This window comes from Maniola jurtina, chromosome 7 (assembly GCF_905333055.1).
Source record: "Maniola jurtina chromosome 7, ilManJurt1.1, whole genome shotgun sequence".
Taxonomy (NCBI): domain Eukaryota; kingdom Metazoa; phylum Arthropoda; class Insecta; order Lepidoptera; family Nymphalidae; genus Maniola; species Maniola jurtina.
This window is the reverse complement of record NC_060035.1, coordinates 6,528,361-6,731,010: the sequence shown is the minus strand read 5'-3', so window position 1 is coordinate 6,731,010 and position 202,650 is coordinate 6,528,361. Positions and strand designations below refer to the sequence as shown.

Here is a 202,650-nt window from a genome sequence, read left to right as displayed (position 1 = left end):
GTGCACACAGAAGCACCTTTTCCGCAACAGTTTTATTCCTATGATCTTGGGACTTGAATGATCCATGTAACTGGGTCGAAACAACACTTCAGCAATTAATATAGATATTTATCGTGCTATGTACCCGATTATAATATAGGTAACTATTGTAAGTGTGCACGCGCTCTTCAAAATAAAATTCGTATCTAATGACAATTCAGAGTTGTATAATAAGCAAAAATATATACATATGCACCCACTATGGTCTGCTGGGCACACTTGCAATCACCCTACAACAAGCCACGCGATGACGTCGCGACGCTTGCTGACTCAAATCCAAAATTCGCAAATCGTAATGACTGACTAGATTCACAGTTATTTGTTTGAGTGGCTATTCATGTTACTTTCATAAACAATGACGATCGATGACAACGATGACATTACAACACGGTTATTTAAAAACCAGCACACAATTGAATAACAATAAAGCCGTAAAGACTCCACTTCGTTGTATGTTCACACTAACATGCGGAATCGCTAGGGTTCCTTCAGACTTGCGCACATCTACACTTGCCGCACGGCAACACAACATAAAATGCCATATTAACCAGGCGGTGTGTGTTTCAACAGTATGTTTGGGTGGATTATAAATGAGCCTATTTTTTTCTAATGGCTCCAGAACATCACTAGAATTGATAATTTCCCCCTGTTTTCAAAAAAAACTTTGAAAAAAATGTTTAAAAATATTTTTTTTTCGTCCTACTTCTTTATAATATTTCAGTAACAATGGATTTTAGAGAAAAAATCTAGGAAACAAAAGACATGATGTAGGTACAGCAGGTTAAGACTAGAAATGTTTATTTTTTTATTGCAAAAGTCGTAAAAATCACCAAAAAAAATGTTAAAAAAAGGAAATTGTTTCAAGATTTTTAAAAAAAAGGGACTTATCATTTTAGGGCCTTCATACATGGCTTAAGAAAACATTTGAAATTGACGAATCACTGTACCTTTCATCAAAATCAAATTCGGTAGCTTTTACAATAATATGTTATTACTTTTTAATTATGCTGAGCAAAAATTTAAATTTAAACAACAACAAACAAGGATTTTTTTTGACATAAAAGAGCACTTCAATTTTCAAAATTCAAATTTAGTAAAATTGCATTTAGCAAAATACGTTAAAAAAGGAGCCTTTAGGCTGCCGTCCCACCAAGAAAAACGCTAGCAGAATATTGTGGCAGTCTCGCCCGAAAGGTGAACATCCTGATATGTAAAAAAATAGCTTGATGTTGATTTGTAGTGTTGGGATGCGGCTTGCGATAATTATGTGCTTCTAGCCTTGTCATGTCAGTCATTATTAATTATTATTTTAAGTAATATGCAACTAGTGTAAATAAAGTCATTCTTATTAGTTAGCAAAATATACATTTCAACGATGATGACTTCTGATTTTAAGATTAATCACATTATAAACAATATTTAAGTAGTAATAGCCGTAGTAGTAATAATTATTAATAATTAATAATACTTAATAAAATGCAATACAACAAATCCGTTAAATCCATTGGAATATTGGAATATTCTAGTCATGAGACTAGAATAAAAATTACAGCATAATTGATTTAGCGCAAGTAATAACCAACATCAGGCGCAAACGTTAAGCGAACCCAATTTTTTTCTCTTTTAAAACTCACACAGGTGCAAAAGCAAAAATGCATTATCAAAATTGAAATAATTTTTAATTCAAAAAGCTTGTTAGGCCATCCACTCACACAAATAAATCTACTTGTTTTTAAGTAATCTGGGCGTATTCTTACGCAACGGATTATTGCGCGGCTTGCATTCGCACGGACCTTATTCTATCACGAACGATACAATTAATTAGTTGAGTTTGGTTTGAAAAAACAAATTCAATAGCGAAACGGGCTACTTTTCGTTCTCTTTAATCATTATTCTATTATTTATTGATATAGATATCTCAATCGACATATCGATTTATAGATCAAATATTCAAACAACATAGTAAAATTATACAATATCTCTTAAAAGTTCCAACCCTCGAAACATGACTAATTTAGGGCAACATTGTACATTAAACTATATAAGAAATTACAAACTACTAAAATAATAATATTGAGATCTAGTTTATCATGTTTTAAAAAAAAAGTTGACTAGTCTTGATCAAAGAATGATCTTGTCAAATATCACAAATCTCTGTTGAGTATGCCCCATCTGTAAATAAGAAATGTAAAAGCATGCTCTCACACAGGACTAGGAGCTACCGGCCTTTGTAATCTTAATATCTAATTAGCTCAGAACATTATTATTATATTGTCATATTTTACACCATGTTGTTTATTACTTGACACTAAAAGTCGGTGGGATACTAAGTAACTTGTAATTATTACATGACAAGGCATTTCTCCCTTCCACTAGAGGATGCTTCACCGCCATCTTTTACTACCTTATCTTTTTTTTTCTTTCCTTTGCCGTCTACTTGCAAGGACACATTTCTGTTCTTCTCCATGTTCAAAAGTTCCTGTAACACAATGAAAATTGATAAAATCCACATAAATATCTACAGAGTAACTATAAAGTTACTTGAAGTTAAGCTAGCTTAATTAATATTGTTCTGTCCTCCTAAACTGCTGAAATGGACATAGTATACACAAGTATGCTGAAAAAGGTGTGTCATACAAAAAATCGCCGATTCTAAGTGCCCTACTGAGCTTACGGAAATTTAAAATTGACAGTGTCAAATTATCTTCGTGTTGACACTATGTTGACAGATATCTCTTCACTTACACTTAGTTTGTACGCGAGTAATGCCATATAAAATGACGCTCACTGCTGCTATCAGCACCAAAATAGCAATATATCGTAAATTGAGTTGCTAAAGCAGGCCGGCAATCGCAAGTCTAGTGTGTAGATCTGTTCAGTGTCCCGAACAATTTTATATGAGACTTTTTCAGCAAACTTTGATTAATTGCTATATTAAAGATGATACTAGATTAATAAGACCAGTCTATTTAGTTTAGAGATTATGTCCAACAACATAATAATATGTTGTCATATACAACATCATATACAATACTAGCTGATGCCCGCAGCTTCGCCCGCGTGGATTGGTCAGATCCCCTGCAGCATCAGGATTGAGGAGTTGGAATCCAAATTTTTTATGAAACAATTTCGCAAAGTTCTTCTATCGATTAAAAAAGAAATGACGCAAATCGGTTCAGAAATCTCGGAGATTTCGGTGTACATTGGTAGAAAAACACAACTCCCTTTTTGAAAGTCGGTTAAAAAAGTAGCCTATGTTACTCCCTGGTCAATTCTCTACTTATCTGTGAAAATCCCGTCAAAATTGATTCAGCCATTCCGAAGATTAGCCTTTTCAAACAGACAGACAGACAGACAATAAAAACGTGTGATTCAGTTATAGTATCATTCAAATAACCATATGACCTTAATATGCGGTAGTTATTTCGATATTACAGACAGACACTCCAATTTTATTTATTAGTAAGTATATAGATATACAAGTCCAATAATTAATTATTTGACTTCTGAAAATCTGAAATCAACTTTGCATGCCCACAGACAACATTAGAGCTCCCACACAAAATTTTAGTTTCAATAATGAACTTTCCAAAATTGAATGAAATATGCCAAAGTTAAATTTAAATACTTAAACAGTAAAATATCACTTGCTTCAACAGTAAAGGAAAACATTGTGTAGAAACTGGAATGTCTGAAAGTTCTCCATAATGTTCTCAAAGGGGTGTGTGGTCTGTCCATTCATACTTGGCATATATTCTGAGAGCTCAGTGCGCAGTAGTTAGCTGCCGATGGGTTGATAATTGGCCCAAAAATAAATCAACTCCAAAATGTGACCCACATTTTCGTATTGCTCCACATTAAAAATTAGTGTAAAGTATAAAATCGTGTTAATACGAAATAGTAGCACAAATTAAATAGCAAAGATATCATTTTGTATACTTGGTATATACTATAGTAGCATTTAACAAGATATGAGGCTTTGTGTAAACTCTACTGCATTTATACGCCCGAGTCTGCCTTCTTTCGGAAACAACAATAAGGATATCTTTTAGCAAGCCTTTTTGAGTTAAAAAACCCCATTTACCTGGAAAAGCTGAGTAACATTGTGGTTGGTTTTGGCAGATGTTTCCATGAAAGAAACTCCCCAAGTTTGAGCTTGAGCCTGTCCCTCAGCAGCCGATACCTCTCGGATCTCAGGACTCTCATCACACTTGTTACCGGCTAGCATAACGGGAATGTTAGGCAACTCAGCCCCTTTAATCTCTTTGATTGTCTGCCATATTGGCTTCAGTTCTTCCAATGATTGTCGACTGCTGACTGAATACACGAGGATAAATGCATGACCCTGAAAATTAAATGTTAAGAATTATGCATAATGTTTATGTATATCATAAATCTAGTCTTTACTGTGGCAGACATGCAGACAGGATTTGTTTTTTATTATTCAGACATTAAGGAACCCTAAAAAGTTAACCATATAATTAATTTATTATTACCAATTTCTTCTATGAAATGCCTGATGGTTCTTACCTTGCTTATTGATAATCTCTGCATGGCTGGAAACTGGTGGGAACCTGTAGTGTCTGTGATCTGTAAGGTGCATATTGTTTTGTTGCTGCTTATAACCTAAAAACAAAATATTAATGAAATAATTATTATTAGGTATATAATCACAAATATATATTTTTTTCAGTTATTAAAAATAGTAAGTGCCACAGTAATACGCAGATGGTTTTTCTGCAGAGAACATTAAATAATAAACACCTAAATAGAACCAGTACTGAAAAATGAATTGTCACATAAATGATTAGTTTCTTCATTTACATAAACTTAGCCTTATATCGCACACTTCATGACTTCTACTGACTTAACCCTAAAATGTAGGATATTGATGATTTCCAAAAAATTTCAGCAACTTACTCATGTTGAGTACAAAATCCTTCTTAATATTATAAATGCGAAAGTATATCTGTCTGTCTGCTAGTTTTCAATGGCCCATCTGTTTAATCAATTTTGACAAAATTTGGTAGAGATAGCTTGCATTTCAGACAGGACATAAGCTACTTTTTGTCCTAGAAAATCAAAGAGTTCCCACAGGGTTTTTAAAACATCTAATTTCAAGTCATAAAGACCATCTATTGGGTCAGGGCTAGAGCTTGCATTCCATGTATTCCTTCGGAACTTCCAAAAACCTAAATCTACATAGACAAAGTCACAGGCATCATCATTATAATATTATGAATATAGAATATAGTTCACAAAAAAATTGGCCAGCTAAAGGCTTAATAGTTCACACCTTAATAAATATTTCTCCAATCTGCCAATATTTTTATTGTTCATGATAAATTAATTAAAAACTTAAGTTAAGAAGCTACCCTAGCCTAGCCATTTTCCAACAGTTTTATATTTTGTTCTGCGGTTCCTAGGCCTCAGAATTCAAGTATTAAGGGCATAATGTATAATAGATCTTGGTACACACCAAACACTGCAAGTAAAATTAACTTTTTTTGGCTTGTAGCCAATGTTATAGAAAGTATACTTGGAAATAGTTCGAAACATACATGGTCATACAGCTTGAGTATGTTAACTTATCAATTTTATTGAACGATTTTGTAAGATTTTGATGTTTAACCTTATACTTATAGCTAAATTATTATATTGGTAAGTAGGTACCTACTGCCTGGATTTAGTTTAGGTCATCACGCGGTAAGGGAATAATTTATGTGTATCATTTATGGGTCCAACTTTGCACTACTGGTCACTGGATGAAAATATGAATAATTACAAAACAAGGGTTCTATAACAACATTCAATTATTATTAACTTACTTGTCGGTATGTATCCTCAATCGTTGGTATGTACGATTCTCTAAATGTACCTTTTACAAAGCGCAAAACTAACGAACTCTTTCCTACACCGCCTGCACCAAACACCACAACACGATAATCGTTGCTTTGTTCCGGCATTGTTAATTTTTATCGTGATCCTTTCCGTAAAATCAATTTTCAAAATTTCTGTTCACTACTGATGAGTGATGAGTTCGCTTTCTTTATAGCATCTTTAAAGATTTCGAAAAGATAACTACAACCTGAATTTATAATTTGTAATTACAAATAGTGATAAAATATATTCCTGTTTAAAAAATAACACATTCTTTATTATTTTTCATTTACAACGCCCAATGAATGAATACAAAATGAACAAATTAACCCAAAGAGTAGGTACCTACTTAGACACACAGATTATAAACACTATGCTGTCAGCTGTACAGTGTGACCAAAGAGTATTATGAGCATTACAAATATGACAAGGATCATTTGGCGTGTGGCCAAAATTGGAACTAACGCCGCCATCTTAAGGGGCATGCGACGGGTCTGCCCGCGAAATTCAAATTTAATTTGGTTTTTCACAATTTGTAAACTACTACGACAACGTAGGCTTATGGTATTTTAATTGTGACAATGGCAGTATTATCTTCACAGGTTTATAAAAAAATCTTTACCTTGAAATGGTCTAGTTTAAGAAATTAGCTCTAGTATCGACTAATTTTCACAAATTGTATATATAAATAATTTGCACTGTCTTGAGGCCATATTTTTAAAACCAATCAAAATGTTTAATTAGAAGATTAATACCAGTACAAAGAGTATATAAACACTATGTTCTACAAGTGACATATATTTTTGTACTAAGAGGGTAGGTAAAAACCACATTCAGTATTAATTGTCTATGGATAAAAAAAAAAACGTAAAGTTGTGTAACAGTATCTAAGATTCATCACAAACATTTAGTTTCGACTTCCGAGTAGCTTACTTTATTTATTTATTTATTTATTTATTTATTTATTTATGTACCGCCCACAGAGTTACACATTTAGATTAAATACATGTTGTTCCTTAAATTCTAGGGCTCTTATGCAACTCAACTTACGGGCAGTCACAGCATACATTAACATAAACATAAGTCGTACAGTAAAATATAAAATATAATATAATTGCTAACCTAAGGAATATGAAAAAATACCTAAGTTATAAATTTTAAAAGAATATAATAAGATGGAAATTAAATTAAAGTAAAGTTAAGTTAAACTAAGCTAAATTATCTAAATCATCTAAAATACAATATACTTACGGCTAGGGACTGACACTAATTATCGTTATCCTATTGAGGAATCGAATGATTTGAACAACTTGGCTTTAAATTTAGCCAGGTTATCGCAAAACAGATCCGTGGTAATGTCCTTGTCCAAAAATTCCTTATATGTACTACTAAACCTTGGTATTAACGAATGAAGACCTAGATTGGTTCTACTGATTCGGTGAGTGAACAGAGGAATAGGATACCGCGGTATACGGGAGGGTACTTTGAAGGATATTTGGCTCAACAGTTCCGAGTTATCCATGGTTCCGTTTGCAAGTTTGTGGAAGAATACCATGTCATGAACTTTGCGTCTGTCCGATAATGAATTTAATTACAGCTGTAGTAGTATGATGCTCACCGCTGAATTAGTGCCTCAAGCCTGAAGTTCAAAACAGGTCGGCAATCGCAAGTCCAGCGTTATATCAGTAAGCAGTTAGAGGTCAGTGGCATAGCTTATTTATGAGTTGGCAGCACTGGAGACGAACATCATCGAGCAAGAATGGATTAGAAAATTTACAAAATTACAAATGGCTTCCGTTTCCAACTTTCGGCTGCCGTAATTCCTTGTTGGCATGGTTTTATAAAACAAGGTGCGTATTGTTAATTTTATCCATTTTCATAATTATTGAATAAGGACCAAATAAATGCTGTAGTCTATAAAGTGAGAATCTTATTGAAGTTGAAATATTACCATCGGAAACGTGCCGGTTATGTATTTCACTTTTTGCATGTTTTTTGTTTAAAATCTGAACATTGTATGCTGTTTATAGGACTATTACAGCAATAACAGTTTGCTTATGAATGTATCCATTAAAATGAACTTTATATTTTACAGATCACTTAATTAGCCGAGACGAACGCGTTCAATCGAAATTTTAGAGGGTATTGAAGTAACCGATAACCATGGGCATACAAGATTTACAAATATTTTTAGAAAACGAAGGAGTAGGTGTTGATTTATTTCGAATCGCTAGAACCCATCCTGGAGGCTTCCGGTTAGTACTCGACGCGGAAGGATGCCTAGATCGGCTTTATGGCGGCTATTTTTCAGGTAATTCAGATTTAATTAAAAATTACCATTAACCTACCTACTCATTGTGGCTAATTCTGTTGTACTTATACAATATTTAAACTAAAATTACGGGTCTTAACATATTGCTTGCCCTTTCATAATGCTCTCTGTGGAAAAAGATACAACTTGAAATAAACATGAGTGTGATTCATGAATGTAGGATAAAAGTGAACTGAACGCTCCTGATACAAGTCTTGTATGTACTGAATGTACAAAAATACTATTTCTTTTATTTTGATAGATTGGGCTTGTGGAGGCCAATGGGCCCGCTGTGTGCAATTCCTCACGACACTGGCACAAGCTTTGGCAGAACATCAAGTATCACTATGTGTATGTTTCAACGGTGCCCACCCTACCCCACCTGCGTTGCCACAGCACTGGATACAAACTCAATCAACTTATAGGCAGAGAGTAAACTCTGTAAGTGACCTTTATAATATGTGTATCAATAAATACCGTTTGCTTACATTCCAAGTCCTCTGTATTATCAAGTATTTGTAGGTCTAAAAGTGCTGTACTTTTTATAATATTTTTGCTACATTTTGGCCTGTCAAGTTTAGAATTTATGTAGGACTGCAGTAGCATTAATGTATCTTCTCAGTAGGAACATTCAGAGCATTCTGAACCAGTAGTAGATTATTTTGACAATTCAAAAGCACTTGTAAAAAGTTTATTTGAATAAAAATCTATTCTATAACTACATTCTAATATTACATTTAATTTCACAGGTTTTGCGTCACATTGTTACAAAAGGTACCCCACCTCCTAAGGTTTGGTGGGTGCCTCCAACAGGATTACATTCTTGTCTAAGGACTGCTCTGAGATACCTCAACATCCCAATTGTATGTAATGTATATTTTATAATTATTTATATTATGTTGGTAATCATCAGATTTGACAGCAATTTTTTTCTGGTGTAGATGGTGTCCTCTGATGACCATTGCCAAGAGGTTGTCGGTTTGTGCAGAGAAAAGACTTACGCTGGTCTAGTGGGCTGCTCTGGGGAGTATTTGGTGTTCCAGCCACCTAGATACTTTAGTTCATCCCAACTGAAACTTACATACAGAGTAAGTACTTATCATTTGAAAGAAAATTTAGCATAGAGATATGACTTTAAAATAATTTTTTTTTCCTCAGTCGTCCCTGGAAACCAAAGAGTATATGGTACATGAGCTGCCCAAGCTATTAGATGTTCCGCAAGATCGTCTTTGCCTTATGGCTGCACTCCTTGGTGGAGTTATATTATCGGAACAAAGCCTCACTGATTTTTATAAACGTTTGGGTATTACTCAAAAGAAGGTAAGTACTTATATCAATCCAGTTAAATAGGTTTTTATGTGTCAGAAAAAATCTTGATGGTTTAATAAAAAATAAAATTGATAAATTAAATATTATGCTAGTTAGTCTGACATGTTATGGTATATATGTATGTTAATAAAGTATCTTCCGGATGGTCTTCACAATTGCTTGCCCATGACACTTGTTTTTTAATCAGTTAATCAGAATACGTTTTTATTTAAACAATTTCCAGCAACAGGTTCCTCCTGAAACCCTAATCAAGACTGTTGGACAGTTTGTACGAGATTTACCAACATCTGATGTAGATGCCGCATGCATTGAAATATTTGGTGATCTGAATGATCTCCGTGCTGCCAAATTAAAACAAGCTGTACAGTACTATCTTAATGGCACCAAAGATGGCTTTCTCAAATACAGGACTGCTTCTGGTGAGACCACACTCAGTTTCCATTTTGGGGTTGCTATAGAAATAGTGAGCATCAATTTTATTCTATGGAAAAGAAAAGAGGTAGTTGGTCTGCACCTGATGAAACCCTAGTTTAAATTTCAGTGCTGAAAAAATCCTATTAATTATTTTTCTAGTCATCTAGGTTTTATTTTTGAGGCTATTTCCATCTTTCACACCACTGGTAATGAAATGTATTTGAAGGTCAATCAATACCAATCTTAATATTCTAGGTCGCCGTCCGAAAAACAACAAGAAGAATCAAAGACCAGAAACCAGCCCACAGTCGTCATCTGCTGATATGGATACCTCAAAACTAGCAACTGAGTCTTCAGAGCATGAGGTCAGTGGCTGTGAAAACAATCAACTTAATCGCTAAGGTCATCCACGCCTTTTACATCAACATTCACATTGGCATTCATTGGCAAAACATAACTTGCATGTTACTCACAAAATTTCAACAAAATTTTCCATGTGCTGGGGTATTTCTGTTTTATATTTTTGTATTTCATTTATATTTCGTATTTATCCTTTTCTTTTCATCTCTTGATTTCTTTATCTAATTATTTGTACAGATCAATCAAAATTCAAAAGTCAAATATAATATTTCAGTTTGGTTCTTAAGAATATTTTCGAATTTGATAAGTCAAAATTTTTCAATACATTGGTGATGGTGACAACTGGACCCCATTATCTTGTCTCATTGACATTTCAGTGGCAAAGATAGGAACCAAGATGGCAAACCTTGGAATCAAGTGGTGTGTTTTGGAATAAAAAAACATTTTAATAAATCTTTGTGCTGACCGTTGATGGCACTTGTTTTGGTCTATTAATTTAACCCTGACCATTAAAAATATCTATGTGTATTGTAATTGCTATCAAAACATCAAGAATTTTTGTATTCTCCTGTCTCCTACATTACCCCCAATCCATTTATGATAAATATATTATACATTATTACTGTCTATTTTCATATTTTTTTATGGCTTATGCTTAACTTATCACCAAATATTGCGAAACATAACGTGAAACAAATACTTTATACCATCATGAATATTTATGTTTTAACCTAACTTGATTGATTAGGTATTTAAGTTTGTGTAATTAATTATCACTTCTATATCATCTTACAAATCTAACAATTCTGATCATCAAAAAGAGTAAATTATTCCCTATTTAAAATAAATGGTTTGATTTTGACTTAATACATTATTATACAGAAACTTAACATAATTTGGCGTCAGTATACTTTATTTCGTAAAATATCTACATTTTGTAGCACTCATAGTGGACTTAGTTGCTCGTCAAAATTTGGTGATCATTTTTTTTTTTTTTTTAAGAATATTAGCCATGCTAATCGTGGCTAATACTCCCATTTCCCCTCCACTTAAGCGTAAAGCTTGTGCCAGGAGTGGGTATGACAATAAAGCAACTGGTGGGATTTGAACCGCCGACCTTTCGGAATTCAGTCCGCTCCTCAACCGTTGAGCTATCGAGGCTCATTTACTAAAGGTCTTCAAATACTTTTTGAAGCAGCTAGTATTAAGTCCAAGTATTGTTTGGCGATCAATATATTTATTCCCTTTTTATATCTCATCAGTCATCATATTCATAATTTCCCTAAAGCTTATAACTGTGCCATCTTGTCCCTTATCCCTTGTCTGTCGATGCGACAAGATAATGGAGTCTAGTGATAATAGCTATTTTCGCCAACTTAAGTCCTGTTATCCACCAAAGAGGAGATAGGCGGAGATGTATTTAACAGGCCAACCTGATTATAGATATATGACGTGAAAAGATTATTTATCAAGTCTTCCATCGATAGTCAAACTGGTGAGTTAAAAACCATCCATCCCATTGCCCATCTCCGCTTTGGTTGATACTGGTCCTAACACTTAGCCTTATACAGATGGAATGCATTTGGACTGCTTGCAGTCAGGATAAAGCTTTATTGCAGTTGACAAAACTGCCTCGCAACTGCCGACCAAATGCGCAGTCCGCGTGCAGTCAATGCACAATCTAGCACGGGCATTCAGTGTAAACTACGCCCGGACTGTGTCGGTCGGCAGCAGTTGTATCAACTACAAATAAAACTGCATCCCAACTTCAATTTAGCAGTTCAAATTCGGCCCATCTGTTTAGACAGAGGCTACAAGTTTATATATATTATTTTACCTATTAGTTTATTATATTATATTGGTTTGCGAGAATAAAGCACTTGGAAGTTTTCAAAATTGAATGAATTACAGCAAAAAGGCTTGGAAGATTACAAATTGGCTACAGCAAATGCATCGATTAACGCCGACTTTAGCATGGAAGAGCGTTGTCACGACTTGAGCAGCGGCGTGGCGGCGATGGCGCTGGACGAGCCCGCGCGCCCGGCCGCCAAGCCCGCCGAGCCCACACCAAGCCAGCCTGACAAACCTTCGCCCAAAGAGGTCTGCTTGTGTGTTCCATTATACTAACACAGCACTTTTCCACTCAATGATAATTTTTTTATACCATACATTATACATATTATAAACTAGCTGATGCCCGCAGCTTCGCCCGCGTGGATTTAGGTTTTTAAAATTCCCGTGGGAAAGTAGCCTATCCGTAATAGCCCGTTCCCGGGATGCAATGTGTTTCTGTACCACGTATAAACAATTAAACGGATGATCCTTTAAAAATCCCGTGGCATTACCAGGATTTAGGAATGCAGCGTCAGGGTTGAAGAGTTGAGTCAGACAGACAGACAGACAGACAAAAATTTTAAAAACGTCTGATTTTATTATGGTATCGTTCAAATAACCATAATATGAGGTAGTTATTTCGAAATTACAGAAAGACACTCCAATTTTATTTATTAGTATAGATGTGAAAGTTCTATGAGAATCTTAGAGTTATAGGAAAGTTGTAATTTGCATTTTAGCAAGTATACATAAATAAATAAATAGTCATATCAGGCAATTTGAAACATAACTCTAAATACAAATGTACAACTGATTTTTTGGTTATTATTTTGCCTGGCTAGAAATAGGGAAGTATTCATACTGCCTGGTCCACGTATCTAATAAATTCCAGCTGTCTCAAATCTTGAGTTTTTGTATTTTAATGTTTGGGTATACTACAAGGATTTATCTGGAGTAATTTTACTTTTATAGGATAATGCAATGTTAAATATTACGATGGCATTTTAAATTTAATTTAGGATCAAAGTTTGGAAATCTTTAACTGTTTGTGCTTTAACAATGATTAATTTGGTAATCTTTCGCAGGTTAGCAAGATATACGTTATATTATGCAATATCTGGTGCTTTATCAAAGGTCAAAACGCTCGCTTAGTTAAGGGGTTTACTTAGCTAAGTTATTATGTAATAGTATCTAACAAGTGTAAATTAAAAATTTTCAACACCCCCGACAAATCATTTTCAAATAAATAATTATGTATATCTAGGCAACGTCCATCTTGACAGCTTGACATTTTTCAATTGACACTTGAATATTATGAACCTAAGGGTTATCTAACCTTCTTTTCTACAAGAAAACTAGAAAATAGCTGATAACTTTTAAACGGCTGAACCAATTTTTTTGGATTATAGCTAAGAACACTCTCAATCAAGCCACCTTTCACACAAAAAAAAGTAAATTAAAATCGGTTCATTCGTTTAGGCGCTACGATGCCACAGACAGATACACAGATACACAGACACACAGATACACAGATACACAGATACACACGTCAAACTTATAACACCCCTCTTTTTGGGTCGGGGGTTAAAAAATAGATCTGATGTCATAAATATGTGATTTAATTTGGCGTATTTTTTTAGTTTAATCAATAATTTAAAATGGTTAGCAAACCTAACCCTAGCAGTGACAGTTGGTTTTACGAATTTTGGAAGAATCTCTATAATTTCCAAGAAATATTTTATTTTTACATAGGCATCATCCCCATTACAGGCGACGGCAAGCGGGAGTAGGCCACTTCTCGATGACAGCAATTGCCCGGCTGCCCCGTCGGAAGTGCTGCGCACGTGCGCCGAGCGCCACACGCGCGGCCTCATGCACCCTCAGATGCTGTCCATCCTCACGCACCGCCAGGTCGCCCTGCCCGTGCTGATGGAGGACGACAACCACCGGGAAATACCATCCATACACCACTTCTTCCGCCCCATCAGGCAAAATGTGTATGCCATCTTGTACAACATGCACCACCATCGCTTCATGGCTCAGAAGGCTAAAGGTATATGGTTTTACTGAGTGCAATAGTGTGAATAGTTCCTTATTTTCTAAATATTTTGAAGTCCGTGGTTATTGGGCGCGAGCGAGAGGTCCGATAAAAATGATTTATGATTCGCACGTATGTAATGGCTCAACTATAACGTCAACACAGTATTTCATAACGTAATCGCATTTTTGTTGTATCGGCTGCGGCCCAAAGAAGTCCATCTTTCCCTCCAATTGCATCCATTTCAAGTATTTTATAATGTTTTTTCTCTTCCATAAAACATCATTCATCCCCTAACATTATCAAAGCTACGGGCTAATAAAGTAATATTACTTAAGCATAATCCTTTACTTATGACTAATTTCTAAATCTAATTTACGGTCCAATAACTGTCCTTAGTTTATTTTAATAGGTACTTACTTACACTTTCGTCTGGTGGGAGGCTTCGGTCGTGGTTAGTTACCACTTTACCAGCAAAGCCCTGCCGCCAAGCAATTTAGCTTTCCGGTACTTAATGAAAACTGCCATAGCCCTTCCAGGTTAGTCCGCTTCCATTTTAGACTGCATCATCACTTACGACCAGGTAAGATTGCAGTCAAGGGCTAACTTGTAATAGAATTAAAAAATCCACTTTTTGTGACCTGAGTCATTGATACAAAACATATCAATGTAAGCAATATTTCAGATGAAGGTACAGCAAGTACCTCGACCTTGAATGAGCGATGCACGGTACAAGTGGCTGAATGGATCTATTCACGCGTAAATCCTGGGAAGAGTCCAGAGATTGTGCCTGGAGTCATGCTTGATTGGCCTGTGCCCACTGTACAAAGGCTTTGGTTTGGGTGAGTTTCACGGCTAACACCAATAACTTTATCAATACGATACAGTATGGGTTGTCTGGAAGAGATCACTATAGTGATAAGATTGTTTTGAAATCAATCCTGTATTTTATTCTTTGTCATAGTATTTAAGTAACAAAGATGTTTAAATATAGTTAAAGTTTACTGTGTGCAACACACATAGTCCAATCTGAACTTAAGGCTTCCAACTGTGCATTGTCAAAAACAGACCCCCATTTGTATGTATTTAATACAGGTATTAAATACACACGCCAGGCTGAGATGTATTTAGATGTATGTGTTTGTGTACTGTACCTGCGCAAATTCCCATGATGCAACTTCAGATTGGACAAGTAGTCCAATTTTGCACATCCTATACCTATCCAACTTGACAGACGTAAATATTTATATAGTATGATGCTATGCTATTGTTTAAAGCTAAGTTTAATGCTAAGTGAAATTGTAAAAATGAACTTTTGAAATGAGATTTGTATTTACTATTTCTGATGTTAGGATTAAAATAATGTGGATAGCTAATACATTTATTTGTTTTTAGAACGGCTCAAGATGATAAGTGTCGCCGAATGCGTGCATTCCTTTCTTGTATGCGCTCTGACACTCCGCTCATGTTAAACACGTCGTATGTGCCACAGCATCTTCTTATTTTAGCCACAGTTTTAAGGTATGCAACAAATTTAATTTATATTCACACTATAATTAATTTCAAATTAAGTATATCTTATACAAGAAGAGGCATTCCGAACCAGTGGTAAATGCATTTGACGATTGAAAAGTACTTGTAAAAGTTTTATTGAATAAATGATATTTTTATTTATTATATGATCTATCAATGCAGAGCCTAAAGTCATTGGAGCCATTGGAGTTAGAAACTTGAAATTTATACAATAGGTTCCTTTTATGACATAGACCCATTAAGAGGTTAAATAGAGAATGAGAAAAAAATTAAAGTTTTATCCATGAAAGTTCATATTTAGGCTGCCAATTGAAAATGTTTCACGATTTTTGAAAATTAATCTCAGGTTAAAATAGATGAACGTCTATCATTTTGCAAGTTAAATACCTATGAAAATTTTTATTTGGGCTTTCAGACCAAAATGAAGGAGTTTGTGTTTCAGGAATTCTATAAATTAGGCCTCCTATTAGAACTTTTGAAAATTCCTCTTGAGTTCGCTGGCCAGGTTGATCTAGTTTGGCTTACAATAAATATTCATTTCAGATTCATCATGACATCGCAGATACAAATCTTGAGGCGACAAGAGCTGGATGCATTCCTGGCTACAGCTTTCTCTAACGATCTTATGAATGCACTCCATTTGCAGGAGATGACTGTAAGTTAGTTGAATAAAAATCTAAATGTAGGTGGCTGACGGCTGTTGGAGAAATGTGTAACGATTAGACATTATACATATAGACATGACCTCGGTCGATTGTCGGTTGACAGTGAGTAGAGTTGATGTGGGTGCGGTTGCAGGTGAATGGCATGAGCTCGCGCGGCGTGCAGCTGGCGGCGCTGGTGATGGCGGGCGCGGAGGCGGCGCTGATGGCCAACGACGCGTGCGGCGCGCCCGTGCCGTGGCTGGTGGCCGCGCCCTGGCTCTACTTCGACGGCAAGCTGCTGCAGCGCAATCTGTACCGCGCCGCGCACTGCAAGCACTTGGCGCAGCTCTGCGACAATCACCTCGATACCGTCGTCAAGGTGAGCGCACGCCGCCAAACTGTCCACGCCTCACACACAGCACCCAAATATACTTGAGACACACCACACCTCACACAGCACACTTCAAACACTGCATCTCACCTCACAAACATCATATCTCATGCATGTCACATCTCACATGGCAGACTTCACTCATCTGACACCACATACCACCACACCTCATCTCACACTGCACATCCACCCACCACACCAGCGTTGTTACGGAATACGGATGCAAAAATTTTGGCATTCGCGGATGCGGATTTCAAAATTTTTAAGATATTTCAATTTTAAGTTTCATAAATAAATGAAAATAGATTTAATTTTAATATGTTTTATTTCATCAAATTTTGAGAACAAAACTAAAACTTACATAATATAGCCTACAGAGAGAAAAAAAACTTGGTTCAATAATTAAATTTAAAAATTGGTAAGTTTTTTTTTACCGAATTGAAACAAGTCCTTACTTTTTGGAGATCTGAATCTGTTGATTGATGCGGATGCGGATGTCTGAATTAATTTTCCAATTAAGTCAGACATCCGCATCCGCATCAATATTCTGCATAATTTACGGATGCGGATGCGAACAACCGTAACATCTCTGCACATCTCACAGTACACCACTCACACACCAACTCACACCTTCATCCTCAGATGTTCCCAGTATCTAACTAAGTTCTATGAATAGGTGTTATTGTATTAAGCAGTGTTCCTTTCCACTTCCGGTATTGTATATATTATGTGTCCAGGTCGAGAGGATGCGCAAGGCCATCCTGGAGGGACTGGAGGTGGAGTTCGCGATGCCGCCGCTGCCGCTCGTGGGCGTGGTGGGCGAGCCGCTGGCGTGGCGCGGGCGTGGGCGCGGCGCGCGCCTGGAGATCGCCGGCGTCGTGGTGGGGCAGTGGGGTGGCGGCTCGTACCCCACACATCCCCGTGCGCCACGGTACCCACAGGTCGGTAGAGCTAACCTACTTGTACATTGCTCGAGGGAGATCAAGTTGTATTGTTAATTGTTATTATACCATATCTGCGGAAAAAATGAGCCTCAATAGCTCAACCGGTAAAGGAGTGGACTGAAAACCGAAAGGTCGACGGTTCAAACCCCGCCCGTTGCACTATTGTCGTACCTACTCCTAGCACAAGCCTGACGCTTAGTTGGAGAGGAAAGGGGAATATTAGTCATTTAACATGGCTAATATTCTTTATAAAAAAAAAATAAAAAAAAATAGCGCTCTCTCTGTTACGTAACCCCATACAAAGGATAGAGGCAAGAATCTCAGTGGGCGTCAACAATTTTGAGTTGTTAACCAATCACTGCGAGCTTCCGTTGACGAAATTTGGTACAGAGATAGCTTGCATCGCGGGGACAAACATAGGCTATTATTCATCGATGTATATGGATGGGCCCTTCGAAGATAAAAAACGCGCTCAAAAAGTCAAGAGAATTTGCAAAAGTCTCTTGATTTTGTCAATGACGATGACACAAGATTCAAGCGTATTCAAGCGTTTATAATAAAATGTCACACAAGGTGCATCGTCCTGGTACAGACCAGCAGTGCGATTGTGTAAGGTTTAGACCATCATGATTATTCAAAACGATTGGTCATATGATCGCTAACGTCAATTCGAATTGTGTAAAAATGGCCATCAAATGAAGACCGAAAAGTGACCGGTGGCTTAAAAACGTATCATAGAATTGCGTTTTATTATACCAATAGCATTTTTAAAACTCAATTTTTATGTTGATATGAATTAAGATGTATATAAAAACAATGCAACTTTTTAGGCTAACTTATGATATTTTATCATAAAAATTTACTTTCATAGCTTATAACATTGAATTCTAACGTTATTATCAGTTATGCAAAATCAATAACTAAACGCAAAGAATGAACAATACTCGAGCTTACTGCTTCTCAACAATAGATGGCGTTAGTGGACCTATATTTTCCTATGTTTTTCTATATTGTCTAGGGTTAAATCGATGTCAGTGTCGCTGTAAGTGACAACTGACAACTGACAAGTTACGAAATAAAAATAACAATACCTAATTACCTAATTATCCAAATAAAAGTGATTAAAAGCTAGGTATACAAATAACAAAATTCTTTCTGGCGCTCAACTATTAGTATCGACCATTTTTTCGCTTGTCTCCATTCCACTCGTCACTGAAGAAGTCTCTGGTAGACCCTATTGGCATGAGGTTTGCCTTGGCCAGCCAGCACGTCAGCAAGTATAGGAGATGAACCCACAAAGGTCAAAGACGGCACAAAGATGGAAAGCCGTGAACATTAACAGTGGAGCGTTTGCTATGTGAAATTGACAAGAACGTAAGTTACAACACACTACTTAATAAGTTTTATCACCTATCCGACTGCGGCGAAGCTCAAAGGAGGGTTATGTGTTTGACTTGTATGTACGTCCGTTTCTATGTCCGCTCGTAACTACTCAACGGCTCAACCGATTTTGATAACTGTCACTAGATTCATCTTGATAGTGCAAACTAAAATTCTTAAAAAATAGATATTACCGGTTTTATGAGCTTTAAAGTGAGAGCTGAAAAAAGTTGCAGTAGTTATCGCAGTGTAGATTTCCTCATATTGTTTTACTTACAAATAAGAGATATTGGTACCACTCACATAGAAATAACAATCTTAAATTTTAATAATTCCAGAAACAACCCAAGCACAATAACACAAAGGAGGAGCAGCACCTTGAAATCGATAAAGGTCGAGTGCACCTGCTTGGAAGTGGAGATTGCAGAACAGGCGATGCAGAAATTGCGAAAATATTATCCTTAACCTTAAAACCCTACTTGGTGTAATAAAACACCCCAGAGTGTTAAGTTTTCTCATATTAAGACATTAGCATATAAGAACTAACTAGGTAAATAAATAATTTAATAATTCCTATGTTCATAAGTAATCTTTGATTAAGAGCGATGATAGCCTAGTCCTTAAGACTTCTTCCCCAAGGTTGGGTGTTCGATCCCGGCCTTTTACGGTAGTTATGTGAGTTTTAGGCAATTGAATATATCATTTGCTTTAACGGTGAAGGTAAACAACCTGCATGGCTGAGAGTTCTTTGTAATGTTCTCAAAGATGTGTAGAGTCTGCAAATCCGCACTTGGCCAGCATGGTGGATTATGGCTAAGTCCTCCTTCTAATAGGAAAGCTGTGCTTGGTAATAAACCGGTCATGGGTTGGTGATGATGAAAATGTAATTTTTCTATTATGATGTTTAGGTGAGACATAATGCTAGTTCTTAATACAAAGTTGGCTGCGTATATTTAGCATTTTAGCATATTATAAGTATTTATTAGGTAAAATATTTCAATGTTCCTATGGTCATAAGTAAACAGTTAAATATGTTAAACACAACTAAAGCCAGACTACTAGGTACCTAGTGCTACTAGGGGTGTGAGAACTGCATATAGATAGCATCTGCCTAGTAAGTAGACCATACCTAATCATCTGTCACTTAGTATATTATAGTATCGCTTTTTAGTTATTAGTGTACACTGTATTTTTATTATTTTGTAATATTGTATAATAATATGTTAAGCCTTTATTCACTGAATTCCATTGAATTAAATTACGTTAATGCTCTGTATATTATAATATATTTGTTGACAGTGGTGTTTTGTTTTTTTCCCCCTTTTCTTTCAGTTTGTCCTTGGGCAACTCCAGGGTTCTCCATATAAGTCTTTCTTTAGCTTTTCTTCTCCATGTATTTCCTGCTTTTTCTCAAATGTCATCCTCATCTTTTTCCCGTTCTTGGGTACCATTCCATAAGTGCTTTCATCCACTTATTTCTCTTGTCTCTCGTGCCCTTTAATTACCACTTCAGTTTTTTAATGGTGACTGACAAATCCCTTACTTTTGTCCTGTTTCTAATAGTAGAGAACCTGATTTTAACTCTTTTTTTTTACTTTTAAGCATACTTTTCTCTATACTATTTTGAATAATCTTAGTTTTCTCAGTCAGACCCCATGTCTGGTAGTCATAAGTCAGACATGGAAGGTTGCATACATTGAATGCTTTGGCTTTTTCAGATATGGTATTATCTTTGTTTTTCATAATTTCCTTTAGAGACTAGTATCTTTCCAGAAATGCAATATGCATTTCCTTCTTTCTACATCTTTTGATGTTTGATCTGTTGGTGATATTGTTAGTCTATACTTCTATACTAATATTATAAAGAGGAAACCTTTGTATTTTTGTATGTTTGTATTGAATAGGCTCAAAAACTACTGCACTGATTTCAAAATTTCTTTTACCATTACTTAGAGGGATTCTTCCGAATCCGTATAGGCTATATTTTATCCTGGAAAATAGAAAAAATAAATGTCCACCCATGAGAAGCCAGGGCGGGTCGCTAGTCCTAGATATATGATGTATTCATCTACATATTCCAGTATATTTGATCTTAGCCTAACAGTTTTTTTCTGGGAGTTGGTCATAATCTTGGTTTTGTCTCTATTCATGGATAATGTAGTTGTAATATTGTAGTTAGTAATAAAGATGTTTAATGAGGTAAATAAATATGTATAGTAATTTACATACGTTTTATTTTATGAACAGAATTTTCTCCTCTTTCATTTTGATATCCTACTTGATACCATAGCAAAAAATTCTCAGAGACACCCTATTAGGGTTTTGCACCTCAAAAGGAACTTAGAAGGATCATTTTGTTGTCTGTCTGCCTGTCGTGTCTGTCAAGAAAAAGGAACCAAATCTTAGGTATCAAAGGTACTTTCCATTAACCTAGAATCATGAAATTTGGCAGGTAAGTGTTATAGCACAAGCAAAGGAAAAAATCGGCCAAGTGTGAGTCAGACTCGTGCACCGAGGGTTCCATATAGGTACTTGGCTATTTTATTGACATTTTGCACGATAAATCATAAACTACCATGCATAAAAAGAAATAAAAATCTGTTTTAGAATGATACGTACAGGTAGGTAAACCCTTTCTTAAGATACCCCACTTGTCATAGTTATCTTACGTTATAGGTATAATATATCTTACATTATCCTATAGTAGGTACCTATTGAAATATAGGGCTACCTAGGGAAGACCTATAAATTAAACAAAACTTTCCATGTATGAAATGAATAGATTTAATTGAAAAAAACATCTTCACTATATATTCACAAGGTAATTTAAACTATGATGAAACAGAAAACTAACTATAACAGCAATTAAGTAAATAAAACTCTTAACTAGTTGGCTAAGTAGTTTTAGGCACCATACACCGGGACATACTTGCTTAAATACGTAAACACCTAGGTACATAGACTGCTAAAATCATAACTTCCTGGAATTAGCTTACAAAAGTAAGAAAATTATATTTAAATCAATTTAATACGTAAATAAACCACTAAACTATCTAAAATGGTCTAAATGATCAACGATAATCATGGCCCGCGAGTCATCGCAATCATTTGACATAAGCGATGGCTCAAAAAAGTTAGACAATTCGAATTAGCTGTCAAATGGTATCAAATAGTTCACTCATCGTCTAAAATAACCATTATGATCAACCATGATAACCATCCAATCGCTAACCATTTATGAACAACATACACAATTCGAATTTGCCGTTTGACAGCTGAAATCGTATAGTTTAAGCCATCAAATGAATACCATTTTCATCGTCAAGTTTTACACAATCGCACTGCAGGTATTTATTGTGTGGCTTGACCGCTGTGCTGTAGCAGGTGAGCTACGTGGGCTACACGCCTACACCGCGCAACGCGTACGGCGGGCGGGGCTGGCGCGGCGGGCGGGGCCGCGGGCGCGGACGCGGTGCGGCGCCGACCACGCGCGGTGCGGCGCGCACTCGTCGCCCGCGCGCGAACGAGCCCGCGAAGCCAGCCACACTCACTCTCAATGGGTAACGTACCACATTCTTTCATAACTATCCATCTTTCATCCTTATGTCGTCGACATTCCATCTAACACGCACGAAACGTTTTGCGTCATCATTCCTCATATGCACGGCTAAGGTTTGGAATACTCTTCCGCAATCTGTGTTTCCTACCAACCACCCCCAGGGAGCCGCTGGATTCAGGCGGCGCAAGACTGTGGTGTGTATGAGTTTCTACAAGAGACAGCAGTAGACGTCTATTGGTTGATAATGATGATAATGAAACACCATATTCCTATACCTAGTTGTGACAAAGATTGCAGCTTTGATGATTTGTATATGGTATAATAAGCCACCATGTTATGCATTAAAACTGTTATTTGTTGTTGCAGTAAAACCGTCAGGCCCGACGCATTGAGCCCGCCGATAGACGATGGCAGCCCCCACGAAGATAACTCCCAGCCTGAAAATGACGGTGAAGGTACCGACCCGCTTTTGAAAGAGCCTTAGTGCCTATAAACATTTCCAGAAAAGGAGAAGAAAATACCATCATAAAAGAATACATTTAATTTTACAGGAACCCAACCTCAGAAAACTAAGACTGGAAAAAACATAAAGAAGAATTTAGGGAAAGGTAAAAAAAAGAGCTCCAACCAGAAGACTGATGTAGCTCAGAGCTTGGAGGCCAACGGACCACTAGATAAGAACAAGGTGACTGCAGAATAAATTTCGACAGCCCATACACTACCACGATAAGGACGTTACAGCTTTCCTATTTCCGATATGCAGATGATCCTACACCAATCCCATAAAATTTCCATTCTCCAATAGATCCATCAACTGTTTGATAATAACATCCATCTTTTTAGGTGACGGAACCTAGCCCTAATTCTGAACAAGAGCACATTGGCCAAGGTGATGCACCAGTTACTAATTAAATGTTCCTTTAATTCCAAAGGTAAATTATTCTACTTATTTATCTTAATTTTGTTTCTATATTATGTCAGTTACAGTTGAGAACATTTTAACATTATAATTTTTAGCAATTTTTTTAAAATATTTTTTTTTAAGGAAAGCTTGTATAAAAATCTAGAAATGACTTCTTATTTTGCTAGTGAATATCGTGCGTAACGTTACGTTAGTATGTATTCATTGGCAAGTGGCAACTACTAATGCATACAAGTGCTGCATCAAATCGATATACTAATAAAAAGAACTGCAGGCATAGTGCATAACTGATTAGGTTCCTGCGGTATTGGAGTGTACTGTAGCCCACTGCCGCAGGAGCCTACTCAATTATGCACTATACTTATAGTAAAATTTGGTAGTTGCTAATGAATACATACTACTGTAATGTTTAAATTCAAGAACTTGAATTGCCACTTTTGTTTAGTAAACAATATTTTTTCTGTATTCACTAGCTGTGGCCTGTGACACATTTTAAACATAATTTCGAGATAAACAACATTGAGATAAATTGATAAAATAATTTTTGCACGTGTTTTCTGAGGTTTCATGCATAAATATTAATACAATTTAGAAACAAATTAAAAATATATGATGAAATTTTGGTGGTTGTCAGTAGATGTCTCGGTAGCAATGTATACGTGCCTCAACATCTAAGAGACTTCCCAATCGTGAGACTGATTTTGTATTAATTGAATTGGCACACTGGAGTGCTCAATTAATTGTAATATGCAAGACAAAATGACAGACCTTATTTGAAGCGGCGGTTTCCGCTTCTAATCCCTAATTGAGACGACACAATATGGTCTCTCTGGATATTTTGTGATATGTAACTATGAGCATAATAATATTTATTAAAAACTAAGTTCCATATCATAGAACAAATAACAAAACAGCCGGAGTTGATTCAATAGCTACTTTAAGTAGTACAGTATATCTAATATCTATTGGAAAGATAACATTGAACAACAGTTATCTGACGAGTGATAAATTAGAAAATATATATTAAAATTAACATGTTGATTGTTAAGTCATGTTGTATTAAAATTTGAGATGACTTAGTAAAAAATATGTTTAGTTTAGCATATAAAGTACTGAGTCAGCATTATTTATTTACACATAGTATATTTACAATTTACCAAATTATAATTTTTATTTCTTACTTTGGTTTGGCCTATGAAATCCCTGATAAATATATTTGGACGAAAGACGATTTGAGTTCTCAAGTTTCTACTATCTGCCATGAAGCTCTAATTTATGGCAGACCAGATTTAGTAGGCTAAACCAATCGTGTTCAGACTTGTTTTTAGGATTCATTGTTGTATATTTAGGCTTTATTGAATGAGTGAGTATTCTGAACGATCCGACATTCGCATACACTGCTATCGTGGAAGACCCATAAAAATATCCGCGATGCCAACTATTTAGATCTTCAATCCGAAGAATAATCTCAACATTTCTGCAATAGCAGTGTAATCACAGTGCTGTGCTTGAGGCCAATTGTTGATGTGTCAGAGATCCTTGAAATGTTTGTATCATTGAAGTTTGTTAAGCATGTGTTGAAGTCGGATGTTTTATACCATAGTGGTAGGAAGGATTATAAGATTAGAATAGAAATTGCATTTATTGAATGACGGTGGTGCTTTGAAAATTAGTCTGGGACTGCCTGAAACGAGTCTGAAACTCATAGATTTAAGTCTAACGATAGACGTTTAATAAAACTGAACGAACATTCGGGTATTGAGCTTTCCACATCCTATAGGGTATTATTTCGATAGAATATCGTAGATTTATTAGTGATATATTTATATGCATTTTAGGAATATCAAAACTTCGAATGTTCTTCACTTTATATGTATTTTTGTAAATTTGTTATATTGTTACACTTAAATTAAGCTGGAATGACTAACAACAATTTTATGAAGACAAAGTCTTGATATACTCGATCAGTGCTAAACTGTCGAATTGTATCATGGTACTTCGACCTACGTGAACTATTTGCCTTGATGTGGTGCAAATCAAGAATCAACGCAAAGCGGCGCCATTTGTTGTGAATGTTCATTGCTAGAGAGCAGATATGTTATAACACCAACTATATTCGCGTCCACCAAGTGATTGAAAGGCACGCATCGCATTGTAGCAAATCTCGCACATAGGACGTAATGTTACATTCCATTTCAATAACAGAATCGTTCGTCAACGTACGAACCGTCGACACCAGTAGAATGGAACTAAATGAAGACTTTACAATTTGCTTAAACCCTGGCTGAAACATAGGACAACAATGTTGCCACAATAACATTAATTGATTTTAACGAAGATATGAACAGAGTGAGCACAGCTCACAGTGGGCACGAGTCGTGTCCCAGTGATTGCCAAACAAAGTATAATGTATTGCATATGACTATTTTGTATGACGGCCACGGGCTGGCCGGAGCCCGGCGCCGCCTGGGCTCAGTGCTGCAAGCAAACTGCCGCCTGATGCGGCAGACACTATATAAACTTATACTGCTTATATGCTTATAATAAACACGATGTTTAGCATTTAGAATTTTAACTTCAACATATTTTTTGATTTGTTTAAGAATTATGTAACATTAAAAGCATGTTAGAGGTTTGGTTATATTTCAAGGGGAAGGTCGGCATTTTATATTAGTCGATTTCGAACTGAAAGGCACTATCAATGTTTACTGTTTATAAGTAAAATAAATGATTTAAAATGCCTTTTAGTTCATATGCCGCCGATTCGGCGTAAATATAATGTGTACTTTTGTCACATATTTTAAAATGTAATAATCTTAGCTGTGTTTCCGAGAAGGAAGTAGATTTTATTATTTTTCTCTTAAAACATTATTCACTATAGTTTTAGAATATTCAACAGTGTAATACCTTTTACTCCATTTAAAACTTGTTTGCTGACAATAGTCTTTTAAATATTGTCAACATATAATAAATGTACTAGGAAGTATTTGTCATGTAATAAATACATAACACTTTTTTCGTAATAATTATCGAAGTAGCAACATGGAACTGTGGCTTTTTTGAAAACACTTATAACTTAACTACATAACCTGCTAAATGTATTATTAAAGTTTAAAAAATGTTCATTTTACTATTTAAGTTGATGAACACAAAAAAATATTGGATGAATTTAAATTGTAAAGAGTTGTATTTGTCTTCAAATAAAACGTTCCATTATTAATTTTTGTTTTATTTCAGTCTTGTAAGTTCATCCGCTTGTGTATTTCTGAGATGGAAGTGCCTTCAATGTTTGCTATATGCCCTATGACTACTTGTGTTGCATCTTTGATATCATTGTACTGATGCAAAAGTTGAACTTTAACTGGTTTAACACTATCGTTACGCAGCAATTGGTCTAGTCTGTTCTCAGCTTCTAAAAGTTTTGCATATAACGATTGCTTGCTATTATTGCTTGACATCTGTAAATAAAGCGAAAATATTTATTTAGTAGCTGCCAGAAGTAGCTCCGTAAGACCTTGTCCAGAATGAGCGAAATCGCCGCGAAACGCCTAGTATCATTCGCGCGTTACCGACATACTAGGCGCCAATACATCGCGCCCATGAGCATCGCGCGAATTCAAAATACGCGCGTAAATCGCGTGCACTACGCCTAACTCATTGCGGGAGGAATGTAACGATACGAACGTACGTAGCTCTCGCACAACCAGTTAAAACTGTAGCTAAGGATTCGTCCTAATACAAAACGATTAGGCGATCGTCAAGCGGGTAAGCGATGCGCCCAGCGCGTGCTCGCGCCTAATAGAACGTGAATATGCGATCATCGTGCGAATGCCAATAATTAGGACACCTATTCGAGATCAGTATGTTTGATCGCTGTGTTCGTACGAGTAAAATTCGCGCGAACTTGCAATAATCGCGCTTTCGCATTGTATTAGGACCACGCCTAAGTCACAAAATTAGCCTTTTTCGAAACTACCCCTCATACAAATTTTGACCAATAATGTTGTCAAGTAACACATCTACAGATTACAGTTAAATTAAATATTGATAACAGACGTCCATAATTATTCCCATTTACCTCGTGCTTTTTCGCCATTCTGTAACTAACCCTTATAAATTCAAGTTTCTTTCAAGAAAAATTAGTGTTACTTCTTGCATGATGGTATGGGACTCTACGAGTTTCTTGAAAAATTCATCGAATAAGCACCTACACTGCCACCAGGTGATAGCGTCGCGTCGTTAGTGAAGAATTTGGTATTGGTATTTTTAGAAAATTCGCCAAGAAAACTTAGAATACAATTATTCTTTCAACGAAACGAAGATTCAATGTAGCTTAATTTATTGCAATACTAACGGATGCCCACGACTTCATCCGCATGGATATAATGGCGGCTGACGCGGTTCTAGTTCCAATTTCGTCCACCTGAAGAGATTGCTGGTTGCTGGCACTATACCACTGTTTTTACGCTTTTTCATTATTGCCACAAAAATAAGTAGGAACGTGGACGTGTTGGTGTTGCCATACTCCTTATTTTTGGACTTTGTTATATTTTGTTTTTTGCCCATACAGTACCTACTCTTTATTTCATGAAAAGCCAATTGCCATGTCTTATTACCGTTACTGACCATCAATACTATATTTAAAGTAAGTGTTTATAAAAACCCGTCAAGTGCGAGTCGGACTCGCACGCGAAGGGTTCCGTACCATCGTACATAGCACTATTTTTTCTTATGATTTAAGGTAGGTACTAATTCACGGTTTTCGAATTTTTCCCTTCTACAAGACATTGCTACCTGCCAAATTTCATGATCATGATTCTAGGTCTACGTGAAATACCCTATAAGTTTTGGTTCCCTTGATGGGTCCTGGCCGACAGATAGCCAACGAAGTGATCACATATCTATGTTACTTTTTCTTTGGAGATACGGAACCCTGAAAAGTAAAAATAGCTACAGTTCATTTTTTACTGTTGTTTTATGGCTTTTCTTCCTTTAAGTTAAGTTGTTTACTAGTTTTATTTTTGGACAGCAATTAACCATTTTGGTATGGACTGTGTTTGTAGATTTGAACCATGAAATGTTTGACAGTAAGTATTGTTACAGAGAGTCTACAGGTAAGCACAGCCCGTAAAACCACAAAATATTTAAAATGAAATACACCATGCATAGAATATTGGTTCTATTTTATTCAAAATCATTATCAAACTTATTATTATTAACACCCATAGCACAAGCTAACATGCTATTTATATGTCTGCCTTCCTCGGATTTAAAAACATATCCATTGGCTTTATCTATTAGGTTTTTTACAGTAACAAGACTTTGTTCCTTATATAGATCAGCAAGCTGAAACGTAACTAAACTGTAATCTTCAATTATTGATATCAAAGCCTTATTCAGTTTTGTATATTTACTTGTGAACTTGTCAGTGTCTAAATTTTCAAGTAAATAGTTTAAATCTAATACCTCTGTATAATAATCTATACCAAATTGTAATTTATTATCATGTTTCTTTAATAAATCCATTTTTGTGAGCAAGTTGACATGCGGTAGACCAATTTTCAGCATGGCATTCAGAGACAATATTAAGGCTGCAATGAACTTTCCAGCATCGGAACAGTGATGAGAATCAATTAAATGCACAACACATAGCTGTAGTTGATGATCATTGGCTAATTTAGAAAATATGTTACTAAGAGAATCGTGATGACTGTAGAGCTCCACTTGACCAGGTAGATCAAAAATAAAATTAATAGAATTTTCTCCTTTTATTTGATCCAGTAACCAATCAATATTTTTCTCTAGATATTCCATGCAATAGACAAGAGCACCATTCGGGCCTAGATCATACTGATCCATGACATCTTCAAGAACAATTAGATTTCTAATATCTATATCAGGATCATAAGAAATACAGTCATTGGCTGGATCCAAATTGATGAGAACTGTTTTCCTGCCAATTTTCCGAAGAAGTTTAGACATTTCACAGCAGTATGTTGTCTTGCCTGCACCAGGAGGGCCAATCACCAGTTGCCCATACAATTTATTTACAGATTTGAATTTCCCCATAGTTGTACTTGACATGTTATTCACTATCTTCCCTTGTAATGTCTAAAATGATATCTTTGCAGGCTTTTACTGTCTCAATGTCATAAGACTTGAGACTTATGAAAATACAAAGTGGTTTTGTTATATTGATCTCTTCAGCCAAATACCTCGCAGCCACCTGTTGCTCTTCTCCTGTGGCACCAAAAATAACTTTTGTTGAATAAATATTGTTTACACCTAATGGGCTATGCACTTGATCTCTCTGGATCATTAACATACTCCCAATTTTTTGATATTGTGATATTATCAATAATGTTTTATCAATATATTCGGCTATAACAATTTCTGTGGGTATATCGTCAATATCAGCAGCAACTGATTTGAATAACTTTTGTTCACTCTCTGTCTCCATATGTTTTATAGTTAAATTTTTCATTACATCTAACAGTTCCATATTTATATATCTAAAAATGAAATTTTAATCTATTTTAAAAATAAAGCTCATTTTATTTTCTACAGATTTAAATATTGCCCGTAATAGGTTGGTAATAGGTACTTACAATCTAGTCTACAAGAGCATATATATATTTTTTTTAATATGCCCTGCCAGTATAATGCAGGCAAGAATGCAGGAAGGTTCAAGGTATATACTGTATACCTAGGTACTTACCTACCTAACCAAAGTAAACTGACTGGACAAAATTAGTAAACTAACCACGCGGGCATCGGTTAGTATAAAAATATAGAACAGTAGGATTTAAAATGTCACAGTTCCTCCAACCTATGATTTTAAGACGCGTATCTAGGACCGCAATAGCATATAGTCCTGTGTCAGTCACGACCGATTCGGTCATTTGACTGAGGTCGCGCAAAAGTACTGATGAACGAATCAGTCGTTTTTGACCGATCCGGTTCAACCAGTCGCCACGAACCGAGAACCACCGAGAACGAAGAATGAAACTAAAAAATATTGAAAGAAATGATTGGTCTACAGATCATAGTAAAATAGTAATAGTAAGTAATCTATACTAATCTATATTACTAATAAATAATCTATATTACTAATAAATAAAATTGAAGTGTCTGTCTGTAATTTCGAAATAACTACCGTATATTAAGGTCATATGGTTATTTGAACGATACTATAACTGAATCACACGTTTTTAAAATTTTTGTCTGTCTGTCTGTCTGTCTGTTTGAAAAGGCTAATCTTGGGAACGGCTAAACCGATTTTGACGGGATTTTCACAGACAAGTAGAGAATTGACCAGGGATTAACATAGGCTACTTTTTTAACCGACTTTCAAAAAGGGAGTTGTGTTTTTCTACCTATGTACACCGAAATCTCCGAGATTTCTGAACCGATTTGCGTCATTTCTTTTTTAATCGATAGAGGAACTTTGCGACATTGTTTCATAAAAAATTTTGGAGTTCAACTCCTCAATCCTGATGCTGCAGGGGATCTGACCAATCCACGCGGGCGAAGCTGCGGGCATCAGCTAGTAATATATAGATATGGACTAGGTAGGTATATTTTCCCAATATTTACCCTTGTTGTTATGTTCATTGTAAAATCGTAGGTATCTACCTACTTCATTTAGGCAACACGTGTAGGTATATGAGATGCATAAGGTTTTAGTATCTATAAATCTTAACATAATGATAAAACACGTTTAAAAATAAAAGCTCAATTAAAAAGATAGGTAATTACATCATAACAGTGCATACAATCGGGAAAAATATTACAATAATGCAGCGATTTTGAACCCGCGTCGTCGGACGACCTATAACGAAACGTGAAACTATACGAAACGAGCGTGCGCAATCGAGACGTCTTGGAGTCTCATCGTCCGATTCACGACTGAGACTGACGACTGAGACTGAGTACCGAATACCGATACATTCGTGAGGAACGAAGAGACTGATTGGACCGAAGTACCGAAGTACTGAAAAAATGACTGATGACTGATGAACGACCGAAAAGATCTCAGTCGTTGCTGTAATCAGTACTTGAACGACCGAATCGCAGAAAATGAACGATTGACACAGGACTAATAGCATATTTTGGGTCACTTGATATTATAATAAAATTCTGTTACTACTTACTTTGAAATTATACTGGCTTTGTAAATTGTAATGTTTGAAATTCAATTCAATATAAAGAATTTTAATATAATTAATGTCTTCTCTCTCTGATACGAACGAAACGAAACAACAGCTTTTTTTTAACACCAAAGTACCATAGAGCATTTTTTTTAAACTGTTTTTTTTTTTTTAAATATTTATCTTACGGCCCTGGATATGAACTGTTTTTACGGCTATGGGTACCAAAGAGCAGTCAGGTGAAGTTAGTGTTTACATACTCTTTGTCACAGCCATGTAGGTACTCCGCATAGAGTAAAGTACTCCAGGACTTCGTCTGTGTTGGTGACTGGCGTTTGCTGGCGTGCGTGCTATGCCTTTTTGGATTGTTTTTTTCGTTAAAAGTGGCTGGTGCGTGTGTCGGCGAGCGCTGGCACAGATAAAGTCCATACTTTAGTTTCCCTAACTTGATAACTACAAACTTGACATTAGCTAATCTGTGTAAAGCCAGACGAGAGAGAAAAAAAAAGTACTCCGTGTGATGTGTGATCTGTGATTACATAGGTACTCTTTGTCTTTGTCTGCTGAGACGGATTTCTTTCAGTTTCTCTTTCCTTGTCAAATGTTGTAAAAATGGTAGAGTATTTATAAATTTCTAATTAAATCTTCACGAATCTGCCATATTATTAAATAGTTTTCTAAAATTTACGCGTTCAGTGTCTTAAAATGCTTTATTTAATCATAAAATCACAATATTTATTAAAAAAAAGAGTGAGTGTTTTTATAACCTATATGTGGTGAATATTTCAGACGAAGGGTACCTCAAGCTTCGGTAAACGCCGAAATAAGACACACACATTATGCAGAAGATGTGGAAGATCCTCCTATCACATCCAAAAATCAAAATGCGCTCAGTGTGGATATCCAGCGGCTAAATTGCGCTCTTGTGAGTATATTTTGTTTGATTAGAATCACATGAATAAGCACATGAAAGGCTTAAACTACATAATATACCTAATAACTTATAGGTATATACAATAATATTCTGTGATATAGTAATTAGTGACCTACTATGATTGAGAAGATATTGAAAAAATTAATATTTTCTTGTAAATGTAGGAATAGTATAAAATGAATTATCTATTTATGTAAGACAAAATTATTTATTTTGTCTTGCTGGAAGGTTTATTCATACATAAGTTCATTACCTAATGATAAATCACTGTAATTAGTTAACTAAAACACCTCTGTCAATAAAATAAAATTCATATAAGCACCTACCCTACTATATAATCAATTTAGCACTAGCTTATACTCGGCTTTGCCTTCTTAAATTAAAGGATTTCTGAAAATCCTTATCAAGGTTCCATGTTATAGAGAGACCTCAATGAAATCGCAAAATTTATAGACAAGTAGGTTGAAGACAATATAAAGATTGGTTCAATATCTAGCATTGACTTTAAACTTATAAAATTATGAAGGTTCCTCTCATCTTAAATATAAGTTTAATGATTTTTGTGTGATGCACCAAAACAATAAAAGAGTTCTGAAGAAAACAATATATATTCTGCTTACACAAGTGTAAATTAAAAAATTATAACACCCCTGACAAGTGAAGGTTACAGTAACTGGACAAGAGCTGATAACTTTCAAAGGGTGAACCAATTTTCTTGGATTATAGCTGAGGACACTCTTGATCAAGCCACCTTTCAAACAAAATAAACTAAATTAAAATCGGTTCATTAGTTTAGGAGCTAGGATGCCACAGACAGATACACATGATACACAGATACACACGTCAAACTTATAACACCCCTCTTTTTGGGTGGGGGGTTAAAAATATATAAAATACAAACCAGTGGTAGTGCAGTATTGAATTACTGAAGTAGTAGGAACAGATTACTTGACTTTCATGTGATAGTGTATTATTTATTTTGAGATATTTTGTTTGTGTTAATGGAAAGTTTTTGTAAAGGTAATACTAAAATCGTAAATGCGAAAGAGTGTCTGTCTGTCTGTCTGTTAGCTTTTCACAGCCCATCCATTTAACTGATTTTGACGAAACTTCTAAAGATAGGATTATTATAGTGCGTTTCATTGGATAGTACCTATGGCGTTATGTTGGCTCCCCTGTCTGATGGGTGGTCATTGGCACCATATTGGCATGAGAATACGCAGATTTTGTTTATTTTCATTTGATTTTCATTTGATTTTCATTTCATTCATTCAGGAAAATCAAATGAAAATAAACAAAATCTGCGTCTTATGCAAATATCGTGCCAATGACTTGGACAAACAGGGGAGCCAACATAACGCCATAGGTACTATTCGATGATACGCACTATAGGAGATAATTTAGATAAAGATCTGCTTATATATTTCTATTACTGCTTGATTTCAGATCACTGGTCAGTGAAGGCCAAGAGGAGGAAGACCACTGGCACTGGCCGCATGCGTCACCTCAAGATTGTAAGAAGGCGTTTCCGTAATGGCTTCAAAGAAGGCAAACCCACACCTAAAAAAGCTGTTGCCTCATCGTAGACCTATCGCTTTATGTGAATAAATTTTTTTTTAAACTAATGTACTTATGTATTTTATTTCTCATGTTATTATAGTTTTTTAAGTGTTACAAAGGGGGCTTTTAGGGAGAAAAAGGAAAGGAACCCTTATAGATTTTGTCTGCCTGTTATGTCTGTCAAGACCCATTTAAGGGGCATGAGACCGGCCTGCCCGCGAAATTCAAATTTATTTTGGTTTTTCGACTATTCTCACAAATTAGTCGATACTAGTATTAATTTCTCAAACTGGACCCTTTCAAGTAAAGATTTTTATATGAGCCTGTGAGGATGATATTGTTACTGTCGCAAATAAAATAACCATAAGCCTACGTGGTATTAGTTTACAAATTGCGAAAAACCAAATTAAATTTGAATTTCGCGGGCAGGCGCGTTGCTTCCACCTTAAAGAATCAAAATTTCGGTATCTACTCATGTGTATAGGGTACTTCCCTTTGACCACAATCATGACATTTGGCAAGTAGCAATGTCATAGCACAAGTAAAGGGGAAAAAACCAGTTGAGTAAATGCCAAACTTCATGATTCTATGGCAACGGAACGTACCCTAAAGGTTTATTGATGAACCCTTGATTACCTTAACAGGTCTCGACAGAGGACGAAGTGATCTTATACTAGGTTCCTATTTTACAACGACGAACCCTAAAAATCCGTAAAGGAACTGAATTTATGATGTGAGCAGGCGGGTCACCATGTTGAGTGATAATTGATATTACCACCAACCATGAACATTTGCAGCACCAGAGAAACCGCCAATGTGATATAGTGCTTTTTTAATAAAATCAACAGCATTGTGATTTACTGAGATCCACGTGAGGGACTTCATACATGCACTTGTCCATATTGTATTCTATTTCTGCACTGACAATATTAAGTAGAGTATCTCTTTCAGTAGAAAAAGTGGTTGGTGTGTGAAGTGCAAGTTCCAATACTATGTAGGCGCTTGGGTTCCTAGTTAAATAAATCACAATCTTTAATAGTTTAAAAAAATACTTTTATAGTAAATACCTAGGTAAGTACTAAAAAGTTTTATCACAATGGGTCCAGGACAACTGCCAACATTTAAAATCACACCCTAAACAACTAGACAATAATTGATAAATCGTGGCGCTTCCAACATCAATGGATAAATCAGAGAGATTCAAGAGTAAAAGTTACTACACCGGAATGTCACACAAAGTTGGTTGTTTGATGACGCGACGTTCGATTTGAAATAGGCATGCTATCGCGCTCTTTTCCTCCTATAGCTAGAGCGTCACACTCGGACCTCTCACCTCGGCCCTCGATGACCTCCCGCGGTCCGCCTCAGTCCTCATTCAGGCAGCCGGTGTGTAGTCGTCAGAACGTTCTGTCCTCTTTACATAAAATAAACATCGCTCTTATTATGAAGAACCTTCAACATTAGAGTTCTACAATCTTATCCTATATCGTCATTGAGTGATAACTTATCTATTGTATGCTATGACGCGTAGACATAATCATTCGAAGTTCCTCGCAAGTTATGCGACTGTGTGGTGAATAATTTCTGTAGGCAAGTGGAATGAGTGTGCGTTAACTTTAACATCAAATAAACCTTTGTATTTACTTTAAGTTTAGTGTTATTATTCCGTGATGTCATTATTTAAGAAGAAGGCGCCAAAATATTCCGCGCCCCCTATGCCAACCGCTCCGCCAGAGGAGATACAAAACCACCCGACTAACGGTCTGGACAATAACAATGGAGCTCAAAAGTCGCAGTTAGTGTTTCACTGTCAACAAGCGCAAGGAAGTCCGCTTGGCCTAATTTCCGGATTTTCAAACGTTCACGAGCTATATCAGAAAATAGCGGAATGCTACGACTTTCCTCCGGACGACGTAAGTCTCATCATTACATCACCTATACAAATTATCACGAACGGTAATTAATGCAAGAATGCCCCTAATGATGCGCTTTTTATATTATTTCATTAGATATTTAAGTAACATCTACCTAACCGATGGGTTTCAAGACCCAATGACTCCATAGTACTTAGTAGTTAGGTACCCGCAGTGGCTACAAAGGGTCGCAGATTCGAAGTTCGAACTCCGAAAGGAACCTGAAGACTGCCCTCTTCAGGTTCCTTTCGGAGTTATAATTTCCCCTCCCACCAACCCCGCTTGTCAGAGCTATGCGGTTTTTTTAAATTTTGAAATAAACATTTGGTGGGAAGTAGGTAGGTAGGAGGTACGTCTACAAAATTTAAAAAATCTCTTAGTCCGGGACTCGCACTTGGCCGGTTTTGCTACAAATTATATCCACGACAACAGAGAAACTATACAGTCTTACAATAGAGAAAATTACGAGCTCCGAATTTATTATTTTATATCGCTTTCCAATTTAACCTGGAGTTAGAATTAAAATGCAAGGCCTACCTACTACCAACACCTAATAAATAGACAACAACCGCATTTAAATTAGTTATCCACAAATACCTAATTCTTGTTTTACCGATTATTAGTCTAAAAATAATGCCAGAAGTCAGACTTGCAACCTAAAAATATCAGCTGTAACCACAAATTCGCGGTTTTCGGATTTGTTCCTTTACTTGTGACCTACCTACCTACCTTTCATGATTCTCGGTCAACGGGAAGTACCCTATAGGTTTTCTTGACAGATACGACGACGGACGGATGGACGGACAGACAGACAGACAGACAACAAAGTGATCCTATAAGGGTTCCGTTTTTCCTTTTGAGGTACGGAACCCTATTAAACAATTTTTTTATGCCTGACCCAGTGCGTACCTACTGCGTTGGTAAGGTAGTTCATAGAGGGCGTTAGTTCACTATTTGTTTTTCACATTGCGATACGAACTTAATTATTGTTATATTATATTATATTATTATTGGTTTTGTTGAACGGCCTCTAGCTGTGCTCTAGCGATATGAGCCGTGAGCGATTGTAATGAGTCAACTCGGACTCATTTTCCGGCTGGGTTACGTAGGTACCTCCCTAGTTTGTAAAATGATCTATGTAGTTATAGGTACTCGTATTTTCTGTTGTAGAATCCGTCTTGGTACGTATATATATACCTTTTTATAGGTGTTAAAATGTAAGCACAGCTTTATCATAAAGCATTTTCTATGTTTACCTGAGAAAGGTATATATCTACGTCTGATAAGGAGTTAATGTTTATTGATAAATAATAGGTACATTATGAGAAAAACTTAATTACGATCTTAATTAAATTGTAGTCATTTTTCTTTTTTATTATCATTTATTTATCTCCTAAGGGATACAGGGTAGTCTCTGTAAGTCTGTAGGTAGCTCAAGTTAAGTAACGATAAAAAAAACCAAGTGTGAGCTGGGCCTCATTCTGTTAGGGTTCCGTAGGTCGTACATAATAAATGAAAAATATTCGTTTATTTTGGTCACAACTTACTACTACAATAAGTTATTATGAATCGGTATTTTCAGTATTGATGTTTAAAGTAGGTAGGTATAATATTTGATAAATAAAGAAAAATTTAAGAGTGGAAAGATTCGTTTGTTTGTTTGAAATCGATAAACTCTGAAACTACTAAACCGGTTTTAATAATTTTTTCACCATTAGAAAGCTACTTTATGTAGGTACGAATTACTATATTATAATGGTACACCTGCACAGAATTCGAAGTCAAGGTAGGTATAGCCTATACTTTCCTTGACTTCGACCTAACTAATGCCTTTACCGTATAAGCATTAGTTAGGTATCTCTACTTACCTAGTTATGTAAGTCTATTTTGGTTCTTGTCGGCAGGAAAGGCATTCCGAACCAGCGGTAGATGCATTTGACGATTCTAAAGTGGGCACTTGTAAAGTTTATTTGAATAAAACATATTTCTATTCGATTCTAAGAAAAATGATAATTAAGATATTTTAAGAGGAGTAAGCAGTACTTTTATGCTTCTATGACCTGCAAGCCACACTACGATAATGATCAACAAGGCTCAAGCAAGCGGTTTGTTATCGATATATCTAGGTAATTAATTTTATAAAAAGTGTTCTAATTAAAATTAAACAGATACAGTCTATACCTATTAACTCTGATCCTACCTTTATAACCGGTTTTGATTGTTTTTCTTTTTCCCTTATAAGAAACGTTTAAGTACAGTTAAAAATGAATTCCACCCATTCTGATTAGGCGTTTATATTTTATCCGTTGTGAATGTCAGAATGTGTATTTATAATTCAATACCCACATTGTTAGTCCGTCCTCGCTAAAACTAAACAGTGATAAGAGCAAGTAGGTACTACCTAGGCAAAAATCAGACGTACATGGTACATGGTAGTCAGATGTACATGGTACATTTATAGGCAAGACAGGGCTAAAATCTAGGTTTATTATGACTAGGTTATAGGTATGCTAAAATCTTACGCTGCGCGTCGTGTCTGCCACTTTATTTTTAACGGACTTCCAAAAAGGAGGTGGTTCTCAATTCGGCCTGTTTTGTATTTGTTTTTTACACCGATTTTTTCGAGGTTTCTGGACCGATTTGCATTTTTTTTAATCAAGAGTAGAAATTTTCTGGGATAAAAAATTGCCTATGTCAATTTCCGAGACGCAAGCTACCTCCGTAGTCTGTACCTACCAAATAAATCGGTTAAACGGATGGGCCTTTATGAATCCCGTGAGAATTCTTTGATTTTCCGGGATAAAAAGTAGGCTATGTCCGTCCCCGGGGTGTAAGTAGCTAACCCTGTAGGTACTTACCAAATATCAAAATCGGTTAAATTGTTAGGCCGTGAAAAGCTAGCAGACAGACAGACAGACACACTAGCAATTATAATATTAGTAACTATGGATGGATTTTCTGGACATGCTCTGATATAAGTGTTAATGTCTATAATAGTTAGTAGGTAAGTAGTTAGGTGCACCTACTAGTTACGTAACCTAGTATGGCGTAATTTAGCACCTAATTTAGGTAATACAGTAAACCTACCTATTTCAGTCAAAATATCTCTAAAATTGTCCTCAATATTGAAGATGAATGATTACATAAATTATAAAGGATTACGTTACAGTCGAAACTCTTTTTCGTTCATAACTAGATACTTTTGACTACAGAGGTTGGTAAAAAGTTTTGACTGTTTCGATCAAAACTTCGCTGGAATGATTCGTAATGAAGACCCAATGACATCTATGATACATAGAAGTCCTTATGAAGAACCATTTAAAATAAGATCCAATGTGGCCCAGAACCAAATCGAGCACCCTGACTCCAAATCGTCTTGTCTGGTAGGAGTCATAGATAAGAATTCGTGTAGCCGGTAGAGTCAGGTTTAAAACTAGGTACCTAACTACCTACTTTAAAACTAGGTAATATCGACTAACGTTGTTCGTCAAAACTATAGTTTTTGAATAGTTGACAGTTTTTTCTTGACTGTAACATAATATAAGTACAAGTAGGTACCTACGTCATGTTTGCTTTTAGTGACATTGATTAATTCAGCAAGTGCCAGTCGCAATTGTACTTATAACTTTGGTATGAATTCGCTAAACAATACAACGTAATTGTATGCCTAACAATTGAAAAGCAGCTACCTTGGCTTTACCCACATAATATAATTATCTTTGTTTTCTAATATATTAATAGAAAACTTAGATAATTATATTATGTGGGTCTTTCATAATCATGATTATTGATTAAGAAAGAATTCGTAACTCTATTGCGTTTAAAAGATGATTCACTTTCTGTCTTACCTACCTGCCTTATAAATCGCATAGGTAGGTACCTAGGACCTACCTACCTATTCAATAATAATTATAAGTCCGCTGCTGTATTTGAAATTTAGAAATTGTTTAATATTTCTAGGAAATGTATAATTTAGGAAATGTGTTAGTAATTTGTCAAAGGTTATTTCAATTAAAACATACATTATATCCTAGGCATTGTATTACACATTACACAATTCCTATTAGAGAGAGAGCCAGCGAGTGCCAGACCTTCGTTATTTTACAAAAGCTAAAAAATTTCTCTGCCTAATTGTCAACAACACAGGGAGAAACGATCAGCGACGATGAAGTTTGGATCAAGGTGGCTTTGGGATATGATAGGTAACAAAGATGTAAAAAATCTTGTGTCAAAGTATAAAGTCTATTTTTTTATATTTTCTTCGTAATAGTATTATCTATATCACGTCATACATTGCCAGACATTTAGTGTCGTGGCAAACCCCTGCCCGATGCCCTTAAAGTTTAATAAATTGTTAAAGTGTAAGTTTGACCGTGACGGCTAACGGCGCGAGTTGCAAAGGTCAGTGGTAAAATGGCATCGGCCGTCGTCGGCATGCATTTTCTTATATTTCACGGCCTATAAACCTTTTTGGCCGCTCTTTAGTTTCGTGCTTCAGCCGCGCGCGAAAGTCCGTGAACCGTCCGTGAATGCTGGGAAACACCCATCCACGATGTTGCTCGCGCTCGTCCACGTGATTTCGTTCGCGGCCGCGATCGCGCAATAATGTAGAGCGAGTGTAGGTAATACAGCCAGTAACTTTTCTGTTGCAATAATAATTGTTTTACACAAAAAAAGGATTTTTATTGAGACCGACCGTTATAAGTATCCCCAATGCGAATTGAATCCAATCAAGTGCTCTGTAACCAGTACCTGGAAGGCTTAGTAACATTATCTTTGGAGGAGTAGGAACTCGTACCTACCTATCGATGTTTTATTTTGTATCCTGTCAACGAAGTCCTTTGTGTTGCATTTACGCATTCACACTCTGCTACAAATTCATTGAATTATTGACGAACGTAGGTTTAATATAATAACAATATATTATGTACCTATACGTACGTATGTAACGACGTATAATATTGTTATGTCTTTGATGAACGTGATGTGATTCACAGGTGTACGACTCCGATTCATGTCTAGTCGGCATTACTCGCAAGTCGTAGATATTCATATGAAGTTGAACGTACCATTTAAAAGTTTTAAAACATGGCAGTTATCGCTCTACGTATCCATATTTATGTAATTCTCGCCAAACTGTCGCTGCGGAAGCACGCACGGCTGCGCGGCCCGGAAGTAAATCACATCGGCCCAGGGGCGCAGTCTCGTGTGTTATGTTATGAACATCGCTGCTGGATTTGCATGTAACCATTGTAGTTGACAATTTTTAGGGTTCCGTACCTCAAAAGGAAATAGGAACCCTTATAGGATCACTTTGTTGTCTGTCTGTCTGTCGCGTCTGTCAAAAAAACCTATAGGGTACTTCCCGTTGACCTAGAATCATGAAATTTGGCAGGAAGGTAGGTTTTATAGCACAGGTAGTTAAAGGAAAAAATTCGAATACCATGATTTTGTGGTTACACCACAAAAAAAATTTAAAATGTGTTCATGAACAAACAATTTAGTAACTACCTATTTTCAATTTAGTAACTTTAAGTAGTAAGTAAGATAACTACATATACCAAGTGGGGTATCATATGAAAGGGCTTTACCTGTACATTCTTAAAACATATTTTTATTTATTTTTGCATACTTAATAGTTTTTGATTTATCGTGCAAAATAATACCCGAGTACGGAACCTTCGGTGCGCAAGTCTAACTTGCACTTGGCCAGTTTTTTTCATCTCTAAACTCTTAAATCTCGTTGCAAAAAGACCGATTATGTAAGTTTGAGTTTAGACCACTTCGTCTGTCTGTAGCGCAGCACTTACACGCATGGACCAATTTGAATGCAGTTTTTTATTCGATAGTTTTTAATCGAGATAAGTAGGTAACTTGTTCTTACAACTCAGCTATACCTAATGTTTGATGAAAATCTGTTTAGCTGTTTGAGAATCACCAGCTCTTTCAGCTTTCTCTAGCTGGTGTAAACATCTCAATCATTCAATTCATATTCCATCATCAACTGATGGACGTCCATTGCTGGACATAGGTTTTCTGTAGGGACCGAATCCAGTGGCTCCCTGCGACTCATTAATTCTACCACCAAGTGGGGAGTCTGCCAACGATGCATTTTCCAATGCGAGCTCGCGTCATATTTTACTAACGTTGATTGCACTTTTCTTATCAACTCAGCTATTTTGGTAGGTAGTTGAGTAATTCCAACGATACTGCAATGATATTATGGTAACCTTGACCTGACGCTGCAACCAGGACAGCCAGTGGACTAGCTTCCTCGACAACTTACAGCAGTGAGCAGATATGTCGTGCTTTGCACTCGTTGATTTGGTCTTGAGTTGACTTGCACACATTTTTTTATGTTGGGCGTAATTTAAATTTATAATTAAGGCACTCTTTTTAACAAACCGAAACAGGTGCCCAAATCAACTTAATTTTCAATTTAACAAAATTTTCTCTTTATTCGTATTCCGCTAAAGATTTGCGAGTTCGGCGCGAAGTGCGTACCATGGATTTATAGTCATCGTTGTAATTTGCGAAACATGCAATTTGTAGCATCATTATGATTGTGCTATTAGCGGTCTATGGACTATGACTCTCTGGTCGTAGGTCAGGGAGTGGACAGAACAGGACCTATCTACTCAGGCTTAGCAGAAATCTTCTGCTTGTCTGAGAGGTACATAATAATTTAGTAGTGCCGTGCTTTTAAAAATCGTCGTTATGCTGTGGATTCTATTTTTGAACCACTCGCATCTCGTTATTCAATACCAGCACTTGCACCAAATAATAACTTTGCAGCCTTGCAAAACAAATAAAAAATTAAATGTTTATGATTTTATATTGATTACTTACTAAGATTATACTTATTCCTATTCTTTGCTGCCTAGCTCGTATCAAAGACTAGGTAGGTAGGTAATTATAATATTATAAGAAATAGGCAGGTGAAACGTATAAAATGGCGATTAGACATGCTATTTAAGGGCGAATGGAAAAGCATTCTTATTAGCTAATAGAAACCAATAATAATAACTGAGTTATTTTATCTTTCGTTTTTATGGTTTCAGATTTTGTTTTGCACATTGAATACTCACAAAGTGGATATGAAAAAGTTACTTGGTGGCCAGATCGGATTAGAAGACTTTATATTCGCACATAGGAAAGGTCGGCCAAAAGAAATAGAAATAGTGAAAACAGAAGACGCACTCGGCTTAACTATCACCGACAATGGCGCAGGATATGCATTCATTAAGCGAATAAAGGAAGGATCAATTGTGTCACGAATACCACATATAGAGGTAAGGAATAAGAATACTAAGTTATCTTTTTTAAGTCGATAATTTTAAGTACCTACCTAGTGCTAAGTTGACGAAAATGTCATTGTCATACACACCTTCTTAAACTCGCACAATGAACAACTTTTATGACCCAAATACTTAGTTTCGTATCCTACATCAAGATAATTTCCCAGTACTTGTCAATTTTTTTTTTCTTATTAATGAGTGCCAAATGAGCTAGTTACTCAAATGAACAACGATCTAGCGTTCTAAGCCTAATTTTTGGCTAACAAGAAAAACCTCAGCTTAAACTTATAAATTCTCTTATACAGATATAATATTATTATATCTGCTAAGAAATGGTCCATTGACGCATTTTAGTCTTTCGTGAATCTTGATTATAGAGACACTTATTTCACGGTTTTTTCAACAACTAAGTCATAGTTTTTTAATTTCTTCACTATCATCGTTGATTGCCTCGCCGTTAACATGATGGTTAAGCCGCTGATCAGCGGTGATAACTTACTGGACCTAGGTACCTATTCAATATTTAGGTTCCGATGAATATCGTCATTTCTGATGTACTAGCCTGCATGTATCCAGGGTCCAGGTATCTATGACATTACAAAACATGAACTGATACAATTAATTCTCATAAGTAAACTTTAGGTGGGTTATGGTCGTTAATTAATAGTTAAAGGGTCCAACTAATGAGGTTTACTAGAATACCAATGGCAAAAAATAGGTTCACAATTTTCCACCTTAGGCGCATCCCGGCGCAGCTTGACTTATTTTTAAGGTAGGTGGGGAAACCTGTTGTTTCTTGTCTCTGTTTGGATGTGTGGTATTATAAAAACAAAGCAAGAACACTAATGAAGAACTGGGTGCGATTTTATAGGTTTTATTGCTAACAGATCTCAGAGTCTCAGATCTGTAACGGATAGCCAACCAAAGTGGTTACAGGGAAAAAATGTTCATATAGACTATAGAGGATACCACTGATTATAAATTAAGTTTTATGATACTGATAGCACACACACAGTTAATGATGACTACTGATAGTAGGTACCTAACAGTACCTGTAGTCCTATAGGCTATAACTAACTTCTTATAATAATTATTATTATTACAATGATAACGATAAGACTTGAGAGCTAGACACTTGCCAGTACGCCCAGGTACCTAGTAACTTTTATAAGTAACCCTTATGCGTCTTATTATTTGGTACCATTTTCAGAATGAAGTAGATGGCTACTTACTAATATTATAAATGCGAAAATGTTTTTGGGACTGTGTGTTTTTGAAAGTGTGTTTGTCTGCCTGTCTCTATGTCTGTTAACCTTTTCACGGCTATAACAGATTTTGACGAAAGCACAGTATACCTACTTTGCATCCTGTAGACGGAGGAATAGGCTACCTTTTATCTCGGAAAATCAAAGATTTCCCACGGGATTTTTAAAACCTGAATCAACGCAGGCGAAGTTGTGGGCATCAGCTAGTAACTATATGATAAAAGGCATGCTTTAGGACCCTTAGCAATGAGGATTACGACTCAGAAGAAGAGAGATAGTTATGTACAGACGTCACGCGATTAGCTGTTTTCCTGTTTATTAGTCATCAATTGATTGTAAATGAAACGCATTTGCTGGTCGACTATTGTTGCCCTATATTAAACGGTCATTCCCCTAACAATTTTGTAGGAAATAAACTATTATCGTATTAAACTCCTCATGCTTATTGTCACTTCAGGTTGGAGACCATATTGAACGATTAAACGGTGAGAACGTAGTCGGCAAGAGACATTACGAAGTAGCAAAACTACTTAAAGAAATACCAAAAGGAACAACATTCACGATTAGACTTGTAGAACCATTAAAAAGTGGTTTCGGGAGTATCGGACCCAAAAGTGGCAGCGCAAGGTCTAGCAAGAAACAAAATTATGGATCTGGAAAAGAAACTCTCAGATTTAAGGCGAACGGTCAGGCGACTATTGAAAATGAGGTAATGCACCATAATATCTACAGAATTATTTTTTAATCAAATAGGTTTCCAATTGCCTAATAGGTTTACAATTAGCTAATAATACCTATTTAAATGTAATTAAAATATATTTCCTAATGAGTGATACCTATCACTAAATCGAAATGGGTAGGTACCTCCTTTTTACCCGACTGCAGCAAAGCCAAAATCTATTATGATTTTTTTCTAAAAATATTTATGTAGTTAAAAAAACGAAGGTTTAAATCTGAGGCCCCTTGCTCTATCTGTCTTCGCGTTTTACAAAAACACTATTGGGGCTCTTAGCGAATGTCTACGTCATAATAGCTATCTGCATGTCAAATTTCAGCCCGATCCGTCCAGTAGTTTGAGCTGTGTGTTGATAGACAGTCAGTTAGTCAATCAGTCAGTCAGTCAGTCAGTCAGCTTTGCCTTTTATATATTTATATAAATGAATTTAATGATTTGGAATTCGTATGATACGGAATTTATGTTTAAACTAACTATTTTTGATCAACTTCGTTCGTTAAAACTAATTTTGACTGGTTTTTTTTATTTTGACTGTAGCATAATATACCTACCTATTTTTTACATTACAGCACGACGAGAGATCCAAGGCTGGCATAGACAAAATAAACGGTTTACTGGATTCATTTATGGGAATAAACGACTCAGAGCTGGCAACCCAAATGTGGGATCTTTCAGAAGGAAAGGCGAATTCGATGCAACTTGCTGAAGCTATTGATAATAGCGACTTACAAGAATTTGGATTTACCGACGAATTCATCATCGAATTATGGGGAGTCATCACTGATGCCAGATCTGGAAGACTCAGTTAGAGATATTCTAATTAAGTACCTACGTACCTAAAGGAAAGGTCTAGTTAGTTAAAAATTGAATTGGCATTTAGCTGTAAAGATGTAAGCCTTTTTTGAGACAAGTCATATTTATGAAGAGGGTTACAGGCTTCATTATTATAAATAGGCTAGATGATGGAATAGCAATAATAATAATTAGTTTTTAAGTAGGTACTTTATGTAAGTACCGGGTACTTTTAATTTATTGTTACAAAATGATACAGTCATTACTGATTACTTAGATAACTAAGTAGGTATTTATTGAGTTAGTTATGTACCTATTCCATATATGACCCAGGCAATGAAACCTAAAGTTAGTCTGATGGCATACGTAGGTAACTATTACAAAAGAAAACTGGCGTTATTGATTTTGGCAGAGTTTAGAACGCACTTTAAACAAGATATTAAAGTGGTTAACTTTTCGTTTTTAGGGTTCTGTACCTAAAAATGAAAAAAGGAACCGTTATATTATAGGATTACTTCGTTAATCACTTGACAGACATACAGACAGAGTTAGTATAAGTGACAGACAGAAAGACATAGTTACATAATATAGTGTTGGTCATTCTCCTTTCTTGACCACAAGTATAATTCATTGAATTTATGAAAACAATGTGGTATGCTTGCCTGAACAACGGAATTCTAAAATTGTTGTATGATACTTAGTTCATAATGTATAGTAACAGAATATAAAATAAGAAATAAGAATGTGTGCCTTTTCTATTGTTGCTAACTAAGTAGCAAATAAATATACTTATTAAATAAAATATATAGGTAAAATAATGTTGATGATTTTAGCTCAAAGTATGAATCCATAGGTCTACTATTAGGCACTTATCTACTATCATAAATATACATATATAAAATAATACTATTTCTATGTAAATAGCAATAAAAAAATTACCTATAGCATTATCACAATATCAAGGTAGGGTCTACCTATACCTACTTACTAATATAATATTAGTAACATTATATGTATTGTGAAACTGACTCTGTGCCTATCACAGGTGCCTATGGAAGCGACACTCGTTGGTGGGTAGAGCTTAAAATAGTGATGTTTCCACAGATTAAGGAAATAGGTAACATTATCTGTGCGTGTTACCCTTCCACTCTAAACGCACCTCACCACGAGAGGCCGGGTGCGGGGCGAATGAATTTTGCTTGAGATACAAGATTTTAAAAACAAAAATGGCAAAGGGGAAATTCAAATCAACACAACACAAACTAAAGACATTAAAAATGATTATAAAGTAAAGTGTGACACGACGGTTGTCTACCTATTATATACATAGTTTATTTACGCGAAAAGTTGCCTTATTTGCCTTTAAATAGAGATTGTTCAAGGGTCATAACTTTCAAAATAAATATAATTTGACTAAAATTATTTTAAAGCATTGATAATGGAGAGATAAATCGATATCTGACTAATTTTAGGTCTACTAGGTACATCAAATATAATGATAAGCGTAATACGTTTGTATGGAGAAGCGTTTAATTAATCGATTTTGACGAGCACTGAGATAGATTACAAATTGTTACATTCCAGAGATGAAAGACATAGGCGCGGCAGAGTCCTCACGGAATTTTGAAAATACCCTCGACGCGGATAAAATCTAGTATGCACAGTAGATAGGTGTTTAAATAAATAAACAGAATTTTATTTGAAGCAACATGGAAGCAACAAAGACTCTATATTAAGTAGGTACTTAAGCAAGGAAAATAAAATAAATTAACTAATGTCAATCAGTGAACTACTATTGCATGGTTTCTACTCTAGGTATTTTACACCAGTTGAAGTTCAACAGCTAGGTACCTACCTTGCAGCAGCGGTTCACTTGTGATACCTATTAGTCAGCAGTCCATATTTTTACATTTTTGACAATGAATAATGATCTATGATTTTTGTAATTGATAATTACTAAATAAATGAGTTTATCTTTTTATTTTGACTTTCATATTAAACCTGCCAGTGACGGTTACCGTTACCTTTGATTATGTATCAAAGACCGTTACTACATTCCTAACTTAGTAGGTAGGTACTACTATTATGTACCTATTCTGAGCTAACGTTACGAATAGTAGGTACCTACCTATGTAGGTACCTAATGTTTATAACATTTAACTTAGTTATAGATATTGTTTTAAGAAATGTTATAACAAGTGTTTTAAACACTGTTAGGCTTTACTGGACAAACTATGGAGTGTAAAAACGAAACATTGCTACCTACCCAATATGGGGTGTAGGTAGCGGTCATCGATATGATAGATGTAGCGGTAAAGAGCACGCTTTGATTAGATACCTTGTATACAGTCAGACAAGACTCTTTTGGCGCGTGTTCAAAATTGGAACCGTTGGAACTAAAGTCGCCATCTTGAGAAGTGCACTTGTTGATAGTTCGCTGTGTCGGCATTGGTATATGATTGGCATAAAGTTACAACAGAGCTCTCACTCAAGTGCCAAAAGAGCCTTGTCGGACTCTAGGGAACATGACAGTAAATAATAGTTCAAAACCCTCCAAAAGTGCGCTAGTGCGCTACCGTCGACAGTGTATAGTCTGACAAATGATATTTGACATTGACAGGGGGTTGTAGTTATAGAACAAAGGCTGCCAGCAAATAAAATCTTCTCAAGTTTAGGGAATTTGTTAAAAATATGTTGAAAAGTCAATGTTGGAAATTGAGTAAGTTTCTGAACTGAAAGAGGAATTGGAAAAGCTGTCCCTGTTTCCACGTCGAAAAAGAATTGTAAGAACCATTGATAGGCCATGGACTTGCGACCTATCGTATTTACCCGCTCAAAAACTATATTGCTAAATATAACCTTATAATTTGTTATATTTCTATAATCAGGATATATCGAGCTGTTATGTATATAGAATGGCTTGAATATTAAAGAAAAACTAATTACAGATTTTTACTCAACACCAAGTACAAGAGGACAAGGACAACGTGACACTTATGGGACATGAGACGGGCCTGCCCGCGAAATTCAAATTTAATTTGGTTTTTCGCAATTTGTAAACTAATACGACTACGTAGTCTTATGGTATCGACTATTCTCACAAATTAGTCGATACTAGAATTAATTTCATAAACTGGACCCTTTCAAGTAAAGATTTTTATATAAACCTGTGAGGATAATACTGCCATTGTCGCAGTTAAAATACCATAAGTCTACGTTGTCGTATTAGTTTAAAAATTGCGAAAAACCAAATGAAATTTGAACTTCGCGGGCAGGCCCGTCTCATGCCCCTTAATATTAGGGCCATTCCATATACAATAACTACACGATATACCTACTGTTAATAGAAACAGCAGAAATGTGTGTGCATCTTTTAACTATATTTAGCACTAAATAAATATAGTATTAGAGTAGGTAAACACGATAGGTTGCAAGTCCATTGCCTATCCATGGTTTTTATTATTTCTCTCTGTGGAAACAGGGGTGGCTTACCCTATTTCTCATTCAGTTCAAATCAGATAAAACTTACTGAGTTTTGACATGTTCAACATGGGCATTCTCTAAAATTGGGGAGATTTTATTTGGCATCTGGCATCCTTTGTTCCACAGTCACGCCCTCTTTCAATGTCATTCAAGTGCAAAAAGATCCTTGTCGTACTTCTAAAGGTGTTCGCAAGTGAGAGAGACAGAAAATCTGACAGATAATTTCAGTGTCAGCGGTCAGCGTCAGTGTCACCTGTCGGTTGCTGTCAAGTCACAATCACAAGTGTGAAGTGGCAAAAGTCAAAACAATACTTTTTGTGTACTTGTGTAGGGATTGCGAATGGCAATGCTATCACTTTTTATTGTAATTTGTAGTTGTTAAAGCGCTTTTTAAATCAATTTCATCCGTATAATCTGAATAATATACATCAGTCAGTATAAATTCGAACCTGGAACAAATTACTATGGCTATCACTAGACAACTTTTAAATTATACGAAACTATTTACAGTTTCAAAGGTAAGTTTTGTTTTGATTAATAATTTTATATTCGCAGTTCGAAACGAAATTATTACTAAGTAAAATTTTATTCGGTACTATATGCCTGGCATGCGGTTGCAATGCAACTCCGGTGCTCTATTTAATTTCACTATGCTACACTATGCCTTCACGCAAGTGCCGACATTATATTTTTATGTACCGCCGCGCTTGCAATAAACGCCCAAGTTGTTAGCCACCCTTTGTTTGTCCCTCCGGAAGTCTCTAGGAGGTACCACAGATATATTTTTACCTGTGGTGCCTCCGAGGAATACAATGCTGCCAAATGGTACTTCCTCCTGTAGTCCCTGGAAAGTACTGTCCTTCGGAGAAAATACACTGCTAGCAAATTAAAATGTAACAGTTAAGTCTTTCAAAAGTATGAAGTATTTATAAAAAAACTTTTTTACAAAAACAACAATCAATTTCCAAGATAGACGCTACAAGGTGTAGGTATAAGTTTCAGAACTCAGTGAGAATTTTTTAATAGATATGTATAGATTAGTAACTGAGGTTCTCACACAAAGGGTTCCCTAACCATCATACAACACTAATTTTTTTGTCATTTAATCACAAATTTATGGTTTTCAGATTTTTGCATTTACTTGTGCTATAAGACCTACCTACCTGACAAATTTCATTATTCTAGGTCAACAGGAGGTACCCTATAGGTCTCTTGACAGACACAGACAGACAAAAAAGTCATCCAATGCAGGGCACTACAGACCCTGTATCTCTTTGACCGCTGCCGATCTATTGTGATCGCCTATAAGGGTTCCTTTTTTTCTTTTGAGGTATGAAACCCTCAAAAGGATAAAAATCTGTCTGAGTACAAGTTGAAATATTCTGACTGATACAGTTTGCCATACTTATATAAAAATTGTCTTTTATCTCAGATAACATGCACCTCATACAGTACAATAAACAGAAGTAAAATTTATAGTGATATAAATGAAGCAGTAAAAGACATTAAGGATGGCTCTAAGCTGTTGGTTGGTGGATTTGGACTGTGTGGAATACCCGAGAATCTTATCAAAGCATTAAATAACAAGCCAGTTACAGGACTCACTGTCGTCTCAAATAATGCAGGTGCAATATAATATTATTAGTTAGGGTTAGGGGCTTTAGGGTTCCCGCACAAATGTAATACAGCTTTTAAAAAATAAATGAGAGATGCTATGTTATGTGGTCTACATGATGTTCCAGTATGATATGAGTCTTTGCACTTACACTTATCAATGATATTGCAGCATGAGGTTACTTGTCAATGAATCACACTAATATTTTAAAGGCCGAAGTTTGTGTGTATGTTTGTTATTCTTTCATGCAAAACTACCGGATGTATTTGGCTGTAATTTAGAATGAAGATAGATTATACCCTGGATTAACTCATAGGCTATTTTTGATCCTGCAAAGTTAAAGAGTTCCTACGCTACGCTTCAGCTAGTAAAGAATAAAAACATGCTTATGCACTTCCATATTGTGCCATTTGCTTGTGTTGCATGTCTGTTATAATTTTTTGTCTGAAGTCAACCCTCATCTCTTGTTTTTCCCTTAGGTGTTGATGATTTTGGCTTAGGTGTATTGCTTAAGAAGAAACAAATTAAAAGAATGATTGCATCATATGTTGGAGAAAATGCAGAGTTTGAGAGACAATACTTAAGTGGAGAATTAGAAGTAGGTTTACAATTATTTATTTAGAGCTATTTAGTAAAGTTATAATGATTTATAATTGTTTTATATACTGGTAACATATAATATTAGTAAAAGCATGTAGGTATCTAATATAAATAATAAATTATTGTTTCAAAAGTTGGTGGTTTAGAGCCATAATAGCAGTGTTTACACTAGTTAAAATAGCTCAATACTAACACTTCATTATGACTTGTGACCTGCCAGTTAATACTTTGATATCTACCTAAATGCTCCTGCATTGCCTGGAAATTAAATACTTATTTGTTAATTTAAACAGGTGGAACTGACACCACAAGGAACACTAGCTGAAAGGATAAGAGCTGGAGGTGCTGGTATACCTGCTTTTTTCACTCCCACTGGTTATGGGACTTTAATTCATGAAGGTGGTGCTCCTATTAAGTACACTAAGGAAGGAAAGGTACAAAGTGTAAATATTATACAGGAGATTTTTTAATAGAATTTTCAATATTTTCAGCCTCAATAGCTCAATGGTTATAGGAGTGGACTGGAATCTGAAAGGTTGACGGTTCAAACCCTTCCCGTTGCACTATTGTCGTACCCATTCCTAGCACAAGCTTTACCCTTAGTTGGAGGGGAAAGGGGAATGTTAAGTCATGATTCAAATGGCTAATATTCTTTAAAAAAAATAAAAAAATTTGCATGTAATGTGGCTCTTATTTCATCAATGTGAAATGTAGAGTATTATGGAAGTGTGTTTTCACTTTATTCAGTGCCTTATAGTAAGCAGTATGTGGTGGCTAATTCTGTTGTACACAATCTGTAAACTAAGCTGAAAGGGCAGGTCTACATGTATTGCGATCCCTTTTATAAATAGTCCTTGCAGTAAAAGATAGAATTTTAGGCCTGGCCATTTTAAGAGATTGTGTACAAAATTGGTATTCACTACAGAATTATTGTCAGGTAGACAATTGTTATAAATATTAGCTTAGAAGTGAACTTAGAAGTTAAGTATTTACTGTATATAGCCTAGAAAATATATTGAAAAGAATTGTTAAAATAACTTGGCAACTTTATAACTCGTCTTCCAAAGGCTCAAGTTTGAAGTTACAATCTGTAATTGCTGACTCCTTGTACAATAAATGATTGAAATTATTGTGCTCCCAAAATGACCACATTCGAATTTATTTTAGATAGAAATAGCGAGTTCCGCCAGGAATGTCCAACAATTCAATGGAAATAACTACATAATGGAGGAAGCCATCACGGGGGATTTTGCGTTAGTCAAAGCGTGGAAAGCTGACAAGTATGGCAATTTGATATTCCGAAAAAGCGCTCGTAACTTCAACCCAGCTATTTGCAAAGCTGCAAGAATCACTATCGCCGAAGTGGAAGAAATAGTAGATGAAATTGAACCAGATGTTGTGCATGTTCCATCAATTTTTGTACATCGAATTATTTTGGGTGAGAAATACGAAAAACGCATTGAACGAAGAACAACCAGTCAGCCCAAAGAGAGCAAAGGAAATAAACCTTCTGATGCCATGAGGGAAAGAATAATAAGAAGAGCAGCCTTAGAATTCAAAGATGGCATGCATGCGAACTTGGGAATTGGTAAGTTAACAATTTAGTAATTTAAGTTTTGAGAACGTTTTAAATTCCAATCTAGTTTTCAGTAGTGGGATTATCTGACACCTATTATATTCTCTACGACATAATATTGTCACATGGGAACACAATATTATACATACCTGCCTATCTGATTTTTTTTTGAAGAATTGAAAAGAGCAACCGCCGAGTTTCTTGCTGGTTCTTCTCGGTAGGAACGGCATTCCGAACCAGTAGTAAATTATTTGACGATTCAAAAGCACTTGTAAAAGTCTATTTGAATAAAAATCTATTCTATTCTATTTTTCAAAGAAATATTAGTTAACTAAGTAGTAGTTTTTTTTTACTTTTTTTGTTTCAAGTTCATCTTTTTAATTTGTTTCAATCATTTTGGCTCAAGCGTTTATTTAATTTTAGGGATGCCGATGCTTGCTAGCAACTATGTCCCGAAAAATGTAAAAATTCTGTTGCAGTCTGAAAACGGGATTCTCGGTCTCGGACCGTTGCCTAGCGAGAAGGAAATTGACGCCGATCTAATTAATGCTGGCAAAGAAACCGTCACCGTCCTTCCTGGTAAGTGAGTTAAATACTACAATCTTTATATTTTGTCGCCCCAATAACTTAATAATTAAACAGCTGAAACTGAGATCCAAAAGCTCGTAAGTTTCAATGCCACCCGGTGGAGCACAAGCGTTATGCTCAGAGAAGTCAAAGAAGAAAGTATATTATGTTTACTTATTATTCTCTAATATGTATTATTTAATACGATGTACTAACAATAAACTATTCACGATAGTAGATATACAGGATTTAAAGGTAGGTATTTGATGAGGCCTGTCATTTCGCTCGTAAAAATTGCTTTTTTGCGATATAAAAGTAATCTATCTTCGCTCCCGGGATGTAAACTGTCCATGTACCAAGTTTCGTCATAATCTATTATTGGCTGAGCCGTGAAAAAGAGCAGACAAAGAGTACAGTCACACTTTCACGTTTATGATACTAATATGTACCTATTATGTATTATAATTAAATAATAATACACTAATTAGCTGATAAAATCAGACTGTCTTTCATTATGATTTAGTAGAAGTGTAGATTTTTTTGGAATAAGCTAAAAAACGGATTATTCTTTCGTATTTTACCACTATTCACTTATTAATTTTCGTAGCCTATTTATTATTCATTTATACCTACTCGCTGTATTTTCAACAAACGTTCTTCGCCTATCTATACTATTTAAATTATTAGTTGTATTTCTAAGTAGGATAACTAGTTTACAACCTTGCTATGGCTTTGTCTTATCTGCCTGTTTGTCATTATCTCTGATTCTGTAATAATATGTTTACATAATAAGCCGACATTTCGTTTTTAATTTTTTTAAACAAAACGTAGTATGGATAGTAAATAATTTACCACATTTTCATGAAAGATGTCCGAGGAACCACAATCTGCCCCCGCTGCGTATCTTTCCCTTTATTATCATCATCATCAACCTATAGACGCCCACTACTGGACATATTAAGTATCTTGTCATACGCCACGGTCTTACGCCACCGAATCCAGTGGCTCCCTGCGATACGATTGATTTCTGTCGACTTTCCGAGGGGTCTGCCAACGGTCGCTTTCGAGTGCCAGGTAGCCATTCTATAAGCACCCTGATACTACAGTATACAATGTCTATCGGTTTTTCGAACTATTTGCCCTGCCCCATTGCCATTTAAGCTTCGCAACCCGTTGATCTGTGTCGGTTACTCTGGGTCTTCTACGGTTCTCTTCATTTCTGATTTGATCACGTATTTAACCTCCAAATATAAATATCCATCATCCGTTTCGTGACTCTGAGCTTTCTTATTTGTGACCCATAGATAGATAGCAATAGCGACAATGTTTCGAATCCACAATATTATGTTATCTCTGGCAAGTGGCAACACTTTCTTTGCTCATCTCAGGCGAAACCGGGAGGCTTCCCATGAAGCGATAGCGCTTAGATCGAATGTTGTAAAATGTAAATGATCGCTTAAGTATCAGTGTAACATTCCAGAATGAAGCAAACAATCCTACGCAATATTGCGTATTAGATACCGGTTTTGAATTATGGCTTCACTATAGCATTTTCATTATCATTTATTACTTCAACACTGCCTTGCCCTTTAATTTGCATTTCAAAATACAAACAATAGGTACTTTGTGAATATAAGTACCTAATAAGGATTTGTAACTAAAATTAATTAACGAATCGGAAAAAAACCCCTTAACATTAGAAAATGTTTAACTGAAACTGATATTTATTCGAACTTTCTCTAAGAGAGAGTTTGTGTATATGTGGAGGTTAATCTCCAAAGCCACTGCACTCTGTACCTATTTGAAAAATTCTTACACCATTTGAATGGTACTTTATTCCAGACTAGAGACTCGCCCCGCCTTCGCACGCGTAGCTTATTGAAATTTTCATAGGGATCTCTAATTTCTTTGAAAATAATATAATTGAAAGTACAAATAAATATAGCCTATGTTACTCAGGAATAAAGTTGCTTTCTACAGGTGAGAGAATTTTCAAAATCGGTTTAGTAGTCCCAGAGATTACCCCTACAAACAAACTTACAAACTTTACCTCTTTATATAGTTTATTATTATTAGTATAGATGGTTGGATATAGGCTATAAGACAAGATATACCTACCTAATATAACCTAGGCGATGTTGGGGCGGGCCGCTAGTATTAAGTATCATTTTTATTCCTATTTTATCGTCATAGAATATATTTCACAGAATCTTCTTTTCATATTTTTAGGCATCCGTACCTACCTCAAAAGATAGGTAGGTAATTTCTTATCAGTGCATTAAGTTTTTATTGTACATATATTTTTTGCAGGAGCCTCGTTTTTCTCATCGGACGATAGTTTCGCGATGATAAGGGGCGGACACATTGACCTCACTATACTCGGGGCCATGCAGGTCTCTCGGTTTGGTGATTTGGCCAACTGGATGATTCCCGTAAGCACTATAGTCTCATTTTTGAATCTACCTATGTATAGAAACTGCTTTCTATGGTACAAGATTGATTATAAAACAGTATTCTTTGCATAAAATATATTTTAGCAATCCAAGTTTTTACTAAGATCGCAACGCAAAACAAGTACCTTCTCCAATCTGAAGTTGCAAGTTGCAACATGGCGCTTTGCTCATGTTAACGCGTAACCCATAGACTAAGAATTAAATAGGTACTCAAACCTGACTGAGATCGTTCAATGCGTAGTTATAAGCCTCGTCACTCGTGTTGTTCAGATTGGACTACATACTTACTTATTTGTTTTGCGTGCACTAAGTATATTATTAATATCAAAAATCATTACCTAGCTATACCTACTTCCACTCTAATATTATAAATACGAAAGTATCTTCTGTCTTTCTGTCTGCCTGCCTGCAAGCTTTTCACGGCCCATCCGTTTAACCGATTTTGATGAAATAAGTCTCGGAAAATCAAAGAGTTCCTTCGGGATCTTTAAAAATTTAAATCCACGCGGACGAAGTCGCGGGTATCATCTAGTCTACCATAAAGATTTATCTAATTTAAGTAAGGGGAAATCATGTTTGGGATGCCTAATATAAAAATATTTCTAGGGTAAAATGGTAAAAGGCATGGGAGGCGCGATGGACCTAGTATCGGCACCGAGGACGAAAGTTATAGTCACTATGGAACACGCTGCGAAAAACGGCGCCCATAAGATTCTGCCCGAGTGCACGCTGCCATTGACGGGGAAAAATTGCGTCGACATGATCATCACTGAAAAGGTATGCACCAAACTCATTCATTTTACTACTAGCTGATGCCCGCAGCTTCGCCCGCGTGGATTGGTCAGATTCCCTGCAGCATCAGGATCGAGGAGTTGGACTCCAAATTTATTATGAAACAATGTCGCAAAGTTTCTCTATCGATTAAAAAAAAAACTACGCAAATCGGTTCAGAAATGTCGGAGATTTCGGTGTACATAGGTAGAAAAACACAACTCCCTTTTTGAAAGTCGGTTAAAAAAGTAGCCTATGTTACGCCCTGGTCAATCCTCAACTTGTCTGTGAAAATCCCGTCAAAATCGGTTCAGCCGTTCCGGAGATTAGCCTTTTCAAACAGACAGACAGACAGAAAGACAGACAGACAGACAGACAAAAATTTTAAAAACGTGTTATTCAGTGTTGGTATCGTTCAAATAACCATATGAGCTTAATATGAGGTAGTTATTTCGAAATTACAGACAGACACTCCAATTTTATTTATTAGTATAGATATTCGGTAAGATTAGTACAAGTTTGCACATGTCGACAACGTTGATAGATTTCGACTGTCGAAACATTATAACGTCAGAGTAAAATTGACTTTAGATGCCCTGTTTCAAGATTCGAGTTTATCTTTAATTCTACAGCTAGCGCCGTAACATAAAATCAGTATAGAGAGATCGCTGCAACCGATTTATACATATTTTATAATAAATTTGCAATATTTATGCATATTTTATACTAAATATGTACTTTGTTTGAACGAATATGTAAATTATTATTTTACTGTCACGTTGACCTTTAAAATAAAATTATTGCACGACTTTAATAGTAAATACTTCAACTGTACTATGTGGGTTAGGTTTCATCTTAATATACATGCATGTAAACGGGGGGCTAAATCAGTGATCGAATGTATACAACATTTAGGCAAGTATATGTAAATCAATCACGAAAAATCAATGACTTCCCAGAGGAATTTTAAAAACCTATGTATATCTACGGGAACGAAGTCGCGGGCATATCAGTTAGTAAAATATAACGCTGGAATAACTAGGATTGGCAAGTAATAATATTATATGTTTTATTTTTAGTGCGTATTCGAAGTTGACAAAGAAAATGGCCTCACTTTAACTGAATTGGCTGACGGGGTGACCATGGAAGACGTGCTGGTAAGCACGGGCTGTGAGTTCAACGTTGCTCCCAAGATAAAGAAAATGGGTGACGTCACTCAAATTGACACTGAGTAAACAGTTCGCAGATTGCCATATAATTAACAAGTAAGGAAAGTTTTGTTAAGGGGCATGAGACGGGCCTGCCCGCGAAATTCAAAGTTAATTTGGGTTATTCGCAATTTGTAAACTAATACGAGAACGTAGGCTTATGGTATTTTATATGCGACAATGGCAGTGTCATCCTCATAGGTTAATATAAAAATCTTTACTTGAAAGGGTCCAGTTTAAGAAATTAATAAAATTCTAGTACCTATCGACTATTCTCACAAATTAGCCTACGTTCTCGTATTAGTTTACAAATTGCGAAAAATCAAATTAAATTTGAATCTCGCGGGCGGGCCCGTCGTTTCCACCTTAAAGCCAGACCAGAAACATAAAAAAACTTGCCCTGGGGGCGCCACTAGTATATTATGATATGCAGGGTGTAACCAGAATTAACGTAAAGGTATTACTACTACCTTAACACAATCCAATGCCAATAACCATATTTTGCCTTATCTTGTAGTTTTAGTGATTTGGTATTTTTCAAACCCGCACTGTATAGCGTGCAAAACTCGGGTCAGTGCTCCACCTACGATGTGGCATTGACTTCGAGTGACCTATTTACGGAACGTTCGTTGACCTCTAGATGTTTTATTTGTAATATGTTGTGAACTATTAAAAAATACAGGATATTTTAAAAAAATCCGTAGTTTTTTTATGGTATCGTATCTATCAGTAATCATCAGTACGGTCACCTGTCTTCGTTTTTGCTAGCGTTCTGGTTACTCTCTTTATGGTGAATAAGTTTAAGGTCTTGTATAAATAAGTTCCACGGGTTTTCCACAATATGTCGAGGTATATTATATTCCTGGTCTGGCTTTAACGTGTTATTTCGGAAATGTTATTGTGTCCGACAGCTGCATTTGCGCGTGGTATTGTACAAATTCGATCTAAGAATTTAAAATCAAATAATAATATGTACAGTTAGACGAAATATTATGTAAGTATTAATAAACAAGCATAGCCATTGTCAGGAATTATTTGACGCTGTATCAGGGGTCGATACAATTTTTTATCCTGAAGCGGCGCAGGCATTTTCTTTTATCCTTAACTTCTAAATAATGTTTTCTTGTTAAAAATTATGGGGTTTTTTTTTTAATAATTATTATGATTAAGTTGACGTTTACTAAGTTTACAGACTTCATGTTTATTGCATGATTGCATGTGCTTGCACTACTCATGTAAAGTATAGTTTTGTAAGTTAAATTGATTTATTTTAATATTCCGCTATACAAAATGTAACTATTTTTATATTTTTTGTTATAAACGTTCAATAAAAGAGTTTATTGAAAATCAAATTGTTTTAATATGTATAGCAACTGTGACATAGAGAAAGTGATATAATTTTTAATTTTACAATAATTGTCACCATTGTGACAGTCCCATATGGTGCCATACATTAACCTTTTTTATTTTACATGCTTGTCAATATATCAATATCAATGATAGTGCAATAAAGTAACAAAAGCAAAACTTGGAAATTGCTTAAGTTTACGTAACCAAAAAAGAACTTTTCCATAATGACTAATGAAAAGTTGAACCACCCAATGTTAGTTTGGGCTGCCTGTATATTATTATGGTTCATATCAATATTTTCGATATGTTGGTCCTTACTTCTATTCTGTGGTATGTTTTCATTTCTAAAGAATTTTTATTGTTCGGCGAGGGTATATAATTCACTAACATTCGGTAAGTAAACGCATCCAGCGGGGGTAATTTGGGAATTTATAATTAATTTCTTATCTCTGGTCTGATCCGGTGGGAGACTACGGCCGTGGCTAGTTACCACCTTACCGGCAAAGCCATGCCGCTAAGCGATTTAGCGTTCTGATACGATACTGAGTAGAAACTGATAAGGGGTATAGATTTTAATAAAACTGCCGTATCCCTTCCAAGTTAGTCCGCTTTCATCTTAAACTGCATCATCACTTACCACCAGGTGAGATGGTGTGGCTATAAATGGAGGAAAAAACTTATCTACTGTTTTAAATATGTTGAGATTACAATATTTATTTGGCACGTAGGTACTTACAATGATATTTGTGTATGTTGTGTAATGTGTACTTACTACAGAATAAATCGCTTCATACTTTATCTTGTTGCGATAAATTAAGGTCACGTTGAGAGATAAGAAATAATTAGTTCCAAATGATTATGTCGAATAACCTAAATGATATTTGGCGTTAAATTAAAGAAAATGAAATTAAAGAATTAAGTAAATCTATTAAATAATTTAAAGCATAATAATTTGCTCCTTATATGAATAGGTAAGTAAATGCCCACAAAATATAGTGATTTAGGCAAATTGCTATAGGATCTAACGTCTGCCCAAAAATAAAAACTATTTACTAGGTAGGTAGGTTTATTCTTGATTTTTAGACGGATAATAATTGTCCTAAAATGGCTGATTTACGTGTATTTCATTTACTTTTGTCTCTGGTTTTAATTCTTGTACATATGCAAACTAATGTTATTCAGCTTTTCCGCCAGTTGCCCTAGTTAATGTGGAACCGGTTGGAAAGTGAGCGTTTAACAAGCATATCTAATGTTTCTAATGTAAAAAAAAATCTCAACCTGCTATCGTATTCGTTCTAACATAGGTACTTATTATTTGAATATCCTCAGCTATCGGAGACGTATTAATATTAACTGGCACAGATGTGGTGAACGCGCTTGTACTTCTCTTAGGCATAATAATGCTGCCAGTTAACCTCTACATTATTTATGCTGTTGCCAAAGGCGAAGAGATCGAGTTGCGTAAACAGTTTATTTACCTATCTAATAAATTGCTCATACTCATGATCAACCATTACCGACCCACTATAACCCACTGTAACCTAAATCCTTCTCACTCTGAGAAGAGACCCTCTTCTCAGAGTGAGAAGGACTTAGGTCTGCCACGCCGGCCCAATGCGGATTGGCAAACTTCACACCTTTAGAACATGGAGAACTCTCAGGCATGCAGGTTTCCTCACGACGTTTTCCTTCACCGTTAAAGCACGTGATATTTAATTGCTTAAAACGCACATGACCGAAAAGTTAGAGGTGCGTGCCCGGGATCGAACCCCCGACTTCCGATTAGGAGCCGGACATTCTAACCACTAGGCTATCCCAGCTTATACCTTATATACAGCCTAATAAATTGCTATAAAGGCGTAAATAGAATTGTTGAGATAAGTGCTTTCAATTTCAAACAGATTTTGATAGAACTTGAAGACTGACTTTATAGGTAGGTAGTTGCTCATGTATAGTCCGCGCCAGTTTTATAGTCGTCGTAGACGCGTCGCAATAGCATTTTTAGGCGTCAGTGGGGCGCGCAACGCGAGGGAGCAGAGCAAACCAGCCCGCGCGCCGCGCCACACCCTACGTTCACCATCTGCCATACCATACCAGTACCATACAGTACTGATATGGTACAGTTTGAGTACCATATTAGTACACCAGCACAGGAGCGCGTGGAACAATTACCTGCGCACAATGGATCGTAGGTCATGTACGCGTACCTATTCGTATTAGATAAAGAGTATGAGATATGAGTAAAGCACGAGCCACACAAGATTTCGGCACTGGATCTCCCGTGGATTTTGTAATAAAAAATAATATGCTTATGAAATTAAGATTTATTTCCCTTCCAGCGTCAAAGCTAAAATAATATGCTGTCAATTGCGCTTCTGCTTCTATTGGATAATACTTATAAATATAGTTGGCGTAGTTTTCTGTGTCCAAAGTATTTGTAATAGTTATGAGATTACTACGAATCCCATTATCACAAGTATGAAGATGTACAGAGCAACGGCAAAGCACAAGCGATTCATAGATAACCTGCAGTGGTCGTTAGGATGTTGCGGCGTAAGTATTACCAAAGGTGTAGACACATAGGTACGAGTAACTGTGTCGTTGTGTCGTGATATGGCAGGCGATCGAAGTTAAGAATTTATCACGCTAACGTCTGTGATGCTCCGGCGCGCTGAAATTCAAAGCTTCAAGGTGCGCTCCGACCAGTCGATCAATTCACATCACATAAATGTGCCTGTAGCTTCATCAAATGAGCTAAATGAACAAAAAACAATTTTAGCTGAATTCGTATAAAGATTGGTTCAAATATGATTGGCATGACAAAGTTCGCGATTATGAGTGGAGCCCTCCGAATTCAAGGGATGTGAGATCATTAAATGATTCTAAGGAAGAAACTGATAGCGTTCCATTGAGGTAAATTGTTTAATTTTTTATTAATGTGTAAGATGCACACAATAAATGTGTCGAGGAGTATTGAATGCGACAAAAGTCGATCGGAATACATGATTATCTTCTGCATAGGTACCTAGGTAGTTACTTATTAATGCTAAGTTATTTATGATTAGTTGCTGTAAAAGCGGATCTTGTGTATCGAGTTTTCTGGAAGAGCTGGGCACCGAGTCGATAAACACAGAGGGATGTATCAATATGGTACATCGTATCATCAAAGTATTTATGTGTGCTCACATTCTTATGTTCGTCATTATTATAGTGTTGGAGGTGAATTGTTGCTTTAAGTATCTATAGAATACAAGATAATATTTAATGTAAAAATTCGTGATACCGTAAACTCTTAGGGCCAGGAGGCAGCACTATTGTGTTTTGGTATGTTGTAAATTGTAGCAATGCAATCTGGTGCATTTCTCGACCAATCGCATTGCGCCCGAGCTAAAAGCATCGCATCAGTTTATTGTGAACATTTTCATAAAATAAAATGTAGGTATGTGGTATGCTCCCGATATTCGCCTGTTGCGTTATAAATTACAACAAGCCACGACTCAATTAGTGTGTTTGCACCTTTATGATCTGGCGTCTACTTAACAGTATCTACCTACCAGTTCCTGCTACAAACCTGCGTATTACTTAAGTACCTAACAAATGCAAAATGAATACCTGCACTTACAAAGTTACAACAAGGTAGTTAGTTAAGTACCTACGCCATAGGTACCCACTTAATACTCTCTTGGTAGGTACACGTCGAAGATTCGAACTCGGCTTTAAGGGACGTCGCCCACGACGACTTTGTAGCGATACAGCTACGCGTATCTTGAACGCGATTCTGAATCACGACAATAGCGATAAAAATTGCAGGTAAATGTACCTACACGGGCTAGCAACGCATTGTTACTGTATCGCCATCTTTTTGCGGGCTGTATAGCGATCGGTGGGCGATCTCCCTAAGTCCCCTCCTATCTAAGCGTTGAGCAACCTAAACCTATTATTGAAAAAAACTTAGAAAGCATTTTGTAAGTATATAGTCCGTACAAAATGAGAACTCACTAGCCATTTAAACTGTGTCAACTGTCATGTGGAAAGTACGGTTGACCAGGCTAAGAACTCACGGAGCGATTTTCACCCGCGCCCGCTGCGGTAGCGGGCCCGCAGCTCCTGTAGAATACAGATATGTATGTAAAACTGAGTGGCACATTTCACGACGCGGTTTACGGCCGCGTCGGGCGCGGTTGCTCGCGGCGCCCGCTGCACCGGCGGGCAACTTGTAGAATCGCGCGGGTCGCGGTCAGCCGCAGCCTCGGCGGGTAGCTACCGCACACTCTGCGATCGCTTGGCGGGCGACCCGTCTTGCAACCGCCCGTCTGGCGATAATCGGCCGCCAAGCTTGCGGGCGATAATCGCAACCGTGGCGGCTGCGTTACCGCACAAAACTCCGGTCTCGTGAGTTTTGAAAAGTTTTCAAAATTCCGCCATCGTGGCGGGCGCGGGTGAAAACCGCTCCGTGAGTTCTTAGCCAGGGGCATGAGACAGGCCTGCCCGCGAAATTCAAATTTAATTTGGTTTTTCGCAATTTGTAAACTAATACGACAACGTAGGCTTATGGCATTTTAATTGCGACAATGGCAGCATCATCCTCACAGGTTTATATAAAAATCTTTACTTGAAAGGGTCCAGTTTAAGAAATAAGCTCTAGTATCGACTAATGTGTCAGAATTAGTCGATACCACAGCTCATGCCCCGTACAAGGCCCCGTAACTAAAAATAAAATCGTACTTTTGACATGACAATTGACACAAAGTTAAAATGCCGAGTTAGATCTCATTTTGTACGCATTATATCTAACTTTTTTTAATATGTAATATAATATTTTTTGTAGGTATTTTTATTAAAATACACTAAGAACGTTACCAAGAAAAATAAATCGTTTGTCTATAAATACTGCAGCGATCGCTTCAAAAAGACGTTCAATATTAAAAATATAATGCCGGTTAACGACAAGTTTGAGGTTTCCAGTGGTTCATATGAAGAAATTGATTCTATTAACCACCAATATAGCGAAGACCATGATAAGTGAATTCATACACCTTTATGGGATAAAGTCCCCTTTTCCCTTTTGAGATACGGAACCCTAAAATATAAAGCACCATCCAAATTGTGATGAAAAACTCTTCATTCAATTTAAAACACTATTAATAAATAAAATAATTTATTTTTATGTGGAAAGCATGTTAACAGAGAGCGCTTTATCTTATTTTAAAGTGATTAATTTTTTATCAATTTAATGCCACGTTTTTCATTTTCCACTGAACCATTGATTCACAATTTTTGACGATTTCTAAATTACCTGTTGCCTCTGTAGTTATTTTCAATAAACATTGTTTTGAAATTATTAATTCTGTTTTTTATTAATTCACCTAAAGTTACCTATATTGTAGCTCTAAGACTATTTAAAAAAATCTTAGGTACTTGTCCCACCGTCGACGATTAGCGGTAATGATGATTAGAAATAGTGTTGAGCTAAAAACGAGAAACAAGTTGGCAAGCAACGAGAAGCGAGTATGTAATTGATGTCGCTGAGCGAGTGTGCGAGTGATTACTGCGCCCGCGCCGATCACTCGGATGGGCCGCCGAGACATACTAGTTGTTTTTTCTCGTCGCCTGTGGAACAAGCATATAAGGCCTACTAATAATTTAGCTATGAGATTGTGTACAAGCCATAAATGCATTATATACCTATATTTTGTAGATATATTATATAGATAGAGCACTCCTAACACCTACTTATAGCTATCAAACTTCAACTACCAAAGAGAGCGAGAGGTCTGACACCTCACACTCTCACTCGGCAAGTGGGATAGCCATAATTATTATGAGTTTCCATGTCTCATTAGACTAGATTGATACTCAAAGCTCTGACAGATACCACAACCAAAAGAACTGCTCCCCAGTGTGATTCCTAATCACTGCTTAACTTTTTTTAACGTTTTCTTTGTATAAATTTTGCATTACACTGGTAACAGATATAGTAAGGGGCTTCTCCTGAAGTCCAGAGTGAGTCTTCTTCATGTGAGCATTTAAACTATTTTTTCGTGCAAATTTAGCCTGACATAGGCCACAGGAATACGGCTTCTCGCCAGTGTGAGACCGTGTGTGAGCATCCAAAGAACCTTTTTGTGTAAATTTGGCGTGACACACGTCACAGGAATAAGGTTTTTCGCCAGTGTGGCTCCTCATATGAACATCTAGATTACCTTTACATGCAAAAGTGGCCTGGCATAAGTCACAGAAGAACGGTTTATCCCCAGAGTGAATCCTCATATGACGAGCTAAATGGTATTTTTCTCGAAATTTAAGTGGACATATTTCACAGGAATATGGCTTCATGCCAGTGTGAGACCTCATGTGAGCGTTTAAAGTACATTTACGTGCAAAACTGGCCTGACATAAGTCACAGGAAAATGGTTTGTCTCCAGTATGAGTCCTCATATGACCAGTCAAATGGTATTTTTCTCGAAATCTAGCCTGACATAGCTCACAGGCATATGGCTTCTTGCCAGTGTGAGATCTCCGGTGAGCGTCTAAAGTACTTTTATGTGCAAAAGTGGCCTGACATAAATCACAGGAATATGGTTTTTCTCCAGTATGAGTCCTTAAATGGGCATTTAAATGGTGTTTTTTTCGAAATTTAACCTGACATAAATTACAGGAAAATGGCCTGCCACCAGTGTGGCACCTCATGTGTGCAACTAAATAACTTCTCTTTGCACATTTGAACCCGCATATATCGCAACAGTACAGGTTGTTTGTGTCAGCAGCTCTGCTGTGTTGGGGCTGCATACATGTTTTCTGCAAACGAATGCCTGAAAGGGAAAAGGAATATAATTTAAATTAATACTATACTGTTGAACTCATCCTGAGTTTGTAAGTTCCTTGCGAAATGCATATATGTAATTCGTTGGAGCACAGGTTCTAATGATTATGCAGTTGAAATATTAAAGTTAACCCTCTTTATTATACAGCTAATAGCTTTTAATGTCGGATTAGTGGTAAATAATTGGAATGGGTATCAATGTGTAAAACAGGGTATCAACTATCAATGTGTAGAACATAATTAATTATCAGCACAAAACAAAGTTGCGATCGGCATTTGTCTGTGGAAGCTATAACTTCTAGTAGATTTCAATGTGGTGTACACAATTTGCTTATAACATTTCACGAGGAATTTAAAATGGTGTGTGAAAACTAATTTTTGAAGCACACACAAATATTATATTATAGATACACAAAAATATGAACAAGTGACCACCTTTATATCATATCACCATGTTGCCTATTAAAAGGTTGTAGACTGCTGGTTTATAATAATATGAATAATACACTCACATAAGTGTAAAGGATAGTTAAATCCACAGTCCGCCAGGTGGAGCTGGGACAGTCAACTAATTTGCTCTTGCACTTACCGAGTGGTTGAGCACCATCTGCGGTCAAACTAGCTTCAGCTTGAGAATGCTCCAGCTGAAAACAAAATATACAAAAAAGTTGATGTGACCCCGCCACACCACTCACATAAATTAACTGCTTTTAAACATAACATAAAAGCAACACACTTTAATCTGTGTTCTGGGACATCTTGCAGACACCTCTTTGTCTTCAGATCTCTTGATTGCTTGCTGTAACTCAACAACTTCATTGCTCAAAATTGTTTCTGTTTTGATTGGCTTACATATGTTGACATTTTGTTGGTCTAAATCTGAAGGATCTAAGTGTGACTCTTTTTTAGGCACAATAAATTCCTTGTTATCTTCACAGTTAGGCTCAAAAGTGATCTCTAGCTCTTCAAACATTTCCTCCTTAGGGATTAAGAGTTGTTCCTCCATCCTGAAGTGTTTCGTTCAAACTTCAACTCTTACACTAGATAGTTGCACTTGCTTGAGGACCCTGTAAGATCAAATAAGTCATTATGAAGTATCATGCCTTCAAAGGCTGACCGCAATCAATGCGCAAAACTGTACCTACCTACCAAAGTCCCGCTCATCGGCTAGCATCACAGAGATCAGGATTCTGAGCAAGAAAGCAATCGGTGTCTGCTCCTCTTTAAATTAGTAGGTAGGTATCGGGAGCGGGGAGATCTTGCGATCATATTAAAAGCTACAAATATAAAATGAGAATTCCTTTATTTACTATTACCATATATTTATTATTTACAAATTGAAATTACAAAGTACCTACTCTGTGATGAGAATCACAGATAACTTTTTTTTTTCTCTCTTCTGGCTTTACAAAGATTAGCCAATGTCAAGTTTGTAGTTATTTACAAGTTAGGGAAACTATATAAGTATATAAGGATGTACGTCGTCTGTGCCAGCGCTCGCCGACATACGCGCGGCGCCCCTTTAGAGCACTTCGCAGTCAGTTTCACCACCAAAAACACCAGTGAAACACAAAACCGGCAAAAAAACACTCAAAAAAGACAGAGCACGCGCGCCAGCTAACGCCACCACAGACGAAATCCCCAGATAACTATTATACTAGTGAAAACTACAACCACAGACCAACACAAGACCAGCAGTGTTGCCTCTTTAAAACCGTTTGTTGCCGCCATGGTTGCCGCTTTGGCCGCTCTTATCTTGTACATATCCATGTGTCAACTATTTCAGGGAACCTCCATTCTGGTGTTCGCCAATGCCTTCTGTATGTTGTTTGCCGCAAGCGTCTGGCGGTACATACATTAAGGTTACGTCCACAGACCAGGAATCAATTTACTCTTTGGTTACGTGCATTTCTTTGAGTTCTTGAAAAGCTGTTGGCAGCACTGCTCTATCAAATTGTCATCCAATCCAACTTCAAAAATTTTTTTTGGTGGTAGTCGCCAGACTTTATTATTATTCAATTAATAATTATCTGGGTTATAAATTAACAACTGTTACAATTTACATTTTGTTTACTGTAACCGCAAAGAAATCGTCACAACTCATAGGTATGATGATAATATTTACCTAAATAGATGTAACATTTCAATCAATATTCAAACAATCCAATTTACAAAACAATCTTTAATAACAGAAAAATAACTCATATTGCAGGTGACTATGGTTTTCCTAACTATTGCCAATCTAATAAGAGTCCGTGGGCCAGATGAGTTTTGGAGGAAGAGGAAAATTTTCAGGTTAGCTGCACATTTTATTGGCCGTCGCAGAAATTGTTATTCAGTGGCAGTCCGTAACGTACATCGTGCTTTAACATATTCTACGAAAGCTCGGCGATTAAAGAAACAAGATATGAAAGATCTTTGGGACACCCGTATAACAGCAGCATGTGAACAGCATAATATTACAGCATTTTCTTTGAGAGAGGGTTTGGAACGTGCCAATGTCATGTTAGATCGGAAGTCATTGTCTGACTTAGCCGCTTGGGAACCGAAGACATTCGAAAGTTTAGCTGCAGTTGCCAGTCAAAAACTGTACCTCGATGGATTTTTTGATGGAACTGACAAGAAGGCACCTACGGGAAAACACTTGGACCTTAACAATGTTATTTTAGATGATTGGCTTAAAGAAAAGAAATAATTCTTTTAATACTATATTAATAAATCATAGTAAATAGTTTTAGCAATGTTCAAGTTATTATTTTTATGAGTTTTCCAAGTCTTTTTTAAGCTTTTTTGTCAATTCATTCTGCTTTTCCAGTATGTAAAGATTTTCAATTTTTCTTCTCTGTTGCCTTTCCTTATCTCTTATTACTCCTTCATGCATTTTTTCTCTAAAAAGAATTGATTATTAACTGTTAATTCTATTCTCATATTTTTGAAATAAACCTTTCTTTAGTTTCATAGGTAGATTGTTTTCAAAGGTAAGAATAATAGAATCAAGTTATATTATAGTTATAGAACTGACTGACAACACAGATTATAAACGTCATGACTCCTTAGCTTAATAATTTAAGTATATGAACCAAGAAAAGCATAATTACTATTATTCGAAAACATCGATGTATGAAAACAAATCTGTTACAGCAAGTAACATAGTAACTTCAGTCATTGTATAAAACGGAGCTGACTTACAATGTTGGGTCTAGAAACTGGAGATTTTGCAAGTAGGTACCTAGATAGTCTATTAAATAATGACACTCAATATCTAAAGGTTTTCAAGAAAATTCTATGGGGATCATTAATTATACAGAATACCTACCCTAAATACAGAAGACGAAGTCTTAAGCTAGTTAATAATAGAATCATTAAAATAAATAATAGGTTTACAAATAAATACCTATCTGTCTGCTGTTTTATGTGGACATAACTTATAATTCCTATGGTTACAGCACAAGATAATCCTAAAACAATTTTTGAGGTTGTCGACGACATTATTTTAACAATGTACTTACTAGAGTTTAAATTCTAATTATAATTTATTACGAATATTAGATACATTTGATTATAAAAAGGTAAAATACTGAGGAAATTGTTCAAATTGTGCCTTTTATCTGCTATTTATTCGAGAGGCGGGAGGACGAGGTCAATATGTCAATAGTAGTTTTTTTGAACTGGTTTTAAGGCTCTGGATTCTATCTCTTTTGAGCATGCCAATAATAGACAGTAGCAGTGCTGCCAACAGTTAAATGAACTCCACTGTGCACTAGACGGGTCTGCCCGCGAAATTCAAATTTAATTTGGTTTTTCGCAATTTGTAAACTAATACGACAGAGTAGGCTTATGGCATGCTAACAGCGCCAATGGCAGTATCATTTCCCCAGGTTTAAATGAAAACAAAGAAAAAAAGGAACTATTACAGGATCACTTTGTGGTCTGTCTAATTGTCGTGACCGTCAAAAAAAATTTGCACTTCCCTTTGATTAGATATCAAATCAATGGCACTTCCCGACTCACGTTGACTTCGAATCATGAAATTTGGCAGGTACGTACTAGGTAGGCCCGGTGCCCACACAAGTAAAGGAAAAAATCCGATAACCGTGATAGTATGGGTTATAAAAAAAAATGTGTTCACGAAAAAATTATTTAAGTAGAGCATGCGATGTTTCGTGAGTTCAACGCGAGTGGCTCCATGTGAATCATTTGATATTGTCTTTCATCTAGTTTCATATTGTAGGTAGATATAATATACAAGCAATAATAGTTGCCTCGCGCGATCCACTCAAACATAGGCAGTTTCAAATCAATACCTCCATGGTAGACTCAGGGGTGGCACTTTCAAAATCAATGGTAGACTCAATCCTGTAGGTAAGACAATGTAATGTAATTGTAGGTATAATAAGTGAAAATGCATGGCTGATTTAAATAAATTTATATTTCGAAACGATATATTGTATTAATTTCCGGATGAATTACAAATATGGTATTTTTGTCTAGAAATTAGGGATATAAAAAATATTATCTAAGTATTTACAAACAGGTAGGCAGGTATATTTATTATTTACAGAAAGTATAAAAACGTACATAGATACATAGGAGCGTTTTTAAAAATAATTGTTACTGTAGATATAGTTACTTGGTCGATATGCAGATAAAATTATTACCTAATCAATAAATGCTCATAGCATTTAAGTAGATACCTACATTTAATTAAATTAATTTTATACCTACAATAAAAATAAATAGTACCTATTCATGGGTACACATTCCTATTTAAGTAGATAATAATATGAATTTACTTAGATATGATGTTGTTAAAATAATAAATTATAATGTAGGTATGTACGTATTAATTTGGTATTAATTAAATAATTTAGATTAGTTATAAAGAATTTAAATTAAATAAGAAATTGAAATCATTATAAAGCTAAATAATAGTATTTACAGGATCATATAATTTAAAATTATCTTTAACAATAAAAATCCCTTTTAATCACTTTTCTCTATCACTGTATCTTTCGGTTCACCACTGACTACATTATTCACTATCGCATCAAAATCGCCGATAATAACGACCCTTGCAGAATGAAAGTATGTAACTAGGTACTTACTTAGTAAAAACCATTTTTTCGAAAATGAGTTTTTGGTGTTATCTTGCCTCTTGGAGACAAGATAAGTCAGTGTGTAGCATCAAAATTCAATTTCGATAAAATGGCTTTTAGAAAGATACACAATATTTTGGAGTCAGGATGGCAATGAATACTCATTTTTGATAAAATGGTTTTTTGCATGGGAAAAAACATCCTACAAGGGTGGATAATCTGCTCTTAGCCACGATTTTGCTTGATTTTTCAAATTGAGTATTATAGGTCTATGTTGTACCTTTACTTTCTTTTGTTGCGTAATAGGCTTGCGCTTGACGACAACCATGCTTAAAAAAGCAAAGAAGAAGCCTATTCACTGTTGCTTTGAAAGTATTTAGGTTAGGTATACTTAATTATGTGGCAGGAAACACGGACGCTAAAAGGGCATTCCACACCTTAACGATTCGTATCAGAAACGTTGAGCAAAAATGTTTCGTGCCAGTAGATTGGATGCCGACATAAGTATGCCAAGTACACGGTTTCTCGCTGTTCTGTGGTAGAATAATGAAGGAGGAACAAGATTGTGAAGTTCCTGAGCACTCTCCAAAATATTATGTCCGAAAATAGATCAATTAGCACTAAGCAGGTGACATTGCGTCGCGTCGCGTCGGTGCTGTAAGTTGGGCAATTGCGTCTGTGTAAATTTTTGATGGCCAATAAATAATCTTCGGGCGCGGAGATCTATCGAGATTTGCATTGAGTTGGTCGATACTAGGTACCTAGTATGAAGTAGATAAAACGTTACTCGCTTGGCAGTAGGTACAGATTACTGAAAGAGCAATTTCTCGGATTTGTCGCTGACATAGCTTCTTTTTCATCGCGGTCATTTGTACCTATCTAACGCTTCACCATAAAGTAGCATTTGTTAAAGCTTTGTGTTCTCAGTTCTCATTCAATTTATTTATTTATAAGTGCTTCTTATATAAGTCGGCCGTGGCACGACGATATTGTTTCGGTTTTCGTGGTCATCGCAGCCTCGTTCATTCAAATGCTACTTCTAAGTCTTAAAATCAGGACTACGTATTCAATTAGTTGTACAAGTATGGCACCCACCGCTACCTGCCGCAGTTGTCATAGAAACTGGCTGAACCCCGGTTGGGAATCTCGGCGTATTCTCGCTTCGGTGTACATAATTTGCTACTGAAGTCAACATTTCGCTTTCTGTGTAAGAAAAAAAATGACATTAATCAAATAAAAAGGAAAGATTTGTTTGTTTGATTGTAATCGATAAACTCTGAAACTACTGTACCGATTTTAATAATTTGGTCACTATTAGAACGTTACTTTATCCAGAAGTAGGCTATTACATTGGTACCGCGGGAGAAGTCGCGGGCTATTACCATAGACTACAGACTAATACCTAACAGGTAGGTACACATAAAAAAGCCCTGTCACTGACTCACCCACACCCCGCTAAGAAGCTAAGAAGTTTGCTTCATAATCTATACACAAAAAATAGGGCCGGATTTTTCAAAATATCCTCGGGAGCGAAGCCGCGGGCGGTCACTATTATACTTACTACAGTTACCTAATAGGAATTCGACTTTCATCCGTACTAAGTAAATTCTATGTATATTATGTGCGAAGACTTCCGTCTTTGCCTTCCACCTTAAATTGCATTATCAGTTATCATTAGGTGAGATCGCAGTCAAGAGCTAACTTGTATCAGAATAATTGAAAAAAGTACCTACCTATCTAATTCTTTAAGACATCTGCAAATTGTAAGATATCCCAATAGAACATGGTATGCTCAAACAAAAAACAAATAAAAAGTACCCTCTACTCGGCAGCTCCATTTGGTCAACGAGCACAGACTTGACGTAGAGGCGGTCGTTACACCATAAAATGCAGAGAGATCGCGGCTCCAGTACATTCATGTCGTACTCCCACGATAGCTCTACCTGAAAAGTAAATCATGTTACTACGATTTTTAGGGTTCCTTCCGTACTCGAAGGGTGCCAATGAGACCCTACTACTAAGCATGCGCTGTCCGTCCGTCTGTCCATCTGTCAGTCACTGTACACCCGCACCGGGTTAGTGCGGGGGATGTGCGGGTGTGCTGGGCGTCCCCACCCCGATTGCCATCTCGCCTGTCGCGAACTATATACACTTTTTCATTGTCAATTATTAAATTTGCCGTATAAATTGACGCCTAGCTACATGGGTTCCATATTATGCGCCCTAATCCAAGTATTTAGCAGTTAGGTACTTACTTTTCTAACTTTACCGCCTAGATCCATTGGATGAGTCACTACAATTGTGTATGAAGTTCCATGCTCTAACCTAAAACAAAGCGCATAAAATTAATTCAGATCGTATCTCCACGAATTGTCGCACGACCTGCGCACGACACGACATGGGGCATACGACTGTCCTATCCTATCATTCGTATGGTTTGTGCTTTAAATTAAAACTGGATGTGTAGTATGAACAACGAAACGAAGCAGTTTATACAAATAAGTATAAGTAAGTTTAGGTTTATAAAACTCCCGTGGAAACTTTTCAATTTTCCGGAATAAAAAGTAGCCTATATCACTCTTTAGGTCATTAACTATATCCATGCATGTGTTGTATGAATTGTATTATCTCTACCAAATTTCGTCAAAATCGGTTTAAGGCGCTTTTAAAATCTCGCCGGAACTTTGATATTTCGAGATAAAAAGTACCTTAATATTATGTCCGTCTCCGGCATGCAAGCTATTTCTGTACGAAACGTTAAAATTAATTAAACGTATGGGCTGTGAAAAGGTAACAGACAGACATACTTTCGCCTTTTACAATAGGTTTTGTAAAATGAAATATATGCGTACGCTCGGCCACGATCACACCTGATGGGAAGTGATGATGTGACCTAAGATGGGATGCGTTTGTTTAGAAGGTAGGTACCTATTATCAATATGGTGATGTAGGTATTTTTGTATGGATTGGGCTTGTCGCGTCGTGTGAAGGTCTGTGAGTCAACGTCCTTGTTACGTTGAAGTAAATTAGATAAAATTGATTATTATTACATACTTAACATAATTATTGGGAGTGAGATCCATTCCTTTGATAACTCCTCGATCCGATAGTAGAGTCACTTTTAGGAATCCCTGATAACATAAATTTTCAAATATAAAAAATTGCTTACTTAGAAAATCATCTCTCATAAGATAGCATCTCTTCTCTCTCATAATCTCTTACCTGCACCCACGACTCTGCACCTTTTGGATTTGCCAAATGAATCACTACTTTGTAATGACGTTCTGAAAATATAAGACTCGTTAGGTTGGTCTATTCTGTGTAAATAGGTAGACCATAGATTTCAAAGCGGCCATAGCCTAGTGCCTAACCTAGTTCCATCCCGGGCATGCACCTCTATCGGAGTAATGCGTGTTATAAGCAATTAAGTAGGTTTAATTGTTTTAACGGTGAAAGAAAACACCGTGAGGAAGCCAGCATGCCTGAGAGTTCTCCACAATGTTCTAAAGGTGTGTGAAGTCTGCCAATCCGCATTTGGACACTGTGGTAAGCTATGGCGAAACCCTTCTCATTATGAGAGGCACCCGTGCTCAGTAGTATGACAGCACGCATTTATGATGATGATTGTGGATATTTGGGAAGACATTACCCCCGATCTCTACACCAGGCTTAGCCGAACAACATACCCCAAAGATTCTGTCAATGTGATTAACATAGCAGATACGTATACTGACGTAGCCTAGCAGTAGATTACAATATTGTTATAAATTAATAGACTACAATTTTTCTTTTACTTACGGCAGAAAGGTAGTTCTTTGCCCGTATTAAGGTAGTACTTAGCTCCAATAGTGTCTTGTTCTTCGGAAGGGTAAACCTCATTCTCCGACTGATTGTTTTTGTTTGTTATCAACCCAGGTGAACTATCTGCATGGAATCTAAAAATAATGAAAATTTTAAGTATATACCTAATATCTGATGGTAAAAGTTTAATGTTTAAGTAGTACATGAATACTTGACAAAAAATAATGATCTCGTCAGTTCTCGTCCTAACCAAGATACTGTGCTAAGATAAAATCAAACCTAAGTTACCTACTTACATACTCATGAAGTCGCGGGCACTAAACATGTACTTACTTACTCGTAAATGAAATAAAAATAATTTAACAAGATTTATACAGAAATAATTTTCATGTAATTAACTAGTTACCTACCTACTCCACTTAACTAACAAGATAAAGTTGAAAACTAAAACTCGACTTGTTTTTCTGTCGCTTGGTATATTTTAATGTTGTAGTACATTCATATTTATGAACTCAGAATTTTCTCCCCTTTCATTTGACACCCCACTCGAGCCAATAGCAAAAAAATTTTTTTTTGAGACCCCCACTTTTTTCATGTAACATCCATGGTCAATTTTTTTCGTATAACATGTAACCTATGTCATCCGGATCTTTACCACGAATCGATTGACACCCCATTCATCAAAATCGGCTCAGTAGTTTAGGCGCTACGGTGGAACACACAGAATCTGGATACAAACATACACACATATATACACATACATACATACATACATAGACTGCTAAAATCATAAACCTTCCTTTTGGCTTTGCCGCAGTCGGATAAAAATTCTATTAAATGATAAAAATAGTAGTTTATCTTACATGATAATTGATGATGATTAACATTATAAACTGTATTGACTTATAAACTTACCCCATGATTGCACATCCATGACCACAGTGAAAACATTTGCCAGATATGAAATGTTGATAGGACGGACATTGGTGACCTGAAAACCACATAGAAGATTTTGTATAACTTTTATTAATACTGAATGCGGAAAGTCATACAACTTATGTTATAATGTTATAGATTCGATAACATTGTATTGACATTAACATAGTTTGCAATAGTATCGCTGAAAAGTCTCCATAGGTGATGCATAATATTAGCTAATCCTTACCGATATAGGGACATTTTCCGTTGATAGATTCTGTAAACAGTTTGATGGCTCTGACGTGATTGCACGCTACAAGAACTCTCGAAGCTTCTTCTAAACCTTGTTTGACCAATGTCAGAGGTATCAATGGACCTTCAGTCAAGTCACAGCCTGGTTGCTCTTTACCATTGTTCGGGTAAAAGTCCAAGTGACCCACGGGTTGTGACATCCCGTATCCTGCCATAAATACAAAATCTGTCGCACGCGTGGAATAAACACGTCGGTAAATTAATAAACAGCAATCAATGGATATAATATATATTATATACAGTAATGGATACAGCAGAAAAGCGAGTACATTTACATTAAATATATACATAGAAAATATTAGTAAGATATTAATCACAGTGCAGCAATAAGCTCACAATCTTCAATACATAAGTTGAAATTATTGTTAATGTATGAGGTCATAAAAATGTCGATTAAAAAGCATAGGATAGGAAGAGTCTATGATTATAATTACGTCCTGGTGTTTACCTAAAAGGAAAATGCTTTTTCCGTCAGTATGTATGACGTCTACGAGTTGGGCATCCGACGGATCCAATCTCACGTGCGTCGGCATTCCTTGAAAGTATGGTTCTGCGGGGTCGAGCCCGGTAATTCTTCCCAAGTCCTAAAATATTAGAAGCTAAATCAAAGACATTATGAAGATTGATTATTAAAAATGAAAGTATTCAATCAAAAACTAACAAGATTCAGTTATCTTAGCACTCACCTTTATTCGTTCTCCAGCGTAACCCGCTGTGTGGGCACCTAACGAATGGCCTATGATATGAACGTCAAGCGGGTTCAACCCATGATCTTTCTGAAATTAATTAACATTTTTTGTTATAGATAGGTACAATCAATTCTTAGTTTGTAAATATATAATACGTACCTAATGTAGGTGCCTTCTCATATCAATAAATAACCTGCTAGATTTATCTATTTTTAAATATCGCAACACCTTTAAAATATTTATTTTTATGCATAGGTATTGGTTCATTAATCAAGTTCTGCTAGTCAATAATAATCTTAGTATATGCAACGGCTATTGCAAAAGCAATTTGCACAATACAAAATGTTAAAGTCTGTTGAAACGTACCTATTTGGAAATGTAGGTAAGCTTAAAAAATAACTGTAGACGTAACAGAATTGTAGGAATACAAGGCCTTTATACCGACATCCTTTAAAAATCATTTTTTATTTTGGCCAGTAATAGAAAGATATCCATAATGGAAGATTGAATACTAGGCACAGATTAGCCGGGAAGATACGCGCACGAAGCAAATTCATACTGAATTTGAATTTCAATGAATAAGCCTGCGCGCATTTTCAGGCAGTACTGTAAATCCTTTCTCTTTAGCTTAGATGCCTATTCATTAACGAGGTTATAGTGCGCGCAAAACAAGTAGAATCTATAGTTACAGCGTGGCAGTTTGTGCAGATCATAGACTTAGGATTATATCTACACAAGTCCGGCTGAATTCTGTTTTTAACCGACTTCAAAAAGGAGGAGGTTCTCAATTCATTGAATTTTTTTTACTTTTACCCGACTGTGGCAAAGCCAAAAGGAGGGGTTATGATTTTAGCAGTCTATGTATGTATGTTTACATCCAGATTCTGTGTGTTCCACCGTAGAGCCTAAACTACTGGGCCGATTTTGATGAATGAGGTGTCAATCGATTCGTCGTAAAGGTCCCGGTGGCTACATTTTATACGAAAAAAATCGACCTAACGGATGTTACATAAAAAAAGAGGGGGTCTCCAAATTTTTTGCTATTGTATCGAGTGGGATTTTAATTTTAAAGAAGAGACAATTCTGAGTTCATAAATATAAGTGTACCTATTACAACATTAAAACATGTCAAGCGACAGAAAGACAATTTTACTATAATCGGGTTTTTTTTTTTTTTTTTTTAATGTAAGTATGTTCGCCGATTACTCGAAGATGCCTGGACCGATTTGGATTTTTTTTTGTTTGAAAGGGTATATTATGTACAATACACAGTCCTACGTCTCTTATCCACACTGTATTAGGTACTTGTTTTTCGCACACTATATAGTCCAGTATGTGGTGTATTATACCTGTAACGTATTTATAAAATGTGCGACTTCTAGGCCCACTAGCCTCGTATTGGCCGTGGCCTGCGTGTAAAGAGGTAAACTGCCGCCAGCCCAGTCTACTACGACCACATTAAAATCACCTGCTTTCACCAGTTCATCTTTCATTTCACTAACCTGTGGAAACAAAATGTATTAAATTGATAAGTCAAATAATTTATACTTCCGGCAATCATCAGCCTCGACTCTCGATTTAAACGTAGAAGATAGGTATCTACTCGTAAATAGTTAATATTTCCGTCAACCAATCAATCATATTAATATTCATTTTTAACCCCGACCTAAAAAGAGGGGTGTTATAAGTTTCACGTGTGAATCTGTGTATCTGTGCCATCGTAGCTCCTAAACTAATGAACCGATTTTAATTTAGTTTTTTTTGTTTGAAAGGTGGCTTAATCGAGAGTGTTCTAAACTATAATCCAAGAAAATCGGTTCTGCCGTTTGAAAGTTATCAGCTCTTGCCTAGTTATTACTGTAACCTTCACTTGACGGGGGTTTTATAAATTTTTAAGTTACACTTGTTGAATATGTACGTTTCTTGCAGTAAACAATAAATTACAAAGGAAGCTATTGAAACGAATTTGTATGATTTCAAAGTTATTAAAATCGGAAGTGTGATCGAACACATTCATTGCGAAACAGTTACCTGTTGCAAACTGATTTGGGTGCAATTTATGTAACGTAAGTAATAATAAAGTTTGCAATGAAATAAAAAATCGAATTAAGTAAATGCCACGAAAATCAACCTCACTGTTCAATTAGCGACACGCAAAGTTTCATAGTGCAGTATTATACAATTTGCGATAACCTTTAGATTAAGAGAAAATACAAAATTATATACCTACCTAATATGCGTGAGATTAGAAATGTTATGCTTTATAATATTTACCCAATTAGAGAGCGGAGTGTCGATAAATCCGTGAATTATCAATTTCGTCAGTCTAGCGGGACTAAAGTTGGATTTCACGATAGTTTTGTTGACGTTAACATTTAGTATCTGACCATCAGTAGGGTTCTTTTTTGTGTATAGGATGAATCTGCAAAAAAATATAATTTCAGTTATATTAGTACGTGCACGTCATGGAACTGGAAAGCCACTCCAAAATCAAGTCCTTAAAACATTCCAGTTTTTAAAGCTCTTTAATGATTCTTCATCGTCTTAGCTCGTGGAAGTCCATTACTGAAATCCTTACTTCCTTACTTATATACTTATCCATACTAATATTATAAATTCGAAAGTGTGTCTGTCTGTCTGTCTGTCTGCTACCTTTTCACGGCCCAATAGTGTAACCGATTCTGACGAAATTTGGTACAGGGTTAGCTTATATCCCGGGGACGGACATAGGCTACTTTTTATCCCGGAAAATTAAAGAGTACCCGCGGGATTCCTAAAGACCCATCCACTTAACTGATTTGTATGAAATTTGGTACCGAAGTAGCTTGCGTCCCTGTAATCGAAATAGGCAGTCGAAACAGTTCCCACTGGATCTATAAAAATCTAAATCCACGCGGACGAAGTCGCGGGCATCCTTTAGTAATGTATAGTGATGTGTTTCATGGCACTTTGAAATGGACTGTACACTTTTAAAGTTTTATAAATGTTTAATGTAATCAAATACAAATCAAGTACAATATATTAACGCTGGTAATTAGGAGGCGGTCGCGCCGCGAATGCATTGTGCCGCGCGCCGGCGCCGCACCGCGAGGCCCCCCGCTCCCGCAGCCCGCCGCCGCGCGCGCCTTGTTTAGTGCTATAGCACTAAACAAGTAATTACTTAATTACCTGGTATTGATGACGACTCTAGGCAGAGGGAAGACATTAAACGGCCGGTGTATGAGGTGATACCAGCTCCTTGTTATGTTTAAGCATCCCAATTCATCGTAGCATCTTGTTTCATTTTCAACTAAAATTAAACTTTATATTATAGCATAATTATGGTTTTTATGAAGCGGTATGTCACGTTCTGGAAATGATTTCAGTCAAAGTTGGAGTTAGGAAGTATATTAAACCTGAGCTTTTTAGTTTTAGAACATAGCATATTTTGTTTATAGGAAGGTAAAAAATTTCTGTCTCCATCAGTCTTATTTTTTTTGCGTGCTATGCTCACGAATAGACAGGTGATAGTTACGACTCTCGACAATGAACAAAGATTGTTGCATTTATTGCTCATTGTCGAAAGTCATTACCCCTTTCCATTAAATACATATTGGGATAAGAATGCGGTGGGTTACCAAATCCCTCCGCACAAGGGTTATACAATCTATTCCACTTCAGGGGTCTTCAAACTACGGCCCGCGGGCCAAATCCGGCCCGCCAGTGCCATCAATCCGGCTCGCGACAGCTTAAAACTAGTGTCATCAATCTGGCCTGCGACAGCCAATTTCTTATTGATGTTACTATTGCTGTGATAAGTTGAAGACCTACTCGGTTTTATTTACTTAGGTATAAGGTAAAACTTAACCACAGAAAACTTAACTGAACTATCTAAGCTTGAGCGTTTTAATAACTAGTAAATAACGTTGAGTAATGGAAGTAATTGAAATGCAAAAGAAGCATATATTTGTTTAGGTCGCGCACTTTGCGACTAGTCTAGCTAGAAATATAGTTAAGGGCAGAAAAATTTACTGTTTTGGCCCTTGAAACATACTGAAAAAATCATTATGGCCCTAAGGCTTCAAAGTTTGGAGACCCCTATTCTAATTCGTAAAAGTAAGAGAATAGATGAACTTACATGGTAACCAAGGTATGTTGACCTCAATACGGTCAGATCGTGCCCAGTTAAAAGGGTCAAGGATTCCGGCAAAAGCTGGCTGCAAGCCCAGCAAGATGCACCAGAGCATTACCCGAAGATACTTGTTCGTCAGGTGAAGCCGTAGCATAATATTTTCAGTGTCCCTATAAAAGATAGAAGATATTATACTAAAATTTTTAAGCGTGGTAAGTATTTATAAAGTGAAGTTACCTATATATGAGCGGGGTAGGAAATTTGCATAGGCATTATAAACTGACAAGATAGGTAGGTATAAAGAAGGACCAATAAGCTTAATTTGCGATAATCTACTGAAACAGATAATCTGTATGATGCTTGACGATTCAAAAGTAAGTACCTAACTAGTTGTAAAAATTTAATTGAATAAAAAATATTTCTATTTCTATTCCAACATGCAACATGCGATATACACACCGTCCCACTGCTAAACATGCAGGAATAGTAAGCCACCAAGCAGGTAATATGCACCATCACCACGCAATACCACACAAAATCCTCCAAAACAGACTCGACACACGTTTTACTTCGACATCGCAGCGTCTTCAAGAGATGTAAGCCTTACAATGCACAATTGCAAAATATATCGCGTTACGTATCGCCTTCTGGATGCTGTACCATACCTTTTTGTCTATTTCAGCGGATCATAGCAAATTAAGCTTATGGTTCATTGTATATCATGGATTTGCGCAAAGTAACAACTCCTTCTGTATAAGATATATAAAATTAATGAGTTGAAGGCGTAAAAGGCAATTTTTTTTGACACCTATGCAAGCGGAGGCAGCGTTGCATAAGAAAAATTTCCATACCGGCTGATTAAACCATCGTTTGTTCTGATTCCCCTCATGAGTAGTCTAAACGTCAGCTGCACCAGTAGCGGAGGATGGTGAAGTTGTTAAAGAACTGTTAAAAAAAGCAGATCGTAAATTTCATACCAAACAATGGTCTATGGTATGGTCTCATGTCTCATGGTCTGCTTTATATATTGCACAATGATACCAGTCACACAGTCAGCGGTGAAACGTCAGTCATCAACATCATCATCATCATTGACCGATAGACGTCCACTTGGACATAGGTCTCTAATAAAATTTAAAGCTAGAATTACTATACAAATCATGCCCGCGTGGAATGGTGCCAAGAATACTGGCTCCATGCTGGACAGCCTGGCTGATCCGTTGCGCAAAAAATGAGCCAGCCCTTCTGTAAGCTCTCTTGTAGGGACTTCCGCAGACCACGGTGACCAAAAAATTAAGGCGGCGAAGATCGCCGCCTTAATTTTTTGGTCCTTGTAAGTGGTAGGTTATTCTGAGTAATAACATAAATTATATACTTACCTATCCTACAACTATATACGATAAGGTCACCCATCTCATACCTTTTACTGTAGGCAAAATTTAAGTTTCTCAGTTATTTATCCTAACAACAGTGTTCACATCGATTGAATAGCAATTAGTTTCCTCAATTTTCGCGATAACGCACTGCAATAGGTAGCGCATGCGGAAGATAATATTGCGTGTTATATTCGTTATGCAACGCTTATGACTCGCATTGCAGTTATGACGTGCGATGTTAGGCGTTTAACTTGTATATTTTTGCATAAGTTTATTAAACAAATAAAAATGTAGGTTCGTAGGTACATTATCAAAGAACAAACAAAACATTATAGCCACGAACCTACACAGATTTATCCACACTTCTGTTATAATTGCGAAAGTGTGTCTGTTCGTCTTTCTGCCTGTCTGCTAGCTTTTGACGGCCCATCCGTTGATTTTGACAAAATTTAGTACAGAGATAGCTATGCATTCCGGGGATGGACATAGGTGGACATGGTCCCTGAAAATTAAAGAGATACTACGGGATGGTCAAAAACCTAATAATCCATATGAACGTAGTTGCGGGCACCATCTATTTGGCACAGAGACACGTAGCTTGCATTTCGTATACTTAAGTACGGATATAATATACGAGTAGTTATGTAGCTTTTATCTCGGTAAATCAATATAAAAAATTTAATCGATGCGGATGGAGTCGTGGGTATCGTCTGATTAATTTTATTATAAAAACTCAGAATTATTTTGATTGGTTTTGAGATAATATCCGATTAGTACCTGCTTAAGATCAATTGTATTTGTTTTTCCATAGGTTAGTATATATCAGTAGGTAAATTCTGAATCCTGCAAGTACACAGTGCATCCTGACTATGGTCATAAATAAAACACTTAGATTCAAAGGGTTAGGTACATTTTATTCCTTAAATGCTTAGTTATAGCGTAACAATGGAAACATAAATATTGAAACAATACCCAATATTTAACTTTTTGTTTCGCACTTTTCCTGCATTTGTACGGGACTAAAATTTTTCCCAGCACGCAAGATGTTGAAATAGTTAATATTATACCTTTGATCGTCGCATTTAACAATTATATCGCTTTCACTACAATACAAAAGAAGCCGGTGAGATTTCCCAGGTAAAATCATTTCTAAATAAATGTTCTGAATGGGTGATTGCTAACTCAGTATCTAACACTGAATGACAGCCACTGAGCTCATTAGATATTGGTTGGTTCTACATTGCGAGTGATATTAAAATAATTTTTCGTAGAATACCTTCAATGAATTAAAAATAGATGTCAAATGATCTCCGTGGGTATCATTCAATGTCAGATACTGAGTTAGCGAATCAATAGACTAATCTGGGTCTGGTCTCGCGCGAGGTTTTGGCCGTGGCTAATACCACCTTAGCGGCAAAGTCATGTTACCAAGCGATTTAGAATTCCGGTATGGCTAGAAATCAATAATCTAAAAAAATCAGATAAAATCATAACCAAACTATAACCATTAACTATGGTTAATAATGCAGTGAATCAAATTAATTATGTTACTATCGAAAGCGAAGATGGAGTGTAGGCTAAGCCTGATATTACTTTCGCTTTTGCAATCAAATTCAAGCTAGTTATGTCAAGATAACCTGGACAGGAGATTGTAACCATCTTAATAGAGGTACAAAACATCTTAAGATAGACAAAAACGTATCTTAACATCGCTCGATTACAAAGTGCGGAAGCTGTTACTATGTGGCGCAATGTAGACAATATGTCTTTACAGTAGAGAAACTATGTTACAAAGTATAGTAAGTACATATAACTCTACTAGCCGATGCCCGCGACTTCGCCCGCGTGGATTTAGGTTTTTTGAAATCCCTTGGGAACTCTTTGATTTTCCGGGATAAAAAGTAGCCTATGTGCTAATCCAGGATATTATCTATCTCCATTCCAAATTTCAGCCAAATCCGTCCGGTAGTTTTTGCGTGAAGAAGTAACAAACATACACACACACACACACACACACACACAAACACACATACAAACTTTCGCCTTTATAATATTAGTGTGATGTCATAGATGAAGCTCATTATAATCGTTACCAACCCGTGTCTGGACGTCAATTATATTATTTACAACTGTTTAGCATAATTCAGTAGGTACAAGTTCTTAAGTTGTAGCATAATTCAGTAGGTACAAGTTCTTAAGTTGTACCTACCCTGCTTAATTGTATTGAGCGTATTGCAAGTAATTGTTCGAACGGCCTTTACGTAATCATAAATAGCTATGCGAGTTACTTTGAAAGTATGATATAACAGGCTATGTTGCGATTTTGGGTCTTAAAGTGTAAGATTGCAAGGTATAGTTAATTTGCCCAATCTAGATTTGGCAGGCACTTAAAGAACCAAAGAATCAAAAATTTCTTTACATTTTAGAATATATTTTTACTTTGTTATGAAAATAATGACAAAGTTTAATAAACATGTTTGTCATTTTTGTAAATATGTATAAAGTTAACCTGAGAGCTCATAAAGAATGATGAGGATAAAAGCTAAAAGTTGGTAAGCAAGTATGGAGATTTTCTGCATTCTCTGATTATGGCAAACTGTACCAACCTGCTATTTGGTCCTTACTGAATTTTATAATTTTCTTTGATTGGCTGTCAGAGTTTTAATTCAATATGATACATAATTTAGGGGATGTTTGAAATCCTACCTATCTTAATAATATCGTAAATGTGAAAGTTGAATGTTTGGATGTTTTTACTCCTTCACGCCACAATGACTGAACGATTTGGCTGAATTTTGGGACGGAGATAGTTTATACCCTGAATTAACATATTAAGACATAGGTACTTTTTATTTCGGAAAATTAAAGAGTTCCCGCGAAATTCAAAACTCTATATCCACCAGGGATATCGTCGCTAGTATTCATCTAGTTAAAGATAAATAATTTAAGATAAATTGGCGATTGAAGCTCCATGGCTTAGAAGCTTTCAAAGTAAGCCAATTCTTTAAAATGTTAAATCCGGTTCTGAAATAGCTGCAGTAGATTTTTTTTCTTACTGTCTCGAGGTCACTTACGATAGCTGTGTGCAAGTGAGTGGTTATTGGAATGTGATATCGTCAATAGACATAATATACACAGTTTTCGGTTTTAATGGAGATTTTACTCTACATATATGTATATTATATTGAAGCGGATTGTACATATAAATACTATATTTGTAATAACTAACATCCTATAAATAAGATAGAAAGAAATATGAAATTATGCACCTTCTTCCCAATTATCCACCATCAACCTACTGCACTGGCCAAGTGTGGATTGGCGGACTTCACAATTCACACACCATTGAGGACATTTTTGAGAACTTTCAGGTATGTCTGCTTGATTAATTGTCAATAGAGGGTCATGACATGTCAAAATTGCTAGTTTGAAGGAGAAATCGTCTAAGTCATTCGCGATGGTTTTGCCCTTAAAGACACATAACTCCGACAAGATAGATAGCCAGGGATCGAAACTCGAACCCCCGGAATAGGAGACCAACGACTTAACCACTAAGCTATCGCTGCTCTAGTAAGTCCATGCCTATTACAATCTTGAGAATTGAGAATTCTTTCTATCTCATCTTGAATTTGTTGAGAAGCAATGTTTTTGTTGTTAAGTAGTATTTATTCTTTGAAATAAGCCTACCTACCTACTACCTAACTACTAAACGTGAAATAATTCTATTGTCTCTATACTACGAGTATAGTAATTAGGATGTTTAAACTAGTAGGATTTAAAATATTAAAACTCGTTCGTGTAAGCTATGCAAAATTTATGTTGAATTTGAATTGGACCGTAAAACATAAACTTGTTAGTCTAACATCTCTATTTTTTGTCCTCCAGAAGAAAGAATACCCGTTCAGCACAGTGATGACAGGGATGCGAATATTTTTTTCTTACAAGTAGATAGATAGTTTTTGCCAAAGTAAATAAAGTGCGTTTCATCTAGATTGTACCTACACACCTACCTCGTACATACCTACTAATTAAATAAAAAGTTAACCTTTAATGACAGCCGCTTTCACAAGTAAATATTTTTTAAGTAGGTAAGTGCTTTTCGATTTTCATAATCTATATTTATAATATAACTTTATTCATGATTCATGATTTCTGTACATAAAACTTACGTACATACAGGTCTAATAAAATATACGAGTAGTATAGGTTGCCATTTGTTTCCTGTTACAAAAATAGGATCACTTTATTACTAGCTGACCAGGTGTGGACACGCAAATATGGAATAATCTTGACCTTCCTTAAAATTATCATTTTTTTAGTTTTTCTTCTTAGCAAATTCAATTCACTATAATATCACCCAAGGTCATCATAATTTTGTACGAAAAGTTAGCTATATTATTGTTATTTTAACCATGAATTTATTTTAATTTATTGTAATAGGGACAAGTAAACGTAATCACCTATGTACCTACTTGTAATACCAGTTTTAAGAAAAACAATTTAATACAATAATTGCAATAGCTTGTTTTTTTTTTGAATAAAATTTTTTTTTTTGTGTTTGAGACTTTAGAAAAAAAACTTTTACCTGAGACTACGTTCATGCGAACGAAGTCGCAGTATAATCCAATTAGTTAGATTTATAAAAGTCTAGATGTTTGCTTGGCTCGGTATGAAAAGTATGTCAATTCCCAGAATGCAAGGTAGCAACGTATGTGCTAAGATCGTTTTAGCGCATGGATCGTAATTAGGTAACAGACTGACAGATAATTTTTAAATACTCGTTACATTAGCATTAATTATAAATAATTTAATTCTTCCGTCATACCGTAGTCATATTTCATTCATCCTGAAATAGGGTGAATAACCTGGTATTAGGGATTTTCTCTTATGTGTGCCTATAGTGTACAAACGTAGGCATCACTGCCCATTATAGTATAAATGCGAAAGTGTGTTTGTTTGTTGGTTTATTGGTTTATCCTTCAATGCCGCCGTGACGCAGCAGTGAATGGACGTGTTTTTTTTGCATGGATATATTTAAAAACCTAGATGGTGCCATAGGCCACTTTTCACCCAGGAAAATTAATGATTTCCCACTGGATTTTAAAAATATAAATCCGTAAATTCGCGAGCATCAGCTAGTAAAGTATTTAAATGCTTCTTTACCATAAGCTGCGTGATGTCAATGCATCAAGGAACTGACGTGCAGTGAATTGTACATTGAAAACCTATAATATAATAGCTAGTTACACGGCGCGGCGTGTAGACTTGTGATATATTGATCAGGAACAGGATCTTTTCTAAGAATGTTTTATTACTACAAGCTATTATTTTGTTATATAAATAGAAAATGAATAAAAAAACTTTATTTGCACAGAAAAACACGCAGAATAAAACAATTAAAATTAAGTAACTACAGAAAATAAATATAAACGTAAAGTGGAAATTAGAAATTATAAAATAGCTGATTCCCGATAATCGTCTGTGGATTAGGCTTTATCTGAATTCCGTGGGATTTTTTTATTTCTGAGACAAAATTCATTGTCTGTTTTAACTTTTTCATTCCGATACAAGTTTGCCCTTGACTAACAGTCACATGCTGGTAAGTGATCTTTGAGTTGGTCTTTCGTAATGACTTCAGTGGTTGAGCCGTAAAACAGTAACAGACAGGCCAAATAGATTTGAAATTTTTGTATTTTATAATATTAGTGCCTATGAACTTCAGTATATTAACCTAATACATATAAATTTTTTAATTACGTTAGCCCTAACAAAATGGCGACGAAAACAAAAGAATAGAAAATTAGTCAGGCAAATTTTATTATCTTCAGAATAGAAAAGGTATATTTAAAAAAGTATTCAAAATGATGGCATCAAATCATAAAAAAACATTAACAAAATGTAAGAAATAGGTAAAAGTCGATCGAAAAAGTCTTGTAGTTTTGTGTTTGGTGGCTATCGCGTACTATCGCTAGTAAAAGACATAAACGCGCACCAAGCACGCCATACAAGGTTTTTAGCAGAAACTCAATATTATGCGGTCAAATAGGAATGATTTTCTGCCATATTGTAATGTCTTAGCTGACCGTAATATATTTTCTGAATATATTACGGACAAAGTAAAATCTTACATGTATATAAAAATAATGTTTGTCTGTTTGTTTGCTAGCTATGAGTGCCCATATCGTTAATCTGAGTTGAAACTTTGTACTGTTGTCCTTGGCACTCGCGTGATGGTTCCTGACATAGTAAGTAGGTATTCATTATTTATCAAAGTACATTAGTCAATTTTAAAGTATTTATAACAGAATTTGTAATACTAAAGTTAATTTAAATGTAGAAAAATAAACGTTATAAGAAAAAATCCTTGCAAACCGTAATTTTCAAGTGACAGTTAACGAATTCGTACTTGGATTGCATTGTATGGGTGTAAATTTTTTATAAATATCCAAATAGAATGTGCTCCTTCTTTAGAGCGTAGGTCTTCCCTTAGTTTTGTCACCAAATTAATCAGGTAATTAATATCAAGTCAGGTAATTAACTACTGTTTAATTTTTATGGAACCAGGAACACTATTTTATGCCAGATATACGTAACTAGTGTATTTACATCTGGCATAAAAATATACATTCTACCCATAGCTACGTATATTTATATCTGGTTATATTAGTCATTAATAAGTTTTTTGACCTTTGTGTGAAATCGATGGCCAAAGACTGCGAATCATTATTTTATTTAGAGACCTTGACATGAATTTATAAGCACTATTATATAAGAGTTGTATGACATCAATAATTCATTTACTTTGTGAGTTTTCTTGTGTTCTAAACTAATGTAAAATGTAATAACTAAGTAATTTAAGAAATAAACTAATGTAATTTATTCCTTATGTATTAAACTATAAGCTAAAATTGTTAAAAGGTAATGCATAGTGCTAGATCTATAATATAGTGTAGGTATTTTTTATCAACTCTATAATAATATTACCTACTTGTATTAGCTTTTTTATCGTGACTTGTTGTGCGTGAATTTAGGTATTTTAAAAATCGCGTTCGAATTTCGCAAAATTTATTTTCTTAGTAGGGGATCTACATTATAAAAACCTACATTGAGAACCTACATGCGAATTCTCAAGACAAAATCGCGGGTGTCTACGGAAAACTAATAATTAGGTAATATCAATTTCACTACAAGTTTTACATTTTTTTTAACTTTAAATTACTCGTAGTAGGGTGTATATCATTATGCACAGGCATGATTAGATTGAGTAGTTATATATAGATATTATATAGATACGTAATATATGTCAGTAGAGTCCTCGTACAAGTGTAGACGAATGACCCCATTAAAGTTTATACTTAAAGCGAAAGTGGAAAAACAAGTCCGAGAAAGGCACTTGGTTCGATCTTAAGGTATGGAACCTAGCCAGATATAACTAGTTTGAATTATTTTTAGTTATTTCTTAGACTTGAAAGAAGAGGTTACTGACTTTCAGTTAGATATGTTTTAAGTACTTGGTGTTTTAAAAAAATATTTAAGAGACTAATCGTAATACCAAAGTTCCGTTTAATTTAGGTAAATTCTGATAATAATCGTCAGTAAAAAATTGTACAACATTTTGTGGTCCTTAATGGGTGACGGAATTTAGATAGCAATCTATATTACTTACTCGTGTACTAAGCATTAGCCTCCCAAAAGTATCAAAACTGGTTGGGTTGTTGGCTGTAGATTTGTTATATTTTGCGTACCAGAAACTAAATAAAATTGCTGGTTAAACTTATTTAATTTAAATTATATTATGTAGATACACGTATGATCTGAGTAAACTCTTTTTTACTTTCTTTTAAATGGCGAATATTAAGTGATGCATTGTTTTTTTTCTTCTTTTGAAGCGGTAATATTATTATGATAGTACACAGATCTATATAGAAACTACCTATCATGGAAATCGTGGAGCTTAATTAATTTTGATATCGATCAATTTATTGTAGTTTTGCAAAATCAGTTTAACTTGTGTAAGTATGTATAAGGTATAATTATTTCAATTTTACATTGAATAATACGATACCTACCTACAATGCCCGTACATCATAATTATTATTTGGCTGTAGGTGTTACTTATCACTATAAATATTTGCATGCTGAAGAGCAAGTTGTATAACTATGTGAAACCGGATGGGATATCTAGTGTCTAGACATTTTATAATTACTTTTAAATTATGATGTATTGATACTGTTCATTGAAGTTTATGCAACTTCCAAAATATTTTTAAGTTGGTAGTAGAGAAAGTGTCAATTTTCTACAACATTGAAAAAAAGCATCTTCTATGAAGTCAGTAATTGCACTTATTTTTAGAAAAAGTTGAATTAGAAACTTAAAAAACTTTTATGTACATAGTCGCTCGCGTCTCGCCCTAGGTATGGTCTTTTTTTTGCATTGAAGCGTCATTGAAGTGATTAAGTACTTTATATACTAACTTAATCTTATCAAAGTATAAACATCAGCGACTTTAATTATCGAGTTTAATTATTTAGTTAATATTCGAATGAGGATGAAACTACGTTTGTATGGAGTGAGTGGTAGGGAGACAGCCGTTAATGCGCTGAACGTGATTTTAGTAAGAGTAGATTCTCTTGGCCAAGTTTCGCCTTTTAACGCTGAACTTTATCTGCAGATATGCTGTATTATTGTGTATAAGGTAAATACACTTGTCACTTTCTCTATGCAGTTCCGCTGTCACTTATATGTTCGACAATCAACTGAAAGCTCTTAAACCGGTAGACATGCAATCAAAAACTGGTTAAGATAATAATTATTGTAATAATTGCTATTGCATATAAATGGAGTTGCTTGAAAGCATAATTTACAAATGTATGCCTGATGCATAGGTAGCTAACTATTATAGTTTTTTTTACAAGGAACCTCCTGATGTTTATAATTTAGGGTCTTTGAATATAAGAAATTGATTCTGGAACTGGATTTCCCTCTTATGTGGTGAGCTTTCATGTCATGTCATGAGGGCATTAGCAAAAACCAATTAATAATAATAATTAAATTTTTGTAGGGAGGTAATTTATTTATCATCAAGTAAACTATAGTAATCATAGTAAATAAAAATTGTAATCATCTAAATTGTAAACAAATGTGGGATATATTAAATATAGTGTTTCTGATTTAGGTTCAATATAAATCAGATTATCATAATATTCTTGCAGAGATTTTTTTCATCTAAGAAGGTGAAATATATTTTACGTACCTTTGCAATATTTTTTATACTTCATATATGCATTTATGTTTGTATGTCATTGAAGTTCCGATTGGCTTGAGTGTGTAAATATCGGTAAGTATGTTGGCCAATAATGCCGAATATAAATGTTAACAGCATTTACATTCGACTTTCTGATGTCAGGGCTTTTCTTGTGTCTTTCTACATTATAATAAAAATATTCTACGAGTATAAGTAGTGTAAAAAAGTTTTTGAATTTTAGCGCTTGATAAATAATCAAGTGCTGAAATGGTAAAATATGGCAGTTTTATTGAATCTATCACAAGACCTTTTTTTTTTTTTTTTGAGGGGTTGCCTTATCATGCGATCAGTCGGTGGACTATGAGCAGATTGGTTGGAGGAAGTTGGCGTTATATCACAAGACCTAATTATTTATTATTATTATTTGTTGCCAAATGAAATTCCAAGTTGAATAGAATAATTGGAGAAGAGTTAAACGAGGTGAGTTTAACATAGAGTTAAAGAGAAGTTAGAGTTAGTTGTAATTTAAATATTCTTGTTTGCGATTCTAAAATGCTATAAAATGCGGTCTTTGTGGTAATATAACTTGTAAGAGAACTGCGCTTTTGTGCAATAAAGCACACTTTATGTAGGTATGCTTTATTTTAGTATACACTTTGCCTTAGCATTGTATTTTCTTTAGACTTTGAACTTACGTAGAGGAAGTATTGTTCGAGTAGAAAGGTGAAGTTGATCGTTAACCGATTCGTTAAGCATAGAGGTGAAATTTTAGACTTCAGGTAAAACTGACGTTCTTTATTCCATTCACTAGAAATACTAAGTATATTAAAAATCGAGGTCGACGACTCGGAGAAAGCTTTGCTTTTAAAAATGTAAATTTGCAGCAATAATCTGAAACGAATTTCATTTTCATTCCATTATTTGAGTTTTAAGAATTTTAAAACAGTCGCGTACCTACCGTAATAACAAAGGCGGCAATTACTATGAAACATTATTTTAAAAAGTGGTGTTAAAAGTATACCTATGTATATATTATAGGTATACTTATGTAAAAAGGTTGACATAGGTCATAACAGTGTAAAAATTTACACTATCTCCCTTTATAATGGTTAGTATTTTTCATAAATTGCAAGTAGAAATAATAAACAGACTCTTTGTAATTTGAATAGAATTTATATTTACTTAAAAAACTTTACGTGTATATACAAAATAATATGTAAAGAAGAATATCGGCGAGCTTATAAATACTCGATACATAAAATATAAACATTGCATTGACCTCAAGTCTCAACATCTACTGACACAATTACATAATCTTTAACCAAGACAGATGCTCATAAGATTTACCCAAAAAGTCTCATAATAATTTTATATAGGTCCTGCCCTTTATAATATTTGATACTACTTGATATTTCTTAATAACTTAGAACTCCATTCTCCAGTAGAAAGGTTTATCAGTAATTCCGCCTTAGTGAAGCTGGGCGAATCGTCTATTTCTACTTAGATACCTACCTTAAAGTACCTTGAAGCTCCTATAACATAATTTCGTGAAATTTATGGCAAACAGCAACTTGTTCAATTTTAATGTTTCAATGTTTGTTTTAATATTTCGTTAAGTATTAAAGTTAATACCACGAATCATTTTAGATTCTATTATATTATGTGCCTTTTAATAAAATCCAAAGTTGCTTAAAATATTTAAATATATGAGTGAATGGCTGTACCTACTTAACGAAAGACACGACGTAAATAAGAAAGAATTATAAAAAATACCTACCAAAAATACATTTTGTACAACTTTCGAGTCAGTTTTTGAAATCAAGTCTAAATTATTTATTTTTCAATTTTAATTTAAATGAACAATTCTAAAAATTGCTTTAAGTTAATGAAAAATTGGAAATTTATCTTGATTTGTCTTAATTTTTCAATAAAAGAGAAAAATATGACATTATGAGTGTAGTGTACCTCTAGTACTAGGTACCTCGTACCATCTACCTACAATATTTAAATGAGTTACTTCCCAGTGCCGAAATTATAGATACTTAATTGTATTTTTATTCAGTACTCAAGCTACTGTTAATGGCATCTAGTACCGAACCCCATAGGCCCATATTTGCGGAAGTCTGGGGAGCGACGGGGCGCGATACCCAGGAGAGAAACCGCGCTGGTTCGAATCCGGCGGTTCCACAATTTTGTACTTGTTTAAAATTATTTAAAAAAATTAATTATTTAAATTTCCTTGAAATTGAAATAATAACAAAAACACTATCATAAAAATTATAAATATGTTACCTACTCTAAACTTAAAAATTAAATTACATACTAGTAGAATAAGTTTTTATTGCAATCTTTATAATGTATATAATATTTTAATACAGTGGGTTAAGTATTTAGCGAAAGTGTTTGTTTTCTCTAGAGAGACGACTTGGTTCACTTCTCGGTGTAAACTGTATTGAATTACTTACGGTCAAGATGAAAGTCATTAGAAAATCGATTGGATTCTTAATAAGTATAAGGTGACATGATATTAATAAAATATTATAAAGAAGATATTCGTAAATGTGCTTATTTTATTCTTACGGTGATTTGCTCATGCGGTAGGTTTCAGATGAGTTAAATTCAACGCTCTATTTTTTCTTAATTTATTCCAAGGATTAATCCATAACCCTAACCTAATTTTTTTGGTGGGCAAGTTTAACTTTAATGGCCTTATGCCAGAGCAATTCCTCCAAATGTTTCTGTCCTTAAAATGTATAAAAAGTTTTTAAAAGTATTTATCAAAAAATTGTTTGCGATAAAAAATGTACCTAATTTGATAAAAATCGTGAGTAAAATATTTAGATAGGTAACTATTAATAAGCAACCGTGATAGCCCAGTGGTAAAGACGTCCGCTTCCTATTCGAGACGTCATCGTTGGGGATTCGATCCCGAGCATGCACCTTTAACTTTTCGGTGTTATATGCTATGTGTTTGTCGGCGATGGATAACATTGTGAGGAATGCCTTAGAGTTGGTTCTTAATAAAATTCTTAAAGGCATGTGAAGTCTACGTGTGGGTTAGACTATCGTCAAACTCTGGGTTGATCATGATTCATAATGGTGAATATTGTATTTCACTGGTTTTAATGTGAATGAAGTGAATGAGCAAATGGAGAGAAAGCATAAATCGATGTCATAGTTATTCTCTCGCTCTGCTAGGACTTTTCTAGGTCTTAGGGTGATTGCCTTCTGATTAGTAGAGCGCATCGGACCGGCAACAATGATCGCAGTTTCAACACGGGCGCTTTTTGTCTTGCACCAACTTCCAACATACAAACTGCAGTAAGTAAGTAATTATTGCCGATTGCCCGATACGTATTTTGCGCAATACGTATCGGGTTTAAATCGAGATTGAATATCAGGTCGATACGAGTATTATGTATACAGTACAGTAATCCTTCGTAATAATCCGCGGGGTATTTTACTAGTAACATAAATAGTTATGAGTTATAACTATTTTTTTTATCTGTCTTGGTGAGAGGCTTGAGGCATATAGATATACCGCCATGCGATAGGTATCACTGGGTAGTTCTCCTGTACGAGATGCCGCGAAAGAACCAATTGCGGATTTAATTATACCCTAAGTTAGCTCACTCGCAGAGATGTCACTTACTTGAAGGAGTGATCAAGGGAAAACATGTCGTCGATTAACAATATAAGAATTAGTCATAAAACTAAAACTAATAAATATATTACAGTCAATCCATCACGTATCTCCATTAGAATGCACTAGTCTCAAGATAATATATCTTACAATAAATGCGGATGACTTAAGCTGCAAGATTCAGCCGATTCAGGGGCATTGAATAAAATGATACCAGAATAGTTTGTGCGGAATGTGCAACACGCGGACAAACCGTAAAAGTGTATCTAATATACAATATTATATGTTGTTGTGTTTATACAATATTATGTAAATGTCGAATTTCTTATAATATGATACACAAAAAAACGATGGGTGGCTGCATCTCGAAGTCACTCGCAGTTTCATTACTGCAAAATGCACTTCTTGTGGCTCGTACGCCTCCTACTGGTCATGTGCGACCACTAGGTCATGATGCAATCGAAATTGTGTAATATTCATCAAGTCGGTAGCACAGACTAATCACAGGGATTCTTTGATCCACATGTGGTTTTGCAACACCGCGGAAACGCAGACTGCAATTTGTCGTAGTGTTGTGATACACAATGCTTCGTGTTCGTTGATCTACTGCACACACAACGTAACCGTTATGTCAGACTAACTATTTAGGTCGCTCGGTTTAGTGTGCCGGTCATTTTTGAGGTCTTGTTTACAGTCTGACAAAACAGAAGCATGAAAATTACACGTTACAAGTCGCTGAATCGCTAAAATAGCCTAGTGGATTTAATGTAAGATATCATTATACCTATATTGTTAAGGTGGATACAGTTCAACCGTTAGTGGGGAAAACGCTACGAAATAATCCCCCTACCCTTTACTCGAATTGAATTTTGTCTGAGGTCTTGCTTATGACAAAATAGAAGCTTGAAAATTACATGTTACAAACCGCTAATAACCTAGTTGATTTAATGTAAGAGGTAATTTTCATACTGTTTTTGTGGATACGAATTTGGCGTAAGTGTGGAAATTTTACGCTACGAAAGCCTCTCTGTACTCTAAGCAATTATTCGATAGTTTTATTGATCTTTGGACAGTATGTGATGGATATATTGTAGCGGGTTTACTATTCTCTCACAGGTATCATGTTACGTGAAACATCTTCAGAGTCTCTTTGGTAATCATATAAAACCAAGCATAAAACTGATCGCAAACCACGAGAGACAAAGTTGCAAATGTACCTACCTCCTGTAAAATGTGAGGCCGTGTACAATGTATCTATTTGTAAGTGAACTAGTTAGGTAAAGGGAGACTTCGCGTTAGCTGCAAAACCGCATCCACATAATGGGAGATTTACGTGGTTCGCGATGGAAGCAACAGACGCGCGCGACAAACGCGCCGCCGTGGCTTGCGACAGTACGTAAAGAAAATGACATCCTCGCATTCGCGTCAGGTGCGTGTAGGCGATGCCATACATTTTCACAAAGTTTTAGTAATATAATTGTCAAATTAGCCGCGACGCGTCCTTATAGCGCATCAACGGAAACTAAACAAAAGATTGATATTAAGCTCGGGTGGCTCTTCACAGCTTGCGAGTGTTATAACAGTATGCGGTCAGCTTTAGTAAACAAACGACAGTAAGCATTATATTTATAGCACAGTGGTTGTATAAGACAATGAGATATTGTTCGCCTATCGATACGTTTGATATAACTGCTATTTTGATGGAGTTACACCAAGCCTATAAGATATGCAAATACGCCAAGGTCGTTGACTAAAAACGTCTAACATTCAGGTTAATGGAGGCTTACCTGTGCGCAATCTTTTAGTGAAACGAGTATAGCCATAAAATGCATTAGCAACGTAAAGCTTAGACGTGTTACCTTAGCCATACTTATTTTTGTTTTAGTCACTTAAAGTGTTGCATGTTTATACTTCCGTAATAAAATTCTTAAAAATACCTTTGTTTCGAGCAAACAGAGCGTGAATTGGGGGTCACTTTACAATTTTAGAACATGATATTTAAATATTGAAGATTTTAAAGTATGTAGGATAAATATTTGAACTATTATTTTGATGTAATACTTATAGCAGATTTACATACCAAATTGGTATAAGCAGCGGCAAGTCTACGAACTTAATTCGAATAATATCTGTTTTGGTCAAAAATACCAATTATGTTTAAAAACCGGTAAGTGTGAGTCGGGCTCGCGCACTGAGGGTTCCGTACTACAGAAAACCTTTTCATTTTCATAAATATTTGCTAGGTAAGTACATACCTAACTATAATAATTAAACTGTAAGTATATTTATCTAATATCAAAAAGCCTGGTTAAATTTTAAAAATAAAAATCAGTCAAGTGCAAGTGCGCAAACGAAGGGTTCCGTACCATCGCACAAGGCAAACACTTATTAGTTTTTTAATTTTCATGGTGGCCATTTTAATTTTTTTATTATTTATTGTTATAGCGACAATAGAAATACATATCCTGTAAAAAAATTAGTTGTCTACCTATAAAACATACAGCCCGCTAACAGACAAACGGACGGACGGACGAAGGGACGGACGAACGGACGGACGGGCGGACGAACGGACGGACAGATGGACGGTCAGCGGAGGGTTAGCCATCCGTTGGCACCCTTCGGTTACGGACTACGGAACTCAAAAATGTTAAGATGATAACATTTTTGAGAATTAGTTTTAGGTTCAAGTCTCTTGTTTACGTAGTTGTCAACAGCAACATTATTTAAGAAAAACGTAAAGCTATAAAAACCGATTTCCATTAACACTTCGCTAAAAGCGTGGCTATTTTAACGTTCATTTTAAAACCGTTTAAAATCTTCTATTTGACGTCCATTCAAGTAATCAATTAATTAGTCGAGGGGGTCAATTGCGATAAAATAACAGCTTTGGTGCTACGATCGTAATCACCTTTGATTACAGACATTTTGATATTCCTTGATTCTTTTCAGTCCTCCCAATGAATAAACATAATACCAATAAGTATATCAATGAATAATATATAATGAGTATACCAAGAAATAAGCAAATCTCAGATTTGTTTAATTCTTTCTGATTTTCCAAAATCGTTTGTCGCAGGAAGAATAACTAGGTAGGTATTCAGAATTCAACCAATCACAACAGTATTGTTTTGAACTGGCTCTTTTCAGCAAAAATTTCTTTCCGAATTGGTGGTAAATCACATGTGGTACAAGTTGTTCTATATGATACATCAAATAAAGTATTTTTAACCCCCGACCCAAAAAGAACGGTGTTATAAGTTTGACATGTGTATCTGTGTATCTGTCTGTGGCATCGTAGCTCCTAAACTAATGAACCGATTTTAATTTAGTGTTTTTTGTTTGAAAGGTGGCTTGATCGAGAGTGTTCTTAGCTATAATTCAAGAAAATCGGTTCAGCCGTTTGAAAGTTATTAGCTCTTTTCTAGTTACTGTAACCTTCACTTGTCGGGGGTGTTATAAATTTTTAATGTACACTTGTATTTCTTAATATTATACCTAGTTTACTAAATTATTTTGAATTATATTTTAGTTGTTTTAGTTGTAATTTTGTCTAGAATAAGTTGTAACTTTTGTAAAATTTTGGCTGCAATAAACAATTTATTTATTTACATTTTTTTTTTTTTCTTTATTTATTTAAGGGCTTTGATACATTTAAAAGTACATGTCAGCCCTATTATAATCTAATTAAATACAACAATACAACAAAATTCTTAATCTAACAAAATAAGTCTTTCTCACTATCCATAATTTGATTTAGAAAGCTGCCATGTGCAGATGTCATTATCCCCAAACCAAACCGAAATATACTTCATAATCTCAATAATTAAACCAATAAATGCTTTAATCTTTTCTTCGAAAGTGCAGTCCGACAAATCGAAGTCTCGGAAGATCATACAAAGATGTGTTAATAAGACAGCCTGGTCTGGTGGACACAATGACTTCTAGTGGTATACATAGAAGTCATTGGGTGGACACAGAAAAGCAAGAATCCACAGATGAAGAGAGTCAACAAGAAAAAGATAGAACGGAAACGAAGCAGCGTGTAAAACGAAATAAGAAGATTAGGAAACGAAATAAGAATAATACGAAAACAGGAAGCAGTGGTGAAGAGAAGAAAGAAAGTAATACAGGCATGTCCATGGATGATTGTGATGATGAAAACAAAGGCAATGAGAAGAACAAATTCGAGAGAAAAAAAGGTAGCATAAATTATATGAAATTAATTCAAAAATTGAAAGAGATATATTTATTTACATTTATTTATTTAGTTTTATCGCGTACTAGCTGACGCCCGCGACTCCGTCCGCGTGGATTTAGGTTTTTCAAAATCCCGGGAGAACTCTTTGGTTTTCCAGGATAAAAAGTAACCTATGTGCTAATCCAGGATATTATCTATCTCTATTCTGAATTTCAGCCAAATCCGTCCAGTGGTTTTTGCGTGAAGGAGTAACAAACATACACACACACACACACACACACACACACACACACACACACACACACACACATACAAACTTTCGCCTTTATAATATTAGTGTGATTATTTATTTACATTTATTTATTTAGTTTTATCGCGTACTAGCTGACGCCCGCGACTCCGTCCGCGTGGATTTAGGTTTTTCAAAATCCCGGGAGAAATCTTTGGTTTTCCAGGATAAAAAGTAACTTATGTGCTAATCCAGGATATTATCTATCTCTATTCTGAATTTCAGCCAAATCCGTCCAGTGGTTTTTGCGTGAAGGAGTAACAAACATACACACACACACACACACACACACACACACACACACATACAAACTTTCGCCTTTATAATATTAGTGTCATGACAGCGTTACATCGTGCAACACACCACAACACAAAAATCAATTTGCGTTGTTATTTGTTCCAGAGATATTATTGGTAGAATAGGTAAGTCCTCCCGTAACGTTGTGTAATAAACGTAGATTCGGACAAAGTACGTGTACCGTACCTACTTTCTTCGAATCTACGTAGGTAAAGTGGTACGTAGGTAAAGCGGTACGTACGTAGTGGTACGTAGGTAAAGTGTAGGAGTGTTGTTTCTCGTAAACATCAACACGGCTACTTAATTTAATGGATACTGAAACGTAATAAATCGTAGAGATTTAAATCTGCAAGCTTGTGTAACGGTAACATATTAGCCCTCTGCAACACGGTTGCATAGCTCTACTGTGTAAAATGATAAAATGTGATAGACAGACACTCTTGTGCAATCGTTTTGTACTCGAATAATAATAATTATTCTTCCTGGATATCTACCTACTGGCGAAGATAAAGTTGAAAACTAAAACCCGACTGCGATGCTGAAATATAGTAAAATTATTTTTCTGACGCTTGGTATATTTTAATTTTGTTGGTTGTTGTACATTCATAATTTTGAACTCAGAATTTTCAGAATATTAATAAGTTATGACAAATTGACATGTCTACTACAGAATATAAAACCATACTAATTAGCAAATAACGCTAGTGTAAGTTTTCAAGTAAACAATTAAATCGCCTTAGGTAAGTACTGCACAGTGGAATATCTTTCTTTGTACGGATTATTTAAAAGCTTTGTTTCAGGTCGCTCATATAAAGCAGGTCGCTCATATAAAATTGATTTGAACTATGTTTAAAACTCAACATCTTGCGTTATAAAACAGTTTAATTTAGGGCCCAGAATTCCTGTATCGTTGAATTACAGTAGGTACCTAATGTGATTATAGATTCAGTTATCTAATCGTAATAAAAGTTAAATATTTTGGCGTAATCGTATTGTATTATTAAACTTGATTTCGTAATCCATTCCTTCGTGGATACCATCTTGTTTTACTGCCGGCTGGTTGACAAAGGTTTCCGTAAGAAAAGTATAAAGAACTTTTTTTTACAAGCAGATAACAAAATAAAACATCCGCTTGTTACGTAGGCGTAGCCCGAAACCTTGCTATTGGAGAAAAAGTGGTACGTGACTACATTTCTACAATTTTGGCAATTTTTTTTAGTATAAAATAGCAATCAGCGTTTATCTTCAGTGATAAACGCTGATTGCTATCTTTGATTGCTGATTGATTATATTGGAGATCAGTCTCCTATCTATACTTTTATTATTTTGTTTGTCTCTATCGATAAACTCTGAAACTACTGAACTGATTATAATGATTCTTTCACCTTTATAAATCTACTGTATCCAGAAGTAACATAGGTCTTCAAGTATACATAATTCATACATTCGGGTAATATCGGATTTTACCCGAGCCCCGAACAAAGACTGGCGGATTGGCTTAACTTAAAAGTTTTAAACTTAGTAGAGATTTCAATGTGACTTTCACTGGTTTTCACAATCATAGACGATTTTACGAGGAACGTCGGATTCTGTCTACTTATACAATGTGTATAAAAATGTTCAGAAATAATGATACCATTATTTGGATTTCTGTGAATATTACCTTCGGTCTATCTAATTTCCGAGTTGATAAAATTAAAAATTGGATTGGAAAAGAAAGATACTTACCATTTAGAATTCAATTTATCGATCTCATATAATGTATTGCAAAATCAAGAACCCATCTAGATTCCACTAAGGACGTGGCCAGTAGACTTATGCGGTCAACAACGGACAACCGTGAAACGCATATTAATTACATCGAGAGAAGCGTGATTTATTATGTGACTAACACCGCTATTTTGGGCAGCCGCTATTAGGAAAAGGTTTTTAAATCAAAATACTAGATCCTTAGCTAATAGCACTAGTTATAACAGTTCTAACTGTGTGTAAGTGTAAATATAAAAATAAGAAATGTAGCTACTCGTACATCATGTACCAATAATATTATGTTTTTAAAATATGAAGTTATGTACCTACTCCTTCGTTTTTGTAGATCTTCAGTTACCTTTACAGGGCAAAATTGGTTGAAGAAGTACGTTATTGTTGAAAATGTTGATGGCTTGTTGAATAATCACTACTTACCCATATTATACGAGTAAATGCATGTGTTTTTTTTTTGTTTGTTTGTCCTTCAATCACGCCACAACGGAGCAAAGGATAGGTGTGATTTTTAAATGTATGTAGGTAGTTAAAGACCTGGAGAGTCATATGGACTATTTTTATTCCAAAAAATGGAGTTCCTACGGGATTAAAAAAAACTTAAATCCTCGCGGACAAAGACGCGGATATATTATTTAAAAACATAACGATATTCTGCTAGATTATTTCGGTAAGTTTTATTTTTGTTTAAAAGCTTCGTATTCAGACTTGAGGAAAACTAAGGATTGTCCTTATCTATTAAATGTACGGTTACGGGTTAAGGTTCCTTTAAGTGCCATAGATTAAGGCAGCATTTGCAATTGAGCTGTTCTTAGTGAATACTAACCGTCTGCGTTTTATTCGTACCTACCAAAATAATTAAGTAAGTATAGGTACCAATCGACAAAATAATAACAGATAGGAGTGCTTTTATGTGCTCTGCCTATCTTTTCCTATAATCTAAGTCTAGTTAGCCTAGCATAAACACAAAGATTTTCTCAGCGCTTTCTCGGGTGATTAATAGTTCAAGCTTATAAGTACTGGTTTTCATCTGTTAAGAGGGGTCTCCCTATGACTCGCTCCATAGAAGCGTAGTTTGGCTCTCATTTGAATATCTACTAACCAATCAATCATAATGAAATGGTATGTCTATGGTTTTTCAGTTTTCCGTTAAAATATTCAGTTTCAATCAAAGTAACACGGCCTCAAGAATTTACATACAAATCTTTAACTGTGTAACTTTAAAACTAGTTATTTTAAAGAAAATCTCGCAAACCACAGAATATGTATCTACAAAATTACGTCGAGTTTAATTGGTTAATATTCAAATGAGAGCCAAACTATGTTTGTATGGAGCGAGTGACGGAGAGACTCCTCTTAAGCGTTGAGAAAAATACGGGCGACGCGGAACAGAACATTTTCCGTAGTTAAATTTCCTGAACGCGTGTGAAATCGAGGTAAATAAGGTAATTGTTGGCGGTTATATAAGAAGGAAATTATCTATTTAAAGTAGTTTAATTGTATCTGAAAAAAGTAACGGACCAACACTGAAATATATCTTAATATTTAACTAAACGCTGACCGTTTTTTTAACTTTGTTAAAAATTGTCATTTGTAAAAAAACAATCATCAATCAAAATTTAATAATAGGTACCTAGGTTTGATGCAATCTCTGCTACGATGTTCTTCCATAGCAATGGAATTAAAGATGCATGGATGTTTGTTATTCTTTCACGCAAAAAGTACTGGACGGATTTGGTTGCGAATTAGATGGAGATAGAGTAGACCCTAGATTAACACATAGGCTACTTTTTATTCCAGAAAATCAATGAGTTTCCACGGGATTTTTAAACACCTATATCCACGGGCACGAAGTCGCGGGCATCAGCTTAAGTATAGTAAGTACTTATCTAAAAAAGTACGCTCTACTTATGTGAAAATGAAGTCACGGTTTCTCTAGTTTAGTCTATAAGGCATAGCATCTCAGCGTCGCAGTTTACCACATTTGCGAAGGTTCTGGTGATTAGAAAGCGATGCGTGTTGCAAGGCAGGTCATCGTGTGTGCGACTTGCTTAATGCAACGCGCGTGCGCGGCTTTCGTAGTGGACACCCAAGGCTCCGATACATTGTTATGTAATCTAATCAATATTGCTAACAAAAATATACAATATTTACATAGATGGCAATGCAATAAAAATTACGTATAGAACTATTTTTACTGTAGAATATAAATGTGTAATTGTTTTAATAATAATAGACTTCGGCCTACTATTTGGGGGGTCTGGAATTCGATCCCGGGACGCAACCCGGAAAATCAAAGAGTTTCCACGGGATTTTTAGTAAAAACCAAAATCCACATGGACGAAGTTGTGTTGGACATCATTTATTTGATACAGAGAAATCTTGTGTCCCGGAGACGATAATAGGCTACTTTTTATCCCGGAAAATTATTGAAAAATCGAAGAATTCCCACGGTATTTTCAAAAACCTATAACCACGCAGACCCAGTCGCGACCAGCATCGAGTTTCAAGTGTATAATTTTTTGTCTTACCTAATATATAACGCGTAGATGGAAGAGAAAGAGGAATTTAAAAAAATGTGTTACTACTTACTAGGTTTTCCCGTCTTGAGATATATAATAAAAGACGGGAAAATATTAGGTATTTATAAAACATGGGACTCATTTAAGCAATAGACATTCTTATCTAATCTAATACCATTATTATAAAGCTCTCTTCGCAGGTCTACAATTAACGTCTATTTAACAAATGGACCGTACTTAAACTTGAGTAGTAATTGGTGGTTAAAAATTACAGGTTGTAAATATTGTTATATAACATCGGAGCCGATAATTTTAACTGGTTGGGTTGGTCTCGACAAACTTGATGGGTATTTAGTTCTTAGAATGCTAAACGTAATGATTGGTATTAATATTTTCTCACTTTGTAAGTAAGACCAATTTGTAATATCACTACTCAAATTATAAATGTGAAAGTGTGTTTGTTTACTTGTTTGCCCTTCATAACACTTTAACAACGGATCGACGGATCGATGTGATTTTTTGCAGGACTAGTTCAGCTTGCTCATACAAGAATAATCTATGTAGGTAGAGCTTGTCTATTTTGAAATGACGCGCCCCAACACCGCAATTTTTTCAAAATAGACAAGCTCTACTTTGTTGCAATTGCAATCCAACCTTCAGAGAGCAGGTGCAGACTACCATGATTGTCAAAATAATATCTGTAGTAGTCATATCAGGTATAGCGTTCGCCTAAAGGGGCACAGTGGCACTCAACTCGAAGATTCTTGCGTAAAGTGATATGGTGTCCGTGACCTGACCTGTTGCCCGATACAGCCTAGTTATTGTATTTTTATTTTTGTTAAACAACTTAATGGCGTAAATAATAATTACACAATATAATAATATAGTTGGGTACCTATAGGTATATGGAAGAGCCATTGTTGTCGAAAGCACCCCTTTGTTCTGTGGGAAGAGCCGTGATAGCCTAGTGGTTAAGACGACTGCCTTCTTGACTTCGGGAGGTTGTGGTTCGATCCAGGGCACGCACTTCTAACTTTTCAGGTAATGTGCATTTTAATCTATTAAACATCACTTGCTTTAACGGTGAGAGAAAACATCGTAAGGAAACCTACAATCCTGAGAGTTCTCTATAGTATCCACTGTTACGCACAACAGACGGCAACGTTTAAGTGCGGTAACCAGCCCAGACTGCAGAAAGAAGAAGAAGTATCCACTGTTCTCAAAGTGTGAAGTCTATCAATCCGGACTTGGCCAGCGTGGTGGACGATGCCTAAACCCTTCTCAATCCGAGCTCCTGACCTCTGCTCAGTATAGTGGGCTGGCGACAGGTTGATCCTGATGATGATGAACTATGTATGTTACACCGGGTGTAGCATGATTTCATACTTTAATACCAAGCAGACACTGCTCGAGGCACGGATGAATGTGAATTATGTGGAAAATAAGCCTACAGAACCTTTTTTGAGGACATGCCGTTATTGTAGCAACTACTAACGGTAGAGAATAGAGATCCGTAGAGTCCAGTTTAATTGTTGCTAAACCGTATTTATGCGTGTTACTCTTACACACAACCTCGAGAGTGAGGCCATGGGTACCTATATTGCTACACAAAGTTATTGTTTTAAAAATGGTAAAGGTCAACTTGCTTAATGAACACCTATCCGCATTAAAAATTCAGTTGTAACTTTACATGAAATAGCGCCTCGGTCGTCGCGTTGTGGGAGACCACACGTAGCAGTTAGAGAAGTTGGTAATCCTTCTTGCGGATACTTTTACTTGAAATCATTGCATTAAAAAAAAATTAGCGTAACCCTTCAGAGAAATTAGGTGCACATTTTATTTTGTGATCTTCTAATAAAATCAGCCCAGTATTTTAGACTCTATGGTGGGGCACACGAATCTGATACAAACATACATAGATACATACAAAGACTGCTAAAGTGTGTTTGTTTGTTTGTTTGTTGGTTTATTGGTTTATCTTTCACTCATGACGTAAAGGAGCAACGAATCGACGTGATTTTTTGCATGGGTATAGTTAAAGATCTGGAGAGTGACATAGGCTAAGTATCTACTTTTTATCCCGGAAAAACAAAGAGTTCCCATGGGATATTAAAAAACCTAAATTCACGCGGATGACGTCGCGGGCATCAGCTATCAGCTAATTATCTATATACAGCAATCAAGTAAATAAATAAATCATCGTTTGTTATATTGAAGAATGTAGACTACGTAACGTTCTGTTTTTGCAGTTACGTGTCCGCAGTCGCAGTCCGCAATGAGGCGTACACGTAGTTACGTTCACGTACCTACGCCATTCAATTGTAACTGACTCGGAAGCATTTCCTCAAATTATGCCAACACTTAGTACTTACCTTTTGTACGTAAAGCTTGCACCAGTAAAATTTATCGTGCGAAGGCTGTTTCATATTTGGGTATTACGATGTATTGTGTATAGCGTTTAGGTAACATAAGTTATCTTGTTTTTGTATGTTTGACTCAATGACTTTCTAAGCAAGTCATTGGTTTGACTAGTGTTTTCAAGAGGTGTAACAGTAGATTCAGCGATTCTTCAGTCGAGTCATTTTCGTACCAACTTGAATCTTACAAAAGTTCTGTCACAAATCTTACTTGTAGAGTTTAGGAGAACTCTTTGTTAGCATATTTTTTTATATCACCTCATTATTCATATTATAAAATAAGCGAAAGTGTGTGTGTTCGTCCTTCAATCACACCGCAACGGAGCAACGATTTTTTAATGGTTATAGTTCAAGTCCTGTAGAGTGAGATAGAATACTTTTATTTCGGAAAATCATAGAGTTCCCACGGGATTTTTAAAAACCTAAATCAACGCGGATGAAGTCGCATGGCATAGCGCTAGTTAGAAAATAAAGTAGGTACTCATAGACATACTTCGCACCTCAAACATTACTGATTAGTAGTACGTAGAAGAATGCAATAAACCATTGGACTTTAGCTGCTAAAGTTTAGCGTATCTACAGTGTGTATTTCTTTCAAGTATAGAGTCCATTAGTATTTAAGTTAAAAAATAACTAAGTATAATACATGCAGAGCAAGTATTGTTTACAAAATAACAATGAAACGACCGAACCAATTACAAAATCCAGATTTCTATCGTAACACCTAATAAAAAAAATTAATTGGTCGCACCAAATACATACTTTAAAGAACTAATAACATACTCGTAACATTGTAACAACAGACATCCCATGCGTGTTGAAAGTGCTTATTCCTTCCTTGAGTCCTTCTAGAATACAAATAGGTGTTACGTGTGTATATATTTTACAGTAGGAACTTACCTGGTAAAGAAAATTCCTTCTGGAATGCATGACTAAATACTTATTTTATGAAGTAAGCTGAATAAATGAACTTACCCAATAATGGAATCAGATGTTTTGAAAGTTATCAGTGTGATTTTCGTCGTACTTTTCAGGTTTCGCTCGATGTAAATGTGCACATAAACAAACACGTTACGTTTTGGTATTACCAAACTGATATAATGCCTAAATATTTAACGGAGCGATGGTATCTTCACTGAATTGAAATGTTCTTTAAATGGAATCACGTAATTTTGGAACGTTTCCGAGTGTTGCAAACGTGGTCGGAGTAGGAACGCGTGCGCGGCGCGGGAAAGTTATGCCTCAACTGCTTCTTAGGTCTTGTTGCTCGTTGGTTGTCTTGATCTTGTTTGCCAATGGCTTGCCTATTAAAAAGTCGTCGCAGCATCTACCGGCATCATACGATGCAGGCATAGCTGCAGGCTGTATACGAAAGCACGCCTGTTATCATCTCTGACAGTACCAAGAATCAAAAGCTTAATTTTATCGGTTTATATATAGCAACTAAGATTTTGATTCTTTGTACATATATCATATACTTCCGTAAAGTAACGCCTGTTTCTATACAATATCTCAGACAGCGTTTGTTATTATAAGAGGTTATCACATTGTGCTTGGGGATTTTTGACACCACCCGAATAGTTCACATGCACATTTTTCCTCATAGTGATGATGTGATCATCGAACACTTTGGTTTGGGTGTTAGGTCCACCTATTTAATTTTACCTACCTACTGGGTACCTAGATTTTTTTTATTTCCTCATATATTCTTACAAATATTATTCTTTCCCCTCCAACTTTGCGTAAAGGTTGTGTTAGGAGTTTGTACGACCACAATGCAATGGGTGCAACGGGCTTGAACCGCCGCGCCGACCTTTCGGATTTCAATCCGCTCCTTTAACCGTTGAGCTATTGAGGCTCTAAATAGACATATATATAATTAGAAAAGTTCATCTAATAAGTTTAAACGTATTATGGACCTTTGCACATCAAACGGTGCGGGCGACGATCAGAATAGGAGACTGCGTGAAACTCTCAGAAGTCAAGATTATAACACACAACCAACCTACTGCATTTAGACTTTATTATTCGCTAATAGAAATTTTTATATGCGAATAAAAGTATTTATCGACTAAGTATTGTGAAATTCGAAGGATAATTAAAATAAATGTCTGACGTTTTTGAAAGAAAAACCTACAGGCTTAAAAACTGTGGCCATGAAAACTACCTACGAATAATACTTATGTTAGGTAACTTATTCATAACATAAAATTAATAATCAATCTACAAATAATTTTTGATATTCTGTACGATCAAAAACTTAGATATTTTTGGATATTTACAGTACCTATGTATTTATTTAGAAAAAATAATAAAATATTATACAGTATAAAAAATTAAGAAAGTTCAGGATGGAATCAGTCAATTATGTATACGTGCCTACCTACTTATTTCAGCAGGCCATATTATAATTATTAAATCATTACTTTATATCGTTAAACTTTAATTAACATTCAAAGTTCACAAGAGGCAGATTGTGGTGCAGTAAACTTTTATTGCTGCACTATCGCGGTCAAGCCCGTGCGCTTTTTTCATAAATTGAACCAGCCGCTTTCCAAATAAACTTTGCTGGAGTAGCCAGCCAGGTATCGCTTCTAGCGAGCTTTCTTAATAGGATAAGTCTAAGAACCTACTTACTGATAAATGTTAAATAGGTATGTAAAATCGGTTTAGGTAAATAGGACAATTTCATTGTTTTCTTAGTAATCCTAGGAAAATCGTTAGATTTCGGTAGGACCCCATACACGTTATACTCAGGTAGAAAAGGAACTAAAGGCATGTTATTGTTATTTATGTGTTATAGCTGACTAGCTGACTAGTTGTTATCTCTTTTCAAGATATACCTACCTAGATGGATACAATATGACGAGCTTTTACATAAATCTACCTAAGTACTAATTCTATGTCTAAGTATTTAGGTAAAGTCTAGCGGTCATGTTCATAGAATTAACAAGGAAACAACCGACGCTGATAATAATAATTAATATAAACAATAGGTACGTACCTACGTGTTAACCACGTATGGAAGGTCATTTAGCTAGACATCGCGACTTTTTAAAATAATTGTGAAACCGAATTGATTTAAATCTCTAATAATTTGAAAAACAAGAGTAGCTAGGTAGGTACTTACTTGTCAGACATGTAAACTATGCAAGTAAATAACACATTGGTGCTATATTTCGTGTACACGTTAATATTAGAGAGTGAAGCCAATAGAGTTCATACGACCTTGACTCGAATTAAAGGCCAGTTTGTCGGACTACCAATAAATTATTGTGAGTTACCTACTTACCTAACTTCTCTCTTATCTCTCAAAAAATACTTAAGTATTTTGTTAGTCAAGATGTTTTGAAACGTTCTAAAACAGATTTTTATTTATTTTTATGCATAATAGTTTTTGATTTATCGTGCAAAATGTTGGAAAAAATACCCGAGTATGGAACTCTCATTGCGCGAGTCTGATTCACACTTGGCCGGTTTTTTAATTCAGATACAAACTGGCCCTTGTCTGTACTCTCACCTGGTGGTAAGTGATGATGCAGTCTAAGATGGAAGCGGGCTAACCTGGAAGGGGTATGGCAGTTTTTATTAAACCCCTTTCGTTTCTACACGGCATCGTACCGGAATATCTACCATACCAGAATACCAGAGATTTAGAAATTATAAAATTCCAAACAGGGGTTTGGAATTTTATATAGAGACTCTTGCTTCTTATGTGCTCTTGGCAGCACATAAGCACATAGCGCAGCTGCAGCCGCTTATTCTAGTAAGAGTGAGATGTTTTTCTTGTGAAAACAATTGCCTCATTACATTCCATAGCTTTGTATACAGAATGTAGGTAACCTGGACAAATGTGTCCCAATCCGATGAGCTGCATCAGATTACGTAACAGCGAACACGGTTAACTGTCGGGCTTACGACACGTTAAATCAACATAAGTGCTTCATGATTGGTAATTTTTAGATACATCTCGATTGTAACATAAAATTCCGCAATTCAATAAAGATGTCTGTAATTTTAGAAGTAGGTATAGGATTTACTCATTACTCATTACTCATCAATCATTTCATTACTCATGTCAATTATTATCATCATCATCATCCGAAAAGCTTTTCTATTTAAAGCCGCCTCTTTTAACTCCAGGTAACTAGACCTGTCCAACCCCTTATATCGTTCAACCATTTGCGTCTTTGAGCTTTATTGCCTGCAATTCTCCCTTCTAACACTAGTAACTATTGGGAATGAAAATTGTCCACCTCTCTGTAAGTGTCCAAAGAAAGCGAACTTCCTTCGCATGATGGTGGATATTTATGGACAAATGCCAATTATGGAATGTACTCACCTACCCATAGGTAAATTTTAAGTTCCTCAAGTCTAGTGCTGATGGAAGACTTCGGTCTTGACTATCGACAAGCATTTAAGTGTTATCGTGATGCCGAGTAGAGAAGGATAAATACTTTGGGCCTAAGGATTCAATATAGTGTCATACGTCCGAAGGAACCTGCGGCGCGTTTTTACTTGGACCACAAAATGCTTAAAAGTAGGTACCTCCTCCTCTTCCGTATAGAAACTTGTTACGACGTAATAAAGTGTAATTCAGCTCGCACAGTTCTGCCTGCGGTCTGAAATTGAACAAACGCTTTTCTTTCTATCGCGTAAACCCAAGAAATACGAGCTACCTATCTACGCAGGTGCCGTCGAACTTCGAAGGGCCGTGCCACCGGCCTGAGTAAGTCCTACTCTGTAGCAGTAAGTACCTATATTACTCGGTTCACGTGACCAATTAATGAGCCCGACCTGCTTAGTGGTACTTAGCCTGCTTACTGTATAGTCACTTCACTAACTTAGCATTAGGTAAGAAGTAAGAAGCTAGCTTTAACTAAGTAGTTATCAAAAAGTAGAGATAATTCTCTACTTTTTGATAACTGCTTCATATTCATTAGAATACCTACCCGCTTTATTCGCAAAAGGTTCGATTCCCAAGTCAGTTGAAATTCAGGCAGTTGATATTCAAATAACAGTAGCGGTGAAACATTAAAATCCCACATGCAATGCATTTTAAAGAGACAATCACCTAATTGAATAGGTATAGGTACCCTTGTATGCAATCAGTTTCATCACTGATAAAACGTCTAGGTACCTTGATAATAATGTCCGGAGAATGTCTCATTAATACCCAATCAGCTCAGAACCGTGACTTGTATTTCCTACATGATGTGATGTCACTAGTACCTACAATCTACATATACCTAATTAAAAGTTTTAATATTACCTACCTACCTATCTACTTTTCATTCATCATCATGATCAACTACTGAGCACAGGTCTCCTCTCAGAATGAGGAGGGTTTCTTTTTTCTTTTTTATAATAAAGAATATTAGCCATGTGAATCATGACTAACATTCCCCTTTCCCCTCCAACTAAGCGTAAAGCTTGTGCTAGGAGTGGGTACGACAATAGTGCAACGGGTGGGGTTTGAACCGCCGACCTTTCCGATTTCAGTACGCTCCTATAACCGTTGAGCTATTGAAGGTTTGGCTATAGTCCACCTCGCTGGTTGTGCAGATTGGCATACTTTTACTTCTCATTGCTTGTTCGTATTTCGCTAAGTTTCGTATCCACTTGAGGTAGGTAATTTAAGATGGCACGATGGGTCTGCCCGCGAAATTCAAATTTAATTTGGTTTTTTGCAATTTGTAATTAAAGTGCCATAAGCCTTTGTCGTTTTAGTTAACAAATTGCGAAAAACCAAATTAAATTTGAATTTCGCGGGCAGACCCGTCTCATGCCCCTTAAGTAGAGTGCTATCTCATCTCAACTCATCATCGCCATAGTATTTATTATACCAAGCTATAGAACTGAAGATGTGTTCTGGAGTTGAGACCGCGTACCAGCAAGCGCAGCGTGAGACGACCACCAAATCCACCAGTAGCGGGAAGTGGGTGGACGAGCAAGGCGGAGAAGCGTGTGTGATGGCGCGCTCTCGGGAAGGCCTATGTTCAGTAGTGGACGCAAACAGGCTGGTTGATTGATTGAAGCTATAAAAAGTACAGGATAGGTTAGTTTTTCTAACAGCACCCAAAGATTAATCGGTTAAAGGGGCGGTCGGCGGTTCAAACCTCACCCGTTGCATCAGTCGAAACTACTCGCTTTACCTTTTGGAGAGGAACAGGGAATGTTAGTCATGACTGAATAAAAAAAAAGAATACCCTGCTGAGTTTGTTGTGGGCTCTTCTCAGACTTGGGCGCGTTTGGAACCCTTGTAGCTTTGGTTTTAAGTTACGTAATTAATATCACCATTATAACGATTCCGACCGTCAAAAGGAGTGCAATAATTATTGTACCTACTTTAAATAAATGATTATTTGACTTTTGACTTACCAGAAAAATATTTTTATAGTTTTATTTGAATTTTAGGTACATGCATCTTACTTTTAGATAAACGAGATATAAGTACCTAATCGAAAATTGAAACAAAGTTTATATTCAAAAGTTTTATTTAATAAATATCCCAATTAGTATCATCCAAGAGTAATCATACTGTCTGTGGTTTCAGCAAACAGTTGGTGATTTCCTTTCGATTTAGCGGGCACTACGTGGTGCGGTCCGACGAGACAGTACTGTAGATTGCAGTCAGAGTCCAGTGTGGCACCCGTGAAAATAATGCAGTCTTGAAGGACACATCTGGAAGGAAAATGTAGTTTAGAAAACCTAGATTTTTTCCTTTGTCTTTGGCATGATATAAAGAAACTGTTTAATTTTTTAAGTTAATACGCTGTTGTGCATGCTTTATAAATCCATATAAATAAAAAAGCGCGATTGAAGCGCTACACCCGCGCGACAGTTCATCAATCGAAATCATATGGATTTATAAAGCAGCGCGGCCGCAGCGCTGCCTCCGCGCGGCCTCTTTGCGTCAAAGAAGGCGCCCATGGACTAAGGATTAAGTTCACAAACGTGCACAAACTGCCAAGTCGCAACTGCAGAACTATAGGGCTCTCTCTGTTACGTAATCCCATACAAATGACAGAGACGAAAATCTTAATGGAAATTATCCATTTTGAGACACCAACCAATCACAAAAATGTTAACAAAGAAGATTTGAAATTCAATTCAAATGTTTTTAAAAAATTATCAAAATTCAATTCGAAAACATAGTTTCGTTTGTGATTGATTGATGACTCAAAATGCTTTTAGCTCTGCCATTTGTATGGGATTATGTAACAGAGAGAGCACTATACTAACTTCTTTCCGTGGATAGTACTTACCCCTCTTTGACAGTAACATTGTTCATCAATATACAGTTGGTTAATCTGACTTTGTTTTCAACTGTACAGTTAGCACCAATGAATGAACTCTTTATAGAGGTTTTTTCACTGATAACACTTTTCTCTCCGACTGTGCATGTTTCATCAATTTGTTTTGTTTTTACTTCACTGTTGGGATGAAGCCTGTCCGTGAGCGTTGTACCCGTTAGTTCCTCCCACTTTGATACTATCTGGAAGTAAGAAAACACATTTCTGTACATTATACCTATTTATGGATTTTTGATTTTGTGCTTTACCTAGCAATTTTTTTTCAAAACATGTAAGTCATAGCAAAATTTATTGAGAGGACAGATTTAGACCTCTCAATAATCTTCTATCCTTTTCCACAGGGAGCATTATAAAAAGGATAGCAATGAATTAGGAAGTCAAGGTATTCCAAACCAGTGGTTCAGAATCAGTGGCATTTGATGATTCAAAATACTTGTAAAAGTTTAATTGAATCAAAAATATCTATATATTTTTTTAGACTTGTCATTTTAGATTTTAGAGATTGTGTACCAGAGTTACATTGATACCTTACTTGGTATACTCATCTTTCTTTGAAAATTGAACATACTAATTATTATTGGTTCACATTCACAGATTTTGGATTTTTCCTTTACTTGTACTATAACACCTTCCTACCTGATAAATTTCATGACTCTAGGTCAACAGGAAGTACCCTATAGGTTTTTTTGCCAGACATGACAGACAGACAGACTAACAGACAGACAGACAAACCGACAACAAAGTGATTCTATAAGGGTTCAGTTTTTCCTTTTAAGGTACGGAACCCTAAAAACATGATCAATAATTTTTTTTTTAAAAATTTACCTTATTGTTTGATAAATAAAGTGTTGATAGTGTATTGACTCTAATACCAAATGTATTTTTATTTGGTATATGTGCATAACACCTGAGAACATCATTGAAGTATACTCCTTTGCTACCTAGTTTGTGGTCATTATAACTTGACATGTCTCTAATTTTACTCTCATATCCTTGATCAATGGCAAAATCGAATATATCTTTAGATATATCAACATTTTTTTCTGAGGTTCCCTTCTTCTCCAATGGGTTTTTGGGTTTAGACAACTGTTTTTTAACAATGTGGGGTATTAGTTCCCCTTTGATTGATGTAAATTTATCAGATTCTACTAAGTAGTTTATAACCCAATTCTTCATAATATACACATGGGCATCCAATAATCTGCTGTACAAGCTTATAGTTCTAAATTTTTTCATAAGCATGCGGGGTATTGTTATATTCTCTTCAAAGTCACTAGCACTGGCCAGAAAAACAAGTCTTTCAGTTTCCTTATCAATACAAACAAGATCTCTGTCTGGCTTTGCCTTAGTTTTGAGACCAGGGAGCTCTATCCATTCTTCTGGGCCATTATTAAAGAACAATGTTGCAAGGGCTGCATCGTGTTTGCGGTAGAGGTTTAGAACTTCATTTAGGTTTACATTAGTGATGAGATCTCCAGATACCACTATAAGATCAGTTGTGATTCGACTGCTGATGTGTTTGAGTGAGTTTGCAGTGCCCCAATCTTCATCAGATGGAATAACTATTAATTCATATTTAATTTTCAATGGACATTTTTCTAATGCATTGAGTATGTTTGATTTATCTTCATCCAGTACAACTACAATTGTTTCTGAAAAGAAATAACTTTTAAAACGATTTTACTTCGTATAGACTTCTAAGTTATAATATGACCATATTGTTAGCTTTTTCAAAAAAACTATTTAAAATTTAAAATAATAAAACAGATATTTGACTCATTCGACGTCACACGATCTCTTCCGAGCAGCCATCTTGAATCGATTTGTATAAATACGGCTGCTTGACGATTTTTAAACCAGTCTCGCTCCGACTCGAGACTCGACGACTATTAAATACTTTTGTGTTTAGGTCGCCATTTTGATTGAGTGGTTGCAATAGCAATTGCGCCCCGATCAAATTAATATTGCAGTTAGATTATTTAAAGATTAAAACTCTGGATAAGCCTCCACGCGTTGTTGCTTATGTCCTCGTGCAAGCTTAATATGAAAGAACATTTTAATAACTTATTAAAATAGTTAAATTATAACGGCCCTTCTGGTCTAAGTTTACAGTTCAGAAAGTGGGATGGAATTAACGCAAAAATCCACTTAAGCATACAAAATATAGTTCACAAATGAATATAATTCGAAGTTAAGGGACAACCCTGGTCCTAGAATAAAATTGGTTGGGAAAACCCTGGTCCATTCATTCAACACCCTTTAAGGGACAACCCTGGTCTACTCATTCAACACCCTTTAAGGGACAACCCTGGTCCTAGAGTAAAATGTGTAGGGACAACCCTGGTCCTAGAATAAAATGTGTCGGGACAACCCTGGTCCCGTAGTATTACGAACAACCGTGCCTCTATTAGTATTCTGGACAACCTGGCCTAATATTTATTTTCGTCGCTCGAGGTCGAACGACCCAATTTGGATGGCCGACTGTTAGCTTTTTCAAAAAAACTATTTAAAATTTAAAATAATAAAACAGATATTTGACTCATTCGACGTCACACGATCTCTTCCGAGCAGCCATCTTGAATCGATTTGTATAAATACGGCTGCTTGACGATTTTTAAACCAGTCTCGCTCCTACTCAAGACTCGACGACTATTAAATACTTTTGTGTTTAGGTCGCCATTTTGATTGAGTGGTTGCAATAGCAATTGCGCCCCGATCAAATTAATATTGCAGTTAGATTATTTAAAGATTAAAACTCTGGATAAGCCTCCACGCGTTGTTGCTTATGTCCTCGTGCAAGCTTAATATGAAAGAACATTTTAATAACTTATTAAAATAGTTAAATTATAACGGCCCTTCTGGTCTAAGTTTACAATATTATGACACTAATGTGTTTCATGTAAAAAACTGAGAGACAATGTGTGGTAAAAATGTAATATTACCCACTAGATATAGAATATTGTAACATTTAAAGATCTAAGAATTTATGATAATGTGTGGAATATAATATAAAAGCTTGTGTATCTAAATGTGTAGGTATTGTAACATGTTGTTATAGTATTCAAGAGTATGAAAGCTCACCTTGAAATCCATACTTCTCAAGCATATTCAGGGAGTACCATAGGACCGGGTAGGGTCCCACGGGGAGTAAGCATTTCGAGACTGTCCCACCAACATCAGGCAAGCGCGAACCTCTTCCCGCTGCTAACACTACCGCTTGAAACTCGAGTATTTTATGCATTTGTAACTTAGAACATTTACTTTACAGAAAAATAGGTTAGGATGATGAAATTCAACGTGTAAAAATAACAATAACTGTGTCAGCTCAAATATTAAGAAACGCTTCCAGTTAAGTGCTTTAATTGATGTTAGAAGAAATAATTCATACTTATTAATAAAAAAGCAGACATAGGTAAATTAATGAATTCGTAAATAAGAATTCTCGTTACCAAAACAAATGTCGTGCAAATCACAGTGCAAATGTCAATGTCAATTGTCAAGTGTGACTGTCACTGTAAACCATAAAGCTTTTTTTTTTTTTTTCTCTCGTCTGGCTTTACACTGATTAGCCAATGTCAAGTTTGTAGTTATTCACAAGTTACGGAAACTATATGTATAAGTATGGACTCCGTCTGTGCCGGCGCCCGGCGACATACGCGTGGCGCCATTTAGAGCGCTTCCCAGCCAGTTCCACCACCAATAAACGCCAGCAGAACTCAAAAACCGGCCACTTCTCACAAAAAAACACTCCAAAAAAGCACCGCACGCGCGCCAACAAACGCCACCACAGACGAAGTCATAAAGCTATGTAAACCTACTGTCAACGTCTAGCGTGTCTATGAAGTATGAACATTGAATTAGGCTTAGAGTACACTATTACCACAGTTCATGACAGCTAAGGAATTTCATTGAATTTAAGAACAATATCAGAACTTGTGTTTGTAAATTTGTTTTATAGGTAGAGTTGGTCTGTACCAATGGTCTGTAGTGAGAAAGCTTCCTGATTTATAATATCGTGATAATATCCAAGTTCCAACCACAACGAACGACCGTGTAATGTGGCCCAAGGAACATATACTTATTACTTTAGAGGTGGCCCACAGAAAGAAAAAGTAATGGCGCGAAATTTTGAAACGATGCCGATATTTACCTACAATAAGCTACTCAACAGCTCATAATATTACGGTACCTACTAATATTGAAAGCGGACAGGAAAGGAGCATCCAATATCGCTGGGAGCTGAATAATAATAATTATTGCCAGCGGTATTTTTTTGCTTAGATCTTGTTGAATAATACCTACTGACTAGATTCGTAATTTATTCAGGAACATAAAGCACGAGCGAATCAAGCGCAATTTTTTTTCTTTAATTTTCCAGGAACTGATTCATACTGAAAGCACACAGGAATAATATAATTCCTGTTCTGTTTTACTATTAAAATAAAACCATTTAATGTGAGAAAATAAATCAAAGTTAATCTTTATTATGTGCTTGTAAGAATTTATAAAAATAAAACATAATTTAATATCCGTATCAATTGCTAAAAAAATATAGGTAAGTAACTAAATCCTTCGAATCGATTTCAGGGTTTAGTCGTCATCAACAGGTAGAGGTGGAGTCACGGAGACGCTGTCCGCTGCTCGGCCCGCTGATGTCATAACCGGCAACACGTAAAACTGGGCCGTTTCAGGATCGGATTCAAATCTAGAATCTAAGATGAATACATTAACTCTTGTGTAAATAGTTATAACTAAGCTTGATTGGGAAGTTGGAAAAAAGCTGTCACTATTAAGCGTTAATCTTAGCGTAGGTACAGTCAAAGGCCGTAAGTAGTTTAGCACCATAATCATATTCGCTTGGCACGGTTATGCACATGCGGTGGGTGTAGGTGGCGAGTTTAAAAAAAAAAAAGTTATAAGTGCGACAGGTTTTTGATGTAATAAGGCTAGCTTTAAGTTTTATTGTAATATTTTCACTAAACAAATAATTCGCGGTATTGCTACTCGAATTCTGAGGTCGACCGTACCTAGAGGTACTTTGCAACATCGCGATGTTGCAAGTACCACACCACCTTAGTACATTCGTTCCTAGTAAGTAGGTAAATACAAACCTTTCCCTTCTTCAGACATATTAAGTTGGATGTTACAAGCCAAACATGGTTTCTTATTTTTCTCTTGTTCATCCATCTTATACACCTGTAACCACATGATAGGTATACGAATATGAGTACCAATCTAAATAATTTGAAATAAGGCTGTTATTTTTTCGGGCCGCATTTGAAGCATTCCTTGAGCATTTTATTTCTAAAGCTAACAAATTATTGTAGTCGAATCTTGATTTTCAACTGACAAAATATAGAACTAACTAGGTGGAGACAAGACTCGGACGTAATAACGAGGCTCAAGGCTCTACGCATAGCGTTTGGGAACGTACGAGTAGCAGGGTCACAATCAAGGAGGACTCTAAATCTAAATAGGTAAATAATATAGTAAACGATGTAAGTATGATTTACTTTTCCATCGGAACCAACTCCAGTGGTTTCACGGCGCAAGTTGCTTATAGTCAATTCAGCAGGCGCACGACTTAATGCGCCACGTGCTGCCGTATGCGACCCACCGCAGTATCTTCGGCAAAAATAGGATCTGAAATGTTTTTATTTAATTATTTGAAAATTTAATGTTTTTTTGTATGTCCCATTTTTTAGGAAGTATTAAGACGTATACGAGTACAACATTTTTACAACAGTATTACAGTAGTCCGAATATCTAAACCTTTAATATCTAAAATATGTAATAATGTCTGTTAGGTTAGTTTTTGTTTCAATTATTATGTTAGAATGAGTTTTTTATACAGATTTTCGAAAAATCTAAAAGACAGTGGTAAATTTCAGTTTCGTATTCGGGGTCCAGGTTTTGATACCGATCACGTACCTACCTCTTTTTAATATTCTCAAAGGTCTGTAAATTTTTAATGTGATTTTTGGAGACCATTTGATCTGCCTATCATAACTAAAAGTTAGTTTTTAGAGTTAAGAAAGTTATCGTTTAGTGAGATAGGTACATTGTATAAATTAACTATTATTGTCATTCATTCCACCTTGGATCTCTCGGATGTGGTATTGGCTGTCCGGGATAACATAATCCATGATCTCCATCTTCCTTCGGCTTTGTAGTATCTTCTGCACCTATAGTAGGGGGACGAGTCGATGCTTTCGAGAAAGCAGGTAACGCTGGTAGAGTATTTTCTTCCAAATTCATCTGTGCAGGAGATGAACAAGAAAGACATGCAGCATCGCGTAGTAGTCTTCTGGAAACAGCAGCCGCGCGTGGTTCCCCAACTATCTCCATCATCGTATGGATTTTATTTCGCAGTCTTTCAAGATTGCTATTTATATCATCACGCAATGCTGATACTTGTACCAAATCAGCTTTGTCGTTCAGTTCTCTCAGAAGATCGTCTATGATTTTCTGAAAGTTAACGTGTATTAATTAAAAGTAATTTTAATAGAAACTGATTTTTTATTCAACTTGACTTCATGACTTAGTCAACGTGGATTTAGTTTTTTAAAAATCTCAAGGGATCTCTTTGATTTTTCGGGACAAACAATAGTTTATGCCCATCCTCCGGTTCAGACTATAGCAAACATTACAAAGGCGGTGTCTTTTGTAACAGGTTAGATTTCTTTTGGGACACTCAGCTAGTGAAATATGTTTGAATTTATCATAATATGAAGCTCCAATTCGTTATTTAAAATCACCGTGTATCGCATCAAACTGCTCTCGGGTAAAGAGAACGAATCTAGTTAGTGAGAAAGAGTTCTTACTTGCCAAACAATCTCTTGATTATTGAATTTATCGTATGAAGCTCCAATTCGTTGTTCAAATTCACCTCGTACCGCGTCAAACTGCTGTACGGTAACGAGACCGTTCAGTGCACCGAGTCCAGCTTTGTCTCGTAGTGCGTCTGCTACTTCGTCGCGGTCTGATTTGATTTCACGTAGTAATTCAATCTCTTTCCACAAAGCCTACGAGTCAAATAAGTAAGTAAACTGAACAATTAACTTTCTCTAACATCAATACTGAACAGTCTACATAAGCAGTCAGAAGATACGTAGTAAAGACTAATATTATAAATGCGAAAGCATGTCTGTTTGTACGTCTGTCAGTCTGTTTGTCGAAAAATCCGATCCGAACCTGAAAAGCGAAGAATTCCCTTGGAATAAAGAAAACACAATTCTTGCGCAGACCTCACCTACAAATAATACATTTAGGTTGAGATGGTTGAAAGTGTCGAAAATTGAAATCGCTGAAAATTCATGTACGTCGTATTTATTACCGTGTTCAATATGTATAATTTATAATAGATAATATTGTAATCATTTTGAATCATTTACTTGAATGTCTAAAGACAATACTAGTTGATTTTCCTTTAACTCGTTTTGTTTCATATTGGTAGTATCAAACTGTACTTGTAGACTGGCAAAATTTGCGTTAAGCTCTGCAGCACCTGTAATAGACGTTTATTGTTGCTTAGATTAGCTCTAGAAGCAATTTTAAATGCTGTTTTGATATTATAAATGCCAGTACTTATACCTGGGATTTCCCCTGGAGGATTTGCTAAAGTTTCAGCCATAGTTTCTAAGCCACCTTCTAAGTCATGTTGCATTTGGGTTAACTGTTCTTGATAATTCGACATCTGTACAAAAAAGGAGTTAGATAAACTTAACTGCTACTTTAAAAAATTAGTAATTCCTAACCTAGCCAAAAATATGTTGCAGACTTTTACAATTGGTGCCTACTATAAGTATAGCGCATGCCGCATTTACTGAGTAGGCTCCGGTACGGTAGTAAAGCAGTGCGTCGGGAGAAGTAACAATAACAATTGTCACAAATTGACAAATCACTGAGCTCTCGCGTCACGTCAGCACACCCTCCCGCACCGCTCCACTACCGCAGGAAACTACTCAGTTACCTATACGTTATGCCTGTCGCAACTTTATAATATTTCCTTGTGGTATATAGAAGACATCCACATTCATATCTTTAATAGCAATAAATGATATTTGTAGGTATAAACAAAGATAAACGATGGACCGACGATATAAAGCGGCTGGCGGGAAGTAGCTGGATGAGGAAGGCTGAGGACCGGGTGTGATGGCGCTCATTAGGGAAGGCCTATGTCCAACAGTGGACATCCACAGGCTGATGATTATGATGATGATGATAAACAAAGAAATACACTCACTTGGGACGACAGATTTATATCTAGTGCATTAATTTTTCCAGCATATTCAGACACTAACGTCTCCAAACACTCCATGCGAGTGTCTACATCCATTGCTGCGTCCAATTTTATCTCTGTTACATTAAAAAAAATGTTTTTTTAGTTATAGAAAAATTGCAAATTATTATTCCAGTAGAAAAAGTTATCAATGTAAAGACTCAAAGTAGTTATAGAAGCAAGCGTTATTTTGCGGAAGTGAATGATATACAAGGAACCAAAAGCTTAATTTGCTAATCCGCCAAACCAAAGAAATCTGTATAGTGCAACATGCAGCATGGGACATGCACCGCACGCCCTCCCACTGATACCTAAACATGCAAGAAAAGCCAGCCACCACACCACACTCGACGCGCGTTTCGCCTCGACACCGGAGCATCCTCAGGAGATGTAGACCTTACAATGCCTAATTGCAAATTTTTAGTTGCGACGGACGGTGCATGTCGCATGCTGCGTGTTGCACCATACAGATTTCTTTGGTTTGGCGGATTATATCAAATTAAGCTTTTGGTTCCTTTTAAAACTCAAAGTAGATACTTAAATAATTACAAATACTTATATGTTACGAGTATAATAATTATTATCTATAGATCTTACTTTACCTAGTCTACAAGCAGTTTTTAATGCCTCGTCAGCCTTACTAACAGCTTGATTTGTTAATTTTCTCACATAATTTAGTAACTCTTCATACAGTTCTTGCATTCCAACGCTGTAATTTGCATTTATCTTTAAATAGTGAGTATCAATATTACAAATAAAATGCAGTGTTGATATCCAAAATTAAAAATACAAAAATGTGCGTGTCTGTCTTTCTGTTTATATTTTCTTAGGGACATACCACGTAAAATGTTACATGGGATACATGCTAAACGCTAGGTAAATGTAGGTATGGAATCCTGACACAACAGAATATTCAAATTCTGTAATTTTATATTTTTAAATAGGTAAGTACATAAAATGATGATCGATTGTCCCATCTTCGGCTCCGAGATTTAATATTTTTCACTTGTAAGTAGTCTTCGCTACGCTTCAACCCACTCGCACGTAGTTTAGCTATATAAGAAAGAAAGAGATAGCACGCTCCCTACTTTCATAGCAGCCATGTCGGCTACAGGCGTCATTCGTTTTCGTGCGCGCGCGACTACCGCACGTAGTAAAAGATAATAAAAATAATAAAAAAATAAAATATTTCTCAAGTTAATTACCATGCCGAAAAGAAGGCACATAGCACTGTGCATAAGCATAGCATAAGGAAAAAAAATGGCGTAAAAAGATTAGAAAATATGAAGAAAAATTACGACGCCAGCATTACGGATCGGATAGTGAAGGTATGTACGAAAAAGTTATTCTTTTTGTTTCCATGCTGGCTATTTCTAGCTGGCTACTTATAGCAATTATATCTCTGATCTACTACGTGATATTAGACCGTAGATTAAAAAAAAAAAAAAAACAAAAAAACAAAACGGCTTCGAGTCAATACGAGATATTGACCAATAGCAATATATTATGAGTTAATACGAGATATTGACCAATAGCAATATATTATGAGTTAATACGAGATATTAACCCTTCTTTTATTTATTTATCTTTTCATCTTTCCCCGGTCCCCGCAACCAACAGAGGTTACAAATGCACCCCCTAGTGCCGACTAGAACTCTTACTCGCTTTAGGGGATTTCGAGAGCCTCCTTAAAGAGGGACTAAAAAAGGAGGTAAGGGGCGAATTATTAAAAAAAAAAAATGCTTATTTCCAAAAATCTGTCCCCTGCTGAAGCCCTCCGTGCTCAATCCAGAAATTAGCGCAATGCTAACAGAGTCGGCCCGGAATAGAGATTCCCTTGTTTTAAAAAAAGCAAAACCAGCTGGCATGTGCTTTTACAGTACTCAGCAAGACAATGTCGGACATGCTAACTAAACAAATAGAAGCACCGGCGATTCTGAAAAATCTTGCAGATGCGGGTAAATTGATTGCTGACTCCCATTATTTCGAATCTGAAACCAGACGCTCACTCGTGACGCCTATGGTCGACAGAAAAATTGGTTGATTTCATCAAGTCTTCACGGGGCATCCAGAAGACGGGGAAGCTTATCCAATCTTCAGCCACATCAAGTGATTTAAACTTCAAGCCCTCCCTGCCGCGTACACACTCGAACTACCGCGGCGGACGTCAGCCGACCCGCGGCAGGGGGGCCAAATTCACGCCGACGCAAGTTTACCAGCGCCGTTCAACAGCGTACCAACCACAGCCGGTTTGCAGCGGGCAGCGAGCGTCAACGCCGCCACCATCGACGTCTCGACGTCACAAGCAGTCGTGGCTGGCGAAGCAGAAACGATAAGTTCCCAGGTACATGCGGGTCGTTTAAAATTTTTCATGAGAGCTTGGAAAAATATTACTAATGATGAAGCTGTTCTTAATAGCATTTCTGGGTATAAAATTCCATTCACCGAATTACCAATTCAGGACCCAACATCTTATCCAAAAATATCTCTTCCCAATAATAATAATAATAATGAGTTTAAGTTTTTCTCAAGCAATTCGTAGATGTGAACCGTGTAAGGGCCAATTTGTTTCAAGGTATTTTTCTGGTCCCTAAAAGTAACGGTGAAAAACGTATTATTTTAAATTAAAAAAAAAAAAAAAAAGCTTAATAAGTTTGTAAATATAAGTCACTTCAAAATGGAAGATATTAGGACTGCAATTAAGTTAATGACCAAAAACTCTTATATAGTAAACCTAGACCGCAAAGAAGCTTACTTTTTGGTACCAATACACAGAAATCACACAAAATATTTAAGATTTTTTTTCTCTTTACGAGTTCTTGGTTTTACTTTTTGGCTTAAGATCGTTGACACGGCTTTGGTCATTTTTGAGCCATTTTGCCGCTTCATATTTTGTTAAACACTGCATTTACGTAAAATATATTCATACTACATTGTAGAATATTTCCTGTTTTATTAAATTGGAAGAAAATATTTCCCAATTTATTTTTATTTTTTATTTTATGGCCTGAAATATCAAAAGACTATTAGTGAATTTTGGGTTTCGTCTCATCTTTGATATTCACTACATCAAAAGTTACTAGGTCAATTCATACAAAGACATATATTTTTTTTTTAAAGATGAGGTCCTGAACTAACAAAGTGACAGATTCAAAGTTTCAATTGGCATTTTTTAAATTAGAAAAATCCAAACCAAAAAAGTTATAATTTTATAAAATTATAGTCATGTAAAACTATCATTTAGGTGGATTATTTTTCTTTATTTATAAATAAAATTAAGTACTCATGAAAGTAAAACATATTTACAATATATGTTATGAAGGGGTTAAAGAAAACATCTAAATTTAATTATTATTTGTTACCAAAAATAAACTTGAAATACACCATAAAACTGCGCAAACATGCAATAGGAATCGAACTAGGAAACTAGTATCGGTCGAGGCTTTTCCGAGAACGGACGTAACACTTGTTTTCTGAAAATTCTTTGAAAGTTTTCTGAAAGTTTTTTGAAAATTCTTATTGGATTATTTAGAATATACCTGAAATTGTAGTACGACTATCACATCTCAATACTAGGTATTTTTAATACTCGTAATTTTTTCTTACAGATAGTTTAAAACTTTTGTATATATAATATTTTCATTTTTGTGTTTTGCGTATGTAGTTAAGGATTATAGCTGTTGTAAAAATGTAATACATAATTTGAAGAACGAACTAGAGAATACCTATCAAATCTTATCGAACAAGACCATTCTGTACCCAACTAGGGTAAGACAGAGAATTTGGCAGCTATGTATGTGTGTTTGTTTGTTTATCGATTCCCTCATTATTGCCAAACTACACATTAAATTTAATATAAATCCCGTCCCGTATGTTAGAGGCTATATTATGACGTCAAAACAAATCAATTTAGGAGATATAACAACCAAAAAACCAAGAAGTGTTGCGAATTTAGAAGCACTTAGATACATGATATGGAAAAAATAAAATAAAAAATGTAGATATGTCAAGAAAAAATTAACTTCAGACAGATGGCTAGAGTTTGATATCAAATCCATTATGCAGATTTCGAATATATATATAATTTATACATATAAAGATATACTTAATTATCTACGATGTATTTTTGGAAAAGGGACATAGAAACCCATCCTCTTCATCGGTGCCTTTCCCTGGTGGTGGGTGTATTATCAGGCAAGCTTTCGCCAGGCAACAAGTCCCTCCATCAGCAATGAGTACAATTCTTGCATCCTTGTCGAATAGTACAAAATCCCAGTATACTTCTAGCTTTAAACTGTGGTATGGTATGGCTATTGCAATACTAAAAGTTTAGATCCTTTAGATATTCAGGTTTATGACTTACTGGACTTCCTAGCAGATTGCTTAAGGAATGTATCCTCTTATGGTTCATTAAATAATCATCGTTCAGCTTTATCTCTTATTACCATAAATAAGGTGGGCCAAGATGAACGAGTAAAGAGGGTTTCTCAAAGGTGTTTTTAAAATTAAACCAACCTTTCCTAAGTATGATACCACTTGGGATCCAAATGTAGTTCTTAATTACCTTGCAAACTTATACCCAAATAGCTCTCTTAATTTGGAACAACTCACTAAAAAGCTAGTAGTTCTACTATCCTTGTCTACTGGACAAAGATGTCAGACATTAACGTTAATTAGGATCCCAAATATTAAAATGAGCAGTGAAAGGATTGTTATAACGATTACCGATATTATTAAAACTTCAGGGATAGGCAAATCACAACCGAGACTTGACCTCCCTTATTTTATACAACGGCCAAGCGTTTGCCCAGCGGATACACTAGTATCCTATATAACGATGACCTCGATCTGCAGATCTAGTCACGATGATAGACTTATACTTACTACTAAAAAACCCTTTCATCCTGCTTCGTCCCAAACCATTGGACGATGGATAAAACAAATTCTCACAGCTAGTGGTGTCGATACGGCAATATTTAGTGCTCATAGTACTCGACTTGCAACTGCTTCTGCTGCACTACGAGCAGGTGTCAGTGTCGATACTATAAGAAAGACTGCTACCTGGTCAGAGCAGTCAGCAACCTTTGCGAATTTTTATAATAGACCTTTGACTAACGATAATTTAGGTTTTGCTAATGCACTATTTAATGTTTCGCCTAATTAAGTTATTTTCTTTATATGGAATACAGATTCAGGTTAATTTTTATGTTAATTTTCATAATAAATAACTACTTATTTTGTTTAATCTAGATTTGTTTTTGGTTTAATATTTTGCCCTCCAACGTTTCCATTTGCTCTGAACATCTTACAAGTGAAAAATATTAAATCTCGGAGCCGAAGATGGGACAATTAAATGATCAAACGAACTTACCAAGTGAAGTTCGATCTTGATTGTCCCATCTTCGGCGAAGAGATTTAAGGTCCCTCCCATCCCCGTCTATAATAATTATTTATTATTTACCCGAAACATCAACGTTGGAGGCCTTGTTATTCTCTAAACTAAATGACGCCTGTAGCCGGCATGGCTGCTATGAAAGTAGGGAGCGTGCTATCTCTTTCTTTCTTATATAGCTAAACTACGTGCGAGTGGGTTGAAGCGTAGCGAAGACTACTTACAAGTGAAAAATATTAAATCTCTTCGCCGAAGATGGGACAATCAAGATCGAACTTCACTTGGTAAGTTCGTTTGATCATTTAATCAAAATGTACAATTATTAAGATACACTATCATATAATAAACTCATTTATGCATTGCATCTCACTCTAAATCATCCGGGTTAATATAATTTGCTTTCGGCATTTCTTCCAACATTCCCATAACAGGCTCTTCCGTTTCATTGAAAGGTGGTTCTGAAACTTGATTTGTTGGAATGTTTTTGCTTTCTATACCAGACTTTCGTGCAGTGTTTGAACGACCACTGGGTGCATCATAAATTACGTTTGTTGCAGGTGTATTAGCAGTTATCTGTGTGTGTTGTACTGCATAGATTGGCTCTTTTGCATCTTGTTTTTGTTTTATTTTGGTGCCCTTTTTGACAGCTAAATCATTAAGCAAAGACTCCATTACATTTAAAGTTTTTTCAACGTGTTCAAGTCGAGCAGACAGTAGTAAGGCAGCTCTTGCATCAGTCAGAGAAGCGCTACGAGATAGATCTTCCATTAATTGCACATTATCCGGTAATTCAGCTTCACCTAAGCCAAATTTTGTTTGTATTTCTTTTACTACCTGTGCTAGTTCATCAAATTCGTCTTTTGTTACAATATCCAACTTTGGTACCTTGCCTTCACGTAAACGCCCTTAAATAATTAGTGACTTAATTAAAACATTAGTTGAGAATGTGTGAAACAGCTACGAGTAAATTCTTTGAAGTTTTTACCTATATTTTTTTCCGCTTCTTCAATGGGTACTCGTTCAACTAAAAAATGGCATTGATGCATTTATTGTATGTACTTAAAAAAAAAGAAGTAATATAAAATAATCTATTCTCACCGACAAGAAGCTTCTCATATTGTACTTCTGCAAATAGAAATCAAATGTTAAGTTCCGTTTACTGAATAAGTACATAATACGAATAACAAAGATTGAAGATACCCATTGAATCTAAAGACGCCATGGGTGTTGGTGTTTTCTCCGCTACTTCACGCGAATCAGCTCTCTATGGAAAAAAGTGATAATGTGAAAATTTTTAATCTAAAATCTGCTAAATGATCTCGCAAGTGAACGACGTGCGTCCAGCCTAACTACTGCCACTAGAGGCACATTCACATTCGGTTTAAAACCACTGGCATAGTTAGTAATGATTTTGATATTAGGGCAACGGGTAGATGCCAATCCTTTACAATTATTACCTTAGGGTCGGTGGAGCGGCGAGAGCTCTAGAATAATAAAATTATCAAATATCAAGTCAAAGTATGAAATGATATAGGTATATCATTTCATACTTTGCTAATTGTAATAATGCTATGACTCGATATGGACACATTAGTTTTAAGACATTCTATGAGACTAGCTAGACATCGTCAGCCTGAACATATTTATCGTATTATAAGTATTGCTTACGCATAAATGTTATAAATACTTGTAACACAAATAGATGAATCTCCAAGTTCCTAAAAGTGGAATTTCTCAAAATCCGATAAAAAGGATAAACTGACTGACTAACATTATTAACGTAGAGCTCAAACCACTTGATCTAGAAACTTGAGATTTTGCACGCTGCTTCTCTGTACAACATCGACTCCCACATATAAAGATTTTAGAATTTTCAACCAAGCAAAGTCGAGGTGAATCAGCTAGTACAAATATAAAAGAGAAATTAACATATTGTCACTTACCAATGAACTAGAAATAAAAAATAAAAATAATATACGGTGTACATAGTAGCTGGATACTGGATAAAAGCTGAAAAAAGGGCAAAAAAAGAAAAGAAAAACAAGACAAATTAACTGTAACTTGATAACTTTTGGCACCTGATTGACGACACGTAACTCTCGTTCCCTTTGCTGCTCAATAAGCTCCAAAAGATGATGATAATCCTGAGAGGAAAACTAAATGATAGCGTGAATAAATACATTTCAATGCATTACAAAATATAAATCAAGAAAATAAATATATAATTACCCTCTTTTTAGCTTTTCCACTTATGGCTTCATCTTCATGACCCTTAGCTGACAAAGTTTTGTCTGTTCTAGTCTTATCTGATGAGGATTTGACTTTTTCAGAAACCAATTTAGATGTTTTACGTGTTGATATAGAAGCAGATTTCTCTGATGAAGATGATTCTTTCTGATACAGATCTTTTAGATTTCCAGTTTTATTTATAGATGCTTCTAGACGTGCTTCATCCCGTGACACCATTGATTTCAAAGTTTTAGGTATATCTTTAGTTGGTTTAAAAGATACTTTATCTGCTATAGATTTTTCTGTTGTTGATTTTGAAGTAGATGTTTTATCTGTTGTTGATTTAGTTGTATCTGTCGAGATAGGCTCTGCTGTTGATCTAAAAGTTTTATCTGTAGATGTTGTCGTTTCATCTGTGGTTGATTTAGAATACTTATCAGCTTTTAATTTTGCAGACGCACCTGCACCTGCACCAGTAGTTGGTCCCGCACCAGGTTTTGTTATTTTCTTCTTTTTTTTAACTACATTTGCTTTCAATTTCACTTCTGTGATCGAAAGGCTAGACGTCCTAGGAATGAGAACTTTTTCAAATTCAATTGTGACTTTACGTTCTAATAATCGCTGTTGTCTAGCGAGAAGGTATAGTATGGTCTGCATAAGTTTGAAATTGACAATATTTACCTGAAATACGGTTGGATATTTAGATCTGACGCTTATGTACAGACTAAAAAATATTTGGTCTTATCAAGCTACCTTTGCAGGTAATAAACATATTTCACTCTCACCTAAAGAATATTAGGTACTCTAATTGAAATAGGTTATATTCTTACTTTTGTTTCGTTCTTTAAAAAATAGTTCTAACAAAGGTAACTCTATTCAAGCTTCACTTTTGTCCTGCTCTTACACAAAAAAAAAAATATCCCTATCTTATCCTAACCATATTAGGCTCTACCGTCACTTTTGTTTAACCTATTTTAAGAGTAAGCTTGTTAAAATAAGTGATGATGACGGAACCTAATAAGTTCGGTTACGTTAGAGTTAGAGACACACAAAAGTGAAGGCAGAATGTAGTTACGCTAGAGCTACTTTTTTAAAACACTAAAGCCAAAGCTGAATCAGAAGAAATGACTATCATTTTGCTACCCTCGCACAGAAGATATTTTTGCTCTTGTGGGAACGTGGCAAGGTTGGCTATTGACAAAATATAAAACTTACATCAGGCTCTCCAAAACATGTGTCTATCATTTCTCTTACACTCATTATACTGGAATTCGACATGATCGTTATGTAAATACAAAAAATACCAATAAAATAGATTCAACAGTTTAATAATAATTTCTTGCTCTCATATTATAGAATGATACACAGACGTAACGGCTATAATAGTGATAATCTCGAAGGCTTTAAATTAAAATGATGATTCGCTTTTATAGACATACTAGACATATAATATCTTGCATTGATTATTTTCAAAGCCTGTCATTCATATTTGTCATTGACTTTAAAAATGAAATGATGAAAATCGACGTATGGTTTTATTTATAAAATAAACCAGAACTAAATGAGGTTTTATATGATATTCTACAAGAAAAAATCATATTAGAAACTTATAGTTTATTTTAAAATACATATGTACAACGTTTTGTTTTATTTTCTCATAGATATAAATATAATATACACTATGCACAAAATAATTTAAGCAACGCTTTGTCTCTTTGTGTGCATTAACCTTAACACTGTAATCAAGAGTAAGAATCACGCCTACGTCCTAAGAATGATGGTGATAACTTTGGAGTATGTATAAGATATAATTCATTTTTCTGGTGTACCATTAATATAAAAAAATAAGTAACGATTCAGACGTAAACGGTTTCATAAAATTATTAAATTTAACTACCTATTTAAATATGTTACTACTTATCTATGTTTTAAGTGAGCTAATTATTATTATTTATTAGGCACGAATCCGACAGTCAGTGGAGCGCGAAGTAATGCAGGCGGGCGCCTCGATAGGAGTCGGTGAGGTGACCGCCACCGTAGCCTCAGTACCCACACTTTGACTAGAGATTGTATGCGCTACAGAGGACGTCAGTTTAGTTGGCTCTTTTGGAAAGTTTGCAGACTTCACTTCGTTTAGTTTTTTCCACACTACATCGTTCTTCGATGATCTCTCTTGATTCTTAAATTTTATCTGATCTTGTGTCACTAGCACTGCTAGTGGAGGGACGGGTGGTATATAGGCATGAGGCTCGTAGTTATCATCGACATAATCTTGTGGATTCCAAGCTACAGTGGTTGTGGACTTCAATGTAGTTGATGATAATTTTGTAGTTGTAGCTCTTGAAGTTACTGGAGAAAACGTAGTTGGAGAAATTTTTTCTGACATTATATTATCAGACATTGGGGCAGGTACAGGAACAATAACAACCTTTCTATATTTGCTTGATCTAGTTTTACGTCGCGATTGTAGTTTTGGCACATCGAGAAAAAAAGGATCAAAAATAAGATCTGATTCTTTATAGTCGTCATAATTAATCGCTACTATTGGCTTGACAGCACTGACTACATTTCCAACAGTGTAATTTAACTTTTTTCCATTGCTGTCACTTACAGATGCACTAGCCGTGACTATAACACGAGGTGGACTTTTAGGTTTAGACGGCCTTCTGGCTGTTATAGTTGGTGGCGCTACAGATCTAGCAGATAACGATGACTCATCCTCAGGGATCCCATCATCACTTCTTTTCCGATCATAATAGAAAGGATTGAACGGCAAAGGCTGTTGTACAGGCAAGTGCGAATGGTGAGATTGAGGCCGAATTTTTATTGGAGTCTCAAGTTTTTCAGAAGACTGAGCATTTGGCCCTGGACGTAGAATTTGATCACGTGGATCAATTGTAGTTGGGCGGAATGGCGTCGGTTGAGGACGTTGAACAAAAGGCACTGGACGATTCACAACTGGTCGTGGTGCAGTTCTAGAAGACTCGTATTGAAAGTGATCATATTGGTGAGGTGGAGCATGGGTAATGTATACACCATCAGCTGGACGAAAACTCTGACGTTGAAAAGATATTGCTTCCGATCCTGGTCCTCGGTGACGGTAAATAAATTCTTGTGGTGATAAAAGTGACGGATCTATAGTTGATGAAGGTGGCGCCGCGGAAGGAGTTAGCGAAGCGTGAATCGGAGGCGATAAAGATGAAATAGACGGAGAAGGCGACGAAATCAAATGTGTTGCAGGAGTTGGTCGCTTAGTTGATGGCAGCAACGTTGTACTTGTAGAAGGTCTTTTTGTTGTTGCAGATGTGGTCGTGATGGTTTGAACTGTAGTTGTCGTCTGTGGATGTGAATAATCTTCCTCGTAATCGGAATTTTCGTCATCTATAGCGTCATCTTCTTCTTCATATTCTGTAAACAGTAAATTAAGTTTACTTTCTTAAAACAGTTGTAGAATAATGTTATACCTACGAGCTTATAATAGGATCGTAAACGTACCTTCTACATGCTGTATTTCTTGTTGTTTTGAAGGCGATGAAGACGATGGATACGTTGATGTATTTTGGTATTCATCTTTTTTGCTCTCTTGAATTGGATCTTCAGTAGAATCAATGGGGTCTGTTGGGTGATTTATCGATTTGTCTGGTGTTGTAGATATTACCGGATTTGAATTTTCCGTCGTGCTACTCGGTTTACTGTACAGATGCGTTCGCTCTGTTGATTTTGGTTGAGGTTTTGTTGGTTCAGCTTGTATTATTGGTGGCGTAGTGCTTCCATACAATTCTAAATTTAAACTATAGAACTTTTCAGATTTTGTACAATCTACTTCGTCTACTCTCTCGCACACTCTTGTCTCCTGGAATGAATGTCATACATGTTATATTATTATAATGCCAACTGCCCAACTATTTATTTTACACAACTACTATTTCTGTTTGCGATTTCTTTGATTGATTGATATAATACCTGATCAAAAACAGTGCCGTTGAGGCAGAGGAACTTAATATCCATAGGTTCTTCCTGCTGGCCGACCGTGCACACGTGGAACATCTGACAGGAGGTCTCCAGGTCCGCGTAGTAGCCACCGATCACCTTGCCAGCACAAGTGAAATTTGTGTCAGGGAGATTATCGAAGTCCAAATACTGAAATTAAAAGACATTTTCATAGTTGAGAATCTAATAGTTATATTGTAATTTATAATATTGAACTTAAAACCTTCAAGAGATTCATTAAATTAGTTAGTACATCTGGCACTAAATGATGTAATTAGTTAGAATATTTTTCATGTAGCTAATTAGATATAAAAAAAACCGACCAAGTGCAAGTTTAAGACTCGCGCACCGAGGGTTCTGTTTCTGTACTACACAAAAATTAAAACTTTACTTTGCATTACTTACTTTACTTACTATATTTACTTGTGCTCTAAGACCTATGCAGCTGCCAAATTTCATGATTCTAGGTCAACGGGAAGTACCCACTAGGTTTCTTGACAAACAGACAGACTACAAAGTGATCCTATAAGAGTTCCTTTTTTCTTTTTGAGGTACGGAACCCTCAAAAGTACGAAAACTAAAGCATTACATTGCTTTTTTATAAAATGGTGCTACAAAACTTTTTCCTTATTTGAGTAATAATAGTATAATAATTATTTTAGTACCTAGAACCATCTAGGCACAAAATAAATACTACCTACCTAGCACAACTTCTTCTTGGAGGAAATCCTGAATGCAAATATCGTTTCTATAGACCCTAGGGGTTAAGCTGTACGTTAGTCAGTCAGTTTCTCCTTTTATATTATAATATTCATAAAAATGATTATATCTTACTCCAGGTTGAATGGACCTCGATATCCGGAATTCGTTTTGGAACACAAAGAGCAGCAACCACAGCCAAACTGAAATCAAAAAGTCCTCTACTAAGTATGAGTCAAAACATAATTGTTAATCACTAGGGGATGCCCGCGACTTCGTCCGCGTGGATTTAGGTTTTTAAGGATCCCGTGGGAACTGTTTGATTTTCCGGGATAAAATGCCTATGTCAATTACAGGGACGCAAGCTACCTCGGCACCAAATTTCATACAAATCGGTTAAGCGGATGGGTTTTTAGGAATCCCGTGGAAACTCTTTGATTTTCCGGGATAAAAAGTATTACGCGTTTTATTATTTATAGTAGGTATTACATTATTTCATGATTCACATTTCACATATACATTTATGTATTTATTTATTTTAATAATATACATTAATTATGTATATACTTGCACCACCTACCTCTTATATCTAGTTATAGCTATGTCCTTTGCACCATTTTGTTTGCCTGGAAGAGATCGCTAGGTAGCCATAAGGCCGCCATTGCTTTTGATGTGTTGTTTCTGTATTAATTTTGTGGTGTACAATAAAAGTTTATTCATTCATTCATTCATATTCATACTTTGCTTAGAGTGGTAACTAATCATGACACTCCCGGCTCCCGTCAGAGCAGGCTTTAGTTAATTTAGAAATTAAAATGTCTGAAATCGATCTGGTCGATCCGTTGCACCACGGAGATGGTCAAAAGGGTGGTCTTGTCTCAAAAGTAATAATAGTAAGTAATGGAGGTTAACCTTGCAAAGCAGAGGCGGAACGCGCTACAAGCGTGCCGCCGGCTGAAATCCGAGCCTGCCGCCGCATCTGAAATTCAATAATTATTCTCATTTGGTTGATACGCTATGGGTGAACATATTTAAATAAAATATGTATAGAAATAAAGTTTTGAAGTTACGTCAATATATTATGAAATCCCTGTCTTTAAGTATTGCATAGTTTTTGAGGTGAAGTTCGTTTTACTTCCGATCTCGCGTTATTATCCAGAGGGACATGTTGGACTATTTGTAAAACCTTAAACTATTTTGTATGTTAAACCTAGTGACTTTGAACGTTCTTATTTGGCCTCATATCAACTGTGCATCATAGAAGAAGATTTTTTTTTGCGTTTCGTGAGAAAATAGATATCTTGGAATCTTTGTATGTACTAGTAGCATATGAATTATTTAAAAATAACCGTTGATGTGTCCAACAACGTTCTTATAAACTTTCAAGAAAATGTATTAAAGCTTTCAAACTGTTTAAGCGCGCTGGATCAGCGCTCCTTGTTTTCGTAGTACTTAACCTTAAGCACCTTGCAACACGCATATTCCGTTCCGTTCGGACGATGAATTAAGTCCAAAATAGATAAATACTACAATTTTCATGCCAGTCATGCGAAATTAGCATTCGTGCACCTCCTTTACTTTTTGACACCAGCTCTTTAGTAATACCGGTTTGTTCCGTTAATTCACCCTAAAACAGCCTCCTTAAAATGTTTACTCGCAAACAATAACATGTGACCGCCTATCCACTCTGGACGGGGTGGTTCCGCATCCACCCCGGTCGGGGTGGTTAACGCAATTTGTATATATTACTTTATAGTTCGGGATAAAGGGACATACGTTTCAAAGTATACATCCTAGGATGGCTTTTAAGGTTGGGTATAAACAGAATGAGACGTACCTAAATTTTTGTTGTTAACAATGAGGCTGAACAAAACTGGCAGATGATTGAGTGATGACCTTAGGCAATTTTAGGATTTAGCTTGTACCTAATCAATGTTTACTCGTATTGCATTCTAATAACAGGGCTCGATATAATGGTAGCGATAATAACAATCTCACAATAGCTCGTTCAAAATTTTCGCACGCGCATCACAAAATAACAATAGGGTTTCGACATTTTACAATTAGCCATCCACAATGAATTGTTCCGATATGCCTCATCCAAATTGCATAACTAAACAATTAAACATTTCGATGTTAAAACGCTCCACTTTTTACTAAGTTAATGGTTGGGGAAGTAGGCCGTGAACTTAATACTTTTTTTGCTAGGTGTATCAACTATCAACACTTGTAATCAAGTTCATAGAGATCATTGCTTTTAACAATGTAATACAATTAAGTAAATTCGTGCGACTTTGTAATGTATTTTATATTTTGTATGTCACTGGATCAATTTCATGAAATAGTCAAAGCTTTGAATAAAATATTGTACGTACTCAGTACTTATGCATCTAAAGGGGTAATAAGGTGTGTTCTCGGGGACGAAGTCGCAGACATAAGCTAGTTTCTATCATAAATATAGAATTTAAACTTAAATATTTTAAAAAAGCAGCTTGACGGATGGACAGACGAACGAAAGGTTGCTTTTTTACCATCTTGGTAGCCTAAAACTGTTATAACACGGTGTTGAAATTTTAACGCAAAACATAAAACCTTTAACAAAAAAAAATGTATCTAAGTAGGTACTGTTTTCAGAATAATATCACAATTCTTGGTTTACGTGGAGAAAATGGTCGTAATTAATATACGCACCTTATGTATAAAATTAGTCCATGAATATAAATATGTTGATTTAGAATAATTGATTTTTTATCGCAGCCTATTTTCATTGCAATTATGATTTCATAATATTAAATCTATTGCATAGTGCATATAGTAAGAATTAATTTATATGTATTAGAAATTGATTTATTATTGTTTGGAAGAATATATATTCCGTTCATTACTATCAATTAACGGAATATATACCTATTCTACGTCAATATTATTATAGAGCGATATATTTGTTATGATAATAGCAAAGTTGAAAAAAAAACACGTTATTGATTGACCAAACAAATAAATCTATAAATACATATATCTCGAATAAACATTTTCCGGTAAATATTTTTGTTTTAAAATGTATGTCACGAGTAGGATATTATATTCAAATTGCAAAACGAAAAAACCAGATTTTTTTTTCTGGCTTTACACAGATCAGCCAGTGTCTGGTTTGTAATTATGAATATTAAAAGCTAAGGAAAGTATAGTAAAACTAGAGGATGCCCGCGACTACATCCGCATGGATTTAGGTTTTCAAAGATCCCGTGGGAACTGTTTGATTTTCCGGGATAAAAAGTTGTCTATGTCAATTACAGGGACGCAAGCTACTTCGGTACCAAACATACACATCGGTTAAGCGGATGGGTCTTTAGGAATCCCGTGGGAACTCTTTGATTTTCCGGGATAAAAAGTAGCCCATGTTCGTCCCCGGGATATAAGCTAACCCTGAACCAAATTTCGAATCGGCTAATCTGTTGGGCCGTGAAACGGTAGCAGGCAGACAGACAGACACACTTTCGCATTTATAATATTAGTATGGATATGGATTATGAAAAGAGGAGCGAATGCCCATGTAGTCTGTGTCGCTAGGCATGGTAAGTATATGCGTTGGCACACACAAATGTAATGAGTCTTCACTTTTAAAATACTAATGTAAAACTCCAAAGCCCCATAGGCTTCGGAGTTTTACGGTAATTCTTTGCTATGCAATTATAAATTATTTATTTACCTACGCAATATCGATAGGCAAATTATATGGGCGAGTAAAAGTTTGGCCTTAGTTTCCAGTGCAGTGGTTAATGTAAATCAGATTGAGTTATCATGATTTGAGTAACTACAATTTATCTGTGTAATTGTAATTGATTGTAATTATAACAACTTATTGCAATTATTGGTGCTTACTGCTTACGTTGTTATTCTGTCTTATATCCGTTTATGTTAGGTACGGTGGCTAAAAGCCAGTAATTTCTGAATATTTGGAAATAAGATATTGGAAATAGAAATAATATTTGGAATTTATTCTAAGAAAATAATTTATAGAATAGAATAGATTTCTATTCAAATAAACTTTTACAAGTGCTTTTGTATCGTCAAAATAATTTACCACTTTAGAAAGGTGTAGGTATGTTTACTTATAAAATTAAGGCCATAGTCTACCACGCTCGCTCTGTGCGGATTGGTAGACCTCACATATCTTTAAGAACATTATGTGAAACTTGTAGGTTTCCTATTTTTCTCACGATGTTTTCCTTTACCGGTAAAGCAAGTGATATTTGATTGTTTAAAACGCACATAACTTGGAAAAGTTGGAGGTGCGTGCCCGGGATCGAACTCCCGACTTTCCCAATAGGAGGTCGAAGTTTTAACTACTAGACTATCACGGTACAAAAATATAATGTGAATGAAATGGAAAAAAACCGGCCAAGTGCGAGTCAGACTCGCGCACCGAGGGTTCCGTACTCAGGTATGTTTTCGACATTTTGCACGATAAATCAAAAACTATTATGCATAAATATAAATAAAAATCTGTTTTAGATTGTACAGGTAAAGCCCTTTCATAATATGATACCCCACTTGGTACAGTTATCTTACTTTGAAAATTGAAACACATTTTTTTTAATGATGTAACCACAAATTCACGGTTTTCAGATTTATTCCTTTACTTGTGCTATAAGAGTTACCTACCTGCCTTTCATGATTCTAGGTCAACGGGAAGTACCATATAGGTTTTCTTGACAGACATGACGGATGGACGGACGGACGGACGGACAGACAGACAGACATACAGACAACAAAGCGATCCTATAACTTATAGGCTACAAGGGTTCCGTTTTTACTTTTGAGGTACGGAACCCTAAAAACGATGAATGAAGGGTATCTACTTGTGCTTGTTATTTTATTATGAAAGCTATTGCATTAGTTGTTGTTGTGCCACATTATTATACCTATATTTTACCTAAGGCGTGGTTTCCGTATAAGGCGACGTTGTGGACCGGGCGCGAAATCAGAGCAGCGATAAAAGCTTAATACAAGTGCTTAGTACGAGAGAATGTTACAGTGCCCGCAAAATAGGTGGTACAATCCGAACACGAAGCGTATGACTGCGCATTGTACCAAAGCAGATCTCTGCTGCGCTTGTGTATTTAATCCTTACTCCTTAGTCTATGTCCAATCCACCATGTTGTAACTTTAGAGCCTTGCGCACACTATACGGGTCATAATATAGGGAAATAGGTGGAGAAGCGCATGTTAGAAGCTGCTCAATCTTAAACACGGGTCTCCTCTTAAGATGAGAAGTCTCTGGTCACTGTACTGGTTTTCTCACAATGATTTCCTTCCCCGTTAAATCAAGTGATGATATTTTAATAGCTAAAAAATGCACATACTCGTTACTCCGAAAAGTTGGAGGTGCGTGCCCGGAATTGAATCCCTGGGCCCACCAAATAGGAGGCTGACGTTTTAACTATTAGACCACTCATAGATAGATCTAAAAGGAAGATAATAAATAATCAGAAAGAAAGCTATTTTTGTATGAATTTTTTCACCATACAGATATGATTTGTTTCATCAATAAAGTCAATAGAGACCGACCCGGCTCCATAATTTTAAGAGGGCTCTCTCCGTCACTCGTTTCCACTCGTTTCATACAATCGTAGTTCCAATTTCATTTGAATATTAAGCAACCTAAGTCCATGAAATTTTGCAGACATATTCTAGAAACTAATATCTATGTCTGTGGTTTTCCAGATTTCTGTTAAAATATTCGGTTTCAAAGTTACGCGGTCTTAAAAATTTTCATTCAAATCTTGGAGCCGCTGTAATTTTAAAACTACATATTTTTAGAAAAATCTAAAACACCACAGACACAGATATTAGTTTCTAGAATATGTCTGCAAAATTTTATTGACTTTGGTTGCTTAATATTCAAATGAAATTGGAACTACGATTGTATGAAACGAGTGGAAACGAGTGACGGAGAGAGTCCTGTTAATCCTTTTGAATATTGTGACAGGTCTAAATGAATATACCTGAATCTTATCTGAATGAACCTGAGCTTCTTTGAAATATGTCATCCTAAGTGGTTTTCAAAATAGGGAATTAGAGAGACTACTCTATATTAAATTTTAATACTCAAATCTTCTGAGAGGTCATTAAGTGCAACAAACATCTCACGCCAGGCTGATGCCACCGTATTTGACCGGTAAAGTATATTGGGGACCGTGATTTATTTAGGCCTTGAAGAGGGCTTATCCGATTACATTGCGATCTGTTTAAGATGCATCGCACGAGTGGTATAGGTTCGTTTTTTCCTGTTTAAACTGTCATTCAGAAGGCATGGTGAGGATTAGAGCTCGGAATATGTAAGAGAATCCTTACTTAGGTATATTATAAATGCGAAACAGAATGGATGGATTTGGAAACAAAAGAAGATGCAAATTCTAACACTGATGTAAATGGGTAGGTAATATTTATTGTCCAGAACTAGCCTCCAGTCAAGCGCTAAAATAAGAGTGTACTTATATTATGTAGTTGGTATACACTGGTTTTACGTTGGTATCGAATAACGGGGCAAGTGAACGAGTCCGTTATGTCAGCAAGTAGGTAGGTACTCAAAGCGCATAGCGGTCAGTGTGTTACCAGATGCCGGCGGCGCTTCGCGATTTACTTATTGTGTTGTACCTAAGAACTAGATGATGCCCGCGACTTCGTCCGCGTGGATTTAGGTTTTTAGAAAGCCCTTGGAAACTCTTTCTCCGGGATAAAAAGTAGCTTATGTCACTTCCCAGGTCGCAAAACTTCACATCGACCCGTTGCGCGTTGTACCATTGCGACGTGATTGAAGAACAAACCACCCAAGTACAATCCATCCAATCTTCTAGTGTGTCATCAAACTAAAACGTACACTGTGACATAGATCTCCTGCCCTCCTCCGAAGTCCGATACCAATTTTAAATTTTTGACATCATTCATACAAATATTTTAAATAATAACATGCGAAAGTGTGTCTATCTATCTATCTATCTGCTTCCCTTTTCACAGTCCTTCTGTTTATCCGATATTGACGTTTGGTAAAGAGATGGCTTGCATTCTGTGCTTGGGGTAGGTACCTACGTAGTTATATAGGTAAAGAAAAAAAGGAGGTAAATGACTCGTGGACAAAGTTGTGGCCGTAAGAAGTAAATATGAACCTAGAAGTAATTATTGTAGCCACACGCGAGATAGGAAAAGAAAGTTTAACTTCCGCTATAAAATACAAATAGATACATAACAAAACCATAACTGCTTTAGGTAATATGATTAAGAGCATCAGCTTATTCGAATAATATGCGAATGATAGTAAAGTAGATGGATGATGATAATAATATTACATAATAGGCATATAATATGTAGGTATGGTTGGTTGAGTTTTATTAAAATTATTAGATTAGTGAAGGTTTTGTAATATTTAAAAACTTTTTCCTTGAGTATGATCTGCGGTTAGCTGTTGGTATGTTTTAAACAGAGTTGAAATCCCAGAATGTGTTTTTGTTTATAACAACAAATACTAAAAAAATCTAAATTGCGCTATGAAAATTAAAAATAATAATAATAAGAAAGTGTTATTTCTTGTACGATGGTATGGAACCCTTCCTGTGCGAGTCCAACTCGCGTTTGACCGATTTTTTTATGCAAAGCGTTGGGGAGTTAGGGTTACTTGTCTTAAATTCCCATGCTAATAATACTTATGAAGGAGGCACTAATTAAGATGTAGGCGTCGAACCGGAAGGTACTTATATGTATAGATTACGATTGTTGAAAGGCAGTCACGAATTTGATCTCATTTCAACTCAGCGATACTTTCCTTCTGATAATGAGCATTAAGAGTTTAACACACCATGTAACTGATCACGCGATAGACATTCTGTTGTCCAAAAGTATGCAATCAGGAGGTTAGTAGGTAATTGATATTTATTAAATAACCATCATAGTGACAGATCTAGATCATAGCCAGTTTATAAATTATAAATAACTAGCCGATGCCCGCGACTTCGCCCGCGTGGATTTAGGTTTCTTGAAATCCCGTGGGAACTCTTTGATTTTCCGGGATAAAAAGTAGCCTATGTGCTAATCCAGGATATTATCTATCTCCATTCTAAATTTCAGCCAAATCCGTCCAGTAGTTTTTGCGTGAAGGAGTAACAAACATACACACACACACACACACACACACATACAAACTTTCGCCTTTATAATATTAGTGTGATAGTGTGATGTTTCAATTATTTTACATATTTTTTAAAAGCAGCAGCGTCACATAAAATTAAGTACTTAGTGACATTTTGAAAAGGTATAAGTGGTGTATTTATTCAAATGAGATAAATCAAACTGGTGATCGTATTTATATTTGCCATCATCATTAAAACACATCAATAAATAACCGTTTATTCATTTATGTATCACATGCCACGATTCATATTTTCTTTTCAAGGGAACGCGGTCTACGTCACTATTTATCAGATTTTTAAAATGCAGATGTAGCATCGAAAATGAAAATAATTTTTCTTCGTATCTGCCATAAATGTTCTTTACTTTAGCTTTCAATTGACGACAGAAAGATTTTATCGGATTATCAATATATAAATTGAAATTTGTTATTCTAGTACAATGTTTATTTACCTTTTGAGTTTTAAGGTGTAAATACTTATACAATTCATTAGGCTTTCTATTTTATGTTTATCTTGGTTTTAACATCAAGGTTATAGTTATATTATCTGAAAGTTATATAAAACGTCTGGATTATAAACATAGCAGTATCCAATTATTATTTGTTTATAAACAGGTGTGGCATAATAATGATTTTGGCAGATCTTTAAGATTATTTACGTAATAGCCAGAACAATGGGGATCGCCTACGCGAAACACAATTACGCTAATAACGCTGACCTGTGCGCGTGCCAAATGATATCGCGGCCATATAAGGAATGTCTAACTACCGTTTATATGCACAGTTCCATATTCAATTCACACATTGGTTTTTTCTTATTATGTCCCGCCTACACCTAACTCATTCAATTCTTATATTTTTATTTGAGACTAACTTTTGCGCGTGACTTTATCCGCGTGATATTATAATTTATAGCTTAAGTACCTATACCACTAGGGGATAATGTTGCTGTATATCAGTAAAAGAATTTCGGAAGTGGATCATTAGTTCTGGAGATTGCCTCCTACATACAAACTTACAATTTTTACGTCTTTATAGTATTATAGTGTAGATTGCATATTATTGTTAACTATATTCTGGTCCTCGCGCCGGACAATGTTTGTATTCCTAATTGACAGGTGTTCCCAAGTAAGGAACAGGTAGCACCTGGACCAGGTAGCAAGTGGCTTAAGACCGTGGTTATTGACAATGCAATTTTGGGCATTTTCCAACATAGGTATCTATTATACTAGATATTGTTCTCACCGTACGTATTATATTGCTAACTAGATAACTAAAAACACGTGGTGTTTATTCATTCAAAATAACTAAAACCACATGGATTGTAATGTGTATTAAGATTTCAGACATACAGAAGTTAATAAAATTTATGTAGACCATGCTTGCGAGAAGAGTGGGCATTGACATTAATTTGTACTTTGCTTTCGAGATTATAATCACATATTTTATTTTAAGCAAATATTAAATTGCAGCCTTATTTTATTTTTGTTGTAATAAAAAACCTTAATTGTTTCTATCAATATCCTGCTCTGGGTTAGATTATATGTTCTATATACTGAGTTAATTAAAAGTAAAGCATGTAACCTTTAAAAGCGATTTAAAAAAAACGAAACCACACCAAAGGAATGCAAATAAAAACTTACATAGTTCGATATACTTCCTTGGAGAAGTTGAAACGTTCACTGTTCAAGGTGCAGTGAGTAGAATCCAAGTAGAATGTCATGACAATGTCTACATACATATAGGTACCAACGTTTATTAGGGAGGACGTGAATCGTGATTGACAGTGACTCACATGTTTTCTACGCATCATTTGTGCGTAAATAAACAGGATACTCAGATCTTATCCTCTATTAAATCAATCAAAATGTCTTCGAGGAATACGGCTTGGTGACTGAAAACAGGGATTAATAATTGAGTATAAGAAGTATAAGTATATTGCTCATACCATAGAAAGTAGAAATTACGTTACCTACTTTTTATTAAAAGAGAACCAATACAACCGTGTTAAGAGAGGAAACCGTTCGAAAGCGTAATTTTTAAGGACTATTGCTGGTAACCCGTTTGGACCACGCACTGGTCTTATTCACATCCAAGTTAGCCAAGTTTGGGAGTAGTTACCTAATTTTAAAAGCTTATCTTGTCGAATACATTGAACAGGTTGTGAATTTTCCGCAAATAAATACAGATGTAGATTTAATTACCCTTACCCTGTCTGTCTAATTGTCTGTCTGCTAGCTTTTCACGGTCAATCCATTTAACCTATTTTGGAAAATTTTATATACACGGATAGTTATTCCCAGCGATTGACATAGACTATTTTTTGTGCCGAGAAATCAAAGTTCCCATGGGATTCTTAAAAAACCTAAATCCACGTGGATTAAGTTATCGCATTATCTATTCGGTACAGAGATAGTTTACATCGTGGAGACGGAAATAAGATACTTTTTATCCCGGAAAATCGATAAGTTCCTACGGGATTAAAAAAAAATTAAAACCACGTGGAGTCGCGGGAATCATCTAGCGATTTCATAAATAAATTAAAATAAATGAGCACTGATATATCTAAAGTTATTCTGTCTGCTGCGGCTTTTACTCTACGAATCTTGGGTCAATGTTGTTTGGTGAAATCAATCGTTTTAATACACGTACCTACCTAGTCGCAATTCACTTGAAATAAATATCAATTTATTTATGATCATAATAAATGAATGATCGAATTTATAATAGGTAAGTAGAAATCTCGATTTCACCGCTTGCAAAAAATATAATAAACCCTTTATTTCTTATTTATTATTTGAAATGTTTTGTCGCAATATATGATATTGCATCTTGCGATATAATATTATATCAGACACATATTATAATATGATATTAGATATTAGATCTCAGATACATAAAAGGGATAGATCGCTTTGATATCAATGGATCAAACAGTAGTTTTGTTTTTTTACAACCAACCAATCAAAATTACAACCTTCGGAAAATACATACTTATGAGAAAACAAACGTTGTGAATGAAATAAAATTGTGGATGGTAATGATATAAACAAAACGATTTTATTTTTTATTTTGGTATCACAATTATTTGAATAGATAGATACAGCAGATTTCAGTGAACCGAATTTGAACAAAGAATCAATTTAGTATGGTTATTGAGTACAAACTAGTGCGTACTGGAAATGGTCCAACTTTGCTCACGAATTTTATTTATGTTACCAAAATGAAACTTGTCCCAACTTTGTTAACATAAGCTTAAGCTACAACATAAGCTTAATTCGCTGGAATCCACCAAAACAAATTTTACAACTTGCAGCATGCGAAATGCTAAGTTACTAAACTAAGAAGGTCATTGTTACTAAAGGAGCAGGAAAAGCAAATAATACACACTACCAGCACACAACACTATGTAATTCTTACTTATAGAACACACAACCAGCATTTCACTCTGATATCGGGCATCCTCCAGTTTTGACAGATTACCTATATAGCAAATTCAGCTTGTGGTTCTTTGTACATCATAAACTTCCACAACGTAATGCCGTAAAGCCTGCATGTATCCAACATTCGAAAGATTAATCTCAATCGGTTAAGTGGTGCACTGTACATGCAATAGCAAAGAGAGATGAGGAAAATTGTGCCTTCTCTGTAAACTAATTTAAGACACGTTATAATTAGAGTTGATTGTCTGTCTAGCCGAGTTTGTCACTGAGGTTGTTGCCCCTCAGGCCAAATAGTTTGCATCCTGGATGACACAACGCAGAATGCGGCGGAAGGTCAAATTACACGGATGGCGTAATACTTTGATTTGGCATTCATTAATAAAATTATTGAGTCTCCATTATACTCCATTATTCATTTTTAGTGCGAATGCAATTTTTTTTATAAGAAAGCTTTTTTGCTCATGAACTTAACTATTTATTGTTAAAAAAACTAGTGATAAGACAAATCCTTTTCATATAACCTGATTAGATAAAATATTTAAGTAGGTACTTACTCGATTATAATCTAATAGAACTGCTGCTAACTAGCTCTTTTACGAAATTATCAGATCAGTATCTATTGTACGACATTCCTAGTAAATACTTAAATTCTTTTTGGATTGTTACGTCAGATAAGCTGAGTGAACATTTTTAATCAATACGAAATTGGAAGTTATGGATTTGTACATAAAAAAATATACACAGGCTACTTTTTTAGCCGAATTTAAAAAATAGAGGAGTTGTGTTTTTCTACTTATGTAGGTAAACTGATATATACGAGATTTCTGAACCAATTTGCGTAAATTTTTTTTAATCGATAGAGGAACTTTGTGACATTGTTCTATAAAAAAATTGGATTCAGGGGATCTAATCAATCCACGCGGGCGAAGCTGCGGGCATCTAGTAATAAAATAAAATCGTGGGCATATTCACGTATGCATGATACCATCAAATTACCGAACAAAACAATATCCCTGACTTACCAAACGACCTGCCAAAATATTAAAACGACCACACTGAAGATTTACATTTTTTTTTGTCCTGTAGCCCTTCTGCACTTCACGACAGGGAATCATCAAAATATACTGTTTATTTCAAGTACATCAATTCAAATGCTTTTTTGAAACAAAGTTTGTTAGTAAGACGGTGACAAAAATAGAATAGATGCCTAAATCGTCAAACCAACTCTACTTTTTATCAAACGACAAATCGCAAGTGTGTAATTGCAATCAAATGTCTGAGTAGTGAGCCTGCTTGCCGCCTCCGTTGAATTCCGCGACGTTTCCTGCGCCATTCTTAGAAATTTTTATTGTTTACTCACGCAGCTTTGAATGAGCCTTTAATGGAATAATTACTTTGATTGCTATATCCGTCACTTTGTTGCTATTTAAATAAGCATATCAAAAGACGCCAACTCGCAACGACAATTATTATGTTTAACAAAAGTTTAACGTGGGTAACTAACTAATCTTAATCTATCTTTTCAGTCACTCCTTCATAACTGAAGATCGTAGTTCTGGCGAGATCCCAGCCTCGACTGGATCAGCTTTATCCATTTGTCGAGGGCCATTTTAGCGATAGTGTAGAACTGGCACGAATCGAACTACTTCAGATGGTCAACCCCATCTTGTTGAGCGGCCACTCCCTCTTCTGCCCTCAGCGTTGCCCGTAACAATCAGCTTCCTTAGGCTATCATTCCCACGCCGCATGCTGTGTCCGAAATGAGAGAGCAGCCGTTGTACGTTGGTAACAAATGGAGAAAAGTGGAGTAGTGATGTCAAGTTGCTACAGGAAAGACACATTTTTGCACTTGGCGCCCTACAGTATTCGTAGCATTCGCCTCCAATACCTACCACGTTCGAAATGTGGTGCTAGAGGTAACTTTAGCCTCGATAGCTCAACGGTTGAAGAGCGGCCTGAATTCCGAAAGGTCGGCAGTTCAAACCCTACCCGTTGCACATTGTCGTACCCACTCCTGGCACAAGCTTTACGCTTAATTGGAGGGGAAAGAGGAGTATTAGTCATGATTAGCATCATGGCTAATATTCTTAAAAAAAACAACTAATAAATTTACAAGGTAGGTTACATCTATTTAACAAAAGGCCGATGTGAAGTGAAAATGGTAAATAGTTCGACGGGCGAAGTAATTAAGCTTCTTATTATTTTAAACTTATAAAAGTTTTAATAAAAACTGACATTTAATATCGTAAAGGTATGTCTAACTTTACGCGCTAACAACTCAAACCGTGCTGTTTCATATGAATCTAAAATTGCCGCATTTATTATTACTACATACATGCTTGCTATAACTATATTGCAAGCCTAAATAAAGCAGTCCCATTGGCATTTACGATTTAGTCATTTCGTCAGAAAAGTTCTCATGCGTATTTTAGTTATGTAACGTAGGTATTAGCAGAAGATCATCTATTTCAAATGTAGCGCGAGCGACGACGTCTCAACCTGGGTGTGTCTAGTCGACATTCAAATATTGCTTGTTCAATGTTTCTTTAATTTATAAATGTCACGATTAAAGTTTATTCTGAGTTGACTTCGAACTTAAAAACTACCTACTTATCTTTATTTTTCCTTCTAGATGATGCCCGCGACTTTGTACCCGTGATCATGATTTTCCGGAATAAAAAGTTGTCTATGTGTTAATTCAGAGAATAAACTACGAGTATCTCATACCCAACTTCGGTCAAATCATGTGGCGTGAAGGAGTGACAAACGTCCAAAACTTAATTAAGTATTTAAAACTAGGGGATGCTCGCGGCTTTGCCCGCGTGGATTTCAATTTTTGTAAATCCCGTGGAAACTCGTTGATTTTCCGGGATAAAAAGTAGCCTATGTCCTTCCCCGGGATGTATCCCAAGTCTGTACCAAATTTCATTCAAATCGGTTCAGCGGTTGGGCCGTGAAAACGTAGCAGACAGACAGACAGACACACTTTCGCATTTATAATATTATTAAGTAAGTATGGATTAAGTATATTAAGTATTAAGTATGGATAGTTAGTAAGATTAAGATTGTAAATTTTAATATTTCTCTGTTTTTTATACCAAAATACCTCGCTACGGCCTCGTTAAAATGCCATCTGACTAGGCATATACCAACCAACCAGGCTATGAAATATGCTAGAAGATCACTTCTTAGCGATAAGGCCACCCACGGCTTAATGTACAGTTTTTCTTCTTGTTTAACTTTAAATTGTTATCTATTTCTAGCTTGTGAACGATGAAGATTAAAGTTTACTTTTTCCTTTTTTCAATTATTCAAAATTTGTTGGAAAACTCACGACGACGTATAGGATAAGGATCCCATGTCTCGTGATGGCGGATAAATTCCGAATTACAAGCTGGTGAAGTGGAGGGCAAAAGCACGTCTTGAATGCTGTATAAACATGATTAGTTTTATCAATAGTATGTATATGAGACATAGATAGATTGCGTTCGGCGTTATTAATTAACAGGCAGGTATTTTAACTTATAAATAATTAAATAGTTACTGAACTTTTATTTCTCGAGAAGTGTTATGTGCCAATATTCGTTAACTGCCAGTGTATCGAATTGTAGGTATGTAACATCATGTTATGCGGTCAGCTACTTATACGTCTGATTAGGTTTTTTACGCGTATCGAAATGACCTATTCAGGCTCTAGCATCTTCACTTGCAGTATCGTTTAAAACTAGTTTCTTTGAAATATGTACGGCTATGTACAGTACCTACTTACCTTCCGAGCGAGCTTCATACAAATAAAGTTTGATTCTTTGAATAGTGATTGATTCTTTGATAGTTAGATTATTGGGACATGGAACTCTCGGCTTTTTCAGTGTGAAATGTTTAGTATATCCGCCTACAGAATGAAATTTATCTCTATGTTAAAATATTTCGTCAAGATTGCAACAGCTGGTTGTTGGAAGCAACAGATAGACAAACTTTCGCATTTATAATAATATAGTATTTAAGTAAGTATGGATATTCAACGTTGACCCAAGTCGGAAAATACTTTGTCGGTCGGTGACAGATTTTGGAGGTTTGGAAGAGAATTTGGCTTCCGTTAGTCCCGGCTATAACTATCACTAACATCTAATACAATCTATTTTAACTAAAGAGTTAAAATTTATCAAATGCGGAAGGGCGAGGAAGTCTAGCGCGTAGTTAGTTACCTACCCCTACTATTATGAGATTAACCGACTAGACAGACAAACATGAAAAAAATATTGTTTTGAGCTCTATATCGGAAATCATACCTCAAATGAAAGTGATGATGCAATCAATAATATAATAAAGCAAGCTTGGCTTGATTATAATACAAAAAGCCTCAATAACTCAACGGGTCCAGGAGCGGCCTGAATTCTGAAGGGTTAGCGGTTCAAACCCCACCCGTTGCACTATTGTCGTACCTACTCCTAGTATAAGCTTTACGCTTAGTTGGAGGGGAAAGGGGAATATCATGAACGTGGTCAATATTCTTTTTTTTGTTGTCTGGCTGCAGTTTTTTTTTACTGCCATACTGAATCTAGATACTACGGCACCGCGCTCGTAGAACCCCCGACAACAATTTAAATGTTTAAATGGTATAGTTGCAACATAGTTTCTTTACTCAAGTAAACCCTGACGTTTAGTTATTCAACCGCCTTACAACAGCTGCAAGGATTAAAATTATATTATGCAAGAATAATGACCGTGTATTAGGTAGCTAAGCCATAATTTAGCTTAACTCACCAAGGAAAATCGAGACAAGTAGACGGGTGGTTATTAAATTTTGACATGCGTTTAAAATTCTAGGTTGCATTTATGAGATTCTATAACAATAGATTCGAATAAAAGTATTTGGAAGGAGCATTGAAGTTAGTAGGCAGTTTATGCATTGATGCAATCCTAGACTAATATTATAAGGAGGTAAAGTTTGTAAGTATGTTTGTAGGAAGTAATCTCTGGAACTACTGAACTGATTTCGAAAATTCTTTCACCAATAGAAAGCTACCCTCTTCTTGAGTGCCATAGGCTATAGTTTATTTTCAAGCTTGTAAGACATTTAAAACCATAATTTCAATTAACCAGTGGATATTTTAGCTGTTCTCCTAATGCAATGTCGAATCTACTTATCTATTTTCACGATAATACAAGTGTAAATTAAAAATTCATAACACCCCCGACAAGTGACGGTTACAGTAACTAGAAAAGAGCTGTTATATTTCAAACGGCTGAACCGATTTTCTTAAATTATAGCTAAGAACACTCTCGATCAAGCCACCTTTCAAATAAAAAAAAAACTAAATTAAAGTCGGTTCATTAGTTTAGGAGCTACGATGCCACAGACAGATACACAGATACACACGTCAAACTTATAACATCCCTCTTTTTGGGTCGGGGGTTAAAAAGTGGTAAGCATAGAATCAAGGATTGATAGATTTCTGAGGTGGCAAGTATATTTTGGGTTAGAATTTTTTAATGAATAGCGGGCAAAAGAGTCGGGCGTCAAGTAACATGACTAACGCTGTCCATGCACATTTGCAGCACCAGAGGAACCGCCAATGCGTTGCCAGTTTTTAAGAATTTGTTGATCCACCGTTTGTTTGTTCCGCAATTTATATATTATACGTTAATTCAACTAATGCTATAATTTGAAATTATCATTATTAAAACTTTTGTTAGGAAGGTCTTCTTTAGAAATAAGTCTTTTCTATGTTTACGTTTAGTTTCAAAGTTATTTCCATTGTATAAATCGTTCACTTCTGTCTACACTCTTCCCTTATCGTTCGTGCGTTACTCATCCTGCATTATCGCAAATTGACCTTTACGCAGACAATTTGTAATCATCATCATAAATTCAATGTGGCTAGTAATTAAAAGTTGTATTGTCATTCTTCGCAGTGATATTCACAGTTACGCCGCTACATCAATATTCCCATGACCTTTTGTGTCGTGGCCGCTTAAAAGCTAATCGTTTTCATTTACCTACCCTTGGATGTATAATCTTCCGAGATCGTTCTTCCGAATTATTGATTCATGATGTACCAACGTATTTTTGATAGAATTTGAACTGTGCCATTTCGTTCTGCCATAACTATTTAAGTACTTTGCCTGCGAAAATCAGCTTGGTGCTATTTTTCTTGCGTAGATATGAATTAATGGTTTATTAAGCCAGCAAAACGTTATTTTTCGTTAAAAGAAAAGCCGAAACACGTATAAAAATTATTTAAGTAATCTGTACAGATCTAAGTTTCCAATACATTTTTGGGACAAAAAGTAACATAGCATAACATATTAATAATAATTTAAGGCAATTGATTAGGTTATGTACGTAAGCCAGGAACTCGAGATGTTCGCGCACCATTTTTGATTTATTATTGTTAGGTAGGTATAACGTACTCGGTCGTATCCTTAACAGATGCGCAAAGCACATTGGTGCACAAATATAGTGGACAGTAATACATAAGAGGTTACTATAAGACTCAATACAACCTTTATATAATGTAATTGGCACAAACATTATTTATGCATTACCTACGTTAACATTCTTGGAAAATAATCCAGGATTTCCTTTCCATTCACTATTATCAGTCCGTTTACTGACAAAGCCAATTATATTATTATACACGCATTGCTATAGTTTTTGTCTCGTTTATACATAATTTCTGTAAAGTATAAAATGCACATTATGATATTAAATGAGGCTTCGACTGTGTCTATGTACTTATTTCTTATTTATTTATTAGTACCAAATATTGTAACAGTAAAAAGAAAGATGGACAGGGAAACACGTCTCTAAAAGAGATTACCTTTGGCAGTTGGAGACGTAAAGGAAGAGAGTAAGTACCTACCTACAACTAAGATAGAAGGTTTTGATTTAGTTTAAGCAAAGTTCGATATGAAAATTAAAATACCTCAGCGTTTATACTAAGTGATAAGTCGTGTTTAGGCGTTTTATGCAATTTAGAGATAGGTAAAAACTTCAAGGATGCGTCACCGATATGTTAATGTAGTTGATACCTAATATTATTAACTTGTAATTTAAGATACTACAGGTAATTTGAAAATCCAAAAAAACCACTGTTACCTAATGTCGTAATTATTATTTTAAGTTTCCAGTTCTGTCGGCAGTCCTCACGGACTATCAATTTTATTATGATTAAGATGTTATTAAAGATTACATATAAAAGTTTCAATGTATATGACTTTTCGTGATTAAATCATCAAGTTCCGGGGCCTTTCCCGTAAATTTTAATAAGAATGTAGTTTGTATATATTGCGGATGTAGCTTGTTTTAGCGCGCAATTTGACATTTAGAGACCCTGATGGCGTTGAGACACGACTAATACCTATTCTGAGATGTATGAGTATAATATTATTAGATGGTATTTCCCATTTAAAATAGTTATACTCGTACATTACCAAAGTATCTCTCCAGTATAGATAAACTCTCCGTTTGACACATCTTTTTTTTTTTATTGCATTATATCTTATATTTATGTTTAGTTTTAAGAGTTTGGTGCAAATATTAAAATAATGTTATTTAAATTACACTGGCGTTTTAATTATATTAGGTATTTCGTGTATAAACTTATAAAACATCATAACTATTTCTATATCTCTTATTATTAACTGAAGTAATGTTATACCAACTAACAATTCCGAAAAAGAGTAGTAAACAGATTTAATGATTTCGGGGCATTTCAACATTATGTGGCACATAAATAGTTTAAAGATTTGAATGAAAATGTTGAGACATTGGAGAACTTTGCAAATTCATATTTTTATAGAAATCTACAGATTTATTTTTAGAGTGTGTCTATGTTTCCATGAGTTTGATTAGTCAGTTTGATAAGAATCAAACTTCATTTGTACAGAAGGCGATCCGAATACTCTTATTATACTGCAATACTTACATAAGTTGAAAAGGGCATCAGTTTGATATTAAAAAGTTTTAATTAATGATCGCTCAGAAGCTCTGTCGTAACCTAATAGGCCCAGGAAATAACAGTAGCCAGAAGAGTGAGTGATTGATGGCAGAATAAAATTAAGTAAGGCGTGATATAGAAGCCATTGATCTTCATTTATTGCCATCTAGACTAGCACAAGTGATATTTAATTTTAAAATAATATTATTTGAAGCATCAAATCTTTATTTGAATCAATCAACAAAGTACAAAGAGACAAGTCAAACTAAGATGTCTGTCTTTGTATAGGGAGAACATTTGAAAACGATAATATTTCAATCAGTTCAAATAAATTCTGGGTAAGAGATAGATTATTATCTTAATAGACCTAGTGTTCTAGATTTATTAAGATTATAAAACACATAAGTAAGTAATAGTCAATAAGTTAATAAAATTTGAATATCTTAAACGTTAGGCTCTTCCGGTCATATAATTATTTTGCAATTCTGTGTATTAAATAGTCATTGACCTATAAATCAATGCTAATAGGAATTTTGCAGTAGGTAATGTTATAGTTAAAAAGTAAAAAGAATTAAAACTGTATTTGCAAAATTGATAATTAATGAAAATTTTAATGATATGTTGGCTAAACTGGCTGATAAACTATCAAATAAAAAAATATGAAACGTACCAATAAGATATGTGTTTATTTCAGTGTTACACCTACTATAAATGATGATAAAAAGCAAAATTATAATAAATATAATGATACTGTGATACTAGGCGATACAATGGAGAAAGTGCTAATCAATATGAGAAAGAGTATAATCATAGCCGGCAATTTCGATGTCAATCAGAAACACTATCATTGTCAATGAACCAGTGTACTTGAACCACTAACTTGAACATTGAAGAGGTACTCGTAGATTATTTTTATACAAGTGTAAATTAAAAATTTATAACACCCCCGACAAGTGAAGGTTACAGTAATAATTAGAAAAGAGCTGATAACTTTCAAACGGCTGAACCGATTTTCTTGAATTATAGTTAAAAACACTCTCGATCAAGCCACCTTTCAAACAAAAAAAACTAAATTAAAATCGGTTCATTAGTTTAGGAGCTACGATGCCACAGACAGATACACAGATACACAGATACACACGTCAAACTTATAACATCCCTCTTTTTTGGTCGGGGCTTAAAAAGCGACATGTTTATTCAGCTTTCAATTTAAACAAATAAAAAGCATTGCACTTATTTCTCAAATTATGTTTGAATTTATATCATTTTAAAACGTTGGAAAAAGGATAATTTTTATATGATAGAATTAACTGGTTTCGTTTTCGCCTTCATATCAACCAGTCGACACCCAATGAGCTTGACTTAATCATGACCAACCTATAGCCGGCTCACTACGGAGTGCGAGTCGGGTTTGGTCACAGATCATGCTGGTCAAGTGTGGATTGGTAGACATCACACACCTTTAAGAACATAATGGAGAACTCTCAGGCATGCAGGTTTTCCACGATGTTTTCTTTCACCGTTAAAGTAAGTGATATTTAATTACTCAAAACACACATAACTCTTAAAAGTCTATCCAAGACAAAATCTTCGACCCCCCATAAAGGAAATCGACTTCTTAACCACTAGGCTATCAGTTACCACCGCTCTACCGCTCTACTAGACTATCACCGCTTTTAACTCTCTTGAAGTCTCTATTAGGTCTCTTGTAGATTTCATGTTGTAAGCTCCACATGAGATATCACCTGTTGAGTGGGTTTACTTTAGTTTAAACTTCAACCTGTTACGGTGAAATATGTTTTAACAATGCCTTATCAGACGCATCAACGTCTAGTTATTCAAATGAAAATTTTGTGATTCATCAAACGTATGATAAATTAATATACAATTTAGTGGGTGGTATGCACAGGCGGGTACGCATCGCTGCAAATCGTTGTTTCTGTAAGCCAAGGGCAGAAATGTTTCTATGACTTATTCTAAGCAAGGCCATAATTCCTTATTAACACATATCGTAAGATCATCATGTTTAAATAATAATTAAAGATGAGTTACGTGTGTGAGATTTAACAACACATGGTTTTGTCCAGGCCTTATATTGTTATGGTACAACGTATATGTACAGCGTTATGCGTAGCTACAGAATACTTTACGGTTATGAATAATATGAATTTAGAACTCAATACAAATCGATACACTTTCATATAGCTGTATATAATTATTATTAATCCTTTGTTTGCGTAATGATCTGTAAAAATGCATCCATTTAAGGTGAGTGCATTCCACAGAACAAGTGCAACACTATAAAGTTTGTGACCTACTTGGAGTGCAATTCAGATTAAGTTGATTCCGTTGGCGCCGCCTCAGTCATGCATTTGTTGACGACATCTAAAGTAGAGATGTTACTGCGGGTGATGTAATCGAATTTAATGTTGGAATAAATTTTTAACATTATTTATACCTACATAATATAAGTTTTAATCGAAATTAAAACTTAAGAAGGAAGAAAAACATAAATAAGATATGCAAAGTAGTTTTATAGTGATGAATAAATATGATATTGTGCCGACTTGAATTTTGTTTGAGTTCCAGAAGTTAAAGCCAGAAATGTGTTGATCATGATGATGGTTATCTTTGTATTTTGTGCCTCAGTTAAAAGTTAGTCAAATTTTCTGTTTTTAGGGTTCCGGACCTCAATAGGATCACTTTGTTGTCTGTCTGTCTGTCTGCCTGTCAAGAAACCTATAGGATACTTCCCGTTGACCTAGAATCATGAAATATGGCAGGTAGGTAGGTCTTATAGCACAAGTACAGGAACAAATCTGAAAACCGCGAATTTGTGGTCACATCATTTAAAAAAAAATTAAAATGTGTTTCAATTTTGTGTTTCAAAGTAAGATAACTATTTCAAGTGGGGTATCATATGAAAGGGCTTTACCTATAAATACTAAAACAGATTTTTTTTTATATTTATGCATAATAATTTTTGATTTATCGTGCAAAATGTTGGAAAAAATACCCGAGTACGACACCCTCAGTGCGCGAGTCTGACTCGCACTTGGCCGGTTTTTTCACCTTCAGGCGTAGTTTCTATTTCGTCGTACGCTCTCAACTGTACATCTTCTGAAATTTCTACTGTAGTCTACTATAGAATTGCATTGTAGGTATTTGCGCCTGACGCGTGACGGAATCCTGCGCAATGTTGTGCAACGCTGGAACGCACTCCGCTTTTACTGCACTATGTTTACATGGAACACTTTTATTATGTAAAACTGTATCAAACTTTGTATTCAAGTGGAGCATCTTTTTTGTAACATATTTACGTACAACCTTATGACTGATTTAGATGGATGGATTTAGATGTTCACAATTATTGCAATAACTACACACAATAATTTGCGATATTTTGCAGGAGATCTTATGACAAGCACAAAAAGAGGAGGCCATTTTATTACAGTGTAGCATCTTCTCGACCATATTTTTATGGGTGTATATCGAAAACAAAAAGATGCAAGTTTTGCAAACCAATACCTAAAAGTTTTTTAAGCATGGTATGTTTAAATTGTTAAATGTGGTTCAGGTAGATGCAATAAATCTACATTTAGTCCGACAACCGGAGCCCACTTATGCAAGGTAACGCAACTTTTACTTTCATCGTAACGCCCAGAATGGATGTAAAAACTTTGTTTATGTTATTACCGTACAATTGTTTTACTAGGGGTTTTCGAAGTTTTCTTATATCGGTGTTTAGCACGGGTTTCATTGCTCAATGGAAACTTAAATAAGTTGGAAGTATAAGAAAATAACCACAATAATTGAAAAACAGCTTAGTGCGGGTTGGATTTGCATAGCTGTTCCAAGATCAAAAATAAGATTTGAATTTAATTGACAGATTAACAGATTTTTCGTACCGGTACCTTCAATGGGCTTCCATTTTTTTTGATACAAATATACAAGCCGATTCTTTGATTTTTTATATAAATGGATAGTAGGGTTATCTATTAATTTTTTTTATCGTTTCACATTTTACTACATAAATGAATTCAGCATCCTTGGTCTGTTCGAAAATGATAACTAACTTAGCCTCCAGGCTCACTGACTGGGCCTTTTCCTAAAACTTACTTCACTTCTTAAATCCATCAAACCCTGCCCGAGGAAATATTTTGTTCACGAAACGCCGTATTTTGCATTTTTTTAAATAGGTATAGCTTTGTTAAATTTACGTGTACCTACCACATCTGACGATGTGTTTCGAACAACTCAACATCAACGCAATCATCATCTGATGCTAAGTGATATTATGTGACCTGTGTGAAGTGGTGTGAAGGAATGTCAAAGGCTCAGGCATCACGTTTAGTACAGGCCCGAGGCATGTCACGGTGCATAATTAACTAGGATCAACATTCGTCTGAATCACGAACTAGTTTAGATGGACGAAGGACGTGTCTAGCTTAGTTAACCTTATTATAATTATTGAATAATATTATACTGACCTCTTGTAAGTACTACCTGTGGTACTACGCTGGACCTGCGATTGCCGATTTTTTTTAAATTTTTAACGATTATAAGCACATTGGTTGTATGGTTTCAAAGACTATAAGGCCTCATATACACGAGAGCTTTCTTAACGTCCGTTAAAGAAAGCGTCCAAATAGAACAAAATATGTATTCCCAAGTAGGTATCTGTTAACACGTAAAAAATCGTTTACGCGTGAACATAATTTATCATCACATCACACTAATATTATAAAGGCGAAAGTTTGTGTGTGTGTGTGTGTGTGTGTGTGTGTGTGTGTGTGTGTGTGTGTGTGTGTGTGTGTGTGTGTTTGTTACTCTTTCACGCAAAAACTACTGGACGGATTTGGCTGAAATTTGGAATGGAGATAGATAATATTCTGGATTAGCACATAGGCTACTATTTATCCCGGAAAATCAAAGAGTTCCCACGGGATTTCGAAAAACCTAAATCCGCGCGGGCGAAGTCGCGGGCATCGGCTAGTGTATTAATACTTGGAATATTTTTTTCTATTTGGACGCTTTTTTTCTATTTGGAGGCTTAAGGGACAAAGGTAGATTTTTTTTGTTTTATATATTATTAGGATTAGTTTATGCATAACTTGTCTAAGGAAGTTATGTACAAAATTTTTACCTTTTAAATGCTTTACAAATATCAATCACCAATATAGGTGAGCAGGTAGTGTGAACCGCTTGACGACGCGACGTTCCGCCCTTGACATTTCATATTTCTTCAGTATCTCGCATCTGTGTAGACCTTTTAGCTAATACTTTCAAGTGTTACGAAGAATGAAGTGAACTAAGACCTTACTAAGCGTTACGTTGTGGTTATAATTATTTGTATGCTATATCTTAATACGTATTTGTAGTTCCGTGTTCATTCGTGTAGAGATAGTAGACATTGTGGCTATTTGTGTTGTACACAATCCTGATTAAACCAAATCAAGTTTAAATTGTGCTTATTAATTTATGCAGGGAGCATTATAAAACGGAAAGTATTTAATTTAGGCCTGAAATATTAGTTTAGTAAGATAGGATGATCCTACAGAATCAGCCACATTTTTCGAGTAATTTCTAATCATCTTGTTTATTTGTAAGTATAGATTTTACGGCCTAATGTCCACATGTTATAGCCATGAAAATTGCTAAATTGTTGGTAAACTACTGGTTCCGGAATACCAAAAAGTTACCTAACCGTCTGGTATTCAAGGTTAATGAAACAGTTAGGCGTTTAAAACGTCTTCACGCGTAGAAATTCGTGCGTGTTACACAGTATGGCAATGGCATGCTACTGAAAGAAAATAAAGAGAATGAGTATAATATTTTATCCTGACTACTTACAATTAAGTACGTACTATTTATCTTCGTAAAATATATTTAACTAGATGATACCTGCGATTTCATTCGCGCGAATTTATATTTTAATAAAATTCATAGATTTTCATATAAAAAGTAGCCTATATCTATCTTCGCGATCCAAGCTACATATATCTCTATGGGTCATGAAAAGATAACAGACGGATGTATACATATTTATAATAAAAGTATGGATAACGTATGCTTGTTTCAAAATACCTCTATGTTTTAATTGCTTTATTTCAACATTATTAGTCTTATGATGTCATAAAAATATTTTTCTAATTGATATTATTTGTTATTAAAGCTTTTGTAAGACTAAGAATTTTGCAATAGTCATAATAGGCACGTTTATGTTTCATTTCAATATGCGCGATTTTTAATAGCAATTGGGAATATAGTTATGTACCTACTCCTAAATAATAATATTTTCGTCTAACTTGATTTATATGTTAAGCCGGCTCTACACTCGCACGTGAAGTCTGTGTCCCTCCACACTCGCAAATCTTCACAGTCTTGTTCGTGACTATGGACGAAACCCTTTGCCGCGGACCAAAAAACCGACACTGATCGGGGAAAGGCGCGAAGCGTGAACGCGAAGGCGTGAACAACATCTACACTTGTGATTCGCAGTTGTCGCGGGCTTTCGCGGCCGTTCGCGCCGCGAGTGTAGAGCCCACTTTAGAAATTTGACACGTAATATAGGTAAGTTCTCATTCAAGTAGGAATTAGACGGCAGATTCACAAACTGATGAAGTTCGGAAAATTACAAAAAAGTGATTCATTTGGTCCCGTACCTATAAGATAAGCAGCAAATATTCTAACCTAATAAAATGAAAAGAAGGTCTACCAAAGAAAAAGTTATTGGACCTATAAGGATTTTTTTTTAAAGAATAGCTTAATCTTTCATAGTAGGTATTCTAAATCACTGAAATTACCTAGTCTGTAATCTAAAGTACGTACGTAACAATAAACGTAGAGGTGAGTTAACAGCTTTAGTTGGGTACCTATTCAAAGTAGTTTATTAAAGTTTACCTAAACAAAATTGTTTAGTTATTAATGTTATTTTAGAATAACCTCCAAATATAATAACAAAGTGTTATTGACTGAAACGAATGCATTATAACTTTAATAAACAGATAAGTATAAGAAACATTTAAACTTCAGTAGCCACAAATTGACTTTACCTATTTCTAAACTCAATTTAGTATAGGTGCAGACATTTTCAATGGAGTGAAGCAAATCGATGGCATTATGGAACAAATAATATAATATTAGGTAAGTATTCAGGTTATAGGTGTTACATTATAGTAGAACCTTGTGGACCGAGAGCCCATAGGAAATTATGAGAAGATTGATTGAAAATCTATAAAAGATGGCGTCTGTTGCATACCTCTATATTCTCTGAGTATGGCAAACTAGACCTAATCTCTTGGTGTGCAATCCATACTAATCCATACTATTATTATAAATGCGAAAGTGTGCCTGTCTGTCTGTCTGCTACCTTTTCACGGCCCAACAGTTTAACCAATTTTGACGAAATTTGGTACAGAGTTAGCTTTTATCCCGGGGATGGACATATGCTACTTTTTATCCCGAAAAATTAAAGAGTTCTCACGGGATTCCTACATACCCATCCGCTTAACCGATTTGCATGAGGAACCGAGGTAGCTTGCGTCCCTGCAATTGACATAGGCAATTTTTTATCTTGGAAAACTAAAAAGTTCCCATGAAATCTTTAAAAACCAAAATCCACGCGAACGAAGTCGCGGGCATCCTCTAGTAAAGCATATATCATCCATTTATTTATTCAATTTCGTAAACTTCCAACATTTACCAATCATTTTTTTACATATCCCATGATCTCTCGGTCTACGGAGTGTAGCTACGGACTGCACAGGCGCCGCAGTGCAATATGATTTTGAATGTATTTGAATATCATCATTACCACGTCATTAGTAGGCATGCGTTACAGTGACCGGTGATTGATGAGGATAGCTTTTATCGCAACCGCTTGCAATAAGGCAGTGAATTAGCATTTTGCATGGTCATATAAAATATACCGTTGGTTTAATTACGGGCTAATAAAATGAGTAGGTAGGTATAATCCGTAAGGGCGCGGGCGTGGGTTCAGATTACATCCGTTGCTAAAATGGCGCTGTCTATTATTTAATTACAGTGATCGCAAAATAGGTGTCTAGTCCAATATGAATACAAGGCGTATGACTGCGCGTAGTACAGAAACAGATCGCAGCCAGGCTTGTACCCTATTTGAATCCTCAGTATATGACCAGCGCAGACTGTAGCTGTAATGTTGAACTTCAGGTTGGATTACTTGTTTTGCCATCACTGTACTAAATTGTACAGTGACTTCGAAAAATGCCTGTCAAAGAGTCGCAAACGAAAAGTTTTGTAGGCATTTAATGTCCAAATATAGTAGACGATGCCCGCGACAAGGTTCGCGTAGATCAAGGTTTTTAAAAATCCCGTGGGAACTCTTCAATATTTCGGGACAGGAAGTAAACTATTTACCTCTGGGATGTAATCTTTTTCCGTACCAAATTTCGTCAAAATCGACAGAATCCGTGCACAACTTTTTGATTTTCCGAGATAAAAAGTATCCTACGTTATGTTCGTCCCCAGGCTATCTTTGTACAAAATTTCATCATAATGGGTTGAACGGATGGGCTGTTAAAAGCTAGCTGACAGACAGAGAGATACATTTTAGCTTTTATAATATTAAGTATGGATTGTGATTCTATACAACGAAGTTATGTAAGCATAAACACGCTTTATAAGTACAACAAAGGCACTCTTAACGAGGTTCTGGGTTCTGATAGTAAAGAGATATGAAAGAGTCACACTGGGTGGATGCTCTCGCAACAATACCTATACCTACTGCGTGACACGTGCGGGGTCAATTGTACAAAACGTTAACAGGGCTCTCTCCGTCACTTACTCCATACAATCGTAGTTCCAATTTCATTTGAATATTAAGCAACCAAAGTCCATGAAATTTTGCAGACATATTCTAGAAACTAATATCTGTGCCTGTGGTGTTTTAGATTTTTCTAAAAATATGTAGTTTTAAAATTACAGGGGCTCAATGATTTGCATGTGAATTTTTAAGCCTTACCTTTGAAACCGAATATATTAACAGAAATCGGGAAAACCACAGGCATTAGATATTAGTTTCTAGAATATGTCTACAAAATTTCATGGACTTTGGTTGCTTAATATACAAATAAAATTGGAACTACGTTTGTATGGAGCGAGTGACGGAGAGATCCCTCTTAAAGATTTCCGCATTAGATTGATAGACATACATGATTGCACTATTATATTAGTTATACTAGCAGGCTGCAATTGTAGATAGATATTTAAGTAAGTAGTTAAATAATTTTATATAACTTATGGATTCTGCATTCAGAGTGAATTCCGTCAATCATGAGTGTCTGATTGATGCACGTACACAGTTTACCGATGTCTCAGTGCCGTAAACAATAACAAGTTGTAATAAATAAAAAAAAATTAAAACATGACGTCCTGTAGTAGTGAAAAACCTAATTCGCGCGGACGAAGTCACGCGTATCCCATGAGTGGCCCGGATTATTATTTTGCTTGCAAGTCTAGTAGTAGGGTATCTATTAATAGAATTTGTAGTAGTATGTTTTTGACCAGTAGTCACTACATTTTGAGTAGTAGTAGTATATTGGTTGGATCGTTGTTTCCGTTCATGCATAAGTATCTTTTTAACTTAATTCTATTTACCTTCGCAATCATATGGACATAATGAACTCAATCAGTAGATAATGACTATGAACGACTTAAATAGCCTTCCTCCTAGAATGTTACAAATATTTAAAAGAAGGTAAATGTTAAGGTAAACGGCCCCAAATACAGATTCCCAGTGTGAAGTTAATAAATTATTCGATGCATGTACTCGCTCGATTTGATAAAGCTCTAAACACATAACGCGCGAAGGAAAGTACCTACAGAATTAACTTTTTCGCAAAAAAATAAAGCTTGTGATACTGCGGAGCGCGACCGACGGCCTTAACTTTGCAGTGTGAACATTTTTATATCCTCGTAAGTATAACAAACAGATTTTGGATTGAGCTCGGATGGCTAGTGTGCTCAGGCAGGTAACTGCACCAGCGCGTGGTCTGATGTACAACAGATGGACATGGAAAAGAACCCTGGATAGATAGAAGAGATAAAGGTATAAGAAATTCTCTAGAAGCTGTGTTGACAAATTAACGTCGAGCATTAGGTGTGGGCAGGGCTTAGGTACGATAAGACTGTGATCGGACGGTCGTGTTGTTGATTCTAATTGAGTCTGGATGGCGGAGAGTCATATTTCAGATGATTACACTGCACTCTTATCTTCAGGCATTAGTGGCCTCGGCTAATTTTAGCATTGCGCCGGCTATTGACCTGTCAATTTGCAATAGCTATCGAGCTAAACGTTTGCAATTATCTCTGAAATGGCTAATAATTCATACTACGAGTATAGTAGTTCAGAGTTGACAAGAAAGTGATAACGGTTTTTTGTTTGCTCCAGTAATTTCCTGATTTTAATCATGGTGGCAACAATTACTACCTACATTTATAAAATTAATTAATGCTGAATAAGGTACGGCATTCCAATGTAAATGGAATTAATAATTTCGGTATATTTTTTTAGTGGAACCGCTGGATATAGACGAAGCAAGACCGTGACCTGTGGAAGTCCCCACAAGAGACCCTATGTCCAGGAGTGGAGGTCTATCGGTTGACAATGATGATGATGCCATAATTATTTATTAGGTAAAGTACCTATGGCTATTTGTAACTAAATTTAAAAAGATGAATACAATTTTTAAAAGATCAAAACTGCCGGGCTGCGGTGTAAGCCGCACTTCGGTGTAATTTTGAAAACTTTTTAAATTACTTGTTATACTCGTGACAATTCTGCAGCATTTTGTTACTACAATGTAAGTAAACAAGTGGATCTTCTTCATAGCGCCTGTTGCACCACGTTTAATGAGTCGTCTTGTGACAGAAGAGTTTATAATTGGCGAGCGTTGCAGTCGCATAAAAACGTGACAAGCGGTGAGTTCGCAAGCGCAGGTCGGTCCGCGAACTCTCGCCCGATGTAATATCAATTTGTTCTCCGGCCTTGGCACAGAAGCGTGTTAGTTTCTCTCTGAATGGGGGCGCTGCTTTTTGTTCATAGCCACAGTTATTAGTGTGATTGTAGGGAAACGTGTATTTGCAACTTTGCAACAGTCCACTTAGCATCTCAGCAACTAATGGACATGTTACATCCTAAAATAATGCCAAACAATTGCTGAAATGCTGCCTTACGACCGTGGCCGTCTTAAGCACACACATACAAATAAGTGGACACAGGGGCTTATACTCTATTAGGTCTGCGCAGACGTTGTACTATTGTCCGCGAAGGACTATTAATATTGATCACGTCTTAAGAGCTGCATCGCATAACGCTTACTTTTATTTGATTTGATTTATGTGATTCATCTATTGATTTACAGTAATTGTAAATCAAGGGATTCAGTCCTTAAACATCTCCCGGTTTACCCGAGAGATTATCCTTGTTCTATTTAATCTTAGGTATAGTGTCAGTTTAAATATTTTGCTCATGGTTATCGGAGTTGAGAAAGATGTGATAAAGTTAATAAAATTTTATTAGTTAGAATTTTGACTACAAAATAATTATTTTGCAGTCCTGCTTTACAATTTAAAGGCCTTAAGCTGACATGGTAACACAGACACGGATGCATATACTTACAATATACATTCCAGCAAAGACAATTATCGGGTGAGCACGACTACCTACTTATTAATTGACCCACAGTCTTTGTTCGTGAATTTATGCAACATTGTTTTAAACTAAAATTCAGTGAACTTTATAATAAAGGACCTTGGATTGTCGAGAAAGTTAGTGGATTATTGAAACTAGGACATACATACGCATTGCAAATTAATTTGTTTAGTTATACAATTAAGTTGCTATTATAAACTTATTCGACTACATTTTGCTAAAATTTATGTCACATTATATTTAATTTAAAATATTACAATAAAACTTAAAGCTAGCCTTATCTAATTACTATACAAATCATGCCCGCGTGGAATGGTGCCAAGAATACTGGCTGCATTTCCGCGTTGGACAGCCAGGCTGATCCGTTGCGCAAAAAATGAGCCAGCCCTTCTGTCACCCGATGAGGCTATTAAACGCGGTTATTTAATTTTAAAATAAATCTCAATAATATTAACGCTACAGAATGCAATACATGTTTCTAAAAATTCATTAATCAATCATTGGTTGGTTATATCTTGAGAAAATTTAAATGAGACAAAGTTAATTTTAAACAACCTATATAAATACATAGAGGCACTTCTCTGTGATGAAATTTCCTAACAAAATCAAATGTTATGCTGGTTGCACATTTAAGATGCATCCACTTCAAGGGTGAGCCGCAAACGCAATAGCTAATACCTATACCTACATGTCTTACGCACAAAAGAAATGCGTTGACTGGATTTATAACACAGCTGATGTTGCTTTTATAAACAGTATGTGAGTGAATTGGCTTCAGAATTTCAGCTACTGACATAATGTGCGAACAATATAAATACCCGTAGAGAATGCTCACCTCAGGGTAGAGAACGTGCTGCGCAAGTGTTAGCTAGTCGGTAGCCTGTGACGAACCCCGCATGGTGTTGGCGGTTTTGTACCTCATATCACTCATGTACTAGCTCTGGCACATCCGCCTCATGATCTGCAAAAAAGTGAAACGTTTGAACTTTTTTTATTTACTGAGATGACTGAAACTTCATAAGCGTGCAGGTTTTAAAATCCCGTAGAAACTTTTAGATTTCCGTTTCCGGGATGCAAGCTATCTCTACACAAAATTTCATCAAAATCGGTTAATGGGATAGGTTAAAAGGATAGATAGATATACTTTTGCAGTCACAATTAGTAGAGATCTAAACATAGTGTTTTTTTTGCTAAATGACCCCTAAAAGAAAACGTAAGTAGATACCTCGTAACAATAATTAAATAATAATGAGAAATTCCTTCATATATTGCGTATTGTAATTTATAAGACAAGTTTGCCAGTTCTGAAAAAGCGTACTAGTAATGTATTCACATGTTTTTAGAGATTTCAAATTTCATATGAAGCATGAAAAATTCACCGCGTGCGGTTCAGCTCGATAGTAATGTGCGATCAGTATTATGTAATATCTATTAGTTTTACAAAAATCACATTCAAAGCGACCTTTTAATGATAACATAATAGGTAGGTATAGATATTATTTATATGCATAGCACTGTAAAACTATTCAATAAACTGCATCAATCATAATATTAACAGTCACCTTTGCATTAAAAAAATTCACTAATTGGCTTAGTAGGTATGCAATAAAATTGCAATTTAATTACAGACGGACATACCTACTCGTAAGAATAATAGTGTTCTATGAACCGTCCTTATATTATTTCGACAAAATCTAACGAAAGGTCAAGAATCACGTAATAGGTCACTATAATGTTTTTGACATCAGTAAAGGATGTGCTCAAATAGCCGTACCATAAATTATGACTGATTTTACTGATAACAATGCTTAATAACGGTAGAGGTAGTAAATATATAAAAATAAATAATATTAAACCAACTCGAAGTCGGGTTATTTTTTTATTAATCACTAGATAATGTTGCGACTTCATGGAAGAACTTTTTGATTTTCCGGGATGAAAAGTAGCCTATGTCACTCTCCAGATCTCTAACAATATTCATGGACAAAATAACGTCGATTAGTACCTAACTCTGTGCGGCGAGATTGAAGGACTAGCCAACCAGCAAATGCACTTTTGAATTTATAATATGGGTAACTTGATGTTATAGGAGGGCAGATGAGTTTAAGCGAGTTGCTAGAAGCTGATGTATACAAGTAGTAAGTATACAAGTTCTGTGCCTATCCTTGCAAGAGAAACTACAACCAGAGCACGTCTTTTGGTTGAAACGATAATACGACCAACTTAATATAATAAATACTAGCTGATGCCCGCAGCTTCGCCCGCGTGGATTGGTCAGATCCCTGCAGCATCAGGATTGAGGAGTTGGACTCCAAATTTTTTATGAAACAATGTCGCCAAGTTCCTCTATCGATTAAAAAAAAAATTACGCAAATCGGTTCAGAAATCTCGGAGATTTCGCTGTACATAGGTAGAAAAACACAACTCCCTTTTTGAAAGTTGGTTAAAAAGTAGCCTATGTTACTCCCTGGTCAATCCTCTACTTGTCTGTGAAAACCCCGTCAAAATCGGTTCAGCCGTTCCGAAGATTAGCCTTTTCAAACAGACAGACAGACAGACAGACAAAAATTTTAAAAACGTGTGATTCAGTGTTGGTATCGTTCAAATAACCATATGAGCTTAATATGAGGTAGTTATTTCGAAATCACAGACAGACACTCCAATTTTATTTATTAGTATAGATTACTACACGGTGAAACAATTTAATAATATGAAAATGAATCCAGCGAAATAAATGATCTAAGTTAGGTTAATTAATGAACGATTTGGTGAATGTTTGGAGTTGATAAGTCAAATGTCAAACAACCGGTTTGGTTTAATATCGACTGCGCCTCTTTAAAGGCACGCCGGATGATATAATTGGCGAGATATTCGTTTTATTGACAAAACTATGTGCCCGGAGACAATGCGAAATGTCGAACGAGTAGTAACATATTACACAAGGTTAAATGATCGTAACATTCAATTGGAATGCCTTTTAACCAGCTTATATCGAATGTAAGTAGATTATGTTTTACTACCCGACTGCGGTAAAGTCAAAAAAGGAAGGGTTATGATTTTAGCAGTCTATGTATGTTCCTATGTATGTATGTATGTATGTATATTATGTATGTAGTATGTTTGTATCCAGATTCTTTGTGTCCCACCGTAGCGCCTAAACTACTGTGCTGATTTTGATGAATGAGGTGTCAATTGATTCGTCTTAAAGGTCAGAAAGAGCTGAAAAGCACAAAGGCTACATTTTATACGAAAAAAATTGACCTAACGGATGTTACATCAAAATAAGTGTGGTCCCCAAAATTATTTATTTGCTATTGTATCGAGTGGGATCACAAATGAAAGAGGAAAAATTTTTGAGTTCATTAATATAAATGTACTAAGTACAACATTAAAATATAGCAACAAAAAAACAGTTTTACTATAATATTAATTCAGCGTTTATTAAGACGACCGCAGTCGGCTTTTAGTCGGCATAAGCTTAGCCCCACAAGAACAGAAAGTTCCCATGGGATTTTTAAATACCTGAATCCACGTGGAGTAGTTGCGGGCATCATCTAGTAACAATAATTGAATCATTTGAACTGAATATATTTTTTAATTGGTAAAATAAAACAACTTGATAATCTCTAAGTTTCACGAGGGACTCCATCATTAGCAATACCAAATAAGTGTCCAACTTTTAAGGGACTAACAGGTGTGTAGAGTAGGTAGGTATACTTAGTGATCGTCAAAGTAAAGATTATTATCTGAAATTTGCAATTATAATGAAATGTAATATATAAAATATGATAGGCCGTATCTAACACTTATTTACATTAATATTATTATATTATTTTATTATGGCATATTTTTCCATAATCTGGAAATCATTGTGTCAAAGACCAAAGTAGATTTGCATAATATTTAAATCGATGTAATTCATACTTTGAAGGATTTGTATTTCGCACCTAAATAAATAAGACAGTTATTTTATTTCTATTTGTTAGTTTTTCATGCGAACTGAACTGATCTTGATGATATATAGGTAATAGCGAAAACGATTCACGGATAAAATCGTGGAAAACAGTTATACTCGTCCCTACTAGCTACATAAAACCTTCAAGAAATGCACTAGACCCCACCCACAGAGTTTCACTTTAAAAATCTGTCTGTTCCTAAATAACATAAAAAAATACTTCTTAATAAAAAAACAAATTCTAATATTGTATTTCTACACGTAGGTATGGATTTTTTTGAATTGATTTTTATCATTGTAATTTTTCAATTATTATCTTGTTATGTCAAGGTTTTATTACCTACATAATATTATTACCTCGGTTATGACCAATAAGTACCTACCTACTTCTACTAGGTGCAGTATATAGTTAGTTATATGAAACAAAATTATCAATTATCCCCATTAGTGGAGCGAATCGCAGTAATTTTGAAACTATGATGATTGAACGACGAACCTTGAGAAAAATGATTGAGGCTCTACGCGGCTTGTTCAAAAATTCTTGTTTTTCCGCGTCACACGAAACCAGCTAACAATACGTTATAAATCCCATAATTGTTGTATATACGATCATACAATTATCCTCCTTTTAATTCCAGCATCAAATTGCCTTAATTCACCTCACAAAATAAATGAGTAGGCAGGCATAAAGGAACCCGATTTTGTAAGCATAACTTCAGAAATTTTGGACAGTTTCATTATTGAGAGATGTTTGGCCTAGTTACAACTTGCGATAGTGCATATAAGTCCTCTATGCTGCGTAAGCAAAGTTGACCCAAGGGACTTTTCAAGTACGAATCGGCCTTTTCGTTTCATTCGTGCCTCAGAATGCACAGTAGAGGTGGGTTGGTTGCCATTGACACATCGGGGCATGTCACCGTTATCAACATAGCTATGTATAAAATATCCTGAAAAATTGACGTAACAATTGGATTGCTTCAAATCATTTACTTGAATGACGTTCCAAGGTTCCAGAGTGGACTAATATCGTTTTATATTTGAACGAAAAAAGGGACATCCATCAATGCTATCTGCATAATCATAACTGCTTAATTTTTAATGATAACTGCTTTTCGAAATAAATCACTTGAAGGATTTTATCAAAACTTGAAGTCTTATCAAAAAAGTTAAAATTAGAAAACGTTCAAATCACAGAAGTCCAGTGCTTATCCACCTAGGTATCATTTTAGTTAATTAAAATTCAAAATTAAACGTCATAAGAATTGTTTTTTTGCAATCCGTCCACTCACATGCACGCCCGGCAATTATGTGTCGAGTAAGTGGAACTAGAAAAAACTTTGTATTAATAATATTATAAAAACCAAGAACTACATCCGTAAGGCGACATTCTATTCAACTGCCTTGCATTCTGCTCGCGGTCGGGTGAAGTATTAATATTTTTAAACGATCGCATTAGACACGCGTACACGACATACCGAAATTCTACCTATTATAAATAAGTTCGGAATAGTTTTGAACAATAAACCTGCGAAAGCCGAGTGGTTAAGACGTTGGACTTCTTTTCGGGAGGTCGATCCCAGTCCCGCATCTCTAATTTTTCAGTTTTGGGTTTTAAGTAATTAAATATCACTTGTATTTAATAATAAAGGAAAACATCGTGAGGAAAACTGCATGCATCAAAATTTTCATAACGTTCTCAAATGTGAATGGTGTCTGACAATGCGCACTGGGCCAGTTTGGCAGACTGTGGCCTAAACCCTGCTTATTCTGAGAGGAGACCCGTGCTCAGTAGTGGGATGGCATCGGGATAAACATGATATATAACCTTGGTTTTTATAGAAACAGTGAGTGGCATAGTGATTTTTTTTAAATGGGTGTAGTCAAAGACCTGAATAGTGTCAAAGTCTCTTTTTTCCCCGGAAAAGCAAAGAATTCTCATGGGATTTTTAAAAACCTAAATCTACGCGGTGAAGTCGTGGGCTTGGGAAGTATTGATAGAGTCAAAACGGACGTCAGACGGTAGAATATACATCAGTTACAGCAATAATTGTGGCAAAACTGACAGCAAAACCGATCGTCTAATGGACCCCTAAATAGTGTAATGAATACAGTTGAACTAGACATACTCTGGGTACAATGGTCGCCGTGGGAAAGGCGATGGCATTTGCTGCGGCGGCGTCGCGTCGGCGTCGCATCTTCGGTTACCTAACGACCATACGTAAGCGAGACGAGGTGTGACCTGGTGAAACCATAGACTTTCGAAGATCATTCAGATTTTCAGATTAATACTCTCGCGGTGGTCATGCTAGGCCTACAATATTGACCAAACACAAATGCTTCATAAAAATTAAAGGCAGCTATGTAGAATAGTTTAAAGAATGTATTCTATATCATCTATAACTAAAATATTATAATATTGCAACTTGGAGAGTGTGTCAATATGTCTGTAACTTTTTCACGGCCCATCTGCTAGCTGATTTTGACAAATATACAGAGATAGTTTACAACCCGGAATCGGAGATATTATGTTATTCCAGAAAATCAATAACTTCCCACGAGATTAAAGAACCTAGGTACTCTACGCGGACAAAGTTGCTGGCATCTTCTAGTGCTACATAAAGGTTTATCGTTAAGTATTTTTTAGAATATTCATAGAATAATGTTTTTTTCCTCTTTGAATAATAAAAATAAATTGTTTATTTTTTAATCATATTTTGAAATAAATCACTATACATTGTTTGTACATTCTGTAAGATTCATAGCTCTATAGACTTTGTCAAGGCGGGAATAAACTTACGAAAACACGACCAGTAGCACCGGATTCCGTTAAATGTTATACGGCCTTTATAAATACAGTTTTTGGAAGGCGAAATATCAGCGAATTTGATTGGTAGATGCAGTTATGCGTGAGACAGAAGCCTAGAAGTGTAGATATATAATGTTTATTTCAGTGGTTTCATAGAAGATCGTCATTAATATCAGTTTAGGAAAATAAAAACAAAAATATATTAGACCTTTAGTTTTAATTTCGGGTAAGCAATTTCATTATTTTTAGGACAATTCAATTAAATTTTAACATTTTTACGGTTTCTTTTATTACGGTTATTATTTGATTATTTAAAATAATTATCACAAAACTCTATAATATAGCCAAATCATTAATTGTTAGATAATATATAAATAATTTAAAAAATATTGCTGTCATTCTGTTTAACAAATTATAAATTAATATACCTAATTATGTTAATAGTCTTATTATAATGATCTCACTATGTTCGTAAAAAATCCGCTAAAGGTCTTAATTCCAAGTCATAGAGTTTCATTTTGAAAAGAAAAAAAAAACACTCATTTTTTTATATCGACCAAAAATGTTACGTTTATTAAAAACAAGTTTGATTTGAAATTATTTTTGAGAATACGTTATGGAGTCCTTTTCTCATTAAATAAAATCGGTTAAATAACTAAAATTCATCTGCCAGTCGTTAGATTTTACTTTGTTTTAATTTTTTTATTTAGAAAGATTTTAATATTTTACTACTTATAAAAGTAAGGTAAATAAGAGCTTTCAAGTTGTAACAAAAATTAAAGCTTAAAAAAATTGCTGCCATGAAAATATGTATAACTATTTGTAGCTAAACACAATTAGGCAAAAAAAAGGGGGAATGAAGTGAAATGTACGTATATAAATAGAAGCAGGTACGTACGTACATATAAGTCGTGCGTGTTAATAATATGTTATCCACTGTGCTTTTTGTTTTTCAGTAGGTACAACAATATCTTTGACTTTTGCAACATTTTTTCGTTAAAAAGTTTTAAAAGCCCTGTCGCCTGAAAAAAAAAACACTGGGCACTTTACCATACATTCTAGGAGACTAGACATTTTCAACCGGAGCCTTTAACAAAGAGTGTTTTTCAACGAGACACCGAAGTTACATTAACTTTTATAGAAAATGTTCCATATTTTGTCTATACTAAATAAAAACTTCATGCACATGAAAGATTAGGTTAAGTTATAAGGTCTTTAATCAGGACAAAAATTTTATTTTTTTAGATTTTTTTAATTAACAATGTCGTAAAGCTGTGCCTATCTGCCATAATAATGTAAGACTGCATCCAAACTCCAAAGCTAACCAATCCGGAAGTTTTAAAAGTTACGTACATTTGCGTTAGAGAGATAAAAGTTAAATAATACAAATTAGGTAATGTAAATTGTTATAAGATTCAATGAAATCAAGTATCGAAATCACCTACAGATATTTTATCGACGACAGGCTTGAGTTTGAATACGATCTGATCGGATGGTAAACAATGATAAAGTCTACTACGTAATACTCTACATATTTATTTATTTTGAGAAAATTGAGTATCATAACTTTAACGATTGATATTTATAAGAAGAATCTGCCTAATAATGGCGCGCGTGCACGATCAAAATTTTTACTTAGATGTCTGGCAACTGGGCTCATGTCTTATCCTTCACGATATTTCACACCAAAACCATTTTTTTTTTCATTCAACAACTACTTAACACAGAATAGGGCTTATATTTCATTTAAAATCTGTGGCCCCAATATATTGCTCAAATATACGGCACCTACTCGTACCTTCTAATTTTGTCCTTAAAAGAATTATATGGCGAACTTATTTCACGAATGATTGTACCTGCTTCGTAATTCAGCTCTTCATAATGTGGTTTTATATTATTTTCATTATCTATTTATGGTTCGTAATAATTTTATACAGTTATAGTTTTGAAACGAATGCGGTTAAAATAGTTGTAAATTAAATTCAATTATGGCAAACGGCATTGACGTTTTTTCTAACAATAACAAACTTATTATTTAGTTTCTTTTCGCGCCTACCGAATAGTTACCTAGGCCCGTTGAATTTATTGTGTAACTTAACTTAAAGTATAACCGCATAACTAGGTAATCGAATTACACTTTTTATTAACAGAGAAATCAGGTCTCAAACCTTAATCGGGCTTTCATTCATTAAAACAGTAGGTGTCAATGCAAGTACTAATAATAAAATGACCTTATCACTAACTAAGTATTGCCTAAAATAAATGGTTCATTAAAATATATAAGTGCTTAATTAAAATTGCAGTTTGCGTTATTAAAAAATTAGAAAATTTTGGTAGAGTATGAATTTATTAGGTTAGTTTTTCGCCTATCACCACATAAAACTATATAGAGGTGTGGGTGTGTGTTGATGGATGTTTTTGCTTATAATGTAGAGTTCGATTTTATGAATGGTGTCCCAAGGCTTTAACTCTGATGAAAGTACGCGTATGTGGGTAAAGCTCCATAAACAGGATCGCTTCATTTTCATTAGCTTAGATCTAGAAGAAATATGCTCAATTAACTAATCCAAGAGCAATACTTATACCTAATCCTGGCTACGCATCCTCATATATCAATCTCTGCTAGAAAGGCCATTTCAATAGGTTGTTAGGTATTTTGTGCTATTGTGTTCTCACTTGATCGAAATTATCAAAAACCATATGATGATAACCAAAAGAAGTTTATGCGGTATTATTATTATTATATTACAGAAACATTTGATTGGTCAAAATTCAACAATAATTAGTTATAAATATTATAATAAAAAAAAAATACTATTTTTAAATATTTGCGTTGATGTCAAAGCCCTCTAATAGTACCTACCTGGCCAATTAACTATTACGATTACGCATAGTATTTTTTCGCAACGAATAATTGTTTATTTTACATTGACAACTAAAATTATTTAAATAGAAATACCTAATTGCATTTTAGCTACGCGGAACACTGCAATTTCAAACCGAGATACACTTAACTTTTTAACTTTTTGTGATACCTGGCGGAAGACTACTGTCACGACACAACTATTAAAACCACTAGTCTGTATCATCGGGGTTTATTTATAGATAGACAACACGACTGTGTAATTTTTTATATTTATAGCATTTAAGTATTTACCTGCTGAATACATAATAATCGTTTCTTAATATTTAAAAGAGTGTCTGTCATTTTTCGCAAACGAATATTTTTGGCTTGTGAAAAACGCACTAAAAAGTACCTATTTTACAATCAAAAAATTCGAAATTCCTGCCAGAATGGATAAATGCTCATCAAATAGTGTTTTGGAGTTTTGTTTTATAAAAAAATATATTTTAAAAACTACCTAATACACATTATTTGAACCAAAATTCGAATTAGCCTGCAAATGTTTAGTTAGCCTACAAATGCAAGTGTTGTGTAAAAAAAATATTTTTCTCTCATAATAATATGTATGATTAAAATTATACGCATATTATAAATAATAATAATAATTATAGATAGTGTTATCATTAATGAACTTAATATGTATTTCACGGTCAGCATGATAAATTGTTTTTGAATACAATGGCCCGAGGTAGGTCAAATGCTTTGAATTTTATGGTATGTTACTGATTGTATTTTAATAATGAACGTATTTGCTCTGCTCGTCTAACATAACATTGTTTAAAAGTTCTGATAGGATATATTATTATTTGAAATATATTTTAAAGCAAATATATATATATATATATATATATATATATTGTTATATATATAGTTATCATATTATCATATTGTTATCATATCACAAATATATATTGTTATCATATTCATATTATAAATGCGAAAGTGTGTTTGTGTTTCCATCCTTCACGCCCTAACTAAGCAACCTATCGGCTTGATTTTTGGCTTAGAATGGACGGAAAGTAACATACTTACTTTATTTCTACCCCAGAAAATCAAAGAGTTCCCACGGGATTTCAAACAACCTAAATCCACGCGGACGAAGTCGGGGGCAACAGCTAGTTTTATAAATATTTATGATTTATTCCTGCGCTTTAACGTTCGGCAAGATGAAACAAACTTATACATAGTTTTTGTATAGAGAATATCTTAATAGAATTTTACCATTAATCAATATTCATTTATGGATAAACAAAGTTATAACCTAGGGCTACACTAAAATTACACCTATGTACTAATTTATTAGTCAAAAAGGTCATATCAAGCTGATTTCAATTCATAAAAGCGTTATTGAAGACCTTTGGGACTGGATATATTATTTTAATGCCGGTCACACATTACGACTGAGCGGCAGACGCTATCTGTGCCGTAATAACCGCATCGAATGCTACGCGTTCAGTAAAAATGTGTATAAATGTGAACGAGCCTCCTCTCAGATTGAGAAGGATAGTATCCCATATTTATAGTCCACTTCGCTGGACAAGTGCAGACTTCACACACCTTTGAGAACACTATGGAGAACTCTCATGCGTGCAAATTTTCTCATGATATTTTCCTTCTCTGTTAATATCCAGCGAAAATGTTCATAATACGGTAGAATGCGTAGCAGCTTGTTAATGCACCGCGCCGTATAAATGCTGGCAGTTTTGATGATATCTCTTTCGGCTCGCGCTGAATGTGCGATCAGTATTAAAAGTAAATAAGTATCAAGTTTTGGAAAAGCGTGATAGCGGTAAGCTACTCATACACGCAAGATTGCTTTTTGAAGGAACGATTGTTAAACTGATGCGTATATCATTAGGTTGCGTGTCTACTGTGATATAAAGATTTTAATTGTGTAGTAGGTATCTATAGTTAAAAACATTAAGAGGGTTCTCTCCGTCACTCGCTTCATACAAACGTAGTTCCAATTTAATTTGAATATTAAGTAAAAAGTTACGCGGTCTTGAAAATTTACATACAAACCTGTAATTTTAAAACTACATATTTTTATAAAAATCTAAAACACCACAGAGACAGATATTAGTTTCTAGAATATGTCTGCAAAATTTCATGGACTTTGGTTGCAATATTCAAATGAAATTGGAACTACGATTGTATGAAGCGAGTGACGGAGAGAGCCCTGTTAAAGCATCGTATCAATTGTTCGGACGTTACTCCCAAGATCCAGAATGAGTAAAATAATTAACGTTGTCTGTGTCTTTTAATTCTTCTGCTACAACTAGCCCTAGGGAAGATGGCTGTACCTATAAAGTTATTTTTCGTCCTAGTATATGTTGGGTTTTTTTAATCAGAGTCTGTGTATTACTCTAAACTGTTATTTGGTAGGCTAGGTACTGTATTAGATTTAAAGAATGGTCATCATCATCTTAGCATCTCTAACCGATAGACGTCTACGGTCTTGCGTCGCATGGATCAAGCGGCTCCCATAGACGTCTGCGGTCTTGCGTCGGTCGCATGGATCTAGCAGTTCCCTGCTACTCGTTGGATCTCATCTCCCTACCTAGTTGAGGGTCTTCCAATGCAACGCTACGTTTTTCTATGCAAAGTCGCCATTCTAGTAGGTAAGTACCTTGGGACCGATATTTATATTGATTTTCGGAACTATATTATATTTGCCCTGTCCATTGCTACTTCAACTTCAAAACCCTTTGAGCTATGTCGGTTACTCTGGTTCTCCTAAGTATCTCCTCATTTGTGATTTGATCACGTAAAGAAAGTTCAGGCATAGCTCTCTACATTGCCCGCTGAGTGACTCTGAGCTTTACTTATAAGCTTCGTAGTTAGCAACCATATCTCGCATCCATGTCATTATAAATGGTTAACATTAGATTACATTAAACACCAGTTAAAATTAAGTTTAATACAAAGTAGAAGATTAAAATTTTGAGCTATATACTATATTTTGGGCCTCTTTTAGTCTTTATCCATCCGTTAGCGATTGATTGAACGTAGTTTTCTAAGTAGTCAGTATGAACACAGTTTTAGGTTGGCATCGATTTCTTCCACGCGAGTAAGAAAGACATACCATAATATTTTATATCGGTGTTTAAACTTGTGTAGTTTGTAGCGAGGAACAATAGCGTTGAGGTAGATCGTGAATATGCCGTGTTACTTGGAATGCGGTGTTTTGAAAGTGGTACGCGCAAGGTCAAAGGTGCAACGAGCAAACTGGCAGTTATGACATGATATCCGCTCTAATATGCATCCCTTACTCCACAATGCGCACAGCAGCTGTTATTTACATGTTAAATATTTATTTATTCACTTCTTTGTTAGGAAAGTACCTAGTAAGATTAGAGGGCCTTTGATTTATTGCTCACAATCGTTGGCTTCGTGAAACATCAACGTGTGAAAAAATCGTGGATCATTCGATCATGAAATAAAGATCACAAGTAATAAGTATAACGAATAGGAAAATTTTGTAACCTTAGTATAGCATATTTTGTAACATGAAAGTAGGATTATATTATCTGTGGTATCAAAATAGGAGGCAAGATTATAATTTATAAGTATGTTGGAAAAATCGTCCTTTTCTAAGGTTTATATTGAGTATATGAATATTGTAAACGATCATGTAGGTACTTATTGAGTTGCGATTGTAAAGAAAGATAATATTTCAAATTAATGTCTCTATCAGGTCATAATATCACGAGGCGTGCATAAATTGCAATATCTTACAATGACATTCATAAACTAGCTAGTTAGTTTCAGCAACTTTCACGAATAGCTGCAGCTGGTAGGTAGGCTGGTAGGTAGCTGTAACATTTCTTCTCTCGTCAGTGTGAATTTCAGATTATGCAGTAAGTAGGAGTATCTCGGGTTCTTATCGATAGATTGATTTTTGTCGAATTAGATCGAAAGTAGATTTTGTAGAAAGCGAAGCCTGAGATAATATCTAATAATAATAATTAATTATTGTTTTAGAAGGTTTTTAGGAGGGTTAAATGGATATTTATAATTTTACTAGCTGATTCCCGCGACTTCATTCGTAGATTTAGGCGTTCAAGAATCCCGTGGGAACTTTTTATTTTGCGGAATAAAAAGTAACCTATGTCACTCTCCTAGTTTAACAATATCCATACATTAAATCACGCCAATCCGTTGCTCCGTTGTGGCGTGATTGAAGATTAAACCAACAACCAAACACACTTTCGCGTTTATGATATGGGTAGCTATGATGATAGAAAAGAGAAGTAAGTAGGTTTGTACGTTGTCCGCAAGATTAACAGTAAGATGCAATGTTATTGCCCGTTTAAGACCAACTACACAATAGAGTTAAAATTACAATGAGTCGATTGGCGCATGTGGCTTGCATATTGCGAAGGCAGGCGATTGTACATATGTCCAGGTGATAAGTTATCGACATCTTGCTGGTCACGATCTTAATTCGGACTTGGACTTGTTCGATTGAACTTTCTTCATCAACCATTATTTATCAAAAGTAACAATCAAAAAGGTGCGGATTTCGTTCACATTTGCCTACCTAACCCAGATTTGTGACAAATTTTTATCCGATAACGATCGATTTGAAGATTTTATGACGACTTTTTGTAAGACATCAAATTCAAAATAAAATTTTATCTATTTCATGTATCAGCTGGTTGATTTCAACCATTATTACAATCTCAATTGTTCTGAGTGGCTGAATGAATGGTATTTTTGCTGCAGCAATGCATTTTAACGAATAGCGAGAGAGTGCGACCAATCAGAAATGAATGTGGTCGGTTTAGTACGGCGGTGCCTCCAGTGTTAAAATAGAGTACCGACTGTTATATTATATTTTCATTAGGCGACATGTCGCAGATACTTGTCGCTCGACATTCACGTAGTTGTCTCTGTAAAAGTTGTGGGACAATGTCCCGCGACATATAACTCGTTCTCATTGGCCAGTCGTGATCAGTATGTCGCCCGAGGAAGTAGTGCTGTTCAGTGCAGTGGAACACAAAGCGACACACGTTCTCACCACTCAAAGCCTGTCCGGCGATTGTCGAGGGACACGAAGGTCGCGCGCGTCGACGCTCGCAGACCATCGACTAGCGACAAGTTGCGCGACACGTAAATGTCCCAAGCGACGTCGGACGACGTCGGGCGACATCGCGCGGGACACGTGAATTTCGTGTCGAGCGACAGAGTCGCGCAACAAATGTCCCCTAATGAAAATGCGGCTTTAAGGCGCATTTTCATTAGGCGACATGTCGCAGATACTTGTCGCTCGACATTCACGTAGTTGTCTCTGTAACAGTTGTGGGACAATGTCCCGCGACATATAACTCGTTCTCATTGGCCAGTCGTGATCAGTATGTCGCCCGAGGAAGTAGTATTGTTCAGTGCAGTGGAAGACAAAGCGACACACGTTCTCACCACTCAAAGCCTGTCCGGCGATTGTCGAGGGACACGAAGGTCGCGCGCGTCGACGCTCGCAGACCATCGACTAGCGACAAGTTGCGCGACACGTAAATATCCCAAGCGATGTCGGACGACGTCGGGCGACATGGCGCGGGACACGTGAATTTCGTGTCGAGCGACAGAGTCGCGCAACAAATGTCCCCTAGTGAAAATGCGGCTTTAAGCCGCACGCTTATTGTACCGGACGTCTACGACAGGCATTAATGTTGGAAGGTGAAGGTTACAGTAACTAGAAAAGAGCTGATAACTTTCAAACGGCTGAACCGATTTTCTTCAATTATAGCTAAGAAAGTAAGAACACTTTCGATCAAGCCACCTTTCAAACAAAAAAAAAAACTAAATTAAAATCGGTTCATTCGATTAGGAGCTACGATGCCACAAACAGATACATGGTTAAGCCGTTTGAAAGTTATCAGGTCTTTTCTAGTTACTGTAACCTTCACTTGTCGGGGGTGTTATAAATTTTTTATTTACACTTGTATATTTTTACTTTGATAGATTCCTTTACCTATTTTACCCTAGAAGTATTTTAGACCGGAAACAGAAAAAAACTGTGTAAAACTCTCGTTAGTTTTTCATGTCCATTTGAAATGCGGTTTTGGTAATAGTCGACAGTTTTGTAACGTAAATTCGTTTAAAATAGAACTACGGCATTGCATGCGACGGCGTGGAACAGTTTTCATCATAAACAATTTATTCGTTATTTGTTACGTGATTCAAGCCGGTATGATGTATTGGAAACAAATGTTTCAATTTTAAGGGATTGCCTTCAATGATATAACGATTGCTTTACTTCCCAGAAAATGTGTATTCTGTAATCGCAGATAGGGTTGTCACTTTCCAGGCTCTAAAATATAAAAGCCGGATTTGGCGCTACATTCAACCGGACATTTTGCCTTAAAAGCCAGATCTTTTTTAATAGCCAAAGATTACTCAATAGCTAAAGATTTGCTATTGCAAAAGTTACCATTTACAATAAAAAAACTTGTTTACGTATTTCAGTTGTTTGTAAAATATAAGTTTGTTTAATTATTTCGCTCGCTCTATAGGTGTTGACTGTTTACACTGACAAAAATGAGAATAACCTAACAAAAGCCGGGTGGGCTAGACACGACCGTTAAAAGCTAAACATGTCGCGTTAAATCTTGAGGCCTGACAACCCTAATTGCAGACAATAGCTGTTTTCTGAATCGGATATTTGCATTTTTAAATATTAATCTTAGAATCAAGGAGATACGAGTAACTATAGTAATTTGTCTGAAAGTTTTGAAGAAGGCTACAATAATTAGTCTGGAATCCTTGAAGAAGGCACTAAGAACGAGCTGTATAGACAATAATCGATGTATTTGTAGTCATAGTCTGGTAATCTCTAGGCCAAGGCAAGGAGTCAATGTATTTCCAGCCTTTGGATCGATTTTCTGTCTCGAAGAAAACTTAAAACGTTATAGGTATTACCCAATATTTGCATTTTACATTTTTCATAGTAGGCAAATAGTGCGTGGGTAGATTTGTTGGCTAACATAATAAAACATGTTGGAAGAAAAAACTTGCACTGCAAAAAACTTGAAACCAGTGGATATATTTTATGCATTACTAGCAAAATGCAACACCGGTTCTTTGTTACAACAGAGAGCTGTGGAATAAATACAAAGAAAATAAAGAGCTGTGTTAGCGCTAGTCACAAGTATGTGTTTGCAAATAAGGCGAACTTTTTGTATTATTTAATGTAAAAAGAACCTTCTTGAAACTATTTTCTGTTTTAAATTTATTGATACTTAGGTACTCGTAGTAATATTAATTGCTTGAAACCTAGGCGCCTAGGTAGTTGATTTCTCAAGGAATTCTACATATCCATACTAATATTATAAATGCGAAAACGCGTCTTTTTGTATGTCTATCTATTAGCTTTTTACAGCCCAACTGTGTAACCATTTTGGAGAAATTTGGCACAGAGATAGTTTGCTTCCCGTGGAAGGATATAGGAAAATCAAAGAGTTCACAGGATTCTTAATAATTCTAAATTCATGTAATTGAATCCTGAAATCATTAATCGCAGGCATCATCTATTTGCTATAAATTGACCTTGCTTCCTGGCTTTTAGTACATAAAATCAAACAGTTCCCACGGGATTAAACATAAAAAAAATGGAATCCACGCCGGATGAAGTCACTGGCATTAATTAGTTAAGTATCTTATCTTATAATTTTAGTTTTTGAGCATACTGTTCTAGTTCTGAATCTACATGTAGAAAATATCTTTCAACAGCGATAAATAATAATATTATACCTATTCACATGTAAATGAACTGAATAGATTATTTGTTGCAATCCTCTGTCTACCGTATTTCCGTATGTTATGGAAAGCTCTTTTCACAATAAACATTGAGTAGGCTACAAAAAAAAAATTGCGAAATTTTCTTTGGGTCCTAACTGGAATAAACCACAGACTTGGGGTTGAGGGGAAATAAATTTGTTTCAAGCCAATGATTACCGAGTTTCCGTATTATATGGAAAACTTTTTCGACAGTAATAAATATTAAATAAGCTGTAAAAAAAAAAATTGTAAAATTTTCCTCGGGTCCTAACTGGAATAAACCACAGACTTGGGGTCGACGACTCCTGCATCTGGTGTCGCGTGAGAGACGCCGCGATTATTTATCGTAAGTTATTAATAGCGCACAATAAACACACCACATTAAGGCACAGGTAAGTACTTTTTATATTATACTATAATATATAGTTTATATTATGATCTGTTGGCAAATTTTGAAAAGGTGCTTGATAAAAATTGAATAATTTTTAGGTGGGCTGTCAACTAAATCACAATTTTTGTGTTATAGATGGAATTAAACTAGGGCTGTGAAGGATCAGTATTTATAGTTTAATTTTACTAGTATTTTTATAAAAAAACAACTTTAAAAATGCTATGCAGCAGAATGTCCTCTTACTTTTTTAATATTTAAAATTAAAAAAAAACTCTATAATATTACGAATGCAATAAGTGCTATTTGTCTTTTTGAGTCTCGCAATGGCTCATTTGCTTAACCGATTTTGATAAAATTTAGCACTGAGATAGCTTGCATACTGGAATTTTCTGGAAAATCAAGAGTATTTACGAGTATTTATAATCAAGAGTATTTAAAAACCTAAAACTACGCGGGTGAAAATGCGTTCAACATTTACTTTGTAAATAAATTTTAATTAATGTTTCAGTTTACAGTAAAATGAAGTTGTGATTTTAAAAATTACATAACTCCAATTCTTAATCTATCGCCACCCGTCTAGATGGTAGGTCTGGTGTCACATATTTAAAAATGTTAATTACTACATTTTTCCACTTACTAAGCACTTTCTTAAAATTGCCCATCTGCTCTCGGTCCATTCCACGTATAAGGACCACGATATCATTCGTATTGCACTTACGGATTAAAAGCTTATTGAAATATTTCGTGACTGTTTTGGCAGTAATTTATTATTATTGTAGTATTGGTACCTATGAGTAAATAATGGTTTACTGCAATACGCTACATAAAAGGAGCATAGCTCTTATCAGTATCAATATAAAATTAGGTCGTCTTTTTCCTGCTAACTGAGCTTAAAGCTCGTACGACAATATATTGCAACTGGTTTCCACAAGTATGATGTAGACCATGCTAATAAAGAGTAGTTTATTATTATTTAATGGAGCTTTATTTTTGATTTTCCGGGATAAAAAATAATTTATGCTCGTCCTCAGGATGTAAAATGTTTTTGTTTTAAGAAGAATGGCCAGAATTTTGTTCGTATGGATTTGGGTTTTTAAGTATCCCGTGAGAACTCTTTGATATTACTGGGATCAAAAGTAGTCTAGTGGATTTAGGTCTTAAAATCCCGTGGGAACTTTTTGATTTTCTCACACCAAAAGTATCCTTTCGCGGGATGAGATCTATTTCTATACCAAATTTCATCATAATCGGTTAAGCAGATGGGCTAGCAGACAGACAGACACAGTTTCGTATTTAAAATATTAGTATGAATTAGTATGGATTTGTCAAATATCTATTTTATTAATCCGTGTCAATGAACAGCTTAATTTATTAGTAGTTTTGGCTTCTCTTGGCCTTAATAAACACGAACACCTATCATAAAGTAAACATAAATGAATATAGACCGCACCACGAAGCAGTGATCTGTGGTCACGTAACATGCGATGTTGCCTCACTACGGCTTGCGTCAACCACGCGAGAAGCGCATCGCGAATGTCATCGGTTAGCGTCCAGTTCAACCTATACTATGCGGGGGCGCCGCAAAAGCCAGAGGAGCCGCAAAAAGTGCATTTATCTTTTTTTTTTTTATAAAAGAATATAAGCCATGTCAAATGACTAATATTCCCCTTTCCTCTCCAACTAAGCGTCAGGCTTGTGCTAGGAGTAGGTACGACAATAGTGCAACGGGCGGGGTTTGAACCGTCGACCTTTCGGTTTTCAGTCCACTCCTTTACCGGTTGAGCTATTGAGGCTTTGTACCCGACTACGGCAAAGCTAAAAGGAAGGGTTATTATTTTAGCAGTCTATGCATGTATTTATGTGTGTTTCACCGTAACGCCTAAATTATTGATCCGATTTTGATGAATGAGTTGTCTCCGTGTGTGCACGTAATGCAACCAACAGAAATCGCTGGAGGAGATCGCATGAGCAGCAGTGAAGAATTCATAGCCACGACCATTCAGTGAACGGTTGAGAAGAAGAAGAAGAAAATTTCAAGATCACGTCACCGATATGCTAGTGTTAATAAAAAAAAACTGACTGCTAATTTTTTATTTACCTACTAAATGCACAAACAAATTCAATTATCTCGCTAAACTACACAGCATTTTTGTGGGTTCGCGCTCTTCTCTATCAGAGTAATCTATACGAAGGCCGAGGCCTATAGAGCCACTTCACTTTGCTCAGACTTAAGACACTATTAAAACGAGACAGTATTTATTATACCACTGGCATAAATCTGTCTCGTTTTAACTTAAACTTAAATCTAAGCAAATCAAAGTGCGCTCTATAGTTCAACCTTAGTGCGTCCGTCATACTTTAAAAATAGTGCATTTGTGATGATTTGTGTACTCATTTAATTCGAATGTTGACAGATTCCTACGACTAGGGACTTAGGGCGTTTGTGCACTCCCTAGTACTTGACGCGTTTTCAATTCATATTCGTGTTTTTCACGAACATAAAATTTTTCGTTTCGCCTCTTGTGGATAATTGTCTCGTGGGCACAGCTCGAGTCACAATCTATCATCAATTAATTATCTTTAATGCAGGCAGAGTATTTTCAGTCGTTTTAATTGGAATATATTAATAGCAAGTAAACAAACAGGCGAGTCACCGGATGTTAAATATTTACCGCCACCATGTCACATTCATTTGCAGCAACCAAAGAAACCGCCAATACATTTCCAGCTTCTGAGTTTGTTTATCCACCTCTTGTAAATACTAAGGCTATTATTACTATAAGGTAAATAAGAACATTGTAAGCCATTCGACGTAAAAGTAGCAGAAAAAAGTTTTATTTAGGTCTTTGCCGCGTTTGACTTTTTTCTGTCTGTAACTTATAGATAGGTATGACGTTAATAAACTTAGAAATTCAGATTCAAAACTAGATTTGTTTAATGTACAATCAATGTAGAGTCAGTCAGTCAGTAATATTTTACAGTACCTACAGTTTTTTATGAAATAACGTCCATAACTAAAATCGATTTGATTTACCAAATTGAATTATTATCTTACACTAAGAGACACTAAGTATATTGTTACAAGGCTATTAGTTCTATGTCATTGCTTTTGTAGGTATTTAACCGCAAATTCAGCTCGATACACAAATTGCTATAGGCCAAGAGACAGAGTTTTGTACACAAGTACTTGTATTCGTGACAATGTTACTGAACTTGTACGGTTTGCGGCTAGCAAATAATTATTTTTGAAGTGAAAACTTCTTTAGATGCGTTGGGCGATTTTGGAATAGGTAAAAAGCTTCAAGGTGGCATCATCGACATACTTTTATGTTAATAGTAAGTATATCTGTAGGTATATAAGTATGCCATATTACGGGTATGCAAGGTATGATATAATGCGCGTTTATAAAATTTTAATTTCTGAATCTGGAAATCCAGATTATTCACTGTTATTTCATAGTTTTAAGTTTACACTTCTCTCGACATTTATATGAATTTAATAATGTCTTCACTTTGGTATCGTAGTAAACATTTAAACATTGTCGCTGGTATTTCATTTTATGTACAGTAGGTACACAAGAATTTAGAAATTAGGTAAATAATGTAACTGGCCGAACAAGCATTGAAAATGATCGATTGTTATTGGACAATCGCTCGTTTTCGCGTCATCCACGCATCACTGACGCTATTCGGTTATTACTTTGTGTGGTCGGTCAATAATTTCTACATAATTAATTTAGTTAAACAGTGTTATGTAAATGTTATGAGTCCACCCATTCAGGTGTCCAGGGTTCGGTCCCGGGCACTTCTAACTTTTCGGAGGTCTATGTTAGGAAACTATTGTTGTTTTTGTCAATTTAGCCAATGCAACCACCTACTGAGTTAGTTGTATATTCATGGCCATCTCGGAGACTATTATGTGTAATAGGTACTGTGCAGTATGCATCACCAAGACGAATTTGGATTACATAAAAGATGCCTTTGGTTACAATTTTGGTGGGCCGTAGCAAAGTGCGCTGTTGTTTAGAACAAATAGAAACTTTCAGATGTAACACTACGATAATAGACATACCGTTCCGGGAAATTATTGTTGCACAATGCATTGTTTGGGAATCGATACACATTGTTTTGAAATAAAAGTGCAAATTCTTTACTCGCTATCTTGTACTATTCACCTCGAACTTTACGACTATTAATTAGTTAAGTAAACTAGATAACAAAGTTTTTTAAAACAAGAAAAAATCTTGAACCATTCATATCACTGCGCTGTCTTAAACGTTAATTGACAGCGTTTAGAAAAGCTATTTATGAATAACAATCCTAATTTTTAATCGATATTGGTTTGCGGTTAAGCGTGTTTGTGTACTCGTATGTGTTTTTAAGCTGCTTTCCTTCGCGGTACTTCGCACCGCTTCGCCTTTAGAGTTCGTCAAATTATTGTAGTGATGTAATTATTGTGTTTCAACGCTAATAATAATTTCGTTGCCGTTCTGTGGGCCATACGTACCATACTCGTAAATGCGTTTGATACGGGTGATTACAAATGTGAAGGTCGGAATGTGTCAAACCTGTACCGTCTGCCAGAGGCCCGTCGAATGTTAAACACCTGTCGAAACGTCTCATTATCCAATTGGCTGGGAAAAACGTGTTGCACTATTGAGCGGCCCGTACCTATTATGCTACAACTGCTCGAACAGTGCAATTTTCCTCGTGTTCAAGAATAGAAATTTATTCACCTCGGGATACGTACCTAATTCAGACACTTAGTGCCGATTTTCATTTCGGAATCCAAAAAAAAAACACTGATATTTCATAGTTTTAAGTTTTCACTTCCATTGGCAGTCAATTTTTTTCTGCCTTTCATTTTTGAGCAAACAAACGGATCAACCGATGTTAAGTGATTACCGCTGCCCGTGAACATTTTGCAGCACCAAAGGAACCGTCAATGCGTTGCGGCCTTTCAAGGGTTTGTTGATGAACCCCATGTTGGGATCTAGCGTGAACATACGCTGATGGGAGCTGGTTCCACAATTTGCATGTGCATGGAAAAAAGATCTGACAAAACGGGTATTCGAAGAGCATAAAATAATAAATTTCAAGTTTTGACAGGTTTTTGCATAAGTCCGTCAAAACCCCGTTCGTCGTCGGTTAGAGTTTATTTGGCGGATATTTGGCGATTAAAAAAATTAGGCCTTAAGGAATAAAGGCAATTTCTGGATAATTTCAATTAATTAATTCTTAATTAATTATTGAAAAATATGTCTATCAATAATCATGCTAATTTTAATTATTACGGTACGGCTGCTGCAATGAGAGTTTCTAAGAATAGCATGTTTGTTTATCCGTCTTAGTTGCCGCTGCCAAAGTGCTAAAAATACATTGGTATAATAAAACAATGCTTGCCAAGCGCGGAAACAGTTTCATTACATTCCTAGTTATGATAGATAAAAAATATCAGTAAATAAGAGAATTTAAAGGTGCCTAATGGTGCAGAACTTTCGCAGGAAGTGAATTTTGCGGAAGACTCATTTTCTGTACTAAAAATGCAATTGCTGTCAGCAGTAACAGGTGCACCGCAAAAAAATAATGTCAGCGCAAAACACTGATAACGTTATCAGTATGTTTTCGGTGCAACCAAATCGCGCTACTAATATCAGGTGCACTCTTAGTTTTGGAAATAGCGCTGTGACTCGTTGCGCTTTTTGCAGTTCCAGCGGCTCTTTCTATTCCTGTGAGCATTCATAGGTCTCTTGTATAGATTTCCACACGCTGCGGTTTTGTGCCGCCTGGATCCAATGGCTCCCTGCGACTCGTTTGATGTCGTTTGTCTACCACCTAGTAGGGAGTCCGCTAAGGCCTTATTCGCACGAGAGCTTTTTTAACGTCCGTTAAAAAGCGTTCAAATAGAACAAATGCATTCGCAAGTATGTGTTCACACGTCAACGCTTTTATAACGCGCACTTTGTATTATCAGCGCAACGCCGGGTTTTAACGCAACGTTTTTTTAACGCTCGTGCGAATAAGGGCTGAACGTCTTGCGTAGTATTTTGGTACTGGTATAGTGATGTCTACAAATAAAAATGTAGATTTGGTATAGAGTAATATTACTATCCTATTGCATCAAAAGATCAATCCAAATGTCAATTAATTTAGAAATGTGTTAGTTATAAAAAAATTGTCCTCTTTATGTTTAATGTGAAATAGTCTTCAATTAGCCTTCCTGAAATTGGTTTAAAATTTAAATTTTAAAGCAATCATGATTAAAAATGGTGATTCTCGTATAATCCACAAATTAAATAAACCTACCAATTAGATAATATAGGTGCATTAGTTTTATTAATCATGCATTTGATCGATCGTTTCTTATTTTGTGACCTTAAACAGGTATGTTATTTAGTCATAAATATCAGTGTTGCCATTATACTATGATCCGTCTTTTATAAGGGCATCTGATTCTTTTATTAAATTTTTAATAATATGTTACTACAAGCAAAGGTTAAAGATCTAATCATGTCATAAAAATGTATAAGTATGATAATCGCTATAATATAGCCACTCTTTACGCAAGACCAGTCGGCTTCGATCAAATAAAATAATTAATGCCCCATAACAAGCCAGTCTATTTCTTAACATTTTAAATGATTTATTTTAGTCCACTTTGATCTGCTATAATAAGCAGCAAAATTCACCTTAAAAGTCTCGGTTAACTCGGTTAATTTCTGAATTTTATGTATAATTTATTCGCGGTATTTTTGGTAGAGGAAAATATTGAGTTTAATTTTATTATTATTCTGTGTTAAGAAGTTGTAACCTGTTGTAACGAAATTTTTCGAAGCAAGCAGCACTGGTCCATGCTAGGCACCTATGTTGAATGTGAAAAAATTAATTAGATAATTATAATAGGTACTAGGCTAACTGTCAAGAATGAAAACTGTCAAGAGTGCGATGGGCAGGACATGTGCAATTCATGGACGACATAAGAATCCCGAAAGAGTTGTTGGATGCAAATCAGAAGGCCGTAGAAGCTGAGGAAGAACTAGGGTCGATGGAGTGACGGAGTGGAGAAGGACATGAAGATTTTGTTGGTTTGAAGCTGGCAGGAAGCTACACCTGACCATCTCCGTAGGAGAAGTTTGCTTGCCCAAGCCAAGTTCCACCCGGGGCTGTAGCACGTAGGTAGGCAAGTACGTATATAAATTTTAAGAGCAAAATAATAACATCTAAGATCCAGTTGCGTGGAAAACGGTTAAAGTTGTGTTAGGATTAGCATTAAAGTTAGCATTGATCACCAAACTAATAAAAAGCATAAGTTAGTCTTCGTACTTCATTTCATGACTGACCCAAGTTAACAAATACTGACTTGTGCAACCCTTTTTTTAATGACGGTCAAAGTTTAACCGTAACTGTATCGTAACTGTAACCGCCTGTCATGGAAGGTTATCTCACAGATGGATTTTGCAACGAAAACAATAAAAAAATTCGACGTAATTATTTTCTTTTATTGGACGATCAATTTATATACTTAATCTAAATCATCATACAAAAATTGATATATATTAAAAAGCTATTTGCTTAGTTATAGAGCACTAGAGGATGCCCGCGACTTCGTCTTCGTCGTTTGATTTTCAGGGATAAAAAGTAGCCTATGTCCGTCCCCGGGATATAAGCTAACTCTGTACCAAATTTCGTCAGAATCGGTAAAACTTTTGGGCCATGAAAAGATAGCAGACAGACAGACAGACACACTTTCGCATTTATAATGTTAGTATGGATTGTACATCTAAGTGTGGTGTGCTATGTGACCTACCTATTTGTGACAGCACTTATATCAATTATTGTGCTAGTTAAATCTGAGTCGGTAACTGGATAGAGGTCAAAATTTAGCCTTACTTTCCTCCATGCTTCAGAGAGCACGTTAATCTGTCGGTCCCGGTTAATATTACTAATTAGTGATAATAATCTTGCAACCTAAGAGTCAAAATCGTACCCTTATTTCAGATAAGCAGATTGGGGATCCTATTTCACGATTATTCTAGGACTATATTCTAGGGTTTAAGAGACCACATGCAGTCAAGTTTCCTCCTTTTCAGGGTTCCGTACCCGGAGGGTGCCAACGAGACCCTATTACTAAGCCTCCGCTGTCCGTCCGTCTGTGTGTCAACGGGCTGTGTCTCATAAACCGACTTGAAATTGTCACAGGGTGTGTATTTCTATTGCTGCTATAAACGACAAGTAATAAAAATTTCAAAATTGACGCTATATGAATTTAAAAAGTACATAATCTTGTGTAATGGTATGGAACCCTTCGTGTACGAGTCCAACTTGCACTTGACTAGTTTTATTTTCTATTTGGCGAGCAATGGACGATGAACTTCTCGCTTGTTTATGCTAAATGATACTAAATGTAAGCAGCTCGAATGTATTGTAAAATCAAATAAAGACGTAATCAAGTAAAGACTGCCAAATGTTAATAATATAAAATAATTACCTATTACTCAGACTTCGCTTAGGTATAAATTGCTAACTACTACGTATTTTAAGCAATTTACATAAACAATATAGATAATAATAATTGTAGAAGCAATTTTAGTACCTATCTTTTTATATAAATAACTATGAAGGTATTCAGCGTATTTTTATTTTTTACTACGATACTGCTAAAAATTAAATTAATTAATTTTTTTTATCGTAAAATTCGATTTGGTATCTAAGTAAAATGAGGATTATAGTTTCAATCAAGTGGTTATCAGAAATATATGAGTTGATATAATCCATACTAATATTTTAAATGCGTAAGTGTGTCTGTCTGTCTGTCTGTCTGCTACCTTTTCAAGGCCCAACAGTTTAACCGATTCTGACGAAACTTCTGGTACAGGGTTAGCTTATATCCCGGGGACGGACATAGGCTACTTTTTATCCCGGAAAATTAAACATTTCATTAACATTTCACATAAAAACCTAAATCCACGTAGACGAAGTCGCGGGCATCCTCTAGTATACAAATACAATAGACAAGAAATTGAAGTGTGAGTCTTCACAACAGCTACTATATGTACAGACCTACTGTATGTACCTACTACCTACGTAATTTTTTGGTTTGTGAGCAGATCAAAAAATATAAAATTGCATTGACGTATAATGCTATAATCATTTTAACTTATTTATTACTTTGGTTACTTACTGCATAAGATATGCATTGGATAATCACTTAATTTTTAAATGATCAATGTTTCTTTTCTGTCTACCTGTTACAGTATTCTTCAAAAAATATTTCGCGGAAAGCCTTAAAATTTTTATTGTTAATATATTATTTAGGTCAAGTTGCTACCTTCAAGATAGCATTAATAATATTATAAATATAAGTGTCAAAATTATTGTTTCACTAGGTAAAATATCGAATTTTGCTGAGGGAAACGAGTTTTTTATTTTAAAAGCCGTTGACAATAAAAAACCGAATACTTGTCCTATTATTATAAACCTGGTGGGCGAGATTTTCATATTAATTAGATATATTAAGGAACTCACTTTTAAGTGAATATTACTTATTATACACACATAAGTAGTGAAATTTAAGCTACATATAAATATTTAAATAATTTAAATAGGTGAGTTTATCACACAAGACATACAATAATTATTATGGAATGAAAGGAAATGCTCTTGATATTACCTTGCCCAATCAATAGCCGTCGAGCAAAAAAGATAATAGGAATACTATTGCCAAGCAAACAAAGAAGAAAAAGTGTAAAATAATTTCCTCATTGTCACGATATCGCATGCATTAATAGCGGGAAGGTTGCGATTACGCAATTATGTTCATTATATTTTTTTCGGGCAAGCAATTGACTGCACACGTTTATAATAGACAGTTTTCTATTCTTTGGAATGCAACTTACTATTGGAATGCAAGCTTTTAACATAAATGTGGGTTTGCTTATTCCGTCGTAGTATCGGCAATATACTGGTCAACCGTTCTCTGCATTGCAAATCAGATAGGGGAAAGCAAATTGTCGCGTCTAGCAAATCGTGAGCAAAATTGACTCCAGGTGTTTAATAAGGCATTACATTCAATATTTTCTATACTTATATGATACTAGATGATTCCCGTGATTTCATCCGCGTGGATAATCATAGGTTTCTTAAAAATTCCACCGGAAGCATTGCTTGGAATCTTTGTTTTTCCAAGATAGAAATTAGTGTTGATCCAGGGTACGAACTATCTGTATTACAAATTTCAGCTAATTCGGTTCAGTCATTGTGGCTGGGTGTTGGGGAGTAACAGACATCCAAACATTTAAACTTTTACATTAATACTATTAAGTAGGCAAGATTATATAATAATTATTATTGATTGGAGCTTTGTAACTTATTATTAGATGGGCAGAGAATATTGTTACCTATTTTGCTGGTTTCTTGTGATTAACACGTTTCAAGTAGGTGAATGTGAACCTAAAGTTAAAGGTAGGCTTTGATTGTGTGGTAAGGATTTGACCTACGCTCTAAGAACGAATCCATAATGTGATATTATAAATGCGAAAGTACGTCTGTGTGCCCATCTGTCCGTTAGTTTTTCACGGTCCATCCGTAGGAATCAAAAATGAAGTTGCAGGCATCGTCGATTTGGTACTGAGATACTTGTAGCTTGCATCACAGACTTAGATGTAGGCTACTTTTTATTCCGGGGAATCAAAAAGTTTCCACGAGATTTAAAAAAAACCAAAACTTATGCATCTAGTAGGTAGGTATTTTCATAGTGGAGAGTTTACTTATATGTAAGTAAATATGTTACATGACATGAAACAATTTGGTAGTTATACAGTAGGTACGTACATTCCGTAACGTGCAGTTTCAGGTCGCGGGTGTAATTATAGCATAAATCAGGTTTAGGCGCTATAGTTCTGTGATATACGGGTTACCTACTGTCCAAGACAAGGCAACACGTGTCTACAATAAATGAAACCTGTTTTTATGATCCGATTGCGAGTTGGTTCATAATAACTCGCTTACCGACTAGCCTGCTGACCACTTACTGACGGGAAATTACTAACTTTCGACATCTCATTCGTAATCCGTTTAGCGCAAACAGAAGCGAATAATAAATATTGCATTGAACCCAGCCCCTCTACAAACTATTGCGTCCAACAGGCAAAAACATTTTTCCATAGGTACGAGTACCTAGTTACATGGACAATAAAATAATAGTCAAGGAAACTTAAGTAACATTAGGAAATAGAAATATTTTTCAAATAACTTACGTCCAAGGGAGCGTAACATCCAAAATTATCCGGTGTTTGAACTGTAACTATATTCAATATTTCATTAATGTTATTATAATCAAAACGGTAGACGAATATCACTTAATGTTATTTATGCACAGATAAGTTTGAACCAATCCATAGGGAAAGTATATGAAGGTCACGTTTTGAAAACAAAAAATCAAGAAAACCACTGGCGACGTTTCCGTCGTCCGTAAAGAAAACGTCCGAGAAATACGTTCTGCCGCGCGGTGGGAGTTGGCGAAACTGACGTATGCCTTGCGCAGGCGCCGCCAAGGTATTGTTTAAAGTTACTTTTACTTGCGCTACTCGTTGCTCTAGGTGGCTTGCCTGAGACCTCGTTCTTGGGCTTGCGCACGCGTCTCTACTTAGCTCTATATTATTCGCGAAAGATAACAAGATTTTCAAATCCTGAAAATTAAAACCAGTGCGTGGCACAACTGACAAATCCATACAAATATTATAAATGCGAGAGTGTGTCTGTCTGTCTGCAGGGCCAACCGTTTAACTGATTTCGACTATTATAGATATAGTTAAATTTGCATAGAGATAGCTTGCATCCCGGGTAAGGATGCTTATTGGTCCTGGAAAATCAAAGGGTTTCCGATGGGATTTTTAAAAACCTAAATCCACGTGGATTGAAGTTGCAGGCATCAGAATGCAAGCTCTCTGCACCAAGTGGTTCAGAGAGTTTGTATTGTGGAGACGGATATAGAATCGATGAAACTGCCCGCGAGCCAAACCCTGCCCGAGGGCCGTAGTTTAGGGACCGCTGCACTAGACCAAAAACTAAACAACAATGTTCTTATTATTAACCTAGAATTCTCTATTTGGTTGCTCTACTTTTACCACCAACCATTTGAATTATTTGAAAAGATTTTCTTAAATTATTATCTAATAATAGATGTTATTCAACTTACTTCAGAAACTGGTTCAAAGCCCAGATTCAATGTTTAATAACAATATTATTTCTTTATCTAGTTTGCGACATTTACAATAGTAATAAACAAGGTTATCACTACCTAATATACCTTAACTAGGTAGGCCTTTGGGTAAACTACTTGGTTTTCGCTTCAATGACAATTTTTCTAAGTTGCAAAATAAGTAAATGGCATTGTAAATGCGAAAGAACGGGATTGTCTAAGTAAAATTGTTTTAAAAGTGTCCAGGTTGAAATGGGGATGGCAGGACATGTCCCGTTTGCTACTGGTATGGAGACCACCTACCAGAAAAGGAAACGTTGGAAGACAACCATTCTGTTAGCCCGACGACAATATCACCAAGCTTGAGGGAAAAACTTGGAGGTGGCTCACCCAACACCGGGACAAATGGCGTGCATATAAGCGCGCCTAAGTCCAACAATGGATAAAAAAAAAACTGGTAAAGAAGAAGGTTGTACAAATTGTATATTATAATTTATTGCAGGTATACAATATCTAGATATCTTCGTCTATAGGCTATAATAAAGTGAGACATAGAATTATTTAAGCTACATTTTATTATCCTGGAAAAGCAAAGGTTAGTAAAAAAGACATAAAAGCATGTCTCGGGCATAACCAAGGTACCGAATACTAACTAAGTCCAAGTAATTAATATTGTAAAGTCATTGGAAATTAGTCTTGTCACCTGCTTTACAAAACAAAAAAATAAGTGTCAACGCTATAAAAAAATTAAAAGTAACTTAAGACTTGCGACCTTGATACATAATATTTTGTTGGCTCTCAAGTTATCCATTCTCCGGTTACGAGCTAAATTGTCTTATCAGGTTTATTATAAAGTATTCAAGCATTGACTCTACTCAGAAGATAGAGTTTGGAAGGTAACTAAGGCTATGACGATATGAAGTAGGTATATAAACTGGCGAATAATAAACATTTTGCTCGCTAGTTTATATCTTTTTTTCAGTGATCGAAGTTTATATCCAACAAATGAAACAGTCACGGTAACTCGGTTCACAACACAGGCCTCTTTAGAACAGTCCGTTTCCAAATTTGAAAAGTCAATTTTTAACCCCCGACCCAAAAAGAGGGGTGTTATAAGTTTGACGTGTGTATCCGTGTATCTGTCTGTGGCATCGTGGCTCCTAAACTAAAGAATTGGTTTTAAATATTTTTTTTTTGTTTGAAAGGTGGCTTGATCGAGAGTGTTCTTGGCTATAATCCAAGAAAATCGGTTCAGCTGTTTGAAAGTTATCAGCTCTTTTCTAGTTACTGTAACCTTCACTTGTTGGGGGTGTTATAAATTTTTAATTTACACTCGTATTTCAGATGTTCACTTTGCATATCGCAATAGGCGTAGAAAATACTATGAAAGTTTAAAAATTTAGTTTATAGGACAACTATGTACTTACATATTATTTCTTCTACCAGGCTATGATTTTGGGACTGCACTAATTCGCTGGAACCTTGCACCGGGAAGTGACGTATTGCAAGATCACTTTACTATTAGAGAGACGACTTCAAAGAAGTGGAAAGGATCAGAGTGTGGAGTGGACGTCTGACGATAAAAACTAAATTAAATATCTCGTTTATTTATATTTATTGTTATAATAGAGACCTACTTCATTAATATTTGTCATGTTAAACAAATATATTTTAATACTTTAATGCCACCGTTATTTTTTTAAATTGTACCTATTATTAAATGCCACCGTTTTTCCCACGAACCGATCGCCATCTCACCTCCTTTAACCATTAAGGGCAAACGAGTTACAATTATGCTACTGGTTTATTATTATGATTGGTGAAATTTAATTACGTAATTCTACAAAAACAACTTTTTAATGGCACCAACATGGTCGCGTTGATTTCATTTCAAATGAGTTGTGATAGATATACTCTATGATTACTATTAGGTTAGTAGTGGATATAGGTTTTTAAAAATCCCGTGAGAACCATAACCCTTCCAGATTAGCCCGCTCCCATCTGAGACTGCATCATCACTTACCACCAGGTGAGATTGTAGTCAAGGGCTAACTCAAGTATAAAAATAAAGAAAAAGTGCTCAATTCAAATTCAAATTCAAATTCAAATTCAAATTATTTTTATTCAATTAAACTTTTACAAGTGCTTTTGAATCGTCAAAATAATCTACCACTGGTTCGGAATGCTATTCCTACCGAGAAGAACCAGCAAGAAACTCGGCGAAGAACAATACAAGAACAGCATCAATTTTGATATTTTTTTCTGGAATTTTGGTTTTTATATCTATTAAAGTTTTTATATCTATTAGTTTTATTTTATATCTTTTAGTTTTTAAAATCAGAAACCTTTTGAAGCGAAGGCTTAGTTAATTAATATTATTATTAACTAAACAGTATAATAATATATTATTATATTTACTTTAAAATGCGTTAGTAGCTAAAAAGTACGAATATGTGAGTAATGAACTCACGCCATCTACACAGCTACCGCGAAACTGTTAGGTGCAAAATTTCACTTCATTGTACTTCCATTCCATCAGGTACTATGCGTTTTCATGTGGCAATAGTCAAGACAGGAATTTGTTTTTTTAACGTCCAACAGGTGACACTAACATAAAGAATTAATAATAAAAAATAATACTGGCCTACTATACTACTAACTTTTCCAGCGTAGTACTTGTATACCTAGGTATGTCTTTTCGGTGCTAACGTTGGATGAGTTGATCTTTTTCCTCTTTTCATGTACAAGTATCTGTGTTGCACGTAGCAAACGAGTGGCGGGTGAGGGACAAACTAGATTGTTAAAAGTTATAACATTACTTATCTGCGACGTAGGAAAATCCTTTCATCTGATAGCGACATGATTTATTACATTAATTTGCGTTTCTCGTTTAAATTTTGACTTTTCGAGTAAAAAAGGGGCGTTCAATTAATAGTTTCAAGGACTGTTTTCGGTTTTGTTCACTTGAAATTAATTCTGTAAATTAAGCTGGTTAAAGTCACATTAGTCGGGAAAGCGCTAATAAGTAAAGAAGGGAGAAAGTCAGAGAATATCTGGTCTGGTTATAGGTTTAAATAGGTAAGCATCTATTTCAAAAATTATTTCGCATATGTTTTATTTCAATAATAGGTAAGGTCCACATGCCTATGGACTAAGCAGCTGGTAGTGGTACATGCGGATGCTTTGCAAGCATGTTGAAGCAGCCAGCGTGTCGGCGCTTTCTCATGGGCAGCGCTGCTACGCAAAGAAAAGCTACGTACCTAAGACTGCCGCGTTTAATATGTAGCCTTCTTTTAAAGATTAACTAGGTACTTGTAATAATATGTTAAGCAAAGTAAAATTAAAAGTCCATACAAATTGAGAAGGATTGTTTGATTTATTTCAAAATCCGTAAGCGACTGCTACGATATAACGTAGACAAAGTTACTGCACCTGCTACGTTTTATCAAATTGATACAAAAGGTTAGGGCTAAAGACGGAAAATATATGATTACCTATATTATTTTTATTATAACTGTCGAGAAAGACAAACTACATGGTTTTTGTGCGGGAATTAAAAATACTGTGTGTAGATACATAGATTATCATAAAAGGTTGTATTATTTTATACTTAGGTATGTTCACAGTCTATCTTAAAATTCTATCGCTTTTCAGTAAAAATATTCTTTTCTCAAAATACAACATTAACCTTTCCGAACTCGTGAGAATCACTTGCGAATCGAAAAGCTAGCAAATCTGTACAACTTTATTTTTTTATTATGCGAAAAACTGCAGTTTGGAATGTTAATGAGAGCAGTTTGGAACTTAAAAGAGTGGTAATAACCACTGGGGTTATAACCATAAAGTAGGAGTATTGTTTTCATACAGTTATTAAAAAAAAGTCAATGTCTAACTTTTTACTGGTTTTTTTAATACGAGTAAGAAAAGCTGTAATAAAATAGTCGCTATAGAGTTTGGAATATTTAAAGTAAGTTCAATGGCTGGCAAGCTTATCATCAGTAAATTTTTACTAATCATAATATACTAAATTACTTATAACTAACTGAGCCGCCCGGGTTCGCTCGAAATTTTATATACCTACCTGCATGCCTGAGAGTTCTCCACAATGTTCTCAAAGGTGTACGAAGTGTGCCAATTTGCACCAGGCCAGCGTGGCAGACTATGGCCTAAAGCCTTTTCATTCTGCCCGTGATGCGTTGATCATGATGATGATCACACTATCATACTTCACATCACACTATCACACTGATATTATAAAAGCGAAAGTTTGTGTTGTATATGTGTATGTTTGTTACTCTTTCACGCAAAAACATCTGAACGGATCTGGCTGAAATTTAGAATCAATACAGATTATACTTATTATTCTATCCCGGAAAATTAAAAAGTTCCTGCAGGATTTAAAAAAACCTATATTCCGTGTGAATGAAGTCGCGGGCATCAGCTAGTGAATAATAAATCCCATGTTACTAGTTACTTAGCGTGCATTGTAGGAGAAGCAGATAGGTGTACCTACTTGATAGAGACAGGGGGAAGGTTCAAATGAGCTGAATGCGCAAGTTTCGCATTGTTTCACAGTTGCTGTCACTTTGATAAGGTGCTCGCCGCTTGCGAGATGGAAGTTCATTTAAAACTGACGGCTTTCTAAATGACTTCAGACTATAGGCAAAAGGTTTTCAAATCGTTGTATAAAGACTAGGTTATCAACTCCGTATGACCATGACGCATCAGTTTTTAAAGGGTTCTCCGATTTTGATGCTTCTTTTTTTGTTGATTTTAACTAGAGGATGATACCATTTATATATTATTTTTTGGATATAATAATATAACAGTATAAAGAGAAAAAAGAATATTTACACGAAATAATATCTAATAATGTAATTACAAAAAATATATAACGGCATAGTAATTCTTTTATTTTCCTGGCTAAAAAGTAGCCCTGGAATGCAAACTATCTCTGCGTTAAAACGGTTAAACAGATGGGCCGTGAAAAGCTGGTAGACAGACAGACACACTTTCGCATATTTACTATAATATTAGTAAATACCTATGGACCGATATGGATTAAACTTTTTCTTTTAGCTATAACAGTGTACCTACGAGTACTTAAAAACTTTACCTTCATTTAGGAGCCACCCGTTGTTTCTGTACATACTCTTATACCTATTCTTCAATTTTTTAATGGTGCCGTGAAACGAGTATAACTTTTTCGTAGAAGATGAGAACATTATACGATTTATTAATGTATCTTTTGCCACAAAGGCTTTTCTAAAGCGAAAGCTAACGTAATAATGCGGCGCAAGTGTGGAAGGACTTTTTAGACAAGCCCTATGTTTCTGAATAGTTAATGTGACCAAGTTCCGCGACCGGTAGCGAGGGTTCGAATAAGCCCAGCGAGCAAGTTCCGCGTTGTTTCGCAAAGTTACCGCCGTCATCAGAGAGCTGGTGGCAGTAATTTATTTAATGGGCTTAATGTCAAATATTCTAGAGTGAAAGCGCGTGAGTGTAGCGTGGGATGCTCAGCGCCCTCCAGCACAATAGTCCAACGATAAAAAGAGACTGGCGGGAAGTGACTGGATAAGGAAGGCTGAGTACCGGGTGAGGTGGCGCATATAGCGCCACGGCGCACGTCTACATGCTGATAATGATAATGATGAAGAACGTAAAATGGATTGCGCAAAGAAATCTATCCATCATAATATTATGAATACCAAAGTGCGTTTGTTCATCCTTCAATCATGACGCAATGACGCAACGGCTCTACCTACGTGATTTGCGTTGATATAGTTAAAGACCAGGAGAGTGATATAGGCTAATTTATTTCCCGGTAAATAAAGAAGTTCTCTTGAAATTAAAAAAAAACCCAAATCCAAGCGTTCAAAGTTTGCAGATTTAAAATTAAATATTCAAATAATAATACACGTTTTCAGTATAGGATACTGGTACCTTAATTTTCATCTACTCTTGAACTATTCAGTGTTTCTGTGATGAGAGACAATGCAAAAATTGAATGAAACTAAATGACTGCAGATTTAAGTGAAGCCAGAAGTTTTCTGTCGTCTTCATGTCGTCGTCGACGAGACACTTTGAAAGCACATT

General features: G+C 35.5%; 13 protein-coding genes and 2 long non-coding RNA genes across 24 annotated transcripts; 7 read left to right on the top strand and 8 right to left on the bottom strand.

The window, feature by feature from the left end:
• Window positions 1-1,039: 1,039 nt before the first annotated feature.
• Window positions 1,040-6,258, bottom strand: LOC123867251 (GTP-binding protein Di-Ras2). Its single transcript, XM_045909229.1, has 4 exons — window positions 5,868-6,258; window positions 4,570-4,665; window positions 4,124-4,384; window positions 1,040-2,518 (listed from the first exon to the last, which is right to left on the bottom strand). The coding sequence occupies exons 1-4, from the start codon at window positions 6,003-6,005 to the stop codon at window positions 2,384-2,386; spliced, it is 630 nt and encodes a 209-aa protein (XP_045765185.1). The 5' UTR covers window positions 6,006-6,258; the 3' UTR covers window positions 1,040-2,383.
• Window positions 6,259-7,615: 1,357 nt separating this feature from the next.
• On the top strand, window positions 7,616-26,797 carry LOC123867230 (constitutive coactivator of PPAR-gamma-like protein 1 homolog). Of its 4 annotated transcripts, none has more exons than XM_045909191.1 (19): window positions 7,616-7,769; window positions 8,015-8,230; window positions 8,493-8,671; window positions 8,980-9,093; window positions 9,172-9,318; window positions 9,389-9,550; window positions 9,783-9,978; window positions 10,229-10,338; window positions 12,245-12,433; window positions 13,937-14,219; window positions 14,890-15,046; window positions 15,600-15,725; window positions 16,281-16,392; window positions 16,536-16,760; window positions 17,510-17,713; window positions 22,481-22,656; window positions 23,022-23,110; window positions 23,207-23,340; window positions 23,499-26,797. In XM_045909191.1, the coding sequence occupies exons 2-19, from the start codon at window positions 8,083-8,085 to the stop codon at window positions 23,565-23,567; spliced, it is 2,820 nt and encodes a 939-aa protein (XP_045765147.1). In that variant the 5' UTR covers window positions 7,616-7,769; window positions 8,015-8,082; the 3' UTR covers window positions 23,568-26,797. The 4 variants fall into 4 exon arrangements, with proteins under 4 accessions (XP_045765147.1, XP_045765146.1, XP_045765149.1 ...); XM_045909190.1 differs by having other exon boundaries at window positions 22,478-22,656; XM_045909193.1 differs by lacking the exon at window positions 12,245-12,433 and having other exon boundaries at window positions 22,478-22,656.
• On the bottom strand, window positions 23,699-29,798 carry LOC123867256 (GPN-loop GTPase 2). Its single transcript, XM_045909236.1, has 2 exons — window positions 28,921-29,798; window positions 23,699-27,035 (listed from the first exon to the last, which is right to left on the bottom strand). Exons 1-2 carry the CDS (start codon window positions 29,659-29,661, stop codon window positions 26,811-26,813), a joined length of 966 nt encoding a protein of 321 aa, XP_045765192.1. The 5' UTR covers window positions 29,662-29,798; the 3' UTR covers window positions 23,699-26,810.
• Window positions 29,799-32,189: 2,391 nt separating this feature from the next.
• Window positions 32,190-34,290, top strand: LOC123867255 (60S ribosomal protein L37). The gene is made up of 3 exons (XM_045909235.1): window positions 32,190-32,342; window positions 32,517-32,652; window positions 34,108-34,290. Exons 1-3 carry the CDS (start codon window positions 32,340-32,342, stop codon window positions 34,245-34,247), a joined length of 279 nt encoding a protein of 92 aa, XP_045765191.1. The 5' UTR covers window positions 32,190-32,339; the 3' UTR covers window positions 34,248-34,290.
• A 1,286-nt stretch (window positions 34,291-35,576) lies between these two features.
• LOC123867242 (PDZ domain-containing protein GIPC3) lies at window positions 35,577-48,206 on the top strand. Its single transcript, XM_045909220.1, has 4 exons — window positions 35,577-36,134; window positions 43,196-43,426; window positions 45,155-45,406; window positions 46,003-48,206. Exons 1-4 carry the CDS (start codon window positions 35,892-35,894, stop codon window positions 46,240-46,242), a joined length of 966 nt encoding a protein of 321 aa, XP_045765176.1. The 5' UTR covers window positions 35,577-35,891; the 3' UTR covers window positions 46,243-48,206.
• Window positions 48,207-49,976: 1,770 nt separating this feature from the next.
• Window positions 49,977-59,031, top strand: LOC123867235 (succinyl-CoA:3-ketoacid coenzyme A transferase 1, mitochondrial). Its single transcript, XM_045909210.1, has 10 exons — window positions 49,977-50,226; window positions 51,141-51,333; window positions 51,803-51,921; window positions 52,217-52,357; window positions 53,091-53,511; window positions 53,923-54,078; window positions 56,377-56,498; window positions 57,126-57,296; window positions 58,370-58,573; window positions 58,867-59,031. Exons 1-9 carry the CDS (start codon window positions 50,173-50,175, stop codon window positions 58,523-58,525), a joined length of 1,533 nt encoding a protein of 510 aa, XP_045765166.1. The 5' UTR covers window positions 49,977-50,172; the 3' UTR covers window positions 58,526-58,573; window positions 58,867-59,031.
• Window positions 59,032-59,930: 899 nt separating this feature from the next.
• LOC123867243 (tetraspanin-6-like) lies at window positions 59,931-65,193 on the top strand. Its single transcript, XM_045909221.1, has 6 exons — window positions 59,931-60,178; window positions 61,178-61,304; window positions 62,188-62,401; window positions 62,628-62,761; window positions 62,914-63,067; window positions 64,677-65,193. Exons 1-6 carry the CDS (start codon window positions 60,073-60,075, stop codon window positions 64,872-64,874), a joined length of 933 nt encoding a protein of 310 aa, XP_045765177.1. The 5' UTR covers window positions 59,931-60,072; the 3' UTR covers window positions 64,875-65,193.
• On the bottom strand, window positions 64,990-68,008 carry LOC123867238 (gastrula zinc finger protein XlCGF57.1-like). Of its 2 annotated transcripts, none has more exons than XM_045909213.1 (4): window positions 67,817-68,008; window positions 67,408-67,738; window positions 67,261-67,315; window positions 64,990-66,660 (listed from the first exon to the last, which is right to left on the bottom strand). In XM_045909213.1, the coding sequence occupies exons 2-4, from the start codon at window positions 67,675-67,677 to the stop codon at window positions 65,768-65,770; spliced, it is 1,218 nt and encodes a 405-aa protein (XP_045765169.1). In that variant the 5' UTR covers window positions 67,678-67,738; window positions 67,817-68,008; the 3' UTR covers window positions 64,990-65,767. The 2 variants fall into 2 exon arrangements, with proteins under 2 accessions (XP_045765169.1, XP_045765170.1); XM_045909214.1 differs by having other exon boundaries at window positions 67,821-68,008.
• A 610-nt stretch (window positions 68,009-68,618) lies between these two features.
• On the top strand, window positions 68,619-69,416 carry LOC123867253 (39S ribosomal protein L20, mitochondrial). The gene is made up of 2 exons (XM_045909232.1): window positions 68,619-68,777; window positions 68,884-69,416. Exon 2 carries the CDS (start codon window positions 68,890-68,892, stop codon window positions 69,364-69,366), a length of 477 nt encoding a protein of 158 aa, XP_045765188.1. The 5' UTR covers window positions 68,619-68,777; window positions 68,884-68,889; the 3' UTR covers window positions 69,367-69,416.
• LOC123867257 lies at window positions 69,367-70,404 on the bottom strand. Its single transcript, XR_006796367.1, has 2 exons — window positions 70,181-70,404; window positions 69,367-69,559 (listed from the first exon to the last, which is right to left on the bottom strand). It is a non-coding gene; the product is annotated as an uncharacterized LOC123867257 (long non-coding RNA).
• A 1,129-nt stretch (window positions 70,405-71,533) lies between these two features.
• Window positions 71,534-108,696, bottom strand: LOC123867234 (pancreatic triacylglycerol lipase-like). 3 transcript variants are annotated; one of them, XM_045909206.1, is made up of 16 exons: window positions 108,322-108,696; window positions 82,450-82,543; window positions 81,605-81,768; window positions 80,656-80,776; window positions 79,762-79,909; window positions 78,837-78,989; window positions 77,485-77,574; window positions 77,247-77,382; window positions 76,734-76,964; window positions 76,484-76,559; window positions 75,566-75,702; window positions 74,990-75,051; window positions 74,822-74,898; window positions 74,023-74,092; window positions 73,586-73,710; window positions 71,535-72,970 (listed from the first exon to the last, which is right to left on the bottom strand). In XM_045909206.1, the coding sequence occupies exons 2-16, from the start codon at window positions 82,485-82,487 to the stop codon at window positions 72,865-72,867; spliced, it is 1,734 nt and encodes a 577-aa protein (XP_045765162.1). In that variant the 5' UTR covers window positions 82,488-82,543; window positions 108,322-108,696; the 3' UTR covers window positions 71,535-72,864. The 3 variants fall into 3 exon arrangements, with proteins under 3 accessions (XP_045765165.1, XP_045765162.1, XP_045765164.1); XM_045909208.1 differs by having other exon boundaries at window positions 76,734-76,946; XM_045909209.1 differs by lacking the exon at window positions 82,450-82,543 and having other exon boundaries at window positions 71,534-72,970.
• A 5,121-nt stretch (window positions 108,697-113,817) lies between these two features.
• LOC123866785 (translation initiation factor eIF-2B subunit gamma) lies at window positions 113,818-118,156 on the bottom strand. Its single transcript, XM_045908474.1, has 4 exons — window positions 117,744-118,156; window positions 115,488-116,314; window positions 114,615-114,844; window positions 113,818-114,030 (listed from the first exon to the last, which is right to left on the bottom strand). The coding sequence occupies exons 1-4, from the start codon at window positions 117,901-117,903 to the stop codon at window positions 113,868-113,870; spliced, it is 1,380 nt and encodes a 459-aa protein (XP_045764430.1). The 5' UTR covers window positions 117,904-118,156; the 3' UTR covers window positions 113,818-113,867.
• A 969-nt stretch (window positions 118,157-119,125) lies between these two features.
• Window positions 119,126-132,133, bottom strand: LOC123867145. Of its 3 annotated transcripts, none has more exons than XM_045909028.1 (16): window positions 131,780-132,133; window positions 130,565-131,245; window positions 130,414-130,491; window positions 129,536-129,599; window positions 129,434-129,460; window positions 129,321-129,359; window positions 128,706-129,240; window positions 123,546-123,652; window positions 122,908-123,020; window positions 122,256-122,358; window positions 122,057-122,169; window positions 121,487-121,687; window positions 120,760-121,130; window positions 120,176-120,305; window positions 119,774-119,858; window positions 119,126-119,374 (listed from the first exon to the last, which is right to left on the bottom strand). In XM_045909028.1, exons 1-16 carry the CDS (start codon window positions 131,840-131,842, stop codon window positions 119,253-119,255), a joined length of 2,832 nt encoding a protein of 943 aa, XP_045764984.1. In that variant the 5' UTR covers window positions 131,843-132,133; the 3' UTR covers window positions 119,126-119,252. The 3 variants fall into 3 exon arrangements, with proteins under 3 accessions (XP_045764984.1, XP_045764985.1, XP_045764986.1); XM_045909029.1 differs by having other exon boundaries at window positions 130,414-130,479; XM_045909030.1 differs by lacking the exon at window positions 130,414-130,491.
• Window positions 132,134-132,175: 42 nt separating this feature from the next.
• On the bottom strand, window positions 132,176-195,911 carry LOC123867146 (flocculation protein FLO11-like). Of its 2 annotated transcripts, XM_045909031.1 has the most exons (7): window positions 195,611-195,911; window positions 167,355-167,480; window positions 136,166-136,232; window positions 135,389-135,456; window positions 134,528-134,704; window positions 134,060-134,417; window positions 132,176-133,972 (listed from the first exon to the last, which is right to left on the bottom strand). In XM_045909031.1, the coding sequence occupies exons 3-7, from the start codon at window positions 136,230-136,232 to the stop codon at window positions 132,519-132,521; spliced, it is 2,124 nt and encodes a 707-aa protein (XP_045764987.1). In that variant the 5' UTR covers window positions 167,355-167,480; window positions 195,611-195,911; the 3' UTR covers window positions 132,176-132,518. The 2 variants fall into 2 exon arrangements, with proteins under 2 accessions (XP_045764987.1, XP_045764988.1); XM_045909032.1 differs by lacking the exons at window positions 167,355-167,480; window positions 195,611-195,911 and adding an exon at window positions 145,082-145,125.
• LOC123867149 lies at window positions 144,400-160,137 on the top strand. The gene is made up of 3 exons (XR_006796349.1): window positions 144,400-144,475; window positions 155,502-155,507; window positions 160,125-160,137. It is a non-coding gene; the product is annotated as an uncharacterized LOC123867149 (long non-coding RNA).
• Window positions 195,912-202,650: the final 6,739 nt, after the last annotated feature.

Excerpts from the sequence above, each read along its gene's own strand:
- LOC123867238 (XM_045909213.1), bottom strand. The coding sequence starts at position 67,677 with ATGGAGGAACAACTCTTAATCCCTAAGGAGGAAATGTTTGAAGAGCTA. Across the intron at positions 67,316-67,407 it reads GTCCCAGAACACAGATTAAA|CTGGAGCATTCTCAAGCTGA; the intron begins GTGTGTTGCTTT and ends TTTTGTTTTCAG. Across the intron at positions 66,661-67,260 it reads AGATGGTGCTCAACCACTCG|GCATTCGTTTGCAGAAAACA; the intron begins GTAAGTGCAAGA and ends TTTCCCTTTCAG.
- LOC123867255 (XM_045909235.1), top strand. Across the intron at positions 32,653-34,107 it reads AGCGGCTAAATTGCGCTCTT|ATCACTGGTCAGTGAAGGCC; the intron begins GTGAGTATATTT and ends GCTTGATTTCAG.
- LOC123867146 (XM_045909031.1), bottom strand. The coding sequence starts at position 136,232 with ATGCGGCGGCAGGCTCGGATTTCAGCCGGCGGCACGCTTGTAGCGCGT. Across the intron at positions 135,457-136,165 it reads TTCCGCCTCTGCTTTGCAAG|TTTGGCTGTGGTTGCTGCTC; the intron begins GTTAACCTCCAT and ends TTTTGATTTCAG. Across the intron at positions 134,705-135,388 it reads CGAGGTCCATTCAACCTGGA|TATTTGGACTTCGATAATCT; the intron begins GTAAGATATAAT and ends TTTTAATTTCAG.
- LOC123866785 (XM_045908474.1), bottom strand. The coding sequence starts at position 117,903 with ATGCATAAAATACTCGAGTTTCAAGCGGTAGTGTTAGCAGCGGGAAGA. Across the intron at positions 114,845-115,487 it reads TTTATTTATCAAACAATAAG|ATAGTATCAAAGTGGGAGGA; the intron begins GTAAATTTTTAA and ends TCTTACTTCCAG. Across the intron at positions 114,031-114,614 it reads AATGTTACTGTCAAAGAGGG|ATGTGTCCTTCAAGACTGCA; the intron begins GTAAGTACTATC and ends TTTTCCTTCCAG.
- LOC123867230 (XM_045909190.1), top strand. The coding sequence starts at position 8,083 with ATGGGCATACAAGATTTACAAATATTTTTAGAAAACGAAGGAGTAGGT. Across the intron at positions 9,094-9,171 it reads GATACCTCAACATCCCAATT|ATGGTGTCCTCTGATGACCA; the intron begins GTATGTAATGTA and ends TTTCTGGTGTAG. Across the intron at positions 16,393-16,535 it reads TCCATTTGCAGGAGATGACT|GTGAATGGCATGAGCTCGCG; the intron begins GTAAGTTAGTTG and ends GTGCGGTTGCAG.
- LOC123867253 (XM_045909232.1), top strand. The coding sequence starts at position 68,890 with ATGGTTTTCCTAACTATTGCCAATCTAATAAGAGTCCGTGGGCCAGAT.
- LOC123867256 (XM_045909236.1), bottom strand. The coding sequence starts at position 29,661 with ATGTCAAGTACAACTATGGGGAAATTCAAATCTGTAAATAAATTGTAT. Across the intron at positions 27,036-28,920 it reads GTTTAGTTACGTTTCAGCTT|ATGTCAAGCAATAATAGCAA; the intron begins GCTGATCTATAT and ends CTTTATTTACAG.
- LOC123867234 (XM_045909206.1), bottom strand. The coding sequence starts at position 82,487 with ATGAGGGGAATCAGAACAAACGATGGTTTAATCAGCCG. Across the intron at positions 77,383-77,484 it reads ACGCTGGAGAACGAATAAAG|GACTTGGGAAGAATTACCGG; the intron begins GTGAGTGCTAAG and ends CTAATATTTTAG. Across the intron at positions 72,971-73,585 it reads ATGGAGCTGCCGAGTAGAGG|AAAGCGAAATGTTGACTTCA; the intron begins GTACTTTTTATT and ends TTTCTTACACAG.
- LOC123867242 (XM_045909220.1), top strand. The coding sequence starts at position 35,892 with ATGTCATTATTTAAGAAGAAGGCGCCAAAATATTCCGCGCCCCCTATG. Across the intron at positions 36,135-43,195 it reads ACGACTTTCCTCCGGACGAC|ATTTTGTTTTGCACATTGAA; the intron begins GTAAGTCTCATC and ends TTATGGTTTCAG. Across the intron at positions 45,407-46,002 it reads AGGCGACTATTGAAAATGAG|CACGACGAGAGATCCAAGGC; the intron begins GTAATGCACCAT and ends TTTACATTACAG.
- LOC123867145 (XM_045909028.1), bottom strand. The coding sequence starts at position 131,842 with ATGTCGAATTCCAGTATAATGAGTGTAAGAGAAATGATAGACACATGT. Across the intron at positions 130,492-130,564 it reads GTGGAAAAGCTAAAAAGAGG|TTTTCCTCTCAGGATTATCA; the intron begins GTAATTATATAT and ends GCTATCATTTAG. Across the intron at positions 119,375-119,773 it reads TATGTCTGAAGAAGGGAAAG|ATTCTAGATTTGAATCCGAT; the intron begins GTTTGTATTTAC and ends TATTCATCTTAG.
- LOC123867251 (XM_045909229.1), bottom strand. The coding sequence starts at position 6,005 with ATGCCGGAACAAAGCAACGATTATCGTGTTGTGGTGTTTGGTGCAGGC. Across the intron at positions 4,666-5,867 it reads TTGAGGATACATACCGACAA|GTTATAAGCAGCAACAAAAC; the intron begins GTAAGTTAATAA and ends TTTTGTTTTTAG. Across the intron at positions 2,519-4,123 it reads ATGTTACTCAGCTTTTCCAG|GAACTTTTGAACATGGAGAA; the intron begins GTAAATGGGGTT and ends ATTGTGTTACAG.
- LOC123867235 (XM_045909210.1), top strand. The coding sequence starts at position 50,173 with ATGGCTATCACTAGACAACTTTTAAATTATACGAAACTATTTACAGTT. Across the intron at positions 50,227-51,140 it reads AACTATTTACAGTTTCAAAG|ATAACATGCACCTCATACAG; the intron begins GTAAGTTTTGTT and ends CTTTTATCTCAG. Across the intron at positions 56,499-57,125 it reads TGGCCAACTGGATGATTCCC|GGTAAAATGGTAAAAGGCAT; the intron begins GTAAGCACTATA and ends AAATATTTCTAG.
- LOC123867243 (XM_045909221.1), top strand. The coding sequence starts at position 60,073 with ATGACTAATGAAAAGTTGAACCACCCAATGTTAGTTTGGGCTGCCTGT. Across the intron at positions 62,402-62,627 it reads GGTCGTTAGGATGTTGCGGC|CTGAATTCGTATAAAGATTG; the intron begins GTAAGTATTACC and ends AAACAATTTTAG. Across the intron at positions 63,068-64,676 it reads TCATTATTATAGTGTTGGAG|GTATTTTTATTAAAATACAC; the intron begins GTGAATTGTTGC and ends TATTTTTTGTAG.